A 267931-nucleotide genomic window follows, 5' to 3' on the forward strand; every position below is an offset into this window, starting at 1 on the left:
GAGATCAGAGTAGAACTTACTAGTGGGACCTGGCCTTGGGATGAAAAAGATGGCTCTGAGACAACAGCTGGATAAATAAATAGTAAGGAAACTAGGCACCATACCCAATTCAGTTTCAGTAGGAGTCAGTACCCAACCCCTTTTAGGGTCCGTTTGAATATCTCATGTAAAATATAATAGCAAGTAGTGTACTCAGCCTGTGATGGTCTAAAGCTGTTAGTACCACCGTTAGTACACATCCTTTCTGATGAGTCAGGGCCTGGTAGTGACAGCAGCCTACTGCAGAATGTCAGCACACAGGTGTGTAGAGGGGATTAATTTTCATAGCACTTAATATGGAGGAAGAGACACTGGATCTCAGTCCTGTTTCTGGGTGCTGAATACTGTCCATCTCAGTCTAGCTCCAGGAAATGGATGCTCTTCTGCAGAAGCCAGAAGGTTTCCAAGAGCAGTGGCTTTTTCCAGCTTGTAGTTCATTTGCTGCCCTGAGGGAAGTTCTTTAAAGGAAAGGTAGGGATTTAAAGGGATGAGAGAAACTAAGGAAAAGATAAATTTAATACAGGCTGGAGACAAATCCTCTCAGATTATTTTAAGGTGAATTTGCATTGGTAAATTAAAATGTTCTAACCAGTTTAAATAAGACAATGGGCCAAATCCAGAGGTGATACATACATTAAACATCTGGAATGGAGTTTGAATGGTGTGATTTATATACAAAGGATGAAATCCTGATGTATTGAAGCCAATGTGAGTTTTACCACTACGGGCTATGGGGCCAGGATTTCATCCTCAAGGATTAGAAGAAAGTGTAAGTAGGTAACCTATTTATGTTACACCTTCCTGAATTTGGCCCACTGTATTAAGTGAAAATCATGGGACTAGTATCTAAATGTTTTGGTTTTTTTTAAAAGCATGATAAAATAAGGGAAGGTTGCCTGAATTTTTTTTTTTGTCTCTACAACAATCAAGCTGGACCTTAACATTATGTAATATGTATCAGATCAGATTTGCAGCAGTATAATAGTTGCATACACATGGGATTACAGTTATGCTCTATGGGCATGTGGAAGTTTGAATGCAGTAGTGGTATCAGAAAATCTTGACTAATCTCCAAGGTGCTCCTCCATCATCCAAATCATATCTGTTTACCCACTATATGAAACAGCTGTGAAAGTAGCTTTTTCAGCAGTGGATTGTTACATTGATTTGGGCTGCAGAGGTTCAATTCCATTCAAAGCAGTCTTGTGAAATCGTTCTGAAGGGAGGTGCTGTTAATCAGAAGCAGCAATTTAATGTTACAGTGCATCCCTCCCCGCGCCACTCTCCCCAATTCAGAGCAGGAAACAACGATCGGACAGAATTCAACATTCTGACTTTCTGGATAGACTCTCTAGGAATGGGGAGGGACTTGATTAATTTTGTCCATATGTCACTTCCTTTCTTCTAATGGCTAGAAAAATAACATCACTGCAGTCCCTATAATTTACAATAGAGAGTACATTTTTAAAGAGGCATTCATATTCCACTCCTTAAAAACAGCCTTGCAAAATTTGGTAGGATTCTTTTTCTCCCACTTTGATTTGTATATTTACTATCTTCCTGAAGTTGAAGCTCTCATCCTATCTATAATTTACTAAATGTAACAGAACCTGAGGACTGAGACCAGAATTGGGGTAGGGACAAACAAAAAGTATCTAGAAGAAGGGAGGCATCTGGTGTGCAAGATTTGAATTCAAACAGACTGAGAAAACTGCAGCAGCAACTGGGGGCAAGAAAGTATCAGGTAAGTGTCTCATGAAAACAAATCATCTTTGAAATTATAGTTAAGAAAAATGTAGTGGGTCATCCAGTCTAATCCCTGGAACTAAGGCAGATTTCCCTATGATGCTTCCTCCAGTGCTTTTGTTCAGTCTAGCTTTAAAAATATTTTCTCTGATATAACCAATATCCTGTACTTCAAATAAGGTTAGGAGATCAAGCTTTTGTCTGTTCTAGAGTACCGTGGATTAGCACTTATAAACGTAAGTCTTTGGTAACCTACAAAATGATACATTTTAATCTGAGGAATAAACATTACACAAACATCCTAACTAAACAAGAAGTTGTCTACTTCTCACCTAGGAAGTCGTTCCATTTCTTATAGACTATAGGTTAAATTCAAAGAAGGACATAATATCTTTCTAGAAATGTATTCCAAATGCTTATTTTTGTAGCAACCAAAACTACTAGGTACTTTACATAATAAACAAGCGAGACAAGGCACTTGCTCAAAGAATGTGTTGTCATCTGAGGCCCAGATCCCGAAGAGGGAAAGGGTATACCAGTTGGGCCCTGTATGACCAGAAGAGTCTATCCATTTGGATCCAATGGCAAAATCAAGGCCTCATATTGGACCTCATGCTGCCTCTAAATTCTACCTTTTTTTCCCCCCTTCTTTTTTAAAGCAGAATCTTTCATAAATAATATTTCAATTTTTTTCCCCTCAAGAGATTTTAGCCATGAAATCAAAGTATGTGATAGATTTTGCTTCAAATCACATTTAGCACTTCAGTAGTCCCTTTGACTGTAAATATCTAGGTTGTGCTCTCTCCAAAGTGCAATCCCTCTTGTCATTTTTAGGATGAAATAGACAAATGGCATTTTATAAAGTGGACTAAACCATTCATCACTCTTTCCTTTAAGTGATCATGGATGGTAGTTGAGATTATGGAACATGTAAATTCAGTAATACAGAGTAACAGACAACTTGATAGTTGAGTGTCTTTCCCCTCAATCACTCCATACACCTAGAGGTGTCTTACCTTCTGGGATCCCAGAACAAGCTGGCGGACCATCTCAGCAGGTCCTTCCACAACCATGAGTGGTCTATTCGCCCAGACATCATGAACAGCATCTGCCAGCGGTGAGGAGTTCCCCAGGTAGATCTGTTCATGACAAGATTCAAGAGGAAGTGTCCGCAATTTTGCTTATTCCTGAACCCCAGCTCGGGCTTGATCACGGACGCATTCCTCCTTCCCTGGGTAGACCACCTGTTCTATGCATTCCCGTCCTTCCTGCTCAAGGTCTGGAGTGAGAGACCATCCGTCATACTGATAGCCCCAGCCTTGCCTTGACATCACTGGTACACAATGCTACTGGAACTGTCTGTGGCCATTCCAATCACCCTACCATTGGTGCCGGATCTAATCACCCAGGACCACAGCCGCCTCCAGCATCCCAACCTCTAGTCTCTCCACCTCACAGCGTGGAAGCTTCATGGCTAAATCCTATAAAGTCAACATGCTTGGAGTCTGTTAGAGAGGTCTTCCTCATCAGCAGGAAACCATCCACCTAAGCTACATACTTGGCTAGTTGGAAGAGATTTTTGATGTGGGCAATGTAGAAGAGCACCTCTCCAATGCAAACATCAATACCCTCCATCTTGGACTATCTGCTGCACTTGAAGCAGCTAGGTCTAGCAGTGTCATCCCTAAAAGTTCACTGAGCAGCAATCTCTGCTTTCCATTCTGGGGTGTGTGTATGATCAGTCTTTGCTAATCTGATGGTGATCCGTTTTCTCAAGGGCTTGGACAGGCTATAACCCCAAGTTCACCATCCAGTATTGACGTGGGACCTTAACTTGGTGCTCTCCAGGCTAACGGGGTCTCCCTTTGAGCCCTTAGCAACATGCTCACTCCTTTACCTCTCGTGGAAGGTGTCATTCCTGGTAGCGATAACCTCAGATGGGAGGGTGTCTGAGCTCAAGGCTCTCACATCTGAACCTCCATACGCGGAGTTCCATAATGACAAGGTTCAGTTGCGACCTCATCTGGCCTTCTTCTGTAAGGTGGTATCCCATTTTCATAAGAACCAGGATATCTTCTTTTCAGTATTCTTCCCTAGCCGCATGCCAATAGCAGGGAATGAAGTCTCCGTTCCCTAGATGTCAGGCCGGCACTGGGTTTCTACATCGAAAGGACAAGACCATTTCATAAATCAAACCAACTCTTTGTCACAGTAGCGGACAGGATGAAAGGTCTCCTGGTGTCGTCCCACAGGATTTAATTGCGGATCACGTCTTGCATTAGGGCTTGCTATGACCTGGCAAATGTGCCAGCCCCGGCAATGACAGCACACTCCACAGGGCACAGGCCTCCTTGGCAGCATTCCCGGCGCATGTCCTTACGCAGGAGATCTGCAGGGCTGCAACATGGTCATCGATCCACATGTTCACCTCGCATTTTGCCATCACCCGGCAGGCCAGGGATGATGCAGCATGTGGCAAAGCAGTGCTTCAATCAGTGATTCCATGAGCTCCGACCCTATGGTCAGCTTCGGAGTCATCTACTTGGAATCGACATGAGCAAGCACTCGAGGAAGAAAAAACGGATACCTATCTTCTCGTAACTATTGTTCTTCGAGATGTTGCTCATGTCCATTCCAAGACCCACCCGCCTTTCCTTCTGTCAGAGTCAGCCAACAAGAAGGAGCTGCACAGACAGTGGTTTGGTGGGGCCCTATATATGGCGCCATAGAGGCGCAACTCCAGGGGTTGCCTGCACCAATCTGACGGGTACCACTAAGGGAAAAACCTTCCGACAACTGTGCACGCAGCGCGCGCACATCTACTTGGAATGGACATGAGCAACACATCTCAAAGAACAAGAGTTACGAAAAGATAGGTAACTGCTTTTTGTCCAGGCTAAGAGTCTCACTGTGAAAGCATTTCATTTTTCTAAGTTATACACCTTGTTTCAAGATAATTCAAACAACAGTTGCAGATAGACATTGTTAGTACAGCGACAAAGTAAATCTCCCACGTGCCTCATCAAGAGGATATTGTTGCTAAACAATCTTATTCTATAAGGGGCTAGGTTTTTATTAATCCACCGATGTCGAAAAAATACAAGTATAGGGGACCTGATCTTGCAGCTGCTCCATATACAAAGTAAGGTGAGCTTTGGGAGTTACAAGATAAGGCCCATAGTTCTAATAAAGGGTACCCTTTAGTACCCTTACTAATTTAAATGAGAATACTTAGCACCTGGAGCTCACAGCACTTTACAAATCTCAATTAAACCTCCCAAAAATCTGGTGAGAAAGGTTTGTACTATTCTCACTACTTTACAGATGAATAAACGAAGGTGAAGAGAGGGTGAAGCTAATATTTTCAAGAGTGGCCACTGATTTTGGGTGGCTCAGTTTTTGGGGTGATGCTTTTGAGACACTTTGAGCCTGCTTTTCCATATTACTTTTCACTCACAGGTCCCACTGACTTCAGTGGAAGTTAAGAGCACTCAGCATTTCTGAAAATTAGGCTCAGTTGTCTCTCATGTTGGGCACACAGAACATCAATGCTTTTGAAAATGCTGAACTAAGTGACTTGGCCAAGGTTATGTGAGGCTGATCCTGTTCCCACAGAAGTCATTGAGCCTAATCCCCCCTCAACACACAGTTTATATCATATTCAATAGAGTTACTTCTGATTTCCATTGGTGTAAATTAAAGAAGACTCACACCCATTAATTTCAATGGGAGCTCGTAGGGAGGCAGAATTAGGAATGATGTCTATTCCTATGCTACTAGACCATGTCTTGAAATATGACATTGGTTTCCACAGCGATTTTCCCCTCTTTGTTCATACACACTGGTTTATTACTGAAAGATTGCTTACAAGGGCTATACAAAAACCAGTACTGAAGCATAGGTTCTGAAAAACAACACCCCACACAGTGGCAGAGAAGTTTGATGACTTCACCTGGGTTACAAAGCTGGGACTAGAACTCAAAAGTCATGGGGCCAGCTAAGTTACAGTGGGTTTACACTGGTGTAAATGAGAGCAGAATTTTTCCTCTTTGACTCCCAGTCATCTGCTCTAAACACTAGTCAAATGCCTTCTCACATCAAATTAATATTACATTTGTCTCTTTCAGACAGGGATTTTTAGCCTCTGGCTATCCATAAGATAATGTGATGCACCTGGTTAGCCTGTTTCAATGCCTATCCACTCTTAAGAGACTGCATGTCTTACTTTTATAAAGTAACATGAGGACACTGCCATCCGGCAGGACATGATGAGGAAACAAAATAGCTGAAGGGGTAAATGAAATATCTGTGCATCAGTTACTAATCTGCTATGGTGAAGGTATAGAATTTATTTAAATAACTAACCACTGGAAAATCCTGTCATATGGGGGCAGTGGGTGTCCTCTTTTTTCTGTAGCCACAGCTGTAGTGATTTCCCTTCAGAGACGCATCGTTTCCCAAAAAACATCCTATCTGAGAGGGCAATGGTATGTGTTGCTGCAGACGTCTGTCTTCTTTTCAGCCACTGGTGGATGGGTGGAGACATGCTTCCTATTTTCTTCTTCTGAGCCAGAGTGCCATCTCGATCTCCAACCTGAGAAATTGATTGAAACCTTTGACTGATTGATTGAAACCTTTTACATAATTATTGTCTCTGCATGCCAGAGGAAGTCTTAGAAAAAGAGCCTCTGTCTAGACATTTCTGTTCATTATATTGCTGCGATAAAGAACTCTTCCATCGCTGGATAGCTCTCTTTGTCTCTCTGTAGTAAGATGTCAGACTTATGGCCAACAGACCTGCTACAACCCAGAGGATGTACTGATCTGGTCATACACCCTTGTATATACTGTAATGTAATTTGGTCCACTGTAATTCCCACCAGCTAGAACAATGCTCCAGAATAGTAATTTGAACAATCTGCAAAGGAAACTGAAACTAATGTAGCATGAAACTCTGCATTCCCAGTAAGTTTTTCTCTTCATGAAATGTGGAAGCACTTTATGCCTGACTTCAGGGGAGGTAAGTTTGGTCCTTTACTCTTAATACAGACTAGCAGCAGGGAAGACTAAAACCAGTATCACACACAAGGTTTGTGGGAATGGGAAGACATCTCAGCACTGGGATAAAATGTCTGGTGGGCCTGTAAAGGGTTTTGGAAAGAAAGTTTCCTAAAATAAAGAGATAACAGGCGACTCTAAGGGTATGTCTACGCTGCAGTTAGACACCTGCCGCTGGCCCATGCCAGCTGACTTGGGCTCAGACTACGGGGCTGTTTAATTATGGGGCTCCGGCTGCAGCCTGAGCTCAGGGACCTTTCAACCTCACAGTCTCCTAGAGTCTGGGCTCCAGCTTGAATCTGAATGTCTACATCGCAGTTAAACAGCCCCTTAGCCTGAGCCCCTCAAGCCCAAGTCAGCTGGCACAGGCTAGCCGTGGGTTCTTAATTGCCGTGTAGACATCCATAGAAGAGAGCCTGACAAAGTAGAGAAAGGGTGTGGTTCTGTCTAAGACAATGGCCATTGCAGGCAAAGATGTCTATGGAGAGGACCTCGGTTGAGGGAGGTTGTAAGACAGCAGCCTTCTCTGAAGTCTCCTGGAAGTTATGACCTGTGGAAATATTCCAGGTTCTTTGAGAAATAAGATATTACTCAGTGTGAGTAAAAATGGCAGAATCAGGCCTTATTTTATTTCATTATTCATTTGCTAAACTTTTACTGCATGTTTCAACATAGTAAGGATATGCTCTGAAATAATAATATAATATCTGTCGTTAAAAGAACTGCCCTGCTTTTGCTATCTTCCTTATGGGAGTTCAGTTCATTGTTGTGGTCCAAGTTTAATGTTGTTAATTTAGTATTACTATTAATTAACAGTAGATAGATACCTCAGTTGGGGGTCCCTAGGTGCTAAGTCCTAATTGTTCTTGGCATCTATGATTGCAAACACCTATTTTGAAAGCTCATTGTTACCAGTGTGGGAAAGTAGTAGTGAAAAAGAAAAAAGTTGGAATGGGAAAGTTGGAACTAAGACTGAAGGCAATAGCTACTGTAGAAAGATTACAGGTTTATCCTCCTAAAATAGATTTGAGTTTGACAGATTAACATTTTAATTTGCTTTGTCTGGATGCTTATTGTGGTATTACCTTTTATGCTCAGAACTGGATCATTGGGTGGAAAAAATAGGCACAGTCTGTCTGCTGCAGTTACAAATTTCACAAACAGCCTGCCATGGAGGAAAAGGAAAACAGAGAGAATGGGGGCCTAACTCTCTTACCACTACACTAATTTTAACTCCATTGGCTCTAGTGGAGTTACTCCTTATTTACACCAGTGTACGTGAGAATTAGGCTGAGAGAAAGAGAGACTAACAGCAGGAAATAGAAAGTAGCAAATTTGAAGAACACTTGTTACAAACAAATCTTTGCTTTAGAAAATACCATTATAACTTTCCATTTGCCCAAAAAACCTTACCACTATCACGATGAAACCTTTGCTTCTATCAAATCACTACATATGCTGGTGAAGAAGGTGGTATAACACCAGCCAGATCTCATTATTGATTATAAAGAAATGGTGTGATTAAACCCCTTTGTAGGAAGAATTGAGATTATAATCTTTATATGTTAATTCCAGTGGTGTTTCTCTTTGAACATACACCAAATTCTTAGGAACACATTTCTGTCTCTAAAGATGGAAAGCACATCACCTCTGAGAATTTAGGTACAAGTTTCCTTTTCTGAAAACAAACACTTATTTGGTTATAGACATGTGTTTACATTTTCCAGAGTCAAAAACACTAAATCCCTTGAGAAACCTCTGTGAATGTAAAGCCTTTTCTTTTTGCATACTGGGAAATTCAAGAATCAAATTTCTGCTGTGTGCACCCATAGAACAACAGTTTTTGTATCTCTACAAGTTTCTTCAAAAACTTTTACTAACCAATGATAATATCAACCATTAAATTAGTTTATTGCCCCAAGGGCTCATCCACATCTCTGTTAGAGCCCTAAAGATGCCTCAGTTCTTCCTTTCTTTACACATTCCTGCCCACCCTTGAGACTCCATGTCTCAATCACTAACCTTCTGGCTGAGGATGACTGGATGGAACTCCCTTCTTAGCCTGTTCAATGCAGCTGTCATCCAAAAAGTGAGCTGTTGGGCGATGAAAGGCACTCCCTTCCCTCTGGATCAGAGCTAGCTACCTCATCTTGAAAGGATTTGTTGCTCAGTGATATCAGCCTAGAGTGAACTACAGATTGCTTGTCAGCATTTACTGGTAATACTTAAACACTTACATCACAAGATTAGCTCCATAAAATGTGTCACTTCTTTTTACCCTTGAAATGAGATGTTTTGAGAGTAACGTACTTTATACATATAAGACCCAACAACGTAGTATCGGTTTAATGTCTGATGCATCCTCTATGAGAGGATCATTGGGGGAAAATAAACCCATATAGAAGACAAGAAACTCCTTGAGACACAGAATGTCCATTGCATTGTTTTGTTGGGGGAGTGAAGTATACTCTCTTGTGGTACTGTCAGGGGTCTTAACCACCCTAAACAAAAAAAACTCCCTGAGAACTGCTTTGCAAAGCTTCCTGACCCCCTTTTCACCATGGTGCCCCTGTGGGTTCCTTTTCTGGCTGCCATGTCTTGTCTCTTCACTTGGAGGGTTTACTCAGCAAAGGGGGACAGTGAGTAAGAACACTGACAGGGTCTTACTTAGTGATTCCACACAGGACTAGGGGGAGGAATGATAGGACAGAAAATGGCTGTGTCCTCAGCCCCAACTCTTCCCAACCTGCAGAGCCCAATTACCAGGGAGCATACAGAGGCTTTTGCAAGGTTAAAAGAAAAGGAGATGATGCTATGGACCTAGCTCTCTATTGGAGTATGGTCTGATCTGAATGTCTTCTGCTCGCAAGAGTAGAGGTGACAATTTGCCATGTATCACACATTTACCAGCCTGGGGATAAAATCCGTCATCCAATAGCTCTTTTCCACTACTATACTTTTCTCACTACTGTATTTAAAATGTACTAGTAAAAATGCCCAAGAAGAGAAAGAGACCCAGTAAAACATCTTTTGTTTTTATTTAAAAAAATGTATCGCAGCACCAGCAAACTATTTCTTACAGTTAATGCATTTTATATAGTGATTCAAATACAGGGTATTTACATTTATGTCCCAGCACTTACACTACATCCTAGTATTTTCATTCAAAAGTGATCAGCCAGTTCAATAATCTTAAAATAATTTACAATTCAATTAACTATACTCCAAAAAATTGTCTTGGATTGTATTAGTCTATACTCCATCAATGACTTTTAAAAAGCACTTTTAATTTAAACATTAACCATTTATTTAACTATTGAGAAATAAAATACAGTACTACATTCTCAAAGTTTTTAACTTTGGCACAACAATCAATATCTAACACACGAAGAATTCATACTAAAAGAGACAGTAGTAAAAATACTGTGTTTAGCATAACCTCAAATTAAACACTTTTGTTTTAACTATACCTTAATGAGTGGATAATTTTTCCAGGTAAATATATATCAATTATTGCAAGAGATTAGAAACAATCACTAACTACATGTTAGAAAATCCTTATCAGCCTAATTTTCACATTTTTGTTTATTAAACTAAGTCAAGCAAATTGTCAAGCAAATATGTTAAGCTATACCATAAAAAATGGCCAGACATTTTATTTTTTTCTTAGTGCTGCAGCAGTCAGGCAATATTACAATGTGTGCACACCAGCTTCTCCTTTTGCTTTATAGAGCCACTTTTTAAAAGGATAATTACTTGGCCATTTAAATTTGTAACAGACTGAAACTTTAATCTGGCCCTCAGTTACTCAGACTGAATGTTTGTTATTTAAAAACAAAGAAACCCCAAATGCCTACATTGTCTTTGTGGTACATATAGCTACGTAACTATTATGACTGTTTAAGTGTACTGCACGGTTAATTCTCTGACATGTCCGGCTGCAGAGACTAGCAGACTTTGGGTCTGATCCTGAGCTTTTGAAGTCAAGGATCAAGCCCATTGTTCCTGATTCTCTTTTCTTTTACTGTTTTAACTCATTTACATTACAGGAGCTACTCCTGTTTTACATCAGTGTGACTGAGTTCCAGGGGAGCAAGACACACAGTAGACTCTCTTAGTCTACACTACAAAGAAAGGTGTATTTTTAAGACATATTAGCTAATACATGTTAACTAACATGTTAAAATCCTAGTGTAGACAAGGCACTTATAGTTTTAACACGTTAGCTGGTCAAAATAAACCCTATGCTATGGTACACTGGGATTTTAACATGATAGGTAGGATGTGTTAAAAATACTCCTTTCTTCCTAGTGAAGATAAGGACTTTACATAGATTGAAAATAACAAAACAAGAAAGACAAAAATAGTCTCCATGAAAAAGCTACTTATTTGATGATACAAAGGCTCAAAAAAATTAAATATATTGAATATGCCAACTGTTTTGACAAATTAGAATGTGTAAATACATGATACTAATAAATAGTAAAAGAGACCTATATCAATTACAAATACAAAAACCAGTAAACCCAGCACAAACAATCCCCAAGAACCCAACTCATGTGTAGGTCTAATTAAGGACACAGTCTTGCAAAATGCTGAATGCCTTCAGCTTTCACTGAATTAACTGGGATTAAGTATATTGTGGGAGACACTGGTCATTTAGGAGGCTCAACTTCCAATTTACATACTAAGGCCAGAGCCATAAAGGGACTTAGGCGACACAATGCAGGGCATCACAGTGCCTAACTTGCTGTGTGGGACTCCAAGATTGGGTCGTTTCTTTAGGTCCAGTACAACCAAGTGCTATGATAGGGTTGTACTGAAGGAATCCCTAAGGGAAAACAATAGTTTATTAAATTGACCAAATTAAAAAATTAAAAAGCTAAATCATTCACCTTGAAGGCAAAAATGTAGTCTTCTAATCAAACCAGCCACTGCCCTGGAAGTAGTTACTGTGGAAGAAATATGTCTTTTGCACTGAGCCAAATAAGGGAGACCTCATTCAACTTGTATGGTGTACAAAGCAATACAGATTTATCAGGGAAAGTATGTGAGGAGTACTGAGGATATAATTTTGTTTGGCTTTATAGCACTGAATATTATTTTATTTTATTTGTATTCTAGTTTTACAATGTGTGCAGTGCCCTGAGTGCCTTAGTTTCATTACATAGGTCCCATTCTTCTATCAGATTAGCGGGGTGAGCGTCAGAATAATATAAGTAGCGGTCTGCTTACTAAGCCAGTAGTTTCCTATCTATCTCAATCTTCATGGAAATTTTACAACCGCATCTCAAACTCATAATTTTAAATGGGAGTAACATATCCATTTTTATCTACACAAATGTGCTCATTAATTTAGGTTATGCAGTACAGTTGTAGCTGTGCTGGTCCCAGGACTGTCTCTTTAATTTATGGCACTTTTGAAAGTTGCCCTTCCAGCCTCTACTGTGGTTGTTGAGCTGTTCACTGAGATACACATATCCTTCTTTAAATCCTCCTGCTGCTTTGGAGTGCCCCAGTGAAGGCTATGTTGAAAGGCTTGGAATTCGCTGGAATTGTTGCCACTGGATCTGGAAGACAGAAGAGTTACACTGTTAAATAGAATTGGGATCTGTATCAGTCTTTTTTTGAGACTTTCAGAGCATGTGTAGGAATTCCCTTGACTTTTCTACTACAACCAAATCACACATAAATGGTGGATTTATCTGAATTGTAATGATTTTCATGGTCTGATTATGATACCCTTACACTGAAAAGTATCTTAAAGTCACAAGTAGTCTCACACTATTTGTGGAATACTCGATGTGCGTGAGAAGGGTAGCACAATTTAGCTCTAAACTTGCACCCCCTAACCATAAAGTTGTTTTACTTTCGAATCTTTGATTTTTCAATCTATAAATCTGCACACCACCCCACAGTAATAACTGGTAACCAATTTCCTACTCCTTTTTTACCCTTTGACTCACAATATAATGATTTGCACCTACACCTCCTCGAGCCCTTCAACTCCAGGGTGGGAATTATTAGTCACACTTCATGCCATTCTGCCTGCCACAAGATTACTAGTCTCCCTGGTCAGCATTTGGGTCCATAGTACAAGGTGGCACCATCCCTAAGAAGGAGTGCGATTTGGGAGGGGGAAAGAAACACAGAAGGCACAATTCCCAGAAAATGAGGGCACAAGGACACCATCCCAGTGAGAGGGGCCCCCTCTCTGGGAAGCAAGGGATGAGGGGGCCCAGCTGGAGGGAGAAGGGAAGACACAAAGGTCCCATCCTCTGTGGATGGTATTGAGGGGCCAAAAGAGATGGTTCAGAGGGCTTTTCCCTGGGGGGAATTAACGGTACACAGGGGGCCCTATCAGTTGTGTGGGGGAGGCAGCCCCAAGGGGTAGTAAGGACATGGGGGCATCCCCAGTGTCAGGTGGGTGCTGGGGGCAGAGCCCCCCTTCCCCTCGGGGGTACTGAGGGCATCGGGGCCCTTATCCTCAAGGGAGGAAGGGAACTGCAGGGACACCGGGGGGGGGCATCATCCCCCCTTGGGGGCTAGGCGGGGTCCAAGGCCCAGTCCCGGAGGAGGGAGGAAGGGAGGGAGGCGGCCGGCGGTAGGCGCTGTCCCCGGCTTTGTGCTCGCTGCCAGGGCCCCGGGCAGGGGGCGGGGGAAGGCGGCGGCGGCCGCGCCTCCTCCTCGGCGCTGGCCCCGCTTATGGCGACACTGGGCACATCCGGGCTTCTCCTCGTCCGGCGGCCGCCGCCGCCGCTGCCCTGAGCGCCCAGCCCGACTCCATTAGAGCGTCTGCTTCCCCCCCCCCTCAGCCCGAGAGGCAGGGGCAGCCCCGGCGAAGGCAGCGCCGAGCCCCAGGAGCAGCCGGGGACATGTCCAACCAGGGGGCCCGGAGGAACGGGCCCGTCAAGCTGCGCCTGACAGGTGAGGAGGTGGCGGGGAGCCTCCGGGGCCGAGCCCGGGGCCCGCCGAACTCCGGTCTGCTCCGCCGCGGGCGAGGGGCGGGAGGGAGCGGGAAGGCCGTGAGGCGGCTGGCGGGGGGGGCCCAGAGCCGGGCGTTGTGGGGAGGTTGGGGGCTGGCGGGGGAGCCTGGTTTGGGGCGTACGGGGCTGTGTGTGGGGAGAAGGGGGGGAGGTGGTTCAGGAGGGTCGCGGCCGAGTTGGGGGGCGGGGGGCTGTTGTGGGGAGACAGGCTAAGGTGGGGGGTCGGGGGGAGGCGAGCGAGCCGGTGCAGCGTGGAGGGCGATGGGGGGAGCGGAGATGGGGGTGCGGGGTGACAGGGAAGAACCGAGGGGGAGACGCTGGGGAGTCCCGGCCCTGTCTCTGGTTCCTGACCGCCGCAAGCCCAGCTGGAGGGGTGGGTGGGATCGGGCAGCTCCAGTCCCTCCATGTGTATTTGAGATTGAACCTGGAGCTGGAAGACTCAGGCCGCAGGAAAAAGTAAACTCTTCCCCCCCCCCCCTCCTCCCAGCCCCGGTTCTCCGCTGCAAGGCCAGGGGGCGGGTTGCTGAGGGGTCCGAGTGGCATCGATTCTCAAACCGGATTGTTTACTCTCAATCGTAAACACGCCTGGGTTAGGAGAGGGGGAGCCCTGGGCAGCGTGTGTGGGGTGGAGGGACAAGTGCCCTGCACCTCCATGTCTCCAGAATCCAGACTAAACCTGAGTTCACTGCACGTCCTAACTGAAGGCTGTAACGTGCCAGATCTCTCTTTGGAATAGTTGTAATTTTTAGGGAAGGGGGGGGGCAGGAGACCTTTGTAACTTTTTAGTAACTAGGGTACATGAGGTTGTTTCTCAGCCTCTGCGACTGTCTTTTCTGTGTAATCGTGAAACCAGCTATCAGGCCCTTTGTACCCTTTGTTTTGATCTTTTGTGTTGCTGTTTTCAAGTCAACTTCCTTGACTTCCTAGTTGAGTTTGTAGACAATTCGTTTGATATAATTCCTCCTATTATAAAGAAAATACCTGGGCCTTTAACAAAGTTTATTTTTATGTATACAATACACACAAATAATTTCAATCTACATGCTGGGAAGGAAGAAAGACATTATTTCTAAATACTTGCTTTTGTAGTAAAGAGGGTAATGTAAGTAGACAGATGAATCTGGAGAAATGTTTATAAATATGGATAAAGCTTGACTGCCTTTGAAAAATAATCACTGAAGATTTGCAAGAAAGTAGTGAATTTAAAACATGTATTTTCATGCTCTGAAGTCACAATTTCGGGTGCAAAACAAGACTTAAAACAAATATTAAAAATATTTTTAATCTTCCAGCAACTTATTGAACCAGGTTAATGGCTCTGCTTTGCAAAATAAATTAGTTGTTTTAAAAAAGTCTAAAAATAGTTACTGCATTTTTGAAGTTATGTAATTTGAATGGCATGCACAGCATTTCCAGTTTAACTTCTAATGCTAAAAATTTAAAGTTTTAAACTGCATTTAATTTTTAAAATCTAATTAGAGAGAAAAATAGTTATTTTCTAGACTACTGTAGATTTTTCCTTATAATTACTTAATAATTGCTACATTACACTTTGGAATTTATTTGGATTAATCATGTAACTGAGTTTTTATGCAGGACCATTATAGTACCCATGTGCTGAACTCCTTAGAAATACACTTTTGCAATGAGTGTAGCTGGATTGATGTGTGGGACAGTGTTAGTTTTTAAAATACTGTTCTGTGCTTTTGTGTTTATGGCTGATTGTTTTACTGATAGTTTAGTTTCTCTGACCACTATTTTTTAATAACTTCATAAATCTGCTATGGCCTAGTGGAAAACTGGACAAAAATCTGTTTTAGGAACTGTCCTTTTTCACCTCTGGATCTCTCTTCCTTTTATTAAAGATCTAGGGACATAATGTTTTGTCTGTGACAACATAGACACGTTGCAGAAGGTTATGATTGTGGTTAAGAAATAAGCAGCAGGGGTAAATTATATTTTTTCAGTTACATTATTTATTGAATTTTAGTAAAGTGTACAATTATGATGCATTCAGTTCAAAGAAAGAGCAAGTATATTCTTAAGAAACAAAGATAATGTTTTTGAGCATATGTCCTTGCTAATAAAACATGGGAAGAGAAATACTGAAAAGAAGATACCCACAAAATTGTCTTCAGAAAGCATCTTGCAGCCTTAACAACTGTTTGGAATTGGTACTGAGCAACTCTGATTTTCAGAGATTTGCATGAAGCATCAGTCAGTTTTTTAATATAAATCTGATATATTGAGGTATTTTGTGCTTTCATTAGTTGTAACTGATTTACACATAAGGTCAGTTGTTATAAGGAAGTTTTACATACTTAAGGAAAGTTGGTACAAGTGTTGAATTGAATTTTATTAATTGAACTGACGTCAGTTCTTGCTTGGGAATAGTCTGAAGTACTCTGTGTGGTTTTGATTACCCTTTTTGATTGGAAAAGCAGTCAACTCTTAAATGCTAAAATTGTTTGGAATTAAAATCTTTATATTCCAGTGTTTTTTAAAGTAATTTGCTCTCTAAATCTGACACGTGTTATTTAATCTTAATTTTCTTTGGCTTTGTGAAACTAGCGGTCTTCTGTTTTGGCTTGAACATTGATAGGATTAATTTTGTAATCAGTGTATAGTACTTATTTCTTTTTTGTTCATTATCTCTGATAATGGCTGGTGTAGATTCTAAAAGTGGATTTCAGGAACTGGATTCAATTAGTAGATTTTCAGGACATAAACATTAAAGGTTTAGATGGAAAACGTTGTTTTGACTGACTGAATAAATGACAGAATAGTGTTTGATATGAGTCCAAGAACTGATCTGGAGCCCATGCCCAACTTCTCAGTCCATCTTGAGGAGCCAAATAAAATATTTAACCTAGGCCTCATTTTGCAGAAAAGGTTGAGTCTTTGTTGGGACCTTAAGAAAGTTCTGAGAAATGTTTGGCATACCTTTACACTAAGTGTTTAACAGTTTATTTAGGTCTGGGTTCCATAATAGGGGAAAAACCACTGTGATGGCATACTTCTAGTAACTTTTTAGTTAGCTTACAGTGTATCTAAGCTATAAGTTTCTTTTAAAGTTATTGATCTTTTGCTTTCATGATAGACAAATGAAGATAAATATCTCCTAACCCCTTACTGACATATACATTGGTGTATTATACATGGTCTTGAGCTAGAAAGTTGCAGGATAACTGTCAAAATATTAAATATAGTCAAATACACTTTTAAATTAAAAATATTAGTGAAAAGAGTAAATGCTGGATTCTAATCTCATTTACACAAGTGTAACTCAGACTAATGTCCGCTCAGAAGCTAGTTCTAAGGCTGTGTCTTCTCTAGACGTTTTTCCTTAACATTTCCCACTATGGGTATCACTGATTTAGCTCTTCCTATCGGAACTGCAGTATAGGCAGGGCTCCTGCAGCCACTGGCATTTTAACCATCATTTTATCTAATCCTGCTCAGAGCATGTCTAGGGCCATGTCTACACTGCCGAGTGAAGTCGGCTTACTGTAAGTCGACTTTCAGCAGCCAATTTTTAGAAGTCGCAGCAGCTTGTATACACTACATTGTTTGCGCAGGTCTCCTGTGTTTACACTGAGCACTCTTAATTTGAACTGCAAAGCAGTGCAATGTGGGTAGCTATCCCACAGTGCAACTAGCCGCGGTGGCTGTTGGGATGAGTGTCATCGTCCCATGATGCAATGCTGCTTCCCCTTCCCTTCTTCCACCCCCCAAACAAACAGGAAAAGTATTTTTGCACCGTTTTTAACTCCCTGCCCTCACCATTGCTGCAGAGACATGAAGCGAGCTCAACTCTGCACTGTTATTGTGAGCGTTACAAATACATTGCGGCTTATCGAGTATTTTCGAAGTAGAGCAAGAAGCCAAAGCACACACAACAGCAATGCCACTGAGGCTGCCTGCTACAAGCCATCGAGCAAAACAATTCCCGATTGCTGCAGGCTGTAACGAATCATCTGCATTCCGTGGAGCTCCGGTTCTGGTGCAGGGAAACAAGCACAGACTGGTGGGACTGCATCGTTATGCAGCTGTGGGATGATGATCAGTGGCTGCAAAACTGTCGTATGCGAAAGGCAACTTTCCTGGAACTGTGCTTGGAGCTGGCCCTGTCCCTGAAGCGCGTGAATACTCGCTTGAGACAAGCTCTGATGGTGGAGAAGAGAGTCGCCATCGCTCTGTGGAAGCTGGCAACCCCAGACTGTTACAGCTCGGTTGGGAATCAATTTGAAGTCAGTAAATCTACAGTGGGCACCGCCGTTATTCAAGTATGCAGGGCCATCAATAGACTTCTTCTACGAAGGGTAGTGACTTTGGGAAATGTGCAGGACATAGTGGAAGGGTTTGCCACGATGGGGTTCCCAAACTGTAGAGGGGCCATTGATGGGACGCAACATCCCTATCTTAGCGCCTGCCCACCTAGCAATCGAGTACATAAACCGCAAGGGGTACTTTTCCATTGTCCTGCAGGGGCTTGTGGATCACAGGGGTCGTTTCACCGACATCTGTGTGGGGTGGTCTGGAAAGGTGCATGATGCGCGTATTTCGTAATTCTGGGCTGTTTTCTAATATGCAGGTGGGCACTTTTTTCCCCAGACCAAAAAATTCAAATTGGGGTTGTGGAAATGCCCATAGTGATTCTGGAGGATCCTGCTTACCTCTTGCTTCCTTGGCTAATGAAGCCGTACACCGGTCACCTTGACAGCGACAAGGAGTGTTTTAATCAGAGGTTAAGCAGAATGGTTGTAGAATGTGCCTTTGGGCGTTAAAGGGTAGATGGAGGAGTCTCCTTACTAGGTTGGACATGACTGAGAAGAACCTCCCTTCAGTGATATCTGCATGCTGTGTTCTTCATAATGTGTGTGAAGCGAAGGGTGAGAGGTTCCCCCAGGGTTGGGCTGTGGAGACAGAATGACTGGCCGCCAATTACGAGCAGCCAGATGCCAGCACTATGCTGAGAGCTAACCACGTAGCGCTTTGCATTAGAGAAGCTTTGAAAACCAGGTTCTGCAATGAGATACATAACTGATTTCCATTCCTGTATGTTGTTTGCCTTTGGTGAACCACCCCCCCCCCCCCAATCGATATCTGTACCTGCCAAATCCCTTCAGAACAAGATATGATTTAATAAAGAAACGTGTTAAAATGATGCTTAACTTTATTTGTGAACATTCCCGGGGCTTGAAGGGAGGGGACATTTCCTGATAGTGTGACCACAGAGCAGCACAGCGTGAGTGTCCAGAGCGGTCAAAACGGAGAATTGTGGGATACCTCCCAGAAGCCAATAAATTCGATTTCAGTGCAGTTGCGTTTACACTGACATTAAATTGAATTAACAAATTCGATTTAGGTGCTACGCCACTTGCAGATTTTCGAGGCGACTTAATTCGAATTAACAGTGGTGCCAGTGTAGACGCAGATGTACGTAGGTCGACATAAGTGACTTTATGTCGACCTACGTCGCCAGTGTAGGCCAGGTCTTGGTGACACTGATCAAAACACCATCATTCACCCCACTTAAATTCTAATGTGATTTTATGTGATTTTTAGTAGTTGTCATTCTAATGAATTCTTTGATGAGGAGGTGAATGCTCTGTATTGTTAGAAAACTGGGATTCAGGCTTTGATGCGGAATATAGTATTACTTCTTAGTGGAGGTGTGGAGGAGGCAAGATCATAGCACTCATCTTCAAGGACTAAGTGTCTGTTGTATAGTTTTGAAAATATGGAAATCCTGGGTTTTCAAGAATATCTGCGTAAATGAAACACATCAGGCTAGCTATTTTTTATCAAGCAGAAATAATTAAAAAGAAACATCAGTTTGGAGATTGGAAAAATGTCACCAAAATATATTAAGTTAAATGAAAGCTGTCAATTAGTGCATAATCTATCTTCTTGTGGTAGATCCTGGATTTGTATTCGGAATGGGGGATAAGTAAAGTGAGTTTGATGGCCTTAGCTTAGACCTTTGTGGCTACATGATACCAACTTGTGTGGTATTTGTGGGATGGTGTAATCTTTTTCAGGGAAATCTTTTGGTAATCTTTTTCAGGGAAAAAACTAGAAATGGAATACAAGTGCATTTTTGGGTCAGGAATGAGGTACAGTTAGGTCTGGGGAGCATGGGGAAGTTGGTGGAGGACGTTCTCACCCTTATTTACCATACCCATTCAGGAGCCCCGAAGTCAGAGATTTGGTAAAAACATGAAAAAAAGAAGTTGGATCTAAGGCTGTGTCTACACTACAGCCGATGTTGACAGAACTTACGTTGCTCAAGATTGTGAATATTCCACCTCCCTGAGTGATGTAAGTTACACCGACATAAGCGTTTGTGTGCACAGCGCAATGTTGGCGGGAGAGTTTCTCACTCTGAGGTGTGGGTTGGGTTTTTTTGGGCTGTCGGCACAGAGCATCTTCATCAGACCTGTTGCAGTGGCAGGCTGTGTTAGTATAGCTGTGCTGCTGCAGAGCTGTACATATAGACATGGTCTAACTATTTTTGTTTTCTTTCTGTAAAACTGACAGTCTCTACTATTGTTTCAGTGCATCTTTTGTTGTTTCTGTGAAATGTTACCTTCTTTTAACCCAAAAGTGGCATTATATTTCACAATAGGGTATAAAGTGCTGAACCAAAAAATCCTATGCATCAAATCATTGCACAGCATCACAATAGGAGTTCCTGTGAACTGATATTGTAATATTTATAGAGGAAATTATTTGTTGGGGGGGGGAAATACTTTGAATTTTGTTAGTTTAAAAAGGAATATGGAATCCTATAAGTGTCTGTTTTTGCAATGAGTTAACTTAAATGAAGACTAAAAATGAAGTGCTAAAAATGTTTAAACTTTGCGTTATATACAGGCAAACCAGAGATCTATATTTTAGTTACATATTCCTCAAAAATGTTTTCTTCCTTTTTATTGTGGGTTTAACAGCATTTAATACCTTTTCCTTTTATCTACAAATCTTTCAAAAACAACTTTTCTAAACCAAAGCTCCAATATATAGTAAAATACTTACTTGTATCGTGTGCGTTCCATAAAACACAAATCATAAACTCCAGTTAGCTTCACATGAAGGTGGAACAGAATCTGTGTATAGGGGTAGGAGAGTTTCTCATTCAATATTGTCATGTCTATAATGAGGAGGATCATGTTTGGTTGATTAAGGTAACTGCATAGAAATAATATAGGTAATATAATAAAGGTAACTGCATTGATATATATTTACAGCATACTTACACTGCCCCCCATCCACTCTGGCAGCAGGTATTATGGTATGTCTACACTGCAATTAGATACCCACGGCTGGCCTGTGCCAGCTGACCTCGGCTTGGGTTAAGGGGTTGTTTAATTGCAGTGTAGATGTTAAGGCTTGGGCTAGCCCAAGCTCTGGGACCCTCACATTTTCCAGGATCTCAGAACATGGGCTCTAGCCCAAGCCTGAGCATCTACACCACAATTACACAGTCCCTTAGCCTGAGCTGTGTGAGCCTGAGTCAGCCTCCACAGGCCAGCTACAAGTTTTTAATTGCAGTGTAGACATACTGCTAGAGTCCAGATCAATGACTTGGGCTCATGGATCTGATATGATGGGGCTAAAAACAGAAGTGTAGATATTCTCACTCAGGCTGGAGTCCAGGCTTTGAAATCTAGTGAGGGGGGAGGGTCTCAGAGCCTGGGCTCCAGCCCCAGAGAAATGCTGCTATTTTTAGCTCTGTAGCTTGAGCCTGAGTTAGTTGATGCAGGCTCAGAGACTCACTGCTGCAGGTTTCTTCAGTGTAGACACACCCTTAGACTTTTGTAAGGCATTTGACTTAGTACCACATGACATTTTGATTAAAAAAATTGTGTACAATGTCAATAAAGCACTTGTTAAATAGCTGACAGAGGGGAATCATCATCAAGTGAGGGTGTTTCTAGTGGAGTTCTGCAGGGCTTGCTACTAGCCCCGACTATTCAATGTCGTCATCAATGATCGGGAAATAAACATAAAATCACTGCTGATAAAATTTGCAGATGACACAAAGAATGGTCAAGAATGATGAGGCTAGGGTAGTCGTACAGAGTGATTAGGATTTCTTGGCAAACGGGGCCAATTCAAGCAAAATGTGTTGTTTTTTTTTTTTATAGCCAAATGCAATATTATACATGAGCTTCCTGTGTGATGCTGGGGCAAAAGGGTTAATGTGATCCTTGGATGTATTAACAGGGGAATAGTTAGTGGCAGAGAGGTGATTTTTACCTCTATTTGCGGCACTGGTGAGATTGATACAGAATACTATGTACAGTTCTTGGGTTGCCATTTTTAAAAGGATTTTGAAAAATTGGACGGGGTGCAGAATAGAGCCACAAAAATGATTCAAGGGCTTTGAAGACCCACTTTGAAATGTCAGCTGGCACAGAATGTGGTGGTCTCATGCCTCCAATGGGATGAGTACATTACTTCTATACTATAAGCACTGCAGTGACTTCGTAGCTTCTTGTGGGTGTAATTCAAGATGTTTGTGGTCATCTATAAAATTCTGTATTCTTGACACATACAACAGCCTGTCTCCCAATGTAACTCCTAGGGGAATTCTGTGCCACTGTGCAAATGCAGAATTAATGTCCCCTGCAAATTTTACTATTTTCTCACAGAATAATTGATTCACATGCCCCTTCCAGGCAGCGTTCCTGAGCAGGTGTGCCTGATTTGGGTGTCAGAAGCAGCCAAGGAGATGTAAATCACTGTCTTGGGGGGCTGGGCGGGGCAGGGCATGCTGTGGGACTCTTCCCTCTCGCTCACTGTCACGGTTTGCCTGGCGTGGAGGGGCAGGGCCCCGAGGTGTTTCTTGGCCAGGCCCAGCCCTTCTGCTGAGTCAGGGTTGGGTGCAGCCTTGTCACCACAAGTCCATGTCCCAGTGGTGCGTGGGACTGTAGGGTGATCCCCCACCTCCGTGCAGTCAGTGGCCTGTGCTCCCCTCTGCCTTGCTGGAGCCTCCACTCTCACTGCCTTTCTAATCTATTGTCTGCAACAATTTCAATTCTAGTCCAGTGACATTTCTGAGTACTATTTAGCCATCCCATTCACTAAAGCTGCAATCTGGCAAAGCATTAGTTTTAATGGGGATACCCAGGTGCTGAACTTTATGTTGGCACATATTAAAGTGCTGTGCTGGATCATGGCCTGAGCCTGGGCTCCAGCCCCAGTCCGGAAGTCTACCCAGCAAAGAAACATCCCTGCACCCAAGCTGCGCAAGCCAGAGATGGCTGGCACAGGCCAGCCGTGGGTTTTACTTCGCTGTGTAGATATACCCTACAGGGCAACACATTCTTAGGAGTGAAGGACTCTGCAGAGTAAGACGGTCCCAGAATGCCAGCTCTAGTCTGAGCCCAGAAGTCTGCACAGCAAGGAAACAGCCCCACAGCTTGAGCCCCGCAAGCCTGAGTCAGCTGGCACGGGCCAGCTGGGGGTTTTCCTTTGCTCTGTAGACATACCCTTACAGTCTTCTGTGCTTCACATTCATGGAAATATTAGTATTGCCATCTGCTCTGTGGAGCCATATAGATGTGCTGATATGGCTAGTAAGGAATCTATTTGTCCAAAAACATTTCCGGAATATTTTTTGTTGTCTTTAGACATACTTGCTGACAGATATTTTGAAATACATTATCAAAATAATTGACAATGGCGTGATTATATTGTGGTGTTGTGAAAAATAAAATATGCAGAAATTTAAAATATTGTATGTAGAATATTTAAGTTTTTGGTGCAGAATTCCCTCAGGAATCCTATGTGTTGTCATGATGGCTGAGATCATTCTTTCCCCAGAGTCGAAGTGTATTGCCTTCACAATATTCCCATTCCCCATGGAGCTCAGTACTTGATCTGATACCTCGGAGCTGATTGAAAATGTTAGTGCAGTGGGGTACTGGGAGTTGGACTGGACAATGGTTGAGTGGGTTAGGCGAGAATGAGGTGAAGGGGCCCAATTATAAATCCCTCAAAAAATGAAGAACTGAGGAGTTCCCAACCTGTCTTGCACTGGAGGTTTGAGATCTAAAAATAGGGCCCTCAGTGATTATATCATCAAAGAAGTAGAAATGCAAGGTAAATAATTTTCCCTTGCTACTCAAACATTAGATGTTTACACCACAAGGTTAGATAAGAATATTTGTAACAAATATTGAACTCTTCATCTGGAGATATCCAAGCTCAATACAAAGCTGGCTAAGCATTATCTCGGTTTCCAGGAGGAGGAAACTGAGATGTAGAACGGGGAAATGACTTGCCCAAGATTGCAAAGGAAACCACTGACAAAGCTGTGAACAGAACCTTGGTCTTTTGACTTCCAGTCTAGTGCCCAGCCCCTGGGGCATGCTCTCTCTTCTTAATGTATATTTATTGAAAGTAAAATTCTGTATTAGCCCTTCTGATACTAGAGATTGGTTGTGATCCCAGGGTACCTTTTGGATCCTGTGGTCTTCAGTTTCATATTCACTTGCACATTTGATCTGTGACTCCATTTAGAAATACTTTAATATGCCAGAGGTTTTAATTGTCATCTTAAAAGTGCTTTTACCTTAAATGTCAAACTCGGTAACAAACTCTCTCATAAATGATCAATACTTTTTACTTTTTATTTCAAGTGAAACTCAAGCTGGAAGGCCTTTATACCACCTTCCATTTCTGAAAGTGAATGGAATGTATAGTTTAACAGTAAGATGGCTCCTTCTTCACATTTGCACAATTCTGAAAATGAAAGGAAAAAGTAGCAACATATAAGATTATAGGTCTATATCCTGTTAAGAATTTGCCAGGAATCATTCCAGAAAATTAATGTTTAACACAACTAATAAAAATGGCTTTCTTGCAGAAATAAATAGAAGACAGCCACAGCAACCATGTTTTTTGGTGCCTTTGTCAGTGGCTGGCAGTTCGGTGATGCTTGAATGAAGCAATGCAACAGTATTGTCTTAAACAAGTGGGAAAATTAAATGGATGTCTGTGCATCCTTTTTAATTTTAAAAACAGAACCATGTATAGGGCAAAAGAATTTCTAAGAGCATTCCCAAGCACAGCCTAAGAATAAATACTACATTAATTCTCACTGGAGGTTAGAGCTATGTGAAAGAATGCTGATACGATTACTCATTCTGAAAACAGATGTTAAAATGTTAACAATGATCAAATTATATGCATCTCTAATGTACTGGTAAAATACTGTTAGTGTCAGGATTCTGGTGCTGAAATGTTACTTTATTTCCTCCCTGTGTTTTTATTGATTTTTAATAGAGTGACTTAACTAGAGGTAAATGGCATTCACAAAGATGATTGAGTTGAATTGTGTAATGGGATGAGTATGGATCCTGAAGTCCATTCAAAAGAAGCTTGCGTATCAAATGTACAGATACACGTAGGGGTTGTGTTCTCATACGTAACTCCTTGCATATCACAGTAGATATGTCAATATCCTGCAAATAATTACACACATTCTTAACATTCAGCATGTGAATAAGCATTTGCAAGATTGGGACCATATTACTTACTGATTGATCATGATGGACTATCAAGACACTGAAATACAAAGTCTGTAATTTTCAGTTAGCCTCAACTCATCTTGCAATATTGCTGATCCAGTTAAATGAAGACACAAATAATTATGTCTGTAATTGCATCTTTTTACATCCCTAACTGACTGATTTGCAGTTGGGTAGATAGGAGTCTAAATGGGAGCAATTGTGTCTGTTCTGAGTTGGGGGTGAGATGTTAATTGAGGTTAATATGTATATTAAAACAAATAGTCTTTTATTTCTGATGTGGGGGCAGGGAGGTGAAGGTAGGAGAAAGAGTGATTATAATCATGACTTGCAAACATTTTTAAATGTTTACAGGAAATTAAGAAAAATTCGACATGCTCATGTAATATACCAGATTAAGTATGGACTCTCTAGTTCATAACCAAAATAATACTTATAGCAAATGTTCACCTGCATTAAGGATAAATGGTGTTTTTAATTCTAACATGAGTTGGAATAGAATTAAAATGTAATCTTATTAATATAAGCTTTCAAAATGAACTTTTTCAGATAATTTTTTTTATTTTTGAGACACAAGATACTAGAAAATAGTTTATATCCATAACATATTTGGAGAAAATGAAATCTATTCCCAATCAGCCTATTAAAATTACTAGATCTTTTAGGCTTTAGATCTTATAGATTTCTGCACTGAACACTGTATGCAGGGCTGAACACGTTATGCAGCAGTGTTAATGATGCCTTTTTTTGTTTAAAAAAACCCCAAACCCTACTCAATTCCTGAAAGGAGGAATAAATCAATAGTATCTTAGAAACTTTCTAAAGGAGGTGGTGGGTGGATATAGCAGTGGTGGGTGGTTGAGAGAACTGGAACAGTGTAAAGTGGAGTAGGAGAGGCTGGCAGGTGGATGTGGGAATTGAGCTGCTAAAGGGACTCTGTGTAGCTGTAGCACTGCCAGCGTGTGTGCACTTTGACAGTGGAAGCGCAAGACAGAAATAGGTTCTCATAGTTGGGCTGGAACATATAGAAGGGAGTCTCTTGTGCCCTGTGCCATTTACTGTGATATAACTCAGCCAACTGGTAACAATAGATTACATTTTGTCAAGACCTACCAAAAAAAATATGTATATTGTTCTAATTTATTTGCTACATTTTATTAAAATTTGTTTTCCTGCCTTGCATTGAAAGTAATGTGTTTGTAGGTTTCTTAGAATCTGTGCCTTTAAATAGATATAAATGGCCTCATTCTGCAAGATGCCAAGCACCACCTCTCCTAAGTCCTGTTAAGGTTAGGAGGAGTTGAAGGTGGCAGCTAGATCCTTGTATGCTTGGGCTCAAAGTGTGCTGAGAGATCATTGGCTCAAGTGAAAAGGCAGGGTACAGTCCAAGTTCTCATGCAAGGTCTATGGGTTTTTATTTTTTTTAAATGATACTTTTTTCTCTTTTCATGAAGAATTATTATTACTTCTGTATTGCAGTGTAGCTCTCAATATAAATAGCCAAAACATATCACAAGGCAAAGACACTGTCTATTTCCCTTTGGAACTTTTGTCCATTTCCTGATTCTTAGTGATCAATAAAATCCAAGTAAAACAAGTCTGCAGACAGTTAAAAGATCTGTGTTGAATCTTAGTGCTGTCTGACGTAATTCAAATAGGTTGAATAAATGGCATTTCTAAACAAGCATAAAAATTACTGATAAAAGTACATAAATTGAGAGCTTGGGATAAAGTGAGAAACTCCACAAAGGTACATATTTCATATTTATTGTATAAGAAAGCATTGGTAAAGTGTATACATGTGTATTTATGAAACAAATTGTTTTTGATATCTAGCCAAAATAACTGGCACTACTGCAGATATTGAATCCCTATATGTTCTTATGGAAGCAAATGCTAATTTTGTGTAAGCTCAGGGTACCATGCAATAACTTTTGAATTAGGTTGGCCTTAAATAGTTAGATACACATTGTTGACAAAAAAGCTCAATTGTTTAGACTACACTAATTCAGGAGTGGCTAAAGCTTACCCTGGGGTCATGTATGATCCTCCAGTGTAGCTCTGCATTACAGGAGAGTTTTTCATGTTATGGCTTTCTGCTCGACAGTTGGGTCAAAATGTAGTTGTAAAGTGTTATTCTTTCTCTTTCACCCTAGAAGGAGAAAGCTGAAATGTCTTTGTGGAAAAGGTTATTTGCATAGATTTTCAGTGGAAAAAAATATAAGGGTCATTGTGTCACAAAATTGATTTGCCTGCTCATAGTGGTTCTTATTCCATGCTCCCTTTTGGATTGAAGGTGAATATTCCTTTCTTTCCTTCCCTCTCCCTTCAGAATGTTCTTCCAATAATCTTTTTTCTGTGTGGTGGCATTTCGTTGTACAAAGTTTTATTAGTATCTGCTTTGATATCTTCTAGTTTCTCATTCTTAAATTTCTCTAATCTTATCAGTTTAAAAAAACTTTTGGAGATTTCCACAAAATACATTTGGGTTTTCTGCAGCTCAGAATCTCCCATAGTTCTTGACATCTGGGCTGCTCTTCTCTTTCTGCAGTTCAAGGAATCAGATTGGTGTTCTGGTGCTTTATGTTCTGGCAACACTCCACTGCTCTTTCTCACTGCCAGGTTTCCTGCTTCCACAGCAGCAAGCAGTGATGGTTTCTTTTGCTCCAGCCCTTACTCTTTCTATTTTAATTTTTCTGCTCATGTATTTGGGCAGTAGGGAGAAGTGTTCTCCCTCCTCAGCATTCCTTCTCCACCCGGAGTTGGTTAACCCTTCAGGGGGTTTAACCCTGCCAGAGCTTCTGCTGCAGCATCTCCCTGCCAGGTCCTCTGCCTCTTGCGGGCATGACAAAGCAGCCCAGAGAGCACTGGGTCAAATCCAAATGGTGCTCTATATGTGATGTGGCCTTCCAAGTCTTGGCAGATGGTGAGTTGTGCCCAGCCTGCTCACAGTCTTCCGTTTCTAACTCTGTTAGGTCCCAGGGCTATGAATCAGACAGGGAGAAGGGGTCTCCTACCCACCAAGATAGTTGTGAGCCCACTGGGGGACAAATGGACCGAGGACCTCTGTGCAGATCAGGAAGAGATTCCAAAAGTGAGGACTAGTTATAGAAAAAAACAGGAATGCCATACTCTATATGCAAGAAACACAATAAACTAATAAGAAATTCTAGAAAAAGCAATGCCCAGCTCACTGAAGTTCAAACACTGCCTCACTTGCTGGGAGGCTGTCCTGGTTAGCAATGGCCACTCAAACTGCATTTGCTGCCTTGGAGAGTCACTCATCCCACAGAAGTGCAACTTCTGTCTGCCCTTAAATCTAGGGTGAGGGAGAATTGGGAGATGAAGTTGAGGCAACTCATGATGAACAACCTTTGACCTGCCGTGGAGCCAGGTCCGGAGAACTCCCCTATACACCAGTCTCTGGACAGATCCAGTGCCCTTGGGACCTCTGCTCAGAATAATAGTGTTCCTAAGGGGTTTTCAAATTTTAGCTATGTTTTCATGATCGATGGGGTAAACTCCTTCATCTTTCATTTCATTATACCCAGAGATCAACACTCTAGGATAGCACCCCAGTGAGAATTCACATACCTTTCCTAGCAGCAGGGTGGGTAGGAGTTGGCTTACCATCTGAGCATTGTAACAGTCTTTGGGCTGCAGTATGCAGAAACTCGTTGTGAATTAACCCCCCTGAATAGACAAGGCCTTAACTGAGGATTTTTAGTCACTAGTGTAACTATATTGATGTAACTGCACAAGTGCAAACCTTTAATGTAGATTCACTGCACTGGTGTAAACTGGGAAAATTTTCAATGTGTGAAATGTGTCTGGCTGTAGAATATGGGGATAGAAGTAGGTGTGAGAGAGTGATTATATGAGTTAGAAAATATAAGTTCAGAACTGATATTTTGGGATAAGAAAGGAGAGAGAAAATATAGGGGAGAAGATGGCGAATACAGTGTGGAGGAAATAGTCAGACATACACGGTGGAGTCAGAGTAGAAAAAGAGAAAAGCGCCCAATGAAGACACTGTAAGGAAAGTTGCATCATAATGTATATTGGAGGAAAGAAAAAGTAGAGTGAAGCAAAAAGGGAAAGAAGAAATAACAAAAGCAAGACATGTAGTAAGTTACAATTGCTTTAAAATGTTGTATTCCTACAAATTGAAGGTAGAGTGGCCTTGGGGAGGAGTTTGGAGCAGTAGGGCCATGATAGTCCAGGTATTTATCATGCTGAATAATAGGCTTAGTGTTCAGAGTAGTATATGTTGGGTAAACTTTTCAAGCCCTTGGTATGGTAGCAGAAATAGGGAATTTTGACATCATTTGATCATGATGTGAGTAGTAAGGTGCTTTATTAAAAAAGCAGGCAAGCAATTGGAACAAATGTGGAGATAAGACACTACAGCAAAACTTGTGAATACAAATAAGAGTAAGAATATTGTGCATTGAAATCTCATGTTTGCATTTTAACATGTCAGTGTATTATAAACATAAGAGACAAAATGTAAGATACTAGTGTGTGCATAAAAGAAAGTGAGGTTGCACTGTCACAATGTTTTGAGTCTGAAGGATTTGCAAACAGCGGCCTTGATATTTGCAACCCTCTCTTGAATAGGCCTCATGGACTTTAATGGGAGAACTTGCGTAAGTAAGAGTTGCAAGATTGTGTCCATTGTCAGTAAAAGTGTGAACTCTCACCCGTATAGATTTTTCTCTCTATTCAGCTACTTTCTCTATATTCAGCAATAGGAGCTCAGTAACCTGAATTGCTTTGCTTTTTTTATTTAATGTTTTGATATGCTGTATCCACTTCTTGAACTGAAATCTTCATGCCAATTTTTGCTATAGGTGCTTTCTCTGAAAATTTTTGTATCAGGTTACCATTATTTAGAAAGACAATTTCTCAGCCTGCTCGTCAGTATAAGACCAGTTGATTATCACTAGTAAAGTTGTTTATTCATAAGTGTGGCTGAGATTTAATCATTGAGGAATCTAAATCTCTTTACTCTCAAAGACCGGGGTTATGAATGTCAATTTTGAAGGGTCTAGAATTTGTCTCCAGATGGCAAGAGTTCCAAAGTAATTCTCATAGCTTACTTTTTCATTTATTGTTAGAATGGTTTAAGGTCTTTGAGCATCCAAATATGTCGACATAGATGATTAAAGTTTACATCCAGCATACCTATTTTTGTCTGTAGGGCCTTTAACACCATCACTATATGTGGCTATGGTTGGCTACTAACTAGAAGAGAGAGAAAGGAATAAGACGTTGCTGTTTGGAGTGAAGGGTCTGAGCTGGCTGTAATAGGCAGAAAGATATTTCCTGTTTGTCAGATTTCTGACTTTAAAAAACCAACACTTTTATGTAGATCATCGCTTAGTAAAGAAAATGCAATCTGTACATTTTCATTCTGTGGAAAGCTGACATTCCAACAGTTACAAGAATACACTTATACCATTTAGGTCCAAATTACAAGCGCCGTCAATCTTTATTCTGTTTGACAAACTGATTTGTGTGTGGAATTAGGAGGAAAGTAAATAGTTGGGAACTGAAGTGTAAACATTGGCTACAGTGCATTGAACTGTTGTTCTGTCTAATTTTTAGTCAAATTCTCAAACTTTTTCCAATATTTTTAATTAACATTTGTTGGTGCACCAGAAACATGCTCTGAGGTTTAGTATTTTCATGCATTCTGTCATTTGTGATGATTAAAATAATAGTGCATATTCAGGGTACGCCTTAACTTAAAAATGAACTTATGTATGATTTTTTTTTACTGTCAGAAGCTACTTTAACTGAAAGATTAGGGGGGAAATATCTTTGTGCATTTGACAGCACTTTATGTGTAATTATTTTCATAGTTTCTTCTGTACAAGCCAGTTTTCCTTTCTTGTCTATGTCAGCCTTTAACACAGTGTAACAAGGAAGAGAACATTTTTAAAAAATGATTATAAAATCACAAATTGGTAGTTGGACTCAGAGTACTTGGAGTATCTGATATTACTTTTTAACTTTCTTTTTGAAATGTACAAGATTTAGCATATAGATTTAGTGTTCATATATGTCAAGTTCATTGGTTTTGGCATACCACAAACATGTATAAAAGCAACTATTACAGTATTACTTTTAGTTTTTATCTTTCCATAACTTTCTCATTTTAAACTATTTAAAAAAAACCAAAAAAACCCAAATGAAACACTGACAAAAAATTGTTCTAACAGACAAAAAGAAGGAATTCCAGTCATCAGATAGAAACTCTATAACTAACTTGTTTTAAAATTGGTAGTCTGTCTAGTTTACATTGAATGAAAAGATTGTACTGGTTCCACTGAGCTGCTCTTATGAACTTGTATTTAATTTATGTGAGAGATTCCTTACTATGAGTTACTTGAGAGATCCACTGAACAAGATTCTTGTCTGTAGCCCAGAATGTGGCAAGATTTGAGCATAACCTAACTCTTGCTTATACTGAATACCATAGCTGAGGTCCCTTTAATGAGGATACTCTTCACAGCTTAGCCCTAGTGATCTAAAATGTGGATTCAACCAGCGTTTATGTCCCTATTGCCAGAAAGGGTGTGCAATGAGAGGTGATCCAACTATAAAGGTCTTGTCTACGCTTGAAAGTTCACTCACATTGAGGCAATGTCTACACTAGAAAGTTGTCGACTTAAGTTACTTTGACGTGCAGCCACCGGTGTAATTAAACCACTGTTGCATGTCTACACTATGCTCTTTTTGTCGGTGAACGCATCCACAGTAGCAGCTCTTGCATCAACATAGAGGGCAGTGCACCATCAGTAGCTATCCCACTATGCAACTGGCCTCAGAGTTTGGGAAGGGTTTGCAATGCCTCATGGGGGTGGATTCAGTGTCACATGATGCAGGTTTCTCAATCCCATCTTTCCACTGGCATCTTACAAGGTTTCTAGCTGCTTTTCAACTGCCCTGGTGATTTGCGAGCCAGGCATCTGTATCAAAAAGCATGGATCTTGCACTGCCCTTCAGTATTGTGCTGTGTGTATGAACACAAGGCTATAAGAGGTGCTCAACAGGGGAGCTATTCACAACCTCCCTGATCCCAGCCCCCTCCTCGTAGAAGTGGCATGTCTGTGGCTCTGCACCAGAGGCAACTATTGGCTTCCCTTGCCTCCTGCTATGCTTGCCACAGCTCTTTGAGTTTTACACGGCACTGCTGTGTGTCCCTATCATAACCCTTCCCCTCCACGCCCCGAGCAAATTCCAGTAGCTGAATTAGAGCTGTGCTTGCACATCCTCCTCTCCCCATGGACCCAGGAGATCCACCAACTCCTGTGTTCTCCAGGCAGGAGCACGTTTGCAGTGTGGAGCCAGTGTGCTCAGCTGGGTGGTTGCTATGTGAGCTCGCCATGCCAAGCAAACAGGAAGAGCAAGTTCAAAACTTTTTGGGACTTTAACAGAATCTTGGAGGTAAAGGTGCAATTTCTTGGCTGTCTGAAGATGAGTTTTGAGAAGAAAATAGGCTTGTGTAAAAAAAAAAAAAAAAAAAAAATCCCAACAAAACGCACCTGATTTTTGCTGCTTATTCTTGTTCATCCTACTGGGCCAGGAGGCATTAGTGGAGATGGCGGCACTTGAATACTTTATTGGCTTTTAAAATATTTGCAAGAGTACAAATAAATCAAAATAGCAGCTTAGTTTTTGTATTTTTATTATAACTGGATATGGATCCCAGACATTTTGTGCACTGTAGGATCCCTGGAAGCAGAGCATCTACCTCTTCTTGTCTGCATAACTGACATCTACAGGCTGGAAAGCAAAATTCTAAATACATATTGATTTTTAAAATGGGATTGGTGGGTTTTGCTTGATTTTTATGGATAATTTTATACTGGCAGAGAATAAAAAGAGCAGAAGTGAGTTCTGCTATCAAATGGCTCTTCTAGTCTTTGTTACAGATAGGTTTTTAAAATGTATATTTTGTTGTCTCCTTTCTATCCTCTTAAGATATAGTCTATACAGAGAGAGGAATTAAATGCACTCCTTTATTCACACACACATGGAGAACTTTTTTAAAAAAAATACTTTGTTTCATTCTGCTTTCTCTTTCAAAGAGTTTTGGAGGGGTTGTCTGAAAAACTGGAGCACATTCCCTGTGACCTCATATTAATTTGTATAAAATACTCAGATCTCTATCTAACTCAGGAAATCAAGGACAGAATGATCAGAAAAGCAACTATTAACTTTATTTTTACCATGTGGTTATTAGATAAACCAGTATGAGCCAGCTGCTGTAGATAAATTGATTTTGCTGTTGCTTTAAATCTATGATGCTTTGTTATTTTGGCAGGGTAAGAAAAACAAGAATAATAGAAAGTAATTTACTGCACTGGGATTAGTAAGGAGCATTCTGTTTCTGTGATTGGGACAGAACAGGATCATTCAGATGTGTCTGATAAACAGGACGAGGTCTAGTCTGACAGCTGGCAATAATAGTTTTACTCAGTCAGGTGTACTAAATTAGCAAATCTATTACAAGGACACAGGAGAAATCTTCACAAAAGACAGCCTTGTAGGCAGAAGTGTTGCCAAATGGGAAATGATTCATCGTCTCTGAATGGGATGAGCATTGAGCAGAAGTAGTTTTAAACCTCAGACTGGTTTGGTTCATAAATCCATCATATATGTGATTAAAACTGTATCTTCTCCTGTCCTGTGTCTCCCTGCATCCTGAACAGCAAAATATTTGGTAGACTGGGTAGGACTGTTTGTACTTGTCGTCTTTTGGCTGGTTGGGTGTGTTTGATTAGTTTTGGGGCCTTTAACTATATCCTAGTATGTCTGTTTGCAGCCTAAAACACTCAATATATTGTGCTCATTGTCAGCTTCAACTTTTGGTGGGAAGGGGGTTATCCGTGCCTGAAATGTAAGTGTGACGTGACTGAAGGTGTGTCTTCACAGCTGCTGGGAGGTGTGATTCCCAGGACTGGTAGACATACATGTGCTAGATTTGTTCAAACAAATGCCTAAAAGTAGCAGTGTGGCTGTAGTGGCAGGCTAGCTGCCTGAATACATCCCTGGGAGTCAAGTGGATTGTACTCGGGTGCCTAACCTGAACTGCTGTCCTTGCCACTGCGCTTGCATGGATATTTGCACTGGTTGGAATAGAGCGTGTGTGTGTGTGTGTGTGTGTGTGTGTGTGTGTGTGTGTGTGTGTGAGTGAGAGTGAGAACCCACACTGGGAATTACGCATCCCAGCTGCTGTGTAGACATTCCCTGATGTGCAGTGGCAGAGCTACATGCATTTTATGTGGTTTTGTTTGAAATATGTAACTACCCATAAATGTGGTTTAACATATTATTTATTGCTCTTTGATCATTATATTTTTGCTCACTAAAGATGACTTATTTATTTTATTCTGACAATGTGCTTAGTAGTGTATGGTCCATAAAGACAACAGGACACATCCGTAATATCTTGCAAACATCTTTAATCCTTGGATATGTTTGTGGATTGTTAGAGTTAATTCACTTACCAAGGTCCAAAGGAGGTTCAGTTTACAGAGCATTAAAGGGTAACCTTCAAGAAAGGGTACAAGCACTTCTCCCCTTCCCCATTCTTGCTGCTTTACTTATGAAGAAGGCCAGAAAGTTTTGGTGTCACTTTTTTTTGTTTTATGTAGTAGGTATTTAAGTTTTGTCTGTTTTAGAATGTTATGGATAATTGAAAAACTAGTGAAATTATAACATCACAAGAGAGAGATCACTTACAGGAAGGTATTTTTACTCGCTGTCTCAAACCTTTTTGTTATCATTAAATATCAGTGCCTAATAAGCACTTGGGAGAAAGATGAATTGTTCACACCTTTTTAAGGCCTAACAGTGCTCCCAGTCTACAACTGAGATCCTCAAGAAGCTGTGTAGCAAAACTAGAGGAGAGTGAAACTTGATATTTTGAAGGTTTAAAAAATAGTAGAGCCTTGTACTTGAAAAACAAAAACAAACTTTGCTCTTTTAGTTCTCATTTATATATGACAAAAAAGCAAAAAGGGGAACAAATACAATATTAAAAATAATAATATGCAATGCAGGTCACCTTTAAAGATGAACTGAAAGATAGATTATATAAAATCTGATCTATTTAACCTGTCAGAATTTAAAATTAGGCTGCTTATTTCTGTGTTGGAACAGATGTTGAGATCACAAACAACTAAGCAAAGCAGGGAATGCAGCCCTTGTTCTGTATTAGGTGTCTGTGATGTCATCAACTCTTCTAGGAAAGAGAATGTAGATCTTGACATATAAAAGGAAATTATATCCATCTATTTTAAAATGTATTTGTCTGTAATTAATTCATTCACACACACATAGATTATATATTTTTGTCCATCTGGTAATTAGATCATCAATTTATTTTATTGTTTGTTCTACTCTAGAGCATTCAGTGGTGGAGGGTTTTACCACAGTGAAGCAAATCTTAGGGCTCTACTTCTTGTTAAATGTCTTTTTCTTCATTTTCATAGATACATAAAATATATTGGACAGAACAGAGCTGTAAACTTCCTTTATCCCTGGTGTTTTCAACTCTTTTTTTTCTTAATACTCTTCTTCATGTGTATTTGTTAAGCGGTACATTTCTTTCAATCATTTTTGGTCCATTCATCTTCAGAGGATTGACATACGATTTTTTAAAAATAATTTTGGACAAATCACCTCTCTATTTAAGAAGATTGAAATTAATTCTGTTAGAAACAGAATGAGTCTTGACTTTCCTTAGGTAATATACTGAAATAATTGTTTTATGGACCTCAGAATGAAAGAGGTAAGAATTGAGTGCGTTAATTCTTCAGAGTTACAGGTGTGGGCAGGTGCTCTGAATTGCATCTGAACTCTTAAGGCTATTTTATACCTATGTCTTAGAAGGGAATAGAATGTATGTTTTATGAAAGAGTTTATGTTGTCTCTCACTTGTGTATAATTGGCACCTCTCCAAGCTTTTAAGATAATAGATACTAACCTTGGCCACTGTTGCTTTTGATCTCTAGTTGACCTCTTTTTTGTGGGTAATTGTACTTCATATTGCAGCAAATTGAGATAAATGTAATTGTAATTTAGATAGTCACACTACAAATGCAATAGTTAAACTAGGTAACTTTTCTTTATTCAATTTCCTTCTCCAATCCTTATTTTGCTTACTAGAATGTAAAATTATAATCTGAATTGATTACAGGTATAAGAAATGAAATTGGTAACTTTTTACCTGCACATTGGGCTTTTCTGACTGCCAAAAACCTTCAGTTTTTCAGATAAATATTTTTGCGGTTAATAGTTTAAGGTTATTAATTGTTGCTGGAGAACTGTTCAGTATTATTGTAATTAACAACTTACAATGCATTTATGATGAGCTAACTGCTTTTCAGACATTTAAGAAGGGCAGTTCTTGGGATAGGAGGGAAGTTGAGCAACATTTCTACTGAACAAAAATAGATGTGATTTGGAAGTATCCTGGCTGGGTAACTGGTCTGAGAGGCTCCATCCATGCTATACCAGGAAATACAAAATGTTCACATCAGCCTTTGTTTTCCCTAAAACTTCCTTGACTTGTGAACTTGACTGTGCAATGGTGGAATGCTAGTTTGTACAGGACACAGGTGAGGACACACGTTTTGCTACGGTATCAATTAGACTTGAGTATGCAGTAAGTGATTCAAAAGTGGGAGTTCTTTAGATCTGAAATTGTATACATCCCCTTTGAAACAAAATTACATTTCTGTACAAGAAACCTATGTGTAAATCAATACAATTTTAATATACTGTTGTTTTTCTTCTGTCTGCATTGCAAAGTTTGCAGCATAATTTCTTCCTTTACCCCGTGACAACCATGTCAAATAACTGGGACACATGAATAGATTTCGACGTGAGTGGCAGTAAGCCCATCACCAAATGAATCAGGGAAATGTGACTACATTAGTCCCTTGTGCTAAGAATTCTATGGGTGTTTTTTTCTGTTTTGTTTTTTGGCTTGGAGTGTAGTAAGAGGGAGGAGGAGTGGAAAAGGAAGCCCTTTGTTTACAGTAAAACAATACTGTGAAGTAGACATCATGATGTTAAAACAGGAGTCTAAACATGGCAAATCTAGGCAGACTCCATCTGGCTGCGTCCACAAGTCATTCAGGCATCCAAGGCGCAGACTACTGGAGTCTGATATTTTTTTCTTACGGAAATTCAAAATTGCCTTGGAGACTGTGTCCCAGAGTTTTATTACTGGACGAGATGACTGATTACTGGTTAAGCCATTACTGGCTTAACTATTTATATTCAATGATGCAATGCATTTTTTTCTAATGTTTCTTCCATGATAAATGTATGAAATTTTCATATTTTTTCATTTTAATCTGCATGTTAAGTACTTTCACATATCTTTTGTTTTGTTTAGTTTTAACAGGAAGAGTAAAATACTAATCCTAAAGCCTGTATTAGTGCTGTAAGGATAACAGAATTGAGGACAATAATGGAAAGAAGAAAAATGTACAATCACTATAAAATTAGTTTCCTAGTATACTTTGCAGCATTTCAAATTGTATTTCTTTATGAATACGTGCATTCATTTTTTGGATTTCTTACGTTGCACTCTGGTGGCTGGAAGTGGCTTATTGATTGTGCTGTTTGTTTAGTCCACAGGGAGCAGATTTGCTTTGTTCTAACTGACAAAATGCTTACAGGCAGATGTATGTGAACCTTTTAAAATGGGTTTCCTTTTACACATTGTTGTATTAAGTTTTATTTAGCAAATGCAAATCAGCTAAGTTGAACTTCACAAATACGTGTTATGTGAAGAATAAATTAGAATTTTGATCATTATTAAAGAAATATCTAAGGAAGCAATTTCTGATAGAAATTATTATTCTAATATGTAATAAAGAACACTTTATATTTTGTTCAGAAACTATTATGCCTTGTACATGGATTTCAGCCTAACAATAACTTTTTTTTTTCCTTTTGGGGTTTCTTTGTCTTTTTGCTCTGTTAAAATAATTGTGCTTTAATGTGGCACTAAAGTATTTTGATAATGTTGTAATTTTATTACTAGCTGGATCATTCTGATAGACAGACAGTCTTCCAGGTAAGCAAAATGTTAATTAAAAACCAGGCAATGAGTCTATATTTACTTTTATACTTTAAATCATGTAGGATTATAATTTTGAAAGGTAATTGTAGGACATTAGTTCCTGTTATATTCTGAATAATTTGACTGTTTTACATTATTGATTTCAAAGCAGTATTCGAGTTTTGTCTGACATGGGAGAACCTTGATTTCCAAGCCGGTGAAATATGTCGCAGAAGTGATTTGCATTTCTTACTGTTTAAAAAGACACTATCAACATGAAATCTAGTCTGTCTTCTGCCATTCTTTTTGATTATTTATAAAAATACTTGTAACACATTTGGGGCAAGGATTGTCTTATACTTTGCAAGGCAGCACCTATCATGAGGCAGCTGACATCCTGATTGGAACCTCTTGGCACTACTATAGTACCAAAAAAAAAAAATTCAAAACATGAAGTTAATAGTTGAACATATGCCTTTTGAGTTTGTCTGCTAATTTTTGTGACTATACAACCACTTTTTTTAATACTCTCTCTTGCTTTGTGGGAATCTCAAAAAGGAAACTGACTGAATATAGAGGAATAACAGTGACAGTGATTGTACACAGAATGTTTTCAATTGCATAGAATAAACTGAAATCAAGCGCAAGATTTTTTTTCTACTCTTTTAGTTATATGCCTCTTAGATGTGACTTGTAATAGCAGAATTAAAAAAAAAATCACATTTCTATCTGAATTTGTAAGTTTGTTGTCCCTTTGAAAGCTTGGGGTGGGTAAGGGATGTCATGGATTTCTCTCAACTTGGAATCCCAGTAGTGAAATCTGCATATTTAAAATAGATGCTTGTAACTGTAAATCAGAGGGGGGGGATCTTAACCCTCGCTGCTTGATGAAAACCTGCCTTTAGCTGGACAAACCTACCAGTATTGGGTGGTTATGTTAGTGATCATGGATAGTTTTGTAGCTGTGTCTGCTTCCGTTCTCATGAGCAGGAATGGTAGTGAAACATTTAAAATCGTAATCTCCCAGCATGTGCACCTGTGAAATTTAAATGTGGTATATTTATCACCCTTGAATGTCCTTTTATATAGTTATCATTAACTACAACCTTTTTACATTTTATGAACTTTATTATTAACTAAAAATAACTCTTTAGTTGGTAGTGTTTTATAATTTTGCAATTCATTTAGTTGAAAAAGCACTTTCTGTTAAATCTGAGGACTCAAAAAGATTTCCAAGAGAATGAAGATTAACGGCGCAAAAAAAAAAAGGCCAGTGTCAGGATAAACAATATTCTCTCTACATTTTTTCAACTAAAATTTTTCATTTTTTACCTTGCCACATGTTTGCACAGCTGCATGACAATAATTTCATTGTACGTTTAGTTAATTAGTTTCCCTTGTTAGATATCTTAATATTTCACTTTATTTTATACCTTCTTTCTTTTATATCTGGGGGAAAAAATAGGAAAAATATAAGTTGCTGGGTAGCCTGCCAGCAATTGATGAAAACAGTAAGAATTTAGTTTGAAATGTTTAAAGTACTAGGCAGTGCTGCTGGAACTTGTGTGTGTGTGTGCATGCTTTCTTGAATTTCAGTTCTGAGAAAAATCTCATCTGTAAAGGGTAGTAAAAGTTCACAAAAGCTGAAAAGTACTGTCAGCTAAGTGTTCAAAATGCTCTGAACAGTTTGTGTCTCAGGAACAGTTTCCTAAAAATAAGTAGGTGTGTGTGCGTGTGGGGTGGGTGTGTATTTTCTCCCTGAAGTAGTCTCATTCCAATCAGTAGTGTAATTGGAATGCAACAACAGTATGGAGGAGGGAGAATTTTTGGCAAGAAGAGACAGAGCAGTTGGGAGCTTTATTCAGATTAAAGCATAGACAATCATTCATTACAGTACACACACATTAGCAACAGCATAGCATTGTTTCTACAGCTGGGACTTATTTTAATGATCACATTGCACTGTATATTACATGGAAACTGCTGAGATCCAATCTCAGGAAGCCATATTAATGATTTTCATTAAAAGATGATGTCTGGGTAGAGAAAAATAACGATTTGTCTCTAAAATGAACTGTTGTGGTGAGAACTGAAGGGCAGCATGTCTTTCCCTCCCATGTTCCAGGAGGTCTGAAAGAAATACTTTTTTTTTTTAAGAGCTGACTCTTGTGTTAAAATACTATAATGTTGAACCTACTGGTTGGATTTAAAAGGCTGAAATAGTTTTTCTATGGTGATGACATTTGAAAAGACAGAAGATTAGTAAACATAATCTTAGTTTTGGACTCAGTTCTTTTTTCTCTGTAAACTTATTGCTGGCTGTTGTCAAATGAAGTATTGGTTGCTTTTGGATGTTGGCAATAAGTGTTCATTTTCTTGTAGCATAGCCATATGCTGTGCTTTAAACATATTTGTTTTGCAATTTCTTTCCTGTTTCTGCAGTTTAACAGACCTGACTTCTGTGGTCACATGTGAGGTTTTTTCCCCCCTTAAATCTATTTTGACCTAAAATCAAGATCTTTCTGTATATGTTCTTGGTGTTGTGGACCCCTGGATGGTATACTTTGGGATGAAATACACTAATATATTTACCATGTTAAAATTAAAACTCCTTAATTATCAGATGCTTCAAGGAAATCTTATTCGTTACCGTAAAAAGTAGTTAAGCATTTCAGCTTTTAATAACACTTTATTTTTATATAGTATGTTTCATCTGAAGATATCAAAGTACTTTACAGATGCTAAATATTCTTTTATTTGTATTGTGTTGTTAATGTCTAGGGTCTCAATTATAAACTAAGCACTGAAAAACACGTACAAATAAGATATTATTTATATAAGACAAGAAACAATAGATGAATACAAAAGATGGACAGGGAGCAGAGTGTAAAAGATACAACCTCACAACACTATAAGGTAGATGATATTCCCATTTTACAGATGTGGGGAAACTGATGTTCAGATAGTTTAAATGATTTAGCCAACACGTCTTATGTTTGCTTGGCAGATTTTGATTCAATACTTATGGTCTATTTCCAAGACTCCTACTCTAGCCACCAGACAATTATCAACAAATCAATTATCATTGGTAGACTGCCTCAGAGAGATTCTAATTCTGAGATATGAATACATTTAAACTGCTACATCAGCACAGCTGCAGCTGTAGTGCTTCAGTGTAGACACTACCTAAGCTGACAGGAGGGGTTTTCCTGTTGATGTAGGTAATCCACCTCCCTGAGAAGTGGTAGGTAGGTTGATGGAAAATTCTTCCATCAAGGTAGTGCTATCTACGCTGGGGGTTAGGATGAAACACTCTCAGGGGTGTAGATTTTTCACATGCCAAAGAGATGTAATTATGCCAGTATTATTTCCCAGTGTTGATCGGCACCAAATGTACACATTTATCTGGTGCACTAGAGCCTTAAGGTATGTCTACACTACAAAATTAAGTTGACCTAACTTATTGCTATAGTGTATGCAGTAACATCTCTGGTGCATGTCTACGCTTTGCTCCTTTTGTCAGCAGTGTACATCCTTACCAGGCGTGCTTGTACGATTGTGCTATCAGTGTGAGGCATTGTGTGACAGTTTCTGAAAGCCAATAACAATTAATGTAAGCAATGCAGTGTCTACATGGACAGTGTGTCAACCTAACTACATCAACATTGACTCTACGCCTCTCATAGAGTTATTAAATCAGTGTAGCATGGCAGTTACGTCAGCAGGAGCAAATTTTTCGTGTAGACACTTAAGCAGTTAGGTTGATGTAAACTGCCTTGCATTTTTGACCTAACTCTGTGTTGTAGACCAGGCCTTAATCTTTTTAATTATCTTGTAATACACACATTGGCTTGCTGGGTAGGAGCCATTGTAATTCATCACATCATTGTGTCTGCTACACATTCACATTTATTAAAAATTGGAGCATGTGGAGTCAGTTTTTGAGTAAAGGGAATGAAAAGCAGCATATATTTAATTTGGTGGAGCTGGGATGGGGGGGAACATCTTGCACTTCGAGACAAGTTCAAATAGACTTTTTGCAATGCTGCTTTCCCCAAGACCTACACTATATGGCCACCAGCCTTCAGTGGAAGATTAGACTGTGTGGAGAGTTTATATAAAAATAAACTCAAGCTTGTTGCTAGCAAGTTGTGTATCTACCACCAGGTTATTTTGCTTGTATATGTATTTCTTTCCTCTGCTCATGTCTTTTTAGATGGTAAGTTCTTTGGGGCAGAGTTTGTCATTTCCTCTGTGTTTGTGGACAGCACAATGGGGCCTTGATCTTAACTAGGGTCTTCTAAATCTATAACAATACAAATTAATCATCATAACCCTTGACAATAGCTAGCTACTCCATTGCACCTTCCCACAGTATTTGCTACTACATATCAGAACAATAAGTAAGCTAATCAGTGAAATAGTTATCCATATCAATGTCTAAATCACTAGGTTTCATAGTCAACACCATATTAACATGAATTCACATTTCTCTGAAAGCTATTATTGTTTAAGGCTATCTGCAAATTAAGGGAGACATCACTGCATTTAGACGCATAGACTCTAAGGTCAGAAGGGACCAATATGATCATCTAGTCTAGTGGTTCCCAACCTGTGGCCAGCGGGGGTTTTCAAAGTGGCCCGTGGCTCCCCTCCTGCTGGCTGCAGAAGGGAGCAGGTGCCTAAGGACCCAGGCAGAGCACGTTTCCACAGGGCTAAAAGACCAGTGCAGGCTCCTTGCTTCAGCCAAGGGGATGGGAGATCAGTGCTCCCCTCCCCCTGGCTGTAGCAGGAAGCACGTAAAAGTGCACCAACTAGGTCCATAGGCACTGGGGTCCTTGCTAGAGCCAGAGGGAGGGGCGCACTTATCTCGTTCCCCCTGCCTGCAGAAGGAAGCCACTGCCTAGGGACCAGGTGGAGCGCACAAGTCTACAGGACGCATGCAGTTTCCTTCCTTGAGCCAGGGAGATGGGATATCAGCAAGGAGGCAGCCTCCATGCTGAACTCCTTCCATCTGGCTGCAGTGGGAGGGGCCTGCTAACGGAGATTGGTGGCCCTTCAGGGTTGTAAAAATTATATCTGTGGCCCTCAAGCCAAAAAGGTTGGGAGCCACTGATCTAGTCTGACCTCCTGCACAACGCACCCACTCACGTAATGAGCCTTTAACCTATGACTGAGTTGTTAAAGTCCTCAAATAATGGTTTAAAGACTTTAAGGTACAGAGAATCCACCTGTAAGTGAGCTGTGCCCCATGCTACAGAGGAAGGCAAAAAAAACTCAGAGCCTTTGCTAATCTGCCCTGGGGAAAAATTCCTTCCCAGCCCCAAATATGGCAGTCAGTTAAATCCTGAGCATGTGGGCAAGACTCACCAGCCAGACACCCAAGAAAGAATTCTCTGTAATAACTCAGAACCCACCCCATGTAACCTCCTTTCACAGGACTTGGCATATCTACCACCAGTAGTCAAAGATCAATCAGTTACCAAAGTAGGCTGTCCCATCATACCATCCCCTCCATAAATTTATCAAGCTCAGTTTTAAAGCCAGGTAGGTTTTTTGCCTCCACTGCTCCCCTTGGAAGGCTGTTCCAGAACTTCACTCCTCTGATGGTTAGAAACCTGCATCTATTTTCAAGTCTAAACTTCCTGATGGCCAGTTTATATCCATTAGTTCTTGTGTCCACATTGGTGCTGAACTTAAATAATTCCTCTCACTTCCTGGTATTTATCCCTCTGATGTATTTATAGAGAGCAATCATATCTCTCCTCAACCTTCTTTAGCTTAGGCTAAACAAGCCAAGCTCTTTGAGTTTGCTCTCATAAGGCAGGTTTTCCATTCCGCAGATCATCCTAGTAGCCCTTCTCTGCACCTGTTCCAGTTTGAATTCATCTTTCATAAACATGGGGGACCAGAACTGCACACAGTATTCCAGATAAGGTCTCACCAGAGCCTTGTATAACAGTACTAACACCTCCCTATCTCTACTGGAAATACCTCGTCTGATGTATCCAAGGACTGCATTAACTCTTTTCACATCCACATCACATTGGCGGCTCATAGTCATCCTGTGATCAACCAATACACCCAGGTCCTTTGCTTATATTGAGTTCACATTTATAAGTTTTATTTGTAAATGTAGGAGAAGAGACTTAATTTTTTTTAGAAAGAAATACTTTAGATTCTAGAACACTATCCAGTAATATATGCAGTCTTACATGTGGGCACCTATTTATAAAGGATTTGTCTCAAACTGGTCACAAGAAATCACTCATAAAAGATAGTTTTATAATTATTTTGCCATTTAAGAAAAAAAAAAAAAACAACCTTGTAAATGTACCAGATATATTTAAGAATTCAATTTCATTTTTTAAATGATTTATTCTTTTAAAGAGGGTCATTCACACACTGGGCGTAAGTTAGCACTTTACAACCAACGTCCACTTATTTTTCATATTCTTGCTTTCATTCTTAATGATATATATATTTTTAAAGAGGCAGCTTATTCCCCCTTGCAAGTCACTTTCTCTTCTTAGTGTCTTTGTAGTGAAGTCGTAGTGCTAAATCTGCTTTCTTTATTTTAGTTCCTTAATCAGTCTGTCCTATTCCTATCTCTTGGATGGACCTGGAGAATAAATAGCCCACCTCAGGCTCAGACTGAGCTTGTAATTTTTTCTCCAAACTTTCACTGCTGTCAACCAGGCATCATCTGGCATCATTTTGGCATCATCTTTGTAATTTTGGCATCATCTTTGCCTTCTATACCTCACTTCTTCCCATCACAGGATCTCACAAAATCCTGTCACTCATCCTCTAGAATATCATCAATATTTGTTTTTTTTTCCCTCTGTTACCAATGGTAAAACTCGTGTTCATGCTCTGGTAACTTCTTGCTTGCCTTCTGTAACCATCTCCTGTGCAACCTCCTCTATTTTTCAATCTGCCAAATTCTGCCACTAAAATAATCTTTCTTTCCTGTCTGTGTCCATGTTCCTGCCATGTTTTCCTGCATATACTGTATTCTTTTTCCTTTCCAACATAAATCTAACATAATTTCTTCCTACACTCTATCTCATTCCCTTTGCCCCTGAGCCTTCTCTATCCACTTTTTGTTTCCTTTACGCTCCCCTTGACCCTTCTTTACATACCACCATCTCCCCTCAGAACAGATGCCCTATCAATATTTTTCAAGAAGCTTCTGTTTCCTTCTCCAGATCTCATCTGAAAACCCACTAATTCTCCAAAGCCAGATGCAGCTGCACATTTTGCTACTTGCATTGCTTGTCCTGTTTACTGTAATGGCTTTTTGTATTTGTGTCTTTAGATTGTATAATTTCTTCTTCATGACAGGGACCTTGTCTTAGGTGTATTTACTACATGTACATTTTTTTATGCTATGTGAATTTATTTGGCATATGCAATCTGGTCAAGCCAAGCCACAGCATTCTTATCCATGATGTTCAAGGCACCAAGACCTCCAGGAAGTTGAGTCATTTTGAGTTTGAGTCAACAATAAATCTGTAATAATAATGTGACATCAGAATAATTTCCATAGCAACAGACCCTGATGTCATAAAAACAATATAACTTTGCTGTAGAATAAATCGAAAGCTAAAACTAGGCTGTGCAAGAGAGAGCTTTTCAGTAATTAGCAGCAGGAGTAAGAAGAGTACAGAAAACTTGTAGGCAGTGTAAATTATTTTTTTCTGCAAAGTTCAAGTTTGCACACATGAAAATTCCTTATGAATTTGTTCTCCTGAGTCAGAATTGTCCAGTCTTAATATGTGTTATCTTACAAACAGAAGCTTGGATTCCAAACCAATTTACTGTTACGATATATATAACACAAATGAAAATTAAAAAATCTGGGAAACATGGGAAATATCTGTTAATGAAATGTACATTTGACTAAAAACAGGGATCGAACCTGGTTTGTTGGAAATTAGTGGCAGGGAATTAAATCTTAATCTAAGCAAGAGAAATGGAAAATAGGATTCACTCAACTCCAATTTTGAAATCTATGTAACACAAATGTTTGTTAGAATGGTAAATAGCAAATAATTTTATTGATACATAGCTGACACGAGCTGTCTTGTTTACTACAAATTTTTTTCAGCCAAATGAATATACCCAATGTTCCCAATACACTAAAGCATTACATAAATAATTTATTTTAAAACTAAAGCAGATATCTAATGGTAAGACTCAGTAGCCTGAAAAATGCTCTTGCTTTTCTCTGGTTTGACACATTTCCCTGAATTGAACTTGTTTTTGCACCATATAAGGCCTCTAACATACATGTTAGTTGCTAAATGACCTAAATAAATGTCAAGGTACTTTTGCGCACACATATTTATGTCTACAGAGCAGTCCTGTTGACCCTTCCAGATTGGTTTACTGCAGTGCTCTCTTCCCTGGACTATCAAAAAAGCTTAAACTAGTATAAAGTATAATTGCCCACTTACTGAGCTGCATTTCATGCCTGGAGCATATTTCATCTCCATGCTGGTTTCCAGTTCATTTCATGGTACAATGCAAGATATTGATTTTCATCTGTAAAGCCTCTTGTGGTTAGGCTTCTAGTTATCTGAAGCCTTGTCAGTTATACAAGTTGCATTGGTTTAACTAAAGTGTGTGGGTTTTTTTTAAAATACTTTTTTTTTGCTCATTAGGGCAAACCCTTGTGTGGACACTTCTAAAGATATGAGAGCCAGGCTTAAATTGATTTAAGAGTGTCTGCACAGGGATTTATGCTAATTAAACAAAATTTATTTAACACCCCCCCCCCCCCAAAAAAAAAAAAAAAAAAAAATCAAAACAAACAAGCAAAAACCCAACTTCAATTAAACTAGTGCCGCTTGTAATGTACTCAAGACCTTAGGCTAGGTCTACACCATATTTTTTGGCAAAAATTTACCATCACAGCTGCTCACACGAGTGCTGTTGCACCAGTAGTAACAGGGGGGCTATTAGAGTTTAAGATGCTTCCAGAACCACCAGCATTTTTCATGGCCTGCTTCCTGGAGCAATTAGTCACTAGAACCCACAAGGGGGAGAGGCAATTATTGATGTAGTCCTAAGTGAAGAGCACAAGATCTGGTCCAAGTGATAACTGTAGCTGAACTGCTTGGAAGTGTTACCATAATGTAATAAAATGTAACATTCTTGTAGTGGGGAATACCAAAAAACCCCACAACATTAACATTTATCTTCAAAAGGGGAAGACACAGAAATGCAGATGCTTGTTAGATGAACATTTAAAAGGAGCTGTCACAAGAGTTAAATATATACTGTATTTGGATTTTCAGAAAGCCTTTGATGAGAGGTCCCTCACCTTTTAAGGAAACTTAGTAGTCATGGGATAACAGGGAAAGTCCTTTCATGGATTAGTAATTGGTTAAAAGATACGAAACAAAGGGTAGGAATAAATTGTCATTTTTGTCAATGAAGGGAACTAAACAATGGGGTCCCTGAAGGATCAGTACTGGGGCCAGTGCTGTTCAACATGTTCATAAATGATCTGGAAAAAGGGATAAACAGTGAGGTGGCAAAGTTTGCAGGTGATGATACAAAATTACCCAAGATAGTTAAATCCAAAACTGATTATGAAGAGTTACACAGGGATCTCACAAACCTGGGTGACTGGGGAACAAAATGACAGATGAAATTCAATGTTGATAAATGCAAGGTTATGCAATTGGAAAAAATAATCCTATCTGCCCATTTATAATGATGGCGTCTAAATTAGTTGTTACCATTCAAGAAAGACATCTTGGAGTCATCGTGGATAGTTCTCTGAAAACACCTGCTCAGTGTGTAGCAGCATTCAAAAATGTTAGGAACTTTTAGGTAAGTGATAGAAAATAAGACTGAAAATCGGATAACACCTCTATAAAAATCCATAGTGTGCCTATACCTTGAATATTGCATCCAGTTCTGGTCGCCTCATCTCAGAAAGGATACAGTGGAACTAGAAAAGGTTTGAAGAAGGGTAACAAAGATGATGAAGAGTATGGAACGTCTTCCATATGAGGAGACGCCAAAAAGAGTGTGGCTGTTCAGCTTAGAAAAGAGACGATGAAGAGGAGATATGATAGATGTCTATAAAATCATGAAGGGTGTGGAAAAAGTGAATAGTGAAGTGTTATTTACCCTTTTCCACAATACAAAAAGTGGGAATCACCCAATTTAAATTAATAAGCAACAGGTTTAATACAAACCAGAGGAAGTACTTTTTTTGCACATCTCATCTGTGGAACTATTGCTGTGGGATGTTGTGATGACCAAAAATATAACTGGATTAAAAAAGCTAGATTGGTTGGTGGAGGATAGGTCCATAAATGGCTATTAGCCAAAATGGTCATGGTGCAACACTAAATCTCTGACTTCCAGTGACAGGAGGGGAAGATGGTGGATCACTCCAGTTGTCCTGGGCTGTACATTCCCCCTGAAGCTCTGGTATGGGCTACTGTCAGAGACAAGATACTGGGCTAGATGGACCATTGGTCTGATCCAATGTGGCAGTTCTTCTGTTCTAAAGATAAATTAAAAACAAATTCCCATCACCTGTGTTTCACTTGTTTATGTCCTGTATGCTTATAACATGGTGATAGTATGAAACACTACTAAGATATGATGATTTAGCTTTATAATTTTTCTCTTAAAAGGCTTTTTAAAGGTTTTTTTTTTTGTTTGTTTTTTAAGACATTACATAACTTCAGTGACATATTGATTGGCTCAAGACTCTCTCCAGAAGCTTTTTACTTACATGGTTCATCTAAAATTTAAATTCACCAACTTCACTTTACTCCTACCACCCTTCTACTTTACGGAGTTGTGCAGATGGTTAACTATCTGTTTGCATATTTATAAAGTGCTCTCATCACTGTAATAGCTGGTTGCCAAAAGCTTTCACTGTTGGATGAATGGGGGCCTAGTGAATGATGAGCTCTTTCAGTTTTTCGCTGAGCTGTGCCTGGTGGTGGTTTTCAGGGTGCAAGGAAGCTAAGTTTTAAAGAACAACACTGGCCAATCTAAAGTAATGGAGGGAACATCCTGCTAGGTCCTCTGCATCATGTGATTCCTCAAGCCGCTTTTAATTGATTTGTGTACTCTTTGGCTGAGTAAGACTTCAAATCTCTGGGCACCTTCAGCTTACTCACTATCCTCTTATTACGTCATGCGAAGAATTTTATATGAAACTGGCTTGTGTAGCAGATTGTCGTGATATTCTGTGGTTGCGTACTTGCCTAAAATCTAGATATCAGGGGACAGCTGAAATTCGCAGCTTTTCTGTGCTAATGTTAGCTGTCTGGAGTTGAATTATTGGGTTTGTGATGTAGGGTTCCCATTACATGCTTTCCCTTAGCTCATCACCTTTACCCCCTTTCTCACCCCATCTCGTTAAGGGAAGAACCAATATTAGTGGCTAGAACCAGGACTACTGTTTTCAGGTGAAGTTAACAGCTCTGATGTTAGCATCCCTTGTGATTGACTGATTTGTCTAACACTGTGTTGTACCAGTTCTAGGCATTTCCTGTGATTCATGCCAACATGAAGTGGATTGTTTAAAGATCTGTCTATGAATTGGTTGGTGTGGCCATTGTTTTATTACTTGTGACCAGAGTTCTTCAGAGATGAGTACATCATTAAGTTATCGAGTTTCATAGGCTCTGAATTTCCCATATAAAGCTGAATTTAACATTTAGCCTTAAAAAGAGGCAGATGCTGTTAGATCAGTATCTTTATAAAGAGAAGTCTCGTGAAGACTGGAAAAAACTTATCACATTCAGTCTACTAATTAGAGAGTACCTTCATTGTGTTAGGCACTGTATGTGCCTTGAACATGACAACCAACAGCAACGGGGTAGATGAGAGATGCAATCAGTGTATCAACTTGTATATACATTATGTGCAAATGTATATAAAACTTAGTTTCTTGCATATTTAAAAACATTGTATAGCGCCCATCAATCAATTACACCTGACTGTCTCGGACTTTGTTGGTTAATTACTTGTAGGGATCATAGAAGAGGATGGTCTTGGAGAGGGTAGTCCCTTACAGATCAGTTCAGGAATGGGTATTCTTCACATAGGGGAAGTATTTATTATGAGTAATTGTGTTTCTCCAAAGTGACTTCAGTTTGTGGGATGCATCCACCAGCACCGTTGGGAACTTCAAGAAAAGCAGTGTCCATTGGAACCACGTATTTTAAGTCAAGGTTATAAGAGGCTGTTCAGCTCCTGACCTCCTCTGTTGCTTGTTTTCATAGCCAGTTGTGGGAGTTTCAACCCTCTGTGTGTGCCAAATAAAACTTTTGGGATTTTTACCAATAATTTTTAGTGTCTTGAGGGTGCTCATAATCCCCATGGGCATTGCTTTTCTTGAAGGCTACTGAATATCGGTGGCTCTGGGAGTGCATCCCACAGATGCACCATTCTCAGAGATCTACAGTTATTGGTAAGTCATTTTTGTATGCATGTCCTGTCACCTTGTAATTTATTTCCATTCTTGCAGGCACTTATCTTCATTTTTTTTTTCTTTTTTAAATCCCGTTTCAGAGGAGAGAAGGTTATTGTGGGGAAAAGCATTTTCCCTCTTTTACCAAAACATTCCAGTTGTGCCTTGGCTTTGGAATTGCAAAGAAATTCCTAAATCATTTTTGAGAGAGGAGTTATTTTCAGTTTTCAAAAATAAACAAGACATGTCTGGAGCCATCAAACTCTGATGATAGAGACAATCTATTCCTCTCTAATGTTTATCTCAGGGCTCCCAGTGTCTTTCTCAATTTGCCATTGTTTCTTCAGGGACCATTTCTTTCATAGCTAACTGATTATTCAGCACTAGTATCTTTTCATAAAACTTTATTACTTGCATATGATTGCTCTGTCATCCCCTGTGTTTTCCAAAACTTACACCAATATTATTCCATTTGACTGAGTAAAGACTTGCTGTCTTTTAAAATTATAATATTAGCTGCAATATTTTAATAGCTTATTTGCTTGGGCAGTAATACAATCAGAGACAAAAGAAACCATGTTTCTGAAAATAAATTAATGAAGACAAACCGATGATAATTGCAATGGACGCTAACTTTGGATTGGTTCGTTACCAGAGGGTACAGAAATTGTAAACATGCTATCTTCTCATTCATTAGGCAGGGGTATGGACATGGACTGTAAATACTTATCTGATCGTTCGGCCACATCATTGCCTGTGTTTTCTCTTCATTCTTCTTAAAGTGCAATAACATCTCAGGTGAAGGACTAATAACCTCTAAAAGGGAACTTTCAAACAGAAGAGAACTTTATAAATAGGAATCCATTTATAATTCATGTTTTTCAAAATTCTGCCACATGTAGTGTCCAACTTTGTAGCAAAGCCTTTCTCCCTATCACTTGTACTCTTATTCTACTTTTTTCTGAATACAGTGTGATATGTAAAATTGTCCAACTGCTTGCTTGTTTTTTATTTAAAAGGTCTCTTGCAAGTCGTTCATAAAAAAAACATCACTGGTAAATGTATAGCTACTTTGTTGGCAAAGAAAGGGAAGAAAACTGCCTCAGTTGAGGTGGGTGATTATGTGGTGCTAGTAATTGTAGCTTTTTTGTTTTTCACCAGCATGAAAGATTAAATATTAGGTTGTTCTTCAGTTCAGCCATAGTCTTTTCTCAGTGGTTGTCTGTAATTTCATGTGGTTGGATTTTCCCACTCAGTTCATTTTTAGTGTGGACTTGTCAAGAAAAGAGTTCTTACAGTGATTCTGAAATCTGATTCTTTAATTCAGATCTCCAAGACCCTACTCTGCTTCTGGTGTCTACCCAGAAGGTTGTTTTTGATGTTTCATGTAACGAGGGTGGAATCTTTCTCTGGGGTTTCACAAGAAGACTGATATTGGGGAGCCACCTGAGCAGTAAGACAAAAGTTCATCTGGTTAGTTGATAGATGGCATGAAGGCAGGAATATCAGTCAATCTAGACTGGGGAGTCTGACTAATGCACCACATTTACATGTGGGAAGTCTTGCTATTTATATAGAACTGAAAGGAAGACATCTCTAATATGTTATTTAGAACTAGGTCAAACCAGTCTATTTTAGGTCTCTGCTGGTGCTAGCATTTTAATTCTTTCATTGCTGGTTGGGCAGGTAAAGCAGAAAGGTACAAACTAAGTGAAAAATATGAAGATATGTCAACCAGGAAATGAGTATAAGCACCATTATTCAATAGGAAGTTTAAGCAAAGCCTTTTAAGGTGAAAGGAAATTCTCTGTAGAACACTACAAGACTAGATATCTCCATCAGTCTTGTTCCTAAATATTTTAGAACTTCATTTAGTACAGATATGTCTTAGTTATTCAGACCCATTTAGTTTTCAAAATAGATAAATATTTTTACAGAAAAATCACTTCTAAAGCTCATGCCTTAAAAAATCTGACCTTATTTAGACAATTACTTTGATTCTGTGGAAAAATTGCCATGAAATGTTTGGAATTTACCTTTAGGTGATATATTGATTATGGTGGTATTTAGAGTGATGTAGTTAATATTGATCTGTGTTTAAGCAATGAGACATTAATTTTACTGTTCAAAATTTAAACAATTAATAAACTGGAAGGTTCTGCATGTAGATCAATTATCTTCTAAAAGAAACAAGTTTTAGTTTCATGGCTTACAGTTCAAGGAGCTAATAGATTAGAGCAGTTGTTCTTAAACTGTTGGTGACTCCTTTCTGATTGCAACCCCTGGCTCCTGTGGCTGTCCCCCCCATTGCTCCGGCTCCCATGGGCTCTTCACTCCCCCTTTGCCTCTAACTGCTGCACTGTGCCTCCTTCACTCCTAACCCCAACACACTCCCTCCTTCGCCCACCTGGAGAAACTGACCTATAAGCACAGAGCGGCTGGTATTGCTGCTCGCTCCCCCACATCCTTAGAGGGTTGTGGGGGGGTGAGGAGTGAGGAACAACATCCAGGCTCCGTCACTTTCCCCACCTGGGTTGTGTAAGTGGAGGGCAGAGAGCAGCAGCTCCTGATGCTCCCTTCACAGCTCAGCCCAGGTGGGGAAAGTGACTTGGATGCAGGGAGCTCTGGCATTTCTCCTTGCTTCCCCTCCCCCTCCCCCCCGTAGCCCCCTAGGGGGAGTGCAGAAGAATGTTGGCAGTGGGGTGAGCAGTATCTGTGTGTCACCGCTTGCCCCTCTTCTCCTCCTCCTCCCCCCCCCCCCCCCAATGTTCCTGTGCCTGGAGGAAGCAGGGAGGCTCACAGCCCCACGCCTGGCTGGGCTTGGGGCTCACAGCTCTCGACCTCCACATAACCATGTCGGGTTGAGAACCAGTGGATTAGAGTATGTGTCTGGGGTAAAAGATCTTCAGCTGTCAATCTCCATTACATTTTGATTTTTTTTCAGCTCTTTAAATTAAAATGATTTCTGATCTGACTCTTGTTTTTTATGCAAGTAGAGCTTGTTTAACTGATTTCCACAAGTGTTCCTTACATGTATATGTACACCACTTCCTTAAATCCTTATTATGTTTTACTAACTGTAACTAACCTCTGGAAACTGGTTATTTTTGTTTTCTAATGAAAAATTGTGAACTGCATACATTTTAAATCCTGGCTCGTGCTATCATAGCAACCAATTTTCAAAGTTATACACTCAAATTGCAAAATTAGAATAAAAAAGGACTGAAAATATATGGAAACTCTAAATGATTTATGTCTTCTAAATCTTTAATTTTGTGTGTGTGTGGTTGTGTGGGTAAACTAACTTCATGTGGGTTAATCTATTACTGTCCATCAAGGATGCCAAGAGGATACCAAGGATGCCAAAAGATGATAGAGGGGAATCACCCTAATCCTTTCTAAAGGCACTTGCCCTTCTATTCTTTCTTGACGCAGTTCCATCCCTCCTCCGCATGTTATCATGTCTTAGAGATAAAATTAGATAAAAAATATGGCCATATCTGAGAGGCTGGAAAGCTCAGACACATACTGAGAACTTTGCCTCTCTGTAACTTGCACCACAGCCGACCCTGGGGTAACTGCCAACAGAGGGAACTTCTGACTCCGCTTTCTGTGTTTACTTCACACACCGTTAAAAATGGCCCGTGATCACAATTTGTTTTCTTGCATACATCTTTGATGTTAATTAATTTTTACTTTGCACTGGGTTTTCTGGAATGCTGAGAAGATAAAGAAATTCTAAAATATTAATGACCAGTAATTTCATTATGTATTTCTTGTTTCCCTTGCAGTACTATGTGCAAAAAACTTGGTGAAAAAGGATTTTTTCCGTAAGTAGCTATTAAAATTTATGAATTCATATGTGTGGTACATGTTACATAAGTTCTGTACACTACTTTTTACATAGCATCATAGTACATTGACATCCATGTGTTGAAGGAGATAATGGTGTTTCCAACCCACTATTTTTCAGGGCGTGAAACTTTTTAGCTGGCACTCATGCTGGGAGTATTTTTTTTTTAAATATATTAAAAAAAAAAAAACACAAATAAACAAAAACATCAACCAACAACAACTCTGGACTGGTGTGGGAGAGGGTAAAGAAGCTTATGGGTTTCAGACATTTTTTGTGCTAATCAAAAAATATTGGTCTGATCACTCTTGGTGTTTAATTAGTACGATTGGCTGATGATATGCAGTATTTGTTTTTTAAACAAAAAAATTAATCTGGATTTTTCCCCCCACATATGTAACAGTTATATTTGTACTATTCCTAGAGTGGAGAGAGGTTTTTCATTTTTGAGTAACTTCTCTCAGGCAAAGTGCAGGTTTTCAGAAAACTAGTATCACATACACAAATATACATTGAAACATTTTACCATAGAATAGCTCCTTTGGTCTAACAAGCAGATGTACTTTTTTATACAGGTACAGAGCAGGTCAGAATACACATTCACCTACCTTGAACTGAAATTATGTATCTTCCACTAGTTTTCATGATTTAAAGGGAAAATGGAGATGGGAAAGAGGAGTCTTCTGATCTACACACACACGCGCGCGCACACATCACCTTCCTTCCAACTGAGACTGGAAGGTAAAGCAGGGAGAATCCAAAAGGGCAGACCTTTAAAGATAACCTGCAAAGAGGAAAGAGATGGATGCGTGCCCTTTTTTGTGGTCTTATGATACATAAAGTGCCTTAATGTAATTTTGTTTGTAAGCTCTCTTAGGAAGAGGCTGTCTATTACTATGTGTCGTATAGTGCCTAGCAGAATGTGATCTTGCTCTCAGTTGGAGCCTGTAAATGCTACTCTAATACAAATAATTAGTAATGATCATTTAAAAATCCTGCTTGTACTTAAATATTAAGAATGTTATCTTGTCTTCTGTGACTTTAGCGGCATCCTTTTTGGCTGTTCAGTGGGAACTTACACAGGGTTGAAGGGGCTGAGAGTGGTTAAAGCCTTATAACAAGAGCTTTTCTCCTAAATATTTGACTTATAGGTATTAACAAAACAAAATTTTTTAAAGAGTTTGAATAAAAATCACTTCCCTTCTCAATCAGGTTTCACTTGCTTGGTATATTTCATATTATTCTAACAGGTCTCCAGTCCATCCATAGTGCCATCCCAAGTAGTTAAGATTTGAATTGCTAGTGTAAAAATAGCAGAAGGAAAAACAATTTTTTAAAGGAGGGGAAATGTTTATCCCTCTTTACACACAAGGGGGGAAAAAAAGCAAAGAAAGTCAAAAACCTTTCTTTTTCTTTGCAGATCACCTTTTAGAGCATTGTTACAAAGTTCAGTTTGTTCATCTACTTAAAGGCAATTTAATATTGTAGTTCTCTTGTTTGTATATGTAAGACACATTTTTTATGTGTAGAGAATATGAAATATCTGAAAACTCTTTCAAAGCAAGTATTTTATCCTGAATTTTGAATATTCTAACACAAAGATCATATTAATCTACTTGGAGCTGAAATTATGATGATGACAGACTCTGATTAAATACAGCCCTTTTCAAAGTACCCAACATACAGGAAAAGAATCACACTTGTGTATTGGTTATCATTTTATTTTTCTCAGTTTTCAAGCATGCCCTTTTATGAGTTTTTCCTCCCCTCCTATAGGACTTCCTGATCCATTTGCTAAGGTGGTGGTCGACGGATCTGGCCAATGCCATTCTACAGATACTGTGAAGAATACGCTTGATCCAAAGTGGAATCAGCATTATGACCTGTAGGTGTTAACAGTGATATCTAAAATACAGCAAAGGTTTGAAGTTGAATCTTCTAAAGAGCACAGAAACTCTGAAATTGCCAAGTGTTCATAGTAGTATTCAGTTCAGGACTTAAAACATATGCCAGAGGAGTAAACTTTATTAGCTAGGGTGAAAAATACATGCACCACCATGATACCTTTCCCATCTCAAATGTACACTCCTGTATGTTTTCTAATACAATGTCTGCAATGAATTTTACAAATAGCATAGTGTAGTTTGAATTATTTTATTGTCCAACATTTTGATATTGGACTCTGTGTAAAATAAAAGGAAAAAATAAGTTACCAAGTTTCCCTAGCATTTCCACTTCATTTCATTTTTCTCCTCTTCTGCAGTGTAATTTGGTGTCCCTCCTTCTGTCTTTCAGAATCTTTCTTCAGTCCTAATGTTGTTTCCTTCTTTCCTTTTCTTACTCCCTTTAATTTGTATCATTCTTTCTAGTCTAAGTGTTTCATTTCTATTCTGTGTAGGTTTTTATACTGCCATCATCAGTATCTGAGCACCTTTCAGTAGTGCATTAAGCAACATGACTTACATCTGTCATGTGTGATTAATTTTTTTCTCTTGTTTCTCTCTAGGGGAGAATTTTCTGTGCAGAAATAATATAATATTTGGTTTTCTTAGGGATTTTTAATTTTTTAATCATATTTTGTTTCTTTGCTCTCTTCACCCCTTTTGTTTTTTTAGTATGTGCTTGTGGAGAAAGGCAGAAAAAACAGCCTCTGAACTATCTACACAATTTGCCTCATTGCCCTCTTTTTAGTCACTGATTACTTCCTGATTTAATCCACTTCTCCATTCACGTTGTCTTCCTTTCATTCCTGTTTTCTGCCAGTATCTGCATTCATTCCTTAGGGCCTGTGTTGTGGGAGTATTTGTATTGATCAGACTACACCAGTGCAGACCTCCAGTGTAGCTCCAATGCATGGGTGTAAAATGGGCTTTTACCAGTTTGAAACTGCTGTAGCACCTTTACACAGAATATTTGAAAGTGGGATAAACTGCACTGGTTGCAAGCCCTGATTTGCACCACCACAGCACATCTGTGCTAGCACGGTCAGTGAACTTACACTTTTACAAATATCTCCACTCTGTGCCTCCTCTTGCTTCCCGGGGAAAAGAAGCCATGGCTCCAGCCAGGATCCTAGATCAGTGGCTCTCAACCTTTCCAGACTAGTGTACTCCTTTCAGGACTATGATTTGCCTTGAATACCACAAGTTTCACCTCACTTAAAAACTACTTGCTTACAAAATCAGACCTAAAAATACAAAAACAGCGCTCTGTTACTGAAAAATTGTTTACTTTCTCATTTTTATCATATAATTATAAAATAAATCAATTGGAATATAAATATTGTATTTACATTTCAGTGTATGGTATATAGAGAGCAGTATAAACAAGTCATTGTCTGTAAGAAATTTTAGTTTGTGTTGATTTTGCTAGTGCTTTTTATGTAGCCTGTTGTAAAACTAGGCAAATATCTAGATGAGTTGATGTGCCCTGGAAGATCTCTGCTTACCCCTTGTTGAGAACCACTGTCCTTGATCTTCCGCAGAATACTTATGTGAAAGACCTGGTTTAAAGTAACCTCAGATCTTCCACTTCTTTGAATGGTTGAAAACTCAACGCGCGCAATAAGTTCTTCGAGTGCTTGCTCATGTCGATTCCTTTGTAGGTGTGTGTGTGTGTGTGCACCCCCGTGCATGGTTACTGGAATTTTTTTCCCCTTAGCAGTACGTGTAGGGTCGGCTTCAGCACCCCCTGGAGTCCCACGCACATGCTGTGGTATATTAGGCACCACTGGCCCTATGCCCCCTCAGTTCCTTCTTTCCGCCACTGACAGTTACAGGAACTGCGTTCGTTGCTTGCTTCTGCAAGTGCCTCTTAGTTATGTTCTGCTATGAGCAGGCAAAGGTTCCCCTTCCGGGAAGCATCACAGCTCACTCTACTAGAGCGCAGCATTCTTGGTGCAAGTGCCTATTCAGGACATTTACAAAGCTGCCACATGGTTGTCGGTGACACCTTTATGTCCTACTACGCTATTGTTTAGCAGGCAAAGGACGAAGCCAGCTTCGGCAGGGCAGTACTGCAGTTAGCTCATCTGTGAACTCCGAACCCACCTCCAAGGTACTGCTTGTGAGTCACCTACAATGGAATTGACATGAGCAAGCATTTGAAGAAGAAAAGATGGCTACTCACCTTGTAACTGTTGTTCTTTGAGATGTGTTGCTCATGTCCATTCCATGACCCGTTCCCCCCATCCCCCCTGTCGGAGTTGATGGCAAGAAGGAACTGAGAGGGCATAGGGCTGGTGGCGCCTAATATACCACGGCATGTGCGTGGGACTCCAGGGGGCGCCGAAGCCGGCCCTATGGGTACTGCTAAAGGGAAAAAATTCCGGTAACCGTGCAGGGGGCGCTTATGAATCTACAATGGAATGGACATGAGCAACACATCTCGAAGAACAGCAGTTACAAGGTGAGTAACTGTCTTTTTTTCCAGAATTTTTGGTGAAAGATACAAAATATTTGCATTATTATTTCTCTAAATGTCATTGATAATTTAATGAAATAATACTGCTTTATTGGGGGAGTAGGATTTTGTGGTAGTATTGTATAGGACAGTATTTTTTCAAAGCATAATTTCAAAGCTTTGTAACTGTGCCTTAAAATTTAATCTGCACTCAAGCTCTGCCTATCAAGTCTTATTTCCATTTCCTAACAAATTTGATTTAAAAGCAGTTTGTTATAAGGAGAAAAAACATCTCATCTCTATGCTTTCCATGTTTAAAGAACCCGAAAATGTTTTGATTTTCATACGTTATTAAAGGTGTTGATTTTGTACAAGGTGTTGATTTTGTACAAGTAGCTAATTAAGTGAATTCTCTAAATCATCAGGAACTGACTTTTTCCCCCCAGAGATTTCTTAGTATTCATACTTACTAGGCATTATAATCAGGAGCACTTGTTTTTCAGGCTAGTATGGCAAATACTGCTGTGGAAGTTGGTGCCAGCTGGTGAAATATATTGAAATTGGCAGCAGTGTCAAGTTTTGCATTTTCTTTTCCTCCTTTTCTCATTCTTTCCCATTTCTTCCCGCTCCCTTACCTTTCTTTTTGGAAATGCCAATTAGCACACCATTAATGAGCTGCTTTATAGGAACAAAAAGAGTAGGAAAAGAAAGAGAAAAGACTGTTGCCAAGTCTGTTTCCTACAATCTTGGTGGCTTTGTAAAGCTAGTTGTACAATTTTTAAAAGGAGCGCAATGAGTGACTAATTTGATGGTATTTATGTCTGCCTCCAAGCTCTATGCTGCACCTGCCTATATCTGAAAGAACAAATATTTCACCAGTCCCTACTTCATTTGGGCACTGCGAGTGGGGCCGCAGTTGTAGCGGCCTGTGGGAGTGAACAGTTGATGGGAATAGATTATTAAGAGGGTTGTGGTTAAGATTAAGTTATGGAGGGTTGTAAATGTCTCACCAGGGAAGTAGGCGGGAAGATGATAATAAAAATCGTTAGCAATTTTTCCCCTCCTTCTTTCCCATACCCATCTATATAAGCAGAACTTTCAACTTTGTGTTTTATCGTACAGTATGGACCTGCTGCGACCCAAAGACTCCACAGTTCAGATCCCTCTACGAAATGGAGCAGGTGCAATCTGTGCTATTTTGTGCAAAGTAGCAGAGGTCTTGGGTTTCTGGCAAATTACTATGCTCAATTGGGCAAATCTGGGGCATCTTTAAGTTATATCATTTTTATTCAATTGCACATTAAGTGTAGATTAATCTTAATTTTACAAAAAGGTTTTTATCCATCCTTCTTACTTGCAGAATCTTCTGTTTTGATTTCTTCAGACACATGCTTGTTCAAGTTAGCAATAAATAACTCCTCAGACAGAAGAGGTCTTCCCTCTGTAAATGGCATGTACTTTGATGAGATCTGGAAGAGTTGTTTCCATGATTTTTATTATGTAATGAATTCTTAAAGGAGATTATATGTTTGTGTATCTCTCATCCATGACGGAGTTGAAATCAAGAAAGTGAGGTTGCATTCATAGCTAACATTACTCTTAATACATATATCTTTTTAGGATATGATCCTGCAAAGAAAACTGTTCTTCCTGAATTCTCTGTTAAGTTGGCTCTTTAAATGGTGTAGGATTCAAAAGCACTGTCTGTACTTACGGTCTGACCTTACACTGAATCTCAATCATTTAAAAAAAAAAAGAAAAAGTCCTCATTCTCTCCATTCACTTCCTTTTTCTCCTTTATCCTCATTTAAATGCAACTTTTGTCTTTGCTGCCTTGCTCCATTACCCAGTAATACTAAATGGGATTTAGGGGACTAATTTTCTATTATTAACATTAGTTACCTAATCTTCGTTCCCTTTAAAAAATAAAAAATCTGAGCAGTCCTCAGCAAGTTTTCAAATGTACATATTCTCAGCTCCAAGTTGTCTAACTTAGCAGTTAGAAGTCTCTTAAATCCCAGAATGCTGTCCACGTGATTGTCCTCCTCAGGAGCCTTCTGTTGATTAAATGAGTTTGACTCTGTAGAATACATTAATCTGAATATCATTTAAATATATTCTGAATTCTTTCTTTGAAATAACTAATACCAGTTCTCAGCTCTTCAGCCTAAGCAGATGTTAAAATAAAGTAATCTTTTCCTTTGCAGAAAGTCTAGAAAAATGTCATAGTAAGAATAGTAAGTAACCCACTGCCAAAAAGGCTGATGATTAATCCCTGCAATCTATGAGATTATTTGCCTTTCTGACCTCCTCTGAAAAGAATAACATGGTAGATTCTAAAGGCGTCATAATGTTTACCCTAACAACACACCATTGCATGGGAACACTAGTGTCTCTGACTTATGACACTTGCGCTGTTACAGGAAATAGCATGAACGCCAAGGATAACAGATGGTGTCTCAATGGCAAAATGCCCACTTGGTCTCTTCTGTGGCCACAGAGCATTGGAAATCAACCAGAGGAAGGTGCAAATGTGTAGAATTTTTAGAACTGATGTAATTAAATACAGCATTGCTTAATTTTTTACTGTAAAGAAAGTATTTAGTTACTTAGAGGGTTTTTTTAATAGTTGTAATAGTCTGATGTGCAATATAATTGTCGTCTCTTGGCTACAATGTGTCTGCTGAATGCCAAGTTTAGGACCTTTCACATAACAAATTAACACTTACAGGCTTTTTAATGATGCTGCATCTGACTGTACAGTGAGGGAGATTTGTTATGTGTTTGTGGAACCGTGTTTTAGGTTGCCACATTCCTTAAGCCTGATTCAGCCCAATACACATCTAGCTTCTGTCTTGTAGAAACACCCCCCCCCCCCCAGGCTTTTGCAGTATTGTGAGGAGCAATAGTATCATCCCCCCCCCCCCCCCCCCCCCATGTGGTTCTTAATTCAGATTTTAATGTGACAGGAAGCAGTTGAATTTGATAAAGGATTAAATTCCTTAATCTAGCTGGGTGTGTGTAGGGGAAAATCTGGGAGCCCTTCCAGAAAGAAATTGCCGAAGAGATGCTTTTTGGATGTAGTTAAATGTCAATAAAATACCATGTTTGTTCTAGTTGTGTTCCATTTTCTCCCTTATTTTCCACCTTTTTATGTTTCTTTTCGCTCGTGTTTTTTCCTAGTGCCTGAAAAATCATATTTGGCACTTTTACAGAGCTTTACATGTTCAAAGCACATAAACATCTAAACCTAGCACTACCGCTGTGAATTATCAGTTTTTGTTTTTACAAATGGGAATACTGAGGGAAAGTGAGTAACTTGTCCACAGCAACAAAAGGAGTCTGTCAGAGTAGGGATTAGAATTTGGGAGTTTCTGGCTTCCAATCCTATTCTGCATTTTCTTTGCTTTTCTGGAGACAGCACATCTGGTCTGATCAGAGGTGCTTTTTCAGGAAGGAAAGATTTCCGCCCCTTCTTTTCTTCCTGCTTTCCTCTCCCAGACTGAGGTCTGCACAGAAAGTGTGCTTTGCCTTAGTACCATGTGGGTATGCAAGTCACTTGGAAACAACCCTTCCGGATGATGGTGGAGCAAAATTGATAGGCTCTGAAGGAAATGCTACCCGTGGACCTTGGCTAATTCAGATAAAATAGGAGCTGAACCCTTTGTATAAAACTTGACTTGAACCGTTTTAAGGTTAAATGAAAGATTTAATTTAATTAGACTCTAACTTACCTGATTTTGTTTAGTGGTGGGAAGTGCTGAAATACTGAGAATAGCTTGTTTTTAGAACATTTCATAAAACCCTGTTCTTGTGCAAAATCCTAGTTTTGCAGACTCAAGATACAGAATGGTTAAGATTGCTAACTTCTTGATACCTTGTTTATCTGAACTGCACCTCTTGAGGTTTCCTCTTCTCTAGTACCTTTCGTATTGTCTTCATGCAAGCATTGGAGGCCATTTTGTAGATATTGAGGATGGGTTTGGAGGAGGGGAAATGAGGAAATTTAGGATTTTGATACATTGAAACACTATGGGGGAAGAGAGAGAAATGGATTTAAATTATGTGAAGAAGCAGAGTTGAACTTCTTTCTTTAAGATTTTGAACAATTTTTTAATAAAATTCCTAGTAAGGCTTTTATGTTGGATTTTTTATTGCAAGTTGATGTGAAACAAATGTAACTTACTGTCCCAACAATGGACTGAAAATATAAACTCAGTCCTTAAGTACTACTATAATTTTTCTCTGACTCAATTTACATAGTAAAACGAGATTAAACATTTTTTCCAAAGAGGTCTGCTAGTGTTTATAGGAAGTGTTTTTTCCAAAGGAGGAAAAAACGTATTTCTTTCCATAAATAATGCTAGGACTAGATTTTTCTGATGCAAAATTCAGATGCTAAATTGGTAAGTAGTCGTATAGAAGTTCTTGCCTGCCTTCTATGGAGGACTTATTGGTTACTTCTGGGCCATAAAAGCTCACCCTCAAATGTTATAGTAGTAAAATATGGAAATATGTATTTTTACTTAATCAACTGTTCTAGATAGGTTTCAAATTTTATTTAAGGACATAATTTTTTTTACCTTCTTAAAAGCAACAAGGAAATACTGGAAAATCAGTCTACTTATGAATCCTTTATTAAGTGCTCATAACTAGTTCTCATAGGAATCTGTTTTAAGAACACAAAAATAAGTATATGAAATATAATGTATACTATCACAACTTATATTGTGCAAGTCAATTCCCCCGTCTTCCCTCCCTTTTTTCTCCTGTGCTTTTCTGCACCCAATACAATTTTTAAATTGGCATTGTCAAGGTTGATAGGCCAAAAATCTGACCTCCCTTAAGAGTTACATTTAGCGGTCTGCGAACAACTTAATTTTATTTATTTAAAGTTTTAACCCTAATTTAAAAAAAACCTAGGATGTAGTTTTTCTGGGTTTTTTCCTCTCTCCATGCTCACAGGTATGCACCTACAGTAACGCTCTTCCCTGCTCTGCTCTATTCTTGTATGCAGGCGGTAAAGTGAAATCTTCAAGAATCCTGCTCTGAAGGCCTGCATACAAGAAAGAAGCAGGGGGAAAGCGTTACATGAGCACTTACTTGAGTACAGCTGCAATTTAAATCCCAACAGGTAGGTCCAATTTTTGGTCTGCCAGCCTTGACAGTATCATTTAAACTTTGACCAGTTGCATTAAGATTGAGATAAGAAGATACAAACTAGAATGAATGGGGGAGAATATTTAGAAAGTGATAGTATGTGAATGGCTGAATTGATTATTTACTTTTTGTTCAAAAGAAGTTAGTAGTAATCTAAACAAGGCCAGAATCTGTGGTCAGGATCTGGACCATAATTTTTAAATTTATATTCCCCATGATTGAAATAACTAAACAATTAGATGCCAGTCATTCTTACTTAGACATACTGTCACTGTCTAGCCAGAGGGTGTTGGCAATAGTTGATATATCCAAAATACTTTGAAAAACTCTTGTGAAATTGCTTCCTGTAAAAACTGGTTTGCAAATAAAATGCTTCTTAAAAGAGAACTTAAAAAACAAACAACACCAAACCCATTAAGTGTTCAGATTTTCTAAAATTTGGGAAACTTTCATCTGAATTTGGCAAAGTACTCAGCAAAATGTTTTTGTAGCTCTGTAGATATCCTGTATTTCACACTTCAAGAGATCCAGCAGGTCTGAATCAAAGTAGTATATAGTCTTTTTTATTAGAGATAGTAGGTCAGAGGCAAGTCTTAACTGGTGTAACTTGCATCATCTTCTAGGCCTCCAGGTTGCTTAAATTACACCTGTTTAGATTTCTTAAGACTCTCAATATTTTATCAATGTGGAACTTACATTACTTCTAAATTTGGCCCACTAAAAGGAATGTAAATTGAAGTAACCTGCATACCAAGGGATTGGTATAGAAGAGGAAAAAGAAGCAACTAATAGGAGGGAGCAAAATGATGCAAGTTGAAGTAGGGGACTGTTTTCTTGACATTTGTTACTCACTTAGGCTTGATCCTGCAAACATACAGAGGCTTAACTTTATACATATAAGCAGTTCCATTGTCTTCAGTGGGACTAAACACATGCATAAAGTTAAGTAAATGCTTAGTGTTTGAAGGGATGAGTCCTTAAGGTCTGATCCTAAATTCATTGAAGTCAATGATAGTCTTTCAAACTGACTTCAGTAAACTTTGGATCAAGCTCTTCATCATGAAAACTGTGGGACTTCAAACATGAATATTAAATACATGAATGTATGCAGAATCAGGACCTTAGAATCCTTTAGATCCCCTTACTTAAGTGTAGCATACATATATATCCTCTGTGAAGGTTGAGTCTGTGGCCCCTAGAAAGTATGCTAACTATTTTAATATAAAAGTTTGTAAAGATTTTTTTTAAATTGCACTCTATAGCATCTTCAAAAAATATAGCAAGTGTTGTTTGTAATGCTATTTATTTTTGTCCTTTTCAGATATATTGGGAAGTCAGATTCAATAACAATCAGCGTATGGAACCACAAGAAAATCCATAAAAAACAGGGAGCTGGTTTTCTGGGTTGTGTGAGACTTCTTTCAAATGCAATCAACCGCCTTAAAGACACTGGTTGTAAGTAGATTAAGTGCTAACATTTCAGTTCTGTTTTAGAGTACTTATGGAAAGAATTTTTAAAAAATATCAAGTGGCAGCTCGTGTGTGTGTGTGAGTGAGAGAGAGAGAGAGAGAGAAAATGAATGTTTTGTTTTTATTTTGCCCTTTTCAGAGCTCTCTATTTTCAGCTGGCAGCCAGCTTGCAATTAAGGCAGTGATTCTCAGACCACATATTACAACAGAAAGTTTCAGAACTCCCTCCAATCTAGACATAAATAAAAGGAAGGGGGGAGAAGAATGATGACCCACCTGAAGAAAGTTGCAACCCCTAGGTGGAAAACCCATGCCTAAGTATTGCCTTTATGACCACCTTGGACTTCAGCAATTTCATGAATGAAAATTGGTTCAGTCCTAAACTTCTTGTATGCCTTATGACTGAGCAATGATCAGAAATATAACTATCTCTTTGTCTTTCCACATACCTTACTTTTATATTTGTACAAACGTCTACTGGGATACTATTAGCATTGTTGGCCTTATTTAACCAATTCTAATCATTCCCTGTTGTGAGGAAAAATAGTCCTAGTACCATCATGACTCACTTTACACCATTTTCTTTCACAACTGTTTATGTACATTAGTGGTATGTTTGCACTGAAAGTTGACAATATATAATATCTTTTCTGTGTCCCAGTGCAACAAAAGTATGCAAGAGATGGGCAAAATAGCATACTTAAAATCCTTAAGGTAACATGTTTCAGGTGAGATCACTAAAAAGGTAGTTCAGTTTCGACGCCTTAGAATCTCAAGTGTCCCTTTCTTAACTTTGTTGCCCTAGTTTGGTGCTTCTGGTGCTGAATGCCCAAATTGAATTTCCTATATCAGAGCTGTAAAGGGAGGAAAATTCCAGTCACTGCCTTTATTACCTTCAAAGATACAACTCTTATCAGAATTGTACTGTTTGGATTCCAAGTGTTTAGCTTGTTTCTATTTTAATAAATTTGTACTTTAAAGAGGTGCATGAAGGGTAGCTTTAACTTGAAAATTAGAACTTTGTAGTTTAGAATTACGGTAAATTCAGTTTCTACCAGTGTAGCTTGTGCTGAAATACGTTAGTTTTATAACAAACTTTGACAGTAGTGTGTATTTACCATTTTAAGAGAATGTTAATAAAAATTATAAGATGTCTTTTTCTCGTTATGCTAATTAACATGGATGCCATTGAAACTGGTAAGAGAACAGTAGTTGATCAATCATAAGGCATGCCTGCTACTGAACAAAGCTTGACAAACCACTCTTGATGAAAAACATATACTTACCTGGCTAGGTCAGTCAGACTTTTTTCCCAGGAAGTATTTTAGTCTCATAGACACATAGACTTTAAGGTCAGAAGGCACCATTATAATAATCTAATCTGACCTCCTGCACAATGCAGGCCACAGAACCTCATCCACCCCCTCCTGTAATGAACCCCTAACCTATGACTGAGTTATTGAAGTCCTCAGATAATGGTTTAAAGACTTCAAGGTACAGAGAATCTCCCTTCAAAATGATTCCTGAAGATGAAGAAGCAACTGAATCTCTGATTTCTAACTGCTTGTAGTTGTCTGTGTGGTTCAACACATTGCATTTTGCTTAACTGCTTGGACTTCTTGCTATTTGTTGTGGAGTACATGCTCATTTGATTGATTGTTCCAGATTAGCGGTGTCTGTGTTAACGTCTCTCTTGTAGTAATATGGCATGCCATGGTGACCATAAGTTATGGTGGTAGTTGTTCCCCACAAGGGAACTAAGTTAGTTTTTAATACCATATATCAGTCCAGACTCTGACAGCAAAATCTCCTGTGTTAAATGAGACAGTAGAAGGAGAGTAAGAATTGTGAGAAGGAAAGAACTTTGTGAAGTGGGTCAGGGAATAGTTTAAAATTTAAAAAAGGGGATTAAATGCTTTTTAACTTGAATATTTTTATGTGTGATTTTAAAAGCATTAACATTAAGCATACTGTCTTCAGAATTTTGTTTGTTTTCTCCTCTGTCTGAATTCCAGCAGTTTTAGGATAGCCCATGTCTTGCTTTTATGGTAGTTCAGAATGTGCCTTAAAAGCAGCAAAACAAGATGTGGTTAACACTAGCTGTTTCCCGATTTTATAGATCAGAGGTTGGACCTATGCAAACTTGGGCCAAATGACAATGATACTGTTAGAGGACAGATAGTAGGTAAGTGTGGATTTTTGTAGTTCAATTGGAATTTTGTTTTGAATTGTACTATTCGCTTCTAGATTCTTTTTTGTGCACTATATTTTGTGAATAATAATGCTTTTAAATTTGATAGCCATTGCCAAAGGCCTTTGGCACCTTAATGAAAAAGGTATGTGCGTACACGCGTGCGCTCGAGCTTATGCACACAGAGTTACAAAGAAAAATAAGGCCCAGAAGGCAAAGTAGTGTTGAAATGAGGCAAACCAGACAATAATAATAGTAATAAAAGAAAACTGTCTTGAGCTTTGCCCTGAAGGAGGTAACAGATGAACTCTGGGGCTAACTTCCCCTGAAAGCCCAACAGAGCGGAAACTGTTGACCCCTTCAGGTCACCATGCAAGACATATTTACTCTAGGTTTTGCTCAAGGATGGATACCTGACAAGGAGTTTTGCTGTAACTGGGGTGAGTTCTTCTTTGAGATGACTTCACCAATATATTTTGTATTTTGATGGGGGGTTTTAAATGGTCTTGCTTCAATATCAGCTGCTGTGTGATTCAGTTCCTTGTTCCTAAATTATTTAAGATTTTAAACATTATACATAACTCCTTGAAAGCAGACTCATTGGAAAATAAGCAGCCACACATTTAAGTAAACATTCTTCTTTTGCTGCATTCTGAACTTCATTCTGAGTAATTTTAAAGGGCTGCCCTGAGTAAAGCACATTACAGTAGTTCAGCCTAGAAGTCACCAAGATGTGGCTCACTATGCTGAGGTCTGTATTTTTGTGGGGGAGTTGTAATCTAGGAATATTTCACAGATGGAAAAAAGATCTGTGTCTCTTCGTGTTTAGCTCCCGGGCATAACATCTCCAAGTAGCGTACCTGATACAGCCTGCCAGGAAAATCTCTACCAGCAGACAAGGCAGCCAGGCTGCAAGTGAGGGCTTCCGGATGTTTGTTACGCTCCTCAAAAATACTCTGACTATTGATACCATCATTTTATCTTAGCTAAGTTTTAACCAGCTATTTTGCCTCCCGTCTGCAGTCTTCGTGAGGTAGTAAGATAGGATCAAGACAGAGGTGATGTAATAGGATTGGATGTTGATAGATACATCGGTATCATTAGCACATTATTAATACTGCAGTCCATGCTGACATATCAGTTTTCTGTGGGGGTTCTCACTAAACATGATGATAAAATAGACACTTGTAGTAGCTCCCTTGGTGCTGGTAGAGTACCCATAGCAACCAACTGAAACCTTCTTGAAAGCAGCGTTCATATCTTCCCTGAAGTCTGTTACGTTTGAGCCACTAGTGCTTCCCTCTGTAAGAGTAGTCTTTGTACATGGTGTTTTGAGCTGTTTGCTTTAAAAAGGCCTTGCGTCTTCAGTGCTGCCTCTAACTTGATGGATACTCAGCAAGATTCCAGAGACTCCTACCTTTTTCTGTTGAATATTCATTGTTTATCTCCTTACATTTTTCTTCACTGATACAATTTTGTTTGTTGAACGGGTCCAGGTAAAACTAGGTAATTCTGGTACAATAGCTAAAGAGTTAGAGAGATTTTTAAAAAAAAATCAAAATAAATTGAAATGAATTGGAAGTGAGATTAGCTTTATAACAGGTGAAATGCCTGAGTTAAAGGATGGAGTAAAATTGAAAAGCAAATTACTCTATTTCAATCTAATTGGTATCTTCAACAATTGATTGTCTAGGAGAAGAGGGACACTTTGGTGTATACCTTATGGCTAAAATTTCAGGGTGTGTACCTTAAACTGGGAACAGAGAACGGGGAATCTTGTCTGTGGTTACCTTCAAAGGGGGAAAAAGAAGGGTAACACTTTTGGGTAGTGGATACAAAGGGCACCTGAACTGTGTCTTAATCTTGCAGCTCTCTTCTGTGCCACCATTTTATTTCTGTTGTGGCGGTGCAGAAAAATGAGTCCTTACTCATTACAAAATGAAGCCGTCCACAAATTTTGGTCCTCACATAGGCAAAGAGGAGGTAATTGTTTAGTTTCATTTTTATCTGTGTGTATTGCTTGCTTACATGCAACGACATGAATTTGCAATGTGTAGATTTGTTGCAGAATAGAGTAAATCAAGCATTCCCTGGCGCTCTAAAGAAATTAAGGGCTGTCCATATTTCTCTCTAATAAAGATCACTCTGTAAATTTGGAGCTCATAAAAATTAGTCATTAGTACTGTCTAGAAATGGGGTTAATGCACACAGATACTGCAAGACTCTTTATGTAGCTTAATTAGTGTCCCAAAATCCTGAACTTCAACACACCTTTTGGTTCAGAACTGGGCCTCTCCTTTGCAGAGGTTGCCAATAATGCTAAATTGTCTTGTGGTTTTGTGATATGGGCAAATGCCCATTTGCGTCTAGATTAAGGCCATTACATTTATTTTTGTTTCATTTGTGAACAGGATTTGAACGCAGGTGCCAGAGATGAAAAGATGCATTCATGGCATGCAGCCAACAGAAAACAATACTTTATTAAGTTTCATACTTGACTAATCTCTTAAACAACAACAAAATAAACAAAATGCAACCTGAATGTTCAGCTCAGACAATTTTTACAAATTGCAATGTCAGGAACAAAAATTGTCCACAATACCTGTGATTTCGTAACTTCAGTGAAAAAGTTTCTGGCATAGAAACAATGTTTTAAAATGTTTGAGACTGCAACATGGAATACGGTTTTAGTTTGTTTATACATTTGTACTGTAAGTAATAAGACTATTGTTCTGATAAATGCTTTTGAAATAGATTTAAACATTTAAGTTATGTATCACTAATATTTGAATGTTAGCAAAATGTAGTGCTCATAGCATTTAAACTTTGCCTTTTTTTGTATGTGCTTTTTTTTTTTTTTTTTTTTTTTTTTTTTTTGGTCATGAATTTTCACTTGCATACATAGTTACTAGAAAAAAAATTTAAACCTTATTGGAAACTGCATTTTAAGACCACTTAACAGGCCCTGTCTTGATTGCTGTTTTCCATTAGAAGTGTTCCTTTTCAGTTTCTGGTAGAAGTCTGACACTGGCATAGCACCATTCCACTTGCTCTCCTAGACATTCTGCATGAGGTCAGCCACCCTGTTGTCACCAGCCCAACTGTACAGTTTTAAGCTTTGCATAGGGAAGATAAAAATTAAGTATTTCAGATTTAACTTTTTTCCCCACCTTAAATTATGCATTTATTCATGAAAGGTGGGTTTTTCAAAGTAGCATGCAGAGATTTAGCTGTGTGGAACCATATAGCCTTTATTAGATATGTAGGGAGGAAGATAAAATTCAGAAAATGGTTTAACTTGACCTTCCTCTAAGTTGTACCATCCCCTTCCAAATGTAATTGTGATGCGGATCCTGTTGCAATATCTTTAATAATTGCCTTTTAATATTTTAATAGTAAGTCTTCAATCCAGAGACCGAATAGGCACAGGAGGACAAGTTGTGGATTGCAGTCGTTTATTTGATAATGATTTACCAGATGGGTAAGCTAACACCTATATGCACTTCGTAGTGAAAATACAGCACGTTACTTTTTAACCTGTGACGTGATGAGAAGTAAAAAATAGATCAATTTGTTTTTTAAATATTTGTAAATCTACCTAAGTTTTAATTTAGGAGCTGGAGACCTAGAAGTCATGGCCTACAAGTCATTGACTTACCTGTAGAATGTACTTATTCAGAATGATTGATTGCTCATAGTGTGAGTGTTGTCTGTTTGTCCATTCAGAGAGGGAGAGGAGCGCACGTTATTTCAGTGAGTGCATGAAAGTATATACCCAAGAAACCATAGCAGGTTTGAGAATTACAGAACAGATAATTGACTTACATGAATATAATGTAAATCTAAGTTATAACTACCATTCTTGAACAGCCCTGCTTCACCCACAAGATAATCTAGTAGGACCCAGTGCCCTAATTCTGTACCCGGAGTACTGTGAGAGCATACCGAAAATGTCTTCTGTAGAGAGATACTACATTGTAAAAATGGGGATCTCTTCTTTTCTCTTGTAAATCAAGAAAACAGTATTGTTCAAGGTAATGGAAGCTGGTTTCAGGATACTTTTTTTTTCTCTGAAAAGCTGATGACATCATTAATACTGAAGCAGTCTCAGGAGTTCAGAAAAATGTTCTGTTTTAGGTTCTCGGGCTAACATCAGCCTTTGAGGAGGAAAGACAATACTGAAGTGAGGCTTGGCAGGGAAAGACAGGCAAAAACTTATTTTTCAATTTTCATTTAAAAATGTTATCACTTTTAAATCCTAAACCACATAGTAGTGTTGCTAGAGAGTCTGAAGAAGTTTTCAGAAAATTCTCAAAAGCTATGTAATTCACTGTTAAATATTTTCCTTCTAAATATTTCTTAGTTAACTATATAAATGCAAAGCTGGTTTAATCCTTAAAGAGAGAAGAATTTGTAATGGAAAAACAAAAAGAAAAGGCCTAAGGACGACTAGTAATTTTTATCAAAGGAAACTGGTGTGTAAACTGTGCCTGATAGTTAGTTCACAAAAAGAGAGGTTGATTGCACCAAAGAATTTCTGGTGCTTCATCTTAACTTGTTGCCCAACATTTGTAACAAATGCCTAAATCATTAGTGGTTGAACAGAATTTTAAAAAATGCATGTTTCAGGGGAAAAGGTGAAGAATAAGTATATTGCAACAAGCTCCTATGAAATTAGAGCAATTTTATTAGTTAACATAACACAAAAATCTGTTTCTAGGATGTTTCATTTTTCATGAGTATAGATAAATTTTGTTAATCCACTAGATTTAGTAGAAATTCTATTCAAACAGAGTTTATTATAAGCAGTTGTCAAATAATAAAAAACGTTCTCAAACATAGAATACTTGTATTAGGAAACTTGTGGAGTATTTGGAGTTAATTTCAATTTGAATAGTTATTGGATGTGAAGGTACAATATTGTAAATGATTTGTCTGGCTATAAAAGGAAAACATTTTATTAATTCTGAGAGTTGAACTTTCACTGTTCAACTTGTTCAGCTACTATGATTCATAATAGTATCTGTCTTCCTGATTTGACTGTTGTGTTAGAAACATTTTTGTGCTCTGGTTTCCTGGAAATGTCACTCGTTGCCTTATCTCTCAATGTCTGAATTCTAGTTGGGAGGAGCGGAGAACTGCCTCTGGAAGGATCCAATATTTAAATCACATTACACGGACAACTCAGTGGGAGCGACCAACACGGTAAGAAATTATAAAACGTGACTACAGTGGAGTTCACCTGCTGATCAAAAGTACTGAGCACCCACAGCTCTCATTGGGCTCAGCAATCCCTGAAAATCAGGCCCCAGATATTTTATATTCTCACCCTTCCTGCTTAACTCACGGGAATCATTCCAGCTAGATTTCTCTGCACTAGTCTTCACATCACTGATTTCTGGTAGATTTTTATCACTGTGGGACCCTAATAATGCCAATCTTTGCAAAGTGGGCATTATGAAAATGGGATTCTGACTGGTTGGTCAGTGTTGTCTGCAGATATGCTATAATTATGTGGATCAGAACTCTTAAGCTAATTGTTACAAATATGTAACCAGTTTTTGAAATCAGTATAATCAACTCCACTTATTATAGTGGTCAGATTTGTCAACCTTCATTTCCTCAAACCAAATGGACTTCTGCTATTATCTAAGTTGTAAATAGTCTGTGTGTTTTCTTCTAGAATTTTTTGCAGCCCCTTCCTGACTTCTCTTTCTTCCTCAATAGCCCTTATCCTTTGGAAAAGTCAATGTCCATATGGAATAGATGGGCAAATCTGACTTTAAATGACCTGCAATGTTACGCTTTCAGTTCTACTGTATGTTTGCATTTCTCAATGGAAAGTACTGGCTATTTATTAATTTTATTTATGAATTTATATTTTCCTGATTTTTACAAAGTGTCTATCCTAAGTTCTAGACACAGACGTGTATAGTAGAAAAAGAAATACGAAATATGTCCCTAGTTTTGTACTGTGGTGTGTATGAGTAGACCACAGTGCTTATATGAATCGCCATTGACTGCTTAGGAGGTTCTATGCAGGATCATTGTACAAACCATAATGTTTATAATCCTTCACTAACCCAGACTATCAAGACCAACAGTTTCTACCTCACATATCCCACTTACACTATCCTTATCTGATACCCTTCTCAAAAATCTGGGGGGGACAGACAAGCCTTGTAGCATACCCTGAAGTTCCACATGCTCTAATCCCTCCACTTACCCCAGTGACCTCATCCCATGTCCTAATCTCCTTTACATCTACTCTCATTTTCTGTCTTGCTCTTCTCTGTACCCTCCCACTGTCCTCTGGCTCTTGCCCTCACAATAGAAACATGCTTTAGTCTCTCCCATATTAAAAACAAACACACACACACTTTGCCTCTCCAACTACCACCCTATCTTCCTTTCATCTCTGTGCTCTTTCAACATGCTATTTACACTTGTTGCCTGGAGTTCCTCTCCTCCAATTCCATTCTAGACTCTTTCCATCCTGACTTCTGTCATTGGCATTCAACTGCAATCACTCTTGCCAAAGTCTCTAATGTCCTCTTCTTAGCTAAAGCTCAGGACCACTACTACATCCTCCTCCTCTTTGACTTGTCAGCTACCTTTGACACAGGAAACTATGCTTTTCTTGAAATCTTGTACTCACTAGGTTTCCTTGACTCTGGACCTCTTGTGGCTCTCCTACTATCTCTCTAGTCACTCCTTCAGTGTGTCCTTTTGGAGAATCCTTCTAATTCTCCCTCCAACTTGGGGGAGGAGGAAGGGATCCAAGATCCCCTTCTTCTCTCTTTACAGTTTATTTCTGGGTAATCTCATCCACAAACACAAATTCAACTTTCATCTCTCTGATGACTCCTAAATCTACCTCTCTATTCTGGAATTGTCTCCTTCTCTGCAAACTAAAATCTTTGCCTGTGTCTCTGACATCTCCTCATAGATGCCTAGCTGTCAGCTCAGAATAAACAGAGCTAAAGCAGAGCACCTAATCTCCCCTATCCCTGAAGTCCTCCCAGCTACCTCCTTTCTTGATCACTGTGGGCAACACCAGCATCCTGCCTGTCACACCCCAAGCTTGTAACCTGGGCATCCTCTTTGACTGAGAGGACTAGATCCTCCCATCCATGCTATGTCTAAATCTCGATGATAGTTTTTCTGTATAACATCTGTAAGATATGGCCTCTTCTATGCATTCACATAGCTAAAACTTTCATGCAGGCGCTCATCATCTTGCATCTCACTGCAACATCCTTCTTTCTGGCCTTGACAAATGCAGTCTTGCCCCACTCATGTCCGTCCAGAATGCTACTGCAAAGATCATTTTCCTACCTCATTGCTTTTATCATGCCACCCTTCTCTTTGAATCCCTTCACAGGCTCCCCCTTCTTTATCGTATCAAACATAAGCTGCTTGTATTTACTTTTAAGGCCCTTCATAGTCAGTCCGCACCCTACCTGTCATTCATTCACTATCAAGATGTCAGCACTCACGTCTGATCATCAGGCCATGATGTCAGGCTCCATTGCCCACTTTTAAAATTTTCAAATGACATCTACATTCTTTCTCCTGTGTTGCTCATGCGCTTGAGAGGAACTCCCCATAAACGTCAACACAGTTGCATCATTATCCACATTCAAATCCCCCCTGAAAAATCTCTTTTGCCATGTTGCCTACAAAAAGCTTGACAGCAGTTAGACTGCTAATGTGCGTAGACTGCTGCCTATTGTTCTGAGCAATATTGTCTAATTGTTCACTTGTGTGTTTCTGTCCATCTGTTGTCTCTTGTCTTATCATTAAATTGTAAGCCCCTTGGGACATGAGCTGTCTCTTCACTCCATATCTGACTGTGCCTAGTGCCATGGGGTCATGGTCTATGATAAGGGCCCCTAGGCACTATGGAAATACAAATAATAAATAATAACAACAACCTGCTCAGGTAATGTCAGACCGGGGGGAAAGGTTCCAGAGTGCAGGCCCCTCGCTAAAAATACCCTACTACCAGCCCCCTGGTTTTTTTAAAGTGTGTGTGTGGAGGGGGGTGTGCTAAATCAAGTGTTTCACATAATGTAGACTGTTGCAGCAACAGAGAGCAGCAATCTCTAAAGTAGGCAAACTCCATAACAATTTGAGCTAAAATGAACACCCTGAGTTGTATCTGGAAGCTATCTGACAGCCAGCGCTTATCATTGAGCCACAGGCATAATGTGCTTCCTGCAAGAGGCACTGCCAGGCCCGTGGACTGCTTCACTCTGCACTAACTAACATTTTCAAATGGTCTTCAGAGGTAGCACATGTAGAGCACGCAGCGGTAATGAAATCTCTAGATGACAAATGCATGAATAACTTAGCAAGGTCTACATACAAAAGAGTAGTTTGCTGCTTTATCAAGCAGATCCCCCCCAAAAATAAACAGTCTTGGACACAGCTGGTATGTGAACAGCTCTCAGATGTTTTATGAAATTAACATGAGTGATTTGTTTCAAGCACTTTTAGTGACTGATGCCTTTATCTATTTTATGTACCTCTTGTTTCATAAAGGATAGATGTGGTGGTTGGAGAGAATAATTTCCTTTGATACAGAAAGCAAGTAATTGTTTCTCATTACTTTTCAACAGACCAGCATCTGAATATTCCAGTCCAGGCAGACCTCTGAGTTGCTTTGTGGATGAGAACACACCAATTACAGGAACAAATGGTGCGACATGTGGACAGTCATCAGATCCCAGACTGGCAGAGAGAAGAGTCAGATCTCAAAGGCACAGGAATTACATGAGCAGAACACATTTACATACTCCTCCTGACCTGCCTGAGGGATATGGTACGTCAGTTAAAAATAGCGTGACGTTATTCCAGTCCTTCTCTAAGAAATTGGGTAAATGAAGTTCCCTCCTCCCCAGTTTTTTGTAACTTTTTTTGATCCTCTTTCTTGGATAACTGGTTAAAATGCCGATCTGTTTGGGTTATAACTTTGACAAAGTCTTAAACTTAAGTTTGGACTTCAAATGATAACCTTATTGTACAGCAGTCAAGAAACATGTCATGAGGGAGGATGGAGTACCTCTTCCCATTCCATCATTCCTGTGCTTTGTTCTCTGGACAATTGAGTGACATTTCTATACATTGGAAATGGATGCTTCCATGCACTATTTCCCAACCATGTGAAGAAGTGTGCCAGATGGAATCCATTAGTGAAGGGCAGACAAAAATAACTGCATTTGGAGCTGTTGAACTTTTCTTTAAGACTTTTGCTGTTCCCAGAATATGCATTTGTTTCCATAGTAGATTCTTACCAGAGGGCACTTAAATGATTGGACATTAATAATGTACCAGATGTATTCATCTGCAATTGAGCATTCTGTTCAATGGGCAAATTTACGTATGATTTGTGATGAAGTTAAAAAAAGGACTTTGATACACTTTATGAGCTCTTAAAATATCAAAATTAATTTAAATTTAAAAGCATAATTTGATTCTTTTAACTTCTATACCCAAATTTAAGTGGCAAGGGTTACCTGTGACTTAAGAGAGGAGGGAAAAACTCTTACAGTTTTTTAAGTTTGCAGCACTAGAGTTCGATACAACTCTCACTATGGTCAATGGGTGTCTTTCCCCTGATGTCAGTGGGAGTTGGATCAGCCCATATACCAGCAGGTTGGAAAGCCCTCCCTTATATTTTTTTAGTGTGTAGATGATGAGAGATAAATTGCAAGTTAAGAACTAGAAAGGAGGAAGCCTGATGTCAGTAGAAACTTGCATTACAATAAGATTGATTAGAAAGAAGCTGGAAAATCATGGAACCCATTAAAAATCATATGGCTGCCTCCCCAGCTTACAGATCTTCACCTACTTTCCATAGTACTTAAAAAGGAGGCCATCACTACCACATCACAAGGCAGTGCATCCTAATGGATGTAGTATTGAGCCAGGACTCCGAAGACCTGGATTTTATTGCTGGCTCTGCCGCTGGAATGCTGGGTAATCTTGGGCAAATCTGTGCCTCAGTTTTCCCATCTGTAAAATGAGGGTAATGATACTGCCAAGTGCTTTAGATCTGTTGATGAAAAGCACTGTGTAAGAGTGGAGTATTATTGTTATCCTTTGATCACGTCACATATTTTGTCAAGTAAGATATAGTGGATGACATAAGTAGTTAAAGTCTGCATTGTAATGTAGCTTTGTGCCTCAACACTCCCAAAAACCAAGTGTTTTTAGCTATTCAGTAGGTTTAATTGCACTATTTGAAGTTTCAGTTTTTAAAATTGTTAGACTTCTGCCACAGCTGAATGAGCCCTTACCCATGTGGTTATAACAGATACTCACACAGTTGTAAGTGTAGCCAGCCAATTTGATTCTCTCATAATACTTATAAAAATATTTAAACACAGAGATGATGTTGTAATCTCATTAAATGTCTAATGTTTTTAGTGGAAGTTTCTGCATTTGGTGTGGTGTTCCACGTTATCTAGAGGCTTTTATAGGATACTACCAGCTGGTGGTAGAGAAATACCTGTGTCATGCATAATGACTTGTTAATTACCTAGATATCTGGGTCAAGGACATGTGAATCTACTCTTCCAGGAAGTGGAATATTTTAAAGTAAAAATTGGAATATTTAGTAGTTGCTTTGAATTTTTGGTCCCTCTCCCCCCCCCCCCCTTTTTAAATTTTTATTTAAAGGCTGCATTCTTGTCAAATTTTGTATCCAGCCTTAATCTTTCTACTGTACAACTAGGGGAATATTGGAATACTTTTTGTTTTAGACTAATTGAGAAACTTTACCACATTTATAGTTCTGGAAGTCTGATACAAAGACTGTTTTCAAAGGTTTCCACAATGTTCAATTGCTGATATAACTTGTGTTATACGCTGCTTAATTAAAAAAAAAAAAACAGTTTAGCAAAAAGCCTGATATAGGCCAAGTCTACACTAGCGAGCTTACAGCAGTGTTTTTTTTCACACCCCTGAGGGACATAAATGGTAGTGTAGATACGGCCTTAGACCCCTATAACAATACACTTAGACCCTATCTACATGGGACTTTTACTCCTGGTATAACCATGTAATATGTGCTAGTCTAGAATTTAGACTCTGCCTTAAAGCAAGTAAAAGCTCAGTGTAGCTGAGGCTTTATTATAAAATCCCATATGTAGATTCCAGAAGAAATTCCAGAAGAAACAGAAACCTTTGTCTAGTGAACTGCAAAGAAAAGATACTGTTCTCCCATCCACAAATTGTAGTATTTTTCCAAAACTCCAAGATTGTAGAAAAATTGTTCCACGCCTCTAGCAAAAGGAAATATCTAAAAGCTGTCAGATTGCCAATGTTCAAGGCTTGCTACTATGCTATTTGACTCTGATTTGGATTTCTTAGTTGGATGCCACATGCAACCTGCCCAGCCTGCTGTCAGGAAACCTAACTCTCTCTGCATAATAATCTGATGACAGTACCTAGAAACCCTTCCATGAAAAAAAATCTGTTTCTTTAACCACATTGCTAGAACATCTCTTCTTTTGAGCAGGGCTGTTTGGTTAGTAATTTTGTCTATAATCTTGTAGTATGAGTTGGACGGATTTTTCTCTTTCCTTTCACGCATGTTTGTCTTTCAGGTTGTTCTTACGTTTATTTTCTCTTGATTAACAGAGCAAAGGACAACTCAGCAAGGTCAGGTCTATTTCCTGCATACTCAGACCGGTGTGAGCACATGGCATGACCCAAGAGTACCAAGGTCAGAGAATAATTTGTCTTTATTGCCATATGAGGTCTTAATTTAAACAGGACTCTCTTAAAATTGCTTGTCCTCCAATATTACATGACTGAATGTTACTTAAGAGAATATGCAAATTAGCTTGATAGATGAAACACTACTCCCCTCCTCCCCCCACCGGCCTCCTCCTGGGCTGGAATCCAGCTTGTCATTTTAACATAAGCTACTCACCAAAATAAATTACACCCCTTGCATCAAAATCTAAGACTTCAAAAATTCTTGAATAATAGAAAGTCTCAGAGAATAAATTAAACAGTTTTTATGAAAGGAAATATAGTACCTGATGGTGTTGATATCTGATATAGCCACAAAGATTATAACCAAGTCTTCTTTTTATCCCTAGTAAAATAATGAAACACATAGCAGAAGATGGGAAAATCACTAAATATGTAGAGTCAGCTTGTCAAAAGTTCTCAGCTCCCACTGAGAGAAATGGGAGCTCCCAGAAGTTCAGTAACCTGGCTTCTTCCTTTAGATATCTAAATGAGAACTAAGCTCCATAGAAGATAACTGGATCATGAGAAATTAGCAGCATACATTTGTTAAATGCAAATCTTGCCAGACAAACCTGATTATGTTTTGTTTGCAGACGAGCCTGGGAATTTAAATTCCTAACTCTGCTGGACATTAAAAATTGTGGACTTAACAGAGAAACTGGTTTTCTAGTTCATTACAACAATTTGTAACATGCTCTGCTGCCTGGCAGGGGAGATACCATAATCATGAAGGTGGTTTTCCCAGAGTGAGACTCATCCATTGCACTGTTGGTGTGCTTACCCCTGTGATTTCCCCAAATGCAGGAAACTTGACTGCATAATTTGTGGTAGTGGAGTACTGTGTTGGGGCGGAGAGTGGGAACCGGAATCGTCCTTTGTCCTATAACTTCAGAGGTGTTAAGTGCCCCTTCATTTTAAGTGATCTCCTACAACATATGTGAACCCCGTGTGTTTAACAATCTGTCCCATCTTGTATTTAACTGCAATGGTCTGGTTACCTTCTCCAGATTTGAGGAAGAGCTCTCTGAAGCTTGAAAGCTTATCCCTTCCACCAATAGAAGTTGGTCCAATAACATTACCTCACTCATTTTGTCTCTCTAGATTATTTTGTTAACGGGGGAAAAAAAAGATTTTTGAAGTGAATATGGCTAGTGTCTTCTATGTTTAGATTTTAATAATGCATTGGTCTCATGAAATCTTATGGTCTCAGAATCAAAATAATTCAAATTGGCTTGGGTTTGAATACTAGCCCATGATTTAAAACTAGTTGAACTGTAAATAAAGGATAATGAGAAACGATGGGTTTTGGAGCTGAGAAAGGTGTGTAGAGAGTTACTATAGGATTTGGTGTTAGATCCCTCTTCATTAAATATCATTCTTTAATGATCTGGAAGAAGGGTGCAAGCAGCACATATATAAAATGTACATATTATACTAATTTGGGAGGAAATATTATGAACACCACTGAGGACAAGGCAATAATACAAATTTTGCTGTTTTGAGCATCCCTTACAACAGCAAAATATGATTTAACTTGGAAAATGTAAGCTAATACATTTTTGTAAAAAATATTTTGAAACACTGATATTCAATAGGATATAGAAGTTGTGAAAATGGAAATGGTAGGATACACCTGCTGTGGATAACAGATAAACTAGGCGTTTGTAATAGTCAAAAAGATCCAGTGTAAGGCTGTGTGTACGGGGTATTGTGTAATGGAGCAAGAGGGAACCATTCTTTTTCTAGTGCTCTGAGACTGTTCCTGGAATATTGTGGTTACTTCAGGGCATCTCATTACATAGACAAATGGGAAGAAGTTCAAAGAAGAGAACCAAATTGATAAAAGGGCTAGAAGGGATTGATTTGATTCTTCACACACACAACAAAATATGTACAGCTTGGTTTAAACATTTTAAAAGGAAGATAAATCTGAAGTGTACAAATATCAGGAGGAAGAGGAATATAACTAGGAGTCTTCGGCTGTCCTTTGTACTCGACGATGACTGTGGAGGAGGGAAATCTTAACACGTGTTAGCTCGGCGATGAGAAGCCAGTCCAGCATTTGAAATAAAGCCTCTGTGACAGTTTGGGCAGGAGAAATTGGAGTGCTGCTTGATAGTATGCTGTTGAAGATGGTGCTGTTGATACACTGCCTCTCTGTGCATGTCAACTGCCTGGATAGACTCATACACTACATATCACCATTTACATCTGTCTCTGGCAACTTCTTCCCAGTTCTCTGTGTTAATATTTGGTTTCTTCAAATTCCTTTTCAAAACCTCCTTCTAGCGCAGCTTTTGCCCTCTTGTATCACGTTTCCCTTCCATGAGTTCACCATAGAGGAGAATCTTTGGGAGCTGATGATCTGGCATACGGACAGCATGACCTGTCCATCTCAGCTGTGAAGCTGCTATAAGTGCCTCAACACTGGGCATGCCCCCTCTTCTCAATGCCTTGGTGTTTGGAGCTCAATCTTGCCATTTAATTCCTAGAAGCTGCCACAGATGTCTTAGTTGTAGGCTTGTAAGCTTTTTGATATGTCGCCTATATAGACATTTCCTGCCACAGAGACTTTACCAGTTATTCCATCATGAAATTCTTGTATTATTTGAACAAATTGTTCCGGATGGCCATCTAGTTTAAGCAACCGCTATAGGGTTTCTCTATCCACTGTGTCAAAGACCTTGGAAAAGTTGACAAATATACAAAAAGGCCTTGAAGTTGCTCAGGGGCCTTGCTTTGTAATTTTCTCATGGAGAAAATCATGTCATTGGTCGATCTCTTTGCACAAAAGCCACTTTGACTTTCAAGAAGAACACTTTCTGATATATGTTTTAATCTGTTTAAAATAATTTTATCCAGGATCTTTCTGGCAACTGATAACAGAGCTATGTTATGATGATTATCGCAGACAGCCCTTTCACCTTTTCTTTTGTAAAAAATAACAGTAAGAGCATCTTTGAAATCCTGAGGGAACTCTTGCTTTTCCAGGAGTAATGAATTAGTTAAGAGGGGAAAGAAGTAAATCACAAAAATATTCCATATATTGGTAAGATGTATTCAGTCCTGGAATGGTTTCTTGAGAAATGGAGAAGCTGAATTTTCTTGACATATTTGAAATTGGAGTAAGAACTAGAAAAATGTGCTCTGTGGAACAAATTCTGCCTTGTCAGGGACATGGATAGGATAATCCAATACATCTTTCTATCTCCACTTTCTAGATTGTTGAGGTTTATTGTCCCACTCATGAAACCACACCCCCATGTCCGTAGAGAGAGAGAATTTTAGTTTAAAAAATTCCTTGTTAACACACTAGAAAGCTCTTTAAGACTATTACCTCTTAAAATCTGCAGATGCTATTGTAAAAATGGCATGTACAGCCCTAAATTGTCAGCCAGCCCTGAGATTTATAAGAAACTTAACAACTCTGTGGGTGGCTGCTGCTCATGTTCATTCCCATGTAAATGGATGTTGGGTTACCAGAAGTAGATAAGGTGTTTCAAAACCATAGTTTGAAGAATAAAAATTAAAGGTTTTAGTGAAAAAATGACACTTTTGCTGTGTGAAATACTACTCTTGAGACAAGAAAAGAACTTTTATTGTGACATTGTCCTGAACCTTCAGGGACTATGGAGAAGATTTTCTAAAACACAAAAGGCAGTTCTGATGCCTTAAGTATCTGACGCCAAATTGCTAACTGCCATTTATGCTTTTAGAAAATCTTTCTCTGCATCACACTTTCTATCATTTTATATGTCACCTGGGCAATGTGTTATCTATATTGCTGCTTAGAACTAGTTTCCATTTTCTACACGGGGGACGTTTTTCAAAATATAACTTAATTTACCCACTGCTCTTTATGCCACAGCTAGTTGAAGTTGCAAATGAGAGCATATTGACATTTAGTGGTTTGTGGGTGTAATCCGGTGTCTTAATGTCTACTTCCATCATTTTGCCCTGCCATCATTTACAATACAGATTGTTCATGCAAGAAAGGAGGGTTTAAAGATCATGCCTGTAACCTATATAGTATACTGCCTGTCTCTTAAACAAATCAGCTTCATTGTGACTGTTCAGGTTGGGAGTGGGGAGGGAAACCCAAATTCTAGACTGATGGCAGAATATAACAACACTTATATTCAGCCATTTTTTATTTAATAGATTAAATTGAGCAGCATAAACCTCTCAAACTAATTATAATATAAAAGACAGAAACTGTTGTGTGATAGCAAGAGGTCAGTGGATCTGCAAATTAACCATTAAAAACTGATTTGGACAAAAATCAGATGCTTTGTCCAAATGCTGTGGAGAAAAAGGATTATTATTTGCTAGGTATTTATTGCTCCATTCAAAAGGTGACTTACTAAAGAGATTTCCTTTCACTATACTTATTGTAATCGTGTAAATTCTTTCATATATCCTGTATCAAAATACTATTTTGTAACTATTTACAATGTAAAATGTAACATATATTACAGTGATACCAAAAGCAGTACCTCTATGCGCATGTCCTACAACAAGACTGTACAAGAGGTATATAGTAGGAGTGACTGTTTTCTACATTAGTTGAAGACTGCCATTGTTACAGATGTTTCAGAATTGGGGCACTGGATCTTTTGCAAAAGATACTAAATTCCAGTGCTTAAAGATGCAGCATAATAATATGTTTTGTAAAAAGTTATAATCTATGTATTTGGGGCCAAACCGTTTCATGAGAAACATATGCTCTACTTCCAAGCATATCAACAGAAATTGAGCTAGCATACCTAAAGGTTGTGGGGGAGAGAGGGTGTTTTATCATTCCTCAGAAAAATGATATGTAGTTTTAAAAAAATCCCAGTACTCATCTTAAATAAAGTAACCTACAATGCTGCTTGCATTCTTCTTGCTTCAGTAGAGATTACCTGAGACCACTTAATCGCTTACGTAAAATACTTGTTAAAGAGCTGTTCTTTCATCTAATTTTTTTTTTAAATCAGTCAAAAATGGCCTGTGGGTTGGGCGCATATCCATGCATAAATCTTCATGGAAAATGTAACTAGTTAGAAATGTAGTTTTGTTTTATGGGAGTTTTTAAAATGTGATTCAGAGTTCCTTAAATGACTATTATTATTTTAAAACCTGTTTATTGGTGCAACTCCTGTTGGCAAATATAGTGGCAACTTTTATTTTTGTTTTAAGCTTGTATTAAATTAGTATCTCATTAATTTATTTTGTAAAAATGAAGATTATGTAATAGTTCCTTTTCTGAGGCATGTGTAGTGGGGTGTGTATGTTTTCATTTTCTTTGGTGGGCCGGCCTGTACCTTGGGAGTAGAGATTCCAGCTGAACAGATTAAGTTTCTGAAACAATACATTTTCTCAGACTTCATGGAATTGTTCTGTTACATTTACAGTTGTTTGGCTCAGAGGCCAAATGCTGAGGTATTTTTCATTTTATATTTGTTTTTGCAGGGATCTTAGCAACATCAATTGTGAAGAGCTTGGTCCTCTGCCTCCTGGATGGGAGATCCGTAATACAGCAACAGGCAGAGTTTATTTTGTCGACCATAACAACAGAACGACACAGTTTACAGATCCACGGCTATCTGCTAATTTGCATTTAGTTTTAAAGTAAGTTAGAGAAGTGTCCAAAACAAACTGAATTTAATATTAGAATAAGGTGACTCGTGAGAGTGCTTGATATAAGCCAAGGTGCATTCTGTCATTCTGTGTTATGTAAACTTTCTGCATTGGTATTTAATTAACACTCTCTTGCAGACATCTGTGTATATAACATAGTGTATATGAGAGAGCTTTGATTGCTGTATAAATATTTTAATCTCTACCACCCTTCAACAGGGGCGTGGCCACTGTGATGTCATGGGGGGGTAGGTGCCGTCCCATGGAAGAGATCTGCCACCCCAGGTGAGATATTGTATAACAGTGGCATTTATCCAAGGGCAGTAGAAGTGGTGCCCGCTGTACTTTTTGCATTGTTTTCTGATCTTAATGCTTTAATCTATGGGGTAACAAAGTGATTTTACAAAAATGTAGATTACATATTTTGTCATCATTTAAAATGAAAAATGGATGCATTGGGCCAGGGAGCAAGTAGCTGGCTATCCTTCTACAATTTGTCAACCCCTATGTTCAACCCCAGATCTCTAATAGTGACCATTAGAAACTTTCTGAACATAAAGAAACATTCATTGGAAATGAAGCTACTGCTAAACAAAGAGAAAAATAAGAAGAGTGTTCATGATGTATATTAGGTAATATGTCCCAGCATTTAGAGTCTTAAGCAAAACCTCAGTCTGGGTATTTTCAGATACTGCCTATTATTAATTATTATTATTATTTTATTATAATATAAACATTAAGGAATTCTGGCTTTCATTTTCATTCTTGATGTACTCATTTCACATTGGAGGTGTTTCTATATCACTAAATATGGAAATCAAAAATAATACAAATGTTTGTTTTTGTCTAGACACAGCTATCAACTTGTTCAGACGTTGCTGGAATCTTGACTCTGTTGTTTCTCCCATTAATACCTTTTTAAGGTCATTGTGTCAGGAAATACCTGCACAGCATTAAGTAGGTGTTGAATGGAAGAAACAGTGAAGAGCTGGGTGGACAGAGAGCCATATAAAAGCAGGATAAGGACTGGAGGTGTTGAGGAGGGATGGCAGTAGGTTTTCTTAAAGGGAGTCAGGGTATGTCTACACTTAAACTGGTACAGCAGCACACCTGCAGCTGTGCTGCTATACTGCTTCAGTATAGACATTGCCTATGCCAAGAGAAGGGGTTCTTCCATTGGCACAGAGAATCCACCTCCCCAAGAGGTAGTAGCTAAATAGACAGAAGAATTCTTCCTGTCTACCTAACACTGTCTACATAGGGAGTTAGGTCAGCATAGCTACGTCATAGGGATTGTGGATTTTTCAAACCCCTGAGAGACGTAGTTATGCCAGTAGACGTTCCCGGTAGACCAACCTTCAGTAATTGGAAAGGAGAGCAGAGACGAGTATGTCAGGAGCCAGCAGGTAGAAGAATCAAATTAGGTTTTGAAAACATCCAGAAAAACTTAGGTTACTTGTGCCATCACCTCAAAGTTGGCTAGCTAGTTTGGGGAAACAGCTTCTTTCCAGACAATCCACATCTGAAATGTAGTGTATTGAGAGAGAATTTACCATCATGAGAAAAAATATTGTAAATGTTTTGAAGACCATATTTTTGTGTGTTTATGGGCATTTTACAAAAATCTTCATAGTCTAGGTTGCTGGCTTCTTTTTATGAACATGTAACTTTTTTATTAACTTTGTTTAGATTCCTTGTCTCCTTAGCTGCCTGCTGACATTGAAACTGAATTTACTAGGGATACTTTGGGAGCTTGCACACAACCAACACGCACAAGAGATTAATTTTTATATTTGTAGAAAATTCAATTAATTGGAATATATTCAGTTTAAAAAAAGAATATTCTGGTTGGCAGAACCTCTGTTTAGATCCACTAGTTGCCATTTCACAGATATTTACAAAATAACTATGACATGGTGGTTAGCTGACATTTTATTGTGACTTACAATACAACTAGCTTTGCATCAGGAAAATCCAGTTTCACTTGCAAGCTCCAGAACCATTTTACACTTCTTCAAGCTGTAAGACCTATAACAACATGCTTAAGCTTTTCATTTGTACATCTGTCTTTCATTAGGAAAGGATTTTAGAAATTCAACCAACAGTATCATCAGCAAAGTCTGCAGCCTGATAAATCTTCTGTAATGTTTATTCTTTTATTGTACCAGACAGGATATGTGAAAGTGATTCTCTCTCCGCCCCTTGCTCCCATTTGCTCTGAAGAAAAAACATGTCATTTGCCTTAGGCCTGAAAGATTTTGTAAATTATCTGAAAAATAAAATATTATTATTTAAGAGGGATGGGTGGAATTATAATTCTAAATCCAAAAATATAACGTAGGGTTCAGTTCAGATGATACTGACTTTTCAGAGATGCCAGTTTGCCCTGAAGGCATTTATATATAGTAACCTAATTCTGTTTAAAATTTTAATATTGGCCCAGAGTTACTGATAGTTTTCAAAGCTGAATGAGTTAATTAAATGCTTCATTAAGTATATTACTTTGGAAATGAGTTGAGCAATTTTCTGGTGACATAAACATTGAAAACTAACTATGAAAAGGAGTAAGAAACAAATAGCAGAATACCAGCATCAACAGTTCAGTAATGGTAAAAGAATGTTTTTATTATTTTAAGTACTGCAAACTATTTAGCTAACACTTCATTGTGATTTGTTTTTGGTCTTATTCAGCTGTTACTATTTTATTTTCCTCCCTCCATTCCTGCAGCTATTTTAAAGAGTTGTAATTTGATGCATAGTTCTTAAACTCATGCAGATTTCAGAGATTACTTACTTTTCCTTTAAAACTGAGATTAATTGGCTTTGTGTCTACGGGGCTGCTATCTTTAGTACAGTGTATAATATTACCTTGTCTGGTAGGCCTAATACAAGGGATGTTTTTACTGGCTCACCCTTGTGGAATTAGAATATGCAGGAAATGAAAGAATGCTTTTCTTTTAACTTCAGCATCATCAAGAGTTATCCTCAAGTATATGGAGTTCATATTTCTGTTTAAACATGAATCCTATGGTCATATGTCTCATCATGAGCAAAAGGATAGTAGTAGGTATAGGTATTGGGTGCAATACAAATACATAGCACTGATGATGCAGGACTGGATTCAGGAGCTATTTGGGGACTTTGCTTCAAGGACCATTTGGAGGTGGGCCTTTAGGCTGGTCTATACTAGAAGACTAGGTTGACCCAGCTAGGTTGCTTGGGGGTGTGATAAATTCACACTCCTGAGCAATGTAGTTAAACTGTGTAGACAGCGCTAGATTGAGGGAAGAATTCTTCCATCGACAGAGCTACCACCTCTTGGGGTGGTTGTGCCAATGGGAGAACCCCTCCTGTGAGTATACTGAGTGTCCATACTGAAGCACTACTGCTTCACTTCTGTAGCCTTTTAAGTGCAGATAAGCCCATAGAAATGGTTGTCTCAGTTTCTTGGGAAAAAATGGAGAGAGAAGTAGAATGTCCTGCACCTTAGCTCTCTCAAGTAGCTGGCTATAGCAGGGGTGTCAAACATACGGCCCGCTGGCCGTTTTTGTGTGGCCCGCAGCCCCTGGAGCCACCGCCGAAGAGGGGAGGATGCGGCAAGGTTTGACAGCAGCAGCTCCGATTCCGTGACTTGCCACCGAGAAGAGTCGCCGCCTCCTCCCCTTTTCTGCGGCAGCTTACGGCGTCATAGCTGCCGCCGAAAATGGGAGGAGGCGGGGAGTTTTTTCGGCGGCGAGGATAGCACCGGGAGTTGCTGCCGAAAAGGGGCTGCTGCCGCGCCGCCGAAAAAGGGAAGATGCTCAGGTACAATTTATTAAAATGTGGCCCGCCATCATCAGCGAGTTTGACACCCCTGGGCTATAGAGTAGCACTGAGCTGTTGCTTGTCTTCCTCATTAAATGATTTTAGTGCCTCTCTTAGGTTAATGGTTTTAAGATAAATTGTAGCTTAATTGTAAATAAAACCAACAATGGTCTCTTTACAGAGGTATTTTTTCAGTTTAGATTTAATTTTCTTCCTTCACCCCCAAATTATTGCTCCTGGAGATTTCTTTGTATCTGCTTCTCGCTATATTTTAAGTGAAGCAGTTTACAGTTTATTCTGAGCAGATTTAAAATGGCAGAAGGGGAAAGAGAAATTCCACTGATACCTGTTTCCTGAATATTTTTTTCTTTCATTTAATCAGCTTGTGAATTAAGTTAAGGTTACTTTACAACATTTATTTGATACAAAAATGGATCCTACTAGCCTAACAAATTATGCAATTATGGCTGTCATTTTGGGTACTATTAGCAGATAATGGTTAATAAGTTCTGTGTTCTAAATATTGGTGGTAGAACTGAATTTAAGTCCATTATCCCCTCCTCAAAACCTGTGGGCTAAAAGGGAATATTAACATTAAAACTCTTTATTTTTGTTTTAGTGATTTAGAATGTGCCTATTACAAGTGTTTCTCAAACTGTAGCCAGGTGGACTACTTTGCAACTGATGATTGTCTGCAGTGACCTTTCTGTTTTCCTCCTTGTTTCACCCGGCTAAATTGCATTAAAAGAAAGGGTTCTGTAATAATAGAATGGCTACTGAAACCATGGAGCAAGCTGGGATTTTCACTTTTAACAGCCAACCCTGAATGTTCCAGTGGTGAAAGCTTCCTGGAAATGAGTTCTGGTTGGCCATTGTTCATAGGACGCTTTTGAGCAGATCATGTTCAAAACAATCAATGACTGAAATATATTCAGGTCTAAAATTATGCATGGTTCTGTTTAGTATTTTTGGTGTATGAGGTTTGAAATATCATTAATAGCATTCAACTGAAAAAACACATTCTGAATTCTAACCTTCATTATACAGTACATTCAATGTAATATCTTCTGCGTTCCACACAAGGCTTTTTGCTGCACAGTTCAAGTAAAATGGACCTTTTTTACACTGTTGTGTATGTCAGTGTTTCTCAGATGATGGATCACAACCCAGCAGCAGGTCACTGGAAGGTTCCATATGGGTCGCTGGCCTGGTGCTCATGCTTGCCTGCGGGGCTGGGCCTGATTCCCCGCTCCAGACGTTGTCACCTGGCATGAGAGATTACAGTACCACCGAGGTTTGGCTTGGCCACCTCGCTGCCGTGACAGAAGAGTGGTTCTGTGGCCCGGCGCACCAAGTCAGAATGCCCAAAGTGGGGAGCTGGGCCCAGCCCCATGGGTTGCAAACTGCCACTGTGGGGTGCATGCGGGGCAGACTCTCTGTCTAACCTGCCCTCCCCCCCCACGTGTCCTCCCATCCACACTGGGCTGGAATTAGGGTTACAGTGCTGGGGTGGAGGGTGATGCTGCAAGTGGTCATTGCCCCCTCAGTAGGGTGAGGAGGAGGGGGCAGAAAAGGATGCTGGCCTATGATTTTGCCCCCCTCCTGCCTCCCATGAATTTGGACCCTGGATGGGTTGCAAAAAACAGACAAAATGCAGTTGGTGGGTCACCTTACTAAAAGGTTTAGGAACCACTGATCTAGAACAAACAATATCCACTTCCTGTGTGCAAGATGGGCACTTTCACATGCCTGTAGCAAGATTAATTCATGTTTGCAGTCAGAAGTTAGCTTTATAAAATCCCTTAGAATTGGTAGTAAAAATACGTGTTTATCTGTGCCAGTTAGTCACATGTGAACTCCCTACATTCCTGTGGCCCAGACTAGTCCAGGTACAAGGGACAAGGTCCTTGCCACGCTGCCAATACAAACATCTTTTTGTAAGCTTACTTTTTTTTCAGACAAGCCATTTAAAACAGACTGTGGTATTGACTGTAGATTAGAGACACGGTGTTTGGCATATCCCTGAACTTTAAAATGGAGGAAGGTAAAACATGCAAAGGAAATATGGAAATGGTATTTAAGAAATTCAGTGTCAGCAGCTCAGTGGTAAAACTGAATGGATAATGCTTTATTATACAGTGCTATAATCCTTTACGTACTTTGTAGAATAGCACTAATGGAAATAACAACCCCTAAAATCAGCTACTTGCCAAGAAAGACAGAAGCATATGTCTTTGGTCAGGATAAAGTCTCTGGTTTTTGTTTTTTTTTTACTGAAACTAGACATTTTTAATGTAATTACAATAGTAACCATATGTAATTGAAACTAGTTTTGTTGTAAATATTAACATTTTAAAATGATCTGAGAAGGAAATGGGGGCATGTGACTTAAGTTTCTGAAAACAGCTATGTTTATTTCTAGCCGTCAGAACCAACTTAAAGATCAGCAGCAGCAACAGCAGGTAGTATCGTTGTGCCAGCTTCCAGATGAGGCAGAATGTCTGACTGTGCCGAGATATAAGCGAGACCTAGTGCAGAAACTCAAGATTCTGAGGCAAGAATTGTCACAGCACCAACCCCAAGCTGGACACTGTCGTATTGAGGTCTCTAGGGAAGAGATTTTTGAGGTAATCTGAAAATAAAGAAACTCTACCCATTTTTAAATGAGGGAGGAGAGTGAGTAGAAGAGGAAACTTTCCACAAGGATGGTTCTGGTATATGCTGGGATAGGAGCTGAGGAGAGTGTATAGATAATCCTAGATAGGATGTGATTTCATTTCTTTCCTGGAAGCGAAGGGGAGGGGCAGTGTGTTTAGGATAGGGGAGGATGTAGATAGAGCTAAATTTTCATTCTTTTATGAATCTAACAGGTAACTTTACATGGCATTCATGTTCAATGTTTTAATTACACAGTATGTATCTCAAATACACATTTCTGCAGATTTTTTAAAATCAGACCATTTAAATTCATGAATGCTCAAGGCTGCTGAATGACAGGAGACACCCAAAGTGCAATGTTCTCATTAGAATTTTGCAACATTGTTTTGCTGAATTAATCATATGTAGTTGTGATTCTTTGGCTCATTCTGCAGTGTTGTCTGCTTCCCTGAGAAGTTAGTCATGCTCCCCCCTTCTCCACCATCTTTTCACTTTACCTTCAATTTCCAAGTTTCCACTTTATGGTCACCATTTATTTACCCAAGCAGGATTGGACGAGTCTTTCCTTTGAAGACTCGCTCATCACTCCTAATTAGCTGGAAGTGGGGGGCTGCTGTGCAGTAATCAGACATACCAACTCACAAATTTTTCATGAGAGAGACAATTTCTAAGTAAAATTAAGCCCCACTCATGATCTCGGGATAGAACTCTCAAGTGTCAGGATTTTTTTTCCAGCTGCAACTGGGGAAAAAATAAAATCATGACATTTGAGAGTTCTATCACAAGGTCATGAGCGAGGCTTAATTTTACTTAGAAATTGCTGTCAGCATGCCTCAGGCAGCCGGGGCTCCTGCGGTTGTCCCGTTCCAGTACAGGTAAGTTTCTAGCCTGCATGGCTGCAGAGGAGAGCACCTGAATGGCTCAGAAACCAGAAGGGAAATACAGAGAACCCACAATTCATTGTCTTAAAAATAATGAGGATTTTTTTAATCTCATGATTTTGAGGGGGTCTGACTCGTGATTTTCTTATGGTGAGGGTTGGCAACACTGAAGTCCCTTGGAGCCTGTGTGCTATCTCCAGGGGATCATGACATTGCTTATAAACAGAAACTGTACATGTGTTTTAATTCCCCGTTCTTCAGTCTTTCTGTACACAAATTTTCTTGCAGTAGTGCCTGGGTGTTACCTGATAGAGATGTAACTCTGAAGGTGTCCCAATAGCAGGGGGCACCCAGTGCTTGCAATCGTTGATATTCCTTAATGCTCCCTTGAAGGTTTGTTTTTGCCCATGTTTTGTCTTTTCAGACAGGAGAAATGAGCCCTTATATAGCACTTTTATTTATCTCCAAAGCAGTTTACTGACAATTATAGCTTGTAATTACTTGTAGAAGCTATAGACCAGTGGTTCTTAACCTTTCCAAACTACTGTACCCCTGAAGCCTGAGTCCCACCCCCACGGGGCTGAGGCATGTAACTTAGTTTCATGGCGCCCCTGTTGCTCCAGGCAATTGCCTTTCTTGCCACCCCCAATACCAGCGACCCCTCTAAAACTGTCACAACCCCCAGGTTGAGAAACACTGCTATAGACAGACAAAACAAAGAGAAATGATCCCTGCACATGACAGGCAATTTATGGATCCATGGCTTGTCTAGCATATCTATTCTAGATATTCCAGAAATAGTAGTAGAATGTCTATCCATAAATAGCCGTGAATATGACTGTGGATGGTGTGATTGCAGGAGTCTTACAGGCAAGTCATGAAAATGAGGCCTAAAGACCTATGGAAGCGATTAATGATAAAATTTCGTGGAGAAGAAGGTCTTGATTATGGAGGGGTTGCCAGGTAAGCAAGAAAACATGACTTGAACTATCCAGTGTATTCTGAAGCCTAAAGCTATCTGGCTTCTAAGTACTGTGTCTTTTAAAAGTCATCTTTTCAATGTGTGTTCCACTAATAGCTTATATGTCAAAATGGTATCCCTCAGTTTTCTGGTATTTCTCTAGAGCAGAAAGTCTATCCCAACAAAGGAATTAATCTCTTTTAAGTAAAGCACCAGGAATCTTGCAGATCTTAACATAGATGCATTTTAAATGTGAGACATGTTTCTAGTAACTCCACTGAAGATGTAGGGTTTTTTCCCCTCTGGTTACTGAAGCTTAGATATCTGAGAGTTTACACCATTAAGGACTAACTCCACCTTGTGGTAAATTTCTGGTAATAAAAGTGAGTCTAATGTAGTTTTAATGAAAAATCTTGACTAGGATTTAAAGTCAAATGTTAGCAGTTGTTAGAATAGGGAAGTAAAGCCTCTATGATCTATAGTCTCTCTTAATTATTTACTTGTTTAAAAAACACTTTTTTCCCGCTGGTAGCAAATGTTTCAGTTTAAACATCATTTTAAAAGGTTTTGATGTAACAGTTACAAGTATTTTAATATGTGAAGTCCTTGATGCTACTGTAAAATAACCTAGATGCTACTGTAATACAATCATAAATATTAATCTGCACAGCCTTGCTGGCATATGGATGTGGCCTGTGAATGAAATAAGCTTTGACATAGAAGTCTGTTAAATTCTAAAAAAACACATAAATTGTGAGAGTTGCAACTTTCATTTATTCTTCAGCATCCATCTGCCCCCCCAAAATTGGGTAGTATTTCTTTGGCATTGCTAGATGCTATATGGCAGATTATCATAATGATTGACACAAGGCATCTATTATATGGAACATATCTTTCCTTGATGTTGCACAACACCACTACAGTATGTTTGCTTGATGTGCCTTCCCATCCGTGGAAGATAACGTCACGTTTAATCATTATTAATACAAAAAACTAATATGTTGCTGACTTATTTACAGCTGTTTTCTCAGTTATAAAAAAATGTTTCAAAACTAGAAATAACAGATGCGGTAAGGTGTCATTTTCCATGCTTCTGTAGTGTATTCTAGCACCGCTTCAAGTTGGCATGCCCTGGACAATAGACCCTCTGCTTTGCTGGCAGGTGAAGAAGCAAAGTTAAGGAGCAGTATGAAAAACTTATGGCTGTTCCTCTCCTTCCTTTAAACCAATATTTATCAATCAGTGCAAATGTATTTAGCACTTTAAATTGAAGCCTTTAATGTAAATGCCTTTCAGGTAATGGGTATATTCAGTAGAGTGTCATACAGCAGTGTTGCACAGTGAGTAAAATATACACAGTACAACTTTGCCTTAAATGTGTAATGCCTAAAGAAGGGGAAGCAACTAGAAACTATTGAGATTAATTCCAGAGGGGTAGCCGTGTTAGTCTGTATACAGCAAAAACAACGAGAGTCCTATAGCACTTTAAAGGGTCTTTAAAGTACTACAGCACTCTTGTTGTTTTTGAGATTAAGTTGAAGAAAAGGCTTGGAGAGCTGGGAAATCAGCCAGTTTTCAAGCACTGTATGCTTATTGGGCAAGTAAGAGTAATTTCTGCTTTCTGTCCTGTTTATAGCTTAATTCCGTATTGATCGCTATAATTGTTTACAGTTGAAAACGTAAATTTTTGCACAACTTCTCAACTTAGAAATTTTGTTTGTCTGAAATGTGCAGTAAAATAATTATTTTATTTCTCCAGGGAATGGCTTTACCTGTTGTCTCATGAGATGTTGAATCCATATTATGGCCTCTTCCAGTATTCACGAGATGATATCTATACATTGCAAATCAACCCAGACTCTGCAGTTAACCCGGTACAAATGACGATAGATTTACAGAACTCATTCTTTCTGTGACTTAGGAAATTCATCTTCAAATACGCATGGGGAATTCCCTAGACTTAGGAGTCTAATTCTCACATTAACATTGCTAGAAATTGAATTTGTACAATGGCATGACCCCTTTGTATTAGAATTAATCAGAGAAAAATACCAAATATTTCTCCTTAATCTTGGTGCCAGATGCTTAAATTACTCTAAGGAAAGCATGAATACAAGTTGTTTATGTTCTTAGTAGCAGGATCGCTGAATTGTTGCCAACTAAGTTTTGGAAGTATGACGACAGAAAACCTAGAAACTTTTTTATAGTAATTTTTAATTCTGAAATTTGAAATTCAGTAAATATCTCTCTGGAAGTCTGATTTTAGTTGAACACATTTATTTTTTCTTTTCATTCCAGGAACACTTATCATATTTCCATTTCGTTGGACGGATTATGGGGATGGCTGTATTTCATGGACATTATATTGATGGGGGCTTCACATTGCCTTTCTATAAGCAGTTGCTAGGGAAGCCAATTACTCTTGATGACATGGAATTGGTTGACCCAGATCTTCATAACAGTTTAGTCTGGATACTGTATGTATTGCACATTTAATCATTATGATAATATTTAGAATTCTGTCAGAATTAATAAAAATGGTTTGTGTCCTTAATTCCAGTTAGAATTAAATTAAGAGTAAAGTATGTTCTGTGCTCCTGCGGCTGTCTTAGGTAGATTTACAGCACATCTTTCTAGTGTCGATAGTAAACAAAAGCTTTTTTCAAAATGGAGTATTTCAGCTTTATAGAGGCATGGACACAATTGTAGTGAATGTAATTTTGAGCATGGAGTGAAATAATTTTTTATTCACTGATCATGTGACTGTTTAACTTGTCAGAAATTATAACTTAGTTTTTCTACTTACTGATCACTTAAGCCATTAAATAGCAGCAGCATGTTGCTAAATGTTACCTCAAAACATTTGATAGTGTTCCCAAATATAATTCAACAATAATAATAAAAAAAAGTAATTGGCTTTCTTGTTATGCTTATAATCAATATTTTGAAACCAAATTTGATTAGAAAATTATATTGAGCTGTCTATTATAAGTATTTAGGAATGTAATACATTTGCAGAGTGTGTCTTCTCCACTGAAACATTTGTTTGTTTCCCTACCCAAGAGAGAATGATATTACGGGTGTCTTGGACCATACGTTCTGTGTGGAACACAATGCTTACGGGGAAATTATTCAACATGAACTGAAACCCAATGGCAAAAGCATCCCTGTCACAGAGGAAAATAAAAAAGAATATGTCAGGTATTAAATAATCACCATCTATTTTTCAAATAAAGGTTTGTTTTTTTTAAGTTTCCTCCAAGAGAAATTTTGGCTTGTTTGAACTTACTGCCAGTGCCACATTTTATCTAAGCACTAATACTGTAGTTTTGTTGTGTTGTGTTGTTTCTGTCAGTGAGTTTAGGTTTTAGCTGGATAAAGCGCAGCATTATTGTGTTTGAATATATTTTTTCACAAAACAAATTTGTACTTGCTTTTGCAGGCTTTATGTAAACTGGCGATTTTTACGAGGAATTGAAGCTCAGTTTCTAGCGCTGCAGAAGGGATTTAATGAAGTAATCCCACAACATCTGCTGAAGACATTTGATGAGAAGGAGTTAGAGGTCAGTCCACTAATGTTACATTATGTCGTCAAGTGTAACAATAAAAGGCTGATGCATTCTTCTGAGACTAAGTAACGTGCTCAATTGCATCCCCAGTGCTTTTGGGGTTTGCAGGTGCAGTATTACAAGAGACACGGTTAAACACAAAAGGTCATCCAGGCCCTGGAATTTGAGGCTGATCTCTCTCTTACATCCTCTATTCTGTCTATCTTCTACAGAATCAGTAGCTGGGTTTGTCAACTTAAGCATTCTCTCTCTCATGCGGTTTGTATTGTTTAGTACAGTGTATACACACACGTTTTGGGCTTTTGTTTTTGTTAATTTTGGGAGTGACTGAATAGTGTGTTCCATAGTGACTGTAGAAGTAGCCACTTCCTTTACTTCAATCAATTCTTATAGGACATGTAGTATGGATCCCGCTCTTGTACCTTGGGGTCAGTTGGGCTTCTGTTCAGAAGTATCTATAATCACCTCACATTGGTCCATAGTGTTCTCTGTAGTGAAGGTGGCAGTGCATTACTCTTAAAGAAACATGTATGCCTTAGCACTGCCATCAAGTGCTCTGCAAAATGTAAAGATCCAGCACCTGAAATATAGAATTGCCCTGGACATATGCAGCAGGTTCCCCAAAGTCTATTTTTAAAAACCAACATCTAATGTAGAATCCACATCTCTAGTGATGGCCCACAAACACAGAGCCAGTGCATGTGTTTTGGTTTATAAAAGGGCTAAAGTGTGATTTATCCACATTTTTCTTATCTTTCCTTTTGTAAAGTTACTGTTATACTGGAATATACTAGATTATGATTGCTTGTCTATTCTCCCATTCAGCTTTGGCATTCCCAGAGAGCAGGGCATACAGTAAATTCAGAACAGTTTTTATATGTCTCATGAGAACTGAGGACAAAGCATTTTCTGTCAAGAGGATCTGGCTTCTAGAGGAACCACCTTCCAGAGTTTAGGCAAATCACGAGTTTTTCTGTCTTTCAGAAACACTGTAAAACCTTCTTTGAAAAAGGCCTTTCCACCCTAGCAAGAATGATACGCACAACACTGACACTCCCATCTGCCCAAAGACAACCAATCCCTCCCCAAAATAAAAGCATTACAACCACCACACAGAGGTTTTTACTCCAAAAAGGAAGAAGTTCCAGAAACTCCATGAAATTCACTAGGGACTTGGTTACTGCTATTGATTTTTAAATGAAAGGGGTTCAGATGCATTGGTGATTAAAAACCCTTAGATACGTGTTCAGTGCTGAAGTTTTTATTTAAGCTCTGACGAAATCGGGAGATGGATGTTATAACAAAACTAAAATGGGAAGTCTAAGATACATTTTAGTTGTGCATTTTTCTTGTAAATGTGTTTAATCTGATTTGTATAAGATGTGTGGATATGACTGCAATACAAAGTTACATTAAGAGGGGGGAAAAATAGAATTAGTTGAATTTGAGAGCCAAATTATACCCCCAGCTCCTCATAAGAAACTTCTTTTGAACTCAATGGGAGCGAGGCACACATCTGAATGCAGAATTTGACCCGTTAAATGTACATCTGGAAACACAAGACACTTTCAAGATCTCTAAATTATCTGAAATTGACTGCTGTTTGAAATCAAGTTTAAATACGATGCCTTGAAAATGGATTAATTGTATGACCATTTCTTACTACAAAACAAAATGATGTAATTCTGTGTGGCTTTAAACAAGAGAGAGCAAGCCTGTAACTTTCCATTTGCTAATTTATCAGGTTTTTTTTTTTAAACATGATTGTATTTTGATGGTTAGGTGTCATGTCACTTATTTCTATTGATCACTGATGGTGTATACAATTATTAACAGCTCATCATTTGCGGGCTTGGAAAGATTGATGTTAATGACTGGAAGGCAAATACGAGGTTAAAACACTGTACCCCGGACAGCAATATTGTGAAGTGGTTCTGGAAAGCTGTGGAGCTCTTTGAGGAAGAGAGGAGAGCGCGATTGCTCCAGTTTGTGACTGGCTCTTCCAGAGTGCCTCTACAAGGTTTTAAAGCATTACAAGGTATGAGTTCTGTGGGAACCGACTTACACTAGATCTGTTTGGGAAAAGGAATGGGACATCACAGAAACCTTGCATAGAAATAAGATGATTGATCTGTAATGTGGCTTTTTTAAAAAGTCCTTAACGTGAGCTAGCATTTTACAGCACACACTGTATCCTAGTGTCTGGGAAGGGCCATACAACCGCCAGTGCTCAGCGAGGCCTTGGCTACCACAAAAGCTGTGCCACCTCAGCTCTATTGGTATAGTTAAAGTGGTACAACTCCTAAAGTCATATCTATGGTAGAAGCAGTCTACTGGCATAGCTACATCAGCGTACTATACCGACAAAGCACTGCTAGCATGGATGCAGCTAGTACTGGCAAAGCTGTGCTTTTAGCGATAGAACTTACCCCACCCTCACCCTGAGTGGAGTAAGCTGTCCTGGTAAAAGTGTAGTTCATTATTGTCCCTGTGGGTGCGTTTGCTGGTGCACTGTGGATTGTAGAATTTAGTTAGCAGTGTGCACGCATCCACACCTGTGCATTCTTGTCCTCTGGTGCGAAGGTATATAGGGAGATGTGGACCCGCCAAGGCTCCAGTTCCTTCTCAGCTGCCCTTGGCTTGAGACAAAGCATAGCAGAGTTTGCGGTTAGCTTCTCAGCTACTACCTTCTTATTTTCTTAAGTATTTTATTTATTTATTCTTTATTTGCTTTTTCTTTGTTGTAACTGAAGTTGGTGCTTCAGGAGCCTTGTCTCTCTCTCTCTCACTCACCTCACCACCACCCCCCCCCCGCCTTTCTTTTGGTCAGGGCCTTCCGCCCTCAGCTGCTGTCATCTGCTTGGGTTATGCCAAAGACCCTGGACTTAAAATACTGCCAGGCCTGCCAAAGTCTCCCCCCGCAACCTCACCCCCAATGATGGACATTCCATCAGTCTCAAAGAGTACAGTCCCACATCCCCTCTAAGTACAAGGTCTGCACCGGATTTAGAAGCAGATCTCGTAGCTGAGGGAGGATAGATTGAAGTGCCTCCTGATGGAGTGCTCTCTGACACCTGCAGGGGCCGACTCCTTGCATCCCAATATGGGTACTGCTGAGGTTCTTTGACCTCCAGTACTAAACTACCAGTACCCACCAAAAAGACTTCTGTCATGCCTCGTGCTGAGAAGTCTTCTAACAAACTGAAGCCACTCTGGACTCCTCAACCTCCTTATCTACGGATATGTTAACCTCAATGGTCTTCCTTATCTACACGCTACAGCAGATTTCACAATCAATAACAAGTGCTTGTCTGCAACTCTTAGGCCACATGTCAGCCTGCATATTTGTGACATCCCATCCAAGACTACTCTTTTGATGCCTTCAGGTCTGGCTCAGGTCTCTTATTGCCCCCAACAGTCATTCCAAACGAGTGACCATACCGCAGAGTTCTGGACTCTATCAGCTGGTGGAAGGATCCTCTCAGTTAGTGTGCGAGTTCAGTTTTCATGGCTGCACCCATCAAGGGTCATCACTACAAATGCCTCCCAGCAGGGTTGCGTTGCCCATTGCCAGTGCTGCACAGCCCAGGGTAAATGGACTCCTCAAGAAACAACTCTCCACAAAACACTCTCTAACTCGGGGTAGTTCTCTATGCATGCCAGTACATCCTCTGCAACATGGAGGACAACTCAGTCAAGGTAATGCTGGTTAACAGAGCAGGAATATACTACATAAATCAAGGGAGCGCAAGATCCTAATCCTTATGCACAGAATCACTAAGACTGCGGGACTAGTGCATATCCCACTGCATAGACAACTCAACAGCCTACCTTCTTTCCAGGCCTGTAAAACACTGTAGCAGATCCCTGAGCAGGCACTTTCAAGACCATGAATTGGGGGCTCAGCAACTTGGTCTTTCAGATTATTGGCCAGTCCTCAGGCTTTCCAGAGGTGTATCTCTTTTCAACACCGTCCAGTGTGAAATGCCAACACTTCTGCTAATGGAGGTAGGAGGGAGGGGTACAGTCACAACTCCATGGGAGACACCCTCCTCTTCCATTAGCCTCATACTTTCTTGTACGTTTGCCATCCAGTACCATTGATCTTCAAGGCTCTGGAGAAACTGAAATAAGAACAAGCAGTAGATACCTTGACAGCACCATCCTGGCCAAGGCAAGTGGGATTCCCAGAGCTGCTTCATCTCTCTTTGTGAATATCTTTGCCTTCCTCTTGCAGCAGATCTCCTGACCCTGGACTCAGGCACCACAATCTCTTATCTCTGCACCTCAAGGAGTGTCTCCTCTGATAGTTCTCAGGCATAGAATTGGGCTGCTGTCCCAAAGTTCAGTCCATACTCCTGAGCAGCAGGAAACCAGCTACAAGGAAAATCTATCTGCAGAAGTGCAGGTACATCCAAGTTTGGTGTACCCATAGATCCATATGTCCTTCTTAATCGCTCCTTAAATATCTGCTAAATTTAAACATACAAGGGTTGTTTCCATAAGGGTTTGTTTTATCAGTTTCCTCATGTCCAGGAACGTACACCATCCTGGGACCTTAATCTGCTTCTCAATACCTTAAGGAGCCCTCCATTTGAACTTGAGGGTAGCTATTCACACCTTTACCTGTCTTCAAGACTTTGTTCCTAGTAGCCATAACTTTGGCCAGAAGGGTTGGGGGAGTTGAGGCTGACTTTTCCTACGCTACCATTTCCCATGACAAAGTGACCTTTCACCCCTGTCCTTGTTTCCTCCCTAAGGTCTCTTCAGATTCCATCTCACTTAAGGCATCTGACTACCAGTGTTTTACCCGCAAGCCTCATACCTTAAGGGAGGAGGCTAGCCTCCATACCCTTGCCTCCTACCTAGGCAGAACAAGGTATTTCAGGGCTTTCCCTTCAGGCTCTTGATCAAGAGACTGGACAGCCAATTTCTGCTCAGACTATGGAAGTGGGTTTCTGATGCATTCTAGCTTGTTACAAAGCTGCTGGAGTACATCCTCCTCCTAGACTGACTGCCCATTCCAGTAGGCCAAGTCCACCTTGATAGCCCTTCTTAGAGACATACCTATCATGGACAAACTGCAGAGCAGCAACCTGGTCTTGTGTTCATGTGTTCTCTAGGTACTGTGCTATCCTACCTGCTTCCAGGGCAGACACGGCCTATGGTGGCACTGTCCTCAGAGCTGTGCTGGATCCACCTCCTCAGCACCCACATCCATATCGAGATACTGCTTGGGAATCCCCTACAGTGGAGCAACCATAGGGACAATAACTCAAAGAAGGAGCAGTTATTTACATGTACAGTAACGGGAAGTAGAGATGTGTTGTCGCTATGGGTGTTCCACCTCCTGCCTTTCTTCCCCTGTGCTGTGGAGTCTTCTTGCGCTTCATGTCTGAGAAGGAACTGGAGCAGTGGTGGTTCCCCCCTCCCTATACCCTTGCACCGGAGCACAAGGATGTATAGAGTGCAGGCATGGACCCACAGGCACTGCTAACTAAAAGCTCTGATTAAGAGTGCACTGGTGCATTCACACCTTATGGTGAAGCACCCAGTGGACAAAACATCTCTAAGACCTTCAGTTACTGTAAGGTAAAAGCCTCTCCCTTTGCTGGTATACTACAGTCAGGGCTTTTACCGTCCTAGCTGTGTTGCTCAGAAATCACACCCCTCTAGATGTGACCCTGATGTGGATGCTGTTTTATACAAGTGTAAATGTGCTTATACCAGTGTAGATTATTTTGGTACGAGGAGAAATAAGCTATATTGGTATGACTGTGACCACACTATGGGCTGTATCATTTTTTTAAAAATCACATCCTTAACTGAAATAGTCATACCAGGACAAAACCTGTGTGCAGATCAGGCACTATTGTATTACTTTAGTGCTATGCAGATTTAAGTTTTTACTGCTAGCTCTTGTGTATCTTTCACTGGCTTAAACAGGCTTACTGTTGTTGTGCATGTATAGGAAAAAAAACCCAAACTTCTGTCTGGTAGGGAAATGTTGAGACATGGCGTTTCCATTTGCTGTTCTGTGTGTTCTCTCCCTCCCTACAACTGTATTGTGTTGTTTTCATTTCCGTAGTACATGGCTCATCTTTCCCCCTTCTTGTTGTTTACTTCTCATTCTGCCTTCTTAACAGTTTCAAGATAGCAGTTTGGGGACTGTATCATGTAGTAGTGCTAGAGAATTCATCTTTACTGGATTTGCAGGTGCTGCGGGGCCCAGGCTATTTACAATACACCAGATTGATGCCAGCACTAATAACTTGCCGAAAGCTCATACCTGGTAAGACCATGTTATGTTTTCAGTCCTCCATGGAAATATGAAATAGACACACATCCATTGATATAGCTCATCTAAATTATCAACTGTCATTTATGTCTTCTCTCCTGATAATTTTTCTGCTTGGTAAAGAATTCCATTTATTATGGCAATAGGGTAGTCTGGTTTTGTTTATATCGATATCGTTCTGCTGGCCATCATAATGTAATTTAGTAACATAACACTAGAAATCTCAGGCTTATCACCAGAGTGTTTCAAGCACGTTAAATGCAGTTGTAGTGCCACAGAACTTGACTACATAAATCTTGGATTTCTAAGTACAGTTGAAACTCGTTCTAAAATGCTTTTGCTTTTTGTTAACAGCTTTAATCGAATAGACATTCCTCCCTATGAAAGCTATGACAAGCTGTATGAGAAGCTGCTAACTGCCATTGAAGAAACATGTGGGTTTGCTGTGGAATGACCCTTTGTAGACTTACCTGAGCCTCTATTTATACTCCTGTCAGCCAGAAAGCCCTTCCCTCAGCCAAGACTCAAGAAATGCTTGAAATACAGGAATTTTTTTCCCTTTTTTACTCAAGAACACTGTGAGGGAAAGGACAATTTTGGAATTTTTTTCAAGAAAATAGGTCCTGTGGCTCTTGCCATGGAATCATTCAGCTGCTATTAAAAACTAATACCTTGAATATACAGAATGCTGACTTTTTCCTACATTTCAACAGTTAAGCAGTATTCTACACTTAAAGACTACTACTATTTTTGTAAAAGGTAATCTGTTCTCTTTGCCTACCTGATTTCTATTCTCACAGACAAGACACAGCTTCAGCAGTCGGTACAAGTCACGTTTCAGCCTGAGTAAACATATGATACTGAACAGCATCTATACCTGCTATTTTTTTTAAAATTTGAATTATTCTAACTTTGCATAAATTGGCTAAAAGAATCATTAATCTTTTTAATTACAGCCACTTACATGTTAACTGCATTTTCTTATAGTGAAATATTATATTCTGCATTATATGTTCAACTTAAATGTTACCCAGAATGGGGCTTTTTATATTTTTCAAGCATGAATTACAGACATGAAGTTCTGGGTCCTGTTTCTATCAGTTGTCAGATTCCTAGACTTAATGACACACACTGCATTTGGTACAGTACTTTGTGTTAAATGTGGAATAGTCCTTTTTTTAAAGAGCACTAGTCATTTTGGTTTTTTTAAACAAGCATTTTTGTAACAAGTTGATATTGTCGAGAGTATTTTTGGTTTGCTTTCACTTTAAAACAGAAATGCTACATCCTTAAAAAAAATTCTTAAAGCATGCTGATGAGGTGATGCCTAGTCATCCGTTCATGTTTCAGAACCCACTGTCTCTGTCTGATCAGCCAAAGCTTTTTATGTTCAAATGCAGCCAATTCACATTGTGTATTTGTTGATGCTTAAAGACTTATCAGGTAAACCATGTTTAATCTTTGTTTGGCTGCTCACATCATGTGGGTTTGCACAACTTAGAACTAAGGAAAAGTAACTAACTCAAATGGCAAAAGCTCTTCTATTAACACACACACACACGATGTGACATGCTTTGAAAATGAGGTGGTTAAAGCACAACGTTGTCACTGGTTGTAGGGATGAGAGTAAATATATGTGAGAATTAAAACGTGGGTTGGTCAGTTCAAATGGGAACATAATGCACTACCAATGGAGGGAATCTGGGCTGCTCTGACTGTGAGGTCAGCATGCTGTCTTTATGGGGTATGGAGAAGATAGGCTACTGACTGCACATTTTATAGCAGCATTCTTCTGCATGATCTGTAATGTACAACTGGCATTTTGGCTCCCCTCCTGCACAGTAGTGAGGGCAGCAACATTTGGAGGTAATTTCAAATTTTTCTAATCAGTGTTGTGATTTTTTTTTTTTAACTTGGATCATAATTAGTCATCAAAAATCTGCACTACTTTTACATTGCTGATGAGAAGCGAATACTGAATTTATTACGACAATGGGATATAAACAACTATTTCCTTTTGCAGCATAAGTTATACAAATGAATTAGTGATGTTTTTTGTCTTGTCTGTTCCATGTAGTTTGTGAACCTGTCAATCTATCTATATTCATTCTGCCAAATCTGACTGCTACAGCAAGTAAGCTAATAACGAACTGTGTTCATTAGAATGTCGGGTAATAGCCTAATGGTATGTCTGTTGGAGAGCAGTGGTAACAAGTTTATACCATCATTGGTAGCCCAAATCCACATTTTCATTTACTTTCTTTAGTAGGATGGTTGCTAGACTCTGCTTGTTTTAAGAAGGATACCAGTCTGGGCTGGTGCAGAATGGAGAGATTCGGCTGCTTGTCGATGCACACCTGAAGCAGCCAAGAGATCTGCTTTGGCAGCTGGGTGTGGAGTCTGACAGACCGTTTTCCTCTTTTGGAAGGCTTGCAGCTCTATGCTGGGCAGACCTTCCCAAACTCAGAGGGTCGTGGGTTGGATCATTCTCCAGAGACAGGATTTTTTGTCATTTCACCTGCTGGAAACCTCATTTAGTGACTTGCAAGGCCTTGATGTGCAAGGCTGCTGAGACGGTCTCACTAAATTCTTCATCCAAAAGGGAGGGCCTGCTGACAGCACCACTCTCTGGGAGAGGTGGCTATTTCACTCTGTTCTGCTCCTGCCCAGGGTATGGCTGGGATTTTTTTCCACAGACAAGTCTCATCCCAGGTGACTCCCCTGATCCTGCAAGCAGCTCTTTCTTATGATATATGAACAGAACAAGGCCTCATCCCAGTGACTCCTTGGGGAGGGGGCAATGGAAGTCTATTAAACCAGAGGACTCAGCCCAGGGACACGGAGTACAAACACTGTACTCCTTCTGAGCTGCCAGTGTACAAGGTCTCTCGATGGCATCCAGCCTCTGATGATCCCTCTCCTGCTTCAGGTATGCACCTCCCTCCCCACCATAGTCTACTCCCTGCACTAAGTAGCCTGGTAAATTTGTCAAAACACACTGCTGTGGCTGGCCCCTATCCCATCAGGGTGTATTACAGGTTAGAGATATTGAATCCAATGTCAGGGTGTGTTGGAACTTGCACACACAACAAGAAAACCTGTATGCCATCTAACCCAATGCTTGAAGTTTCACAGTAGCTTTAGCTGTAGGTGCAGTGCTTTCCTCTAGGCATTTTGGTGTTGTATAATCCGTTTAGTACCACCAGGTTAATGTTGTAAAATCTAACTTTATAATATTATGGACATGGATAAACAAAATTAATATTTCTACATATTTGACCAATCATGAGGATGAATATATCAAGTATTTTGAGTGCCTTTTTACTTTCATAACAACTAAGCTTTATGTAAAGCACCCGAACTGGCCAGAGGTTTTCTAATAAATTTTGCAGAAGTGTTGACCCATAAAAGTTTAGTTCCAAAATCATGTCAGTCACTTTCCCTCAAACAGGTGCTAAGCCCTATGTTACATTGAACCTTGGACTTTCACCCCATGATTAATGTGAATATTTATTTCAGCTTGTCCTTCTTACTGGGTTTTACTTTATCCATTCTTTAGTTGCATAAAGTTGTTTTAGAGAAATGCTACATCATGTTTTCATGCTGTTGCTTTTCATCATGAATGTTTAATTAAGAACAGTGATTATTTTGTAGATTTCAAATATATAGCACATAGTTGAGTTTCAGAGGATTTAATTTCTCGGTGTAAAGTTTTGTAATGGTGCTTTGTACAGTATGTATTCTAATTTTTTTTGCACATAGGTTCAGCTTCCTTAAACTGATCTATTTTTTACCATTTTTTGTGTTGTACTAGAGTCCAGAGCACACAAGTTTTCCTTTTGTATTTTTGTTCTACAACACTACATCTGTATTAAACTTCTGGAGCGTTTAAACTGGCTGCACTGATGGAAGTAAAAGCTTTGCTTCTATATCAGAAGTATGCATTATACAATTTAATGTAGCGTGCTCCATTGCTTCAGAGTTTAAACTGCACCATCTAGTTAACAGGTGCCATTGGTTGTATTTAACACTATATAGTAGGTGTTTGACTCAGTCACATCCTAAGCTTTGTCTGTAGCTGTAATTAGTTTATACTCAAGTATAATTTCCCCTCCACAAGTGAGTTTTATTTTCTCATTTCCATTATATTTATTACAGAGATTTTTAGCATTGCTATTCATTGTATTTCCATCCGTTACATGAGCTTTAACAAAACATCTGTATAAAATTGTTTTTAAAAACTTAATGTACCCATGCAGAAGTTGAGCAATAAATTGTATGCTGTTTGCACTGTCACAGCATCAATGGTTTAAAAATGTTTATAAAGTTTTTAATTAAATGTTTACTTTGACTTAACATTTGTAACTTTAGAGGTGTTCAGGGAGTCAGCTCCAGTAGTGGAGAGTCGACGGACCTTGCAGGTGTGCTCCCTCACCCCCAGGAGTTGGGGGAGGCTCCCTGCGAGGAGATGCAGGTGCCGGAGTAATCTCCACGGCACCCAGCTGGTGCATCTCCCGACTCCCCCCAGGCCAGGCGGGCGGTGCGGGGGAGTCCTGGCGCGTTGTGTTCTGCCGCTTCTTCCTTTTTGGCACTGGGTGGGTCGTCGTCGATGCTGATGGAGCGCTCCGCACTGAGGAGACACTCGGTGCTGCAGGGGAACGCGCCAGTTCCGAGTCCGGCCAAAGCGCAGACTCCGTAAGCATGGCCCTCAAACATGCGTCCCTCTCCTTTTGGGTGCGTTGTTTGAAGGCCTTACAGATTTTGCATCTGTCCTTTCTATGCTGCTCTCCGAGGCAGCGATCGTGAGGGTCACTCACGGAAAAAGCCTTGCTGCAAGCGGCGCAGGCTTTAAAGCCGGTTGAGCCGGGCATGGCCCAACCTTAAGCCCCTGAGGCTATCTACTTATCTATCTAACTAACACTTAACGTCTAACAACTATACTACTTAACACTAATAAACAGTCACTTAACTAAATACAGTGCTATACAAAGGGGATGCTACTTGCGTAGAGCAAGAAGCAGATGTTCCAGGATCCGTCACAGGCAGAAAGAAGGAACTGAGGGCCCGCAGGGTCGGCAGCACCTTATGTACCGTGGTACTCCAGGGGGCGCCTAAGCCTACCCTACGGGGCTTGCTAAGGGAAAAAAAGTTCCGGGAGCCAGTGCACAAGGTGCGTACTCACCTATATTGGAATGGATATGAGCAATCACTGGAAGTAGAACTAATCTCATGCCTTCCTACATGTTCTTGCATATACAGCAAATGTTATGGCCTTAAAACAGCATTCAGGCAAGGATGCTGTAGCCAGTTTTTCCCTTATACTTAGAATAGGATAGTCTCTCCCAGCTCCCTCTGGCTTTTAACAGTAGCCATTTGAATATATTCACGTCTCAAAAGAGAATTTATCTCTCAATCAATGAAGGGGTAGTAACTTTCCTGCTGGATTTAGCTAAGCTGAATAGAATTCTTTGCAGGAAAATATATAAATGTGAAATCACATCAATAACTACTTTGTCTTCATTCAAAGTTAAGTATAGCCCTGTTGGACCTAGGGTTGGTCTCTAGTTCATTGTTAACTGTTTGAAAGTGATTGTGAGGAACTTTTTTTTTTTTAAACAGGGCTACTGCTACCACTGAAGCTATTTAAGCTGTCAGAAGCTTCCGTTAACATGCAATTCTCTTCTCCCACCGCTGGTGTGCACTTTTTTCCCTACATGCATGAGACTAAATCTCATGAATGCTCTTGCAATGGAATATTTCTATTTCTCTTGTAAGTTGCTTCTATAATCTCTTGTCGTACCAATGCTGTGGAATGTTAAGGGACAGGTATTGTGCTCCTGTACAGGCAAGTCCCAGACATTTCTGCTTCTGGAAGCTAAATACACAGGGAACAACCAGCTTTAGGCGAGGGCTTCTACTGGACATTCTGCTTTGGGTCCTGCTTAGTGGAAAGGATATGTTGGGGAAGGTGTGGATCTAAAACTTTTAGTTTTATTAAACAGGAAAAGACTCAGGCCTTAGCCTACTACTTGGCATTGTGTTTTCATCTGTCAGTTATTTTTTAAGAGCACCATTCCAATAAGTATTAACATTGCTAGTTACTTTGCCTGTAAGGCCATAAGACTGTCTGTAGCAGAGCTCTAACTAGAACTTGCACTTATGGCTTACTCCTATACTTAAGCTTACTACCCCACATATTCCAGTAGCAGAGGTACAGGTGTCACTTCTCAACTGCTGATGGTTGGCACCAAGGCAGAGCTGCAAGCTGAACATTAAATGCAGGGTTAATGTTAGGGGTTTTGCCTTAAAAGTACTGGCAGAGTGAGCTAGAGCTAGTCTGCCTTACCTCACTCTGACAACTGAATAGGTTGTGTGCTGAGAATGGGTGAATGTAAGTATAATACATCTTGCTTTACCCCACTGCTTGCTTGCTGGTTTTCAAAAAGACTCACTTTAGTGTAACATGAAGAGCTGTTTTAAAATGTAAGTGCTTGCATTATGTTACTGGGACAGTCTTGAATTAGCTCAGTGAAGCAAAGCACCTGGTCTTCAAAACAGCTTGTTTAAAGTCTACTTCAACCATGTGCACTTATGAAGATGGTCTGATTTTTGAAGATCTTCCTACTATCCAGGCAAGCTGTAATTAGTAGCTATAATTGGAGTTATCACAGCAAGCTGCTACTAGTAATTGCATAGACAGCCACTCTTAAATTGAGATGTAAAAGGACACTAATATGCTCTAAGAAGTAATTAAGAGCCTGTAAGTTCTTCTACCAGTTTTGTTCTTTACAAAATCTAGAATGGTATTTGCTAATGTATGAGTGATTAAGGACTACTTTAAGAATAAGATGACAAGCCTGTTTGAGGACATAACTGGGCAAAAGTACTGACATCTAATTTAGTGCTAACTATTTAAGAGCCAAATCATCAGAATATACTCCTGTTTAAGTCATGTAAATTTATCCCCTAAGCAATATGCTGTGTAGTGTGGCAGTTCTTCCCCCTTTACAGGTGTATATGAAATAACTGATTTGTATGTCCGAGGGTGAGTGGAACCCCCATTCTGATCTGCTCTCTCAGGGACCTTGAACAAGTGGTACTTTGTTTTAAAGAGCTGCCAGTATAATTTCATTATATTTTGCAGTCACATTTTCAGAACTTGAGAGAGGTATTGATGCAGCCTAAAATGCACAAAAAAATGCAGCCGCACCAATCTGGAGAAACTCTAATATTCAGCCTTTTTGAAAGTTAGAGTACTGAATGCTGTATAAAAAAATAGGTCGGAATATGTTCTTCAGCAAAACTGGGGTTAAGAACTTTGACCTGGACACCACATGGTAGCCTGAAATACTGATTCTCCTTTTAAACAAGTTAAGCTAATTAGACGATTGGTTAAACTTTATTAAAGGTAGGTTAAAAATACTCAAGTCATAGTTAGTGACAGGTACATCCATAGCACTGTGCTTTTGACATTGCAAAGAGACAACATTTTACAGAACAACCAGCCTACCATACCCCTAATGAGTATCTTAGCCACACAAAAACTGCATTGACATTTAATAGTTCCTGTTAAGTCTTACAAGAAATAGCTTTTGCTATACTGAAAAGAAGCCATTTGAAGTCTGGATTTCAATCGTTCCGCTTCCAGCTCTCGGAAGAAGGTGTCATCATCATTTTGAGTTATCATAGTCTGAAGCTGTTGAATTTCCTTTTCCAGCTTTGATCTTAACTCCCTTTTTGTTTTGTGCAGTGTCTTAAAAAGAAAATCAAGATTAACTAAAACAACTCTGAACAAGAAATCACTTGCATACTGAAAATTAAATACACCTACTTTTGCTTGTGCTCTCTCTCTGGCTTGTATTTCTTGACGTTCTTGTGATACAGCTTCTGCCAGCATTGAAAACTGCGGACAACGAACATTGAATTAGAACTAATTAAGATATGAAAGTTTATCTACCAATTTAAGACTGAAAACGGAGTAGATTACCGTGGATGCAATCAAGTAAGCCTACCTGGTCCTTGTAGTAGTTCTCCATAGACTCCAGTTCATCCTGGTGTACTCTTCTTTGCTCAGCACGTTTTTCTTTACCATACAGTCTCAGCTCCTGCAGCCTTTGCTTCTGAATTTCTAAGCCTTCTTCAAATAGGTTCTTAAATATCTGCCAACAATTAAGGTGCTTAAATGAATAACTGATGGAAAAACCCCTTTTGCTGGATTAGGCTGCATCTACCCTATGGGGTAATGCGTATAATGTAGACCCAGCCTGAACATGTAAGCCACAGAACTTTAGGAAGAGATCTTTGAAGTTACAAGAACGCCCTAGCTTCGTTAGCTAGCGGCCCACCTCTCCAAAAGGCCCTTCCAAAAATCCTCTAAATTTTGGAGGGGAAGTTCTAGTCTAACCAAGATTAAATTGCATTGGGAGGCTCCATCTTTCTCATTTCCATTTGAAAAAAAAATTGCTGTTTACAGAGACAAAGATGGCTCACTCCTCACTGCAACTTGATTGAGGCAGTTTTCTTCAAATCACCACTAATCAGAGGGCAGAATCTGTTACCTCTAAACATCACTCTGCTTAGCAGGGTTAAAAAGGTGAAACTGATGGCAACATTTGCCCCACAGTTGTAATCAGTTGATGCATGAGGAGGAATAGAATGCAGCTCGCTCTTCCATAGCTGTTGAATGTACAATGGTGAAGATAAATGAAGTCGGTTTTGTAACATTAAACAGAATCTAATTGGTGGAGTGAGATGGTGTCATTTGTAATCACTTTTCAGAAGGAAAGTTTAGGTGGCCTTACTTTTGATACTAAGAATAGAAACATCCTTTAAACTCAGCTTTATGATCTCTTCATTCTGAGAAGAACTCCTTTCCCCAAATAGTTCCCTCTGCCTCACCTTTACTAGGCTGGACCCTACTTCCCACCTTTGGCTAAGCCCAGTAGCTCCCTTTGTTGCCTGAGAGTGAAAATTAACTGTAGCTTTTGTTTAGGTTGGTTTTTGTTTAGGTGGGAGGTGGCTGCCCTAGCTTGTACTTCCAGAGAACAATCATTTTATCTTAGACCTGGCTGAGCAGCAGGTATAAGCCTAGGCCTGCTTTCTTCTGGGAAGAATAGACTATGTGGAAATTTAGAATCTCTTGGCTGAAGGATGGTTGCTGCCAGAAAAACTGTCAGAGTAAGAAGGCAGGAGCTAAGAGCTCCCAGGCCTGTGCTGTTTACTCTACTTGTAACTCTTTGTACCAACATTTGATTTCTCACAAGTATAAATGCCACACAATAATAAAGGGGGAAAGATGCTCACTCAGTACTAGAGTCTTTCCTCTAGCAGAGTAAGAATGCCGCTCTTCTAGAAGAGAGCACCTTCACATACCCTTTCTTCCCGTGTCCTAGCCCGCATCATTTTGGCACGCAGCTGAACGCGGTAATCTTCATAGTACTTCTTGGCTCGAGCAATTTGCTGACGTTTCTCTCTCATTTTATTCTGAGCAAACTTCTGGTGATATATGCGTTGCTTAAATTCTTGCTAAGTAAAGAAAGATCAACAGGTATCAGACCGACAGCACTTCCTAAGGAGGGAGGGTTCTAGGGCAGGGTTTTATGGCAACCTTTACTAAATAAATCCATGTTAAGGAACTTCTCACTCTACAACCCTGCCAACACTGTGGCATCACACTAGAGTGGTGACTTTCCACAATGCTGCATAATTAAGGAATTAGTACTTTTATGGTAGCTAGCATTTCAACGATTGAACTCACTCATGGAGAGAGTGTGGTCTGTTTCTTTGTCCCCCATATTCTCAGGATTTGTTCACTGTTAAAGCACCAAGCTACTACTTTCAATAGTGAAATTTAACAAGCATGCTTAGCAACTCCTGTTGTTATACTAAGACCTCAGTGACCACATACAGCAAACAGACTAGGTTGAGTTTAATACCATAGCTGCTCAGGAGGCAATAGGGAGCTGCTTCCACAGGTCAACAACTGTAAGGTAATTTTGGCTATATCACTATGTAGGTATCACATGCTCTGTGCATCTTTGTTGGAAGAACATACCAGTCTCTTGTTATGATCTTGATCTTTCTTTATGATTTCAACAAGGAGGTCCTGCTTCTTTAGGGCTTCTTCCACCTTGAGATAAGAACGAACACAGGCAATTGCTTTAATAAATTCTGCAGGATAGGCACTCAGGGACAGGACTTTTGACAGAGGAGCAATACCACGATGTACTCTGCCCCAAGTGTGTAAGAGAGGAAAGGGGGAAGATTCATTTAGCACTGGTGAATTAACCATTCAACAAGTTAGCTAACTTTTGCATGCCAGGAACAGCTTTTAAACTACAAAGGTTTTGTATATAATAGCACAGAGAAATTCAAAGTGCTTTGCAAAGGTGAAAAAGTATTCTCATTTTGCATGTGGAGAAACAAGTATAGAAGGTTAAATGCAAGAGTGGCTCAGATCAAGAACTGAACCCAGGTGCTTGATTCAATCCCCCTACTTAATTACTCAACAGTGCCTCTTTATTCTACAGGATAACTCTTCCTTTTATAACCACCTTTGGTGGGGACCATGAGTGCTTATTTGACCCCAATGTATGCCATATATTTGTACAATAAAGACAATGGGAAAATCTATCCAAATACTGCAAGATGGAAAAACAAATGGAGAATCAATAGAGTTTGCATCTGCAGTAATATAAGCAAGGGGCTTCCCCACATCCTTGTAACACGACAGTGAGCCCGCTCAGTTTTTAAGCCAGGGAGGTGAGATACTGACCATCCTGGTGCTTATAGACCCAGGCCAAAACTACTCCAGCCACTGTAAAGTCAAGTCTCCATTTTAAAGAAAAGCAGACTTCAGAATCCATACCAATTCCTAGGTAACATGTACAAAGCCAAATTAGTGCTGAAGGCTCTAGTTATGCCAATACCTTACACAGCATCTATGGAACTGGTTTGGTTTTATTGCCTAGCGCAGTCATCCTGGGGTCAGTATGATTCTGGGTAGCTGCCCCTGTTCTAACCTAAGAGGCTGTGTTAATGCTGCACAAGAGAAGTTCTCACTTCATTATGAAGTTTCAGTCTCGATCTCTCTTTGCCAGAAGCAGCCTTCAGTTGTTCTATCTGTGCAAGCTGCTGTTGCCACATTTTGTTCATAGAGTGGCGGGAAACGTGCAGGTAGGGAAACTCTTCCAGTAGCAGAGGCAGGAGATCATTGTCCTTTACTTTCACTGCAAGGTAAAAGCAGATTAAGCAATAAGCACATGGAGAGGAAAATTAACAGTTTTTGGAAACAGCTTAAATTCTAGCTATGAAACAGTCTGAAGTGTGAATATCTTGTCTATTTAATATGCTCTGCTACCATGATGTAGCACTGTTTCTCAGTAGGATGTATTGCAGTGTCTGTCTTCACAACATCCCCAAGGATACAGCCCTAAGCCAATCTGCTTAGCTATTTTTCCTAGAGATCTATTTTACAGTATTGGAGGGTTGATGTATATAATTTAAAAAAAGAAAAAGCCTGGTCACCTGCCCCCTTTCTTTTTCAAGGGGTACAGAATCCTACAATGATTTCCTTGCTCAACTGCACTAGCTGCATGGGGTTATTTAAAATAAGGCTAACATAGGACTATCACACCAATACAACTATAACTTAACCTGAGATTTTCTAGATGAAGCAAATCATTGTCTGGATCCTTCTCAAATTCCCTGGAAATACTGCACTGAGCTAGTAGGCCCCAGGATAGGAGCAATAGTGGTAGTCTCCTAATTAGGGATTGATTTAAGGAGTCAGTTCTTTCACATTTCAACTTTATCATAAATTCTGAATGAGATGAAATAATTAGGCACTAATTATACTATTAATAGAAAAAGTGCCCTTCAACCATGGCAAAACCAAGGCACTGTAGGAGGGTGTTATTCAGGCTGTCAATTTACATCATGAATACACAGCATGTAGCTGCTAAAATGTGCTTGCAGTCTGGGCACTTTGTTTTTGGATTACAACTTGTTCTGCATACTGGTGACAGCATTAGTGCCACGACAGTGGTAACTCCACACCAGACAGTCTTGCAAAGGAGAAAGCAGCTATTGACGCAAATGCCATTGTAACGTGAGTATCAGCTATGTATACATCTCTTGGTATGTTCACTTTAGACCTGCAGTTTAAAAGCTGAAAAACCCTCGAGTGCAAGGAATAGGCTGCACTTGAAGTATAGGGGAGCAAGCCCAGGACTAATAATGGAAACGAGGAGCTAGTTCACGGTGTTTTAAGAAGGCAATGGATGGGTCACAGTTTGAGTTGTGTATCAATGGTTGGTCTATTTCAAAGCATTATCTTCTATTACAAAAATCCAGACATATGGAGGTCATAAGGGGAAAAATTCTACAGCTGACTGGTATACGTTGGCCAGATGCCTTTATTCTTGGAGTTCAGCAGATGCTTTCACAGGATGCCAGTTTTCCACCAAGTAGAGTTTTGTGGTTCTTACTCAGAGCTGCTTTCTTTGGCTTCGCAAACCCTCCTCTTGGAATCCACTGGCTCTGTTTGGGATTCCGAGGTGTGGTTTTTCTAGAATAAACTTTCACTGGCCGAGGCATTTTTGGAGGTTCTTTAAAGATGTTTTCTTTGCATTCTTGTTCCTTAGGAGCAGATGTAAAACAGATGGAGAACAGGTATGAGAGGGAAAGAGTGGTAGTCCACATGGTTTGGATATTAGAACTCAAATTGCTTTTGAGTTTCTAGGAAGGCAGTTTGCACAGTCAGGCAGATCCCCCACAGTAGGGCCTAAATTAATCAAATGCAAGTCAAAGGATGGTGTGCAATGGAGGCTCTCTTTTGCGCAACCCTAATTCTGGTGGTGCTCTGTGCATGGCTGCAATGGCCCCAAGAGCTGAAAATGCAGCTCAGATTGGCATGGCATACAGGCATTCCAGTCATGCTCCCTTTTCTTGTTACATACCAGCAGCAGGTAAGATAGTGCTGAGAGCTCCCGTCAGCTCCATGCCCCTCACTCACCCTTGCAGCAACCTTACCTTCTAGGCTGGCTAAACCAGTTTTATCACCTCATTACACTGGCAGTGCAGTGCAAACTGACTGCCCTGCAGGAGCTGACTTACCTAAGAAGCTCATAGCGAGAGCTTCATAAAGGCAAACAGTAATGCAGTTTGGATACAAGCTATAAGTGCCAGTCTGACAGCTCTAATTCTAACGACAAAGATGATAAAAAGCTACTGCTTCAAGAGTTGGGGGAAAATCCATTTCCTTACTAGGGTTCTCCTGGTGTCCTTACACATCCCTCACGACTCGTTTCTCTGGAAGTGATTACTTCAGCAATGCAAGGCACTAGTATTGCTTCTGTGGAATTTCCAGTCCCCCAAATGGGCTTTAGCTATTAAATCTCATTCTCCATTACTGCAATATGAACTAGCCACTTGCCTAGCAGCCTGGCTTACTTCAGCTGGAAGAATTTCTCTCACCACAGGACATGATTAATGCCAGAATCATGTGCCTTGCACCATTCCTAAGAAACGTTTCTGTAAGGATTACCAAGTACCTAAACTTCACTGCCTTTGGATCTATGTACCCTAAGAATTACATACTGTTAACCATATCCCCAAAGTAGTGTAGCTGAATAAAGCTTGTTACAGCATCCATTACACTTGGGTCATGTCATTTAAAAGCATCATCCACATACCCTGGATAGCAGGCAGGGACAGAGTAATTTTTTAAAAATGTCAAACAAAAAAAAAAAACCAATCTAGTTTGTTCTTGTATACTTCACCTACCGTTTCCCTGGCTTTTGCTTTTAGCTTGGACAGTCCCAGTTTCTCTCTAGCTTCAAAAATTCTTAATTCATCTTCATAGGTTTTTGTCATCAGCTAGAAAACAAAAGATAAGACACTCATTCTGAATTTCTACTCTCTGCAAAGGGGTTAGTCCATCCAAATGAAGTCACATACATGAAACTGATTACTGTCTGTGTCCAAATGGCTTCTTTCAACTCTAGCACACTAGGAAGCTTTACCCTTTCTTCCTGGACAAGGACCTGGCCACAGTGGTTTATGCATTTATCTCAAGGGTGAAATACTGTAATTCATTCATGCTGACTGAAGATGCACACACAGTTTAAAAAAAATTAAGCTGCCTTCTTATCCATGGACTAGGCCACCATGAGTAGAGAGTGGTGTTCAAGTTCCTCCACTGGCCCTGGGCAGTTTCAAATGCTCATAAGGCCTTAACCCTACTCTTCAGAACAATTAATGGATCAAGTCCCAGTTAGCTCAAAAATCCAGTTTATTGTAAGAGTTGTCAAGACAGTTGCACTCCTCTGGGACAAAGAAGGTCACAAAGCTAAGGATAAACTACATGAGAGCTGTGGACAAAGTATTCTCAGTCAAGAGGATCCACATATGGAACAAACATCCAGGAGATCAGATGAATCTAGACTCAAACAGGCTTTAGGAAATGTTGCAAAACTTTGCTCTACAAAAAAAGCCTTTCCACCATAATGACGACACTCAAAAAACCCGAAACAAACCAATCAACTAAAAAAATTAGTATACCCCAAGCAGAGCTTATACCCCCAAAAGATGAGCTAGAGACTTCATGAAATTCTCTAGGGCCATTGCTATTAGTTATATATTGAGAATGCGCAGACTATGATGGGTGGCCATATAAAACTAAAATGCAGGTCCTATGCACAGCCATCGGCATTAGAGCGCAAGGTCAGTGTTCTGTTAGCTATAGCTAATGATCATGCAATAGCATCCCTGGTGAAAAAGGAGGCTTGCCAAATATAAAGTTGCTTCTATGGCATATTCATGTTCTGCAGCATGAACTGTCTCTCACAACTTAGCTTAAAACAAAAACACAAAAAACGACTTTTTGTAATGTAGATAAAGCATGAAAGGATTAAACTCTCTTTTCCCATGCTCTTCATTGGAGGTAATCCGTATTTTGGGATGCCTGTCTGGGGACATTAATTTTGGGCTCACATTTCTTAAGAATGGAGGATTAACTGAAGCTACTCCATTACAGGATAAGCTTGGGCCTTTAAGAGGGTCAAAGTTATGTTCACTCATGTGATTTGGCCTCTGCCAAACATGAGGAATTTTGGGACTTGTAGTTCAGCAATCATGAGAACTGTAAGAGGCTTACAAGACATGCTAGATAAAAACAGAGGCCTGCTTTCCCCAATGCGAGAAAGATCAGGTTGATGCCAGGATGTAGTATGAGCATCTCTACTAAGGAGGAGACAAGGCACGGACATGACTTCCCATCTTGCTAAGCAGAGTGGGCTTAAGTGACAAGCCTGCAGAAGAAGAACTGAGTAAAGGACTACGAGAGCCCTAAGTAAATTGTGGACCCCTGAGAAAAGGAAGATATTTTCACCCAGAACCTGATGAAGAATTGTGCAGTAGAGAGATTTTTCTCCTTTTGGGCTGTTTGTTTGTTTGCAGCTAAAGGGGGAAGTAAGCCATAACCCACTTGTTCATGCATGGCCGTTGCTGGCTGAAAGTTTCAAATAGGGGAATCCTAAACCATAGGATGTCAATTTTAGCAAGTTCATTTTGGCTATTTTGGTACACTAGGATTAACATTTTAGAACTGTGGTGTCAGTCAGCAGTAAATGGACAGCAAAGGTCCTTTGGTTCCCAGTTGTCCCTATTTTGCATATAGCTCAAACTGCTATAACTCTGAAATGCAAGAGGCAGTGCTGAGCAGATGCTGAGCTAATGCCTGCATCTTTGCTATGCCAGCCTCATAGCAGGACAACTATCAAGTGAAAATAAAATTAAATTCCCAAAATAGGCCAAATGCCCCCACTAACCAGTCTGTTAGGGACATTCAGATCTAATGCAACCCAGAAACAGTTACCTTTGCTTTTATTCTTCTCTGGTCCATTTCCTTTTGCAACTGCCTGCGCATTTTCCCCATCGGTCCTCTTGCATCTCTTTGAAGTCCATCTTCAAACTCAGAGCGAAGTAGATACCTGGATGGGGGTGGGGAGGGAGAAAGGGACCTTGGTCTGCTAAGAAATCTTTTTGGATGTGGGGTGGCTGTGAAATAAAGATGTGAATGCTGTTACAGAAAGTATCAATAACTAGCAACAAAAACTATAAGGATAAATAGATTTAAATCTGAAAATGTACCCAATGTTCCCAATAGCTAAACAGGGAAGCAACTCTGCAAAGAAATTTTTAAGAACAAATGTGCTTATTTTAAGGTCATCCCAAATGACTCCAGTACTTCCTTGTTCGAACCATAATTATGCATTTAGCAAATCAGAAATGCCAGAAGATAACAATGGGCCGAGGAAAGAGGCAGCAAAACTGTATTTCAAGAAGGTTCAAAGTTAGGGCCTGCTATACAAGCCATATAACAGTGTTACAATCCTTGTCAGTGTAAGTTATTGTTAAGTAACAGAACTGCACATCAATGGTGTGTTATAACAAGGTGATGCCCATTTTTAGTGCTCTCCTCCCTCACAGCATGGTCAATATTAGCATTCAGATCATATTCTGAACTTCGCTCATCTGTCACTCTAGCTGTGCACTTCACTTTTCATTTCCAGTAAAACTTCCATCGCTGTTTAGGTGTTATGTTTAATACGTTACTAACAGGATTTTATATCTTTGGGCATGTCACCCAATGATATAATTCTAGGGCTGAAGACATGCTTCTGAATCTCTATTAAATTATCTATAGAAGAGTTGTGTTTTACTTTCAACTTTAAGTGAGAAGAAGGTTGCATTTCACCTTAGTGCTTATCACATTCTGAATTGTTACCTGGGAGAGGTTTCCTTCCCCGATAATCCATGACACTGTCACTGTGCTGAGACAGTTTATCTTCATCTGTCAATATCTCTTCTCTGGGATGGTCACCCAAAGCTCTCTTTAACATCTATTGATTAGAAATTATTCTGGTCAGCTTCATTAGTTCATCCCAACAGAGTCTAGAATTGTTTAACAAAACTAGAGATACCAGTTGTAGATTTCCTTTCAGTTCTATTATATATTGAACTCACATTTTGCATTTCACTGGGAATTTAATAAAAATTTGTTGAAAAAATATCAAGCTAAGCAAAAGACATACTACTATAGATTAAATAGTGGTACAATAATTCCAGAGTGTCAATATAAACACACACGTACTAGCCAACCATTAGTAATCCTAGTATTTCTCCCGAACCAAGTAGTAGTATTTTATAAAATGACTAATATATTGTCACCAAAAACTCTCATTCAAGATGAAATAACTAATTTTCTTTGACTTTCTGCAACATCATCCATTTTTTACATTAAATACAGTTTAGGTGCTTTTAGATCCCTTTAGAAGTTAATTTATCTGTTAAACCTACCAAGATTGACCTGATGCCCTAGATTTTAGTTAGACTTTCCACAACTGTTACAAATGTTTGATAAATTCCAAATCATCATCAAGGATGGATTTCCACTTACTAAATCTAATTCATTTAACCTGCGAGAGAGTTTTTCTGACATTTCATGCAGCTCTTTCTCAGATAATTTATTCTTTGCCCTTCTGCAGGAAAGGGGCTCCTCTCCAAGTGAATCTGTGATAAAATTTTCATATCTGCTTAAAAAAAAAGAAAGGTTTTGGGTTTTAAAAACAAACAAACAAAAAACACACCCCCCACCCCCCTACAAACCACTAAGGTTTAATTTTTGTCCCAACAAAAATTTATGGTCAAAGGTTACAATTACTTTAACAGATCCAGAGCTCAGTTTACTTTTTTTAAAATGGGATTAAGAAGTTATATAGAGAGATAAATGCTTAGGTGAATTCTAATAGTATTTCTCTAGTTGTACAGTAAGTGTTCACAAAAAATCAGATGTCCTAGCCTACTCTGACAGCTCAAGCCTTTTTAGGAGTATTTGGAACCTTTCTTCCTATCAGGAACAGATTCTTACAAAATGTTATATTTTTATCTGGTTCTCAGAAATGGGTTTCTCCACATGAAACAAGATTTGAGTTAAAAATCCATTGTTAAAGGGAATAAAGATCTAGAATCTCTAACTTTACATATTTCACTCTGCCACTTGCACCAACCAGCTTGGGTTGTTAACACAATAGGTTGGATTCTGAGCAGCAGCCAAGAATGAAAGATCCTATATGAGAGAGTGAGCACTAAAAGCCTCAGCTACTCTTTCAGTATAAAAAAATCTGACTTACCTTTTTCCACTAGACGGACTTCTTGTTTCAGGTTTTGTGATTCGGGCAACTGCTACTACCTGCTCAGTGCATGGTGAAACGTCTTGGTGTAAGCAGGTAGTTGATGTAGAGGAGGCATTCACATCAAGAACCTGTTACAGAAGAGAGGAGAGAAGATAAAATTCATTAAGAACTTTCAGTAAAAGGCTCAGAAAGATTCCATAGACTTTGAAGCAAATTTCTGGCATGGAGCCACAGAGTCATGTATGTATACATATCTCAAATCATCAGTATAACTCTGCTACTGTCTAATCTACCAGCCTCTTGCTCAGGAAAAGATTATTGAATGTCAGTGTTAAGTCAAGTAAAAAAGGCAGTTAAGTCTAATAAAACTAATAGGTTAGGGGTCTGTTACAGGAGTGGGTGGGTGAAATTCTGTGGCCTGCATTGTGCAGGAGTTCAGACTAGATAATCATCATGGTCCCTTTTGACCTTATAGTCTGAGTCTATGAAATAATGGAAGACTTTAAATACCCACCTAATCTGATCAAGTGTCACCATGGGACAAGAGCTAGAGAAGTGATTTCTTGATAGCTGAAACACTTATTTCTTGGAACAGCTAATTCCAAAGCACACAAAAAGAGGCTATGCACTTAATCCTGAGTAACAGAAGTTTGTTCAAGAATTAACTACAGTTGAACCAGTGAGACCACAATACAAGTAAATCAGGCTCAGACTGAGTAGGTACACAGCAATATGGCATAATGGTAGGTCTCTGAAGCTATATTGTTATCAAGAACCTCAGCCCCTATTTAAAAAGTAAGGCCTGACCTACAACTTTGTAACCAATCTTGTTAAACTGGTGAAAGTGTCATTCATCTGTTTAAACCTGAATTAGAGCAGTTTAGCTTGCGTAAATAGATTGACAGGTGCAATCTACACCAACTTAATCAGTTTTAAACAGAAATTTTGCGTTGGTCCATTCATAGCAGTTGCACTAAATTAATTTAAAGTCAGTTTAGTTAAACCAGTCCAATTGTGTGGGGACTCTCTCTCTTATGGCTGCAAATAATCTCAAATCTGAACAGAAGCCATATAATGGAGAGACTTCTACTCAGCCGGGAACAGTAGGTGTAACTAAACTTCCCCATTCATCTCTGCAATTGCTAAATGATCATTGGATATCTGAGTTAAGTGTCAACATAACTAACTATTTCTCTCCTAACAAACACAGGAGAGAGAGGATCCTACAGCTGCAGATGCCCCAAGTGGATGGTGTTGGGGAGAGGACCACCATTTATTCCCTCTCCTTCCACAATTAAGGAGGCTTCCAGAGCCCATAAGCACAATCCAACTCAAGGTACCCAGCAGGCCTCTGAGCTGCAATCATATTTTGAACATATACAAAATCTACTATGAGCAACATCTCATGGGTTGACTACACCATCTTTCTCTCACTGCAAATTCACCATGCTTGGGGGAAGAATGGTACTAAAAACTAACACTGACCCTGAACTTTAGAAAAGTGTTTTTAAAAAAAAAAAAAAAAAAAAAAGGCACCGTCAGATCTTTTGAAGTTAAAATCCTTATCCTCAGCATGGAAGCTACTTAAACCACAGCAGAACCACACACAGAAGGCATACACATACCTTAAAGGAAAGCAAGAGGGCAAAAAACCAAAGAGTGTTTAATGGTGAGTGGAGCTTCTTGAGCTTGGCTAAATCAGTTTATTTCAGAAAACGATAATCCAATGGAAAGGAGCATAAACTCTGGTAGACAAGATAACAGATGCCCACTGAGAGGACGAAGAGGGAATTAAAAGAAAAAACAGGATAGTGAAGGGGATGGACCACTGCTTCTCTCACTTGGGTATTCAGAGGTTTATTACAATAAGCAACTTTAAGAAATAGTTTCTTTTTATTAAAAGTTTGGGACATGTGAAAATCACTATGATGGGTCTCTTATTTAATCAGTGGCAGATAACTGGTCCATATTACCACAACATCTAGTTGTTTATACCCTCCAGCTGGCAAGTAGTTGCATCATTTACCGCTAGCCAGACTAGTCCAGGATGAACATCTTACAGCAAATAGCCTGTAGACTGACAGCCTAGCACAAGACCTTTTCCACTTATAAAGGGGGTAAAATTCTTCTCTGACTGGCTGTCAATGTTAAGTGCAGCTGTTCAGCATGTATCTTGTAAGTTCATTAACGTCTTCTTTTGCTCAGCCAATGCAGTGTGAAGGGAAGCATTACAGACGGCTTTGGGAAGAGTCCAGAGACTAAGGTTATGTCTACATTGCAGTTCAAAACCTATGGCTGGCCTGTGCCAACTGACTTGAGCTCATCGGGCTTGGGCTGAGGGGCTGTTTAATTGTGATATAGATGCCTGAGCTCCAGGTCCCTCCCACCTTGCAGGATCCTAGAGCCCAGGCTCAAGCTTGAACATCTATATCACAATTCTATAGCCCCTTAGCCAAAGCCCCATAAGCCTGAGTCAACTGGCGTGGGCCAGCCATGGGTTGTTAATTGCACTGTAGGCATATCCCCAGTCCTGCAGGTACTCCTTGTCACAGCAAAGGTAAAAGACTAGGACTGCCAGGTAAGTTGGATGATCTGGTTATAGTAAGACTTACAACAAAGGGTGGTTGATTAAGTTACAAGTAAAGTACATTTTGAAAGTCCTATTCACCTCCCATCAAAGCTCATAATCTCAATTTCCCAGTTGTGGCCAAATTGTGGATCAGCCCCACAATGGCTTCAGCCATTTTTGGTGATCAACTGGCAGAGACCCAGTAAGTGCTTTGTGGAGCAAGTAAACTTCTCCTGCTCAGCTAGTTTCCTACAAGAACCTGCTCCCCTGCAAGACCTGTGAGTGGAATGAAATCTGCTAACCAGTTTGTGTATTCTGAATTATCCAGTTGTTCCAAAGGGCAAATGAAAGGATAAAAAGGAGGGATAGGTAGACTGGTCAGGTATCTGATTGATCTTAACTCTGGGTTTCAATAGAGGAAAGTCCCATATTTCTGGAGATACCTTGACTCGGGGGTGTGACCAATATTGTAAAATACTAGGAGAGGAGGAAGTTAAAATATTCTTCCTAAACATCCTTAAATAAATCCAATTGACATGTACTAACTGGGTGCTTTTGCTGAACTGGTCAGTAATTTAAATACCAGTATTTAAATAAGTGCTAACATCTCATTGAGCTATGACTAGTGTAGTTTACCATCTGCCTTTAGACACAGAAAGTCAACATTGCATAAGTCACATTCACAAGGTTTTGAAAAGAAAAGCAGCAACAAATTTAAGAGGAAAGCTTCACTTCTGCAAGGCAGTTGGGATACCAAAAATCCAATGCACAATTGTGTGAAAACGCCATGTATGCATCTTTACAGTAACCCTGCCCAAAATATGATTTTCCACTATTTGTAAATTCAATATATAGTTACCTTAGCCACATCATCCACGTCATTTGGCTCATCTTTTGACACCATCTTATCTCCAACTGAAAAAATTGGCAATAGAAACAGCAGTGTTTACTGGATTATTTATTCTTTACACACCACCCCTGTATGCTTGGTGATTTACAGAACAAATACAAAAGGCCTGGTTCCCTGGCTCAAAAAGCTAACAAATTTTCCTGTATAAAAACAGGAGCGGGAGGAAGACAGTGGGTGTGTCTTCACTGACAGCAGCAAATTCGCTGCCATCAGATAGATTTATCCGGATTGATTGAGCGGAGAAGACCCACTCAATCAATCCGAAAGTTGATTCAATAAAACCACCTCCAAAAAAGCGTAGCGCTGCGTCAACAGGTATGCATTTCCCGTCAACACAGTGTAGTGGAGACGGCGCACAGAAGAGAATTTAAGAAGTCGACGTAAGTTATGCAAGCTACTCTCTGTGGCTTGCATAACTCCCGTTGACTGCTGCCAAATTTCCCAGTAAGTATAGACCAGGCCAGTAACTGGATGTGTGGCTACTCAGTTACAGCATGTGCACATTGATTTTTTTTTTAATTTAATTTAAGGAGAATCTCTTTTAGGCTTTGAATTTTCAGGAGTGTCATCTTAGAGGGTGGTTCTATAGAAACTGGAGAAGTAGTCGGTGTCTCCAAGGCAACTGAGGAGCTAGGTTTAAGTGCTTATTTTCTAAGTCTTGTCTATACGAAAGTTTTAATCATGCTTTCTAGAACTGATTAACACAGTTTGTCTGACTACATTCACAGTCAGTTTTTTCTGCACCAGTTCAGCTGCACCTTTTGTCAAGAAGTTTCTGTAAAAACAGCCAAAGCTTAGATGGATTAATTGGGGGGGGGGATTACAGGTGAGCAGTGGACATACACTTTACTGCTCAGCGCAATAAATCCCCTTTGAATATGACCTATTTTTGCTCCCCTTGGAGACATAGTGATAGAAATTTGCTCACATCTGTAAAGAAATGTGAATTTAGTAAGGTTTGAACAGCAAAACATAGATTAAGGTTTTCAAAACCATGTTTCCTCTAATGCCAATAAGATGAATTCAAAACAACAAGCACCAACATTTAACACTGCATTAGAACACTGTTTAATATGAAGCACGACTTTTCTCACCAGGGGCAAGTCTTGACAGAGGAACACTACCAGAAGGAGCTGACTCCTGTCTAAGTGATTCTGCAAACTGCAAAAAGAAGCAAAAATGCTTATTAATTTACCAATTCAGTATCCCTCCTGCTGAACAGGAATGTTTTGACAAGGCCACAGATTAATAATCCATTCGGAGATACAGTTGATACCTCATTAATTCCATTCTACGAACACAGAAGAGAAAAGCCTTAGAACAAAGCTGAAGATATTTACTAATAAAACCAAGTGAGAGGTTTTCACTTACAACAGAAGCTTCAAGTCCATGACTCTCAGCCAATGCTGGGAATTGTCTGGCTGAGCTTTGGTATTCCCTTCCCATCGAATAATGGAGTCTGGGTTCAGGAGGCTGATATGGTGGGTGCAAAGGAATAGCTGGGCGTATAGGCTCCCCGAGTTTTTTAGCACTGGAACTCAAACTCTCTTTGAGAAATTCAGTGGAATGAACAGAATCCGTTGTTCCTTAGAGACCAATATGAAAAATGTAGAGGCATAGTTAGTCCATTTAACCAAAATCCCAGCTGGTCACTTTAATTCAGCTTCAACTTTGAATAAGCATGTTACTCACTCATTCTATAGTTTCATACACATAAAAGACATTGACAGTAGCTTCTCTCTGATGCATGCTGCAGATTTTGGGTGCAAGAAGCTAATGAGAGAACAACTGATTTGATAATTTAGCACTAAATTGGTTAAGCGGTCATACTAACATCTGAGTTTTCTGATTTATCAGGTGTCAGACCAATCTGATTCCCTCCTAAACTGAAAATAAGGAAGAAAGGCCAAGAACTACTTATATAAGTAACTCTAGATAAAAAAATAAGCTGCCTTCTTTTGCCAGTTAGTGTTCCCACTCTCAAATCCATGGCTGTGAGTATTACTGCCCACAGAACTAGGAAGGCTAGAGAATTTCTAAAGGTATCTCTCAGGAAGTCAGAATTTCACTCACCTTCCCTCTCTTTTATAAGTGCTCTTCTGCTGCTGGAAAGCTGACTAGACGATGCCACAAGTTGACAAGATGCCATAATAGCCTCAGAGTCTTCAGGTTCCTTGATCTCCTTAGAGCTCTCTCTCTCTGCTGGCAACAATTCAGGGAGCTGGAACTCTGGAAGTGATGTTTGAAAGCGGGTCAAACTTATGTTTAAATAGTTAAATGCATCTTTAGTATCAGCTGTGTGTTTAGCCAGTATTCATATTGGACTGAATTAGTAACTTGCAGTTAATGCTCTGCACTACTATGGGGACAGTAGAATGTTGCAGGTGGAAGTTGCAACACTTGTAGGAATTTTATTTATACATCAATGTGCTACAAACCTTTTACTCCCATATTTGCTCAGCTACCATTCTAGGGGCATGACAAGTCAGCTTCAGTACCCATTCAGTCCTTTGCTTTGCAAAGGAAATTAACAAAAATGCTAATGGTGTTCAGAATGAGCCCAATTTACATGGTTCTATTACCAATTCCCTGAGCCATCTACTTCCCTTAAAGTATGTTTCTGAATTGCCCAAACTCCTACCAAATATTTGCTTAGAAGTAAGCTTAAAGAATAAGTCATTGCTAGTTTTACATATTATGTCTTGAATCAAGACTGTTACGCCAATTTTACATTTCATACTGTGATTGTCGGAGACCATTCTGTATGCTTTCATATCCTTCTGAACTGGGTCTAACACACTTTTTACTATGTAGGATTATTTTAAGGGGAAAAAAAATCCCATCAACCAGAAGGGACAGATAGGGGTCAACTCTAAATCAGGTTTGAAACCCCTCAACTCTTGTAAACCAGATGTTTCCATCTCAGCAGGATTACCTTATCTTGACATAAATATACTGGGTACTGTGCATTTCTGTTTGTGAAATAAGAACTATAAAATAAGTGTCCATCTGCTATTAACAAATATTCAAAGTCCCTTGGCGTTGCTTGTAAGAGTAAAGATTTATCCTGCTCTCTTGACCCAAGTTTTCTCCTACCCACAGTTTTGTTTCTGAGGCCTCCCTAACATGCTATAAATTCCAGGGCCGGGGGGCAGAGGAGGGAGCAGGGCTCTGGGCTTTAGCCCAGCGTGCCAGGGCCATTTGGCTTTTCAGCCCCATGGGACCCCAGCTTTTGCCCCACAGGAGGTACTGAGACTTGGGTTTTTCTGAGGCACTGGGAATCCTAGCTTCAGCTGTGTGGTCCCATGGACCCCCTGAAACTGGCTGGGGGGCCCACACAGACCCCCAGTTGAGAACCACTGAAGCAATGTAATTTATGCCAGTTGATTTTCCCTATCTGCACCAGAGGTGGCTTCAGCTCAGTTATGCTAAACATATGTAAAATGAAGCATTAGGAAACCTTCAAAAAAAAAATTTTTTTTTTTGAAGGTTCCCTAATCCCTTTTTATATATTATTTATAAATAAAAACACTTTTTTTGCTTTACAAGCATGCTCCCGCTTCCTTCATACATTTATATACTAAGCACTTTTGCCAACATATGTCTGATAGCTAGGGCCCTATCAAATTTGGTAAATGTCATGGTCATAGGATTTAAAAAATATTAAATTTCATGATTTCAGATATTTAAAGCTGAAATTTCACAGTGTTGTAACTGTGGGGCGTGGGGAAGATAGGGAGGGTTGCAAAGCTATTGTTGGGGGGGAGGGAGAAGTGTCACAGTATTGCTATCCTTACTTCTGCGCTGCTCCTGATAGCGGCACCACCTTCAGAGCTGGGCTTCCAGCCAGCAGCCACAGAGCTTCCTTCAGCCAGGAGAGGTTCCTTGAGGTGGGGTCTGACCCACCCCCGGGAGCAGCCTGTGCTGGAGAAGAGGAAATCCTGTCCCTCCTCCACCAGCCAGGTCTAACAGCTGGAGCCAGGGGCATGGTATGAGTACCCGGCTGAAGCATCACCAGCCCTGCTCCTCCCTGACTCTGGGCCCAGTGCTCACGGTTAAAGGTGCCTTGGACTGGCAGGGTGTGGTGGTGTGGCAGGGGTGACCACGGTGCCCCCGTGACCATGGCACCCTGGGCAGTCACCCACCCGTAAGGCCAGCTTCTGCTCCCCCAAAGTGACAACACCCCCATACCATGCCACCCTCACTTCTGCCCTGCTGCTAACAGTGGCATTGCCTTCAAAGCCCACCCAGCAGCCACCGCTCTCTGGCCAATCAGCTCAGAAGGCAGCACAGAAGGAGGGGTGGCAATTCTGCAATCCCCCCTACAACAGCCATATTTCACAGGGGAAACCAGATTTCACGGTCCATGATATGTTTTTCATGACCATGAATTTGGTAGGGCCCTACCGTTGGCTAGAAGAGTACATGTCCACATAGAAAGTCTTAAGGGTGTATTTTGAACTCACCTTCCTTTCTTAAAGAAAATGAATGAGCAGTGTCCCCAAGCCTGATTAATTCGCTAGTAGATTCTGATCCTTCTACCTCCCAAGATGGGACAAAAATATCTGACTGAGAAGACCTAAGAGGAACACAACACAGCAGATCTATTAGTAATAAGTCTTTGCTTGCCTAAGCCACAAGATGGAGCCACTGAAGAATCCTAACTCTGTATCTTCAGTTAGCTGGCCTTTACTTTTTAGAAGGGAATGGTCAGTTTCCACAGAGTAAGCCAATGTAATAACTGAATAACTAAGCTGCAGTGATTTATATCAAAAAGTATGCACGGAGATTACAATGAAAGTTTGAACGTAACTCATTCCTGTACAGATTCATTAATAAAGGTGCACTGAAATTTTAAAACTGCAAGTTTCTTAGTTTGCAATGCAAACACATACTTGATCCAAATTTTAGATTTCTTGCTGCCTAAAGAAGACAAGGCATTTCACTTGATGCTTGTACTCAGTATGTTTTCTTCCCCCCACTTGCATTGTATAAACATGTTAGACACTTTACAAATGTGTAAAAACACAGTCACTGTGCCAAGGTAACTTTAAAACATTCAGAACCAGTCTTACTCCGCAACTGATGGGAGTTTCAGAGGTGGCACAGGTTCCTCAAGGTCACCTTCTAGCTGCTCTTGAAGTGCACTTTGAATTTCATTGTTAGCTAGCTGGTCAGGTTCATCTGTTTATAATCAAAATTGGTTTGTTAATTTCAAAGAAAAACACACACACACACACACAGAATGGGTACTACTGCCAATATCACAAGAAATAATTGGACAGAAATGGCAATTTTAGACTTAACATGCTGTCAAACTGTCATACCTGAAGTTTTCTATATTTTGGTTTGGAAGTAGAGTTTCTATTAAATATAATTTCCCCATGCACATTATTCAACAAAAGAGTCACCGGTAAACTAGGAGAAAACTTTAATACCAGTTTCACACTGTAATTCACAAAGATGTCAGGAGATGGTTTCTGCCACAAAAGAGAACGATGCTAAAGTAGCACAGTGAGGTTATTTTTTTTAAAAAAGTCTTAATCTTCTCTTATTGCATATTACTGAAACTAAAAAAATTTAAATCCAACTTTCTGTTCACCATCACTAAACAAAATGAAACAAGGAGTACACAACTCGGGAAATGAAAATTGATTAAGTTCCACTTTTGTTTGTGATTAGTTTCAATTCCTTGCTCTCCTGCAATGTCTGGATTACAAATATTGCAAGAAAATATTTTAAATCCCAGCAAAAGCCTACTTAATTGCAAACAATTCTGTTCATCTTAGGTGTTGCAAAAAAAGTTTTACAATGTCTGTTTTCCATATATGATACTAAATGGGTATTGACGTCCTCAAAAAAATAGCTGCTAATGAGGGGGGTTAAAGGAATAAACAATATAGTAGGAGGAGCTATATCATCCTTAAACACACAAAGAATTGTGTATATATGAAGGCAGAATTTATGCATCAATGTGGTATCTTAGTAATAGCACTGGAGGTATGCAGACAAGATAAGAAACAGTCCATCATAATAAGAAGCAGCACATATCTTGAACTAAGATACTTTTGTTAGCTAGCTGTCTCTTTACTCACCCCCATTCTGAGAAGAGGTTTCACTGATTTGTTCTGTAAGATATTCCAGCAGGCCATCAAATATTTCTAACAGATTTCGGATAGATTCTCTCTCTCCTTTCACAATGTTCTCTCCTTAACAGAGGTTACTATGAATTAATAACTAGAGCTTACAGGAAAAAAAAAAATCAACTTTAAAAATTTGTCAAAAACTTGGAAAGGCTTTTTTCTGGGAAAGGCTGGCCAGAGATGTTCATACAGGTATCAACTTAGAGGAAATGTAGCTGGACTTCAAAGTTTTGGGTCACTGCTGGATGGTTATTTCTGTAACATACTTTAAGGTAGGTGGCAAACATCCTGAATTGTACATTTTCGGTTTCAACAACTGAAAGCGTAACCTCATTGACACACTTTTCATCTGCTCTCATGGAGCATGCATACCAGACATCAAAGTTACACGCTGCATACTTACTGTAGTGAAAGTCACATTAACAGTTCATCCAGTTTCTATAGGGTAAAAATCTGCTAGAGCAGGCTGTTGATCTTTGCCTACACTTTGTAGCTGGTTCAGCAGGTGGTAGTATAATCAAAATGAAATTAATGTAGCATTCCCACCTTCAGTTTGTTGGGGCATGTGGTAGATTCTCATACGTGGCCTGGTACTGCATGAACCAACTATTAGCTGGTTCTAAGGATGTCAGAAATACTCTGTAGACATACCTATCAGTCAGCAGGAGATGCTGTCAGGAGGAGGAGAAAGGTTCCCATCCTCCTTTATTAAGGAGTCAGTTATCTGATACAACTAGTCTTCACTAGCCAGAGTGGAAGCCCCTAAAAACCCCAGTCTACAATCTATACATACATGCTCCAGGCAGTACAAAACTGATGATCACTGTATAGGCTCAGATTTCAGAGGACTTAGATATATTCCAGTTATTTACAAAAAGTCACAAGCAATATTGCAGTCTCCTTAAAAAATGGCAGTCTTCAGAGCAAGCCAACTATCCAGCTGGGTGTTAATGTATGATTGGAATCAGAATTTGAACTATTCCATCAGTATTTCACTGCAGATGTTTGTTAGCACTGTTACCGTAAGAGATTGACTTGGTTTTTATTTCAAAATATACTGTTCAATAAAAAATACTTGAGTTGGGACTGATTTCAAGTAAGATTCAATGATAAGCTTAAAATGGGAAGTTTTCAAAAAACCTTGATTTCAATTTAGACAATTACAACATCTAAATAACTATTTCTATTATAAAAATTCACACTAGCATGAATACCATAGCAAAAATATTAACTACTTTAACAATATCCATTAAAATCAATTTTAAATTAAATAAAATTTAGACCACATTGGCTATTCTCACTTAAATTACGACAAATATTCAAATTTTGAACAGATTCAAACTACATGTCTAGCAGTTAACTAGACAATTCATCTTGACTTGTTTGTTTTTAACTCTGTGTTTTCAAATCCAAGTGTTTACCACCACCACAATTTTTCCTCTGATGCCAAGCATGGCAATTATACTCCCCAAGGACACATTCAAGGCTTCTTCTACTGTTTCCAAGGTGAGAGATTCTTTCCACACAGCCTGATATCACTAAGCACAACCTTTTTCCAGCTGGGTGGAAGAGCGTGACTTGATGCAGAAAACAAGATAAATATAATTAGGCACTTAAGTCTGATTTTTTAATTATTTGCTTGCTCTCTAAATTGATGGCCCAATTTTCAGACCAAGCCTCTATTTTCTGGGCACAATTCATTGCAGGTGCACAATTTTGCATACAGATTAGAAACATACTCTGAAAGATCAGATCCTTGCTTATAGAAGTTGAAAGTAAAGTCTTGTTTATTTTTCAAACATGCATGTACACTCAGTTGTGTTGACCATTACTGTAAGTACTCACCAGTGATGTGTGACAAGCTGACCTGCAAGTAGTCCAATGCCAGAGAATCTATTACTGCTTGTACATTATGTGCATCATCCTCTTGGCTTCTGGAAGTAGCTATGAAATCTATAAAAAATGAAACATTACATCATACTACAACCTACTTGAAGGGGATAATGTCCTGGGTAGGCCCCAAAAGTGACCTAATTTTTTCTAGTTTATTTGCAATGAAGTTAAATGCAAAGATTTGTGTAAAGTAGGGGTAGGAAACCCAACGGTCGTTTTGTCATAAGAAAACAGTTCAATGGTTATTGCATATAAGCACAGAATACAAACAGAAAGAGCCATTGGTTATAAGTCACATGCATCTGTATTCAGTTATAAAACTTGATTTAGAAGATAGAACTGACTAAACTAATATTTTTCTCACAGCTTTTTGTACAATGGAAAAAATATAAAAACAATTTAAATTTGGAGATCTGAACTAGTTTGTTGTTTTGTTATGGTCTCTTCTGTACTGTCCCAATACATGCAACCGTTTTAAAACACTTTAAAACCAGTTTGGATTAACAAATTTTATGGCTTGTCTTCATTAAGATTTTTTTTTAAACCTTGTTTGATCGCCAGTTAAAGCAACTAACACCTTTGTAAATTTCACCTTTGTAGAGAAAATCACACTCTAGATATTTAATACTTAACATTTTAATAGAATAAGATAAGATTCAGTATTAGCATTTCAGTGAGATGAACTGGACCAGTAATCACTTTTCAGAGCTATTGTTTTTAGCCTGTCTGTAGACCCTCCAAGGCCCGGTCTACACTAGAAAAGATTCATCAGTAGAGGACAGTTGGTTTGCTGGTATAGCTAATACAACCCCAGCTCATACTGACCCAAAATAAAAAAAAAAAAAAAAAAAACAACTTTACCAGTATAGATGATACCAGTTAAACAGCAAGCAAAATAAGCTATACAAGCAAAAGCACTGTGTCTACACTAGGGCTCTTTGGCCATTTTTCTTTTCCAACAAGAGCCCACAACCTTAACTACACTTATATGCCAGCAAAAGCCATAGTGTAGAGATTGCCCAAGACAATATTGCATTGGGTCACATTCTTTGACTCCCTCAGGGAACTGATGGCTAGGATCCCCCTGGGAGGCTAATGTGAGGGGGAAAGGAGTCCAGGAGAGCTGGCTGTATTTTAAACAAACCTTACTGAGGGCGCAGGAACATACCATTCCAATGTGCAGAAAGAATGGCAAATATGGCAGGTGACCAGCTTGGTTTAACAGAGAAATCTTCGGTGAGCTTAAACACAAAAAGGAAGCTTACAAGAATTGGAAGCTTAGACAGAAATATTGCTCGAGCATGCAGGCGTGAAATCAGGAAGGCCAAAGCACAACTGGAGTTGCAGCTAGCAAGGGATGTGTAGGGTAACAAGAAGAGTTTCTACAGGTACGTTAACAAGGTGGTCAGGGAAAGTATGAGCCCTTCACTGAATGGGGGAGACAACCTGGGGACAAAATGATGTGGAAAAAGCTGAAGTACCCAATGTTTTTTTTGCCTCTGTCTTTACAGACAAGGTCAACTCCCAGACTACTGCATTGGGCAGTACAGTATGGGGAGGAGGTGAGCTGTCCTCAGTCATGAAAGAACAAGTTCAGGACTATTTAGAAAAGCTGGACGTGCACAAGTCCATAGGGCCAGATGCAATGCATCTGAGAATGTTGAAGGAGTTGGCTGATGTGATTGCAGAGCCACTAGCCGTTATCTTTGAAAACTCGTGGCAATGAGGGGAGGTCCCGCACGATTGGAAAAAGGCAAGTGTAGTGCCCATCTTTAAAAGACAGAAGGAGGAGGATTCAGTGAACTACAGCCCACCCTCATCTCAGTCCCTGAAAAAAATCATTCAGCAGGTCCTCAAGAAATCCATTCTGAACCACTTGGAGGAGAAGGTGATCGGGAACTCAGCATGGATTCACCAAGGGCAAGTCATGCCAGACCAACTTGATTGCCTTCTATGATGAGATGACTGGCTATGTGGATGTGGGGAAAGCAGTGGCTGAGATATATCTTGACTTTAGGAAAGCTTTTGATATGGTCTTCCACAGTATTCTTGCCAGCAAGTTAAAGTATGGGTTGGATGAAGGACTGTAAGGTGGATAGAAAACTGGCTAGATCATCAGGCTCAATAGGTATTGATCAACAGCTCAATATCTAGTTGGCAGCTAGTATTAAGCGGAATGCCCCAGTGGTCTGTCCTGGGGCCGGTTTTGTTCAACATTTTCATTAATGATCTGGATGAGGTTACACGCTCAGCAAGTTTGCAGATGACACTAAGCTGGGTGGAGTGGTAGATACGCTGGAAGGTAGGGACAGGATACAGAGTGACCTAGACAAATTGGAGGATTGGACCAAAAGAAATCTGAGGAGGTTCAACAAGGACAAGTGCAGAGTTCTGCACTTAGAACAGAAGAATCTCATGGACTGCTACAGACTGGGGACTGACTGATTAAGCAGCAGTTCTGCAGAAAAGGACCTGGAGGTTACAGTGCACAAGAAGCTGGATATGAGTCAGTGTGCCCTTGTTGCCAAGAAGGCATATTGGGCTACATTAGTAGGAGCATTGGCAGCAGATTGAGGGAAGTGATTATTCCCCTCTATTCAGCACTGGTGAGGCCCCATCTGGGAGTACTGTGTCCAGTTTTGGGCTCCTCATTACAAAAAGAGTATGGACAAATTGGAAAGAGTCCAGCACAGGGCAATGAAACTGATTAGGAGGCTGGAACTCATGACCTATGAGGAGAGGCTGAGGGAACTGGGTTTATTTAGTCTGCAGAAGAGAAGAGTGAGGGGGAATTGGATTGCAGCCTTCAGCTACCTGAAAGGGGGGTTCCAGAGAGGATGGAGCTAGGTGACAGAACAAGGAGCAATGGTCTGAAGTTGCAGTGGGGGAGGTCTAAGTTGGATATTAGGAAAAACATTTTCACAAGGAGGGTGGTGGTAAAGCACTGGAATGGGTACCTAGGGAAGTGGTGGAATCTCCATCCTTAGAAGTATTTAAGGCCCAGCTTGACAAAAACCTGGCTGGGATGATTTAGTTGGTAATTTGAGCAGAGGGTTGGACTAGATGACCTCCTAAGGTCCTTTCAACCCTAATCTTCTATGTTTCTCTGATTATGTTTTCTTCACATCCATAAAGGACGGATAAGCAAAAAAAAATCTTAAATTCTTCCAAAACTAATGGGGCTACCCAGTTAGTACTAATATGGCAAATTACCAAGTACCAACAAACCATGGCTATGTTTGGAAAGAGTGTTATAAGATACATCCAGTGTAGAAAGCAGAACAATGCCAGCAGCCCCACTCTGTAGTAATTTTTCCATTGCTCTGGTTTAAGAAAAACTTCTGTTACAATAAACATGAAATTTGGGAGGGGAGGGAGAAGTAGCTTGTAACATAATCCCACCCAGATCTTGTAATAAAATTCACAATCGCAGGCTTACATCAAAGGTCAGTAGGAGAATAGAACTGAACAAGTTTGTATACATATTGTGTTTTAAATAGACAGTTGTCCAGCAGGTACATTTCACACAGCAACTTCATTCCTAAATCCTGCCACTATAGCAGTTTTGTCTAGAATAGGATAAGAGGTGTGTTAACATATTTGAAAGTCCAGGGTAGATGAGGCTTTTAAGGGTCTGTCTTTTTTAGAACAAAACATATTCTTTACTCAAGTTAGGTAGCACATTAAAATAACAATGAAGACATGGCAACTTGGTTTGGGACTTGGGTTAGCAGTTTGTGTTCAAGGCAATAGGGGAGCCCGGGGTTGAACTTGAGCTGCTAACCTGAGATACAAGCCAAGCTGCAATGTCTCCACTGCTATTTTAATTCAAGTTAACTAACCTGCATTAACACTTTTTTTTTGGGGGGGGAAGGTAGACTTACCCTAACACGTACTAAGCTGCTCAAATTTTCAACCAAATTAGCCTGGGTTAGAGGCAATGTGCCTTGTCCATACCACACTTTAAAATTAGATAGCATGTGCTAATATCATACCTTTATATCTTACTGTAGACAAGGCCTCACTTGATCAGTTTAACAACAATTAAAGGATACACCTCCTTGTATGCACTAGACTTTTCAAACTGTTAGTCTGAATGTTAAACTACACAATATCTCTACCAGCTGTACACATGGTGTATTCTACTAGCTTCAGTTTACTTTGTGATTTCACTTTTGAAAATGTTATTGGAACTTGAGAATTTAATAATTCCTCTCCTATTGCAATTGTATTTATTTATATATTTGTATTTATAGAGAGCTGAAAGAAAGCCACCATAGACATAAATGATGATACAGGATATCTGTTCCTACCTGGTACTTTTTCTCCCAAGATTGACTCATAAAGACCAACAAATACATTAGCACCACATTCTGAGAGCTTCGTCACATGCAGGTTTATATGACATTTCATAAGAAGATCATTGGCGACATCAACCCATTCTATAAAAAAAAGTTAAAACATGTAAATAATTCAGCTAGAAAACCTAAGTACAAACCCTGGCTATATACAGTGTGATAAAAGCAGATTCCCAGCTAAAAGTTTATGTAACAGTTATATGCCTACTAAACAAAAAACACCAAGTTTGTTTTCTGACTGCATAAACAGGGAGCTTCAAATCGCATGGAAGATTTATCAAGGTCCAATACATTACTCACACAGTAGTCTCCTCACTGTCCTCCAATAATTTATTAATCTGTGTTACATTAATCTAACAGGCAACTCTACTCACTTAAAGCCCAATCCTCCATTCCTTTACTCTCTACTCTCACTAACCTCAATAGCAATCATAGAGGATTTGGAGCTTAAAGTTTGTCTTTAGGGGAGCCATGGTTTGCAAAATGCAGGAGCAGAGCATATCTTGAAGTGACATAATTTGATATCTTCTTTAAACTTTTGTGGAATCTGACTTTACAAACATCCTCATCACTAGCTTGAAAGATGATGATTCCTTTGAATCCTATGTGGTTATTTTTATTTATTGGTGTGGGAGCAAAAGACATGAGTGAAAGACAGCCCTGCATTTTCACCGCACAGTGAAATAATCAGATGGGGTTCCGGGAAAGGCTTTTGTGCCTAAGCCCTTCATCCCCCAAGTTGTTTTTCATTATTTCTTTCATTATGGGAAAACTCTGTATCCTTTGTTATTTGGTCAGAACAATAGAGTGGGATAATTAAGTATAATATGTCCGTTGATCTGACAATTCAAAAAGTTCTATCGTTACTGATTAAACAAACAATACTACAATTTGTTTCCTTATATTAGAGATCTGAAGTTTATGGCAATGTTCCTGTAAGCCATCCGCATACAGAATTTCCATTAATTTTAAGAATAGAGGGATCCAAACTGCTTAAATCCATCAGGCCAATTTTTGGTATTACAGCGTCCCTGCAGAAGCCAAAGAGCAAAAGCTACCTTTAATGCATATTTTCCCCAATCCCACCATAATCCATACATTGCAAACATCACATCAAAGAGTGCAGGATAATATTTATGTCTACTGGCCTAGTACATCAAGTAATTTTATGTGGATTTTTAAAAAATGTTTTGCCAATATATAAAGGAATTGTTTATATAAGTATACCAATGGAGATGGGCTATTAGAACATGGATGGGACTTGGGCAGCAGCAGCAGTTGTACTGTATAAATTGTGTAGTTTGATTTCTGTCAAGTTTCAGGCAGAAGCAGACAAACAGTTACCAACCACCAGATCCTCCTGTGAAATGCACGTGCTGCCTTACAGTCATGCCAAAGAGAGAAATGGAGGGTGGAAGGGAAGTGCACAGATGAGCATGGGAGAAGCAAGGTTGTCACCTAGGCAGCAAGATGTTCAGCATGGGAGGATGAGCAGAAGTTTGCTGGTATGCCTTCTATTGGTCAAGAGAGACAAGTTAACTCCATCCCCTGCCAGCCATGGTACAGGGCAAAGACACACACACACTCCTCATTTCTGTCTCAACATACAAAAGGTTTTCTGCATCACCCAATAGTTTTGAACATCTTTAATTAAGAGGAAAGAGTGGCTGAAACAGGAAGTTCAGCAAATTGCAGTAAGCAGAGCAAATTGGTTCTAGCGCTGCAAGAGCCTGCCAGTGTCCTGATGTGATTTTTTTCCTCCATAGGCTGACGCATATCCATGTTTGCTCACAAAACACTTGCCCCTGTTTCATTTTCACGTGTATTCAACATTAGGAAATTAAAGGATAATTCTTGGTTGTTTAATAATCCTTAGGGTAGGTGGCCAAATAGCTTGTTTCATTTTCAGTATGAACATGAACTGAGGTCAGCTGGGGATTGCTCAGCAAAGAAAGCGCCTGAGAGGCTGTAATGAAGTCATAAGCCAAGAAAAATATAACATTTTTTGTGATCTAGGGCGAATAAGACTGTAAATACTGCCCTCACCAAACACTGCTCAGACAGGAGAAAAGACAATCTCCCACCTCGCCCAGCACAGGACCAGGACAAAAGCAGGAGGGGGATATTTACTGATTTTACTTCACTTTTTAAGTAAGCAGCACTTTGAAGACAAGGTGAGAGGCCTCCCTGCTACATAAGCCACCCCCAGCTCCCTCACCCAGGCCGAGCTCCAGAACAAACGTCAGCGACTCAGCCCAGCTCAAAGGCCTACCGGGGAAATGAGAGAGCGGCTCCTACAGACACAGCCCGCCTACCTCCCGCGGTCAGTAGGTCGGTCGGACAGACGGACGGGTAAGTAAACGGGAGAAGCCCCCGACCCGGGTTCGACTCCCAGCGCGGCCTCACGCTGTGTAACCCGCGGCCTGTCACTGGCCGTGCCTGTGCCCAGACTGTACGCTGGAGGGAGGGGACACAAAGCGTGTAGAGCCAGCTAGGATAGTGGAAAGGGGCCAGGTAAGTAGCTAGACTCTAGGGACAGGGCACAGCCTCCCTACCCCCACATACAGAGCCCTCCTGCCCCGCCCGTGGGGCTCCTTTTCCGCCGCCCACCTTTCTCCTCAGGGCTGCCCATGCTGCTGTGTTCGCTGGGACGCGAGACTCCGAACTGGCGACTCGGGAGCGCGCCAACCAGCCCGCCCAACAAACAGCTCACCTCCCCCTCCCTTCACTCACGGTCCAGGATATTTAAATACCGCGTCCCAGCTCCCTCTGCACCGATTGGTCACCCGGCGCCGGAAGGGGTGGGACTTCCTGCTGGGCTTTCCCCGTTGTGTATGTATTTTGCGTGTTTTTTGTTCCCACTTTCTACCCGCCTTCGACTATTTCGGGGCTTTTTAAATACATTGAACAGATTTATCATTATTTATAGTTAGCCTCCTGTCGCCATGGAAACGGGTAGAGGGGCGGGTCCTCCTGCTGCGCCGCGAAGTAACGCGGGCTTTATATTGGGTCACGTGATGATGACGATGGTTTCCTTGGCCTACCCGGTAGCCGCCCGTAGGGGTTGCAAGTTGGCACTGTGGTGTTCTCCCAGGGCAAAGCACATCCGCCCCCTTGCGATGATAGGGGCTGGGCAGACTCCCTTGGGGAGTACAGCCTGGAAACCCCCACCCCCCCCCACCCCACGAGAGTGACTCACATGGGACCTTCCTTCTCTGGGGAGAGATTCAAGGGAACTGAGCAGCCAGAGAAGACTGTGCCCTGCAAAAGCCACGATGGTCACACCCTCAGGCAATGCGATAGCTATAGGAGCCCCCCCCCCCCTTTTTCCCCCCTTCGTAGAGCAATAGGGGAAGTCCTGGCATGCACAAACACACCCACTGAGAAGAGCAAAAACTGCCCCAGGGTACTCTTCCTCCCCACCGCTACCCATCAGAGAGTGATGTGGGTGTCCCAGCACCCACAAGAAATACATGCCCCAGATAAAATAACTGTGTCCTAGCCTAGGACTCCTATTGCCCACTCACAGGGAACACCTTGGGGAAAGCAATGTGGGTATCCCAGCACTCACAGGAAGCCTGTCAGAGAAAATAACACGGTCATATCAGAGGGAGGGGCACCAACAACCACAAGGACACACCTTGAAGAGACTGCAGTGCAGATATCTGAGTGCTCACAGGGAAAAGAACAGGTTTCCCAGCACCTGTAGGAACCCCCTAGGGAGAGAGACATGGGTTTCCCCACCCTATGGATGTGAGTGGAACTGTTAGTCCTATCCTCAGAAATGTTAGCAAACTGGTGGGACAAAAATTCTTACTCCTAATTGCTCTAGCACCGAAAAGCCCAAACGAACCCTGTAATAAACATCACTGCTCCATCACACTGCTTTTGTTCCTTACCCTTTCCTATGTCCATTGTGAATCTTCATGGAATTCTTCGGAGCAGCAGCTATGTCTTATGTGTAAAGCATCAACCATCATTTTACAGGTCAATAATACATACTGACAGTGTGATACACAAAGTGCTATATGTTAACTTGGAATAACACAATGATCTAAAATAAGAAAAACAACTCTACAGACTCTGCTGAAGATGTAATATGTCTAATCACTTTGAAGTAGAATATTATACAAGACTAACAATGAGTTTCAGACTTTCAAGGCCAAATTCAGGTGTGGAGAAGGCTTGTCCTGGCAGGCATGGGGTATTGGGGAAGGAGCGGGATATGAGAGAGCTCTGATAAGTGAGGTTTGTCCTAGGGAATGCTGGGAGGAGCTTGCCACTAAGCAGAGAGAAGATTTAGATTAAGATGCTTTTCTTGAGGGTAGAAGATTGGATTAAAGGGGGCAGAGGCTGCAGGAGTGCTAAGGCAGCACAGGAAAGTTTGGGATTTTGGAAGACCTGTTCTAAAATGCAGGAATGTTGGGGACTCATCACTTCAAGAGAAAGCTTGAGAGGTTTTGCCTGCTGACACTTACTACTCCTCTTGACTGCTGTTCCTGAAATGTCCAACTTCCCTTTATCCATGCAGAGACATCCAGTAACCTAAACACATTGGCTTACCGATTAAGCAGTAGTGAAGGGTTTTCAAAATCCCATATTTGCATCAAATATAAGCAGATGGGCGATTGTGATACCTCCATAAAACTATGATTTAATTGATAAATTAACACATCGTACCACTCAGCATAAAGCAGGAAGAAGCAAAGGAAAAATCAATCATCTTTGGCTTTTTGAACGTTGCATCTTGTATGGCTTCTTTGTAAACTCTTTGGTGAAGGAAGCCTCTTTTTGTTCTTTGCACAGTAGCTAGCATAATGCAGTCTTGGTTCAAAGCTGGGGCTCATAGATGCTATGGTAATCCAGTCAAAAAAGCTAACAGAATGTGAGGAACCATTAGGAAAGGGATAGATGATAAGACAGAAAATATCACAGAGCTGCTATATAAATCCAGGATATGCCCATGTATTCACTACTGCATGCAGCGCTGGTAACCCCATCTCAAACAAGCTGTTAGAATTGGAAAAGCTACAGAGAAGGGCAACAAAAATTATGAGGGGTATGGAACAACTTCTATATGAGGAGAGATTAAAAAGACTATGACTTTTCAGCTTGGAAAAGAAGCAATTAAGATGGGATGTGATAGAGGTCTATAAAATCTTGACTGGTGTGGAAAAAGTGAATACGGAAATGTTATTTACTCCTTCACATAACACAAGAACTAGGGGGTCACCCAATGAAATTAATAGGCAGCAGGTTACAACAAAAGGAAGTACTTCATACAATGCACAGTCAACCTGTGGAACTTGTTGCCAGGGTATGCTGTATAGGCCAAAATTGTAACAAGGTTCAAAAAAGAACTAGATACGTTCGTGGAGGATAGGTCCATCAATGGCTATTAGCCAGGATGGTCAGGGATGCAACACCACGTTGTGACGGTCCCTAGTTTCTGTTTACCAGAAGCTGTGAGTGGATGACAGGGAATGGATCACTCGATGATTGCATGTTCAGTTCGTTACCTCTGAAGCACCTGGCATTGTCCACTGTTGGCAAACAGAATACTGGGCTAGATGGACCATTGGTCCGATCCACTGTGTTTGTTCTTATTTTATGGTGCTGATCATGCTTTCATCTGAATATGTCATATATAAAAGTTTATCCTCAAAACACCCCAGGACGTAGGAAAGTATTATCAGCCCCAGGCCCGCTGACATGGGGAGATGGGGGAATTGCCCAGGGGCCCAGAAATTTGACACGGGTGGATGGGAGGATAGATACATACTCTCCTCAACCCTTCTTACCCCGAGGCCTCCGCTGCTCACGCTCTCCACCCCTCCCCTGAACTGAGCTTATTTATTATGCACCATGCATGTTCCCAGGCAGCTGAGGAGGTGATATCTGCGACTCAGTTTCCCGGATTCATTAGTAATCTCCCTGGGGAGTCCAAGGGACCTGGGAAGCTGAATAGTAGATAATGCCTCCGCAGCCCCCTGGGAACCTTCATGGAACATAATAAATAAATAAAAACTTCTGGTGGAAGCCCACTTGCCAGCCCTTTCAGGTGGAGCAGGGGGTGATTGACTGTTCTGCCCTGGAGCCCGGAATTGCTGTCTGTGGTCTGATAATCCCCCATATTACAGATAGGGAAACTGAGGCATAGAAAGATTAAGAGACTCATCAAAATGTGAAAAAGGAAGTCTGTCATAGAACCAGGAAGAAAACCCACATCTTCTGTGTTCCAGTCCAATGCCTTAATCATAAAACCATCCTTTCCCTAGTCCAGCTCTCCTCCATTGTAAAAAGTCCTTTCAAATTATATGATTGGAACATATATCTACATTGAACAAGTATATAGACTGGGTACCATAATCAGCAGCGAAATAGTTAACAATATTATCATTTAAACTCTATCATAATCAGCTTGAGAGTTAATACCCATTTGAAATGAAGGGCTTTTGCGATCAATGGAGCAATTCACACTTTTCAGAGCTATTATTTCAATCAGTCTGCAAATAGGGGTTACAGTCTCAAAGTTATCTTCACAAGCAAACTTTAATTTGTTTTAAAATAGTAATAGTGGTTGAAAATACTAACAAAAATGTCTAGTGTGTACAGGTCCTTAGAAGAGGTAGTGATAAGATTAAAGAACGCATGCAAACAAAAGACTAAGAAGAATATACAGTGTGCGTTTCTAAAAACCCAAATGCACTTCTGTGCACTAGTGCACTTTTTATTGACCATTGAACTGGTATACAATACTGGTTCTGTTAGGGGAATTGGAAGGATACTGATAGTAACCATTTAGAATCACAGTTGTCTTAATACTCATAAATTCTGAAAATACCTGAACACTGGACAGCAATCTGAAAGATTAGTCAGGGTTATGTGTATTTATATTCTATATTTTTCTTGTAAGGAAAATTATTCCAGCAATTCCAATTATTTGTGATCAGGCAATTAATTGTAATAGGATTTTGTCACCTAAGGCACCTTTTAAAATTCCAGCCTATTTTTGGGGTGTATTTGATTCAAAGCCCTGACCGTGTGTTACTCTGTGACTGTTTGGCCTTTCTTATCTACAATGAGAAAGGTCAGAAATTCTCCCATTATTAGTTTAGTACGGGTGCAGTTCCACCATTCTTAGCAGCAATGGAAATTCTAGGAAAGACTGGGCATCAATAGGTGCTAAAGCAATGATGGGAGAGTTTCTGAAAATACTCAGTGCAGATGCAATCTGTGGTGAAACACAACGTGACTTAATGGTAAACGGTGTAGATAAAATTACTACATGGAGGATGCACAACTGGTTGAAAGCCCATACTCAGAGTAATTTCTGTCAAACTGGGTGGGGAGGACATACCTAGTGGAGTCCCACAAGGGTAAGTCCTGGGTCCAGTGCTATTATTTATTTGAATTAATGACTTGAATAACAGAGTAGAGTGTATGCTTATAAAATTTGCGGATGACAGTAAGCTGGGAGAAGTTGCAAAAAACTTTGGAGGACAGGATTAGAAATAAAAACTACCTTGACGAATTGGTCTGAAATCATCAAGATGAAATTCAATAGACAAATGCAAAGTACTTAACTTAGGAAGGAAAAATTAAATGCACAAATACAAAATAGGAAATAACTGGCTAGGTAGTAGTACTGCTGAAAAGGATCTGGGGTTATAGTGGATCACAAATTGAGTATGTCAACAATGTGATGCAGTTAGAAAAAAGGTTACTATCATTCTGTGGTGAATTAAAGGGAGCGTTGTAGGTAAGACAGGAGGTAATTGTTCTGTTCTACTCAGCAACAGTGAGGCCTCAGCTGGAGTAGCATGCCTAATTTTGAGCACCAAACTTTAGGAAAGATGTGCATAAATTGGGGAGTGTCCAGAGATCAACAAAAATGATAAAAAGGTTTTAAAAAACCTGACCTATAAGGCAAGGTTAAAAAAATTGGGCATATTTATTTTTGAGAAAAGAAGACTGAGGGGGGACCTGAAATATGTTAAAGGGCTGTTATAAAGAGCACAGGGAACAATTGTTTTCCATGTCCACTGAAGGTATCACAAGAAGGAATGCGCTTCGTCTGCAGCAAGGGAGATGTAGGTTACTAGCTAGTAGGGGAAATGTTTTGTCTATAAGGGTAGTTAAGTGCTGGAATAGGCTTCCAAGCAAGGTTGTGAAACCCTCTTCATTGGAGGCTTTTTAGAACAGGTTGTATAAATACCTGTCATGGATGATCTAGGTTTACTTGGTCCTGCCTCAGTGCAGTGTTCTGGACCTGATGATCTCTCAAGGGTCCCTTTGAGCCTTATATTTCTATTACTCTAAATAAAACAAAACTCCCCATGATTCTCCACTATGGTGAATCCCCTGCCCGATCATATCAGGGATCTGAATTGAATGGGATTTTGTGTGTGTATAATACAGTACAATGGAACAGGATGTCAGAAGCTGGGACTGTTTAGCTGGAAGCAGCGAGGGATTTAGCTATAAGGTGAGGGCAAAGCCCTTTTGAGGCAAGTGGGGTGGGTCCCCTCAATAGTCTCAGTGAAGGTGTTCAACAGCAGAGGAGCTGCCCTCCTGACTAATACAGTTGGCCAATGTCCCCCGCACGCTCCTCTTCCATCACCTCATCGGAATGGGGCTAAAAATAATGGGATATTGGCCTTCGTCACAGACATGAACAGGGCATGTGGGGGTTGGGTGACACCACCGGAGATGAGGGGGCGCGAGAGGCTCGCGCTCTCAGGAGTGGGCGCGAAAGGCTGAAGTCACGCGACGAAGAGAAGCCGCTCGGGGGGGGTCTCTGGGTAGGCGCCTGGAGGACGAACGACACGTTGTCGTCTTTATGCCGGCCGGGCAATGAAGGCAGCGCGAGCCATGCCAGAAGTGGAAGGGGCACTTCCGCCTGCGAGCATAAAAGCCGGCCGGCGGGCGCGCAAGGACTCGTTGTCTCGAGTCTAGTAAGATTAACAATAGACGCATGGCCACGCCCACAAAGGCCGACATCTAGATTGTGACGCACAACAGAGGGGTGGGTTCTGTCCTCGCGTCAGGAGCCGGTTCCCAGCAGTCCCTTCGGCACCGGCTATATAACCGGCGTCCGGGTAAGCGGCGCTCCCCCATTCATTGGCGTCATCTCATCTCGCTAGGCGGCCGTTGCAGATCTTGCTGTAACCGGCTACCCCTAGCTTTAGTGTTCGGGCTCGTCTCGTCCCGTCCGTCTTCGCCGCTGCCGCTACTAATGCCCGGATACGACATGGACAGAGGGTGAGCTTGGGGCCCCAGCCGGCGCTTGCCGTCGTCTTCATCCGCCCTCCTCGACCGACCGTTTACCCATGTAAAATGGCGGCGGGGATTGGAGCCATCCCCTCCCCCCATACGATCACGGGCGGCGGAGGGGGGGGTGTCGATGGCGCTTGTTCCCAGCGGGGGTGGGGGGGCTGGAAGGGGTCTGGCGGCGGTTGGGGTTGGCTGGGGTGAGGGCGGGGTACCTAAGCCCCTTGGGGTTGGTGACCTGCTCCGGCTAGGTACAAGCCTTGCCGTGGAATCTGCCCTCGACGGTTGGGGTTACTCGGCTCTGAGCCGGGGGAGGATGTTGGGCGTTTGGTTCCCCTTCGGGCGGCGCTCCCTGCCGCAGGTTGGGGCGGGAGGTAAGGTCCGGGTCTCCCGGCTGGGCGGCTCGGGGCGCGCCGGGCTGGCGGAATCGCGCTCGCTGAATCAGCGGGCTGCGCGGGTCTCTCTCGGGTGCCGAAGTCGCCCCTCGGGCCGGCTCCCTGTCCCCGGCAGACGGCGTCTGGAGCTGAAGCCGGCCGGCTCCGGCTTTGTGTTGTGTAAGCGGATGTTAATGGCCGGCCCCGCCATGCGGTGACTGAGGGGAAATCAAAATGCCGGCTGCTGCGGCCTTTGTTCCTCCCCCTCCCCGCCCAGCCCAGACTCTAAAATGGCAGCGGCTGGAAAATGTGGCGTAGACAGAAATGAGACAAAGGAAACAGCAGCGGCCGCTCCGCCATGTTCTCCCCGGGGGCGGGGGGCATTCCCCGCGCTCTCCCGCCTGGCCGAGGCTGGCTGGGGAGGGAGCCCGGAGGGGCGAATACAGCTGAGTAGCCCCCGCTGTGCCGGGGTGAGATGCGGGGGATGCGCTTGAACGCTTAACGTGAATGGGGGGCGTTGATGATGATTTGATCGAGGTTTTCTGTTGGGGGGGCGCCCAGATGTGCACTACTGAAATGCTCAGGCACCAGCTTTTTGCGAGGGGTTTTATTTCGTTACCGATATCGATGCCTTTGTTTAAAAAAAACAAACCACACTACCTCAGCAACCCACTTACGGGAATGTTGTCTCTAGGTTTCATAATCCTCCACCCACGCGCCCCCACCGGCTTCCTTCAGTCTCTGACGCACACTGGGAGTGTCACTTCAGTTACCAAGGCGTTTGCCTTGCACTGTTTTTAATCGTTTTTAACGATTCGTGTAAACGCTTTTTAGAAAGTGATGTGCTCCTTTCAGTTTGGGATGCTAGGTATTGGGTAGATGGAGTGCCTGCTGCATGGGGCTTTGTTAATCTTTGAAATCAATACTCCTTAAAGGTTGATACCAGAGATTTCATGCAGTCAAATACTCAGGAATGCAAATTAGAAAGTTGATATATTGACAACCTTACAATTGACCCAAGTTTACATAAGCGAGTTACATAACTGGCATGTGGGGAACAAGTTAGAATTTGCCAGGGTCTTCAAGGACAGTTGCTATTAATTTTTCAGGTTTGGTGGCCCTCGTTTTGGAGGAAGCAGAGGTGGACCTTTATCTGGAAAGAAATTTGGAAACCCTGGAGAAAAACTTACAAAAAAGAAATGGAACATAGATGAACTGCCCAAATTTGAGAAGAATTTTTACCAAGAGCATCCTGATGTAGTTAGACGTACTGTGGTATGTATCTTGGCTGTTCTTCACCTTATTAAATTTGTTTACCCTGGCAGGAATTGTCACCTTTAGACAAAGTGCCTTTTACTTGGTAATTTTTCCAGAAACTGGAACACTGGTAATTTATTGGGTTTGGAGGGGTGGGGTGTGGATTGATAACTTTGGAGAAATCACTGCATGTAAATTGAATGCAACTGGTGAAAGTGATTTGTAGTTTTGCTGTAGATCTTTTAAAGCTTAAATAAAGCTGACTAATGTAATTTGTTTTGCAGCAAGAGGTTGAACAGTACAGAGCAAGCAAAGAAATTACAGTTAAGGGCCATAACTGTCCAAAACCGCTTATAAATTTCTATGAAGCTAACTTTCCTGGTAAGTACAAATATCCATATAGCAAGGAGTCACTCAGACTTTATGAATACAAATATGAGCTAATTCATTGGTTTTTTGTTTTTGTTTTTGCAGCAAATGTTATGGAAGTCATTCAGGGACAGAATTTCACTGAACCAACTGCTATTCAAGCACAAGGGTGGCCTGTTGCCTTGAGTGGACTGGATATGGTTGGAGTAGCACAAACTGGATCAGGGAAAACACTGTCTGTAAGTTGACTTTAAACCCTCAAATGTAGCTATATAACCTTAACTTGGTAAAATGTTGCTAACATCTGTAAATTCACTTACATATCTAAAGTATTAGGGGAAAAATGTATAACAAAGTTTTTCTTTTTTCAAACAGTACTTGTTGCCTGCCATAGTGCATATAAATCATCAACCATTCCTAGAGCGCGGAGATGGACCTATTGTGAGTATAAAAATGTGAAATTTGTCTTCATTTCAAAACAAATCTGAATGTTGTATTAAAAGTGCACTTTGGGGGGGATGTTGACTGATGAGAAATTAGGCATTTAAATTTATAGTAATGCAGTATTGCAGATCATCAGTTAGCTAAAATATGTATCTGCCAGGTTTAGGTGCATTGCATAGACTGTCCTCTATTATGGCTTTGTTGAAGAGTTCAACCAGCGTAAGGCTTCCAGTATTTCTATTGGAATTACGATACTCAAAACAGGAATATTGGCTTGAGGACAACTCCTGTATCTCACAAGATGGCTGTCTTTGAGGATACTCACTGAAGGCAAAATCCAGAGGGGTAACAGGCAGCCAAAAACAAAAGGGCCTCTTAAACCTATTTCAAGAGCTACAGGAAAACAATCCTACGAACTTATAAATGATTTTGTGGGGGACAAATACAATTGTTTCTTGGTTACCTTTGCCTGCATAGGCAACACAGAACTTTGAATCTTGTAACCTTTCCCTTAAAGAAACTTAAACTAGCTTTGGCAAAATTGAGACTTCACATGTGCTTAATTACCCTGACAGTCCTAATTTTATATTGGCAATATTTACAGTGTCTGGTGCTGGCACCAACCCGAGAACTGGCTCAACAAGTGCAGCAGGTGGCTGCTGAATATAGTAGAGCATGTCGTTTGAAGTCTACTTGTATTTATGGAGGTGCTCCAAAGGGACCACAAATTCGTGATTTAGAAAGAGGTATGAATAAAATTCATACATAGACATGCATGATGAGAATTTTTTCTCCGATACACTAATCTTAATGTGCTTGGTTTAAGGTGTGGAAATCTGCATTGCAACACCTGGAAGACTCATAGACTTTTTAGAAGCTGGAAAGACCAATCTCAGGAGATGTACTTACCTTGTACTTGATGAAGCTGACAGAATGCTTGACATGGGATTTGAACCTCAGATCAGAAAAATTGTAGATCAGATACGAGTAAGTAGAGGTTGTTTCAACCTTCACTAAACCAAAATTAATGTCGTTTTTAAACTCTGGAAGTGTCTAAAAATAACACAATTCACGTAAACCTATTTCTCAATATTTTGGACTACATCCATTTCAGTTACGTAACATGAGGTGAATTGGATCTATCCTGTGAACAAAATTCTGCTTGTGTATTTCAAACTAATAAACAGTCTTCATGTATTTTCAGCCTGACAGGCAAACTCTAATGTGGAGTGCAACATGGCCCAAAGAAGTTAGACAGCTTGCTGAAGACTTCTTGAAAGAATATGTACATATCAACATTGGGGCATTGGAACTAAGTGCAAACCACAACATTCTTCAAATTGTGGATGTATGTCATGATGTAGAGAAGGATGACAAGTAAGTAGTCACTTGAGAATTTGTTTGTGCTTCCAAAACATGCTGGGGGTGAAAAGTAGTTCTGTAAGTTAGATCTCTTCATGGGATCTATTCAGTGAATAGATCCAATATTCAGTGGGATTTTCTTTTGATATTTAGCATTATTGGATGTTTTGTAAGATGCTTAGCATTAAACATCACTTAAAGAAGGGGACTTTTGGTAAAGATTAGGGCTTAATTATTTGAAGTCAAATTGTAGCTCTTCATAGCAGTACTAAAAAGCCTGTGCTAATTTTAGTGATCGCCTTTAATTGCTGTTTTGATTAATTTTTCTTGTGACAGGCTTATTCGGTTGATGGAAGAAATTATGAGTGAGAAAGAAAACAAAACCATTGTATTCGTGGAAACCAAAAGACGATGTGATGATCTTACCAGAAAAATGAGAAGAGATGGGTATGTTTTCTCTCCAACTTTGGAATTTACCTCTTTAGATTTCATTGCGTAGCTTAGCTGCTCCAGGCTAGCTTCCATCAGTGCACAATTCATGGACATGCAGCATACATAACACTCTTCAGAGTGTTGAATTTAATAATCAGTCTAGTATTAAATTTCTAATGAATAATGCATGCAGCAAGATAATTGATGTACTATAAATTCATGAAACATCTTTAATGTCCCTTTTAGGGGCTTGAAATTAGTCCATTTAAAAACAATGTAACCGATTGGTTCAACCATACTCAAATGTTTGTCAGTGTCCCGACTTTCATTTTGAAAATGTATAATGACTTGATGAGGTTAATAATTCAGTTTAAATATGCTTTCAGGTGGCCAGCAATGGGTATTCATGGTGACAAAAGTCAGCAGGAGCGGGACTGGGTTCTAAATGGTAAGTGTCTCATAAAATCATCTTGGCACTTAAATTTTTAATCTAATAACGAACATAAACTGATGAGAGTGTTCTGTTACAGAATTCAAACATGGAAAAGCTCCTATCCTGATTGCTACAGACGTTGCATCCAGAGGTCTAGGTTAGTAAAACTCCTCTAATGCCAGTTGCTGAAGTTTTATTTAAAGAAAGTTCATTGCTTTCTTTAACCTCTGCATTTTTCTAAGTTTTTTTCACATAAAGGTGCAGTCTTTGTGGCAAGGCCTAGGCATGACAATCGGAGGACTCGAGGGGGATGGAGGACTAGTGGAAATGATCGGCTGGCTGCTTCCAGTCGAATAGAGAGGTGAAAGCTGAGAGCATTGTGTGCCAGTAATCTTCAAAAGGCAAAGATCACCTTTAAAACTACTACCCCATAAACTGTTCTCTCATGAAATGGCAGTTTTCATTCACAGTTCACTTTGCCCTGGTATTTCTTCTGTTCCATGCTTTGCATGATTGCCATGGTGCAGTGCTGTTAGTTTTGTGCATACTGTTCTGCTGTGATCTGTGGGTCTTTGCATTTCAGTGACTTTGCTGAAATGTCGAAGAAAATAATTATGAATTTCATTGAACAATGAAATTTTTTTTCAACCTTGAAATGGAGAGAGCAGCTTTAAAATGTACTAAGCCTTGTACAAATTGGTGAGTACTGGCACATGAGATCTGAGAAAAAAGTCCACCTCTCACTTTAGCAAGTGGGGCGGGAAAACAATGGCTTTTCCTTTTGAAAGTCAAAGTTCCTCCTTCACCTATACACCAGTCGTCATGTCGAGACCTGCCAGAGAGAGACACATTCTCAAGTGAACCCTGGCTTCTTGGAAGCGCTTGCCTAGACGAGACACAGTGCATAAAAACAACTTGGTGACTTTGGGGGACAGGTATGTTTTTCTTGCAGCTGCGGTTGAAAGGTCTTGGCAAGACAAGCAGTGTGGCCCATTTTTTTTGGAGCTTCTTATGAGTGTGTATGTGAAGGACCTTGTGTGTTTTTTACTCTAAGGTCCTCAAATGAGCACATGAAGAGGCTGCTGTGAGCTTTAGTGGCCCTACTGCAAGAAGCATTCAGAAGTCACTTGATTTGTAAGGGGACTCTTGAGTGGGAATGACAAGCAAATGCATTCTCCTTTATGGTAAGGTTTTTAGATCACTGGGTGGGTGATAAGATGGGTACAGACAGAATGTGCATCCTTTTTTCTCTTCCACAATATTCAATCAAAAGGAACAATTCTAACAATGTTCTTTGCAGCCACTAGCTTCTTAAAAATACCATTGTCTAACGTTTATTTTTGATTTGGCTGTTGTGGTGTGCAAAACTTTGTACATTGCTTTTTGCCACACTGCAACACTTTACAGATGTGGAAGATGTGAAATTTGTCATCAATTATGACTACCCTAACTCCTCAGAGGACTATATCCACCGAATTGGACGAACTGCCCGCAGTACCAAAACAGGCACAGCGTACACATTCTTTACTCCTAACAATATAAAGCAAGTAAGCGACCTCATCTCTGTGCTTCGGGAGGCTAATCAAGCTATCAACCCCAAATTGCTTCAGTTGATTGAAGACAGAGGTTCAGGTAACTATTGCATTTACTGAAATCACTTTCTAGTCATTGGAATCCTTTTTAGTAGCCTATATGGCTTCAAATGTTTTCAACTTCACATTGCCCCCGAATTGGAGCAGAATAGTACCTTTTACCTCAGGTGTGCATGAAGATTTGTCATGATTTCACCAGTTAAATAGGTTTCAAATCGGTTTCTACATGAATTGTACTAAATCAGCATTGTCAGTCAATGTATGGAAAAAGTAAATCTAATTGTGGCCTGTGGACATAAGTAATACTACAGTAATCCACAGAACACTGAATTTGAAAGCATCAAAGATCAGTGATAGCATATAGCCTTTGTAGTGTAAGGTAAATTTAATTTTTTTCTTTGGTACCAATCTGTTACTGTTAGCATTGTTGGGGGGATGGAGGGGGAGACATATGCTGGTCTCTGGTACCCAGTACCCTTTATGCCCATCCATTACTTCCCCTTTCTGTTCTGCTAAGCTTTATGGAACCCGTTTTCTCCTTTGAACCTCATTCTTGCTTTCCCAGTCAGTCTGACTTAATTTGAACATTAAGTGCTCGTGTTGGGGTTGTGCAGAGTTAACACTCTTGATCAGTGGTAGGCCAAGGACCTCCATGATCAGGCAGTCTCCAAACTGGGAAGCCATCTGATACTTTCTCAAACATGAACTAAATATGATCTTGGCAATGATGTGCTTTAAACTTTTCAAATGCAAGTTGTATATAGATACATCTACACTTAAAGGCATCCAGATTCAAGTGCACAAGGTACTTGACGTGCCTGTATTATATGGATAATGATGCTTGATTGGCAAATTCTCAAATCTCATCTAGATTTTTTTTTCTTCACAGGTCGTTCCCGAGGTGATCGACGTGACAGATATTCTGCGGGCAAAAGGGGTGGATTTGGTTTTAGAGAGAGAGAGAATTTTGAGAGAACTTACGGTGCCGTAGGAAAAAGAGACTTTGGAGCAAAAGCCCAAAACGGTGGCTACAGTGCTCAAACCTACAGTAATGGAACTCCATTTGGAAATGGTTTTGCAGCTGCTGGCATGCAGGCTGGCTTCAGGGCTGGTGGTAATCCTGCAGGAGCCTATCAGAATGGTTATGATCAACAGTATGCAAGTAACATTGCAACTATGCACAATGGTATGAATCAACAGCAGTATGCATATCCTGCCACTGGTGCTGCTCCTATGATAGGTTACCCAATGCCAGCAGGTTATACTCAATAACTTAGAGGTATATTTAAATGTCTGTTTTTTTCATAATTGCTCTTTATATTGTGTGTTATCAAGACAGGATAGTTATTTAAGAAACTTATGGGAAATGCAGAAATGATTACAGTGCAGCAGTAATTACGGTGCACTTTTTCGCTATTTAAGTTGAATATTTCTCTACATTCCTGAAACAATTTTTAGTTTTTTGTACTAGAAAATGCAGGCAGTGTTTTCACCAAGTAAATGTACAGTGATTTGAAATACAGTAACAGAAGGCAGTGCATGGCCTTCCAATAAAGATATTTGAAGACTGAATTTTCTGTGAAATGGAAATTGTTTACTTCTCAACAAGTGCGCAACTTTACATCAGTGGAACATGTGATAAATGTTTTTATATTAAATCTTAAAAAGAGGCTCATGGCATATGTCTTGTTTTCTCACAATAACAAGCTTAATGCATTCTATTGCTGTGGCTTCCTCTTTCGAGAACATTAAAACATTCTTGGCAGAACTAAAGCTGGCTCCAGACCTAGCACTGAAAGTAACATGCGTTTGTTTGATTCAGTCAACTTTAACCTTGAAAATGCATGGACATAAGGGTAGTTAAATTGCTCTTAATCAAAACTTTTCATTAGGTGAAGGCCAAGAGTAGTATGCAGCTGTGGTCATATCTTCAGTCATGCTTGTCAGCAGTCCTACAGATGCTTTTGACAACCCTTCAAAGCAAAGGTGCTGTAAACATGCAAGTAGGCTTAAAACTGTGCTCATATATAATGAGCTGATGTCCTTGTCCCCTCAAATCAGGTATATGCTCACACTTGAATCTTTCCTTCACACAGGGTTGCTTTGTTTAAATGTGTCTACCTTGCCAATCACTGATATACAGCAGGTCTCTAGTTGCACAGTTTCAACCTGACTGTTGGATGTTGGGTGTCTGCTATTAAATATATGTGGAATAACTTGTATATTGCAAACTTGGGAGTCCAATATCTAGTACTTAGCCTTAAATTTAAGGCTATCAAGTGTTTAGAGCACTAATAACTCTGTATAAATAGACCTGAATTCTTCATGGAAGTCTGTTTCCCAAAGTTCCAGAGACCTAGATAACCAAAAGGGTAAGGTGGACTTAACCCTCAGCCTGTGTACTGTGCATAATGGTAAAAAAAATTTAACTCAGAAGCCTTGCTTATGTTAGGCCTTAGAATAACATCAAGCCTATGTTCCCAGGATTAAATTAGTAACTTTCTGGTAACAGGGAAGAACTTTTATTTGAGGCAGTGCTCTTTCAATATGAATAGTGTAGAGGAGTCCTGAAACGCAAATCCTGTTCTAAAAACATCCAGCCTCCCAAACCATTTTCAACAGGATGCAGTCCTATTTATTCTTTACCATTACATATAGAAATAATAGCTTTTTCTGAAGGGGAGGCTTCTGTTGACTTGCCTGCTATAATTTTCACTAGCAAATCACATGGTATAATAAGTACCCTCTTTATAACACTGAATAAACCAATCTATTTTGGTAAATGTTAACATTTCTATTACTTTGGTCTAAGTCCTAGGGCCCTATACAAACAAAACAATGATCCCAGTCCTGAAGATTTTATCAAGTATAAAATAAGAACTGATGGCTTGGGTGGGGGTGGAGATCAGAATACAAGGAAATGAAAATACTGGTCAGCAGGACAGACAGTGGCTTCAGACCAACAGCAGCCTGAGTTGACAAGGTGTGGGTTTTTAAGGAATTATTTGCTAAATGTATAATAGTTTCTAGTCAATCCTAGCCAAAGAAAGCATTAAAGCTGCTGATCACCACTTAATACTTTAATAAAATCCATGATGCGTTCAAACATACCATGGTTGGCAACCTGTAACAGTTATAGGCCCTGCATGTAGGATTACATTATTGCTGTTTGATGCTACTGTTAGCTCTTCATCCTGTAGTTCTCATTCCTGAAAGGATGCTTAAAGATGGAGTTGTATACATGGAATTGGTAGCAGTGTACAGATGCTGGTCCAATAAAATATAACATGAAAGCAAGCTAGTCTCTAATACTCTGGGACTGATAACTACACCTACATGGCATATAACAGTGTAGGCATTTTCTAATCACTGATTAAAGCAAGAGTATCTAGTTTACATGAGCCATGTGTAATCTTTCAACTCAACAAGCTTTGTATTTAAGTTGACTTCATTGAATATTTACTATGTAAGAAGTCATATAGTACTAATACTCTCCATTCCACAGTGCCAGATTACCATTGTGTACAGGGTCCCAAAACTCTTTAAGGGGAGGGGAACCTGTGCCCCTAAGGGTGTGGGGTGTGTTGAAAAGTAAGCCTCTAGTAGCTCAGAAAGAAAGTATATAGTAGCTGAGACCAATGGTCAATCTTGGCCAGTATTGTTTGACTAGTCCCAATTGTTTTAGAGGGAGTGAACAGAATGGTATCAAGCTGGTTGCCATGGGATAGATCACTTTAGGACACCTGGTACATGTGGTTACATCCCTAACCATATTGGCTATTCTATTTTGAACCCAATTATACTTTTGGTTCTCAATAAACCATGGCAATGAGAACCACAAGTTGCTGGTGTGTTGCGTGAAGTACTTTTTTTTTTTAATTTTGGTTTAAAAAAAAAAAATCTGCTGCTGATTAGTTAAATTGGGTGATCCCCAATTCTTGTGAAGGGGTAAATAACTTTCTCTATCCTTTATTTTATTGTCCTCATACCCTTCCTCAGCTGTCTCTTTTCTAAACTGAACAGTCAGTCTTAATCTCTCCATGTAGGGAGACTGTTCCATTCCTCTAACTCTGTCCTCTGCACCTTTGCCAGTTCTAACAGATCTTTTCTGAGATGGGGTGACCAGAACTGTGCAGAATTAAAGGTGTGGCGTGTATGATGGATTTATATAGTGGCATTATGGTATTTTGTTTTATTTATCTCAATGATTCCTGCCTCTTGTTTTTTGATTGCTGCTGTACATTGAGCAGATGTTTTCAGAGAACTGGTACTCAAGATCTTTTTCTTGATGGTAGCAGCTAATTTAGACTCCTTCATTTTATATGTACAGTTGAGATTCTTTTCCAATGTGCATTACTGTGCATTCATCAACATTGGGTGAGACAAAATGGCAGTTGAAATTCAATCACCCATTTTAGTGAGTTCCCTTTGTAACTCTTCCTGGTCAGCTTTGGACTTAACTATTTTGAGTAATTTTGTGTTTGCTAATTTTGGTATCTTACTGTTCACCCCATTTTCTAGATCATTTATGAATATGTTGAATAGCACACCACAGGTCCCTGTACAGCTCTTATCTCATAGGACTGATCCCAGTTCCCTGCTCTATCCTCTTGGCTCTTGCCACAGTGCACGGGCAGGGCCCTCCCCCCAAGATGTGGAACCTCCCTCCTGGCCCTTTGTTGTTATGATGGGGGGGGAGGGTATGGGTTCCCACAGTTTCATGGGGGGGGCGTGTGCAAGTGCACATTGGTTGAGACCTGCCAGTCTAATTGCAGAATGCACTGAGCTGCATCCTAAAACCTAGGTTGAGATGTTTATGGAGTTGTTCCTATTTACTGTCTTGCAATTGGTGATTCATTCCCCTACAGCTGCCCAATCTCTGTGCCTGCCTATTATGTTTCACACCATCCTTCTATAGCCTTTCTTTCCCTTTCCCCACTCCTGTCTCCAAAAATCCCTTCCTTCCTTTATCTAACATGGCTGGCTTCCTACCTTAAATACCAAACCTGATACTACTGAAACAAATATCTGCCATTGTTCTGATAGTAGGGGGAAAAAAGCTATGTTTTATCCCTTTCCTTTACCTTTTTATCAGTCATGACTTTTAATTTTTCTTTTTAGATTATAAACTCTTAGTGACAGAGCAGAGACAGTCTTCCTGAATCTTTACAGCATCCATCTGAATAAGGACCCCAAGTCTTGATAGGAGTCCTTGCATGCTACCACAATGTAAATAAGTTCTAAAGCTTCGTTCACGGATGTGGGATCTTCCTCAGACCTCTACCAAAATAAATGGCAAGGAAATAAATTTATCTATTGTGGAAGGATGAAGGACCAAGTCAGTCCTACTTAGAACCATATGTATGAATTTCAGAGGTGTTTGAAACCTGGCATGTTTACCATGGATTCTCCAATTTAAGTGTCTACTTAAAGATAAACTGAAATCAAGAGTTTGTGTGATAACTAAAAATCCATATAAAATTAATTTCAATTTTAAATGTTTTGTTTATATTAAACAGGAAAATATTGATGCCTTGTTCCTCATATAAAATTAAAAAGCAGGCATAGACAGCTAAACAAAGGTGAATTGGTGAACCAATGACCTCTCCCTTCCTTAGCTTGAAGCAAAATGTGACACGTTCATTTGCTTTGTGGTGTTTGCTACAAGGAAACACAGAAAAATTAATTACAAGTCATAACACCAAAGGCAGGGAGGTTCATTGGGAAATGCACAGGGAGGAGCACTCCACTGACATGATTTTGTACTAGTTTAGCAGAGATTTTTTTGAGGTCATCTTCAAACTAGTGAAACTAACACTTGCCAGCAACCATAAGGCAGAAACACACAACAGGTTGTGGATTTAATAAATCAAGACTTGTTAGGACTGGTTTTTCCTGTAGTCACAGAGAAGATGCCAGTCATCCTAAACAGCAAGAGAACTCCTTTGATTATTCACTACCCACTTCTAGCTGTGATGTGAGTTATTAAGCCAGTATCTTTCCCTCTGTACATCATAATAACGGTACTAATTTATCAACTGTGGCACAGCTTTAAAAAATAAATGTTACACTTGAATTATTGTCCCATGTATTTGTATGTCTTACCTGATTTAGATTAGTAAACTTCAGGGGAGGGAAAATGTGTTCCATAGTAAGAACCTTGAGCAAGTCAATTCCTTGTATCTGTAAAATGAGTACACTTCAATGGTTATATTACTGTTGTCTATGGTAAAGATTTTCTTACAGACAGTTCCATAAACAGCACAAGTTTTGCCATGCAAGTTGTGACGTCTAGGTCAGGTGTAGTTTTACAGTGAGTTTATTTTATTTATCTCTGCTCATAATGAGCTCAGAACTCTTTAATTATAACTCATATAATTAATCAAAACATGCTTCTCACTAGCAGGGTTCTAACACAGGTTCTTACTGGGTGTAAACAGGAATCTTTTCCACTAAGAACTAGTATAGAAGATATGCCTCATTCTCAGACACGACTATCCCTGCTAGTGCCAACTCTGGTTTGTAAATACTATTGAAACTAGCAAGATTCTGATCCTAGAATGGGTGTTAAACTGGATTTCTTTTCCTTAGCAGTGTAACTCATCAGGCTAACCTAGTGACCTAGTAACAATTCTTGTCTCTTCTATTTTCAATTTCTTGCTCTTCTAGTTTATAAGGCTAGTGTGTGTGGCAAAGAACCAATGATGGGATTATTCTGAATCATTGAAATGTGAACAGGCATGAATTTTTCATAACATGCAGAGCACATTGAATGCTTACTCCTCTCTAAGCTCCACCTACTGGAACTAGTTTAAATCCATGATTTAGCAAACCCTGCATGTATGGAAATTTCCACTGCTGTAGTAGTGAGTCAGACTGCCAGCTGGGAGCTCATTAGCAGAACTACCAGATAAACTTCCCTCTGCTCAGCAAGGCATGCCTGCAGCAGAACATTAGGTCCCATCTATGCAATTTTAGTTCTGTTAGCTTAGGGAACCTTTTTGTTAGAAGCCTTTGTCTATAACAATGCTGCTTTGCCAAGAACTGCAGTGGGCATCTCCTGTCTTTGTCACCATAGCGGGCTTTGTGCATCCAAGGGCCTCACACCACATATATATCTAGAGCACCATCCCACATCCTCCTTCCATAGTCCTATCTTCATTCAAGCTCAGTGGACTACAGCTATCATCCCCCACACCCTGGAAAGTTGTGATTTGACTCTATCTCCTGGTTCGTTTGTTCACACGAATTTGTGTGCATGATGGAGGGGGAAAGCAGAGAAAGAGCTGTCACCAAATGCCATGGGCTGTCACAATAGGTGAAGGAATGGGTACAACAACCTCAAGCCAGTAGGAAGTAGCCTCAGGTTTCACTCCTACAATCAGCTCTATGCAAGTGGGTGCTGGTATCTGATAAGAGCCCCGGGGGGCTCTGTAGGATCAGAGCCATCAGTTGCAAGCTCCTCAGGGCAGGGGCTATGCCTGGCTGGGGGCTAGCACAGTTCCAACTGCTTGGTCCATAATGATCCATGCTTTAAGGTGTTTCCTTATCAGTGACCCATGTTTTGCACTGGTTTGAAAAACACCAGTACTGCTGGGCTTCTCTTTTAATTAAAAAAGTGTCACTTCAAACTGCAACCATTTCAGCTGCACGGCAAGCCCTGAACCTCGGGGTGCTGTTATCCAGCAGGGGTGCTGGAAGGGGGGAGGGGATGCCCCCCACTTTTTAACGTGGGTGTAGTTTGGGGGCCAGGGGTCTGCGTTGTCCCCCCAGCTGCAAACCAGGGCCGGGGCTGCGCTAGGCGGCTGGGGGAGCGGGCTGACAAGGAGATCAATCAGCTCCCTGCCGGCGCTGCGCCTCTCCCCTGCGGGGTCTGCTGGGTGCAGTAGGGCAGGCTGAGAAGCGGGCCTTAGCCCCGCCTCCCACTCGTCCTCTTTGCCCCGAGGCCCCGCCCTCTGCCCGAACGGAACAACAAACCGGAAGGCCTCAGGGGAAAGAGGCGGTGCGGGGGCGGGGCTACGGTTCCGGCGCCGGAAGCTGGGCCCCCATGTCCCCGCGCAAGTCGACGCAGCCAAAGGGAGAGCGGGGCGGGACTCTAGGCTCAGCACTCAGTTAACAGCAATAGGAGGGGAACTACGCATGCGCTCGGCGTGGGCCTTTCCCAGCGCTGGCAGAGCAGTGCGCATGCCCCAGAGCGTTCTTCTTCCGCCCGCTAGCCTGGCTGCGTACGGATTCGCCCGCCGCATCATCGCCCGTCCCCAGTGCAGTGCGCATGCGCATTCAGAAGTCTCAGTCTCTCCCTTCCTAGTCTTGCACGGCGGCGGCATTTGTTCTTCCCCTCCCCCCCTTCTCCCGTCCCCGCCCCTCCCCCCCCAAGGGCAGGCAGCGCTCTGGTTACCATGGTGGTGAGCTGTTGCTCGGGGGCCAGGCTTTGGTGCAGGGCTCGGGTTGGGGCCCCTGATCCCAGCCACTCCCTGAGAGGGAGGCAGCTGGGGCCTGAGGTGGGCGCCTCCAAGATCCAGTTGAGGCACAGATTGGGGGTCCCTGGGGTGCAGGTGGGGCTCCCCAGGCCTGCTGTGAGGGTTCCTGGGGTGCAGGGGGAGTCCCTCAGGTTTTCCCTGGGGCCCCTGGTCGCTCAATTGCGGCCCTACGGGGGGACCCCAGCAGCAGTGCAAAGGGGCAGCATTGGGAGGGCAGTGAGGTGCTGCTGGATATCTGTCAGAGGAGGCACTTCCTCAGAGGGGACCACCAGCAGGCACTTACTTGGGACTCTTACCTGAGGGGCTGCCACCCAGGCTTTGGGCCCCTGGGGATGGAGCTGAGGAAGAACATGGCAGCTCAATGGTGGGCCTCAGTGGTGGTTTCCAGGGAGCAAGTGTTTGCAGTGGATGCTCTGCTACATCATGCTCCAGGAGCTGGTGTGTTGCCGGCAGGGGAGGGTTTCAGGCTAATACAGGCTGGAGCCCTGCGTGAAATCATCCAGAATAAAGAATTAAGCAAAGAGCAGATAGCTGCAGTTTTGGAAAACATGCTAGGGACATCTGGGATGCTGCGAGAGGACCTTCTTCATGGTATGTTCTTAGTCTCATCTCCAAATGAATAATATCGTGTTTAGAAATTGCAGGCTTGATCTCTTATTTATTATCTGTGCTGGTTGGGAGCCAATGGCCGGGTGGGACCTATTTATAATGATCCCACTGGATGAGATAAATCTGTTACAATGATATACCGGTTGCATCTTCATGTTATGATGTGTGCCCCAGTTGTGTCCTCATCAGGTACTGAAGCAATGTAATCATGGCTTGTGGTGCTTAAATGTGAATGTGACCCTTAACTGTTCTGTCAAAATGGAAGACAGGCCTGTGAAAACTGATTTTTCCACCAGTTATCTCAGAAATAGCAGTCCAAATGGCAGAGCTGGTGCATGCAAAACACTATAATTAATTTATGGTAATTATGAAGTTGTGCACATAGCTAACCTATATAGTTTTGTGCTCTTATTACCTTTACTTTTGTCTTTCCTCTTTGCTAATGTCTGTGCTTTAACTGTTCTGTGTGTAAGTTAGATTTAATTTTAATTACAATTAAAACGCTTTCTAGCACTGCAGAAATGAATGATTTGTCTCATGACAGGTGCTCTAGAGCAATATATTAATTGTCTAGAACTGGTAAACAAGAGACTGCCATGTGGACTTGCACAGGTTGGAGTATGTTTTCATCCTGTTCTGGACACTGAATATCAAAATGACAGGATTGCAAGGTACAGTAATGAAAACTGACAAATCTCTGTTTATATTTAAATCAAACAGAAATGCAGACTCATTTTGGATAAATTTTTGAATGCTATATCTTGCTTTTCCCTTATTATTTTTTAAGGAGTTAACTTGCTGCCCTTGCTATTGTTTAAAGAATAGGCGAAAGGACAATGTCTTCCCTTGTATGGTTTAGCTCTGCCAGAACTGCAGGACAGTGGCTTGATTACTGGTTACGTCAGCGGCTCCAGTGGTGGAGAAAGGTATTTGATATTCACTGCACATTTGTTACTGCTGTTTAAGCTTGAAAATATTGGGCTGCCACTTTTAACATTTATGTTTTAAGGAGGGAAAGGAATTTTTAGGGGTGATATGGAATGATATTGCCAGATATCCACCACTGAGATGCAACAACTTATGGGATAAAATAGAGGAGCTACGTAAGAGTGCACAAGACCACTGTCCAACTGTTTATAATGGGAATTGGAAAACGACAACTCAATTTGGATTGCTGGGTGACTTGGGGGCTCGGGTGCTGTAACTGATGTAGCATTTTGGAATTCTGAAAACTGTTATTCTTAAATGGGCACAGGCCATTGGGTTTGTACTTGTATTTTAGGAGTTATCATTTGCCATTCAATTAATGGGTACAATAAATGGACATTTTAAACTTCTAATTTTCAGTTTGCAATAGGCCCATCCAACTTCAGCAGCAGTGACTTTCAAGATAAAGAGGGAAGAAAAGGAAGTAATTTGTACTACAGCTTTCCTTGGGGAAAAGAACCAATAGAAACGTTGCAGAATCTAGGAGATAACGAACTGTTACAAATGTATCCAGGAGATAAATCAAAATTACAAGTAAGATTCACTTAGTTTCACTGTACTTAAAATGTTGCTCCCTGGGAAAGCCTTATAAGATACAAATCTTGCTTTGGTGTGATCCAGTTTGTTAATGTAAATAAAATTTTGTTTTTGAAACAAACACAGTGTGACTGCTAGCCTGCAGTCATGCCATCTTGGACTATGATCTTATCAGGTCTCAAAACAAATCAATAGAAGGGCAGAGAATGAGCATAGAAACGGTGCTATTCTCTCACTTCCAGAGCTGATCCCTTGAAGTTGAGGTACATTGACAGAACAGTGTGGGGAACAATATTTCAAATTGTGGTACTCATTTGTTACGTAGAGTATCCTATTGTGAGCATGTTACACTAGTGCGGTAGAATCTGCACTAGTTGCCTTTACATGTGTGGTTTAAGGCTTTGGCATTGACTTGAAATCCTGAGAGACCTCCTCTTTCCCCTGCTGTTCTGCCACAGTTGAGATCAACAAAGGTGCTCAAGCTGGAGCCCCTTGGCTGCTGGCAAGGTATTCTCCTTTTGAACCCAATAGCCTGGGTCTGAAATAGCCCTAACTTGTTGGGATGAGGGAAGCGGTAAGGCTTATCATCTTGGAGGGCTTTTGGTGAGATATTGCTTAAGAGGCGGTACTTAAGGAAGGTGGGATGCTTCTCTCCCTTACACAAATTTTAATTAGATATGGCCATGTGTTGTGAAGTTGCTCCTGCTCGTTGTTTTTTAATATATATTTGTTTTTAATCTATGTTGAAGGAACCCATCTTGGGATTGGTGCCTTTTTGTTCTCGTTCATTTAAATAAACTTTTTACTTTGAGGGCTGTTGCTTAATGTATTTTTGTTGTGGTGTTTCTCTGGCAGGGCCGAGATGGAAGGAAGAATGTTATTCCTCATGTGCTGTCTGTGAGCAGCAATCTGGACCAAGGAGTGCTAGCATATCTTTGTGATTCTCTGCAGCTCGCTGAGAGCTCTCTAATAAGAAAGAAAACTCTTCAGAGAAAGGTGACTTCTTGTCGTGTGTGTCAGGGAGAAGAGATTGTGAAATAGTCTTACTAGGAAGCTACAAACCAAAACACAGTCTGTTGAGTGTTATATCAAATACGGCTCTCTTTATTCTAATCTGGACTTCTGTTTTTTATGAGAACACAAGACTGTACATATTGAATATATTTGCTAACAAAGCATTTATTTTTCATTATTTCAAAAACATAAATATGGCTGAATATTCCTGTATATCTCATTATTACTTTTTTAGTTCTGTTTCGTGTATTTAATGTAAATGTCCAGTAATGTGTTTCTTGCAACATTATTAGGTACTTAAGCTTCACCCTTGTTTAACACCAATAAAAGTCGCTTTGGAAGTTGGAAGAGGCCCAACAATGGAGATGAGACAGGTTTGTTGTAACTAAGCGTTTAATTGGGGGAATTGAAATTAGATCTAGTCTTGTGCTGTAATTCTCGCTGACTTTTTTTTAACTTTTTTTCATTTGGGGAAAATTCTGCTTCTCTTTCATGGGCATGGAGGGCCCTCACTGCAGTGAAACAGTACCATTTTCACTGGGCAACAGGGTCTAGGGAGCCCTGCAGGGGTCCATATGTCCTAAATGCTATGGAAGTGCCATATGGATTTGGGGTTAGCGGCATGTCTGTTAGATCCACTGTGATTAATCCCATATGAAATGTATAACTCCTTCTCCAAACATTTTAAACCTCTAAAGACTGTCTTTTTTCTAGGTGTGTCAGGGGTTGTTCAACGAATTGATAGAGAATGGAATTTCTGTGTGGCCTGGGTATCTTGAAACCCTTCAGACACCTCTGGAGCAACTCTATGCAAAGTAAGAAAAAAAGATAAAATATCAAGTGAAAAGGTGGCTTTCCTTAAGCTAGCAAAAATGAATGTGATTTCAGTATAAAGTCATAAGGTACAGTAACCAAATGGTTGAAGGTATTTACTAAAATACAGATTAGACTTGATATCTCTAACATAAAAAAACCCCTTGAAGTAGTTCACTTTAAAGAATGAGGGATTTCAGTATATTTTTTATTTTTCATACTTCAACTTTTATTTTGCTCTTCAACTGCTAATAATAAACCATTCTGGAAATCCCATCTGAAAACTGTGGTTTCCTAAAGTGAATCATTAATCTACTGAAGCAGCTGGCATCCAATTTTTCATGTGGACTGACTTCTGCATTTCATTCTTAAGCCATTTGATTTGAAACAGTTGTTATATAGTACCGAGCCCTAGGATCCATACCAGCTTGAGTAATTCTCATTCACACAAGCAGTCCTGCTGAGTAAGAATTGCTCATGCAAGTTAAGATTGCTGGGAGTGGTTCATATCAACCTACAAAACAAGCTGATTAAGGAGTGAAAAGAATCTCGATTTGTGGTTTTCTCCTAACATTAATAGTTTTTCAACAAACCAAAGTTAATGAGTCATCTTCATATTCAATACTCTTCAAAGTATGGCTGGTCTGCTAGTAAATAATGGAGAAATTATAACATTTTTCCCATGAAAAATGTCTCTATAGTAGGTTACTAAATAAAACTCCCTTTTTTGTTGCAAAGGAATCTAATAACTTACCACAATTAACTAGAGAAAGAAAAGGAGCTATAAGTAAGAGAACAGGCATCTTCATATCGGACATAGAACATAGCAAGTTCAAGCTCAGCGAAGTGGATTACAGCCCACAAAAGCTTATGCCTGCAGGCATTAAATTTGTTAGTCTTTAAAGTGCTATAGGACTCTTGTTGTTTTTACATTCTTTTGGGATATAACCCCAATCTAAATCTGTCACACACCATGGCAACAATATTGAGACAGCGTTCTTTGGCAGGTATGATGAGATGAGTGTCCTCTTCACTATCTTCATCAGTGATGCTACTCTGGAAAATGGAGTAATTCAGCTGAGAAGCAGAGACACCACCATGAAAGAAATGATGCACATCTCTCGATTGAAGGACTTTTTAACTAAGTACATTACAGCAGCTAAAAATGTATAAATTAGAACCTCTCTAATAAAAGGAATTTTGTATCTTTGTGTGTAAATTGATTTCCAAAGTGTCACACTGAATCAGTGGCACAGATGAAGTACAAGCCAGGAAGTCTGAGTCACAAAACCTTACTCTGTTTGCCAGATACCATTCATTATGTGGGGAAGTGCCCATGACATCTTTCAAACTGATACTGATAAAGCTTTGTGATGTACTCATTCACTATCAAACCCAGATCCTCAATGAAAATCTACCAGCCTGTACTGCAGAAAGAGGCAAAACCAGCTTTGTCCATAATGGGTAGAGCAGGGCTAATCATGCTCAGCTGCAGAGCCTGCCAGTTTGAGATAAGGGTAAGTTTTCCTGAGTGTGGGATGTTCTTCAATTGGCAAGCTCTGCTGATAAGCATGATTAGCACTGCCCTATGATGAACACAGCTGGTTTTGTCTCTTTCTGCAGTGCAGGCTGGAAGACATGTTCTAGAGCAGCGGTTCTCAACCGGTGGTATGCGTACCACTGGTGGTACTTACTGGAAGGCTGGGTGGTACACGCGCCTCTGAATCCGCCGCCGCTGGAAGGGCCCTCCCTCCCACCTGCCCGTGTGAAACCCTGCCGCCGAAAATGGGGAAACGGCGGAAGGGTTTCGGCGGCGGGTATTGTTTCCGCTGCGAAATCCCTCCGCCCGTCTCTCCCCACCGCCGCGAAACCCCGCCGCAAGTCCCCTCCCTTTTTTTTCCCCGAGTGGTACTCGGGTACAGTCGGGTCAAGTGGTACTTGACCCGACTGTACCTGGCCCGAGTGGTACTCGGGGGAAAAAAAGGTTGAGAACTGCTGTTCTAGAGGATTTGGTCTCCTGGAAAAAATAGATATTTTCAGTGAGTTGGGTAAGTTTTCCTAGGTTGAGAGTCCCTGTTACAACTAGATAATACAGATGTTGCTGATACATGGTGACAAATGCAGGTCTCTGCTGCAATGGCAAGATAAACGGGAATTAATGCATGATGCATAAATTTAAATGTGGGGAAAGTCCATTGAAAAGCAAGGTCATTGAACGCACTGTTTTTAGAGATGGCAGTATTTATGTTAGCAGGTGAAATATGTTTCTCCACATGGCCTCTGTTCTCCAGTTCAGTGTTTAGACTGCTGTCATTTTTGGCATATGACATATTATTAGTGGTTTCTTTAGCCTTTCAAGGATACCAGAACAATTTGAACTACTAAAGCTGTAAACATTTATTTTCAAGCAATCCATTTATGTAGATAGGAAAAAATTGTTTGGCACAGGGTGAGTGAGGGAGCAATATGGAGTGGTTAATGTATTGGTCTTACACTCCTAAGTATTGTAGCTGGGGCTCAAGTATATAGATCTGAGTTGAAATGGCTGTGGCAGGGAAATAGTTAACTCAGTGTCTGTGGGTCATGTCAAGTCCTGAAGTAGAAACAACTGGGGCAATGCCATGTGGGAGTCCTGGTCAAGTAAAAAATCATACCTGGGAGCCCCAGAAAGCTGCTCCCTGGCAGGTAGTAGTAGTTAGCAAGGCCAACATGGATCCTTTAGGGGGACAGCCTGCCATGCCAACAGCTACTGGATCAGATTTTTGATGTGACTATGGCTGAACAAGGCCTTTTTATTCTCTGTTTATTTAAAATCTTGTTTTATTTCCTGAAATTCCTGACAAGCATAGGAGCAAAACTGTGTGTGTGAGCCTTACATTTGGACCATGTTAGCTAATTGCTGGCTTATGTCTTTGCACCCAGACATCAAAAGAGTAATGCTAATGGAGAGTCAAGTTGCACCACCATGTTAATAGTACCTTTTTTAAACAACTAGCTCCATTGGTTACAATGGCACTACTTGTGTAGTAAGGTACTGTGTATGAGTAAAGGAATCAATCTGGGCATCAATTAATCTGCTTCTAACATTTTTTGGTTTTCGTCTTGATCAAATTGGAGTCTCTAAAGGCTAGGGACAGGGACTCATTCTTTAATATTGGCAGGAGAAGAGCTTAACATCACCATCTGTCTACAAAATAATTAGGCCAGGAAATTAGCATCTAAATGTTTGCTTGTGTGTTTCCTATCCAGGCACAGTGATACTAGCAAAATTTACAAAGGTAGAGGTTCTCTTTAAAAATATTTTATATAATACTTCCTCTTATAAATCATCAGAAAGGAAACTTACCTTGCATTCTATTTTATGATGACTTCAGAGTAGACAACTGTAGTATCTGCCTTTATGTTCACTAAAAGTCAGAATAGGCATAATGAATAAAACCTTTTAAAAAGTCCACAGTACTCAAGCAAGCTTTAAACATTCCTCTTGCAACTCAGTCACTAACACTACATATGGGACAATTTCAGAAGGAAGCTGTTGCATTTGGGATCACAGAAGGTCAGTGGTAGTTCTTTTCAGGTCAAGGGATTCTTACTGGAGTTAGAAGGTTATCTCTGTAGCAGGCTGTCTTAGCTATTTTATTCCCTGGACCACTTACGAAAATAAAAGGGTGATGTGGTCCACAAAAAAAACCTCCCACTACCATCATTTTCATACTTTCAAATGTTTAATGATAATTTCCTGATTTTTCTAATGGGGCTTTCTAAAATTAGCTACAGTATTTTTGTAATGATTTTTACCCTTAAATTGTTTGTATGGACTCTGAACCTTAATTTCATCCTAATGAAGACTTTTGTGTGGGAATTCATTGGTACTCAAAATCCTTAAAGTAGGAAAGTATTATTCCTATCTTAGTTGCAAAACTGAGTCAAAGAGCTCAAGTAGTCACTATGATCACACACTGAGTTAATGTCAGCTGCAGGATTAGTTCTTGAGCATTCCTGGTGCTTAGTCCTATACTCAAACAATTAGAAACACCCTTTCTCCCTTTAAATAAACAAAAACCTTGCACCTGTAAACTATTAATATGGATGCTGCTAGTTAACACTTGTAGTCAAGTTGCAGGTGTATTTTGGTGCCTGCCTGAAATTAATTCTAGTTTCACCCTTCTCATCTTCAAATGGCTTTTGAATGCTAACCACGAGGGATCTGTGTCCACAAGGAGTTTTGCTTAACCTCTGGAAAGAGGGAGCATGCAGTGAAAGTGGTTTATAAGAGTGAGACTCGGCTGTTGTCAGGCTCTACTGCAAATGGACATTTGACTCTGATATCAATGCACTGTGAATGCCAAAATGCATGAGGTAGTTTTGTCATTAATCCATGGAAGTGTTCAGGATACACATGTTTGTGCTTGAATTAGTTTTTATTCCATTTCCAGAACACTAGTTGTATAAACTTGCAAATGTGAAATGCTCCATTGTTACCTTTCCGATCTTCCTCCTCCTTTCTAGTAAATGACATGTTAGCGTAGTCCACTTCTTCAGATTTATCATGCTCTGGATGGAAATAAGTGAAAAAGTTTAAAGTTCAATTGCAGGAGATTATAGCTAGGTGAAACTAAGCTTGCAAAGGAGCACTGAGACTCAGTCTGTGGTATAAGATCCACGTGGCCCTCTCACAGAGTCTGCAGAATGCATCATTTGTTCTCCCTCCACCTACTGTTGGATAGTGCAAGTTGAGCACTCATCTCTACCTGATGTGAAAGGTTGCAAGGAGTGCTGTGCTAATGGAGCAGATCAACCAGATTCCTCCCCATTCCTCCTACCAAACAGCTGGAGAGAGAAAGAGGAGAAACACCCATTTCCCCATCTTCATTCCAGTAGCTAGAAACGGGATGTGAAGATAGTGAGAGGGAAACATCCTCTCTTCTTTTCCAATCTCCAAATGTGTCAGCAGAAATAAAATCGTCTGTCAGGTGACATCTGACAGAACCTCAAGATAATCCTGTAATGGTGTTTGTCCTGCAACATTTTTGTTATGGTGATGCATTAGTCCATAGAGACAACACAATGTTATAACACAACACGGAGATGCTATGTCAGCTGCTGCTCAGTTATTTTGTGACTCCATTTTAGGAGAAAGTGGCTCTGAATCTCTTTGGGGTTGAGCAATGGTGATTGAGAGTGAAGAACTGAAATATACGCTGAAGAATACAAAGTGAAATGCAGAAGCTTTGCAATTGTCTATCACTTTTGCTGGCAACTCAGAATCCTTTCCTTGAAGCTCAAGAAGGTGGTACTGTGTAAATCTAGGCTTTGTGTTTTATTTACTAGTATTTCATTTTCTTTTTGCCTTGTGGTTGTCACTTCCTTACCAGTACCTCCATAGACACCCAAACATGAACGTTCCTTCTAGTTCTTTCCTGATTGGAGCTGATGGATGGTCCAAACAAGGTTCTAAAGGCCTTTCTATTGGGTCATTCCCCAGACTGCAATTTGGCTACTGGTGTGGCATCAAATGCTCATATAGGGCCTGATCCTGAGAGACACTGAGTAACTTCCAGTCAAGGTCAATGGGAGTTCTACTGGCTCAGTAACTTACCAGAAGCGATCACCCATTTCCCCTCCCATTTGAGACCAAAAGATACGCTTTATGTAGGACTAGTTAATCATGTCCTGCAGCCAGATTCCTGCAAGTGAGTTTCATGACTAAAGAAAGAGCAGTTTGGAATTTACCAATCTCTGTATATGTCACATAGTTTTCAGACACTGTTGCCTTGTCTGTTGAACCAAAACCAGTTGAGGATCCAGCTGACTTCAGTTTTCCTGCAAAACATAAAGGAAACAAACAAACAAAATAATTAAAGTGATAAAAATATCAACTGCTCCAAAAAAGTATGTCTCTCTTTTTTTTTTTTTTTTTGGGTTGTTAAGGATTTTAAATAATGCTATAGTCCATTCATTAGTAAGCAGTACTATTCATACCTGACTGCATCTTTACTTCACATGTAGGTAATGGAAGAGGAAGTAGTTGCTGCCTAAGGCAGCAGGTATTGGTTATATATCATGGGGTCCATGCAAAAAGAGACTTACTTTCCTACTTTAACTTTGGATACCAAAGCCCTGATACTGCAGTTATGCACATGCGTAACTTAAGGCATGTGAGCAGTCCCCATGACCTCAGCAAAAATACTCATGTTCATGAAGATAAGCACGTGTATAAATTTTTGCCTTTGGGACCTAAAATGTAGCCTGAAAACATAGCTCTGGTATGAAGAGAGATACTTGGCTTTAAGGGATAGACTTGGAGTCAATCAAAAGATGGAGAATAGTGCCTCTTAGGTCTTAATACCTTGCATTTATATCCGCCCTTTATTTATACATGTATAGCCTCACTGAAATGTGGCCTCTTCTAATGTGGAGAGCAAGAAAGAGTCAGCCCACTAGGATGAGGAGAGAGCATTTTACCCAAGGGCAAATTTCTCTTAAGAAAAGTGCCACTGGATCTGTATCCATTCAGAGGAGATTGGACATTTGTTTTTCCTGAAGATCCCAATACAGTAACTACCTCAAAAAGCTGAAGAAGTAAGTTAACCATAACTGGATTTAACTAAGCAGTTCCTGAGACTCTTGATGTTACCAACCTGAAGCTTATATTATTGGGCTATCCCCTCCAGTTTAATAGAAGCTGGTCTGTAGACGCTATCTAGACCAGGCATCATTGGCAGCAGCTAAGAAGTGGGGAGACCTTAGTGTGTGATGTGCAGACAGAAAGCTAAGCCTTCCATTTCCAAGGATATACAGTGTGATAAGGACCTGAAGAAGCACAACTTTAAAATGAAAATGAAAATATGGAGAAGCAAAAAGCACTCACTTGCTTTACACCAAGGAAGGATCAGAAATGGAATTGCTAAGGCAACCATGATCACCACCAGCAGAAACAGCAGCACAAGAAAAATGCAGAGGACATAGGAAAAGCCATTCTCTTCTGTTAACAGGAGAAAAGGAGTTTGTAGAGACTAAAATCAAATGTGGTAAGATATTCCAAGTGCTTATCTTTTAATTAAAATTAAACCCCAGCCTTTTCTGTCATAGTTTGGAGAACTGGTGTAGCAGTTGTTAATAACACTGATTGTGGCAAGGGAGGGGTCCTCACTTCATCATTGAGAGATAAAGAGCTGGCTCCAAGCTGAGAATCAACTGGTATGGATGGGGAAGTATCTGGGCACAGTCCTGCCCTATCACAGGAGGTAGGGAGTTAAATCCAGGCTCAGATGTCCTGCAGGTGTACAAGGTGAACTCAGAGGAAAGTCAGAGAAAAGTATAAAAGCAGGCCTGGAAGGATTAGATTTTTATTGGTAAATGTGTATTTCATCAAACACAAACTGATGAAAAAATATTTCCATCAATAATAATTGAAATTTACTGACAGGCAAAATAAGAAAAATGTTGCTTGGGAATTTAGACTTTAATTTGACGATATTTGCTTTGTATATTTTGACATGTGATGTTGACAATTTGTGTTTTAACAGTTATAAGCTTTAGCTTTTTATATCTCAATGTCTATTGAAATTAATTATTGTCTGCCCCCTCCATGGTCTAACCCCCCATAATTTCCCACAATTGATCATTTTAATCAATAAAAATCCTAAAAAATAAGCATGGATATTATCTGCTGAAATGATATAATTTCAACAGACAATATCCATGCTTATTTTATATAATATATATATGTAGGCACCCTGTACTTCAGGGGCCTTGGAACTTGATTGGGAGTTTACAGATGGGAAGATCCTGGGAGACTACAACTCCCATGATGCCTTGGGGAAAAGGAGAGAGACTCTTCCCCTTCCAGAGAGAGAGGGAATAGCATGGGGGGACTCCATTTTGGTGCTAGGGTGGAATGCAGCCCAGGCTGGAAGCTGCTGGCTACTGCCTGCTGCCGGAGTCGCAAAGCTGCTGCTAAGAGCCTGCTGGAAGTACAGGGTGCCTACATATATATATAAATATAAAAATTCGAATTCTGCTAAGCCTATATAAAACTAACTCCTGGGTAGTGTCCCTTCCTGCTCTGTTCTCAGAATGTTGGTTTATAGGCAGAGCTGGGCTTTGTCTGTTTAAATAAAAAGCCCTGGTTTTGTTTCTTTTGTTAAAATCCATGCACCTTACACCTCGAGAAAAATCGTGGGGGGAAAAATTGTGGCTAGGGCTTGTCTGCACAGAGCCTTAGTGTGCAGAAAGCCCGGGTGTGAATGTACAGCTCTCTAACCTGTGCTCTACTGCTACCAGGCACTAAAAGTTCCATCATGGACTTTGACGTACTTTTGTTGTTGCTGGACCTACTACCCCAGTTTACACGGACAAGCACAGATCATTAAAAACTCATCATCAGATGCTATTAGTAATAGGTGGGACAAACACATACCTGCTAGGGTAAAGTTGAGATTGTTGCTATATTTTGTATTATTGGGAATTTTATTTTCAGCTTTGCATTTATAGTTGCCCAAGTCGCTGGGAGAATTGATAGTTACATTTAACACAGCCACTGCCTTCCCTTGCAAAGATATTATGGGTGATATAGTCTTATTTCCTTTAAAAAATATGTACTTGATGGGAGTAGAGCCATTTTCTGAGTGACAAGACAGTGTCACGTTCTGGCCGATCCTCACTTGGGAAGTAGTTGTGCTCAGCACTGGTCTGGACACTGGATCTGTAAAGTAACCAGTGGAATGCAAAAATAAGAGCTAAGATAAAAAAGCATGAGATTTAAAACTGAGACCTGTAAATAAGGGACCAGCTCCTCAGCTGCCCTACCTAGGTCAATATCCATTAATTCCAATAGAATTATGCTGATTCACAGCAGCTGTGGATCTAGGCCAAGTTCTCGACAGAGGCACACTGTGTTGTAGAACACTTCTTTAGCAGAACCTCTTACAGGATTGCTGGCTGCTGCTACAGGATGAATGGACTGAAAAGCATATGGCTCTATCCCTTTGCAAGAAATTGCATTCTGTTTTAGAACGCTTTCTGCTCAAATGTGAAAGTATGATAGCAAGGAGGGGAAAGAGCACAATCCTGAGATGGTCAGTCATGGATTGTATTCTGTAAGCCATTGCGCGCATTTGCAGGAACAGTTATACAATAAAACTATAGGGCCAGATCTTGGTGGTCTCTCAGACATGTGCAGGGAGTGAGGCACACAAATAGGGTGCAGCTTTGTGTGGCCCCCTTCTGACTGAAGTTCCTGCTGCCAGAGCCCTCTCCGGCCTTGGTGTTTACATGTTAATGCATAATATAATTTTTAAACTGTTCAGAATGGGTTGGAGAGGGTTGTGCCCAGCCCTGTGCTGTGCCAAGTGTCAGACAGCCATGGGGTTGTGCCTCCAGCAGCTCAGAAGATCAGGCCAGCTAGCATGAGTAATTATGAACACTCATTTCCTGATGCTGAAAAATGTCACAAATACACACAAACACCTACCTAGTAATGTAAAGTTGAGAATCTTGCTGTATTTTGGACCGCTGGAGGGTCCGTTTACAGCTTTGCATTTGTAGTCCCCCAAGTCGCTGGTAGACCTGATAGTTAGGTTGAACAGAACCGGATCCGTGCTCTTCTCGGTCATAATCGACGACAGACTCTGATTTCCTTTAAAAAATGTATAGTTGATAGGAAGAGAGCCATTGGTGGATTGACAGGACAGTGTCACATTCTGGCCAATTCTTACCTCCAATTTCATTTGGAGATCTGAGCTCAGATCTCTGAGCTCAGGGTTGGACAGCAGCTCTGGGAAAAGGAAACATTTCTGAGTAAAACAACAATCCACAAATAACTTCCAACCCCCTGGCAGAGGAACATGGAGAACTAGATGGAGGCCTGGGTGAGCCTGGCAGGCCCAGGGCATCAGGGCTGGGGCAATTCTGCGGCTCCATGTGAAGCCAGATTATTGGGCTCCATAGCTATAAGATCCTAAATTCAGTGTACAAATATCTTCCTGCCATCTGCTCCAAATTCCTCTGCCATTTCAGAGTACACTAGGGAGTACAGTCCTTGGCCAGGAGGGAGAGGGATAGGTAATGTGTCCATAACTGGGGCTGGTTGTTTGTGAAGAGTTAGTGGAATACCGGATGTGGATTTCCTCTTTAGGCAGCGGAAAGGGGAACCCACAAACTCACCAGCCAGAGCTAAGATAAAAGTGGAGGTGTCCTGTTTCTTCTGACGGCTCAAGTCATCCTCAACCCCAGAGTCAGCACAAAGCATCATGCACCATGTGGCCCTGGAGTCTGAGTAGGAAACACCATGCTAACTGGATCATCTGTCACTGAATGGAATTGTGCCTACATGACCTGGGAGGGCCCCTGCAGCTGAAGACTTGAGCATTATCTGAGCTGACCCTGCTGAATGAGATGCAGAGACTCATCGTGAGTGTAAGGAAGGGGTGCTCAGAGTGCCTGTCACAGAAGCATGATTTACCAGTGCCCAATTGCATACCTGGGATTTGGAGCCGTTGCGTTATGAAAAGTGATGGCCTAGATTTATTGGCCCTTATGCTAAATATTGACCAAGACAGCCTCTCGAACAATAACATGTCTATGTTTGAAACTTGAAGGGAATATATGGATTATTACCTGTCTTCTGAATATTTTTCATCAGAAATATCTGGAGATCTTCCCGTTTTAGCCACAGACATTTCTTTGGGGTAACAGTTTTTAAAACTAGCATGCCAAAGAGCTGATGAAGTTAGAATCCAAGGGAGGTAGAAGGGAAAAATCTGTTTATGCTTTTTTTTACAAGCTAATCACAAAGTAGACGACTACGTATCTGATCTGAGTGAGCGCAGCAAAAGTTCCTCCTGATAAATATTCTGAGCCAAACGGGATGTGGCAATTACATATCTAATCTAATTGACCAACATTGTCCCAAATCTGTCAGGAGATCAAACATAGAAACTAATTATTTTCAGACAACCATAGGGGAGAATTTTCTTCTGGCAGGTAACTATGGCATTAGACAGATGAAATAATAGTAATGTAAAGTACCGCTGGGGCAGCATTTTTTTAATTACAGATGAAAAAATGTAAACACTTTGGACCAGGTTTTCAAAAGAGCTCAATTCCCCAAAATTCCCATTGACTTGAAAAATTAAGATTATTCAGCACCTCTGATAAGCAGGCTACAAAAAGTTGAGTCATTCACATTGAAATATGTATTCTTTGTGTATCCTCATCTGCAAAATGGACACCCAATGAAACCAACCCGAAGAATCACATCCAAGAACCACAACCCACCGTAAGCAGCTTCTTTACAGAGCACTCATGGTTTCCAGGGGAATTTGGTTTGACTTTCAAAGACTAAACTAGTGGAGAATGTTGCTCATCCCTTGGGTGGTTGCTCACCACATGCTTCATTCTAATAGAGCTCATCTAATGCACAGGGCTGTTGTGATCCAAGCCTGCAAGAGCGCTAGGTCCTCACTGTATTCAACAGAATTTCATGCACAGCAGGCTTGTAAGATCAAGTCCTTAGTGAATGTTTTGTAAAGTGGGTTGAGATCCTTCATGGAGGTTACTATGGAATAAGGGCCTGCTCCTGCTCTTGCTCCCCTTGAAGTCTCTTAGAGTTTTGCAATGGGAGGAAGATCGACTCCCAAAAGTACAAACTATTTTTCTCCCTTATGGGGAATTTTGCACCTGTCTTCCTAGGTACAAGATAGAAACTGAGATGGAGTAAAAATAGCAAAATGGTTTGTGAAAATGTACATGGGCAGTATTGTAGTGATACATACACACAAACAAGCAGTATTACGGTTGTGGGAGCAGCTGTAACTTTAGCCTACCCTGACTTTGAAATTCTTGAGAGTGTAACAACTTTCTGTTAATGTAGGATTTTTTTTGTTGGAATTATCATAAACATAATTGTGGAAAAAAACCCTGCAAACTCTTTCTACAGGCTAATGCTGATCTCCAATCCAAGTACAGTAAAAAATCCCAGTATTTTTATAGCCAGTTACAGTACATAAAATAGGGTACAGGGAAACTGTTATTTTGTTCAGCAATTCTAGCTGAGTTTTAAAAACTTTAAGCATTTTTGAATGTACACACAATCTATCAGCAAGAGAAAAAAATCACTTTGCACACTTAACTATCTCATTTCATGTGCGACTAAAGAGAGGAAGGAGAAAAATGTTTACAATATGAAATTATTCTGTTTAACACTGACCAGTGACCTGAATTTTTTTCTAAAGTATCCCTACCAATAACATCATAAATGAAAATGAAAACTTACCGGTACCATTCTCCTTGGATTTTTGTCTCTCTTGAGTGAATTGAACTAAAAGAGAGAAGAAGAACTTGATCAAAGTTAGCCAGTGGCCCCTCTTTGGAATAAGATGCCGCTGATTAAATAGCAGATCCATAACTTACAGCAGGCTAGCAGGAAGAATGGAATGATCACAAGTTTAAGCATTTTCTTACAAAAACAAAAAGTGTATTGAAGAGAGGAAATAGTAGTTATGCTGGTAAAAGGCTCTCAGAGGGAAATGTGACAAGATTTGAGGAAGTTCTAATTACAGACGTTAAGATGTTGCTGGTGAAATTTGCATAAAAACTTTCATGCTTCTAGAATTAGTCCAAATTCTATCTAGCAGCAGCAATATTTCTAGTGGTGAGACCAGAGGACTTAGGTGTCGGGACTCCTGGATTCTGAACACAGCCTAAATACTTAAGCACAATTGTTACTAGAGGGCTTCTAGTACGGTTTCCTGACCAGTGTGGTCAGTGAATTTTTGTCCAGGGAGAGCTGGGTGTGTTAGAATCGTGTTAAAACACAGTCCTAGAGATTAGAAATAGTCTGGGAGTGGTGTATATCTGTAGTAGAGTTTGGCTAGCATGATTCACAGACAGAAAAATCCCCATCCATATTAGCTACAACCATATTTAACCACAATTGGAGCTAATATTGGGTAGACCCCAGGGAAAAGGACCTTGATGGCAGCTTTCGTGCTTATATAGAGTGTTGTATCTAGGCCATATGTTTGAGTGTTGTCCTAAAATGAAGAGAGAGAACGCTAATACATTCTGTAATACTATTTAAAGGAAACAACATGTGATGTTTTCATGCCATTTCCCAGCAAAGTGTCTGAAATACGACTTAAAGCATACCATAAATGCCAAAGGCACAGAAGAGCAAAGTTAACATTTGGCAATATCTTGGTTACACAAGCCAGATTATATGAGATCTCCATATCTGGTTGGAACTTAATGTTAATGATGAATGTTTCAGGCACCTGTCAGTCAGTGGTGTTCTAGGTGCCTTACAGTTGAAAACAGTTCCACATAGAGACATATATGAAAGGGTAACCTTGATTCAGTGGTCTTTTGGAAATAAACCAAAGGTCTTAGGGTTTTTTTTAAACACAATTAATAAAGGGGTGAACTCTGATGTTATTCTGCAAACATCTTACAAACTCAGAGCCAAGAAAGGCAAGATATGAATATATGAACTATATCTGTCCTACTTCTTCAAACCCTAGTTCCTATACAGTGCTACCTTCCTTTCTAGATTAAGGGGAGACGGTGGTAGAGAGAGATCCTGAACCAAGATATTTGATCTGGAATTCAATGTGTTTGGACATGAGAGTTTGGGACCATCTCTGAAAGGGAGCCAGAAGTTTGGTAAGGGGAACTCAATATCTTTTCAAAGCAGCATCCCCACTTCATGGAAAAGCAGAATTTGCAAATGTTCACTGAGGGTAGGTTGTTGAAGGACCTGGGTTCAAAGGGTCTCATTCTTCTGCCACCTACAGCAGTGTAACTCCAGTGACTAGAGTGGGGTTACTATTGATTTACAGTGGTGTAAATTCTGTAAATGTGGGAGGAAGGAAGGAAGAACTTGATGTTGGGTATGGCAATTGTTGCACAAGGAGAATGTGAGTGACGGACAGCTGTGACCAAAAGGAAGTACCTCAGTGAGGATGTGGGGGAAGGTGATTTGGGTTTACAGGGAAGTCATTGTGGCAGACACGGCCCTGGAGCGTTTTTAATGTTCTGTTGCTATGAGTGACCAACTGCCTTGAAAGTTGCAGTATCAGGAAGAACAACAAGAGTCCTGTAGCACTTTAAAGACTAACAAATTTAATTTCTGCAGGCATAAGCATTCGTGGGCTGTAACCCACTTCGTCAGATGCAAGAAATAGAAATCAGATAGGGGTATATATATACATCTAAGCGTAAGGAACAACAATGGGGAGGTTAGGTATAAGCAAAGGCCATTCAGTTAGAGTAGTTGAAACCTATTCACAACCATTGATTATGCAAACTTGACACAATTAAACTGGGTCTAAATAGGAACTTGGAATGGTTATCTCATTACAAGAAGTAATTGTCACTGTTCACACATTCTCACCTCCTAATCAAGTTGCACTTGTGTAAGAAATCAGTTTAAAGTTACATCTTTAGTTATAGTGATGCAACTTCCTCATGTAGCAAGGCCTAACAGAATTAGGGACTCCAGTTCTGTGACCCTAACAGCCTTAGACTGCTCTGTTTAAAAAAAAAAAAAAAGCCTATATTGCTAACAGATAGGGGCTTGTGGTTGTGGAACAAGAGATCTGGGGTTCTTTCCTCACTGTACCTACAAAGTTCTGGATGGCTATGGTGATCTGGTTGGTGACAGCTGGGAAGTGTTACACAGACCTACATTTCTCACACTATAAAGTGTTTGCACTTAGGGCAGGAAGTTTTCAACTGGTGTCCTTAGTTCTGGTCTCAATATATGATATTTTAAAAAATCAAAGCAGAACTCTATTTTGCTTGAGCAGGAGCTGGGAAGAGAGATGATGGGGAGGATTCACTCTATAGCCAACATGCTAGAGGTTTCTGTCTTTCTAATACAGCAGAAAGAAAATCCCAGAAGTATAGAGTCTAAGGAAAGAAATAAGAATATAAGAAAATATGTTTCATCCTGATGTTTAATTTAAAAAAAAAAACAAACCCAGATGTTTTTGTTCTGGCTATTTCCATTTTTTGTAGCATATCTAATTTGTACACACAGACCAAGTACATCGCATTCCTTAAATCTCTTGTGGGGATTTCTCAAGCACCCATTACTATAGCATTCAGGCTCAGAAAACCTTTTGGCTATGAGTCCAGCAAGTTAGGATTTTACACATATATTTAAAAATAGGAAAACTGCTAGAAGCTTTGAGAAGGAGAGTGTGTGTATGTGTGTGTCTCCATCTGTTGGCGATCAGTATTAAACGTTTAACATTTCCGCTATGCTTCAAGGTCCCTTGATTTGAACTGAGTAGCTATAATTTAAACATTGAGCTAATTCTATGTCCTGTTTATAATTTTGAAACTACAGTATACTCTGCCGTTATTTTACTTAGTGCAGTTGGGTCAAAAGGCATGACAAATAATTTTTTTCAGCATATTTTGCCCCTTTTCCTGTTCAGGAATTGTCCACAAACAGATCATGTTTTTCTTGAACTTTTTATACCTAACGATTTACTGAATAATTCCTAGTTGTAAGCAGTTCATTGATAGTATTTAAATTGTTAGCTATTTTGAATAGAACTGTAGGTCGCATGGTATGTTTGTGTTCCCTGATTAGGGGTTGTTGGTGCTTAGAATCAGGTTTTTGGTGCAAATACAATGATTAATTCTAAGTTCACTTTCCATTAATATTTTGCAACAGTTGCTTAAAATTTGCCATTTTGATTAATGTTTCTGACAGTAGAATAGTTCGCCTGAATCTCTGTTGAAAGAAAACACAAAAGGGGATCCAAACACATTTAAAAAGAATTTGTTTAAATATTCAAATGAATATTTACGAAAACTTTTTTGGAGTATTTGCCCTGTGCTTGTAAATTGTATGCATATACCCATAGTACAGCAGCCCTGCTAGGTGAGGTTAAATAGGGGTCATAAGTAACGTAGTGCTAGATTCCGTTTGGCTCCTTCCTTTCCACAGGAGAGCAGTGCAGTAAGCCCTGCCAGATGTTATCCAGATATTTTGTTTTCAGACTGTCTGCACACTCAGGTGGATACCGAACATCTTGGGCAGCAACCTAAATCAACCTGGAAAAGGAGGTCCCCTTTCCGATTCTGTGTTTTGGCTCAAAACCATAGAGCTGAGTTTGGATCCATGGATTTAAATCCAAACCCTCAGGAAATTCAGGGGAATGGGTAAGGTGATGTTGGCAGTGCCCGTGGATCTTGGAATCATAGAGATTAATGGAAGGGTTCACACCTGTTGGAGCTGTTATTTCAGGCTGTCTTCAGACTCTGGCAGATGATGCTGCATTGGCTATGTTTGGTTTATGCTTTCAAGCTTTGTTTCCCAATCACAAGGGCTAGAAACATTTATTTTTTAAATGAAAGCTGAGATTCTGACATAACCCGATTACTCTGGAGATGCAGCCCTAGGCAAAGACTAGAGTGCCTTATGCCTTAATCCAACCTCTCCTGTGTGTCTGTATGCTTGGGACTTTTTGAGTGCTTCTGCAATACAAATAATCAGTACAATAATAGTCGATAACCACACCCACTTCATACAAGCACTGATCAGATGTCAGGTGATAATGACTTTCACTTTCATCCAGCATGAACTAGATCTGAACAGAGAGCTTTGTGGAAGGCTCAGTTCTCTTATTAGCATCCTTCTGACCCATCCAGTGCCCTTTAAATTCTATTTTACATTGCAGTTTGAAGGAGGAGATATAAAATGTCAGTGATAATAGGAGAAACTCCAAATAAAGCTCTCAAATATTATTGGTTTAGCAGAAGATATGTATTGTGATGACCGGAATTTGTTTCCATTTTACTAGTGATGATCTTCCACTAGATGGTGCCATTGTGAAATGTAACATTATTTTTAGAAAGGCAGATTTTTAGCACTGTAAATTCATTATATGGGGCTGAGAGCTCTTTAGACACCTGGCAGACATGTCCGTCCCCTAACAAGAGGGTATGTTCTTGGTAAACATTCAAATCAATTAATAAAACTGATCTCTGCCAAAGTGCAAAGAGACAGTTTTTGTAGTAAATAAAATATTCAAATGTCACACTGTCTGGAAAAAATAATAGATTGTTTTTTAAAATATATATCTAGAACTAATCCAGTTAATTCCTTGATTGCCCTGTGACTTGTCTAGACCTGTGGAAATATCCTGCACTTCATACAACTCTATAAATTAGAATAAAGGTCTATAAGCATATTAAATATATATAGAGGTCACTGTTGGCAATGGACAGATTAGATTACACTGATCAGCTATTGGTGGATTAGAAATCAAGGAGTCATTTTAAAAATAATTTAAAAACTAAGATAAATATACACTGGGTCTATTCCTACTGAAGTTAGTGGCAAAACTCTCATTGACTTTAACAGGTGTGGAATCAGATCCACTGTTTCTCATATACTAGGCAAAGCTGAGCAGGGGGGGTTTGTTTTGCAGAAACAAAATAGGAGATTTCTTGCTCCACATCATATTTTAGTCAATCCCTTATCGAAAGTGCAGATGAATGGTTCTGGTTATGGCCCATTTCAGCTGTGTTGTACTGTCTGATAGAGCAGTGGCAGGCTGCCAGTCCTCTTTGGATGTGCTCCTTTCCATAGCTGTGTGCTAGTACTAGGGGCAAAGCACTGAAATGTAAGGGACTGAGGCTGAGCCCCACAGAACTGAAGGAAGGGAGTGAGCGAGGTCGAGGGCCTGCTGGAAGCAGCATGATCTCAGTGCAGAAAGCAGAGGTTGATCCTGATAACCAGCAAGACACTGTGCAGCTCAGTGGCTGCTTGGTGCTGCATCTAAATGCTGGCCTGCTGTGGGGTTGGCAAAAATAAATGATTGAAATGTGTTGTGAACTCTGAGCTTCATTTTCTGGTCACAGGAGACAGGGTAGCTGAAAAGACTGAATATTTGTGAGCCAATATTTGGAAGTTCTTATTCAACCTTTATTTAGTCCTTACTCAGACAAAATGTCTTAATTGCCATTTCAAAGAGATGACGTTGCTGGTGACTTTGAGGAAGTGTCTTACTTAACTAGGCAAATACCAGCAGAAAGAGCAAACAGAAGCATTAATAATCATCAGTTTCCAAATGAGAAGGCGTTTAACATTGCAGGGCCTTGACCTGGCCGTTAGAGTCATTAGATCAATGGCCATTGACTTCAATGGGCTTTTGGCTTTCATCACCTTGCCATCTGGCTCAGAAAGCAAGCTGGGTTTGAAATACTTGAAGTCAGGATGTCTGTGGATGCAGTATCTTTTCCACACTCTACTTGCCCACAAGTACAGTGGCTACTGGGGATGGAAGAGACTTCTTCTTTTGATGCTCTCTTAGGCCTCCATTCTAGATTCTGATACAGGTAGGAAGGGCCTCCTGATCAGCTTTGTCTGACACTGTATCAAACATTCTAGATAAAGGTGTATATAGAATGGAGACCATAGGGTGAATGTGGGAAAATACACAGGTATATTACTTAGCAACCCAGGTCCAGAAGTGCCTGGAAACTATTTAAACTGGGGTACAGATCAATTTAATTAAAACTGGAAATGGGCCCAAGACCCCACGGTCTCCTGATCCCTGGATTTAAACTCACTTCTGTGGTTTTGGTTCTGAGCCAGAATAAGAACCAGAAAGGGTCTTTTTTCCATAGCCATTTTGATGCTTCCCAAGATGGTAGAACTCTTGGAAAATTGTTAGATCCTCTGAGTGGTCCTCCATTTTGGACTGAAGTCTCTTGAGAACAACTCATGAGGTTTTGGTGACATTGAACCTGACTTTTAACCCTGATTCATACTCAAAGCCAAATGCCCAACCTCAGTCTGAACCTAGAGCCATCTTGACAAACTCTAGTTATATGATATTAGCCTACACATACATTCTTCAAACTCCTTCCCCTTCTGCCGTTAAGAGGATGTACCGCCTTTGTCTCCTTGTGGGAAAGGCTGGTTGGTTTGTGCAGACCTTTGTACATCTGTGCTGCATTACTTTAAGGGGGTGGGAAAATCTCCTTCCTTCCTATTTTTGCTATCAATAGCAAAAGTTTATCAGTCTTTGTTCTCCATCTGGCATGCAGCCTCCTTCTCCTTTCCTCTACCTGGCTCTAGAGACCCTTTGCTGGAGACGGGCCAAGTTTTCAGTGCTTTGTTGTAAGTGTATTTCAAGGGAACCAGGTTAAGGAGAATAAATACCATTGCTAACAAGTTAGCTTACTTCCTGGTTATTAATTGCTATGGCTACTGTGCCATTTCCTCTGAAAAATAGCTAGTTGGGTGCTTGCTAATGTTATCGATGCATCGTTAAACAGATGAGTATTTCCTTCCTGTTCCCTGTTGCAAAATACCACACTTATTTATGTTATGCAAGGACTATAGCACAACTTACACCTGAAAGCTGTAGGCTTGGGGAAAACTGTTCCCATTGACCACCAGAAAAACAAAGGGTTTTTCATGTAAACAATGAAACATAACCAGGCCTCTCCATTTTCGTACTTCCTTGATTATATTGCAGAGCACTGATACTGTTCTCTAACTGATCAACCCTCACAGTGACATTGAAGGTAAATAAGTATGTATCATCCCCATCATAAAGATGGGAGAAACTGAGACATGGAGAGATTAAGGCCAACATTTGTTAAAGTAGCTAATGATTTGCGGTGCTTCAATTTTGGGGAATCTAACTTGAGAGGGGCATGTTTTTTAAAAAGGACTGAGCATTTGCTCTATGAAATTCAGGACCTCATAATATATCTCCACTTAGTCACCCAAAGGCGCTACTCACTTTGAAAATTAAAGTCTAATTGACTTGATCAAGGCTATACAGTGAGTCAGTGTCAGAGACAGGGTTAGAGCTCAGTTCCTGGCTCCCACTTCTGACCTCGGAGCAAAATTGGATTGGTTTAAAAATTTATTGATGTATCGAGGAGGGGAATATTATGGACATTGCACATAGAATTCCCTTGTACCCCCACATGGTAAATTTTGATTGCACAAATGAACTGGCCAGGGCTGGGAAAATGTCATTTTCTTTTAAATGTTATCCTAACTTGTTTAAAAAATTCCTTTTATTCATCACTTTCTTCTGAAAGCCACACACGCCAGTCAAGAATGCCAGAGGACAGATCTTTCACAGGCAGGAAGTGAGACAAGTTGATTTCAGTTCCGAAGAAGCCGTGGCACAAACATGCAGCACAGAAAGGCCTTGGCTGCTTTAGAATTACTTTAATGAAATTTCCCCCCACTTCTATCACTGCTGCATCTCCACCTCTTGTAGCAACGATGGGAATGCTAGTTGTAACCAGGTTGTCAGCAGTCACCACTGTGTCATCTACATATGCTCTGAAGAGAGTAAGGTGAAATGGTGGTTAAAAGGCCAGTAGCTGTTGCACACTAGTGCTCCCATGGTTGCACACTAGTGCTCCCATCGAAGGAGCAGCAGTTGTAATTGCCATGGTGGGAAACTCTACAGGAAAAAGGGCTAGTATAGACCAATCCAAAGATACAAGTATTGGGGCTAGATCAGAGAGATGCAGTATGTTGTAGACTGAAATATGAGTTCTTGCCTCTACCTCTCATTGTTCTGGCCTGATGCAGGGCAGGTGACCTCTTAGGGGAATAACAAGTCTAAAATCAGTGCAGATGTTCTTGATTGTACCCAACACCAAGAGAAATTGAATGAATATTTGTATATCATTAGGTGTCTAACCCAATTTTCCAGGAGTTATAAACTTTACTAACCTCACAAATATCACCTCCAGTGAGATAGAGGAAAGGTTTTTATAACATAAACAAGATGTTGTAAGTCTGTGATACTTGCAGTACCCTCACCAGAAGTTAGTTACATCATTTACTAAATTTGCTTATGAGCCTGAAGAGATGTTTGTTTGTAGAGCTGACTACTGTGGAAGTACGGGGTGTGTGTGTGTGCGCGTTCTTTTAGAGGTTGTTTGCAGATAGGGTTGTCCTAACATAGTGGTTCTCAAACTTTTGAAAGCTGATATCCTTTTCAAGAAAAATGAAACTGATCTTACCTCTCTTTAACCCTGCTATGAGTTCTCAAAGGCCTATTGAGACATTAGCCTCTGGAAGAGCCATGCTGAGATAGCTTAAACAGGGCAAAACTGCAAAGAGTTCTTTGGTAGAAATCCAGTCTAGAGAAATAAGGACTAAATAGTCCATGTACAGAGTTTGTTGAAATTATCCCATGAGAATTAGCAGGGTGATTCCAGGCTGGTTCCGGAATCCCAATCCTTGCGATCCAAACTTCCCCTGACACAGGTTGGACAGATTTGAGGTTAAAAAGGATCAGGACCTTAGAGACTTTTATAGATCCATGCAGGCTTATTGATATCTTCTTGACAGCAGATATCACAACATATAATCCTTGGGTATATAATAAGAAATTACTTGTGACTCTCAGGTAACATCTATTTTTTATGCAAATGAGTAACTAACTGTTTAATGGTCCTCTGAAGCATCAGGTATTGACCAGACTCAAGCCAGGTCTACACTACAGACTTTTGTCGACCAAAGTCAGCTTTTTGTGCCAAAACAGTGGTGATGTACACACTTCAATCCCCCCTGTCCTCCAGCCGACCCAATTCCCCTGATTTTGTTACGAAATAAAACCACATTGACGAGAGGTGTATAGCTTTTTGCACCAAACCCTTGGCATCACAAATATTATGGAGCACACAGCAGGTGGCTATCACCATAAGAATATTTTCCTCATTTAGGTCTAACCTGCCATAAAGGCATCACCAGCGAGCTTTTAATCTGCCAAACACACATTCAATGGTCATTCAGCACCTTCTCAACCTGTTATTGAAGTGCCCCTTGCTGCTATCCAGGTTGCCCATATAAGGTTTCATGAGCCATGGCAGTAAGGGATAGGCTTGGTCTCCCAGGATCACTATGGGCATTTCAACATCACCCATTGGAATATTTTGGTCTGGAAAGAAAGTCCCTGCTTGCGGCTTTCTATATAGGCTGATGTTCCTGAAGATGTGTATGCCATGCACCTTCCCTGACCAACCCATGTTGATGTCAGTGAAATGTCCATGGTGATCCACAAGCATTTGCAGTACCATAGAGAAGTACCCCTTTCTATTGATGTACTCTGTCACAAAATGGTCTGGGGCCAAAAAATTGGGATATGCATGCCATCTATTGCTTCGCCAAAGTTAGAGAATCCCATCTCTGCAAAGCCATCCACTATTTCATGCACATTGCCCAGAGTCACAATCCTTCTTAACAGAATGCGATTAATGGCCCTGCACACTTGTGATAACACAGCTCCAACTGTGGACTTCCCAACTCCAAACTGATTAGCAATTGACCGGAAGCAGACTGGAGTTGCCAGCTTCCTCACAGCGATCACCACACACTTCTCCACCAAGAGGACAGCTCTTATTCTAGTGTCCCTGAGCTGCAGTGCAGGGGCAAGCTCTGCAGAGTTCCATAAAGGTGGTTTTGTGCATTCGAAAGTTCTGCAGCCACTGCTTGTCATCCCAGACCTCCATAACGATGTGATCCCACCACTCGGTGCTTGGTTCACGCAACCAAAAGTCCATGGAATGACAGGACGGAAATCACTGCATTATGGGATGTTGAGCTCACACCCATGATGCACTGCAATCCTCTCCACCTTCTCACAATTCCTAGCAGAACAAGATGGCGAGTTGCACAGTGGAATAGCTGCCCACAGGGCCCTGCTCTCGCTGTTGATGCTAGAGCACCAAGTGTGGATGCGCTTTGGCGACACAGTGAGGCACAAATGTAATTATAGCACTTTTTGATCATTGCTGTAACTTGCATTGACAACACTTTCTAGTGTAGACAAGGCCTCAGGCTGAGCATCATTTGTTACTGCAATAGTTTGATCAGGCATGCCAAGTAAATCAAAAGACTGCCTACAGATTATAAATTATAGATTACTCATTCTGTTGAAAAACTATCTGTGAGTGACAGCACTCTCTGCCCTTGTAATCTGGAGCGAGGCTGTGTGACCCTCCTTGTATTGCCTTGAGTACTTTTTCACAAGCTTTTGGAGAATAACTAGGTTCCAATACCTCTCCCTCCTGGTTTTGCTACAGTCCAACACTAGAATAAAGGTCTCATACGAACCTAAAAGGGCCAAGTTCCTAAAGAAATTTTATGTACATTTTTGAGATACACATATGTTGGTTTATTTAAAAACTGAGCAAAGTTTTACATCCCCTTTCTGTGCCCTGCATAATAATAATAATAATAATAAACAATAATATTGGGTCAGATCCTGATGTCCTTACTCAGCTTTTAATTAATCTATATCAGTATAAACTGGACATTTTTCTTCATGAAAAATTCAACTTTCCCATTAAAAAAAGTTATGGGAAAACCCATAACCTTAAAACTGAGATCTATGTGGATTATCTATTAGTCACAGGTATCTGTTTGTAATATGCACTAAGCTGTGTCCAACAGAAAAAAATCCCACAGCAGTTCAAACTTTGTCCTAATTTTTTTTAGGGAGGGTGATTAGATGTGGGGGAAGAGCTGGCAATTCAGAACCAAAAGAACCTGCATACGTCATTGATGGATAGTGTTGACTTGGTGTTTGCACTGCAATTTGGCCAAAATGTGTGTGTGTGCCAAAATGTGCATGTGTGTGTTTGAGAGATAGTGTGGAGTTTGTTTTCTTTTTGGTTGCTATTATTATTTATCCATATTCTAAAATTCTCACTTAGTTTTACTGTGTGTTTATAGTATAATAATTTCCTGTATATATGAAGACATGCCATGGGCCAGGAGTGTGTGTAATATATATTATACACACATACATATGTGAAAAGGCCCTAAAATGTAACTCTGATAAAATCTATAAAGCAAACTCCAGCCAGCCACAGCCAACAGTGACGTCTGCTGTTTTCCTGAGTTCTGCTTTGCCGGTTCCTCTATTTTGCCAAAACAGAATGAGAAAAAAGCCTGAGTTGCTGCAATGGAATATTTTCTGTTGGACTTGGATTAATGGGCATAAAAACAGCCACTCCCATGTTATTTTCCACATGTATGTTTGTAAATCTTAGGCCACAAAAAGGGTTAACAGGGTTTGAAGAACTATAACTGGAGCTGGGGCTGGAGTTAATGAATTCCCTTCTATTTGTTTATGAATACTATTAAGTTGTTTTTTTTTTCCCCCAGCCTCTGGTCGGAGTCAGTGCATGTTTGTTTTAGCCGACGTAACTTTTTCCATGGGCTCTGCTGACTACACAGTACAATATCATCTGAGCATCTCTGATTCCATTTGCAAAGACAGGGTCTGAATTTTCAGACCTCTTAATTCAAATCCATACACAAACCTGCCACTTCCGCAAAGTGTCACATAGTATAAGAGTATAAAAATCAGGCAGAGATGGGCTAAGGGAAACCACATCTCTCTAGTCCACCCACACACTTCGCTGTGCCTAGGCCTTCCACTTCATCCCTCTTTGTTCCCTTCTCCCACTGTTATTTGGGACCATCTTCCATGAGGCCCCTTATACTTGTGTTACCAGCTCTGACTGTTCAAAAGTCATGAATCAGGTCTTTAAAAATAATGAGATTTTAGAATGAAAAGAAAACCTGGTGTTTATTCTTTTGATTTCAGAAGCTTTAAGGGTTCAGTTTTCTCCAGAACCATGAAGGCCTGGCCCATTTGTAAAAAAGGAAAACCAAGTGTTTCACATATTGATTTGATTACAGTAGCTGGGGCTTTAAGAAGAACCCTACTGATCATGAGACTCATGATAAAATCCACGTAGCTGTCTGCAACTCCTGTCTGGGCCTGTTGCACAGCTACAGTCTTCTGTACTTCTGGGAGGAAATCTGGACTCCACTGAAGTCAATGGCAAAACTTCCATTGACTTTAACAGAATCAAGATTTCATCTCTGCAGTGTTCAAATCCCTCCTCAAAACACATTTCCTCCAATGTACAGGCTTTGCATTGTAGCCCATAACACTAGCTTGCCTTTACTATATTCACTGCCTTGCCTTCATTATATTTAGCTGCTTTTATTATATTCAGCAGTAATGCAAGGAACCTACAGGCCTGTATCCTGTAAGACATTAGCTTTAGCAAGTTAGCATAAGGCTTGAGGCCTATGAACTTTGAACAGATAAATTTTGAACAGATAAATGGCACAACAGAAAACCCAAGTATTTGGGGGCTGAAAATAGATTGTTTAAAGGGAATTTCTGAGCACAGGAACGTGAACCAATTACAAGAGTGTCATGGCAATGAATTGATGTATATGATAATAAGTTGAGATCATTGATATACTAACCTATAGGAGAAGGACACTCCAACATTAGTAGGGTGAGGAAATGCAAATAAGGAAAAGGGGAAAAACCCCAACTGAATATGCATCAAACATAGTGGCGTCAGTGTATCATATTATAAAAGTTACCTCCCAGCCTAGGGGCAGTAAGAGAAAGAGATGTAGCCCTTGGGAAGTGCCTGAATGATGGCCACTGGTGATGAGGGGGAAGGTGATGGCTAACATTTCCAGTTGTTCTGCATGGTGTGAGTATATGGATGTGCGGATGTGTGTTCTGCAGTATCTCTATCTACCTTACTGAGTCAGGGTGTTGGTGACTGCGCTCAATGTATTAATAAACTATTTGTAACTATAGAAGAGTTCCTATAGTGTCAGTGTTGCAGCTGTGCACATTGGGGTTCCCAACTATATAATAATTTGAATAATACTGGGTCTGATCTTTGGACAAGAACCTGATAACCCTCAAAATGATAACTCGGAATTCTTAAGTGATCAATATGATCTGTATATAATCTATAAATCGGGCTACACCATCTATTTTATAAAGCAAAAAATAACTTTAAAACCTGCTGTGATGAAACTATTCTCTAGTTTATCTGTTCAGGCCAGATCCCGTGACGAGCATGGCATAGGCAGACTCCTATGTCTGTGCAAAGCCCCACTGAATTAATGCATCTGTGCATGGCCCCTGGGATCCACCCATGTGGAGTTATTGCAGAGGCAGAGCATTAGATTGCAAACTAGATGGGGTAGTTTATTATAATAAACAATGATGTTTCATATTTGTGTGCTCTTTCTGATAGATCTCACAGAGAGCACAGATAACTGTAGTACACAATGATGTCTGTGTTCTCAGAGCTGTGCAACACCTTTGTATTGCTCAGATTATGCCAAAGCATATTGAGACATCCATTTTTTGATAGTGACTGCCTGCTTTTTTTGTTTTGTTTTGAATTAGCAATCAGTAAAATATTATAGGCCTGATGCTGCGCTGATTGAGGGCAGTGAGGGATTTTGCCACTGCCTTCTGCGAGACCATGCATGGATTTTGCATGGAATATGCTTTTGTAGCCTAGAAGGAATACAGCCAGGGGGTTTCTTGTCACAGGGCTATGAGGAAATGTTTTGTTGGATTTTGATCCATATGGGTTTGTGCCAGAGAAGAGCCTGAACTACATTTTGAGAAATATCTGATCTGAATCTAGATCTGAAGTTGAGTTGGTTGGCTGGAGAAACTTTTTGACAGAATCAGTCCATCACAATATGCAGTTCCACTGAAACTGAAACACTTTGCAAAATTGGGTCAACTTCACCAGAATTTCATTTAGGAAGAAAATCGTGAAAAATGTTCCATTAAGGTTGAAACATCCCAATTCAACATTTTTGGAATGAAATGTTTTATTTTTGTTTGTTTGTTTTTTTAAATGTATTTTTTGTTTCAACATATTTATATGTATCATATTTTAATATAATGCAATATTTAAATGGAAACAAAATGTTCTGATCAACCCAAACATTTTTCTGAATTCTCCTGCATGAAGAATTTCAAAATTTTTGGTTTTCATTCCAGTTTGTCACAAAGCCAAATGTCAATCTCAAAATGCTTCCCCAAACTGAATTTCCATGCTCCGCATAGCTCTAAACTAAGTTCACACCTTGAGCCCAATTCAGGGATGCCCTGTTCATTGTGCAAATGTTTATACCAGTGCAAACTGGGGATAAAATACTACAATCTGAATGGTAGCATTTTACAGCCATTTTTCCCACACTTTGCACTCCCTCAGTCCCTCTCTAGTTCACACCCACCTGAGTTTTGATTTCAGTGCTTTAGGCTCAAAGTGAAACTCAGCCAAAATCACAAACTTCAACTCAGTTTTCATGTCTGGAAACTGCAGATTTCAATGCAGAAAATCACAAATCAATCCCTGTTCACTTTAACCTCACCCTAGAGAAAGTTCACAAAACTTCCAACCAAATTTACAGATTAAAACTTCTGGAAAATGTAGCTGTGGTTCTGAAATTTGACTTATCTCTGTTGTTGCCAGTGCTGGTTCAAATATCTAATTGGAGACAAATCCCAAAACTAGACAACTTCTGTGTGGATTTGGATTTTATGAGTGTGTGTATTTTTTGCACAGCTCTAAATATACGAGATAAAACACATTAGTACACATTTATTTTTATGTGCACTATAGTAGTATATCAAGGTCCCTGCATTAGGATCTCACTGCTAGGGTCTGTACCACTGTATCTGCTTAAATGAATTTAACTTGCCATGGTACCTACAGTGGAGCCAGTGCATCACAACAGAAATTTCAGTCCCACAGAGAATGCAGCAAAGCAGCCCTTGTGAGCAACCAGAGTGAGACAAACACATACTTATGTTAAATATCTAAATCCGCTCTGGAAGGGTTTTCAGTGCCAGGAGGAAGAGGAATAATCTTCTGGGAATCAAGTGAGGTCAAACAGTAAATGTAATTCTGATTTTAAATGGTTAAGCATGACTTAAAAATATACATATTGACAAGAGTCTCAGGATAAATGTCACTGGGACTTCTTGTTTTTTAATACACCTTAAGAAATTAAACAAAGCAAACGCGTTCAGTGACTCCCTCAGGAAAAGACCAGTCACTTCCTGAGCAATAATCTGACTGTTAGCAGCAGATAGATTCTCATTGTTTGCCACTTCCACTTTCCAGTAATGGGAATGATTACTTGACCAATATCTAGCCAGTTTCTGCTGAAGTTCTGGAAAAACCTACAGCTTTTCATAGCAAAGCTGTTTTATTGGTTTCCTTCCAAAAATCGAAACTTTTGTGGAGCTTTAGGGTCTGCAAGGCACGACCAACCAGAGCTGATGATCATCATTTTATTCTGTAACTAGGTGGCTGGTCTCCAATGACGAGATGTATCTTGCTCTGCTTATGATTCTCTTACACTGTAAGTTCACTGTTTAAATATTAGCATCTGTTTTTTAAGGTGTCCTAGTATGTATGTTTTGATAAACCCGAAAAAAACATTCTTCAGAATTCTCTGTCATGAAGAATTTCAAATTTTTTGGATTTTGTCCTTGAGCTTTGAATATAATATTTCCTCTCACTTTTCCAGGTCCAAGTCTGAAAGCTCAAGTCAATGGTGAGTTGTGAACCTTTTTCTACAATTCTTGATATGCCAAAGACTTAATTCTGCTTTGGTCTCAGTTACCACGGTGTGGATCCACACTGGAGTTACTCTGGAGTTGCAGGGGTGTAACTCAGAGCAGAATTTGGCCCATGTAAAATTATTTAACTTGAAATCTGTTTTTGTTTTTAAAATGCCAGAAAATATGCTTTGATAGTTTGTTAGAAACAGAATCCCATCCAGATATTTTGGGTAAAATCCTGACTCCATTGAAGTCAATGGGAGTTTTGCCAGTGACTTAAATGGGGCCAGGATTTTAAGCCTAGATTAGGATATTTATTATAGAAGATTTCATACTGCAATGATAAATGTTCAGTGTGAGTAGTCTGACGGCGTCAGTGACATGCACTATGTAAAGTTTTCAAACATCTTCATTTATTCTTTAACCCAAAATACTGGCAAAAAGTCCACTGATGAACAGTGTTTGCTGCTACAAACTGTTTAAATTAGCATATTTTTTCCATCAGGAAATCCCCCCCACCCCCCCGATTGGCCTGCAGTAAACCCCATTTGAACAAGGTTCACAAAAGAAGGGATGGAATGGGGAATCTAGTGCTCTCATATTTAAACAAAGCTGCTGTCTCGTCCCCATAACACAGGCTGGAGAAGAGACCATTTGGTAGATGTAAATTAAGGGCTCTTACTGGATATTGAACCGTGTCCTTTTGAAACTGGCTGAAGGGAGTTGATAGCCTTGTGGGCTATCCTCCTTCCCTTCTTCCCCTCCTCCCGCTCTCATGCTGGGAAATGCCTGGTACTTGGTACCGTCAGGTCCATTCGAAGGCAAAAAGGAGATTTTCAGTGGCCTTTTCATGGGTGCCAGGGCAAAGTTATTTCTGGCAAGGAGGATTTACAAGTAAATAGGGAGCGGGTGTCTCTACCACAGGCAGGGAACCTGTCCCACCCTATCTTTCACTTTGGTGGTTGAATGCGAACAAAGGTTCCCAGGAGCTCCTTCTAACTAATTGGTCACTTAAATTCTGAGTAAGCTGCACGTAACCACCAGCCGTTAGTTTTTGGGGGAGAGAAAGCAGACAAAGCTCATAAGCTTGTTTATAGCTACATGAATAAGATTTATAACTAATAATGTAAGATTTTGTGGTTAATAAAGAATAAACATTTCTTTATGAAACAAATGCTTTGATGCCATTATAAAAATATAGCTGCTAAAGCATTACCTTGCCATCTGTTGGAAAATTGTAATAGTGATTCAATGGATCTGGAGAGAATTTTTCATATTAAGAGGCAAGATTATATTTATTATATATTTATAGGGCCAGATTCTCCTGTTCTTATTCAAATTTCTTTTAATGGGGAGTTCTCCTTAAAAAATCATAGTTCCATATGGTCAAAGGGTTAGAACTAGATAGAGGCCTTGATTCAACAAAATACATAAGCATGTGATTAACTTTAAGTCTCTTGAAACACATACTCAAGTGTCATTGAAGTCAGAATGGGTGAGCGTCAATCTTGATATAATCCCATTGAAATCAGTAGAGTTACACCGAGGACAAATTTGCCCTATTGCAGGCAGGTACTATGCCGCTTTCCCTGATTAACTGTAGTTGTGACATGTGTTACCTCTCTACAGCATTCTGGACCTAGCCTGTTCCTAAACAGAGGCTTGCGTAAAGCAATGAGAGATTTGGATATGCAAGAATTTCAGGATCAGGCCCTCAATTTGCACATTTTAAAAAGCAGTATTTACTAGAACATTTTTGCCACACAGGAGTGTATTAGAGTTTAACAAAATAGCAAACCTAGTATAAAACAGCTGGAGGAAGTGAGCTATGCAAAGGTTGCCTGGTTGAGGCTCGTGGGATATGGAAGCAGATTGAATTTGCAATCATGAGGTCCTAAATCCTATTTGGGCCACCAGAAAACTGTGGGAAATTGCGTGAGAAACTGTAATGATTTTCTGCAGAAAAATGAAAGAGAAAAAATTGGGGGAAAACTATCTTGCAGTTACACTTTTTAACTGTACTTTTGCTGTTCGCCAAGAATGAGACCTATATTTAAATAACATGCATGTTGTGACATCAACTAACAAAACCCCGTGAACGGTCACACTTGACCGTGGTGTTGCTTTACCTGGCTGCATGATAAAAGATACACAGTGACTGGAGACACAGTTCAAGCGCTGCCCACGTTTTCTGTACTGTCATTTGAGGCTGGTCTTTCAGAAAAGGGAAGATAAATAAAGCCTGATCTCACAACTTTTACTCTTGTGAGTAGTCTTTGCCCTACATGAGTGGTCTCACTGATTTCAGTGAGATGATTTTCACAGGTAAGGACTACTTGTGTAAGTAAAGTTATAGAATCAGGCCCATAATTACAATCAGCTAAACAGAGTTTTATTTCTGAATGTATATTATTGTTTAGGATTTTTTAACATGAATGTTGGATTCAGTATAATTTTTCAGGGAGCTTTTTCAGGATCAGAAGTGCTGAATTCTGGGAGATTGTGTGAAATTCTATACTTTTACTTTGTTCTCTCAGATAAAGGTTACCCAGAGCTCCCATTCTGCAAACACTTCTGCACTTGAGTAACCTTACACATCTGAGCAGGCCAATTGAACTCAATGGGACTATTTACATGAGTGAAGTTAGGCCAGTTCTACACTAAAAATGTCAGGTCAACCCAGCTATGTCACTCCAGGGTGTGAAAAATCCACATCCCTGAGAGATATAGTTAAGCCAACCTAACCCCTGGTATAGATGGCACTAGGTTGATAGAAGAATTCTTCTATTGATCTAGTTACCCCCTCTTGGGGAGGTGGATTAACTACAGTGACAGGAGAACCTGGACTCTCAGTGCTGAAGTTAGTTTCTACACTGAAGTGCTACAGCGGTTCTAATGAAGACATAGCCTTAGGCATGTGTATATGTGCTGTCCATATTACTCAAATTGTCCTGAGCTGTTGAACTTCAAACTGTCTAAACATTGGGAGAAGTCATAGTCCTTATATAGGGAGCTCAACTTTGTCACTGTAAGTTTTGCCCTTATGTATACACATATACGGGGATTTTCTCAGTGACACAACCTTAACTATGTTGTGAGATAGAGGACCCTGGAATAACGCCAGGGACTTCTGCCAAATTATTCCAGTGATCAGTTTGGTCCAAGGCCTATGGGGTTAGATACAACAGCACACTGGGCTGCTCTGCAATTTTCTGTTTGCCCAGATAAGTATAATGGCTGGCTTTTCCTCTGTTGCTGAGACTCTCCGGCTATCAGACTTGGAAACAATGAATCACAAGAGATAAGCAGACCAGAACAAGTCAGCTGCAGACCTAGTTAGCTATCTTTAGCCTCCAGTTCTAGCACACTCATTTCTCATCCTATTGCAGAGAATGGAAATTCAGTAGAGACAGGTTAAGCAAACTGGGCTTTCATTTTGCAAAACCCCAACCGTTAAGGTTTTTGTTCTGCAAAACCCAATCAAGACGTGGTTTGAAATCGAGTTCCATTTCATCCAAGCCCCCCAAGTTCAAGTTTGTGTATGTATGTTTGAAAGGATATGCAAATGTGATTAAAAATCTAATATCTAAAATTCAGCAACCTCAGGAAAGATTTTCTTGTAGTCAGGTTTCTGGGAATTTGAGATGAGTAGTTCATGGCAGCTCAGGAAGTCTACAATGAGCTTCAGGAGGAAACAATTGCTTTTTGGGATGAAGAATTCCTTGTTCTCTCATCCTCACCTCTTTCTCCTCTTCAAGGAGGTGGCATATTAGATGACACTATGGAGATAGGAAAATAAGGTGGCTGAAAAGTTTCTTTTACATTGCTATGAATACAAAGGTTGGAGGCAAAGGGCAAAGTTCTGCTCTTGTTTGAAATCAATGGCAGAATTTCCATTTAGCTCAATAGAGCGGACTGGGCTGTGAAGTATTTTATAAAAACCCCTTATGCACTGTACCCCTGACTTCTTTAGTTTCCACATTTCTTTTCTTGCTGTTTCTTTTTCCTCCTTTCTTTTCTTTTCTCTCCCATCTTTGCTTATAACTTCCTACAGTATTCACTTTTGATCTCTGCCTGAGATAAATTCACTCTAGAGCAGAGCACCAGCACAAGTTTATGCACCATTCAAGCTGGGCTTAAACGGTACATAGAGACCTTGTGGTGACTGTTTGCGCAGGGGTGGATCTCACCCAATCTTGCCGCCTTTAACTATAACTGATAAATAAAGAGAATGCTCTTTTCTAAACATTATTAGAGTCTGTGGCAGGCTGATGTGCCTGCCCAAATTGAAATGGAATTTCAGGAAATCCCATCCACTAGGAGATGGGATATCTTGAAGTGCTGAATTAATTCTGAGGATTCAACGGGTAGACCAGCATGGATTGTATTTAGGCCACATGACATTTTCAAGTGTAGTGACAACAACTGCGTTAAAACACAATTGGTGCTATAATGGTTCCTAGGTGGTTCCTCTGCCCAGTGTGGACAAAGAATTTATTATTTTCTGAGCTAGGGCTTTGCAAGAGGCAAAATTGCTCAAAATTGTATTTTCCCCTCGCTACTGTCCATTTCATCTCATAATTTAAAAAAAATCACTTCATTTTACAGATGTGTTGCTTGAAAATGAAAAATCTTTCTAAAACCACAGAAATCCTTAAACAACAGGACTCAGAGGTGGACTAAGATAGTAATGGTGGTACAGGATAATTCTAGTTATCCTAAAAGCCTGGTGGACATCCAAAAGTTTCAGATAACCAGGACTCAGATAAATGGAAGTGCTATTAACTAACATAGCGCTACACAGTGGATTCAGATAACTGGAATTATATTGTATTTGTATTGTGGTACACCCAATTGTGTATTGTGACACACCCAATCAGGGCTCCACTGTGCAGGCATTATACAAATATAGACCCTGATCCTGCAATCACATGCACTTAGGTGGATCTTTTCACCTGCTAGGATCCCTGTACACTTCAGTGGGAATCTGCTTGAGTGGATCCAATTGCAGGCTCAGGGCCAGAGAGTAGGAGGACAGTCACTGTCTCACAGAGCTCTCACAGCCTTTAGTAATTGCAATGAGCATTATCTAGAAATTAGAGAACAGCATTGCTTGGGATAAACTGAAACTAAATGTGACTTTTGCCCCCCATTCTTTATCAAGTTTTTACCATCAACAAAGTTGAACTCAAAGTGCCGTCCAACAAAGTGAAGAATGGAAAGTCAATTGAACTCACCTGTATGGCGGACGTTAGCAAAAATGCCAGCTTCCAGATGCAGTATACTTTTTTATTTTACAAGGATGACAGTCTTTTGTACAATACCACGTCGGCGCAAGACAGAGCACGCTATGAAATATTTCCAGCTCGATTTGCGGATTCGGGAAGCTATAAGTGCACTGTGGAGGCAAACAGAAAGACAAAAACCAGCAGCGATGTGGAAGTTCAAGTCAAAGGTAAGTATCCCTTCAGCCGTGGCTGTCTTCTAAGTTACCAAAAGCAGAGCAGATGATGTCCTATTCTATCAATGTACATTAATAATAATAATAATAATAGCTAGCTCTTGCATAGCACTTTTCATCAGGCGGTCTCAGAACACGTTGCAAAGGAGGGCAGTATCAGTAAAATGAGGGTAAACTGAGGCATAGAGAGGTGAAGTGAGTGGCCCAAGGTCACACCGCAGGCCAGTGGCAGAGCCTCACTCCAATTCCCAAAGAACAGATCCTCACACCACACAAAGTAAAAAAAATCACCCTGCAGCTGGTACTAATTGCCATCTGGGGAAGCGGGGGTGTCAGTTTCACGGTCAGTCTTGCTCCCTCCTCACCACTTATGAGGACAGGGAGCATATCCTAGAATCACAGAAGATTAGGGTTGCAAGGGATCTCAGGAAGTCATCTGGTCCAACCCGCTGCTCAAAGCAGGACCAGCCCCAAATAAATCATCCCAGCCAGGGCTTATATCTCTGTCCCCTTCCCCAACATTCCTTGCTCTGGCCTACAGTTCATATTGGAATGGCAAACTTCAGAAAGCCTGGGTTCAGGGTTACACTGGGATTAGGGCTGTGCTGGGCCTGTAGCCTGCCTTGAAGGACCCGTACCCCCAGTTCCAATATCTAAATTCACGTTTTCCCAGTTGCTCATTTTGGTGTAGAAACATTGAGGAGGAGGAAGTGTTCTTAACGACTGAAGCTTCATGTTTCAGACGTGGTGCCATTGCTGGGAGCACCGCTTCCAAAGGGCTCCTGTTCAGGTGCAGGTTAATGCTACCGTGGTGCTTGTTTAATACAGGGATGAGGGTACAGGAGTGGAGACATTTCAGTTACTAGTCACTGGCTTGGGCTGATGAATTTAGGGCCATGCCATATGTTCAATGGGGAGGGTATAACAGTTGCCTTCACAAGCACCAAATTTGTATGCTGTTAATATCTCCATTTGTCAAGTTAGTTACACACATAAGTAGCCAGTTTACACAGTGGTGGGCTTTGCAGGCACCATTAACACGGGGTTACTCAAGTAGAACTAAGCTTCCTTTCTTTCTATCTATAAACAGAAAGGCAGTGACAGAGATCAAGCCTACAGTGGCTCAAAGCAACATGCCTTATATCAGATGTGAATATTACCACTCACAATTATTGCTTGCATGCTTCCATTAAACGATTAATCTCCACAACACAGAGATGCTTTCAGTCTTCTTCAGAATACTTCATATCCTCCAGTTGTGGTGTGTGAAAGGGCATTCGGACTGTACTAGAGTGATACTAATTTCATTTTAAAGTCTGCTTATCTCTTGTTATTATGGAACACACTCACAGCTGAGGGAGATCTTTCTATAACGCCTTAGAGAGGGCCCCTCCAGACTCCTGACCGGGACTAGTCAAGAGAACAAGGACAAGTGCAGAGTCCTGCACTTAGGACGGAAGAATCCTATGCACTGCTACAGACTGGGGATTGACGGGCTAGGCAGCAGTTCTGCAGAAAAGGACCTGGGGGTTACAGTGGATAAGAAGCTGAATATGAGTCAGCAGTGTGCCCTGGTTGCCAAGAAGGCTAATCGCATATTGGGCTGCATTAGTAGGAACATTGCCAGCAGATTGAGGGAAGTGATTATTCCCCTCTATTCGGCATTGGTGAGGCTGCATTTGGAGTACCGTGTCCAGTTTTGGGCCCTCCACTACAAAAAGGATGTGGACAAGTTAGAGAGAGTCCAGCGGAGGGCAACAAAAATGATTAGGGGGCTGGAGCACAAGACTTATGAGGAGAGGCTGAGGGAACTAGGCTTGTTTAGTCTGCAAAAAAGAAGAATGAGGGGGATTTGATAGCAGCCTTTAACTACCTGAAAGGGGATTGCAGGGAGGATGGAGCTAGGCTGTTCTCAATGGTAGTAGATGACAGAACAAGGAGCAACGGTCTCAAGTTGCAGTGGGGGAGGTCTGGTTGGATATTAGGAAAACGTTTTTCACTAGGAGGGTGGTGAAGCACTGGCATGGGTTACCTAGGGAGGTGGTGGAATCTCCATCTCTAGAGGTTTTTAAGCTGCGGCTTGACAAAGCCCTGGCTGGGATGATTTAGCTGAGGTTAGTCCTGCTTTGAGCAGGGGGTTGGACTAGCTGACCTCCTGAGGTCCCTTCCAACTCTAATCTTCTATGATTCTATGACTTTGGAGCATTCTCAGAAGCGGCTGCCCCAGAAAACCATTCCCAGGTTTTACACTGAGCCCAGTGCTGGACACTGTGGCTGTGGGTCAGCGCTGTGTGATAACTCATACAATGGACATGAATAAAGTTCAGTCATGTAACTTACTCTGGCTCCAGTACCTTGATTTAAGCAGTCCCTAGTCACACAAGGATTCCCTCTTTCGGCACTGAGCAGTTGGTTAATTAACGTTTGCAAAGAGTTTTGACAATTTAAAATGCCAGGGCTGGCGTTGAGCAAAAGAAAAGCAAGTGACTGATTGAGGCTGCTGCAGGCTCTGTCATCCAAAGGTCGTCCCAGCCCTGTCTCCTCTATCAGCAGCATGACCAGAAGGGGAGGAAACAACTACCTGTCAGAAAACCCTTATTGCAGCACAGCCAAGGAATGGGGCAGGTGGGGGGAGATGAGAACCATGACCCTTCCATGCCCACCAGCAGCTGGGGGGATCACGGATGTATTTAGAGCAGTTTTTACTATTCTACCGTAAAAGCCACTCAGCCAAAGCTCTGGGTGTCCTTGGCAATCCTTTTAAAAATACCCTCATAAATAGACGTGCCAACTACCCCAAGAGCAGATACTCCAAGACATGGGCTACCCCAAGAGGGGAAGTGATCCCCAAAGGAGGGGGCCCTAAAAGAGAACATCCTGCCAGCATGCTCTTCATTTATAGCAAAGAGGCTCCAGCACAAGGTGGCTTCACTGACCACCACTATGGCAGTATGTCCATGGGGAAACAGGCAGTCTCTGAGGCTACGTCTACATCAGGCTTCTGCCAGCACAGCTGTGTCACTCAGGAGTATGAAGAGGTGTGATCCCCATTGACAGCTGTGCCAGCAGAAGCCTCTAGTGTAGACACAGTTATATTGGCATGTAACCCCTCTGCCAGGCAGAGTTGACAGCAACAAGGCCTGGGTTCAATATCTAGGGGTTCCTTTCAACAGTACAACACAAAACCAGCTCGAGCCCCCACCCAGTAACCTGGGACAATTACACACCACCCCTTGGGCGTCTCTAGAGGCAATACTTCCCCTCTCGCGAGTGCAGAGACTGAGTGTAGAAAAGAGACTTCTAATAAAAAGGGGAAAAGTAGCCCAGCATGAACTTGGGAAAACACCTCAAGCAGGATTCACATGCATAAAACCACGAACAAAACACCCACACCCAGAATATGTGGGGCAGTTTCCTTTTGCTTCAGCTTCTTAAGTTTAGCAACAAGAAGTTCCTTTAATGTGCCCCTCCCTTCACAGTACCGGTACAAAGTGCAGCTTTGTTGGTATAACTGCATTCACGCTGGGAGTGCTTCACTGGTACAGTATATTGGTAGAGCACTCCTAGTGCAAATATAGCCCAAGGTAGATAGGAAAGAGCACTGGGAGGTTTCCAGTGGTACAGAGTTATGAGGTGAGAGAGGTCTTGATTCACCAGTTACAGCAGCATGATCGGAGTGCCCATCCTCACAGCAAAAAACTTTCCCTAAAGTTCCTGGATGTCCAATTTACAGACTTTGACCAGCTGTAAAAATCTGACCTGAGTCTGAGATCAGATGTTTCTCCCATCCATTAGAATAGCCACTAGCACAATTGTCATAGGTAATCTCTGCTTTAGGTCTGTCTAATTATATTTGCTTGTTTTGTTTTCCAAAGGGTTGTCACAGCCAAAACTGACTGCTCTGAAAACAGAGGTAACGGAGGGTGAAGTTGTGACTTTACGGTGTGAAGAACCAGAAGAAAAGCCTCCATTCATTTTCGTGTTTTCCAAGCTATTGCCCGATCAACAGCCACAAACGAAAAGGAAGCAAGAATTAAAAGAAAACTTTGCATATGCTGAATTTCCAGTTGCAGAGGGGGATCGAATATTGCGTTTTCAATGTACTGCCAATGTTACCTCAGCGTTCCTTTCTGAAATGTCCGAGCCCAGTAACACGACACTTGTTACAGTTGTGGGTAAGTTCTTTAGGCATGGTCCACACTATCGAGTTAGGTCGATGCACGGCAGCTTATGTCGACCTAACCATGTAAGTGTTCACACTAAAATTTCACTCCCACTGTCGTAACTTGCCCACTACACCGACTTAATAACTCCACCTCCATGAGCGGAGTAAAGTCAATGTCAACATAGTTCAGTTGACACCGTGTCAGTGTAGACACGGTGTTGCGTACATTGACTGTTGCTGGCTCTCGGAAGGCGTCCCACAATGCCCCATCCTGACAGTTCAATCAGTGCAAGTGATCCTGGTGAGGACATGCTCTGCTGACACAAGGAGTAACGTGTAGACATGCACGAGCAATTACTGCAGCAACTATATGTTGACATAAATTGGTCGACTTCATTTTGTAGTGTAGACATTCCCTTAGTTTGTGCCTTTACATTTCTTTTCTTGTGTCACAGGGTTACTGGCCTCTTTAAGAGGGAGCAGCTGCCTCTCAGCTGGGCTTAAGAGAGGGCACATGGGCCCTAGGGAGAGAGACAGGAAGGGGCAGGGGATTGCTGCTTGAGAATAGACTGAGGATATGTCTGCATTTTGAGCTGGAGATATGATTTCCAGCTTGAGGAGACATACACATGCTAGCTCCGACTGAGGAAGTGTGCTAAAATAGAGTGTAGCCATGGGATTGAAGAGTTGCTGCCTTGTAAGCTTGTTTACTTTGGGGTTTTGAGAAGCATTATTTTTGCTACAAGGGATCGGTGGATTGTGGCACTTTATATGGGAAAAAAGGGTTTGAATATGCTGCCGAGAGAGATACTATTCCTTTGCATGGGTGGCTGAAGGGGAAACTGAGGAGGGTTGTAGCTGTGCATCACCATGCTTGTCCGCAGGAGGGCATCAGTGTCAGAACTTCCCTGTACCCACCTGTAATTTTTATAATTGGTTGTTTGGGTTGAAAATATGGACATCTTGAAACGGTGATATCATTGTTTTTAGTTAAAAACATAGTCCCCTGTGGGACTATATGGAACACTGCAGTATTTATAAGGGACAGAGAAGATCCGTTTCTTTGACTTACTGGAGGGCAGATAAGTGTGAACTAAAACCCTGGATCCATACGCCCTCAAATGTCATCCATGTTCAGGATTTAAATCCAAATGTGTCTTGAGCCCACAGTACATCAGGGTTACATTTGAACATATTTTGATCTGTGCTGTTAGGTCAGCTGATTACAATATGCCCACCCATCATTCTAGTTAAAGTTGAAGGTGCTCAGAAACTGGCAGGACCCAAGAGAGATGTGAATCTTGATTAAATATACAGCGCATACATTTGTGTAAGACACTGTACACCATTTGTTATTGTCATTAGCAAAGATGATGGAAAATTACAGGATCAAAAGTTGTTGGGGTCTTTCTGACACTTTAGCTGTGTTCTCTCAAAATCTAAGCTTGAATTTAAAATAAAAAGACTGTAGGCCGAGCTTTCACCATGTGAATGGAGGTGTAGCTTCCTTGAGAATGCAGTTCTGCAGAAAAGGATCTCTAGCCAAACAATAGCAGCAGCAAAGATGTGAATTCCCTGTCCACCCAAACAAATATTTTCTTTTAAGAAAGGAGGAAGTTAATGTCACAATGACTTTATATTTATTGCCTTTCAGCACAGTTTACAAATCCTAAACTGACTGTCAAGTCCCCAAGGAACATTACAGAAGGAGACAGAATTGACATTGAGTGCACAACGGTTCTAGCACGGGAATATGATATTGAAATCCTCATCCAGAAAGACAAAAGGATACTGAGCAGTGCACGCAGTCAGAAGTCTGTGACCTACTCTGCAATAGCCACAGCAGAGAACAATGGCACTTACACGTGCAAAGTGGAACTGGGGAGTGTGTCCAAAACCAGCAGCATGGACATTGTTGTGGCAGGTAGGAGAACTGTTAATTCTACATCTCATTTAGCTCAGGAGGGTGACACTCGCATGTGTATGTCCTGGAAGAGTTCCTGAATTCTAATCCTGGCTGACACTCAGGCTCAGATGCTCAAAGGTATTTAGGTGTCTAACTCCCACTGATTTGAATGGGAGATAGGCACCTACATAACTTTGAGCATCTGGGTCTGATCTTGGCTTGTCCTTCAGCAAACATCCCATTTGTATCCTTACAAGTTAACATAGGATTGTGGGGGTAAAGGGTGAATTTTTTTTATCTTGATTATAAAATGGTTCGATCTGATCCGCAATGGCAGGAACAGCCAATGTTAGAGAAGGGCCATGATAAATCCACCAAGTTTTGAACATAGTCCATTCTGTGTTCTATATAGACCCTTAACCTCTCTGTCCTTCAGTTTTCTCCAGTGGTAGAATGAGGATGATGATGTGAGGATTAATTAATACAGTAAATGTACAGGAAACGTAAAATGCTATCCCAGTAGAAGAGGCTGATAAATCCATGGCCACTGGGCATTTCATGGTTATTAAACAGCATGCCATGGCCATTTGGAGTGTCACAGTGACAATGGGGTTAAACATATCCATCTGCTCCAAAAGCACAGTCATCTATAACTTAAGTTAATGGAGAATCTTCTTTAACTGCTTGCAGTGTAAAGTCTATGACTTGCAGTTGAGCGATTCTGATTTAGTCCAGTAGAGGGTAGTGGTGCCCCACACAAGCTGGATCATTGCATGAGTTACTGTTTTTCATATGATGTTATAATGAATGAGGATTCCCTAGTATTTTAATAATGTAATGTGCAGACTATCTATGCAGCTGCATGGCCAACATCATGCAGAGATTGGTTGAATATCTGTTTTTTTCTAGTCTAATCGGTTTAATCTAGGCTCTTATTTTTCACTCTTTGCTCTGTTCTTTTTAAATAATTATCCTTCTGACTTACGACAAGGACAGGTGAACCCTTTTGAATAAAGTCAGAACCAATCCGGACCTTTACCCAGAACTCAAAATGAACTATTTTCATGGAGGATCAGAAAAAGCTTTTGGTCATTTTAGTATTGTCCATTTTCATTTGCACTTCTTGTCTCTAGTTACGTCTGCAAACAAAAGTGCTAAAATACCACAAGAGAGGCTGTTTTTTGCCAATTTCCAGTCTGGCAGGGACACCCAAGAAATCTGACAAAACAATCTGTTCTTGCGATACTTCCAACCTAAATTCTATGCTGAAGATGAATCTACCCATGCTAATTCCTGGATTCCACGTGCTGCTGACATCTTCTGATATGTCTGGAGGGCCCTCAGCTCCTACCGAAGTCAACAGGGGCTCTGGGTGTGCATAATCTTACAGGAAAGGAGTGGATTCTAATTTTGCATGCTGAAAAGTCTTTGGTTACGGTTCCAAACTCTTTAGGTAACAGTCATGGCCTAGTTTGAAGGAATTGTGCTCTGGAAGATGAAGAGCTTCAGCAATTTGAAAATGAAAACCTGGGTAAACTCATCCCCAAACAAAATAAAGAATTAGCCTCAAAGTGCTCTCCTGTAACAATATCCAAATTTCTGCAAACTCATTTGTGAATGAGCTTTGGCTAACTAGTGGGGGGAATATTTCATGTACATTCTTAAATGTGTTTGTGTGTCCCTGTCGCCCCATGCTGAAGGGACATCAGACCTGCTCAAGGCTTTTATGATTGTGTTTCTCTTTAGTGGCCAGAGAGCCACAGAGAATATAAACAGCAGTGTTACCACAGCTCATGGAGATACACCTTTAACTTGAGTAGTTTTTGTCTGTGTTTTTGGAGCTGAAGATCCTGTGTTCTACCCCCCGCCCCGCTACATATGTGTGATTCATTTAGCAGCTGTTGTGTCCATTGCTTTTGGTCAGAGATTTGTTGTGCATTTTAACAGTGTACTGTCATCTTAAGGCCAGAGGAGGTAATTACTCTGTTCCGTATGTCCAGGGAAGCAACTGCAGTCTTAGAGAGAGAGGAAGATGGTTCCAAGGAGCAGTTAGTGTCTGAGTGGGAAAGTTTAGGGCCATCCCAAACCATCATTCTTCTAAGAATCTGGGACCAGGAGCCTTGTAGAGTGGAAGAGGCAAGGTTCCCCTTTCTCCTAACCAGCAGAGACTGGTATTTGGGGTTATTAGACTTACCTGGGGAAGATCAAGAGCCTGACTAGTGCCTGGCGGGTGACTCAAAAGGAGGCTCCAATGCCAGTCAAGGGGGAAGGTGGCTGAAGGAGGAGATGGTGAGGGGGAAGAGCTCAGCCGGCTGGACTCAGCGCCAGCCAGGAAGGAGGGCTGTGAAACTGCTGAACCTAAGGGGAAAGTTCGCAGGCTATGGAGGCCAGGACTGGAACTCAGATCTAGGAAGGGCTGTGAGACTCTAAACTTGAGAGGGGAACAGAAAAGGGCCTTTTTGGGAGCTGAATTATATTGAATAAAGCAGTGGTTCCCAACCTTTTCGAGTGAAAGCGCCACTAGTTAACACTAGGTAAAACATGTGCCCTCCCCCCCTCCCCCCCCTGGGACTGGCCCCCTCACCAGCCATAAACGCATATAACCCCTATAAGCATATATAATGATGATAATAATAACAATGCTAAATTACATAAGTAATAATAAATTACTTTTACCTGAGTAAGACGCTAAGCCTTCCCAGGCGCAGCCGTCATCACATGCCCCCTATGGCCCCACCTCTCCTGTCCCTAATGGACTGAGGGTAATGGAGGCAGGCCCTGGCGGGTTGGCCAAGGCTGCTCCAGACCCCCACTAGTGGGGGCTGCTCTTCTCCTGCCAGGCACCTGGCCGGTGCAGGGCTGGAGGGGGTTGCTCCTCCACTGCAGTCAAAATGGAGCTCAGGGCTGCCGCTTCCTTGGGGGAGGCTGTTTGTTTGCTCCCGCTGGCTCAGGGGGGCTGCACCTGGCCAGTGTGGTGCTCAGGAGGCTAAATGACCCCAATATTACTGAAGCTTCACGAACCCACTGTGATCTTTGGTGCCTCCCCGCCCAAAAGGGTTCCCGCACTCCAGGTTGGAACTGTTGGAATAAAGTAAGCTGCAGGAGAAGAGAAATATTATTTCAAAGACCTTGACTATGACTGGATTATTCTGGGAATTCTGGGAAACTGAGGCAGGGCACCTGCTGGGTCACCCCAGGGGTGCCCTGGGATGGCAGTAGTCTGTTTCTTTACCTAGCTGGTAGATAAAAAGAGTTAAAACACAAACAATTACTCATTTCATTGTGCCCTTCCCCCTGGATCGTTTGGGAAGTGCAGCTGCTTTACCCTTACACAAACCTGGATTAATCATATCCATTGTCTATATTTTTTGCAGAGCTGTTTGCCAAGCCAATACTGACTTCTTCTTCGACTGACCTAGATGAAAATGAGCAGTTAAACCTGTGGTGCCATATTAATGGCTCCCCTAAAGCAAACTTCTCTATCATAAAGAGACCCCCGGAAAATGGCACCTTGTTGGAAACTTCTAGCAACTTCACTATTAAAGCCCAGGTGAATGACAGCGGATCCTATGTTTGTAGGGCTGAGATAAAAGGAATCACCAAGGAGAGTAACCCTGTACAGATAACTGTTTATGGTGAGTTAATAAGCAGATTTAAGGACCCAATCCTGCAAAACACTTGAGCACATCAGTAGCATAGTCAGGCTGCAACCCTAGAGTTAACATGGTGGTCTTGACTGTTTGCAAAGAGCAAATAACTTTCTGTGTGACTTTCTTGTACTCTCTAGACATACAGAACTAGACATACAGAACTTGTACTGATGTAAACCAGTTAGCTTTTTCCAGGGCTAGCCCTAAGTGAAGAAGGAAATTAGTATGTCTTCCCATCTCCATGCCCAGTCACTCCCTTCAAAGGTTTGCTGCATCCCTCACCCAGTGACCTTTCCCTCTAACCTACTTTGTTTCTCAATATCTGGACATACTCTGCGCACCTTTTCAGTCACCAATTTTTAGCTGAAACTCCATCAGCTTCTGCCTTGGTTTATCTCCCCTCTGCCCCACCCCTTTCCTAGCAGTCTTCCCAGCTCTCAGTTGGAGGCAGAGGTTCTCTTGATCATGGATGATTGCAGTGTATGGAAACCAAGTTGTATGGCTGCACAGATGTATTGTCAACAATGTGGGTGCTTCCTTTACAACTTGAAACAAAAGTATAAGCAATCGGTGAATGCTAAATAAATAGCATATGTTTTATATATCATGTATAAACTAATATGGCAGTCTTTAGTTAATTACTGGTACTAGACTTACCCTTGATACAACTACTTCAATAACATTTTCCACCCCTTTTAGCTCCAGTCTCCCAGCCAGTTCTGTCTGTTGCCAACTCATTCACTGAGATGGTGTTAGGAGAAACCCTACTCCTACGCTGCCAATCCATGTCTGGAACTCCACCTATAAACTATACGCTCTTCAGAGGAAACAGACTTATTCACACCATCACAGTATTTAATAATACATATGCTGAATTCAAGGACGTACAAACTAAATTAGATGGTCTCAGAGAATACAGATGTGAAGCTAGCAACCGTCACGCCTATAAAAAGAAAAGTAGCTACAGGATGAACATCACGGTGATAGGTAAGTCCAACTAACTCTTCAACTGCTGCTGTTGAGGAAATTAGATAAGTGAGAATTTTAATTTTGAAAATGTCTCTAGTAATATGTGGTGGGACTGAGCAGATTGGACTGGAGTTTGTATTAAACCCTTTTTCAGACAAATTATAAAATACTTGAGGATCTGTACCTCTGACTACTTTGTTGTGGTCTATAATGCAAAAATCCTACTAGTAAATTTAGATTTAGATCAGATCAACCACATCAATTTTATTTTAATGAAAAAATACACTCCACATATTAGCTGTGACTTTTTTAAATCTCCTTAATGAATTCAGGCTTACTACAAAAACAAAATGATTTATTCTTAAATCTTTGAAACTGTAAATATGGCTCCAGTTCTGTATTTCTTACTCATTGGAATGTTCCACTGAAGTTAATGAATAAAAGTTGCAAGATCAGATTCAACTTTTGTCCTTTCTTAGGCAGTGGGGATTTAAATATATTTTTACATATACACAACTGTTCTCATGATGGTTAGTGCATGTTAGCTCCAGTGTCCTAGTGAAATTCCTGTGTAATTGTGACATTCCCCAGGGTACAATCTGGACAGTTCAACAGCTGTGTCCTCTCAACCCTCCAACCTGGGATGCCTTTCACACTGCTTTGTGGTGAGCACAACCACTCCTGGCCTGTACATATACAGCCTCTAGCATGAAAATCACTCCCAGCGGAATGATATGAGTGCTTCTAGCCAGCCACTCCTGAATTATGTTGTAGAGTGACACTAGCAGTTCCCAGTCCCAGACTTGTCCTCCAGAAATGAGCATCTTGTGCTGCCCAGCTCTTTCCGTCTGTGCAGTACAAGCTCATAGAAAGTCCAGCATCTCGTTGCTAGAAAATGATATGCACAAGCCCTGTTATCTCAGATGGAGGTTTCAAATACTTCAAAAACACACTGGTTTAGATAAAACAAAATAAATTTATTAACTACAGAAAGATAGATTTTAAGTGATTACAAGTAATGAGGCATAAAAGTCAGAACTGGTTACAAAGAAATAAAAGGTAAAACACAAGCTAACACCTAACTTGACAAGCTAAATGAATTCAAAGCAGAGCGTTTTCCTCACCACATCCTTTTACTGGCAAACTCCTTCAGTCAGGATCATTCTCCTAGTTCACTGATGCTTCCTTTGTCTTTCAAACATTGTTGATACCTTGTGTAGAGATGATGGGAGAGAGGTGATTGTGTTCTCTGTTCCCTCTTCTTAAAGCATTTCTCTTCTTTGAAAATCACCTCCAGCTGGGGTTCAGGCGACAACAAGTCTGTTTTGGATGGGAAGCCACAGCTGTTTATTTGCCAATATGTAAATTTCTTGCTTACATTCTTCTTCCTGCCAAAGAGTGGCCGCTTAAGCAGGCGATAGTCTATTTGATTTTGCTGACACCTGGCTGAGGTGCTGACTAGCCTTTTATCTCTGAGGAACTGGTTTGGGCTGCTTACCCAGAATTTGAATATTCCTTAGTAAAATCATACAGTAGAATCTTAGCACTTTACATTCAATGTTGTCACACATATTTTACCAGGGAAATAATGATCAGTGAATTATGAGTTTTCAAATGATACCTCACAAGGCATACTTTGTACAAAATTATCATAGTTTTGTAAAAGTGAGGAACATAAAGGTACAGTCTGTCACAGTAATACATTTAGATCTGCTCTTTTAATAGTTTAATAATTCCACCACACATAGCTGCTTTTAGTCCTGATTTTCAGAGCTGCTGAGCATCTACAAGTCCAGTAGAATTTTAATAGGAGCTGCAAGTGCTAAGTCATTCTGTAGACCAGGTCTATTATCATTGTTTATTATGTCATATTATCAACTAGGGATTATTGTGCTTGGCACTGTACTAACATACACTCTGATCCTACAAACACTTATGCATGTGTTTAAAGTTAAGCATGTGAGTGGTCCCAGTGACTTCATGTGCTTAAAGTTAATCACCTTAACAATCTTTGCAGTACTGGGACCACAGAGACAGAAATGGTCCCTGCCTTGAAGAGCTTGCAATAAGAAGGCAAGCAAAATATGAGGTATGCAGGAAAGGGAGACAATCAACTGTATATAATCTTGTTAAAGGGGGAGCTGGTAGCAACTCCTATAATTAGGTTGCCTAACACTTACCATTGTAAAGGATTCTGGCAACTTTTTGAGAATCATTCAGAATCTATCACTCCTTGCTTTGATATTTAGTAGGGAGAATGCCCCTGGGCTAAAGAAGTGCCTTTCCATTGTCCTGTGAAATTTTGCTCACTTTTGAAGAGATACAAACTGTTTAAAAAAAAAAAACACGATTTTCCTCCTCTCACTAGTTTCTCAGGAAAACGTTAACAGCCTGTCAACCTAATAACAGAAGACGGGAGCGTTCTAAAGTGCTGGGATTACATGGCTGCCAGAGCAGCAGCAGAAATTGTATTGGGAATGCCCAGGAACTGCCAAAGCAGCTGTGGCAGGGGTAAGCAGAAGAGAGCAGGGCTAGGGTTTTCTCCTCCTGGGCCTGGCACATTGCCCCAGCTGCCCACTTCCACCTCCCATCCCCAGGAGCACCACTTGGTGCTGGAGCTCCCCACAATTCCCAAGGTGAGGGGGAGGAGAAGTAGGACCACAGACCCACCACATGGCCCCAGTAGTCATTCCCCTTTTGTGGGCTCAGAAGGGGGATAGGCACTCCCCCAGAGATAGGGGAAGAGAAAGAGACAGGATGGGCTTGGCTGACTCTCCATCACAGCCTAGCACCAGGACTGGTCATCCATCCTGTCCCTCACAAATAGAAGCAGCCTTCTTCAGCTGCCAGCTAACATAGGTAGCTAAAGTGGCAGCAGTCTGTACGGCAGTGCTGAAGGTTCAGCATGCAAACCTGGTTGATGATGCATGATGGTGAAGCTGTTCTAGCTGCACATGATAGAATTTGTTATTATCTTTTTCCTTTAAGGAAAACCTAGGAGAGAACTTTTCCCCCCCTCCATGTTTTGTTAAAAGAACATTATTAAGTTTGCAAAGTCAAACACTCAAAAGTTAGGACATGCCAGAATTAAGGTTGCCTGGATAACCTTAATTCATTTCCCTTGTGCATATGTATTATGATACTGTCTTTAATTACATGATTCTATGCTACTTTTTTCTACAAAAGCCCCGCCTCACTCAGTGGGCCTGTTCTGGAAAATAATTAGAGCTGTGTAATGAATGAGACAGTTATTCTCATTTGTTGCAGAAGTTGGAAAGTGTGTAGTGAATGAGGCAGGGAACTGCGGAAAGAAGAGGGTGCACTCAGATACTAAATGAAGAAATTTAATCATTCTGTATTAAGTGCAGGGTTTGTATGGTGTGCATTAAATAAGGCATGGGGTCCCATGTTCAAAGATATATTGAATAGGTAGCCATTCAGTGAGTATTATCCATCTTGTGGACTGAATTAAGCAGGGATGCTGTGGAATAAATATAATGTGTTCATGTTATTAAAGACTGTATCTTAATGCATGTGCAAAAAGGCTCCAAATTAAGGTTCCGCTGGAAACTTGAATTGTGGCATTTCCTAACTTTTGACTACGTGATCCTTTTGACTTTGGCAATCTTCATGTTCTTTTTATATAGGGAGTTTTTGTATGTACAACATATATACATTCTTCTTTATGTAGGTATATCAAAAAGTATCAATATGTATGACCTGCCTCTCAGGTGAACTTTTAGAGCACTGGCATATCTAATAAAACATCAAATCTAAACACTGTGTTTTGACTACATATAACACATTACAATCATTAAAATATAAAGTAACTGATCTCTTACTTCCTGTTTTTGTTTTTTATACACTATAAAATTAGAAATCTGGGCCAAATTCTTGGCTCATTCCTTCCACCAGGGGAGAAGTTGGTCCATTATCTGCCATTGTTCACTATTAATTGATTTGAAAAATCAGCTAAACATTATTTACAGATATTGTACCAGATTCTGAGCTGGTGTAAAATGGCACAACTCCACTGAAGCCATTGATCCTATGATGATTTACAGTAGCTGAGGATCTGGTGGATATTTCTAGAAATAATCTAAATTGTTTCCAATTTAGGGCCTGATTAAAAACCCATTGACGTTTATGGAACGATTCACATTGATTTTAATAGGCTTTGGATCAGTTTCCTAGGACTTCCTCTACTTTGTTTCTTTTGAGCACCCATGAGTATACCAGGGACTAGGCATTTTCGAGTTTATATATGTATATTTAATATATATATATATATGCAGAGACTGGCCAGGAGCATGGGAATAACACAAATGCCATGCATTGTCAATCTCTTTGGCATGAAGAAAAACTGGCACCAAACTAAGCATTTCTACAGTAGTATTTTATAACCTGCTGATATATATTTTCCTCATGTCTTCATCTGCAGCTCCCATTAGGAACGTAAGCCTTGGAAGTTTACCCTATGAGGAAGTGGAAGATGGTGGATATATTGCCTTTCTCTGCTCTATAGGCGAAGGATCTTTGCCAGTCAACTTCAGCATTTTTAAACAAAATGAGCAGATACCTTTATTTTCTGGAAGCAAAATGGAAACCAGTGTCATCTGGCAGAAGAAATCATTTAGCAAGCAGGACGCAGGGAAATATTTTTGTGAAGCCTCCAACCGAGCCAGCATAGCTGTGCGGAGCAACTTGCTGACTGTTAAAGGTAAGCCATGCTCCTGATTGCACACCCTGAGAGTACAGCAGGGGACGCTTATGCTGCTCTGAGTACTACCAGAATGGATCTATTTCAAATCTACTCTTACATGTAATGTTGGGTTTACCTAGAAACTTGGAATCTCTTACAGCTACTATAACTTTAAAATGACAGGAAAGGAGGCATCTTAATGTACTGGTCCTTTTACAATTTCTCCATTTCTGAGGGGAATTTCCTGCCTTACAGGTTGAATTCCATTGCAACACTCAGTGCCTGAAAAACACACCAAGCACTCTTTTCCTGTGGTATCAGGAGAATTATAAAGGACCACGACTGTAGGTTGGTTGGTCCTTATTGAGATCTCGCTGCTATATTGTAATTGCCACTTGGAACTGTGCATGTGCTGTTGGTGGAGGAGAGCGTGAAAGATTTGGGATGCAATCTAACCAAATGGTTCCATTGTGTTCTGGACTGAAAAACCCCAGGAAGATTTAGCACTTGGATCCAAGGAAAACCAACTTATGTAGCATGGACTCTGGCCTAATGCAAAAGCACTCCTCTCTAGAAAAATCACCAACAAGAGTGAATAGATCCAAAACTTAAAGAAGTTAAATTGACTGGCAGATAAAAAGCTCAGGAGAATAAGTTCTCCTTCTGCAGTCCATAATGGTTCTCACTTTCCTTCAATCTCCTAGCTATGTTCAAGCAGCAAAAAGGAGCTGTGTCCAGGGAATTTCTCTGCCTAGCTGTAGGTGAGGTGATAGGTTGGTGGTCTTGCCTACTTTCAGTGCTAGATTTCATAAAATACCTTCTAGTGTTGAACTGGACCAAGGGGATTTGTTATCCCCAGTGGCCATTTCTATCTAATTGCTGAGGAGTTAAACTTTTGTGACGCTTTTTTTGCATTTTCCATGGCTTCAGATCTGTGGCAGAGGTCAACAAGGGAGAGCCACTTACGACAGTGGGCTGTCTCTATGTCCTCAACCATAGTAGGAGAGGCTCAGAAGCCAATGGTTGGCGCTAAAAGCTTTCTGTGACTGGACTTAGGAATAGATCCATCAGTTAGGGAAGAGCCCAATAGTGAAGTCTGGATGATAACCTCTTTAAAGCTGTTCCAGAGCTGTCTGAATTCATCCTTCTGAGCACTAAATATTTCTAATAATGCAAACACCGCTTACAGTAAGGACTCAGGGGTTGTAAAAGCCAGTAGTGTCTTCGTACCACTGCATGTATCATCACATGTCTCTTCTCATTTCCAGTCATCCTGGCTTCATGGCAGAAAGGGTTTATTGCAGCAATTGTCTTGGCTGTAATTGCCACAGCAGCTTTTGGTTTCTGGTGGTACTCGCGTAAGAAGGAAAAGGGTAAAAATGAATCTTTTCTATTCTTTGGGTGCTGAATGAATAGAACAAATGGAGGGTTTGGCTGCAAGAACAAAGGACTGAAATGGGGTGTTAGGGAAAGTTGACAAATGTGGGGCCAAGAACAATGGTTACAAAATCACATTTTGGGAGGAGGGGAATTTTAAAGTATATTTTTAAGAAAGGAGAGGACTGAGATGACTTTCAAGATGGAGTGAGTCCTCATTCTAGGTCCCCGTGGAACAAAGATTATCAGGTGAGGTGGGCCTAAGATGCGATGGTGGGATCTCTAAAAAGTGTGTGTGTGTGTGTGTGTGTGTGTGAGAGAGAGAGAGAGCGAGCACAGATACCCATCATGACAAGGCTCCAGGAGCAAACAGCTAGGCCACCCATTAGGGGCTTTAAAAGTTAACAGGGCCAACTTAATAATTGACCTGCTTCATGAACAGTCCATGTAAAGAGACACAGGGTGGGAGAAAAATGATCCTAGTGGCTCAGACTGAGGTGTAAACATGATGCAGCATAATGAGCACCTACAAGTGATGGAGAGTCTTGGCAATGGTCCCTACTGAAGGGAAGGGGCTAGTAGAAAGTGGTGTTGTTAGATACAGGCCAAAGTCACATAATCTGGATGCAGATCTGGGGTTTTGGTTTGACCAATATAAAGCTATGAATTTCAGTTCTGAGTTCTAATTCTGAACTTCCCTTTACTTCCCCAAATTCAGGGCTATTCAGGCCCACCTCTAATCTTTACTGGGTCAAAAACTTGAGGTTCTTACTCAGCATTTATTCAGTTTTTACTCAAGCAGAATTCCTATTAAATTTGAGTTTTGACTGAGTAGTGACTTCAGGATCTGGACAATTATCATTAGGTTACTGTTTCACATTTTTTCTCTTTTAAAAAAAAAAAGAAAAAAGGAAGGACTGGTTTAAATCCATTCTGAAACAAAATACTTAGGAAAATTTGGGGTGTCTGAAACTTCCAGACATTTATATATTGGCCTGCGTGAGGTGTAGGGTTTTAGATCACAGCATCCCTGCATCAGATCCAGAGGACTGGATGACTAATGAGATTGGAAGTAGGATACAGAGTGCTAGATAACGTACTTAATTTTGGTTCAGGTCAGTATAGCTCTGCAACTAAAAGTTGTTAAGTTCTGAAAGCTTTTCAGTGGACTGGACATGAAATCATCACATTTAGTACCCTCGTTGACAGTTTCAGAAGAGAGGCCAAGAACTGAATGGGCCATGGATACTGAACTATCCCTTCATCTTTGGAAGTATCCCCACTAGATCAAGAGGGGAATGTGAGGCAGCCTGTATTGAAACAATCAATGCTGTATCTGTTCTGTGCTCATACTGGACCATGAAGTCCTCTAGTCCATCTGGCAACTTCCACATACACTAAATAAGATTACAAGCTTCACTCTGGCCACCAGGAATTATCCTAACTCAGTGATGGATGGGGCCCCATATGTCGCTTTCATTTTAATCTTGTATGCGTCTGTCTTTCTACTTGGGCAGTATATAACAGATGATCTCTTCTCTTTCCCTTTCAAGATAAACATCCTTCCATGGAGATGTCTGGGTAAGATGGCTTTCTTTTTGGAAATGGTAAAATGTTTCTGATTGAAATGCTGGAGGCTTATGCTTCACCATACATGTGTATCTTATTAGGTCTGACACCTGGAGACAATAGATGGTGATGGCTGCATGCTGCAGATCACCTTCTCAGAAACAACAACAGGATGAGGAAATCATCCAAAATGGAAAAGGGCCAACTACTAGAAATGGAGCATGTCAGGCCTAGGTTTGAATGCATTCAAATGTAGAATTAAAATCAATAGAAATACGGTAGAAGAACAATGAAAAAGGGAATCACTCTTGACACTGGGGTTTTCTTATGCTCTTATTGAGGTCAACAGCAAAACTTCCATTAATTTAAAAGGATAATAAAGGAGTGGTACCAACTTAAACAATTCTCACTTATTTGTATATTTTCACATTATTTTTCTTGACTTTCAAAGATGGTTCCTTAGTTATGTCTGTTTTTGTTCATTTTCTTTTTAGATCCATACCAGCCACTAATTCAAGTAATCAGAAACTGGCATCTGGACAGAACAATGATGGAGAATTCTATCCTGGTAGAATTTTTTTTATATACTTTCTGGTAGTATGTTGCTTTAATCAACAAACGTTCGTTTAAAATTTTGGCTTCATGTGGTCATGATATGTATTGGGGCCCAATTTTTAAATGATGGAATAATAGATGCACCCACAGAAAGCAACGTTTGTATTTGTAGGTCAGTTAATGAGAATGTGCAGTTATCCAGTCTATATATATTTTGTGGAATATACAATAGAACCTTATCTGAAAATGATGTGGATACAGTGGTTAGAAACGGTTTAATGGAATGAGCCTTAGTAATATAGTATTTAGGCGAGATGAGACATGGCTTAGGCTAGGGACAAGATCAGGTTTAGGCTAGTGTTGATTGTTGAGGCTCAATCAGACATAGAATTGTATTTATGTTGGTTAGAACTGCCATCTTGTAAGTTTGCATGAGATGACAAACTTTATAAGCTGCTCTGCCATCTTGGGTTGACTGTCCTGAGATTTTTTTGCTACAAGTGAACTGGAACATCTGGCCCTTTCTTATTTTGTATGGTGACTACAGCTGGGTAAACTATTTATTGTGAACAATTTAGTCTAATAACCTTTTTTGGCCAATTATGTGAGTAGGCTCTGAGTCTTATGAATTTTAACTTTTTTCAAATTATTGGAGAATAGTTTATGTGAATATCTCAGCTTATGAGCTGCTTACAAACTACTCACAGTGACTTACTATTCACTATATGTAACTTTAGTTTGTTCTGTGAGAGATGAAACCTAAGTCATGTGGTATTTCTTCTGCTCCGTGACTGTATGGCTCACAAAGCTTTTCAGAACTTTCAGGATGATCATACAGGCACTATGAATATTTACAGGATTCTCATGAGCCACTTTTTCCCTAAATATTTTTGCCAGATATCAGTTTATTAAACTTCCTGGCCTTCTATGCAAGATAGGCAAGATCCCCATTTTACAGATGGGTGAAACTGAGGTAAAGACAGATTTAAGTGTTCAACAGTGTAGCCAAGACTGCAGAAGGAGGTAACATCAGAGCAGAGACTTAGGAGTTTATAGTCCCAGCTCTGCACTCAGACCACTAAATAATAATAATTTGTATTTATACAGTGCCTTTCATTCCAGGTTCTCAAAACACTTTACAAAGGTGGAGAAGCAGTGTATTTTCCTTCTGTAGAAGGAAAAACTGAGATACAGACCTGCCCAAGGGGCAGTAGTACCCATGACTTCAAGCTTACAGTCCCTGCTTTCAACTATTAGATAGTCCTGCCTGTCCACTAGAAAACACCCTTCTCTTGTTCATCTTTTCCAAACTCTGGAAGACACCAGTCTTCAAGATATGTCACTAGTTTTTGGTTTTTTTTAAATACACTATCTCCAATATGTTTTTTGATATCAGCAGGCTATTTATCATCCTCAATCTGAGTCCAAACTCCACTGGTATTAGTGATCCAATGTGGGTAAACTCTCACCTTGTGGAAAGATCACTCAATGTGAACAAAGTTATTCCTTGGTTTCCTTTAGCTTTAAACTGATCCTCTTAAAAAGCCAAATTCTGTTCTCCTATGTTATGAATGGCTTGGACATGTACCCAAAGGCAGAATTTCCCCTAAATAATTAAATCATTACATATTGTGACAGCGGGAGGTTGCTGTTGGATTTTAATGAGAAAGGTGTGATTCATTCATTTAGTTATCATAAGATGCTTGTTGGCTCACCTTTCGCTTGCATATTTTGTTTTAGGATCAGGTTACATTGAAGATTGTGAAAATCATGTAAAAGCAATAGATGAAAATAAAGGTAATTGTCACACTAATTTTTAAATCATAACTTTTGTATCATTTTGGAATTAAAAGTGGTAGGGACATGTTGTCTGATTGTGAGAGCAGGGGACTGGCATTAGGCCTTCTAGGCTTCATTTGTTTTCTCCCACTTTGTTGTCATCTGATGCTGGAGGAAGTCACTTACCCTCTTTGTTTTTGTTTTTCCAGCCTGCAAAATGAGAGTAACAATGCCCATGTCCCAGGCACGTTCTAAGCCTAATGAGTTGCTTGCACAAGCGATCATCTGTTGAACTGTGGCATAGAAAAAGCAAAGTAGTAATATTATTACCTACAAATATATTTCAAACCACCAATATTATTTTTGAATCTTTTACAGAGAATCTTTCGCAGGCTTCCTTTACCTTCCGCTTATCTTTGCTTTCATCATTTCTCCAGATCTTGATATGTTCAGCATTATAAAATTGCTGTCAAACACGAAGAAAATGATCTTCCAGCTAATTGAGGCACCAAATGGGTTTTAAAAAAATATAATTATTACCTTAAAAAGGAGGTATAGGGTATTGCATTATCTACGTGCATAGTTGTATACAGATACACAGTATTTTTCAGGGCTGAGTGTTTAAAGAACTAGTTAAAGAGCAGTGCTTAAATATAAATATTCTGGTGATATTATGGCTGAAAACTCATAAATAGATACTACTGTGTCCCCCTGCTCCCATCTGTGCTTGCTGCATAGGCATGTGTGAGTGTTCAAAATGTGATTCCTGGTAGCTGGGCAAACTCATAACAAAAATGTCTTATGGCCTGTGTTAATCAGGAGGTCAGATTAGATGATCACGGTGATCCCTTCTCGCCTTAAATTCTATTAATCCTACAAAAAGAGAGTTCCTTGCTCTAAAGAGCTGGTAGCATAAATATCAGGCAAGAGACACCAGGTGGATACAATAATCAGACAACACTGGTCAGCATGAAAAGCAGCAATCTCAGCATACCAGCTGGCTAGCTGCTGTCAAGCTTTTCCTAGGCATTGTGGCAAAGGGGAGTCTTAAAAAGGGATTTAGAGGAGCATAACGAGGTGGCTTTGCCTACATTCTATCGGGAGCTACACCATGCCTGGGGGCAGCATGGGAGAAAGCGCAGAGGGACATATTTGAATATGTAACAAAGGGGCGTTGAAGGTGCAGATCAGAGGCAAGAGTTGCTGTCCCAGCAGGGTATGAGACGATAGGTAAAGTAGATAAAGGGCCTTAAAAATGAAGACAAGTAGCTTGTTTGATACTGTGGAGGAGGAGGAGTCAGTGGAGAGTACAAAGATTGAGGTGACAACCCAGGAAAATGATTGCAGTAGCATTTTGAATGTGTATAAAGAAGAGAAGCATGGTTGAAGGTGTTGAATGCAGGCCAAAGGGCATGGAGTATTGGTTCTGAGCTTTGGTTAGGAGAAGGTTATTAATGACTGAGAGCTGTTTTAGTGGAAGGCAAGGGGTGGAAGCCAGACTGGAGAGGGTTTAAGATGGAACTAGCAGAGAGGAACTCGAGACAGCAGTTGCTGATTGCAGATTCAATGAACTTAGAGATAAAGGGAGTGGTTGTTGGGGCAAATGGTGGGGTATTTTAAGATGCTAGTAACTAAAACACACTTGTACTGTGAGGGGAAGGAGACTGATGTGGGGGGATAAGAGTGGGGGCAAGAAATCAGAAGATGGGATGGAGACATTGAGGTAAGCAGAAAGGGTAAAGAAGTGCAGAGGAGATACTCCTGTGTGAGCGACAGGGTAAAAGGAGGAGAAAATAATGGGAGGGCGGGCAGGGTGGAGGAAGAGAGATGTAGTTGCAGCTGGAAAGGCACACGGGACTCTTAGAAAATCCCGTCCCCATTTGCATTTTGCTATTTTTCAAGACTGCAAATAAAAAACAAGAGTTTCAGGCCCCATCCAGACAGCGTCCAGTCCCCACGGTTTTAAAAAGCTCGCTGATGCTGAACTCCTGTCTCCATACTGGGCTGAACCCAGATCTGCCGTGAACAGGGCCCGATCCTGTGCCCATTAAAGTCATTGTGAGCTTGACTATTGACTTCAGTTGTGTCAGGATCAGGCTCACAGCAAGTATGGCACAGGGAGTGCTACAAAGAAACATCTTCTTGCTATTTTGGGGCAGGACCTGACCATGAGAATGCTGAGGTGGAATACACTGAAGTTGAAGTGTTAACGCCTGATCCTTACAGAGGTAACTAACCAGCTGATGTGAACAGTTTTGTATTGGGAGTAATTACGGACCTGCTGTTTCTGCCATTGATTTCACTGGGGGCAGGAGAAGGTCCTATTGTGTATGCATGGGAGTTCCCTGGTAATAGCTCTCAGTGATGCAGTGACTACTGTGACAGCAGCAGGACGGCTGTTACCAGAGCCAGCCAGTGCTTTCCCTGTCCTCCATGATTCTCTTGTGCACATGCCATGCCCTTTCACATAAAATCTTTGGATAGGCAGGGCTACCACCTGAAGCTGGGGTTCTAAGCAGAAAGCAGCCTGCTGTGGGTCTGCATTTTGTAGTCTCAAAACTCACCATGGGGCACTTAATTTTTTTTTTAACCTTCCTAAGTAGGTTCAGCCTCCACAGGCCACAGGACGAGGAAGGGCCTAGTAAGAGCTGACGGAGGGGAAGGAACTGCCCACCCTGTAGGGAACAGGAGTACAGAGGAGTGTCCCCACTTGCTATTGAACCAGCTGAGCGATCAAGGAGGCAGAGAGTCAGAGCTGGGATTAGTCCCTTATAGCTTGAGGAGAGCTGGGAGATTGGAGCATATCCTGGGGCCTGCAGGAAGACAGAGGCCTGGTCTACACCTAAAACTTATGTCGGCCTATCTCTGTAGATATAGCTTCTGCCTCTTAAAGGGATTTACTACAGGAATAGAAAAGTGTTGCTGTAGTAAGTGTCTACACTACAGCAGTGTAGCTGCAGCTGTGCTGCTGCAGCACATGTAGTGTAGCGTACCCAGAGAGAGCATGAGGAAATGAGAATGTTGGCTGCCATGGTAACAGCAGCCTCCTGCTGTCTGTGGTATTAATTTAGATGGAATATATGGGCTAAAGGTGTTAACATAACCCAGTCGCTGTCCAACATTAAACAGTGTTAAACCAGGTGCAGGGCTTGGTATACAGAGACCTCATTCACTTAACACCATGGCACAAACACCATTACAAATCCTTTTAATCTTGTATGAAGGATACAGAAAAGAAGGAAAAACAGTTAAAGCATTTGAAATGTAAAGTATTAAATAGGGTTTTCATTTGAACAACATGCTTTGCTCCCTTTCCATTAGCTGTACACCTTTCTTTTTCAGAAAGAAATCCCTGTTTTGATAGTTTCTTAAATGGTGATAAGAAGTTAGTTGAGATGGGCTGGAGATGTCATTGCTACTGTTGTTACAGTTCAATCTTAGAAAGAAAAAACCCCTTATTTGACAGTCTCCTAGATGGTAATAACTGTCATGCCAGGTGGTGGTGGGTGAGGTTCAACTGGAGCCGATAGGGGTGGCAATGTCCTCTGGATCCCTATCTCTCTGGCCTGTTCTGTTCAGGACACCTCTCAGGATCAGGATGATGAAGGCCTGGGATACCAGGTGTGAAGCAAAAAGGATTCTTTCCCCAAGAATCAGGCAGCACAAGATAATACTGAAGAGGTTTATTCACGGCACTGGGAAGACTGCCTTAAACATCTTCAAATTCATGGTGTTACAAAGATTACTTATATATGGTTTTTTATCACTTAAACAATTCATTTACATTTCTTCTATCTATTCACTTACAAATTCAGACACTGTTCCACCCAGAAAGAACAGGGGTGATAAATATAGATACCCTAATTACATCAAAGGATCTATGACTACATTTGGGTGGGAGCGGGGTCTGGGTGGAGAAGGAGGATCTTTTACAGATAGAAGGGTATGTGTTGGGGGAGGGGAGGGGTTGTAAAGAATGTGCTGTTCTCATTGTGAGACAGAATCACTGAGTGGGCATCTGGCCTTCCGAGTTATCAGGTATTTACATTTGCCATTGTCCTTGGGGCTCTGGTATGCCTGCCTGTTAACTACTGTGGGTTTCGGTTTAGCTGAAAACTGCTTCAGGCCTAACACAGGAAACAGTGGGGGTGGCAGCCTTGACGGTGAAACTCACTCTTGTAGCCTCTGTTTGTTTGTATTTCATCTGTTCTCCCTTTGTTCTTTCATATTTCCCTGCCAAATCTTCCTTTTAAGGACCCCCAAAAGGGAGTGTTAGATGGAAGAGCTCATCCCCTCATTATTTTGTCTACCAGTTTGACTTAATATCTGACATACCAATTTTGGCTCATTAACTTCCGGCTCCACATCTCCTGTTTTTAACCTGCATAATTTCAGCTCAGTCCATGAATTATATCAATAGGCCTTTTTTGTTTAGATTAACTCAATTCATCTGTCTCCCTTTTGCACCTTTTCCCATCCACATTTGTTGTTATAGGTTATTATAACATCTTATTAACTTTTACACACTACTTACAGTTGAGCTCACAAGTTGGGTCAATTTGTAGGCCCAATTGTTGCATGTTATAATAGTTCCATGGTACAGCACTTAACACAATGGAGCCCTGGTCCATAACTAGAGCTCCTAGCTAATACAAATAATAATGATAACTGTAGCCAGAACTCTTAGCCTGGAGCTACAGTGCATCTCCTCGTAGCCTCTGAGATAATTTGCCTGCTAAATCATATTTCCAGCAATGGCATGTAGAACTCAACCATTTTGCTTCACTCAAAGAATCATGGTATCCTCGGTCTCCTTGTGCAGAAAGTGGGCACGTTGTTCAGAACACATATAAAAGCCAAAGCAGTTAGGAATAAATAAAATTAATTGGGGATGTGATTCTAAGATTCTATGTTAAGCCATGTCCCAGCTCTCAGCTTGAAAAGCTGAATAGCCAAAGGAAGAAATTCACAGACTTGCTCTTTCCAGCTAGGAAAGGACACTTGTTTGTTTCTGTGCTGAATACATTCTTGTTTAGTTAGCAGTAGAAGTGGTTGTACAATGTACAGCCTCTGAGCTTGGCAGCAAAAGTCAGCTGGCTTCTCAGTTCTCTGATTGCAACATGCTGCTGTCATTCTCTCCTTGGGGTCCTCTGACTGCATTCTAAGCAGGTTACCTATTACTGTTGCTAAGTGGTGCACTTAGATTTTGGAGCCACTGTATTGTATTTTAGGGTATTACTAGTAGTTAGGTCTAGAGATACAAATGTTTCACACACCTCTAGTACATGTATGAGGGCGTAGAATGTTGCAAGAGGTACTTTCTATCAGATGAAATGTTAAACTAAGATCTTTGTTAGGTACAAGTTAGAGAACACCTAAAAGTGTAGGGATAACCTTTGCATCCCAGCCAGCATACTCCCTCTCTCAGAAATAGTCTTCTAACATCTCAGGCTGAGTGTAAGATCCAGCTTATACTACATAAACTGTCATCTTAACTAGACCTAGTTAAATTACAGTAGTGCAGTAACATTTTTAAAAGATGCTGTTTAAATGGGATTGGACCATGTTTTAACTGTGCGATACTGTTTCAAGTTACAGCCTTGGACCATAAAAATCTGTATCATGATTCAGGAGTATGATTAAAGCATGGTTTGGTCCTGTCTGTCCTGCAGTACTGCAGTACTGAATCGTACAACATACAATATTCTTAAAGCTTCTACTGTTGTAGCTTATGTAGTTAGACAAGACAGAAACTACTGCTTTGCACATAAGTGTTTTCTTTCTGTACATGGTCACTGCACTACCAGTACCTAATGTGTTACTGTTCCAAGCATTTTGAGATACTGCTAGAAAGGATGGTGTTACATGAAACCAAGCTGAAGTCTATGCAAAAGAGTAATTCTTTCAACTCTGCACTGCATGAAACAGGATAAGATTTAGTCCCAGGGAGAGAGGAGTAAAGCCATTTTTAAAATACCTTTTCAGTAACTACTCAGACCCATATAAATGCCTTTGGCCCCTGAACTCCCATCAGTGCTTTTATCATGTTGACATTGTACATATTCTGCTTCAAGACACAGTGTTCTTTCACGTCTCTCTATGTTACCATGACAATGACTAGTACTTCCGCTATGAGAGAATACTTCAAGATCCTCATACTTAGCTCAAGGCCTCAAATGTGAAGCAATAAAATTCCCTCTGGCTCTCTCTGTTTTCTGAACAAAGGCAAAATACACAACAACAAACCTAGGTCTACATTCTACTCTTGATGGATACACTCCTCACCCAGAAGGCAGCATTCAGAGCCAAGAGTGTTTGCAGTGGGCAGTCTCTTAAGGCAGGAGATTACATTTTACTTTCAATTTTATCAACAGCAGTTTGAGTTTAAAAAAACGAAACAAAAATGAAGGACCCGACCCTGCAAGATGGTGGATAGATTCTATTCCCATTGCCTTCAATGGGAGCTGAGGTATTCCACAACCTCTCAGGATCAGGCTCTAAATTTTTATATATAATTATACAAAGGTCTCTTCCTGCTGCTGCTGAAGTCAGCGTCAAAACTCCCAAGGGGAGCAGGATCAATAATTAATGCATAATAATAACCTTTGGGACAGTTTTGAGGATCAGAATTAATTAAACATTTTCCATTCCCACCCCCTCATCCAATTATAGAATGTCTGTCAGCAGTAAAGGGCTATTAACATTTGGTGGAAAGAGCAATTTTGCCCTTTTTTTCCTCAAACCAAATCTCTACCGACTGATCACTTTTCTAGGGTTGCTGAATATTCTTGACCACCTTATGGTGCCATTTCTACGCTAGATGTCCCTTTCACTGTTGCTCAAACAAAAGCTGCCCCAGCAATATTAAGGGTGGTAAATGTGCCAGAAGAAAAGCTAATGTAATTGTAGACAAGGCTTTCTGTGCCTCATTTTTCTCCATCTGTAAATTTGGGATAATTTGATACCCCCCCTTTGTGAGGAGTGATAAGTGTTAGGTATAGTGTTGTTTTTGGGGGATAGAGGTGTTTGCTGATTTGACATTTAAAGAGGTGCTGGTGATGGAGACTGATGTAATAAATCTTTAAGGAGAAACCATGCTTAACAAAAACATATTGCCTATCTTTTCTAAGTGAATTGTGTGACAATACTGTGCAATGAGTCAGAGCCTTTATTGTTAACACAAGGAAAACAAAGGCCAGAGCTAAAATATTGTCAGGAAATATCCCTAAAAGGGGAAGGGAGAAACTGCTAACTGAGATTCAGTAAGAATATGCCCCTCCTTTTACTTTTATAGCTGGTTAGTCATTTGCAGGGTGCAGCATTATAAGGTCATTTGGAACAAAATGCCATTATTTTTAAGTCCTTTTTGCCAGCACGTTTACTCAGGGCTAAGAAAAGTACAACTTATGAAAGGTTAACTAGATATATATTGGTTTTATGCTACTGCATGTATTAGGGTGACCAGATGTCCCAATTTTATAGGGACAATCCTAATATTGGGGACTTTTTTTTATATAGGCGCCTATTACCCTCTGTCCTGATTTTTCACATTTGCTATCTGGTCACCCTAGCATGCATATATATATGTGTGTGTGTATATATATGTGTGTGTGTGTATATATGTTTATAAAATACACCCAGTGGCAAAAATCAAAATAAATTGAACAGAATTGAAATAATCAAAACCATCTAAGCGCCTGATCCAGCTCCCATTGGTAATCATTTCATTGGGTCAATGAGAGTTGATCCAGGCTTGTAGTATACTAAATAAATGTGTTAATTCAGGACCTGAGCCATCCCCTGTTAAAATTGTGAAGACTCCTTTTGACTTCACTGGAAGTTGGATCAGCCACTTAAACAATAGACCAAAAGCATGTGAAATCCAGAGATTGTTGTAGCATGAAAGTTCATTACAAATCAGCTTTGTTGTGATTAAGTGCTTGCTGAAGTGCAGATCCTGCTGCCATTGAAATTAGTGGGAGTTTTGTAATTAACTTCAATAGCATTTAGCTCTCAATGTTTAAAGTGTGTTTAACAGAATTATTTAAAATTAATTCAAATGAAATCTTTCTGCGATTCCAGAAGAATGTGTTCCAGGGGTGTGTGAAATTCTATTTAACGATTCTATTTAACGATACACTATCCTGAGTCTTGGTTTGACTGCAGAACAAATATAGCCCGTCTATAGGTTTTAATTGTTTTAATGCTCTTGTAGCTAAATTACAGGACTGAGAGTCCAGAGACCCAAGTTCCTTTTCCATCTGTGCAACAATATTCCCGCATGATCTTTAGGAAGTCATTTAACCTCTCACTTAGGTGAAAAGGTTAAGAGAAATTGGAGATAACAGACCTCAGAAGTGACGAGTCCCTTAATTAATGTTTTTAAAATGTATTGGTCCTTGGATAGGCCCAGTTTGCATTGGCCATTAGGCAGAGTTAGGAGCTGTTGAAATTCACTTGAGACATAGTTCATTTAAATTGGCTTCCACTATGGTTTGGCTGATGAGTGCGGACACAGCCAAATCATGTTTACAAACCTACTTCTAGGTTCTTTTGTCCCATCCACAGGGATTGGCCAGACTATGATTAAAGTGAATTGATGTGCAACTGTTTGAAACATTGTTCAGCTAGTTTGTGATTCAGAGTGTATAAGGACTTTACCAAGGGAGTCTGCCACAGCGGCTTTGTTTAATATTGAAAAGTAAAGTATTGCTTACGTTTGGGTCTGTTTAGTGTCAAAGGGGAAGGAGGTATCTTCTGAGATTTCTACTATTTTGAGCTAATGTCTCACAAGACCACAGTGCTGTCACGCCTGGACCCATCCCTGAGACAGCCTTTAATAATAATATCTAGCTCTTATATGGTGCTTTTCAGTAGTAGATCTCAAAGTTTTTTACAAAGCAGATCACTGTCATTTATCCAAATTTTACAGCGGGGGAAACTGAGGCACAGAGACATGACCAGCCTAGAATCACCCAGCAGGCCAATGGCAGAGCTGGGAATAGAACCAGATCTCCTGAGTTCGAGTCCAGTGCTTTATCCACGAGGCTGCACTGCATCTCACCCAAGCCCAGTATCCCAAAGTACACCTAATTCAGTTCTGGCTCCAAAAGCCACTTTCTTAAACCCATTCCTTGTTAAAAGCTTGAATTATCAGTATGCTGCAATTTGGCTTGATGTAAACCATGTTTTATAAACCTGTTTCCTAACAAAATAACTCAGGCCTGTTCTACACCTAATACTTAGGTTCAACCTAGCTATATTGCTCAGGGATGTGAAAAATGTTATGCTCTGTGCAACATAGTTAGGTCAACCAAACCCGCACTGCAGTCACAGGTCGGCCAATGGAAGATTTCTTCCATCAACCTAGCTACCGCCTCTCAGAGAGATGGATTAATTACAGCAATGGAAAAACCTTCAGTCAATGTAGGAAGCATCAACACAACAGCAGCACATCTGCTGTGCCACTGTAATGTAGACATGCCTTCAGACAGGGAAGATTAAGAGACTTCAGGGGAGAGGAAGGTAAGAAAGAAAGTTAAGAAAGACCTTGGGTGCAACCCTGCCATCCTTGAGCAGCCAAAACTCCCATTGACTTCAGAAAAATCTACCTGTGCACATGAGATTTGCATGGCTGGCCCTTCAAGAAGCCCTCATAAAGCTAAAGCCTTTGTCCATATTAGGGGCAGAACCATGCTAAGAAGTATTTAAAATATAGTTGTTGCTAGCAGGGTTTTAACACAGTTCCCCTGACTGCTGTTACCCAGCGATTTTTTCTTGAGAACCATTTTAGATTTACATGGTAGCAACAGCTGTGTAGCTATCGTAGCTAATGAAGATGTTGGGAACCTGAGTTCTGCTGGCAGCTGGCTCAGCCCTACCTCACCTCTGCCAGAGGAGCACCTATGTTTGACAGTGCTCCATAAAAAAGGATTTCAAACAAGCATCAGACAGGAAAAGGCTTTCTATTCCGGTGTTTTGGATAGGACCCCCAGAATAAAAGCTCCCTGCAAGATTTACCATACTAGATAAAAACTGGAACCTCAGAGCCAGGAGGAAAACTTTACTGAGGATTATTCTGCAGCTCCAGCTGTATGGCACTTGTGTGGTTAAGGCAAGCCATAGCATTTTGGAGAAGTAAACCCAGTAATGTTATCCTTTTGAGGCTTCAATCTGTCTGTTCTTCCCTCCATCTCTCCTACTCATCCATACCCTCTCAGCCTTCCCTTCCACCCTGTCCTCAACTAATGCACTTGCAGTGCAGACTCTACACTCCCATGGTAAATTTGGAACTGTCCTGCACATTTACACTCCACCACCATGAACTGGGAGATCCCCTTTTGCAAAGATTGTGTTGATCCTAAATGTTGTAGTACTGAGTGTGAGAAAGTTCCCTTGAGCCTTTTTACAAAACTAAAGCAGCTCCATGAAAGGAAGATTTAACTAGGAGGAGCAAAGAATGTGTGAGTAGTTTTCAGAATTGCAGACCTCATTTTGTGAACCCTTATGTCATTTAAAGCAGCTTGTCCAGTTTGTATTAAACTATCAAGGAAAATCTCTACCCCAGCGTAAGATGTTCCATGTAAAAATTGAGGATCAGCTTAATGTGTGGGAAGCTTGTGTGTGTGTGTGTGTGTGAGAGAGAGAATCAAATTTATAATGGGAGCCTAATTTCATTGTTAACTATAGAGAGTACATCTCTCTATAACAGACACGGGGATGCGGGGGAGACAGCTGCTTTTTCATCCAAGCATTGAATGGCGCATTGCTGTTTATATAACAGTTTCCTCTGAAAGAAAACAGTGTGTTCTGTTTGTGTAAGGAGCTTTACATAAAATAAACAAAAAAAGGAAATAAATTGATTCTGTGCCAATACATTTTCCAGCTCCTGTAAAGAAGGGGACTGACACAGTATATAGTGAAATCAGAAAAGCTAATAATGGTAAGTAAGCTAGTGAAAAATTAAACACATGAAGGAAGTTTGGAAGCATTTGTATCTGGATTAGGGGATAGACCTCTTAGAAGATAGTTTAGAAGGTGAATGGTATAGAAAAGAGACATTGAGATCAAATGGACACATCCCAAATAGCAGCTAAGAAAACTAAAGTGCTGATAAATTTCATAGAAATTTGTGATTTTCCCCCACAGTAATGATCTGCAGTGTGGTGAGATTAACAGCTGGCACATCTGCTCGATTAATCCATTCATGTTGTATCTGCCAAGAAGATATGCCTCTGATCTGGATTTGAACTTGCCCCAGAATTGTGTGGGTTTGGGGTCTGTGTTCTGAATCAAGCCCATTTCCAATGGTTAATGTTTACTTTGTTCATGTTTTTTTTTTTTTTTTTTTTTGATGCCCACTCCTCTTTGTAGGCTTCAGAGCCTGAAATCCAGTCCAAGCCACAGCTTCAAATCACGGTGTATGCATGTACTTTTTTAGTGTGCCAGCACAAGCCCAAATTTCTCAACCTGGGCTGGGAGGCTTACTGCTGTGAACTGTGTAGATGTACTTGTAGTGTGGTGACCAAATAGCAAGTGGAAAAAATTGAGACATGGGATAGGGGTTAGTAGGAGCCTATATAAGACAAAGCCCTGAATATCAGGACTGTCACTATAAAATTGGGACATCTGGACACCCTAACTTGTAGTGGCTCACCTTTTCTAATACTGTAGAATGTTATGTATGACTGGGTATTTCTTCTGTTTTCCTGTCTCAATAATGTTATTTTAAAAATATACATAACTCCCACCCATCTGTTTTGTAGCCTCCATCCCATCCTGCCCCTAAACCTAAAAACTTTGAAGCAATATTATCACACTTGATTTCTTTTTTAATACAATCAGGATTCCCTCCAAACTGTGGACACGACCCACTTCCTTCTCCCAGATTCTCAAGTCCGCAAGGATCCTTCTCTATACCTGGATCCCTGGGGCTATCTTACTGTTGGCAGCACAGAGGAGACACTAGGTTAAGGATGCTTCCTGCTAGCTTGTCAAACACTCAATCGTAAAGGATTTCCTTTCATCTCCCTTGTATTAGGGAATATCCATTTGTAAAGGTCAGGCTATAGACTGGTCAGTTTTTCTTTTTCTCATATTCTCACCAGGTGGCTTTTGCGATGCCTTTCATGTTTGTTTTTCTATTTTTATCTGGGATTTTCCTTTCCCCATACGCATTTTGCACTTCTTTAGAGCCTTCCATCTGAGAATGTCTAAGTACTTTACAAATCTTACTTAATTCTACCACATGAGACACAGAAGGTCAGTTTTATCTCCATTTTACAGCTGAGTAAACAGAGAGATTGAGTAATTTGCTTAAAGTCACATAGATGGACAATAGCAAAACTGAGAACAGAGGGTAGCACTCTTGATTTCCAGTTCATTGCTATAACCACTGGCCCACACTCCCTCTTTGCAGTCTTTCTTTCACCAAAAAGAAAAATAGCCTTTATATTAAAGAGGTCAGTCCCTTCCCAGCTCTTGCGGCTGTGTAAGACTGCAGGTTTTCTGGAGTCTGACCCAAAACCCATTGAAGTCAGTGAAAAGATTCCCACTAAAGCATAGGATTTGGATCAGGCCCTTAATGGAATGCAGAAACAGACACTACTTCTTTCTATGTGCCAGGGTGGTGAAGCCAGAAGTATTATGTCTTTTATGATACCACTCCTTTTCCCAGAGTGGAGAGAGTCATAGAGACCTTTTGCAGGACCTAAGTCATCAGATCCAGTGTATATGAGGGGATTAATAGTCAAGAACGTATAAACTATTTGTATTTGTTGTAAGGCAGGAAGTCCAGTGAAATGAGATTCAATTGAAAGTCTGGGCTGACTTGGACAGATGATACGCAAGCACCTCCTTAATCATACAATCCACCTGCTTTTTTATACATAACATTCTACAGTTTCAGTTATTTTTGGAAGCGTAATAACAGTGTATTGTTCTAATCGCATTTGTTTTTCCTGACTGACACACAGGAAAAGTGTTTCAAATAGATAAGCAGGACATCACACAGGCGTGTAATAGTTTTGGATGGCTACATTACATATTTAAATATAATATTTACTTTGTTTATGGATACGCTGCATGATAGCATTGTAGCGAACTGTACACACACATGCAGCAGGATTCAAGATCCCTGGGTAGCGGGGACATCTTCAGTAATTCAAATTGATGAATGCTTTCGATCCTGATCTTCCAAGATGCTGGGTGCCTTCTATGAGGTGCTGGGGACCCCCAACCTCCACTGATCTCAATCAGTTTGATACTAGTGGGTGCTGAGTCCTCAGTTATTGTACCCTACAGGAGCTGCCCAACACACTGTAGGATCAGGTCCTTGACTGGCAAGAACAGATGAGCTCAGGGAAGCTGCTTTTAAAGGATGAGTCTGTGTTGTCTGGTATGTTGGGTAAGCCAGCTGTGATGTCCAGAATCAAATAGGCTAAACTATCCTCTCTGACAATGTAAAACGAAATTAGGGTGAAAAGGATCCAGAAACCTAATTAGACTCAGAATCTTGGAGCCCATCTCAAATTCACTGTCAAGTTCTCAAAATAAATTATCCTCATTCCCCCACCTCCACACCTAACTAAAATCCTCTATTAAAAAGGGGGGGAGGGGTCTGAAAAGTTCTCTTTGGAAAATATCTTGGGTCCTCTTCTGAGTTATATTCCTGTCCCTTTCATTGACCCGCCGTGTGACCTTGGGGAAGTCACTTGGCCTGTCTGATACTTCACTGCATTACAGGAGTGTTGGGAGGTGACACAGGCTATGTGAGTATGTGGCTTACTATTATACCTGTTTTACAGAGGATGTTGGGAGGATGAGCTTAATATTTGTGAAGATCCTTGAGATCCAGGACTGAAAGATGCCATAAATGCAAAGTATTACTACTATTTCATTGCAGGGAGTTAACTGATTCAGATTAACGTTGCATCATCTGTCTGCGCATAATGCTAGTGCTTTAACACGTTTTCTCTCTGTCATACTTGCTATATCTAACACACATTGATACAGCAAGGCAGCAAGCTGGTTTTTCCACAGAAATCAATCTCAGAGAGCCTGAGGGCTTGCTTACTCTTGAAAGTTAGTTCAGATTAAGGTCAGGTGTGAATTTAAAGCATACTAGCTAGTCCAGAATAACATCCTATGTGGATACTCTTATTCCAGAATAAGAGCGTCCATACATGGAGCTATTCCTGAATAATGCCATGTGTGGACAAAGCCTGTTTCTCATTTACGCTAAGGCCCCTCTTGCAGTAGGCATAAATTACAGTTAGATCCCCTTTAATGCCCCTTTTACTCCTCCAGGGAGGTGTAAAGGGGTCTTATTGTAAAGGAGAATTTGGTCCTTAGTATTTAAAAAGATGTGTTTCTTCTGAGGGTAACTAATGCGGTCCGTAGTGCAGAAGCCATTAGTCTGTCAGATAATCAGAGAGAGAGTGTGGTCTGTGCATGATACTGAGAGCCAAGAACTTCTGAGTTCTAATCCTGACTCTGCCACTGACTAAGGCAATGTCTACACTACAGCAGCACAGCTATGGCACTGCAGTTCTGCTGCTGTAGCACTGTAGTAGATGTTTCCTATGTTGATGGGGTTTTTCCATCAGTGTAACTAATCTACCTCTCTGAGAAGCAGTAGCTAGGTGGTCGGAAGAATCCTTCCATTGACTTAGCAGCATCTATACAGAGGGTTAAGTCAACTTAACTACAGCGCTCATGATGTGACGCAACTAGGTTGGTCTAATTTTTAAGTGTAGACTAGGCCTAACTGTTGACATTGTGCCTCTTGAACTCTTTCCTCATTCATAAATTGGGGATAATATACATCAGCCTAACTGCTTAGGGGCATAGTGTGAATTAATGAGCTGATATTGGTCACATTGCTTTGAAGATGTGAAGTGTTATATGGGTGCTAAATGTATATTGTTACCCGATTTAATCAGAGCCCTTTACAGAGCTTCACATATAATCTTGCCTTTCCAGAGAATTTATTAGGGTGTGTCCAATGAGCATTTTGTAATGTGAAGAGGGTGCATGGGATGTTCAGAGACATCCCTAAGCTTTTTAGGACACACCTTGTGGGAAATATTGTATTAGTGAATTCCTGCTTGTCCTGTGTATTTGCTCTTAATGTCTGATCCAAAATGTATTAATGTTTATAGGAAGGTTTTCAATGACTTTGGATGGGCATTGGACTGAACTCTTAGTGGTATCACAGAGCTCATTGTGATTCTTTACCATTGGGTTCCTGCATTGCTCTCTATTTTTAATCCATTTTTGGGAAAAGAGAAATCTAGCAAACAAAATGCATAGCTAAAGCCAGTGCTGCTTGCACTGGAAAAACGAATCAGTCACTTGGAGGCAGTTGCAGCGACAAGACAGGAAGTTTTAAGAATCCTATTGCAACCAACAATATACTGTGGAAAAACAAATATACCCCAATGGAAAGAGGCATGAGAAATCCCCACTGCATTGAGCGGATTGGAACAAGCTATGAGAAATCGGCCTCAGTAATCAGGAAATCTGCTCTACCACTTTCCTGCAGCCAGACTCCAGATGTAACACCTGGGAGACTATTCACTAGAGTGGTGAAAACCTTTATCAGGAAAACAAGACACCAAGATAAACTCACCTGGTTTGGGGCTTTATTGCAAACTCCAAAGCTCAGCCCAGGTTGGCCAAGTTTTGAGCCAACCTGGAAGAGGTGGAAATCACAAGTACTGTGGTGGGTTGCGGGGTTTTTTGTTTTTTGTTTGTTTTTTTACTAAATATGAGCCCAAATAATACCCCCCAGAGCCAACAGCTTACATACTTTGGGGTATTCAATATCCAGATCTAGGTCAAAATCTGTCTAGCCTTTCTCTCCCAGTAACATGCAAACCAAAACCTGAATCTGAACATTTCTCATTGGTGGGGCATGCAGAGTTCAGAGCTGATCCCAAATTTTGTAGTGTTGCTGTGAGTTTAGTTTCAGCCAAAAATCAGATAAAGCTTAGTGGTATCAGCACTATCTGTGTATGCATGGAGTTTCTGGGTTCAGCTGAATCGCAAATTTAAGGCAAAATACCCATGGGTAATGGCATTCTTGAGGCTATGCAATCTGTGCAACAGAGCTACTGCAGGTTTCCCCTGCTTTAAATGAGATCAGTCTTTGGACCCCCTCTTCCCTACATTCTCGATCAATCCATCACAGATACATGACTGAGTCTAAACATAGCCTCTGACTGGTTGGCATATGCTTATGAGACTTTTAAAGCTCTCTCTAAGCACAAATGGGTCTCCATGCTCCTAAGTACCCAACAGCTATTATTTGGAACTATATGGCAAAGCCTAACAGGGCTGGGATTCATGCCATGTGGCAAAGTCAGTATTTGCTTCCATCAGGCAAATGTATTATTTGAGCCTAATACACCACTGAGGGGAAAAAAGTACTTGTAGTCTCTCAGTAACTCACAGATGCATGCTACCTCTTTAATACTTGGCAAATATCTCAGCAATCACAGGCTTTGTAACTTCAGGTCATTTATTCTCTAGTGCCCATAACAGAACCCATTGCCACCGTTCTGGAGGAAAGTTGGCAACTTTACCCATATATGATCATAACCCAGAATGTCTCTGCACTTTTTCCTGCCTCTCTTAATAGGAGTAAACTCTGTTTCCTTCAAAAACACTCGTATTCCCCAACGTAATAATAAAATCCAGTTTAGTTTAGATAAAAAAACCACCGTAAATGTATTTAAAGATTACAGTAGGGAAAAAAAAGGTTTGTAAAACATTAATGATCTGATGAGGCTTCCTGAGGTCCCTTCCAACTGTAATATTCTATGATTCTATGATTCAAAGGCTTCTGCAAAAAGTACCACGTAGGCAGTCCTATACTTTAATTACAGAATATTTGTGTGTTTACCTGGTTCACAACATTGCAGAAATCACTTGGACCTCTAACAGCCTAAATGGTGTCCCTCAGACCACAAACACACTGTGTGACATTCCCCTGGGAGGAGAGCTGGTGTTTACTTAGAAACCTAATTAGTTATTGGCCTTTTGATCTTGGGTGACACAATTACAAAGAGGTTGGTAATCCATTGTTGTCACATTGGACAAAGTAGTTTTGGATTAGCAAACATCCCTCCATTTGAAGTTTGGGAAATAGACAAAATTTATAATTTCCTCCTATGTGATAGGCTCAGTCACTGTGTATTGTGCTTTCTCATTACTAAGCTGTTTCATAAATCATATAGCTAGTTTTGTCCATTTCAAATTGGGCTTTGATCTAGCAGTGGGTAAATGGCATTATTGTTTGGAGCTTTATTTATTTCCAGCAGTCAAAAAGCTTTTGCGTGTTTTCCAAAAATCTTTTCTTTTGCTCCTTTCAGATGGGATAAAATGATTGGGCCCAATTTTATACTGAAGTCAGTGGAGTTGCACTGGCATAAAAACAATGTGACTGAGTGCAGACTCAGATTCCTGAGCTCCATTGATAGGACTAAAGGGACCAAGCACCACTTTCTTCAGGCAGAACTCCTAGAATGTCAATCAACAGTTAACTCTGGTATCTCATTCGTGCTCTAGAGCAGTGTTTCTCAACAACTGGTCTATGGGCCAGCGCTGGTCCCTCACATCTCTCTGACACAGTTTAGAAAGGCAGCCAGCCAGCCCCTGGTATCAAAAAGGTTGAGAAACACTGCTCTAGAGAGTACAGTCATTAGATGCAATAAAGAGCATAGTGCTGCTTTAAATAAGACCATCATAATTCTAATGTAATAAAAATGTTGATAATAGAAATCTTATGTACATCTACTTAGCTAAGAAGGGACTTAACTGGTTACAAGTATGTGACTGACGTAGCCATGAAGCAGTGAGAGGAATTATTTAGCATGGAACAAGAACATACAGCTTTGAGTAACAGGATGAAACTGAACACAGGCGAATTTACACTGGATATCATGGAAAACATTTGCAGAGTGAGACCTACTGAACTGCTAGCCATAGCCACTATACTTTTGCATTTGTATCGTGTCTTTCGTTCAAGGATCTCCAAGAACTTTTTGAACTAATTAAATATCACACCTGTGGAGTAGGTTAAGATTATTACATGCATTTTAAAAAACGTATAAACTGAGCTATAGCGAGCTTAAGTGACTTGTCCAAATTCACACAGCAAATTTGTGCTGGAGCCAGGATTAATGTGAAGTCCTGACCCCAATCCCTTGCTCAATGTACTAGTCCACCTTACTTGCCATGGCCATTTCTCATTGAACCTGTGTGTGCCAAAAAGCATTCACTGAAATTGAACACTAGTGTGTATCTCCTGTGCAACAAGTGCAAAGTGGAGCATATCGCCCATGATCACACAAAGTACTTTAAACAAGTCTGACAACCCGACCTAACAGGAACACAAGAGTCACTCTGCTAACCTCTTTATCTACCCACTTTTTAGAGGGGAAACATTTCCTGACCAATGCAAAGGTTATTTTGTTGTTGTTTTTTCCAGATGCCAATTGTTAAATCCACACTAAAAATAAACGCAAGGGGCCTAATCCAAAGCCCATCGAAGCTGAACAGAAAGACACCTATTGACTTCCAGTGGCTTTGGACCAGGCTAAAGAATATTTTTATTAATTAAATCTTGGGTATCATTTTGGGATTTCCTTGTTCTTTGGCATTCATACCCTTTTGAGGATTACCCCACCACTTCCCTCCTTGGAATTAGGGCCACTTCATCTTGAATGGTCCCTTGAAATATGTGTTAACTACTGATGCTAAACAATCTTTTCTGTCTTGTATTTAGCTGTGACATGATGAGTAAGTTTCCCAGACCTGAAAGAAAAGGTCTATATAAGCTGAAAAGCTTGTGTCTCTCACCAACAGAAGTTGGTCCAATAAAAGATATTACCTCACCCACCCTGTATCAGACAGACCATCTAGGAGTGCAAAGTAGAGCATATCGTCTATGATAACTTGCCTCTAAAGGGAAGTTTCTGTCATATGCAACAGCTGCTTGTATTCTCAGGAGGGAACATTTTGTCACTCAGACGGACTTCTGCCTTTTTGAGACTCCACATGGAGTGGGTGTGGGGAAATAACTGCTCCCAAACCAGACACAACTTGTTGCGTAGGCCATACTCAGCAAAGCAGTTCAACAGGAGCTTCAGGTCTATTAAAGTCAGTCTTTGAAATCAATGAGACTGCTCTTGTATTTAAATTAAGCGCATACTTAGGTGCTTTTCTGTACTGGGGTCTGAAACGTCACTTTCTAACTTCCCAGCCAGCTGGTTTATGTCATTGCAAAATCACCAAGTGCAATACAAGAAAACTTAACCCAGAATTCTCATTTATTTGTATGTAAAGTTGATCCCTTTGAAATGTGCCATTCAATTTCTAATCTATCTTTTATTTTGCAGATTCTGGGGAACACAGGCACTCCGTAAGTATACGTTTTATTTGAGAAATAAGAGATTGGGAAATTAGATGGGGATAACTGTTTGACCAGTGAAATAACATTGAAGGCTTATTATATTTTTATATTGTTCACAATATTTGTTGGAAATGTACAGTTTAGCACTTTCATTTATATTCTTATTGGCCAGGTTTTCTCTGATATACGTATATAGCAGTGGGCACTAACAGTCAAATGAAATAACTGGCATTTGGGAGAGCCACTATAAAGCCCAGTTAGTCCATGATGACTCTTCAGAAGGGTAGTTTACACATTAAAAAACACAACTCTGCAGATTTGACTTGGTTGCAGAGGTGTGCACACTGTCACAGCTGATCCAATTTTGGGAAAGCCTTTATACTTCCACTCGGCTGATGGATTCAAGGGCTTGCTGTGCTGGACAGTCTATGGAGTAATAGCATTAGTGTCAAGTGGGAAAAGAGATGAAGGAAGAAAGGATGTTTAGAACCTTAGCTGGAAAAACTACAGTGGGCTAGCACCAACTGAGTCTCCTTCCCAAGGAGTATGCATACACATGCACGCACACACACACATAGGGAGATTTTTACCATTCGTAGCAGTGAATTCCTTCCTAAAGTGTAAAGCGAGGTGATTACCTGACTGTAACTATTGGCTTGAGCAGAAGCTTGCATTCAGCTTGACTTGTGTTCGTGACCTGTGCTATGTAGCACCTTCAGCCAGGATATTAGAAGACAGGTCAACTGGCGGGATTGTTGGTGGAAACTGTGACATTCTAAACAAATATTAAGAATTTCTGTTCAATTTCTACTGAAAAAATAGACCTAAACAAAATGTAAAGCAAATTCTGACCTTGTTACGATCCTCCTCCAATCAGGGAACAGGAGCAACACCATGTGATGTAAAAGCCCACCCAAACTAACCATCATGACTCAAATGTCATGAACAATCTACCAGTCAAGGAATGACATGATGAATAGCTTTGAAAACCAAACTAATCATAGGAAAAGCCAATTTGTGGAGAGAACGAGAGGCTAAATGCCTCAAATGAATGATCACTTGGCTCTGTTGAAATGCAAAAGACAAAGAACAAGCACTTCAGAAATAATAACTACATTAATGTTATTTATCAAATATTTTCCAACTATGCCCCCAGGGTGCTGTTCAATAATATCATAGTTAATATTACTATGGATGTTGTATTAGCTCCCAAAGTGGGCCAATCACTGGGTAAACACACAGGAAGACACAGTCCCTGCCCTGATATATTTATAATCTTTTTAAAAAATAATTGGGAAGCACACAATGAAAACCACAATATGATAAAACCTGCCCTCATAAGACTAGAGAGAGTAAGAGAAAGAGAAGGGGATCCTATCCAGAGGCTAAACTCTGAGGTCTTTTGCTCAGTCCTTCCTTACTCGGGCAAAACTCTCATTATAGTCCTGTAGGATTTGATCTAAAGAAAAGGGAGTTTTCAAAGATAACTTGAAAAAGAAAAGTGCTCAGGGTAGGGAGAAATTACCACATGTTGAGGGAGACTGCAAAGGCCTGATCACCTCCTGATCTTAGACAAGATGGTGGAATCCCTAAAAGGCAGCTGGTAGAACACAGATATCCATAAGACAAGATTGGAGGAAGTCTCAGTTGTAGGCAAAGCCAACCCCAGGGTTTGAGTTCTTTGGTTCCTCAAGCAGAAGCCTGCAGAAGAGGAGTGTGCAAGTATCTATAAGATCCCTCTCACAAACTAGGTTGGGAGTGTATTTTTCCAGACACTTATTTTATATGACTTTGGAGCATTTGCTTTAAAAAAATCTGAAGCAAATAAGAGATTTTTAAATAACAATCACAGTAGCACCTTTTCTATGTCAGGTGACATTCAGGCCTGGCCTACACTACAGAGTTAGATCAATGTAAGGCAGCTCACATCGCCCTAACTCCATAAGTGTCTACACTAAAACATAGCTCCCACTAATGTAATTCACCCTCTACACCGACTTAATAACTCCACCTCCATGAGAGGCGTAGCACTTAGGTCAATGTAGTTAGGTCAATGAAGTGTCAGTGTAGACACTGCCTTGCTTACATCAATTGTTGCTGCCTTTCAGAAGCCCTCCCACAATGCCCCACTCTGACAATTCAATCAGTGCAAGCGCTCCTCATGAGGATGCACGCCACCAGCACACGGAGCATAGTGCTGATGTGCAAAAACCATTTAATTTCTGCAGTGGCTGTATGTCGACATAACTTAGGTTGACTTGATTTTGTAGTATAGACTGACCCTCAAGCTCTGAAAGGCAGGGCTTTCCACCCTCCATGAGCACTCAAGTCCACATGGCATACAAAAGAAATCCTCTCCTGTTCTTTACTGTCCCATTGGCAGAGCACTGAAGGTCACTGAGTGTGTTCTATAATAAACAGGTGGATTTTACTAGGCACATGGAGTTTCTATTTCATTGTAATTTTAAAAGTTGGGTTTTTACTTTTCTCTATAAATCAAGCCTAGTTCTCCTCCCAGTTGCAAGGATGCAATCTCCTAGTGTCACAGAGGAGAATTTTTTTTATCTGTGCCTGGGATAAGGGCTTATACACAGGAAAAGGTGGAATTAGGGTGACCAGATGTCCTGATTTTATAGGGACAGTCCTGATATTTGGGGCTCTCTTATATAGCTGCCTATTACCCTCCATCCCCTGTCGAGATTTTTTCACGGGTATGTCTATACTGACGGTGGCAAAGTCGCTGCTGCCAGATCGATCTTTCTGGGTCGATTGAGCAGTCAGTGTAGACCCGCTCAATTGATCAGGAAGTCGACTGAGTAGAACCACCCCTCAAGTAGCGTAGTGCTGCGTCCCCGTCGGCGCAGTGCAGTGAAGAGGGCGCACAGAAGGGAAGCACAGCAGTCGACGGGAGTTATGCAAGCTACTCTGCGTAGTTCGCGTAACTCCCGTCGACTGCCGCCGAATCTCCAGGTAAGTGTAGACTAGGGCTTACTATCTGGTCACACTACGGTGGAGAGAAGTGACTGCAGCAAACAGCTGGAGTAGGCCTGAGGGGGAGGCACTGTCCTTTCTCAGTTCTCTGCATTGTCTGTTGGAACCAAGCCTGCATGTCTTCTGCACCCTAAGCCTTCATTGAGAGGTTTTGGGCATGCAGGATTGGGGCCTTTGTTTGCACCCTTCTCCGTAACTGCTACATAAAGCGGAGTTTCCACATACTTTCTAGCTGCTAACGTGAACTGAACCCCTGCAGTATATAACTTATACAGGTATTTCCCAATGTTTTTTAAGGTATAGAGTAAGTATGAGCCAGTGGTTAGCACAGTGGACAGACAGACAGACAGACAGTCAGTCAGTCCTGCTGGGTTCTGTGGCCAACTCTGTCATTGACTTGTCCAGACTTGGCTCAGTCACGCTCACTAGTTTACAAGTTGGCAAAAGGGATTTAATATCTCCCTCACAAGAGGGCTGAGTGGCTTCCTTAATTCATGTTTGCAAAGCACTCTGAGCTCTTTGGATGAAAAGGGCTATTGATGTGCAATCGTTATGATGATTTTGGAAAAAAAATTTCTATCACCAAAACTGAGCCTTGAACCCATTACCTGGAGGCACATTGAGGCTGCTTTGGTTCTTGAATGGGATGCAGTGAAAACACCTCAGCACCCTATGTAAATAATTTTGGCTTTAATTAATTGGGCCTTGAAATGTTACCATCTCCTGGTGAGCTATCTGGGAGGAGTTGGATTTAGGGCTGCATTTTCCTTGTGGTTGCTTGCACAAATTCCTGTCCTCAGCAGGAGAGTAATAATAAGATACCCTGTAAAATTCAACAGACTGTCACAAACATTTTTAATTTGTCCTCAATACAGAAAAGAAAAACCTGCTTTGGAACACGCTGTGCATGTTACCTGAGTTTCCCCCAGCAATATGCCTGTGGGGTTCACAGTTACAGCACACAAAATGTGCCACTAAATTTACCCCTGATGGTGAACATGATACTTCCCAGGACATGGCACTTGTGCAATACACAGGCATCCCCTAGAAACTCTGACATAATGTTATCAGACAGGAAACACCCCCTTAGGCATCCCTGTTGGAGTTAAAATATTGTAACTTCTCCTGATTAAATAAGTATTTGAATCACCAGTGCTTGTGCCTCCAGGACCCAGTCCTACACACAGAGACATCTATGGCAAAAAGCAGCATCAGGCTCTTGTTTTTTTGCCTGCTGAGCAGGAACAATCCAGAGTGTTTTTCTCTTCTCCAGATAAATGAGCCACAGTGGGGATCAGAAAGTGAATTTCCTCATGTTTTTTTTCCTCTTGCTTCTCAGCATTATTCAGGCAATATACAAGTGCAGAGACAAGATGGAGAGACTCCTTCTGTGCCTTCTTTCCTCATTTTGTTGAAGTATTTTTCTTCTGTAGCTTATTTTCATGCAACTCTATGCTCTGGCATGCCTCAGAGATACAGTCCAACTGAGGGGGAGTTGCTGACCCTGCCCATCAAAGCAAAAAGAGTCCTAATAGCCGGATCCAGTGGCTTAACCTTCCTCCCACAGGTAGTTGTAGACTGTAGAGGTCTGAAAAAGTGCTTGGGTGAGGTGGAAGATTGCTCTGCAGGGGAGACTGGCCCTGCTGCTGCTCTTGCTGCCCCTGTTGTGGGGATAGAGGCCTTCAGTCTCTAGGCCTGACATTGGCATACGAATCAAAGGGAACATGTTCAGGACAGAAAGTAATGCCCAGGTACCAGGTTACCTGGTTATAGCTACATGTAGGGTGACAAGACGTCCCGATTTTATAGGGACAGTCCCGATATTTGGGGCTTTTCCTTATATAGGTGCCTTTTACCCCCCATCCACTGTCCCAATTTTTCACACTTGCTATCTGGTCACCCTAGCTACATGTCAGAATTAGGCCTTGAAGACTCATTATCTGACTTTGTCATGGCGATAACATGCCAATGTGGGTTTTTTTGTGGCAATACACCACACAAATGTATTGGGGGGACAGATAGGAGTAAGGACAGTGGGACTGAACTTCTGTTTGGAGTCTGTGTTTCAGAGGTGGGGACACGTCTTCCTTTTGACTTCAGCAACAGTTGTGCGTGCTTGAAGTCAGGTCCTTAGTGTCTGCTTCCCACTTCAAATTCAAGTAACACTGTCCCTCTCACTTCTAATACACCTATTGAATTATGATGTGCTGCGTTAATGCTCAGGAAGTCATAAGGCAAAGCCAAGAATTGCTGCACTGGAAAGTACAAGAAATGAGGAGAACAGCTTTATAATGAGCTCTCCCCACTCCGTTACCCTAACCCCAGCCTTTAAGAAATTGTCACTGTTAGACTAAATCTAATCCAGCACGAAAACAATGAAGAACTTTGCTCTCTCCACGCTGTGTGTGGCCATTATAAAAGTGAGCCCATTGCTTTAATAAAGGCCACCCATTGACAACAAAGGGTTACATTACACAGGTTCACCGGAAAGGGTTGATCCCATTTAAGGCAATGAGACTGGTGTGTTAGACAAATGCTTTACCAGTCAACGCCTGAATTATTCAAATTGCTTTAAAATCAAATTGCAGTCCAGGCTCTGCTTTGAGAGGGAAATAGACCAGAGTAAATTGGGCCTGAACACATTGGACTTCTGGGATATTCAGAATTAGATCCAAACTTTGGGTTTGTGGCCTCTTCTCTTGTTCTTGCCTGCTTCAGGATTTTAGATCTTAAGTTCCATCCATAGGAAGTGTTTGCAAAAGAAAAGGGTGTCTTTGAATTTTTTTTTTTTAACCTAAAATCAGCTTGGAAGTGTCTGGAGTAAATTAATTGAATTACTCACAGAGGAACTGGGAGGAGGTTTCCTTCCTGGAATCAGAGCTGGCAATCTTTCTAAGTTATTTAATGGTCCTAGTTTCTGAAAACATATTGAAGGAAATATCTTAACAATGAGATAGCCACTTCGCCAAATACTAATTTGGTATTGTGTTGGATTTGCTGCAGCAGTACATTCTGACTTCATATTCTCCCCTCTCACTTCGACTTGTTTGTTTTATTTTGTTCTGGGGGTGAACATGGACTGATAGCCTCACTCAGGACATGTTGTACTTTCAGGTGTACATTTATATTAATGCAGAATGTACCATCCTGGAGACAAACGTCTCCAATTTTCCTCCCACTTGCAGAACTGAAAATCTGGTCACTTATTTATTAGTCGGTGCCCAAACATAGATTTAGGTGCTTAACTATAGGCAAGCAGGTTTGAAAATGTTAGTCTAAATCTCACGGTGTCTGAGTTCTCTCTCCATACAATGGAGATGTTGAATGACCTTGCAGAGTAGCCATGATAGTTGCTTAGCTGATTGTGCAGCTCTTGGAAGAGTTGTTATATTTAATCTCTTTATGCAATTTTATTGATCCCTTCATTTTTAAAATTTATGCTCATAAATTTTTCCCCCCTCTCTCTCATTGCCAATTAGAGAATAGAAAGTTCTCCTGATGCCACTTAAAAGAGCCATCGCAGACATCAACTACTGGGAGAAAAAAACAAGATGCAAGATGTTGTGCCTGTTTCAAAAGCTCTATGGCACGTATTTATGAACCTGCCAGCCTCCTCTCTTCAGTGTTCATTTTCTTAGAGTGAACAACAGGGAAAGCATGTAATTTAAAAAAATTACAAATAAAGATTCTAATGGGAAAGTGCCTATGGAAACCAATGGCACGTGTCCCCCTGGTTAATTTCTCTCACTAAAAGAGTTTTGTTTCTCTATCCTCCATTTTATCCTGCTCTGGGGAGTTGGGAATGTAAGTTGCAGCTGAGTAACAGTACATTCTGGGCTCTTTTAAAATTTAATAGCTTACAGAGATTCAGAACTTTACCAAGTGCATACATAATTAGAGACACAAATATTCCTTGTTCTTCGTTAAATCACTTCTTGTTTCTAAAAGTTTCACTGCTTGTTGGGCTGGTTGGCATATTGGTTCTCTCTTGAAAGAATGATTGCTTATCTCAGCCCAGATTAGACAAAATTTATATCACAGATGTTGAGTCCCAGGTCAACAGTTTTGGGCCTGAAACTAAACCCTTATCTAAAATCCCACTCCCAAACTTTAATGAAGTTCAGAAGCTTATTTGGGTCCACATTGGAACTTCATACCAGTCTCTACCTTATCTCTGCCATATGCCAAACCAAAACCTTGATTCCATGCTTTTGAAGATTGGCATCAAACTCAGATCCAGCCGAGGTGGCTGTTTACTATTTCAATAATGGGCTCAAACAAAAATGGGCTCTGGATTCAAACACTCCAGAACTTTGGAGGAGTTTGGCTCTGGACCAAAACTTTGCAGTTCATATTAATCTCAGTTTTATTGGTGCAAAGACAATACAAACAAAAACCCCAAACTGAGGTTTTTTACAGAATGTAAAGTTGGTCCCAATCCTGCAATCTGTTCATTTGTATCACTGCAGATTCATTTGCAGGATCAAAGATGTGGATAAGGAGGCTCTCATTTTAAATGACAAATAGTATTTAAAATAATTAAACCAAAAAGGTTCTAAGTCATTCCTATGGAGAGATGACATGTGGATTCCTATATATATGTATATTTACTGCTTTAAACACTGTATCAAAGGCTCTGGAACAGAAAAGATATATATCTCCTCTGAAAGCAAAGGGGTTTTTTTGCACCCCCTCCCCAGCTTAAACTGTTCAGTTTCTTACTGCCTAATATCTTTTTTAATTTATTTTTCCCTAGGAAAAGGTTGCTTGTATGATAAAACATTTAAACCTTTCACACACAAAAGGCTTTGTAGCATATCTCTGTTGGCAAATATACATTTTAGCATCCCATGAACCCCCTACAAAACCCACATGTTATTACAGTGAATTTGGAAAAGGTATTTTAATAAAGAAATCTTTGAACTTCACTTTACATCTTTGGATGTTTTTCTTATCAGCAACTCACAAATGGTTGTGTGGAAGGGTTACTATTAATGATAAACTGTAGGCATGAAATGCACACAGCATGTCACAGAACATGGGGAAAGCATGGGCTGTGCCCAAACTCTGTCAAACTTGAACCAGATTAATCTCAAACGAGCGTATCTACACCAGCCATGCTGAATCACTTTGAGAATCATTTCAGGCTGGCCTCACATTTACATTGGGGCTGCTCAAGGTCCTCCAGAAATCTATCCTACAGTCCTTGGCATGGCTCCCAGAAATAGTGGATTCTTGGAGATTTCAAAACGCCCCCAGTGTACCCTGGAGAAGGAGTGAGAAGACTCGTCGGGTTGTTTCAGCTTGGTTATGCCCATGCTAGTGTAAAGTATTTCAGACTGAACCAGTTTTTTACCCTGCTGAAAGATTCATCTACTCCATCAGGTTCCTGGAACATGTCACAGGGTAGCTGGACCCTTTAAATAAAATAGGTCCAGCACCTTCCTCTCCTCCAAGCCAGTACAGGTGCTCCCAATTTGTCCAGTTAAGAGGACAAGGCAGCACCTGGGGCTATAAAGGATCAGGGAGAATTAGAGTTGTGGGAAATTCCTGAAGGAAGGGAGAAGAAGTGATGGTATTTGCTGGTGGATCTTCTAGATCAGGTGCCAAGGGCTAAAGAGGGCTGAAGGCAAAGACAGTGGGGGAGCTTACCCGCTGACAACGCCATGTTGGAGAGCTGGAGAGAGCTGAGAGCTAGGTCTAACTATGGGCCTGTCTGGGATGAATGGTTAATGGAAGAGGGGGAGTGAGGGCTGCTTCCCTGGTGAGGATGAACTCTCAGTAGAGTAGTGGTGGTGGTGGGATGTTCCTGCTGGGAAGAGTGGGGTTACACTCTAGCAGGGAGGCCTGGAGTGGCTGTCCTGGTAGAAGAAGAGTCTAGGTGTGATGGAAGATGCTGGAGTGTGGTATTTGCTAGGCTGATGGCCTGTGTTGTGGGATTTGAAGGACTACGTGCACTGGGGGTGATAAATGTTTTGGGATAATTAGTATGGGATATTTGCACTATGATTTGAAATACTCCCCTTCCATGGGGCTGGTTTATTGAAGCAAGAGAGCTTGTCCTGGAGCCCCTAGGATCCTGAGAGCGGCAATGGGATGGTAACTCTGGCGTTAGGATGCCCAGAGGTAAGGAAGTGCTCAGAGATGAAAGGAAATCATTCACAGAGTGCTGGTAAACTGGCTTGAGCACTTGTGTGTGTGGAAGTGAAGTGTGAAACTCACATGCTGGGGAATAGATCAGTAAACTTCTCTGTTGCAGACAAAGCTACGGTACCCACCCAAGGAACAGTCATAAATGATGAGTTCAGTTTCCTGTTCTACAGAATGTGACTTCAGAAGCCGAGCACGTCTCATTTGTTAACTTGTTAAACTGAACACTTGGGAAAGATTCTTGTGTCCGTTGTTGAAACAATGCCCATATTCAATTAAGACTCAAACAATAAGCCATTACAAATCTGCTGGTTTAGTTCTTCAGATTTCTGTCAGTTCACCAAGTCTGGCTCAGCAAAGGTAAACACCAAGTGTGCTGTATGTACTCATCTTTAAAAAGTAGGGGAAAAGGGTCTGTTACAAACGCCCCAGTTCATCCTTCCCCTTTTCCCCAGTTCTGTTAGAAGAGAGACTGGTGGATAACATTTTGCATAAGACAGAATGGAGATGTTGTTTCCTGAGATTCATTTACACCATAGTGTGAGAAGCAACAGGTTAAATCACTTCATAGAACAGGTCTTACATGTGTAATTCCCCGTAGTGAGAGCTGGCGTTCCCATGTCTGAGAGGTAACAGACTCTGTTGCCAATTTTATACTAGATGGCTTATTTTCATGTGTGGAGAGCAGGTTTGCTTGACCTCAGAGCCTCACCTGCAGAAAACATACTAGCAACAGCAGCCAGTTTAAACAAATTTCAACCACTTGTAGGAAACGTGTCCAAAACCACTGGCCTTATTCTTGTGTCCCATCGAAATCTTTAGCCAATATGTTGAGAGAGACCAGAGCTCCTTCTCTTTACCAGAATGACACAAGGGGACCGTTCTCCATGGGACTACACAATGGAAGAGCAAGTAGAAAGGAAACCTAGATTGCCTTGATTTAAAGCACATGGGAGGCTGCTTGAATTGCTCATCATTGAAGTGCAAGCACCGATTCTGCAAAATGTGGAAGGAGCACAGAGCCAGCCTCTTGGGTTGAGCTAGACAAGTCAGAAGCCAAGAAGCCTCCATGGAAAAGCAGCGGCAGGGAAGAATGCTGCCAGGCGGAAATTAATAATATTTTCAAAAGACAGTGCAGCAGCTTTCAGAAGTGAGTTCCAGGAATCAACCAGCACAGCACAGGAATTATTAGCCATGGCTCTGCTTTAGGCTATGGGGCTTGAGCCTGCAACATTTACTCACTCAAGTGAGGCTTAGTCACTAGAGCCCAATAGAGCTTTGAAGGAATTAAATTCTAAAGGTAACTTTTTTTTTCTTCATGTTGGGGATACTTACAAGCAGTCAGTGAAATCCAGCGTTGCCCCCTCCCCGCCTCTCTCTCTCTCTCTCTCTCTCTCTCTCTCTCTCTCTCTCTCTCACACACACACACACACACACACACACACACATTCTTTGTGTGAATGTAGGGGTCTAATCATCATTGCAATCTGGCTCTTGCTAGTATAAGCAGCTGCAGAGCAGGTGTAAAGGCACTGTGGGGCATTCCTGCAGCACAGCAGCATTCTGGGACAGCGCATGGATGGCGGCTGGAAGAGGACAGAGATGTATGTGGCCAAGGAGCTCTTGTGCCCTGGCTATTCTGAATTCCTTCAAAGCTCTATTGGAGCAGGAGCACAAGCTAGGGCAGTCTCCGAAAGCTGATGGAATGAGATCTCTGGAGACTGAAACCCGCTTGTTCCCCAGGACCGGTGCAGCAGCTTCTCCCACTCTGCCTCACCGATGTACACTTTTCAAGTGCAGGATTTGTATCTGTTCTGGGTTTAGGATCCCATGGGCAATCCTTTGAAAAACAAATGATATATGGATCTGTGGCCAGCTTCTAATTTTATCACAAATCTCATGATATTAGATGCTTTTCCTAGAGCTCAAGTTTCTGGAGTCAAGAGTCAACCCGACTCTTAAAAGATTGGGGTTGGTATGATTGAGATTTCTTAGGCCTCATTTTGCTCTATGAAATTGTTACTGGAATTAATGCCACTTACTGTATCTCCTTCAGTTGTTTTGTTTTGGGATGATAAGGAGTTATCACTGTATTATTTATATATGAACATACTGATTTTTTTCTAAAGAATAAATTAAAAATAATCCTGAAACCTTATTAAAGGTCCAGTCTTGTTCCCTCTGAAATCAGTGGGTTTTTTGGTCATTGACTTAAATGGGATTAAGTGTGGGCGCTATGTGATTTCCAGAAAACACTTAGCTGCGTTAGGATTTTTCCTGAAATATCTTGGCATGGCAACCCATCTGGCTTGTGTAAAACTTTCCAAGAGGAATTGCAAAATTCAGATGGCCCAGGAGAAATGTATTTCTCTTCCCCTTCCTAAGTGCTTAATGAGGTTTCCCTTATTATTTTTGAGACTGCCAACTGTGTAGGGTGACCAGATGTCCTGATTTTATAGGGACAGTACTGCTATTCGGGGCTGTGTCTTATATAAGTGCCAATTACCATCCGCCCCACCATCCTCCCCATCCTGATTTTTTATACTTGCTATCTGGTCTCCCTGCAGCTGTGCCTTATGGTGTTTAGCAATTTCATCCCTAGCTGGAGCTGCCATAGTTTTGCTAGAGTTTTTTGCAGATTTGAATAATTTTCCTTACTGCATGTGATACCAAATCACTAGTCATCAGGGGGCCTGTTTGTCCCTGCATGGGGGTAGCTTTTGTAAAGGGGAAGTGACAGTTCCAATTTGTGAACTTTCCTACCTATTCTTCCAGCAGGGTGGTGGGGGGTTTCTGGCACCTGTGAAAATCACGCCCTTAGATGTCTCAAACTAGGCACCTAAAAACTGTGTGGCAGTGTAAAGCAGTGTTCAGTTTTGAACAGTTTGCCTTTACACTTTGTGAAGTGCTCTGAGATCATGGAATGGAGGATGCCATGAAATTCAAACCTTGCCAGTACAACTTTTAAAAGTAACGCTTTCACTTTTAGGTGTTAGGTCTTAAATGTGAATTCAGTGCATTTGCTACTTTCTCTTGGAAATTGACAGTTTCAGCACTTTGTTACTGGCGAAAGGTGGAAACTCATAGAGTGTGTGTGTGTGGGGGGAGACTGACAACTTTTAAAATGTATATACATTAGAAAACTCTGAAAAATTCTAGTTTTTTTTCCTGAACAATTTTTATTTCAAAATAATTTCAGGGGATTTCCCCCAAAATTATTAATATTTTCCAGAAAATGAGTAATTCAATTGAAAATAATTTTTTCTGTGGAAAACTATTTTTGACAAAAACCTATTTTCTGACCAGTTCTTCCTCTCTGTCCTCTCCCCTCCCCCAGCCCCATTTCCATCCTCACACTGAACTGGCTGGAAAAGTTTTGATATCATTAATAGTTTGCTGCCCTAGACAGTCCAAGGGAAATCCTCAGGGGAAGTCAATGAAGCTGTGACAATTTACACCAGCTGAGTATCTGCCCCTCTGTTCTGTCTGCATGTTATAGTAGCCCCTGTGGAGAAGAAGAGGCAGACCCAGTGCTTCTGGGAATGCCCTGTCATGCTGGAGACCTGAGTGCAGGTCCCTTTGCTATCTTCACTGGAAGGGCCTAGAAGCACCATAGAAACAACACATTCAGCCTCTAGGTGTGCAATGAACTTCACAAGTGACCCTTCCGTCCCCCCCTACACATACAACCCATCCCTCTAGGGAAGGAGCTGAACCAACACCTCCTAGCTGATTTTTGAATGTTCTGAGTTGGCAATAAAATGTGGTGGCTGGGGAGGAATTACAAGGAAAACTTGCTGTCAAACCACAAAGCAGAACCCCTTGTTTTTGAGTCCCATTTATTTTTCGTGTTGTATCTTTGTGTTATTTTGTAATACATAAAGCAACTCAATAGTTTTAAAAATCACTTAGCTCCCCCCCATGTCTGAGTCCTGGTTCCAAACGGGGACTTAAACCTATGCCCAGTGACTTGCTTAACCCGTTCTCTTATATGGCTGGTATTTTTATTCTTCTTCACATAGCCGATCTTGGGGCACTGCAGAGAGTTAAAGGATGGGATGGGTGAGGCGAGGACGCATAGCAGGAGAGCTTGAAACCAACACATTATTTTCCCTTGTAATTAATAACACTTCAAGAGCCGCACACTACTTTTACATTTATTTTTTGTGTAACTTTTGTGGAAAAACAGCTACTGATCCCTTGTCTATTTCATGCTGTAATTAAGCTGATCGGCCGCCAGAAGGGAGCTATTAGTACTATGTGTGTTTGCTGGAATGACGAATGTTAGTTTATTACTTTTTTTAAATCATTTTCTTCTTATTGTTCTTTCAGTGCACTGTTTCTTGCAGCAGTTTATTAAACAGAAGATTTCAAGAGTTCCTGGAACAATGCTGTAAACATGCTGATGGTTGGGTGAGGGGGAGATATTCTATGTGTAACAGATATTCTTTGTTGACATGTGCATATCTAATATTCTGCACAGGATAAGGAGTGAGCCCTCAGCTCTCCGCCTGTTATGGTGAACACGACACTTGTCTGTATCAACACAAGTTGACATAACTGATGGAGGCTTTTTCCTTTAAAAAAAAAAAGAGGGGGATTTTGATGGGTTTTTGATACTGTAGCAGGGCATGCCTTCGCTCCTGTCTTCTTGCCCTGCAGAAATGAGACCAACTCCGCTGACCGGGCATTCACAGTGCCACTTATTTGAGTTCCCTCCACCAATGCCACTACAGTCCCCAGGCAGCAGTCTATTTACAATGTCCTCTCCTCAGGACCAGAAAGGACTAGATGTCTCCCTTCCCTGAGGCCTCTGGGCTCACCGGGCTCTGTTCCTCCCTCTGCCTTGCACTTCCTTCCTGCCTCTCTTTATCCTTCTGGGCTGATGGGCTAATTATCTGACCCAGCCCCCAGCTTGATCATATACTTATCTCCAATTACTCCACTCAGCTTTCTCCAGGGGAACTAATGGGTGTCAGAGTGATTAGAGTGCGAGCTCACCTGTTCCCGCCCTCCACTCTGTCACAGCTACCCATGACAACGATGTTGTGTATGTAATATACTGACAATAATTAAACAAACACAGGTCCATGTGCAAACACAGATTAGGAGTTTGCAATGCAAATGATTCACCTCGGTGAACATGCCCTCACTGTGGATACGAAGGACTTTTGGGTAGGCAAGCTGCAGATAACTGAGGTTTCCCTGTATATTTTGTGCCGTGTCTATAGGATTATTCTGGATGTAGTAAAAGGCATAGCACCATTTTGCAATGTGATGAACGTTAGTATAAGATCTTAAAATTAGCCAGTTTTCATATTTACAATCAACGCCCTGACAAAATGTATTTTCATGGTGTGTGCTACAAACTATTTTGGTGGTAACCTCTCCCCCCACGATAATGTCAAACCTCTCACTAGAGCTCCTCGCCCTGTAGAACTTCTGGGCACGCACATGGGACCGATGGACTCATTCGATGCAGCGGGGTTGAATTCGGCCTGTTTTCTTATCATCCACTTTGTTATACCAGTGCATGACTGGAGCTTGCCATCTAAAAGCACCTTTCGCAGCTCCTGTGTTACTCAAGTGTTAATCCAGTGCTGACCTCTGGTGGCCAAAGAATTTACAGGCCACTTCCTAAGCATTTGAAAATGAGAGGGAATGCTTTGTAAATCCTGCCGTTTACATTGTTGATGGGAGTTTTCTTCAAGCAAATGCTGAAGGAGTTGGCTCTGATTTCTATACCTAATATTTATTCTAATTTTTTTCAGGCTTATGTTCAGATAGCTGGAAATAAGCTGAACATTTTTTACAATGAGTGTAACTAACCATTGGAGCAATATACCACAGGTCATGGTGCATTCTCCATCACTGACCATTTTTATATCAAGGTAGGATGTTTTTCTGAAAGATCTGCTCTAGGAAGTATTTTAGGGAAGGTCTAGACAGGAGTTCAAAGTAGACGATCACATTGGTCCCTTTTGGCATTGGAATCTATTAATCTAAATTCAATTTTATAGTTTGTGCAAGTCACTTGATTCCTAACCCTCAAAGTATGTAGGTGCCTTTGAGGATCTGGGACTCTCTCTGTGTATCAGTTTCCACTTCTGAAATGGGGAGAATAGTACTTAAATCACACTAGGAGAGTTAATTAGTCTTTTTTTTGGTACAAAGCTTTTAATACAAAGGGCATTAGAGCTATGCAGAGCATTGAGTAATATAATAATACTTAGCACCAGTAAGGCAGTTTTCATCCATCGATCTCAAACCTCTTTATAAAAGAAGATAAGTATTATCATCATCCATGTTTTACTGAAGGTGAAAATGAGGACGGAGATGAAATGGCTTGTCAATGGCAGAGCAGGGAATGGAACCGTGACTCCTGGGCCTATACTCTGTCCATTAAACTGCCTGCCTGTTAGTAGGAGAAGAAAACAGACCCCAAAGTGCACTTTTTGTCCATCTTTATTCTTAAGTTAACTACTTGTACCATGAGCTCTGTTCTTTACAGGTTCTTACATTGTGATCTGTCACCTGGCTTTGCTGTGTGATCTTACATTGTGATCTGGCCCTGGCTTGCTTGGGAATGGAGAGTAATGCAGAAAAAATGGCTACAGCTATTTCTGAAAGATGCCTATTGTACAGGAGAGTATAGGGACAAAAGAGGAACAAATAGAGGTGGAGGAAAAGTAAGTGGTCAAATAAATCAAGGCCATTTAACAGGAATCAAACTGATGGATATCCTGTCTCAGCAGTGTACATTTAAAATGCAAACAGGTTTATTATCTGGAATTTCAAGGCCTTAAGGAATAGCCTGATGGAAAAGGAATGAGCTTTGCTTTAACTGTTGTCTGGAAAATAAAGTGCAGTGCAGTCTGTCGTGGCTAAATTAAATAATTACTTTTATTGTCTTATTTGAAGCGCACCAGTCTGAAGTCAGAGGCGCTCTCATGTAGAGTAGCCCACAGAGTCTAACAATCATCAGAATGGGGCTTTCATGGGAAGTTTAATTTAAATATGAGTGTTGTATATTTATACAGGTAATGTGTTTTCTCAACATACACAGAAATACTAGCGGGGAAGGTAGAGAGATTCTCCCAATAGAGGGAACAAACCGTTGTGGCCGCGTTAGAATTATTAAGTGCAGAATCACACAGTTTCATCAGAGAAATAGGAAGCCGCAATGATAGACACACAAAATGGTTAAGCACAAATCAGCAAAGGTCTGGGTTCTTTTCTTGAGAGGTAAAATAGAAAAATGTAGATGTCAATAAAAGATGCTTTTATACATTGAGCCAGGGAAACCACGGGACCATTTCAATCTATGGTGTCCATGAATAAGTACTGAATTAGGACATGTAGCCATGAGATTCTGGGGAACTTTAATTCAGAGACTATTGATACGATAGACCATGATATTTGTCAGAAGTGGTACTATCTAATCTGTCAATTAGATGGCATTACCCAAATGATGTACAGTTTGCAGAGTAAGCACAAACAAGCTATCCTGTTTACACAAAGCAGTTATCAACAGTGCGTGCAAACAGTTTGCTTTTAGGCCCTCTGCATTGGCTGTCCACATAATTATTTTTAAATAAATACAGCACCAAGTGGACGCTGCAACTGATATGATTTCACATTTGAAAGGATCAAAACACTTTGTCCATGAATTTAGTGAAAGCTGCTGAATCGATGGGCTTGAAGGGGTCCTGTCTTCATTCACAAAGCAGGTACAGTGCAGGCCATGTGAACTCCCCACACAGCCCTGCCCATGGGCCTGGACTTAGTTCTGCAATGCAAGCCTCTAGAAGTGAGAGGATACTTCAGTCTCCAACCAGCAGTGACTTATGAGTGGAAATCTGCCCATCTTCAAGTAGAGCATGCAGTACAGAGTAGCTGCTCTCCAGCTTCACCCCTGTCCCAGTGGGTAACCTTGATCCTTTTGGAGCTCCTGCAGATGTGTTTCCAAGGAAGGGAAGATGATGATGCGGAGCTGCCCTTCGTACACTTCCACCTCCCCAGAAGTGATGGCCACTGCGGTGCCTTGAGAGCGGCATTAAAACTGTAAGCTATCCTTTAAATGCTCAGGGTTTGGAGGTTTTTCCCCCCCTCATCTGGTTTGCAGGCTAGGAGGCGCTGTTGGAAAGCATGCGATCTGGGGCTAGCTAGCAGCCATCTGCAGAGAGCCAGCCTACAGTAAGATGTGGGGAGCTGTACCTTTCTGATTTAGGAAGCACGCCGCTTTGTGCCTCTGTGTTCTTGTGAGTTAGAGTCCTGAATGCTAAGAAATAAGGTGGGATTATGTTGAAACCTTCTTGCCAGACATTGGTCCCCAAACTTTTCCCCTTGTGGTCCCCCCTCTTATCTGGTCAGCACCCCCCTGGGAGCCAGGAGGCAGGAGCTGTGGGAGGGGCCGGGAGCGGGCCACCGCTGCAGGAGTAGTTTATGTTTTTCTTTAATGTCTCTGTGTATGCTGTGAACACAACGGGCAAAACTGGACCCAAGGGGCCCAATTCTTTTCCCATTTGAAGTTTTGCCATTGATCTCCAATGGGAAGAGGATCAGGGCTTAATGTACCAAGGTGTGAGTCACTTCAACACGGGAAGGAGTACAGTTACTCTCAAACCATTTGATAACAGGCTGAGAGTGTGTCTTATGAAAGAAAAAAATTGCCAACCCTGATAAAAGGCCTTCAGAACTGTGTCAAATTAATGAAAACTGCAGCAAGCCCAGGTTATTAAACGACAATGAGATTGTCAACAAGAAAACTAGATTTACTTTTTAAATAACTTAAAATGATTTAAGGCACAGTAATAACAAAAAGCCCCAGAGTCTCCACAATGCGAAACACATATTTTGGGTTTTGTTTCAATTTGAGTGTGTTTGTTCGTTTCGTCTTCAGACCAGATAATTGGATTGTTAAAGGACCAGCAGCTTTTAAAAACTTGGCAAATGCCAAACTCTATAAAAATCTGTCCTGAGACACAATCTCAGAGGTGGGTTGTGAGTCTGGGGCCCTGTCCATGCTAAAGTTGAAACTAGGTAAGCCAGAGCATGTTTTCAATGCAGTGCTTGAACTCAAGGTGCTAACACTGTTTTCCTGGCCAGCACAGACGAGGTGATCCAAGTTCTTACTCCTGTTTTCAGATTACCAACCCTATACCATTCATGAATAGATGACCTATCCAGCTCTAATCACTGAAACGATCAAGGGGCAAATCCTGCTTACCATACTCACATGCAGGACTGGGCACTATGGGCCTGATTCTCCACTAATATGCGTTTTTGTGTAGTTATTTCCCCTGCACGGATGGTAACATTCATCTAGATCAGAATGGGAGCATTTTGCATTTACTTTGCATTCGCTCTGCCCAGCTGTAAATTGCTGCACCAGGGGCCAAGGTAGTGGAGAATCAGGTTCCATGGCTGGAATTCTCATAATGCTTCAGCACACACAACCAGGGCCAGATTTTCAAAACGTCTCAGACTTTTGTGGGCACATTAGGTGCTGAGCTTTTGGGAAAACCAGGCTGTGTCACAACTGGAGCTGGCGAGCGCTAAACGCTCTTGAAAATTTGACTGGTTGTGGGTGCTGAGCCATTTAAAAGCTGGCCGCCAAATCTTTAGAAAACTTGGCCCCATGTCTGTAGGTCTGAGATCTTGGAAAGCAGAGGCAGAAAATGTCAACAGTTAGGAATAAGCCAGGTCATTCACTGAGATCACTGGGACTTGTTCCTCGCTGCATGAGGATGATCTGTTTAGCATGAGTTAAGATATTAGCTGGCTCAACCCCAAAACTTTAGAACATTGTGTACCTAGTTAAATTTACTGTAGACCCTGCCTTAGGGAAGTGAGGGAGTCCCATTATATTATAATGAAAGCCCAGGTGCATATCAGGGTTAGTCAAATAATAGGCTATGCTGAAACATTTTTCAAGCCATTTTTAATTGTATTTTTCCCCCCATGGAAGCTGATTTTTCTCCCAATGTCTTTATTCCCTTTCTACTGTTATGGGATAATTCATATAATCCTACATGTCTATCTTGTGCTGTAATTGACTGTGCAAAGCAGACTTCAGTAATGTCCCTTACAAGGAAAAGAGTATAATTTATGTTTTTAATTATAGATTTCCAGCATTACAGTATATTTTTTTCAACTCGCCAACATTAACAGTATAATACTAGGCTTAACTAAATTGCTGCCTTTTTTTCCTTTATAGTAGCCGTAGATCAAGCTTTAATGCTTATTATCTATGACATGCTAATTAGCAGGCTGATTCTGGCTGAGAAAGGTCACATCTATATTTTCCCCTACCACATACAAACCCTGGGTTTGACTGTATTCTCACTTACACCAATGTAAAACAGGGGGCTGGTTGTATTAATTTAGATGGAATATATGGGCTAAAGGTGTTAACATAACCTGGTCCCTGTCCAACTTGAAACAGTGTTAAATTAGGCTTGGGATGAGGTAAACAGAGACCTCAGCCTGCTCAGTTCCATGGCAAACACACCATTAAAAGTCACTTTAACCTTTTACTAAAGATTAAAAAAGAAGGGAAAACGGTAAAAACATTTTAAATGTCAAGTATTAAACGAGGCTTTCATTTAACAACACCCTGGTTCCCTCTCTCTTTAGCGGGAGAGAGGTTTTAGAAGGAAAAAACCCCTTGTTTGACAGTCTCTTTGAGGGGATCAAAGATGTTATTAATTGTCTTTTGGGGGGAAAGAGAAGAAGTTAGCCAAGATGGGCTACAGCTGTTGTTGTAAACTGGCCCCATGAAGGAGAATGGGGATGGCCCTTGAGGGGAGAATCAGTGGGCCAGGCAAACCAGGACTGAACTGCTCCCCAGACTGAAGGAGGAGGACCGGGAAGGCCCCTGAATCTGAAGGGTAGCTCTTTTGGGAGAAACTGAATAAACTGAACAAACTGGACCCCAGGAGACAGGGAATGTTGTTAAAAGACTCTGGGGCCGACAGGTTTATTTCCAAACCCCAGCAGAAGGAGCGGTGGGAGGCCTGCCTGCATGGTCTCGCTGTTCTTCAAAGGGGGGTGGGGGTGGTGCTTGCTCACAGCACCTTGCCACAGCCTGATCCTCTGTATCCGTGTGCCTGGTGCAGTCACTTACATCACTGCAAAGTGAGTGTAAAATACTTTGGCTCAGGTAGTATTTCACTCCCCCCTTGCACTGATGTAAGTGAGCAGATGAGGTCTGAGGCAACAGAGAACCCGCTCAATGTCCGCTACTGACTCCCCAGGATACATAAGGGCAGTGTGAGGCTCCCCAGGCTTTGGGAGCAAGGTAGGTAGGTGCATGGTGTGCTGAGAGCAAAGCTGACTCAGGGGTAGAACTCCAGTTTCTTTTTTCACTTTGAATTTTGCAAGGACTCGGGTCTGAGGTGTCAGAATCAGGGCTAGGGTAGTGGGTGACTTTCAAGAGACTTAGTTCCTGGTGGCCCTGCTCATTTCCCAGCAAGTAAAGGATTAATTCCCCTCACACAGCTCCAGGGAATGAAATTTAAAAAACCACCCCAGAACCCCAGAGCTGGGGTCTGAAGGGCCAATCAGGGGGCTACAGGAAACTATCCAGTTGCTGACAAGAGGGGAAAAGACCTTTGAGGGGGCAGAGCTCTGTGCCTGCTTGTTACAGAACTGGGCATACCCTTTCCCATCCCCTGTAACTTCTGGAATAAAAGCATGAGGAAGAAATCTTGCTGAATGATTTGTTCTCCTTCCTCCCCCAACTCCTCTCAGTTCTCGAACCAACTGGTCCAGGCAGATTCTAGACTGATCGATCACAGGACAGAGTGTAATTGAAAGATTTAATGATATTCATCACTTTGAATGAGACGTAAGACTCTTTCTTGAACAGGAGGGAATAATTCCCATGCATTACATGAAATAACAAAAATGAGAACGCAAATATGTGGCCAGATCTTTAGTACTGTACCTTGTAAAGTCATTCGCATGGAGGCAGAGAGATAATAGAGGAATGGAAGTTGAGTAACAGGAGTTAGATTTAGATATTGTGGTTTAGCAACTCATAATTATCCTGGATTGAAAAAAAGGAGATAAGCCTCAGGTCAGTAAAATGGCCAGCTGGAATTTAATGAAGTAATAGTTGATGTGTTTGTGCACAGAGCTTTTCATCCCCAAGTGCTTTACAGATAAAATAGAATAGATGGATTGAGGAAGTGGCATAGTTTGGACCCAGATCTGGGCTTTGGAGAATATTGGGCTCTGGAGTTTGAGTGCAATCCATTATTACAGGGAAGGGGCAGGTGTAAAATCTGGACACAGATCCAGGTTGAGGTTCTGCTACCACCATCAAAGGTCAGGGGTGTTTGGGAATAATCACAGTTCAGATCTCATGAGATGATGAGTGAGTGGCCAGCACTCTTCCACAGGGGGGCCCTGTGTCCCAGCAAAAGGCCAGACTATCTTCCATCCGTTTTCAAGGCTGTCATCTGCGCAGTGAATGTAGTTCCATCCGTACTTGGGGAGAGGGCAGTTTGAGGTTGCATTCATTATCAGACATGCAGATAGCTTTCCAGGCTGCTGCTGGATATGTCTAAGGAGAGCAGTTAGTTCAGTCTGTGGTCTGTAGATCACTGGTGTCTGCAGAGACCGCTGACTGTTGCACAGATAAAGAAAAAGAACAGAGCCGGTAAAGAGAAATCAAAGTCCTGTAGAGTTTTCATGCAAACTTTGATCCCTTCCTCCCAACTTTGCCAGCACTTATTTTAACTCTTTAATTTTCTAGGAACTTAGAAGAGGAAACTAACCTTTAATGATATACGATCACTCTTTTTTCAATTAATTCCTCTGGCTGTAGTATTGGTTGTACAAAGCTCAGGGACTAATTTGCCTCATTTTAAAAAGGGCTTGACTCTCCACACAGAGAGCCCCGTTGTTTTCCTGATGTACTGTCTCAGTGCAGTCATGCTGGATCAAGCTATGAAGTGTAATTATGGGCCATGGCAGCCCTGCTGCTTATATAAAGGTTACAACTAATTACAGCAAAGAATGTAGTTCCTGGCACTTCTGTAAAGGTCATTTAAATAACGATTCCTGCCAACACTTGGCTTTGAAGTCACACTCCCTGGAACTGTAAGGTGGCTTTGCTGTCATTACATTAATGCAAATGATCTATCTTGTTTACATCTTCAGTCTTGTATTACGCATTTGTAACCAAGATTTCCTTTTATGCTGCGGCCTCTGATTATCTGTTACCAGGTACAGGTACAATTCCTCAACAGATGCCAAACCCCGCCAGATCGATGACATCTCTGCCTGTCCTCCGGATAGGAATGGGAGACAACAGAGAGTCCCTTGCATGGGGAAAGGGGGACACTAGGGGAGCACACAGAGCTTCTTGAAATGAGGGGGAGATGGGGGAATGAGGAGGTGCATGGATTGGGGGATTGAGGGAAAAGAGGGGAAGGGGACCACACACAGAGACTCTGCCATGCGGTGAGAGAATGGGGGACCCTGATAGGGGAGATTAGGGGAATGGGTAGCACACAGAGACCCTGGCTTAGAAGGAATGGACAGGACAAAGAGCCCTATCATGGGGACACCGAGAACAATTGGCAGGGGGCAACTGGGGGGAGGAGGGGAGTTATAGGAAGATCCTGAAATAGAGGGGGATGGGAGGGTAGCACACAGGGAATATGTGCAGAGGGGGTAAAGGAAGGATGTAAGGAGCCCCTTGTGTGGGCAGGGAGCATGGCGGGCAGAAAATGTGAAGTGTGTGACCTCCCCAAGTTAAAGGGAAGAGTAGGATGCTTTCTGATCTGTTATGAGCCTGTCTGGAACACTCAAGCTACTGCTTTTGTGCCGTTAAGCCCTCCATGGTCCTTCGTCTCTCCAGACCTGGGTTCAGTTAACAAAGGAAATTGACTAGTGGTTGCACTCTACTCTCCCACTACCTGACAGTGATTTTATGGTATCAGACAAGCATAGAAAGGTACTGCAGCGTGGGTCTGAGATTCCTTTAGCACAGGGTGTGTGAGTGAGTGAGATCACCCTAGTTTAAACCTGTGTTTTAAAGTTCATCTCTTTCAGGGGCACTGAATTCACTCATACATTTTAAATAATGCCTGATTTAGCAGGTAAGAGGGCAAGACACTTGTTGTTTAATTAGAGCCTTTGTTGTGCTTTGCTTTTCTCTATTAATAACAAGCCAATACCTGAGCTGTCTGTCTATAGCATCTGCTGTTGTTATTTGGGATTTCTGGTGTAATGTCAGTGGGGACAACATTTAAAATAGTGAGTGCTATTGTATCCTCTTCAACTACTGTATTTTATCAAGATTGCACCATAAAGTGCTCAAAAACCTGGTTACTTTGTGTTGTTCACAGTTGTTTCTGCAGAAGGAGGGGTATTGACTTCTCCATCATGTAGAGATCACACTTCAGCCTTTTAGAGTTTTGTGCAGCTGCCAGGTGCATTGAAAGCCAGATCCCAGCTCCTGCCACCTTCACATGACTTTGGCAGTGTACACGTGGCTGTGTTGAACAGCAAACAGAACCACCTCCCTGGGTGAGATGGATGGCACAACAGACAGGTAAGCACCAGCTGTGTCACCCATCTAGAGTCTGCGTCAGGGAAGCAATAAGCCAATTGGAGAAGAATCAGACACATCGGTGCAAAGTGTTTGGGTTCAGTCATTGGGTGCCCTCGGGCTGCTTTACATGGACTATGTTGGCACAAACGGGCCATAGGGATACCCCTGCCATAGGTGCATATGTGGCAGGTGCAGTACTAACTATGCTAGCTCCATATCCCTGTAGAATCTCCCTAATACAGGGGTTCTGCCAGGAGCATGCCGAGGGTGGGAGGAGGTATTGCAGGGGTTTCCCTAACCCCTGGCTATCACAAGGCTCATAGGGGCCAGGGCAGAAGGCTTTCCTAACCTTTGTTGGGGGCTGAACTACCTCCTGGCAGCCACAGGTGAGGGAGGCCCATGCTGTCTCCCCTCCTCCCTGCCCCAGCCCCAGGATCATGGGACCCTCCGCATGGGAATTAGCGGGTTGTCTGGAATCGTCCGACGAAAGAGAGTTTGTCAGAAAATGCCAATGCATCAAACCTGAGATGCGTTGGTGGAAACATCTTAAGTTGGGCAAACTCTCACCGAATCACGATGGAAACCTGCCTAGTTCTTGGTGGGCTGCTGGGGAACTGGGGCTCCCAGGGTCCACGGCTCCAGAGCAGCCTTGCTATGTGGACTGCCCCAGGGCTGGCGACCCAAGGCCCAGTTTCCAGGGTCTATGGCTCTGGGGTAGCCCCGCATGAAGCCGGGGGTCTGAAAATCCTGGGAAGCCCAGCTTTAAGCAGCTCCCAATTCTGCAGCAGGGAGCCTGGCAGCCCTGGAAGCTGCTATTCAGGGGCAGGCAGCCGTCCCACCCCATGTGTAGGTGTTTCCCAAATGAAAATTTTTTCAGACTCTTCAGGTTTCAGACTCTCTGGCACATTTTGAAAAATCTGGTTTCCTGTTGAAACCAAATGTGAAAATATTGCCGTTGCCCACAAACCAGAAATTCTGAGTTTCGGCCAGTTCTCCTTTGAATGACACCCTGCGTGACACCTGTGCAGCTCCGTTGATGTTGAGAGGGTGCAAATGTGTCACGGACTGGAGCTTGGTAATCAATTTTGTTGGTGACACAAATGAAAGAACAGAATTCAGCTGCCTCTCATGGCTGTGCTGGCTCTACAGTGCTCCAGACCTTGCTTTTATTATCACTAAAGCAAACTGATGTGACTGCCTCTGAATACATGCAAGGAGCTGGTGTGATGAAACAGAAGGGCCATTTCTATAGAGCTATTCTACAAAGTAGAGCTCGTGTTAATAATACTAATAGAGAGAAAGCGAGAGATTAAGAGACATACAAGAGGGAAAGGATCTATCTTCAGCTGAGCCTTGGAAAAGAAATTAAAAATCAATAAAGCAGCAGTGCAGGAAAGCCAATCCCAAAGGCAGGATCTGTAGAGATGGTTCTTGCAACAGCAGCAGTAAGATCGTGTAACAGGTAGAGAGGAGGCCAATACTTAAAGAGAGTAGAGACAGTCAGCATCAGTGAGCCCTGCAACAGGGTCCCTGGAGGATTAAAAATGCACATCAGGCATCTGGAGCTGGATTCGGGAATGAACAGGGTGGATGAGGAGCCAGTGGTGTTCCTTGAGGTGGGGATGACATGGTTGTGTTTCTTTGTACATGGAAGCGGATGGGCAGCGGCACTGTACTTGCTGGAGAGCAGGGGCTAGTGAGTGGGGAAGAGAAGGGAGATACACTACCCAATGTGAGAGGCAGTGAAGGCATGGGTGAGAAAATCAGCAGAAGTGTAATTGAAACAGTGATGTATGCAGGGGCTGTGACAGGCAGATTTGCAAACAGAGGGCGTGTGGGAGGAGGAGGAGGAGAGTTCAGGATGACAATCAAAGAAGTGGGAGGTAAGAGCCGGAGGGGAGGGTTGTCAAGGATGCTCTTCTTGCATAAATGGAAGCAATTCTTTCTTTGAGGCATTCAACTGACAGATAGGAGAGAGGCACAGACAAACACTGTTAAAGGAGAGAGGTATTCAGTAAACTCCCACGCTCTCCACATATAATCAGCACCAGCCACAGCCCAATAGGAAGCAGGAGTTTGTAAGTCTTCTCTGGAGTGACACATCCACTGAAGCAGGCAGGTCCTGGCTCTTTGTTCCTACGGCACCACAGCAAAGTAAAGTTGGAAGCAGAAGAAAAGAAAGTGATACACACACACACAGAGCCAAGTACTTACTCCCTGGCTCACGCAGCGAACCAGAGCTGTCCAATTCATTTTAAAGGTTCAGAGGATAACATTTAGAACAGGCCAAGTGGTGCAATTCCCATATCTTTCCCAGGCAATGTTGTCACTGAAAGCAATAAGAAACCACTGAAAACTGAGGGCTTCAGAATTTATCCCAATAGAAGCAAATAAAGCGTTCTCAAAAGCGCCTGGAAGCCATACACACAAGCAAACTTTTCTCCTGACAGAAGCATGTGTATGAAATGGGCCTGAACTGTGAAATCCTGATCAGGTCTCTCAGTGCTTTATAGACATTAATTAAGCCTCACCATGCTCCCATGAAGTAGGTAAGTGAAATTCCCATTGTAAAGTGACTTCAGACACTGAGAGATTAGGATCAATTTTTTCAAAAGTGGCTTGTGATTTTGGATGCTCTTCCAATGCCACAGTTAAGAATCATTGAGCCAACCTATTTCTGGAACTTACCGGCTCTTGCTCTTTCGCAGACGTGCTTCACATTTATGTGGAGAATACCAAGTGTGTTTTGAAAAAGGGGGAATTTCTATTCCCTTGTCTTTTGGTAGGATGGGTGGAAGATAGCATTATCCAGGCATATGATCAGATCTGTTTCTCAGAGCATTGCCTCTCTCAAGAATTACTTGTGTTGTTAAATGCAAAGAAACAGTCTCCCATTCCGGTCTTTGCTACGCGGCCATCCTCCTTGTGTAAGGCTTGCTGTGTTTCCATTACTCATTGGGCATGTTTCTCTGCCTAACATGGTCTAACTCCAGTTACTTCAGGGGGGCTACCCTGATTTATACCGAGAATCACACCTATAGATTGTAGAATTCAGATATGCAGTTGAATCCTGTTGTGAGGATCAGCTTGGGAAACCTCACTTTTGTTCCTTGTGTCCATATGCTTGCTTCATCCATAGATTCCCCACCTCAGACAAATGCATGGAGGTAAAGCTCTATCATGCAATACACTTCTGTTAGGTAATTTAATGCCAAGGCAGGTCAGTCAGCTTATATCGCTCTCTAACTGGCACTCTCACCTACAACTGAGTGACAACTTTTCAGAAATGCTGAGCACCTAGGACTCCATCTGACGTCAGTAATGGAGGCAGCTGCACAACACCTCTGAAAATCAGGGCTACAGTGTCTTCAGGTCGCCCAAAATCAGTGCCCACTTTTGGAAAATCATGATGCTGCATTACAAATACTTGACTGATGATTCAACCTGAAGAAATTTCAAAATTCTAACTTGATCCAATGATCAGACCATTAATGTGGATTGTTTACTTTAACATTTTATTCCAATGTGGACAAGGAGTACAGCCTTGACAATTTGGGCCCACGTCATGGTCACTCTATACTAACTACTCTGGTGCACCACCAGGTGCAGAACTGACTCTGTCAGCTCTGCATCCCCCCCTGCAAGACTACCTGTGCGGTGGGCATGGTGGAGTGTTCTGTAAGTAGAAAGGGATGAAACCACGGATGGTCTGTATTCACTTATTGCACAGCTCTGCAGCATCAGTACTGGCAGGATTTCTGTCTGTTACGTTTGTTTCTGTAGAGAGTTTCTCTCTTTCTCATGCACTAACATAGTGCTGCTGTTTTAGACACAGTGCAGAGGAAAGGCCAAATCCATGCCAAAAAGCTGTTGTCACTGGACTGGAACGTTCACATTGGCCCTAAATTTTCTGAAATTTCATTTGTACTAAAATTGACTCTTGCACATAAATTGACTTTTCAAGGATTGTAAATATCTGACAAGCCTATAATAGACGTGAAGAAACAACTTTTTGCAATTAGAAACAGTGCTTAAAACAAAAAATATTAGGCACGGATTTCCTTAGCCCTTGTTCTTCCTCTTTGCTCTTAGTTCTCACCTGACATGCAGAAGAACGTAACATTGTCCCATAAATAAATACATAAATTACACCAAGAGCCATCCATATATAGTGTTTTGGCAGGCAACACTAGGTGCTCCTACTGCACCCAGTCTTCTGACTACTTAGCATGAAGCATGTGACTTATGGCCCTTGGGTGGGTTGTTGGCAGTGGGGACTGAACGGAGGAACTCCAGATCAGAAAGACTAAGAGTGAATCTCTACTGTCTGAATTAAAAGACTGTGGTGGCCCATCCTGGGATGGAGTGTTGAAGCTTGGGAGGAGCATCCCTGGCTAGTGGAAGTAGCTAACCAACACTGACTCAATCCCTCCGTCATCCTCTAGCGGCGGCGGGACCATATATTGTGGCTGATAAATCTGCTACAACCTTGGCTAACAGAGCTGTGTCTTTTAGTTCAATCAGTAGAGGCTCATGCTTAAGATCCAGAGGTCCCAGTTTTGATCCCTGCTCTCAACGACCCTTCCAGGGGCACGATGTTACAAGAGCAAGCGTCCAGTTTTGGGAAGACATG

At 40.8% G+C, this 267931-nt stretch overlaps 6 protein-coding genes, 1 long non-coding RNA gene and 1 pseudogene across 16 annotated transcripts; 5 read left to right on the top strand and 3 right to left on the bottom strand.

The window, feature by feature from the left end:
* Positions 1-13551: 13551 nt before the first annotated feature.
* On the top strand, positions 13552-107899 carry SMURF2 (SMAD specific E3 ubiquitin protein ligase 2). 4 transcript variants are annotated; one of them, XM_067547342.1, is made up of 20 exons: positions 13552-13770; positions 54711-54749; positions 56549-56657; positions 65655-65788; positions 67923-67988; positions 71391-71475; positions 73116-73199; positions 76619-76821; positions 79644-79728; positions 85218-85376; positions 85605-85670; positions 91612-91816; positions 93588-93691; positions 95449-95563; positions 95988-96166; positions 96753-96890; positions 97132-97252; positions 99095-99296; positions 103475-103550; positions 103911-107899. In XM_067547342.1, the coding sequence occupies exons 1-20, from the start codon at positions 13719-13721 to the stop codon at positions 104008-104010; spliced, it is 2322 nt and encodes a 773-aa protein (XP_067403443.1). In that variant the 5' UTR covers positions 13552-13718; the 3' UTR covers positions 104011-107899. The 4 variants fall into 4 exon arrangements, with proteins under 4 accessions (XP_067403443.1, XP_067403444.1, XP_067403445.1 ...); XM_067547343.1 differs by lacking the exon at positions 85605-85670; XM_067547344.1 differs by lacking the exon at positions 56549-56657.
* LOC137152945 (U1 spliceosomal RNA) lies at positions 80460-80606 on the top strand (annotated as a pseudogene).
* A 2366-nt stretch (positions 107900-110265) lies between the features above and the next one.
* On the bottom strand, positions 110266-140314 carry CEP95 (centrosomal protein 95). 2 transcript variants are annotated; one of them, XM_067547347.1, is made up of 22 exons: positions 140237-140314; positions 137582-137710; positions 133221-133328; positions 131328-131441; positions 130308-130416; positions 129699-129811; positions 127306-127461; positions 126604-126818; positions 126327-126393; positions 125182-125237; positions 121751-121881; positions 121018-121150; positions 120346-120460; positions 119434-119615; positions 117342-117434; positions 116045-116195; positions 114618-114784; positions 113611-113685; positions 112929-113081; positions 111569-111715; positions 111388-111459; positions 110266-111309 (listed from the first exon to the last, which is right to left on the bottom strand). In XM_067547347.1, exons 1-22 carry the CDS (start codon positions 140256-140258, stop codon positions 111133-111135), a joined length of 2685 nt encoding a protein of 894 aa, XP_067403448.1. In that variant the 5' UTR covers positions 140259-140314; the 3' UTR covers positions 110266-111132. The 2 variants fall into 2 exon arrangements, with proteins under 2 accessions (XP_067403448.1, XP_067403447.1); XM_067547346.1 differs by having other exon boundaries at positions 121018-121153.
* A 6436-nt stretch (positions 140315-146750) lies between these two features.
* Positions 146751-154832, top strand: DDX5 (DEAD-box helicase 5). Its single transcript, XM_067547349.1, has 13 exons — positions 146751-146890; positions 148383-148548; positions 148815-148911; positions 149005-149138; positions 149275-149340; positions 149948-150089; positions 150170-150330; positions 150548-150720; positions 151042-151152; positions 151524-151585; positions 151668-151727; positions 152978-153202; positions 154052-154832. Exons 1-13 carry the CDS (start codon positions 146865-146867, stop codon positions 154432-154434), a joined length of 1806 nt encoding a protein of 601 aa, XP_067403450.1. The 5' UTR covers positions 146751-146864; the 3' UTR covers positions 154435-154832.
* Positions 154833-161458: 6626 nt separating this feature from the next.
* POLG2 (DNA polymerase gamma 2, accessory subunit) lies at positions 161459-166807 on the top strand. Its single transcript, XM_067547810.1, is given in 9 exon segments — positions 161459-161811; positions 161814-162233; positions 162796-162922; positions 163072-163177; positions 163599-163772; positions 164631-164771; positions 165083-165163; positions 165504-165604; positions 166610-166807. Coding segments are annotated over 9 exon segments (1566 nt in total). The 5' UTR covers positions 161459-161561; the 3' UTR covers positions 166776-166807.
* Positions 166808-168956: 2149 nt separating this feature from the next.
* Positions 168957-184257, bottom strand: MILR1 (mast cell immunoglobulin like receptor 1). The gene is made up of 8 exons (XM_067547811.1): positions 184197-184257; positions 177880-177924; positions 175078-175380; positions 174025-174309; positions 172474-172587; positions 171336-171425; positions 170085-170156; positions 168957-169009 (listed from the first exon to the last, which is right to left on the bottom strand). Exons 1-8 carry the CDS (start codon positions 184255-184257, stop codon positions 168957-168959), a joined length of 1023 nt encoding a protein of 340 aa, XP_067403912.1.
* Positions 184258-193353: 9096 nt separating this feature from the next.
* Positions 193354-247507, top strand: PECAM1 (platelet and endothelial cell adhesion molecule 1). Of its 6 annotated transcripts, XM_067547350.1 has the most exons (17): positions 193354-193370; positions 193781-193836; positions 194005-194031; positions 199203-199493; positions 203375-203674; positions 205319-205588; positions 208945-209205; positions 209920-210207; positions 214631-214909; positions 216160-216264; positions 217822-217849; positions 218332-218405; positions 220133-220189; positions 222331-222399; positions 231057-231113; positions 239575-239597; positions 246059-247507. In XM_067547350.1, coding segments are annotated over exons 1-17 (2217 nt in total). In that variant the 5' UTR covers positions 193354-193368; the 3' UTR covers positions 246089-247507. The 6 variants fall into 6 exon arrangements, with proteins under 6 accessions (XP_067403451.1, XP_067403455.1, XP_067403453.1 ...); XM_067547354.1 differs by lacking the exons at positions 222331-222399; positions 231057-231113 and adding an exon at positions 220381-220485; XM_067547352.1 differs by lacking the exon at positions 231057-231113.
* A 13305-nt stretch (positions 247508-260812) lies between these two features.
* Positions 260813-265607, bottom strand: LOC137152847 (uncharacterized). Its single transcript, XR_010919626.1, has 2 exons — positions 265513-265607; positions 260813-261363 (listed from the first exon to the last, which is right to left on the bottom strand). It is a non-coding gene; the product is annotated as an uncharacterized lncRNA (long non-coding RNA).
* Between the last annotated feature and the right edge of the window lie 2324 nt (positions 265608-267931).

This window comes from Emydura macquarii, unplaced genomic scaffold (assembly GCF_026122565.2).
Source record: "Emydura macquarii macquarii isolate MOO-44397 ecotype Brisbane River unplaced genomic scaffold, CSIRO-AGI_Emac_v2 contig_1230, whole genome shotgun sequence".
NCBI lineage: Eukaryota > Metazoa > Chordata > Testudines > Chelidae > Emydura > Emydura macquarii.

What these genes read in the sequence shown, in the direction of transcription:
- SMURF2 (XM_067547342.1), top strand. Translation starts at nt 13,719, where the DNA reads ATGTCCAACCAGGGGGCCCGGAGGAACGGGCCCGTCAAGCTGCGCCTG. An exon ending in CAGTGGGAGCGACCAACACG is followed by an intron (nt 73,200 to 76,618) that starts GTAAGAAATTAT and finishes ACTTTTCAACAG; the next exon opens with ACCAGCATCTGAATATTCCA. An exon ending in AACAGTTTAGTCTGGATACT is followed by an intron (nt 96,167 to 96,752) that starts GTATGTATTGCA and finishes TCCCTACCCAAG; the next exon opens with AGAGAATGATATTACGGGTG.
- CEP95 (XM_067547346.1), bottom strand. Translation starts at nt 140,258, where the DNA reads ATGGGCAGCCCTGAGGAGAAAG. An exon ending in GGGCAGCCCTGAGGAGAAAG is followed by an intron (nt 137,711 to 140,236) that starts GTGGGCGGCGGA and finishes TTTTTTTTATAG; the next exon opens with AATGGGTTGATGTCGCCAAT. An exon ending in ACGTGGATGATGTGGCTAAG is followed by an intron (nt 121,882 to 125,181) that starts GTAACTATATAT and finishes CTTCTGTAACAG; the next exon opens with GTTCTTGATGTGAATGCCTC.
- DDX5 (XM_067547349.1), top strand. Translation starts at nt 146,865, where the DNA reads ATGCCCGGATACGACATGGACAGAGG. An exon ending in GATCAGGGAAAACACTGTCT is followed by an intron (nt 149,139 to 149,274) that starts GTAAGTTGACTT and finishes TTTTTCAAACAG; the next exon opens with TACTTGTTGCCTGCCATAGT. An exon ending in AATTCGTGATTTAGAAAGAG is followed by an intron (nt 150,090 to 150,169) that starts GTATGAATAAAA and finishes GCTTGGTTTAAG; the next exon opens with GTGTGGAAATCTGCATTGCA.
- MILR1 (XM_067547811.1), bottom strand. Translation starts at nt 184,257, where the DNA reads ATGGCTATGGAAAAAAGACCCTTTCTGGTTCTTATTCTGGCTCAGAAC. An exon ending in TCTCAACTTTACCCTAGCAG is followed by an intron (nt 172,588 to 174,024) that starts GTATGTGTTTGT and finishes TCCTGTTAACAG; the next exon opens with AAGAGAATGGCTTTTCCTAT. An exon ending in TGTGACATATACAGAGATTG is followed by an intron (nt 170,157 to 171,335) that starts GTAAATTCCAAA and finishes ATTTCCATCCAG; the next exon opens with AGCATGATAAATCTGAAGAA.
- PECAM1 (XM_067547350.1), top strand. An exon ending in TGTGGAAGTTCAAGTCAAAG is followed by an intron (nt 199,494 to 203,374) that starts GTAAGTATCCCT and finishes TGTTTTCCAAAG; the next exon opens with GGTTGTCACAGCCAAAACTG. An exon ending in TGATGGAGAATTCTATCCTG is followed by an intron (nt 218,406 to 220,132) that starts GTAGAATTTTTT and finishes ATTTTGTTTTAG; the next exon opens with GATCAGGTTACATTGAAGAT.